Source organism: Heteronotia binoei, chromosome 1, assembly GCF_032191835.1.
Source record: "Heteronotia binoei isolate CCM8104 ecotype False Entrance Well chromosome 1, APGP_CSIRO_Hbin_v1, whole genome shotgun sequence".
Classification (NCBI taxonomy): domain Eukaryota; kingdom Metazoa; phylum Chordata; class Lepidosauria; order Squamata; family Gekkonidae; genus Heteronotia; species Heteronotia binoei.
The window spans coordinates 192,721,863-193,010,220 of record NC_083223.1 but is presented as its reverse complement, the minus strand read 5'-3'; the positions used below and the strand labels follow the sequence as shown (position 1 = coordinate 193,010,220).

Below are 288,358 nucleotides of genomic sequence, written 5' to 3'. Positions count from 1 at the left end.
AAGTTCCCTGTCATTTTGGCCTGTGATGCTTCTCCCTATGGGGTGGATGCTGATTTGGCTCACCAGCTACTGGATGGCCATGAGGTCCCAGTAGCATATTACTTATGGATTCTACAATCCCCGGAGCGCAACTATGCACAGATTGATAAACAGCGTCTGGCCATTGTCATGGGGATAAAAAAATTCCATGACTACCTTTACAGCCGTCCCTTCATGATTCACATGGACTAAAACCGCTGCTCAGCCTCTTCACTCCCAACCAACAAATGCCCCAGATGCTGTCACCCCGAGTTTTGTGCTGGTCAATCTTCCTAATTGGGTATCAGTACTCTCTCCAGTACCAGCCAGGGAAGGCGATAGGTCACGCGGACACCTGCTGCTACCATTGGGGGACCCTGCTCCTGCTCTTACGCACTAGATCCTGCTCTTCGAGTCCCTCCCAGACCAGACTGTGCATGTGAAAGACATTGCTCACCTATCCACCAAAGACCAGATCCTCTTCTGGGTTTTGGACTGAGGATGGAGGGGATGACCCACCAGTTGGGAGGGCCCAGATTTTACAGCATATACGTCCCACTGGGATGAGTTTTCTCTCCACAAGGGGTGCCTTTTGTGGGGGACTAGGGTGGTGGTGCCCCCAGCTCTGCGTCAGTGAGTCCTCACTGCACTGCACGAGAGTCATCTGGGAATAGTGTGGATCAAGGCACTCACCTGTAGCTATGCTTGATGACCTGGGATTGATGATGTGATTGAGTCCTGGGTTGCCCGGTGCCAGCTCTGCCAGGAGACCTGTCTGGCACAGCCATGCGTCCCAGTACAGCACTGAGAGTCCACACGTAATCCATGGTCCTGCCTACATTTGGACTTTGCAGGGACCTTTCAGGGACAGATCTTTTCCCTCATAGTTGACTCCCATTCCAAATGGCTCGAGATGATCCCAGTGGCGTCTACCTCTTCCTGGTTGGCCATCGGTGCCCTCTGCCGGGCCTTTGCAATGCATGGCCTACTGGACACTCTCATTTTGGACAGTGGGACAGCTTTTACATCCAGGGAGTTCCAGGACCTTTCTGCAAGGAACCTGATATGGCACATCAAGTCTGCGCCCTTCCACTCGTCTACTAATGGCCAGGCTGAAGGGATGTTGCGGATGACTAAGGAATCCCTCCATCACATCATCCATGGGGATTGGGAAGCCCACCTCGTGGAGTTTCTTCTGGGCCAGCACACCATCCCATGCACCACCATGGGCTGCAGCCTGGTAGATGGGCCAGCGCTTGCCCACCCTCCTGGACCGGTTGCACACGGACCGGGCCCTGGATTTACAGGAGTTCTCTGAGGTGCTCCAAGTGCCCCACGGGTTTGCTCCTGGGGACTTGGTTTATGCGATAAACTTTGTGGGCGGCCTGGCCTGGATTCCGGCCAGGGTTGCCAAGATTCTAGGGTCAGTCTCCCATGAGGTAACCACTGAAGGTGGGTTCATCCTCAGACAGCACACCAACCAATTGCAGTCCCAAGCCATTTTGGAGGACAAGGCGATTGGTACATCAGCTGCTTTGCCACTTCAAGCAACCGAGTTGGTCGAATCCAAGGTCCCGGCTCCCACCCTCCAAGTTGAGTCGGCAGCTGCCGAGGATTCCGTGTTGCCAGCTGAGACTCCAGCCTGAAGCAGCAACTGCTCCTCTGCCCACTCCAGCACCCAGGTGGTCCACGTGAGAGCACCAAAAGCTTGCCTACCTCTGGGACTATGTTTGTTAGGGCTTGCAGACTAGTGGGGGAGGAATGTTGTGTATGTGGACTAATGTTGGTATTACCTGTGTTCCTGCCTGGCTCATTGGAGCCTTTAGGTCTGAGCTTGGGGACTAGGGAACAATGGGTAGTGGGATCCAAAACCCTGCAGCCCTGCTCCAATCACAGGCCGCCTGCTGGTTTAAATGATCCAATGGCATCCTAGCACAGGAACCTTGAACTGTATATAGTTGGCCTCGTTGACTCAGTAAGCCAGTCTTAGAGTTCAGCTGTTACTGTGCTGTACTGAATAAAGAGAGCTATATTCACTACAACCGCATCTCCTCCATGCATTGAACCCACTATATTAAACTATTGCAAGGATAAGTGTGATCTGATACAGTGTCCAAATATGGGAAAGCTTGGGGGGGCCAAACGTAGTTGGTAGAAAGCACTTATGGCCACTACTGACACTTGTTTCCCTAACAGCAGGGTTGGGTTCAAGTTCTTAATGGTGTCTAGGGCACATACAGTATATTTATCTAATGATATGTAAAACCAAGTGTCTTGTATGTACTGATGACAACTCACACAAAACATCAGATGATCTCATTAAGTTTTCTTTGTGTGTGTGTATGTGTGTGTGTATCACTGAAGAGAATACACAATCTTATGGCACTCGCCACAGCAGCACCAATATAGCCAATCCTATGACATATTTTCATTTGACTCAATTTAAAAATTACAATGGAGTTCATTCTATAACTATGCCTCTCTAATGATTTAAAACCACCTAACCTTCTGACTGCCAGCTTAAAGGTCTTAATTGACAGCTTGTATGACATCAATTACTCTGCAATTACAACAAGAGTCAAATATATTTAACACCACTAGGGCACTTGCAGTCTGTGTTTCACAGATTTGTCAACTTTCACAGTGAGTTGTTTCTCGATCTCTTCAGTGTTTCTATGGAAACTGCAAAATGGCTGTTAACTGTAAATTACACTAAAGAACTCTCCCTCTGGGCATATCATTTTATTAAGCATTTGTGCTAGCCTCCCCCACTGCAGATGCCTCGTGAGCTTTAGTCTTAGAGACACGGATCATCTCCAACACCCAAACAGAGCCAAAGTTTTGGTTCTTTCAGGAAATGACTTTCTCTCCATATTAATCTACACCAATGAAGTTTGGAGTCCTAACTTGAATATAAACCAGATGGCAAAACTGAGAAGTAAAAAAAAAAAAACCCAACAAAAAAAAACAGCATCCCAGTCTTCAAGGCCAATTTTCACAGACTTTTGAAGTTCAGAATTACAAAGATGATCCTCCTTCTGGTTTCATATTTCATAAAGAAGCCGTTGGATGATTTCCCAGAGCATCCTACTTTTCATTGAACACTAATATTATTTAACTAATGTTCCATTGATTTCAGTGGGATTGAAGCACAATGAACTTTGCCCAAATCATTTGGCAGGATCCAATGGTAATTTTGCACTAATGGGTGGCACTTCCTGCAGTGAAATGGAAATTTCCTGCCTCTCCCTTCCTGCTGCAACCCATTTAGCTCCCCTAAACACTGCTTGTGGGGGACAATTGGACATCTGGAACAGGGGTGAATGGGGTGAGGGGTTGCAATGCAGAGCTGACAAAAATTGCCTCCTTCCACTAATGGAAAATTACTCCTGGGTTCCATTCATTCTCTCCCACAATGCACAAGTTAATGTACAAAAGTAATTAAATTATTATAACAAAAACAACATGAATTAAAATAGCAAAATTAACGGTGTAAAAGTACCATATAAAAGACAACATGCAGACAGGTGTGTTACAATTTGCCAGATTACAAAAGCTGAAGACAGGGCATCATAGAACAACTGTTACAGCCAAGAAAGCTCTATCCCATACCTGAACACTTCATATCTAACAGAAGACACATTGAGCAGAGGCTCATTTGCTGACTCAAACAAATGAAAAGGAACTGAATGGGAGAAGATGCATTTTCAGAGATGTATGGCCTCAGGAATTAGGCCCAAAACACCAAGGAGCTTTTCTGTTTGAAACTTCTTTTATTTAACTACCCTCTCTCTTTAGAGCCATTTTTGGGGGTGATACACAATATATTTCTAATATTAATAAATGTCATTTTAATATTAATATAATTAATGCAAATTATTAATAAATACAAATATAATATCTCCCCCTGGCCTAGCTACAGTGATCCATGCAACAGTCACCTCCAGATTTGATTACTGTAATTTGCTCTATGCAGGACTGCTCTTGAGACGGACTAGGAAACTCTAGCTGGTCCAGAATGTGGTGGCATATGTTCTTACTGGAACACCTTCAGGAGCAATGGCTTGGGTGGAATATCGGATTAAGATCAAGAGGCTGGTTTTTATCCTTTAAAGCCCTTTGTGGTGTGGGACTGACCATCTCTCCTGGTATGTTCCCCAAAGAGTGTTACGCTCAATGGATCAAAATCTGGTCAGGACTGGCCCTAGCCCTTCTGGCACCCTAGGCAGCAGAGTTCTGCCCCTGCCCCGAGTTATGGGCCTGCTACCTACTCGTGAGTAGGCACGGGGCTACTTGCGAGTAGGCAGCAGCCGCAGGGATACACCAGAAGGGCTAGGGCTGGCCCTGAGGGAAGGAAAGGAGTGGTGGCGGTGATGGGGGGGTGGCTGGGCAGAAAGGGAGGGAAGGGAAGGTGCCGGGGTGGTGATCGGGGGGGCGGTGGGTTGGGCAGAAAGGGAGGGAAAGGAAGGAAAGGTGCAGTGGTGGGGGCAGCAGCGATGGGGAAAGGTGCAGCGGTGTCAGCAGCGATCAGGGGGCAGGCAGAAAGGGAGGGAAGGAAAGGTGTGGTGGCAATGGGGGGCTCAGGCAGAAAGAGAGGGAAAAGAAGGAATGGTGCAGCAGCAGCGGCAGCGATGGGGGGAGTTCGGCAGAAAGGGAGGGAAGGGAACGTGCCAGGGCAGCAGTGATGGGGCAGAAAGGCAGGGAAGGGAAGAAAACGTGTGGCGGTGAAGGGGGAGCAGAAAGGGAGGAAAGGGAAGGTGCTGGGGTGGCGGCGATGGAGGGGTCGGGCAGAAAGGGAGGGAAAGGAAGGAAAGGTGAAGCATCAGCGGCCAGGCAGAAAGGGAAGGAAAGGTGCGGCGGCGGAGGGGAGAGAGGCAGGCAGGCAGGCAAACTAGGCATTTGTCACAGGGTGGGGGGAGCCCAATTTGGCACCCCCTCCCTCCCAGCCCCCTAGGAAAGCGCCTAGTTTGCCTAGTGGGCAAGCCGGCCCTGCTTCTGATGATCCTCAGCCCAAAAAGTCCACTTAGCCTCAACCAGAGTCTTTTTGCCTGGTAGAATGCTTTCCTAAGTAAGATCCAACCCTGTGGGGCCTGCAAAATGGAAATATTCCACCAGAGCTATGGTTGGGAAAAGGAAAGGTCCACTGTGCAATCACCAGTTGTTTCCGACTCTGGGGTGATGTTGCTTTCACAATGTTTTCACAGCAGACTTTTTACGGGGTGGTTTGCCATTGCCTTCCCCAGTCATCTACACTTTCCCCCCAGCAAGCTGGGTACACATTTTACCGACCTCGGAAGGATGGAAGGCTGAGTCAACCTCAAGCCAGCTACCTGAAAACCCAGCTTCCACCAGGGATCAAACTCAGGTCATGAGCAGAGCTTAGGACTGCAGTACTGCAGCTTTAACATTCTGTGCCACGGGGCTCTTGGTCTATGGTTGAGGTAGTGGTAATTCCATCTGCATTGGCCTGTTTTGTTGCTTTGTTTTTAACTGTCCTCCTATTATAGTGCCATCTTAAAAAACACAGACACTCTTGAAGTATAATCTCTTCTGAGAGAAGATGCACTAAGTTGTGTAAAACCCTGAACCACCATCTGACTGATTAGATTTAAAATTGTTATGAACTGCTGTTGTAAACTGGGTTAATGATTAATTTATTTATCATTTTACTGTTGTTGTTGCTATCTGTTGAAACTTGCCCTAGGCCCTGCTATGCAGGGGATAGGGTTGCCAGGTCCGATTCTAGAAATATCTGGGGACTTTGGGGGTGGAGCCAGGAGACTTTGGGGGTGGAGCCAGGAGTAAGGGTGTGGCAAGCACAATTGAACTCTAAAGGGAGTTCTGGCCGTCAAATTTAAAGGGACTGCACACCTTTTAAATGCCTTCCCTCCATTTGGAGCAATGAAGGATAGGAGCACCTTCTTTGGCAGTTCTTAGAATTGGATCCCACAGTACAATCGTTTTGAAACTTGGGGATTATTTTGAGGAGAGTCCAGATGCTATGCTGGAAATTTGGAGCCTCTACCTTAAAAAACAGCTCCTCTAGAGCCCCAGATACCCATGGATCAATTCTCCATTATACCCTATGGCAGGGGTGCCAACGGTAGCTCTCCAGATGTTTTTTGCCTACAACTCCAGCATGGCCAATGGCTGGAGCTGATGGGAGTTGTAGGCAAAAAACATTTGGAGAGCTACCATTGGCCACCCCTGCCCTATGGGAATCGGTCTCCATAGGGAATAATGGAGTGCCCAGCAGACATTTCCCTCCCCACCCCCCGCTTTCTGATGACCCCAAAATGGGGGGAAGGCCGCCAAACCGGGGATTTCCTGCCCCTGCCTGGGGATTGGCAACCCTAGCAGGGGAGGGAGGGCAATAAGATAAAGACAACAATTAAAAAATAATAGTTCTACGGTAATAGTAATGCTTTGAATTTACATACCATATTTAAAGTAGATCGCATACATTCCCTAAGAAAGGGGCCATGGCTTTGCAGTAGGTCCCAGGTTCAGTCCCTGGCATCTCCACTTAAATAAATGATCAGGCATGTGGAAGATCTCGAAGATTCCACAGAGCTGCTTGCTAGTCATAATAAAGGATGTTGACCCTGATAGACCAATGATACAACTCAATATAAAACAGTGTCAGAAATCAGGAATAAAGTTGATTCCTTTGAAATGTGGTGTTGCAGGAAAGTTTTATGGATACCATGAGCTGCCAAAAAGACAAAGTGGTTTCTAGATCAAATCAACCCTGATCTCTTTCTAGAAGTTAATGCTAGAAGTCTTTGAAGTAAAATTGGTGAGTTGGAATGTTTAGTGTTGAGAGAAAACAGACATTGTGGGAATTTCAGAAACTTGGTGGAATGAGGAGAATCAGTGGGACACGGTGATTCCTGGATATAAGTTATACCGGAAGGATAGGGAGGGAGGGTTGGAGGTGGGGTGGCTCTGTATTTCAGAGAGGGCATACGGTCCAGTAAGACTGAGGTCAGAGAATTAGACTCCCTTATAGAAATGCTTTCGGTTGAAATAGAGGGCCCAAAAGGAAATTTAACAATGGGAGTTTGTTATCGCCCACCAAATCAAAAGACAGAGGACGACTATAATATGATGGAAGGCTTAAAGATGGTGGCTAGATGAAAAAACTGTGTCGTCATAGGTTATTTTAACTACCCGCAGATTGATTGGGTCAATATGTGTTTTGGTCGAGAGAAAGAGACTGAGTTTCTAGATGCTCTCAATGACTGTGCTATGGAGCAGATGGTCACAGAACCTACCAGGGGTGGGGCTATCCTGGATATGGTCCTAAGTAATGCCAAAGACCTGGTGAGAAATGTAAAAATGATCGCACCGCTTGGGAGCAGTGACCATAATGTTATTGATTTCACTATTTGTATCTCTCTCTCTCTCGGCTTGACTTCGCGAACGAAGATTTAAGAAGGGTGCAGTAGTCCACGTCTGCTGCAGGCTCGCTGGTGGCTGACAAGACCAATGCGGGACAGGCAGATCCGGCCACAGTGGCTGCAGGGAAAAGTCTGATTTGGGGTTGGTGCTGTAGCAGTGCGATTCTTCCTCAATCTCCTTTTGTCCTCAAGACCAGCTATGCGTGCGTTCTCAAAGGAAGAAACAGCCTGGTGGATGGTGTGCCTCCATGCTTTGTGATCTGAGGCTAGGTCAGACCACTGGTGATGGTTGATGCGACAGGTGCCAAGGGATTTCTTCAAGGAGTCCTTGTACCTCTTCTTTGGTGCCCCTCTATTTCGATGGCTGGTGGAAAGTTCGCCATACAGAGCAATCTTGGGAAGGCGGTGGTTTTCCATCCTAGAAATATGCCCTGCCCAGCGCAGCTGCGTCTTCAACAGCAGTGCCTCGATGCTTGTAACCTCCGCCCTCTTGAGGACTTCAGTGTTGGTCACAAAGTCACTCCAGCGGATGTTGAGGATGGTGCGAAGGCAGCGCTGATGAAAGCGCTCAAGGAGTCGCAGGTGATGACGGTATAAAACCCACGATTCGGAGCCGTAGATGAAGGTTGTCATCACAACCGCTTTGTAAACATTGATCTTTGTGCCTTTTTTCAGATGCTTGTTGCTCCACACTCTTTTGTGCAGTCGGCCAAATGCACGGCTTGCCTTTGCCAGCCTGTTGTCAAACTCCTTGTCGATCTTGGCATCTGAGGAGATGATGCACCCCAGGTAGCTGAACTGCTGGACTGTCTTCAGAACTGATTCACCCACAGTGATGCAGGGAGGGTGATAATCTTCCTGGGGTGCAGGCTGGTGGAGAACTTCTGTCTTCTTCAGACTAACTTCTAGGCCGAATAGCTTGGCAGCCTCTGCAAAGCAGGACGTCATATGCTGCAGAGCTGATACCGAGTGGGAGACGAGTGCAGCAGCATCAGCAAACAGTAGTAAGTTTTTCCATTGTCTTGGAGTGAGCCTTTAGTTGCCTCAGGTTGAACAGGCTGCCATCGGTGCGATAGCAGATGTAGACACCATCGTCATCATCTAGATCTACTGTGGCTCTTTGAAGCATCATGCTAAAGAAGATCGTAAAGAGAGTTGGTGCGACAACGCAGCCTTGCTTTACACCTGTGCCTATTGGGAAGGGCTCCGAGAGGTCGTTGCGGTGTCTGACTTGGCCTCGCTGGTCTTCATGTAGCTGGATGATCATGCTGAGGAACCTTGGGGGACATCCTAAACGTTCCAAGATTTGCCATAGGCCTTTCTTGCTAATGGTATGGAAAGCTTTGGTAAGGTCGACAAAAGTAACATATAGACCCTTGTTCTGTTCCCTGCATTTCTCTTGGAGCTGCCTGAGAACAAATACCATGTCGTTGGTGCTCCTGTTAGCTCTGAAGCCGCACTGGCTCTCTGGGAGGAGTTCTTCTGCAATGGTGGGCACCAGTCTGTTCAGGAGTATTCTGGCAAGGATTCTGCCTGCGATGGAGAGCAGGGTTATCCCCCGGTAGTTGGAGCACTCTGACCTTTCCCCTTTGTTCTTGTGTAGAGTGATGATGATTGCATCGCAAAAGTCCTGTGGCAGTTTTCCTTGTTCCCAGCAGGTGACAAATATTTTGTGAAGTGTGCTATGTAGTACTGTGCCCCCATGCTTCCAGATCTCTGGTGGGATTCCATCAACTCCCGCTGCCTTGCCACTTTTCAGTTGCTTGATGGCTTTAACAGTCTCTTCTAGGGTGGGGATCTCATTCAACTCTGTTTTCACCGGTTGAAGTGGGGTGAGGTGGATTGCTGAATCTTGAACTACGCGGTTGGCACTGAAGAGAACCTGAAAATACTCCGACCACCGGTTCAGTATGGATGCCTTGTCTGTGAGGAGCACTTGGCTGTCTGCACTACGCAAGGGACTCTGAGCCTGATATGATGGGCCATATATTGCCTTCAGGGCTTCGTAGAACCCTCTTAAATCACCAGTGTCTGCACACAGCTGGGTTCTCTCTGCAAGCTTGGTCCACCACTCGTTCTGAATGTCTCGAAGCTTGCGCTGGAGGTTGCTACATGCAGCGCGAAAGATTGCTTTTTTCCTGGGACAGGAGGGCTGAGCAAGATGTGCTTGGTAGGCAGATCTCTTTTTCGCTAGTAATTCTTGGATCTCTTGATTGTTCTCGTCAAACCAGTCCTTGTTCTTCCTTGTGGAGAACCCGAGGACTTCTTCAGAGATCAACAGGATGGTAGTTTTTAGGTGTTCCCAGAGTGCTTCTGGAGAAGGGTCTGTGGGGCAACTGGGGTCCTCAATTCTTGACTGGAGTTTTGCCTGGAAGGCAGCTTTAACTTCGGCTGACTGAAGGCTGCCAACCTGAAGCTTCCTCCGAGGGATACCTCCTCTCCTGGGTGTGGGTTTAAAGTGAAGACGGAGATTGCAGCCAAGACGGGTGTGTAAGACATCTCGAAGGTCTCTCTGGCGCACCAGAATGTAGTTGATAAGGTGCCAGTGCTTGGACCGTGGGTGCATCCAGGTTGTCTTCAGGCTGTTCTTCTGCTGGAAGATAGTGTTGGTGATGGTGAGCTGGTGCTCTGTGCAGAATTCTAGCAGGAGGCGCCCGTTATCATTGCAGTTGCCAATGCCGTGTTTGCCAAGTACTCCTTTCCAGGCTTCCGAGTCTTTACCTACTCTGGCATTGAAGTCGCCAAGGATGATCACCTTGTCCTCTGTAGGGGTCTTCCGTACGAGGTTGTGTAGATCAGCATAGAACTTGTTCTTTTCTGCAGGATCTGCTTGAAGGGTTGGGGCATACACACTGAAGAGTGTTGCATGCTGCTTGTTTTGAAGTGGGAGGTGCATGGACATGATGCGATCTGAGTGACCTGTTGGCAGGTTTTCGAGTTTGGAGGCAATGGAGTTCCTGACCATGAAGCCAACGCCAGAAAGGCGCCTCTCAGCCTTTGACTTACCCGACCAGTAGAGGGTATAGCCAGCACCATGTTCTTGTAGACTACCTTCCTCAGGGAAACGGACCTCACTGAGAGCTGCTATGTCGATATTCAACCTGAGAAGTTCGTGGGCAACTAGAGCAGAGTGTCGTTCAGGGCGACCACTGTCTACTGTGTCAAGCATGGTTCTGATGTTCGAACACGCAAGCTTTAGTCTTTGCACACTTTGTGAGGCAGGTGCAATAACATGCCTCAATGTTATTGATTTCAGTATTTGTATAAATATTTGTATAAATGGGAGTTTGTTATCGCCCACCAAATCAAAAGACAGAGGACGACTGTAATATGATGGAAGGCTTAAAGATGGTGGCTAGACGAAAAAACTGTGTCGTCATAGGTGATTTTAACTGCCCGCAGTGACCATAACGTTATTGATTTCACTATTTGTATAAATAGGGAGTTGCCCCAAAAGACCAGCACAACCACGTTTAACTTTAAAAGGGGTAAATTCTCTGAGATGCGGAGGCATGTGAAGAGGAAACTGAAAGGAAAGGTAAATGCAGTCAAAACCTTTGGGGAAGCTTGGAGGCTATTTAAAACTACAATCCTAGAAGCTCAGATAAAATATATATCACAAGTTAGGATAGGTATAAGAGGTATAAGAGAAGGCCTGCATGGTTAACAAACAAAGTAATGGAAGCTGTAAAAGGTAAGAAGGACTCCTTTAAGTGGTGGAAAGCTAGTCCAAGTGAAATTAATAAAAGGGAACACAGGCAATGGCAAATCAAATGCAAGACTGTGATCAGGCAGGCAAAAAAGGTCTATGAGCATATTGCAAAAAACATAAAGACCAACAATAAAAATTTCTTCAAATATATTAGAAGCAGGAAACCAGCCAGGGAGGCAGTGGGGCCCTTGGATGACAAAGGGGTCAAAGGATTACTGAAGGAGGATAGGGAAATGGCTGAGAAGCTAAATGAATTTTTTGCCTCCGTCTTCACTGTGAAGATGAGAAGTGTTTGCCTGCTCCGGAACCACTCCTCTTGGAAGGGGTGTTGAAAGACCTGAGCCAGATTGAGGTGACAAGAGAGGAGGTCCTACAACTGATGGATGAATTAAAAACTAATAAGTCACCAGGACCAGATGGCATACATCCAAGAGTTCTGAAAGAACTCAAAGTTGAACTTGTGGATCTTCTGACAAAAATATGTAATCTTTCATTGAAATCTGCCTCCGTTCCTGAGGACTGGGAGGTAGCAAATGTCACCCCCATCTTTAAAAAGGGTTCCAGAGGAGATCCGGGTAACTACAGGCCAGTCAGTCTGACTTCAATACCGGGAAAGTTGGTAGAAACCATTATCAAGGACAGAATGAGTAGGCACATTGATGAACACGAGTTATTGAGGAAGACTCAGCATGGGTTCTGTAAGGGAAGATCTTGCCTCACTAACCTGTTACATTTCTTTGAGGGGGTGAACAAACATGTGAACAAAGGAGATAGATATTGTTTACCTTCACTTCCAGAAAGCTTTTGATAAAGTTCCTCATCAAAGGCTCCTTAGTAAGTTCAAGAGTCATGGAGTAAAAGGACAGGTCCTCTTGTGGATCAAAAACTGGCAAATTAATAGGAAGCAGAGAGTGAGTATAAATGGGCAGTCTTCGCACTGGAGGACGGTAAGCAGTGGAGTGCCGCAGGGCTCAATACTAGGTCCCATGCTCTTTAACTTGTTCATAAATGATTTGGAGTTGAGAGTAAGCAGTGAAGTGGCCAAGTTTCCGGATGACGCTAAATTGTTCAGGGTGGTAAGAACCAGAGAGGATTGTGAGGAACTCCAAAGGGATCTGTTGAGGCTGGGTGAGTGGGCGTCAACGTGGCAGATGACATTCAATGTGGCCAAGTGCAAAGTAATGCACATTGGGGCCAAGAATCCTATCTGCAAATACTAGTTGATGGGGTGTGAACTGGCAGAGACTGACCAAGAGAGAGATCTTGGGGTCGTGGTAGATAACTCACTAAAAATGTGAAGACAGTGTGCGATTGCAATAAAAAAGGCCAACGCCATGCTGGGTATTATTAGGAAGGGAATTGAAAACAAATCAGCCAGTATCATAATGCCCCTGTATAAATCGATGGTGCGGTCTCATTTGGAATACTGTGTGCAATTCTGGTCACCGCACCTCAAAAAGGATATTATAGCATTGGAAAAAGTGCAGAAAAGGGCAACTAGAATTATTACAGGCTTGGAACACTTTCCTTATGAAGAAAGGTTAAAACGCTTGGCGCTGTTTAGCTTGGAGAAACGTCGACTGCGGGGTGACATGACAGAGGTTTACAAGATTATGCATGGGATGGAGAAGGTAGAGAAAAAAGTACTTTTCTCCCTTTCTCACAATACAAGAACTCGTGGGCGTTCAATTAAATTGCTGAGCAGTCGTGTTAGAACGGATAAAAGGAGGTATTTCTTCACCCAAAGGGTGATTAACATGTGGAATTCACTGCCACAGGAGGTGGTGGCGGTATATGTATATATGTGTATGTGTATGTATATATATATATATATATAAATTTTTGGTCAATGTGTGATACAGAGTGTTGGACTGGATGGGCCATTGGCCTGATCCAACATGGCTTCTCTTATGTTCTAACTTCCCTCTCTAGAGGTAATCAGCAGAATTTGGTCTCTAGCAACAGTTTCCTCTTAAACTAGCTGCTTCTTCACAGATCTGCTCTCTAGGTCTGAATGCTGTGACCAACCCTCTCAACTAACTGTCTCACTGCTTCTTTTTTTTTAATACCTCAGAATTCTAAACAATCTGACATCACAGCCCTTAGTCATGTGACCTAGCAGCTCTCTTGATTTCTTGCTGCTTAGTAAAAGCCTTGCAATCCATCACAGATGGATTTACTCAATCAAGGATACGATGACCCTCAGTTTGTAAAGCTTGATGAAGGCTGTTAATGATAGGACATTTTGGAGGACATTAATTCATAGGGTTGCCATGAGCTGGATAGTACTTAACACGCATGTTCATAAGCATTTCAGTAATAATTGAGACCTGATGAGCTATACTAGGAAGGTGTTATTGTTTCTTTGTTCTACTTTGATTCATGCACTTTTGTCTGAGCAAAGTGTGGGAATGATTTTTAAATTGACTTATTAATTGATAACACATTGAGAGTCAAAAGTATTGTATATCTAAATTGTTTTCCTTTCTCTATTTTGCTATAAATAAGCTAAACTGAATTTTTATTTAGACTAGCTTTAAAGCATTTTGTCCCCCTGGTTTTATGGAGAATCCTGCTGTTTAGGCTATTATTCATTCTAGAAATGCCACAGACTCCACCAGGGCTAATCCCTGTTAATGGTTAAGCAGAAGAATAGTACATAAACTGTCAGAAAAGCCTTCCTTTCTCATGAGTTACTGCTTTCTCTGAAGTAAAAGGGAAACTGTGGAGTGGGAAAAGGTTGAGTACCCATCTGGATCTGTTTCAGATTTCAGGAATAGGTTGCATATTGCTTTTCCAGAGTATTAGTGCCCCCGCCTCTAATGCTGTTTTAGAATTCTGATTCAGAAGTTTGTTTCTTTGGAATTCGGAAATTTGAGGGTCCATTATTCCCTATGGGGGACTATATCTGGAGTTTCTGGAGTGGCTGTTTTCCAACAAAATAACACCAAAACTTCAGGGAATCTAGTCCAACTGGTCCATTAAAGACTCACCAAATTCCAAGCATGTTGTATCAAGGAGTCCAATTCTTTGGGCCCATGAACAAGGTGCCCCCAGCTATCCTACCCTCAAGAGCAACCGTTGGCCAAAAGCCTCCCAAGAGAACCTACAGGAAGCCAGAGAATCCCTGCAGAACCAGGGGAAAATGTGGCAAGTCCCATACAACCCATGTCAAGCCAGAGAATCCATGCCAAACTAACCTGGCAGCCAGTACCAAGGCAGCTTGCCAGACCTGGCAACACACAAGCACAAATGTCACTTCTCTCAAGGAAAGCCTCAGAAATGTGAAAGGGATGAGGTGTGGAGCACTTGGTTCTTCTATATTTGTAGCCTCTACTGTCACTGTTTTGGAGGAGATAGCGCTGAAGCTATCTGCCATCAATGGCACTCTAGTCCTTCCCACCTCTATCAACAACAGCAATGCAGTATGTCTGAGCTTCATTTTAAGTGCTTCTGTGGGTTCTGTCTGATTTGCCTACTTTCCTAACATCCCTTGTTCCAATGATACTGGTATTTGTTTTTTTTATGATAGCGGTAACATCAACATTTTTGGCACCATGCTTGTTTTGTACCCAGAATTGTGGCAAGAGGTGCCAAGCTCCACCAACATCACATGAACACATGAGACTGCCTTATAATGAATCAGACCATGGGTCCATCAAGGTCAATATTGTCTACTTAGACTGGCAGCAGCTCTCCATAGCACAATCTCAAGTTGAGGTCTTTCAAATCACTTACCACCTGATTCTGGAGATACCAGTAATTGACATTCTGCATGCCTAGCAAGTGCTCAGCCACTGTGCCATAGACCCTCCTGAGATCATCCCCCCATACTGCAAGGTAGCAAGGGTTCAGTTGAGGATTTTTGATTTTTTAAAGCAAAATCTGGAGTGTGGATTTTCTCTCTCTCACACACACAAACACTCCAATTTTTTTTTTTGTGTGTGTGTGTGTGTATTATAAGAAAGGATTCTCCTGTTGTGGTGGCAAATCTGACCATCTTCAGTGAGACTGTGGGGTATCAGCCTTTGGCCCATCAAACCATCCATAAAGAGTACTTGCATGTCATTGGTTAAGTCTGCTCCTCTGTCTGAGGGATGGTGGCTCAGTGGTAGAGCATCTGCTTGGGAAGCAGAAGGTCTCAGGTTCAATCCCTGGTATCTCCAAAAAAGGGTCCAGGCAAATAGGTGTGAAAAACCTCAGCTTGAGACCCTGGAGAGCCGCTGCCAGTCTGAGAAGACAATACTGACTTTGATGGACCAAGGGTCTGATTCAGTATAAGGCAGCTTCATATGTTCATATGTTCCTGCCTGAGTGGCTGTTGCTAGCTAGCAAAGCTGATTCTGTCAGTAAAAGACAATCAACCTTAGTTCTGTGGAACACACTATTGGCCCATCACACATCAGTCATCATATGTGGCCTCCCATTGGATGACTCCCCTGCCCCTGCCTACTGCAGGCCCAGGAATGTTGAACAAACTACCAAAATCAGTCTTACCTCAGAGGCAACCACATCTCTAACTCTTCTCTCTGTCAACCAGCCTCAGAAAGGGCTGCAGAGCTACTGGGGCCTCACAAATGGCCTCCCAGCACACACAGCCTCCGAAGGCCACAGAAATAGCCAGGGAGGCCAGGTCCCGCTGGGAGTGTCTCCTTAGAGCCCATGGCTGCTCCCTGGGAAGTGCTAGACAGAGGCAACCCAGGCTGCTTTTGTCAAGAAAGGGAGAGGTCTCAGGGGAATGGAATACCATACAATCCGCCCTCCAAATCAGTTATTTTCTCCAGGATGGGGAGAGACATCTATTATCTGGAGTCCAGATGGCAGAGATCCCCTTGAGGTGGGGGTGGGAGTGGAGTGAATGCCTTCATTTGGGTGGGTGGGAAGACAACAAGAGAGAGGGGGCACTCACCCAGAAGCTTTTAGTGATACCTTTCCAGGTTGGTGGGAAATTCCTGGAGATTCTGTGGTAGAGTTTGAGGAGGGCATCCGAGTTAGGGCTTCAGAGCGGGATCTGTCAGACCCAGGTTCTTGCTGTGGAAGTTGACTGGGTAATTTTGGACTAGTCACAGACTTCCAACCTAACCTGCCTCACAAGGTTGTTGTTCAGGTCAAAGGGGGGGGGGGAAGAGGAGAATGATGCAATCTGCTTTGGTTCCCCCACACACACTGTGGAGAAAGACTGTCCTTTTCCTGTGTAGAGGCTGTAGGTGAGGTCTAGCCAAAGCAATATGATCACTTTGCTTGATCTGGATGCTATAATTCTATTGATACAGCCCAAAATTACATTGGTCTTTTTAGCTACAGCATCACTCTGCTGACTCATGTTCAGTGTATGGTCCACTAAGACCCTTAGATTCTTTTTGCACATACTACTGCAAAAACAAGTCTTCCCCATCCTATAATTATCTTTGGATATTTTCTACTTAAATGCAGAACTTTAATTTTAATTTAATTTTTCAATTTATATCCCACCCTATCCTGCAAGCAGGCTCAGGCTGGCTTACAACATTCAAAACTTTACAGCAACATTAAATAAACAACATCCAAACAAAACAATATCATAATTACAGAATTATTAGAACTTCACATAAAACTTCACATGAAATGGCCTTTGGTTAGCCATAGGTCTTGTAGGAGTTGTCCATGAAAGGGCAGCTGCTGTAAGAGCTCTCTCAGCCCTGCCCACCTTACAGGGTGTCTGTTATGGGGGAAGGAGATAAAGGAGATTGTAAGCCTCTCTGAGACTCTGATTCAGAGAGAAGGGCAGGGTATAAATCTGCAGCCTTCTTCTTCTGTTTTAGCCTATCAATATTTTCCTGTATCCTGACTCTGTCTTCTACTATATTTGCTACCCCTCCCAATCAGCAAATTTAATAAGCATTCCCTCCATTCCTTCATCCAAATCATTTATACAGATGTTGAATAAAACATGTCCCAGGACAGATTCTTGAGGCACTCCACTTGTCACTTCTCTCCGAGAGGATGAGGAACCATTCACAAGCACTCTTTGGGTGAAATCTGTCAACCACCTAACAGCAATAGGATCCAAACCACATTTTACAAATTTGTCAACAAGAACAGTATATGGAACCTTATCAAAAGCTTTACTGAAATCAAGATCTCAACAGCATTCCCCTGATCCACCAAGGCAGTAACATTCTAAAAAAAGAGATAAGGTTATTGATTGTTCTTGAGAAACCCATGCTGGCTTATAGTAATCACAGCCAAGTTTTCTAAATGCTCAAGGACTGACTGATGATTTGTTCTAAAACTTTTCCAAGTATAGATGTCAAGCTGGCAGTTCAGTAGTTACCTAGATCCTCCTTTTCCCTCTTCTTGAAGATGGGGACAACATTTGCCTGCCTTCAGTCTTCCAGCACCTCACCTGTTCTACAAAAATTCTTAAAAATAGTGGATAAAGGCTTAGAAATTATGTTTACAAATTCTTTTAGTACTTTTGGATGCAGTTAATCTGACTCTGAGTGTGGACAAGCTGCCTTAAGTCCCTGTATCTTCTCCTCCAGTAGGGCTACCAATGTACAGTTGCTGCAAGTGTGATTGCTGTTGCTGTCAGGTAAGAATATAAACATGCCAAAGACAAAGACATCACTTCCTCTGCTCCTTCGCCAGCCATGCTGGTGCCATCCATTTCAAATACAATCCAAATTAGTTCTGTTCACCTTGTACCTCCTTGATAACTCCACTGCCAAGCTGTCTCCCAAGACTACTTGTGAATAGCTACTCACCTTCCTACAGGGCCCCCAGGCCAGATCCCTAGACTAAGAGCCACAGGGCAAAAGCCTATGAGCCCTCATCCTTTGGCTTGCACCTCTAGCAAGGAGGAGCCTTACACAATATAAGCCTCACCCAGCAGAGGGCAGGGCCAGTAGTCAATCAAATTACACCCAGGCAACACAAACAGAAACTACACTTACTCAAACAGGCATCCCTCTCCAACAAGCTATACACACACTCAAACACTGTCCTCCCACACAGAAACCTTAGCTAAAGCTCCTCAGCAGTTAAGGAAAGGCAAAGAAAATACACCCCTCCAGCAGCTCTTTATCCTGCTGTTTCTCACAGCCCAGATTAATTAGGTCAGCAGATAATTTTTAAAAAGGAAGCCCTTTGATTAAATTTAAAAACAAAAATAATAACCTGACCTTATCATTCTGGAAACCTAACAACAGTTGTTGTTTTTTGTAGAACACTGACTGAACCCTACATTAAAATTTAAGTTTTGTTTAAATCCTAACCAGAAAAATCCTTCAGAAAATTAAAACTTTCAAAGTGAACAGGAACACCCCCAAAACATTGAACAGTTTGTTTCCCTGGAAACAAATAACCTAGGGGAAGCACAAGATGTGGCATACACTTTGTCCATTCTTGTCTGATGGAGAAAAAAAATAGGCATGATAAGAAGCACTTCAGCCTCTTTGTTGTTAAAAGATACAAAATGAAGCTTAGTGGCAGCATTGTCTGAACTGACTCTACTGAACCTTTACGCACCATTAGTAACATTCCAGATTACTTATTATGATTCCTTCTTTCATAAATTAATGATAGTTGCTAAAGGAGAAATTATAATGACAAAGGTCTTCAACTGAGTTATCCATCCAGATTTAGGAAAAAATGTTCAACCCGGTGAAAGTACATATACTATTCTTGATTCATTTATAAATGGATGGATGTCGCAAGATTTTTCAATACAATGGAAATTATTCATTCTATTAAGTGTCCCAAAGGAATAAAAAAAGAATTGGTAGGTTTTAAGCACTCTTAACATATCATACATTAATGCTTCTGAGATTTGATTTCAGGTCTTAGCTGATCACACACATGTCTTTTTATATTTGATATTTCCCATTTAAAATTGATTTTAAAGCCTTGGAGATTAAATTATTCTGATAACAACAAAAAGAAGAAACTACTAAAGCGAATATGGGAATAATTTTGTGTGGTTTTCAATCTAACAACATCCCTGATATTCCTAAAAGCTTTATTTGGGATACTGCCAAAGCTTATCTGCAGTGTGTCTAGTATAATAACTAAGGAATGCAATTTAAACAATAATTTGATAAGAAAATAGAGCAACTGGAAATTGTTGCATATGCAAATGCTGAACAAATCATTGCTGGAGAAATTAAAAGTTCATAGAAATGTGTTATTCAATAAACTTATGATGGTGAAAAAGAACTAAAATCCACTAATCAAAGGCATCCTGAAAAAAACACCAAATCAACGTTTAGCTTATAAATTAACGAAGGGGCAAAGAAAGGGTATTTTGTTGAAGAAGTAAAACAGATGTTTTGGTCATAATAAGCTAATGACAAAAGATCAACTTTTCTTCCCACAGGTTAGTAACATACAGATTCACTAAAGATTCCTTTTCGTTTACAGAAAATTAAATGAATAACATTCTAGTAAGAACCTAATGCATTCTTTTGCTAATAGATTGTAAAATGTAAGGATGCAACCATTTTTATTAATATTACTAATATCTTTAATGTGAGTGATATATGATCCTATTAGATAAGGAAGAAAGCATTTGATAAAATTAAATGTCTATTTCTGTTTTAAAAATTTTTAAAAAATTGTTTGCTAGCTGCATTAGAACTTTTTTGGGAGATATTTTGATACAAAGTTAATACAGAAACATTAATAAAGTTAATGTAGGGGAGAACATATATTTTGTTACTATTTCTAAAACAAATGTATTCTTACTTATAAATTTAATATTACACAAGAAGCTTCTCAATGTAGAATCTGGGTGTCTATTCATTAGCTAAATGTGATGCTTTATTTGAAGACAATTTTAATTCTTTTATTAAAAGTATGAAATATTATCCAAATAAATGGACTGTTAGTTTATTGTTGGGTGGAAAATAGCTGACATAGTCATAATGGCAAAGGTTGTACACCTTAGAAACACATGGCTTCTCTTGATTTCTCTTTAAGCTCATTTACATGCAGTTGGTATGAAGCCTTGCATCCTCTATCCAGCATGTGAACATATGGAGCTGCCTTATACTGAGTCCGACTGTTAGTCCAGTCCAGTCCCTAATGTTCAATCAGACTAGCAACTGCTCTTCATTGTCTTAGGCACTGTCATTCTCAGTCCTTCTGTCTTTTTCTCATGATGCCTAGGATTAAACCTTCTCCATGCAACATGCTTGTCTATCACTGAAATTCAGAAGAAGAGGAACTGGCTTTTATACCTTGCTTTTTTCTATCCTAAGGATGTCTCAGAGCAGTTTACAATGTCCTTCCCTTCCTCTCCCCGTAGCAGGCATCTTGTGCGGTAGGTGGGGCTGAGAGAGTTCTGAGAGAGCTGTGACTGGCCCAAGGTAACCCAGCAGGCTTCAAGTGGAGGAGTGGGAATCAAACCTAGTTCTCCAGATTAGAGTCCACCATTCTTAATCACTACAACATACTGACTCTCCATTCAACCCTTCTATAGTGCATTATTGCAAACAGACATATATCTGTGCCATCAGTGGCTAAAACAAATACTGAAAATACTGAGCATGGAATAAAAAGAGAAAATTCACAATGAAAGTTTACTGTTTGTGTTTTTGCCGATTAATTGCTAAATGATTAAGAAATAATTTTTATCCAAATCAGAGGGATGATTTACTCTCCCTGCGGTATGCAGCTTTAGTCTTTTATATCTTACTAGGAATAAGGCCCATTGTGAAGAAAAATACAACAGGCTCTAGAAAGAGGCTCTGGACATGTGTCCTTCCCTTGCTGTCTTCCCACCACTCAAGTGAAGGAATTCACCCCTCCCCCACCTCAAAGGAACCTGATCTCTGCCATCTGGGGACAGTTATAATTCTGAGGCCGTTTTCCCACTGAGCTTACCTCGGAGCGACGTCCCTCTTCACCGCACAGCGTCTGCGCGGATTTCCCACCAACTGCTCCGAGGCTGCTCCGAGGAACCAGGAAGTTCCCGACCTTTTGCGTCGCAAATGGAAACTGCTAAAAACCAGTTTACGTTAGCGACGCAAAAGCCGCGACTCTACTTGGTTACTCGGAGCAGCCTCGGAGCAGTTGGTGGGAAATCCGCGCAGACACTGCGCGGTGAAGAGGGACGTCGCTCCGAGGTAAGCTCAGTGGGAAAACGGCCTCAGTGATCTTCAGCCCTCACCTGAAGGTTGGCAACAGTGGTTCCCCAGGAGAAAATGGGTGGTTTGGAGGGTAGAGTCTATGGCATTGAACCTCAAATCTCCAGGAATTTTCCTACCTAGAATTGGCAACTGCTAAGTCACACTGGCTGTCACAGGGGGACTGCTGCTGAACAGGAGCAAGCAGCCAGGCCTAGTTAAATCATGCCAGTCAGGTGGCATCAAGTCACTCAGAGGGTGCTGCCAGGCCTAGGTTACCCAACCTCCAGGTGGAGCCTGAAGATCTCCTGGGATCACAACTGAACTCCAGACAACAGATCTCGCTCCCCCTCTTGGAGAATATAACTGCTTTGGAGGGTGGACACTATGGCATTATATTCAACTGAAGGTTCTCCTTTTACTGTCTAGCAACAGCCTTTGGCTGGCAGCTTTTCCAGTGGGCCAGTCCTCATCACGTTTAGCTAATGAGGCTGAAGGGAGGAGGGAATGTCAGGAAAGAGGCAGCCCCTGAGGGGAGGACGGAGTGACAGGAAAGTGGTCTCTGAGGAAACGCTTCATGAGGCTGCATAGAGCAGTAGCCCTTTCTGAAGCCAGTTGATGGAAAGGACACAGAGAAGCGTCAGAAATGTGTCTGTCTCTGGGTAAGATTGTTTTGGTGGTTTGCTCAGTTTTCCTAGGCCTGCAGTAGGTGGGGGACAGGGGAGTCAGCCAATAGGAACCCAGAGGTGGTGACGGATGCATGATGGACCAGTGTTTTCTGGAGTGCACCCATCAACCAATAGGAATGCTCCATTTGGCCACCACCATTAGAAAATTATTATCTATGATAAGATATTAAGGGACTCCATGTCCCATTGTGGTAAGCATATAGATCCTGATAATGTGGCAAATAGCAGCTCAACAAGGCTGTTTCAGGTTAAGAAATGAGCATGGTGGGGAGGGGCTTAAACCTCTCCTTCCCTCCATGCCATGGTCCTGATCTGAATCAGGGTCCTACAAGCTTCCTATTTTTTTTTAATATTGCTTAGGAGCTTATTCCTGGAACTCCCAGCACCTCAACAGATTAGGCCTTAAAGCAGCATGTTTGCACAGTAAATTGTGGGCTGAAACTTGTTGCTCAAAGGTATCAGCTAGGCTGCATAACAAGCCCCACCGGCTGACTCAGCACCTAGTGAGGTTCCCTGGGAAATCAATGCAACTGTATAACGCTTCAGCCCAGGAGTTATAAGTATAATCATCTCCTAGTGCAAAGATCCTGCCAGACAAAATATCTTCCCACCAGTTATCATCATCCATAATAATCCAGGATCAGCCCGCCCCCCCCCCCCAGCTTGATGGTTTGTCTTCTTAGTTTATGTTGCCTGCATCTGCCTCTCAACTATTTTTGTTTGCTTTAAAGCCAAGCTAGATATAATGTTAATTCCAGAAGGATAGCCATGGATCTCCAATGTGTTTAGATTTGATGTGGGAGATTCATGATCAGATACCTATTGTTTGTGTGTGTTTACTTCAAAACATCTGTGTGGGGCAACTCAATTGATTGGAAAGTAATGCTGAAGGGAGGGTAATTTAGCCTTTTTGTATCACACCATTTATCTAATCTGTGATTTACCTTTCCTTCTTTCCTTTGACTCAACCTGATCTTACCCAGTTCCTGCAGGGTTTGTGGTCAACCAATGCATGGCCAGTGATAGGAGCCTGGATGCAAGTGTGGCTACTTCTAAGTGAATTCATAGAAGACTAATGGTGACTCGGGGGAATAAGGGAGAATTATTATGTAATCAGATTCCCCATTACATATACTGGGAGGAACCCTAGGTACACCACTGAGCCTGGGAGCCCAACTTACAAGCCTGGACAGCAGTGCTATACTTTATGTTCAAACAGACCTACTGACTGCTACTCATTCTCCATAACCTTCAAACTAGATTACCGTGATATGCCGTATGTAAAACTTCCTTCAGAAGTTTCAGTTGTTTAAAAATGTAATTCCTGTCTTTGTGATAAACAGGAACATGTTATAAATGTGAATTTCTGCAAGCCAGTGTTGGCTTAAGAATCACCCAACATTTTGACTGTAAAACTGATGTTTGTTTGCTTTTTGAGCCATCATTTTAGATATTCAAAAATGAATGTCATGTCCCTGCAAAGACCTATTTTTCCTTTCTTTCAGCATTTCTTTTCATGTATATCATAAAGTTACAATCTTTCATAATTTTTGGAACTTCACTTGGAATTTATCTATACATCATTCTTAAAATGGGATGATCAAAACTGGACACAATATTCCAGCAGAGATTTCCCATATAATGAATTCCTCTGCTGCTGATTCTTTGATTTCATGAAAGTTCTACACATAAGATGCTACTTTGAAGGGGTGTGGGAGGGGGGAGGAAATTCATTTTATGAGCACAAAGATCTCTAGCTACTTCTTTCCTTTAATCTTCTGGATGAAAGCAGATACAATTCAGTTGAAAATCAGATGGTATTCTGCTTGGCCCTTATAATGGAAGTTGGTTGCGTTGTATGTGATGAAATACCTGCCGACTTAGTAGGTGCCATCTGGGTGATTAAACCATATTTATTTCAAAGGAGCAAAAGAATCACTGCTGAAATTGAAAGAAGCAAAACAAAAAAGAGAAGTACAAAGCCTTATATTCATTAGTTACAGGAGAAATGATGTCATAGATACCTAATCATAGGAGAATGTGACAGTCAAGCAAATGAGGGTCGAGGATTTGCAATAATGATAGGAAAGTAGTATTGCTTGGGTTATTTAGCAGTGCACTTAGCAGAAATGTTTCTATTGGACCTAGCAGACCCTCTGCTGTGTTTCCTCCAAGGCCACAGATTAATGAGGTGTTTCCTCCAAGGCCACAGATTAATGAGGTGTATCTTTGCTGCTGTATGATTATAAAATATGGCAAGTGCCTTCATTTCCATATTGTGGTCTGTATTGCAGATTGTGATAACCTGGACCTCCATAGGAGCAGGGTTGGCATGCCCACTAGGTGACCTTAGGCGGTCGCCTAGGGCAGCAGCCCTGGATGGGTAACAAATTGGGCACCCCCTGGGATGGTGGAGGCTGCCCCTCCCTCCTGGGTGATTTAAATTGCACAGAAAGGCCCCAGGAGCAGCTGCTGCCCTCCCCCGTGTCACTGAAAGGTCCTGCCAATCACTGATTGGTAGGATCTTTCATTTGGGTGGGGTGCACTGGCAGAAGCAGCCAGGCTGGCCTCCCCCTCCATTTAAAGTGACCAGCTGGTCAGCAGGGGTTTTAAATTGTGCGGGGAGGCATGCAGCTGCTCCTGCTGCTCCTCCCCTGTGATTTGAATCACTGGTGGGGGTGGACTTCAAGCACCTCTGCCACAGCTTGAAGGCTGCCCCTACCAGTGATTCAAATGGAGGGGGAGGCCAGCTTGGCTGCTTCTGCCAGCACTCCCCGGACCAATGAAAGGTCCTGCAAATCAGCTGATCGATGGAACCTTTCACTGGCACGGGGAAGGCAGTGGCTGCTCCTGGGGCCCTCCTGTGTGATTTAAATCACCCAGGAGAGAGGGGGTGGCCCCACCCTCCCAGCCTGGGGCACCACGAAGCCTAGCACTGGCTCTGCATAGGAACAATGTAAAAGGTTTGGGTGAGATACCTGTATTAATGGGAAGAGGCAGTTATCTGTAACCTCTAGCCATGCAACCAAACTCAGCTGTCACTTGCAATTCTAGAGAATCTAATGCTATAGGTAGGTTTAAATGCATATGGGGAGGGGTTACAGGAATTTAGCAAATATCTAAATATCTAAAAATAAATAAAATTATCTAATCTATCTTAATTTTCTGTTTCCACAGCAAAAATTAAAGAACATAAGAGAAGCCATGTTGGATCAGGCCAATGGCCCATCCAGTCCAACACTCTGTGTCACACAGTGGCCAAATTATGCAACCAGTAGGAGCAAATTCTTTTCTTACATTGAGGAACAGGAAACAGTGAACAATTAAACCAGATCTTTGTTCTCTTTGTTCTTAGAATCCTTGTGAAATCTGATAACTACTATAAAAGAATATTTGATGTTACACATTGCTCCAAGGCTTCCAAGAAAATAACAACCTTTCCAAATCCAGTTACTGCTGAGTGCAGGCAGGAGTCAAGTTGCACCTTTAAGACCAACCAATGTTTATTTGGAACGTAAGCTTTCGTGTGCTCTTAAGCACACTTCATCAGACGAGGAATCCAGCACAGTTTGCTCACTGTGCTGGATTCCTCGTCTGATGAAGTGTGCTTAAGAGCACACGAAAGCTTACATTCTAAATAAAAATTGGTTGGTCTTAAAGGTGCAACTTGACTCTTGCTTTGTTCAACTGCTTCAGATCAACATGGCTGCCCGCTTTTGCAGACGATATAGTGTTTATACTGGAGAATCCGATTCAAGTGTCACCATTGTTGTTAGCCAAGATAAAAGAGTATGGAGAACTAGCAGGATTGTATATAAACAAAGAGAAATCAAAATTCTTATGTAAAAATATGCAACCAAATAAAATAAAAGAACTACAAGAGGTGACGGGTTGTGAAGTCACAACCAAAGTTAAATACCTTGGAATAGAGATAACAATGAAGAATATTGATTTATTCAAAAATAATTATGAAAAACTGTGGTGCAAAATGGACAAAGATTTGATGAAATGGAATAGGCTTAATTTGTCCTTATTGGGTAGGATAGCTGCAATCAAAATGAATATTTTGCCAAGAATAATGTATTTATTTCAAACCATCCCGATTGTAAAAGATGCAAAACAATTTAACAAATGGCAAAGGAAAATCTCTGACTTTATATGGGCCGGAAAGAAACCAAGAATAAAGATGAAGATTTTAACAGATGCTAAAGAGAGAGGAGGTTTTCAACTTCCTGATCTAAGATTGTATCATGATGCAGTTTGTTTGACATGGATTAAAGATTGGATAATGCTGTTAGATAAAAAACCTTTATGGTTAGAAGCTCACGGAAATAAATTCGGCTGGCACGCGTATATGTATTATGGGAAGAATAAAATGGATGGTCTTTTCTCTCACCACTATGTTAGAAACACTTTACTAAGTACTTGGATAAAATATAAGAAATATGGGGATGAGAGAAAACCGCTGTGGATAGTGCCAGCAGAAGTAATAAAAATAACAGCTGAATCCGACGATAAAAGAGAAATGTCATATAACCAACTGCTCAAGATTCGAGGAGATAAAATTGAATTAAAATCTTCGGAAGAGCTAGACAATAAATATGATTGGTTTCAAATGCAACAAATTAAAAGCTTGTTGGAAAATGATATAAAATTGGAAGGAATTAGACGAGAACAAACAGAATTGGAAAGGGTCCTGCTTGGTGATAATGAAAAATTGATATCAAAAGTATATAAGTTATTATTGAAATGGTCTACAGAAGAAGAAGTAGTAAAATCTCAAATGGTCAAATGGGCAATCAATGTGAATAGAGAAATACAAATGGATGCATGGGAACACCTTTGGAAGAACTCAATGAAGATATCAACTTGTCAGAGCATAAAAGAAAATTGTTTTAAGATGATGTACAGGTGGTATATGACCCCGAAAAAATTGGCTAAGATGAGCAAGAAAATGTCGGATAGATGTTGGAAGTGTAAAAAACATGAAGGTTCTTTCTTCCATATGTGGTGGACATGTGAAAAAGCGAAAAGAGTATTGGAAGATGATACAACAAGAAATCTCCAAAATATTGGGTTACGACTTTAAGAAAATTGCAGAGACATTTTTGCTTGGATTACAATTAGAAAAATATCCAAAGGAAGATAGGACTCTAATTTGGTACCTGCTATCAGCTGCTAGGACATTGTATGCGCAGCTTTGGAAGCAAGAAAAAATACCGGATAAATGGGATTGGACTATGAAAGTTCTATCGTGGAGTGAAATGGATAAATTAACTAGAACATTAAGAGACTATGATTTGGAGATATTTAAAAAAGAGTGGAGGAAGTTTAAAGAATACATAGAGAAAGAGTCGAATGTAAGAAGACATTGGACAATTTTTTAGTAATAATGGGGGGGAAAAAAACGAAGAAGCAAGAAGGGGGGGGAAATATTTATATAACAAATTTTGATTAGTCAGATGTATCTTTAGTATTGAATTAGAATCTATAACCTCGGGGAAGTCTATATTGGAGGGAGGGGGGATTGAAAAGTCATATGGGTTAGTATTGAAGCAACGAAGGGAAATTAAGTTCTGTAACCATATGCTATCAATAAATTGGTTAAAACACAACATGGCTGCCCGCTTGGATCTATCTGCTGAGTGCAGGGATGCAAAAGTCACCATGGCATGTTGGAATGGGGAGGTGGGGACAGAAACAATTAAAAAACTTACCTCCATGTAGTCTCCTGTCCTGGAGAAACCATACTTTGTCTCCAGCGTTGGCAAGCGAACTCCTTACCCCTTTTGGTCCAGCTCCACAACTCTTCCTCATATCCCTCCTGCAGAAATTTTATTTTATTTTTTGTAGTCCACCTTTCTTAGTGAAATTCACAATGGGTTACACAGTCAAAGTCAATACAGCCAGCAGAATGAGGCATTAAATAAACAGAAATTATATAACAGGATCATACATACAGCACTAGTCATCAGTCTGTAGGATTATGTTTGTACTAAGACTCAATTTTGTATCCAGGAATTATCAGTAATCAATAAAAACCCAATTGTGGTGGCAAATCTAAGAATTTTCATTGGTTAGATGTGGCCTACGCAGGATTAGCTCGCATTGTCTCTGGAGTGCCATTGGCTGCTTCTGTTCTCCCCCGCCCACTGCTGGCCCTGTCAGGCAAGAACCCCACCAGAAGGCCACTGACCTTTGCGGGAGACAGTTCTCTGCTGACAGGTTCTTCTGGAGGCTTACTGATCACTACTGCCTCTTCTCAGGGCCTGTTGTAGGAAGTCCAGGACAGTCCGTCTCCACCCCAAAAAACAATGCTGCCGTGAAGCAAACAGTAAACTGTGAGAGACATACTCATAAAACAAAACAGTAACAGTTCCTTCTCTTCAACTGACACAAAAGGAATGTTCATTCACAGCACAGAGGGGCTAGTTCCACAGAAGCAGATAGATGGACTGTCCCCTTTCCACCTGCAAATATTCTTTGTTCTTTCTATTCAAATTAGGCTACAGTGGGCTCATATGATAGAATGGATTCTGAGGGAGAGGCCTTTCCTCCTAGGGAAATAAATCACAAAATACATGTCCAAATATTTCAAAGTCCTCTCACAGTGTGGTTAGGCATGAATCTAAAGATGCAGCTATGCATGACAAATCTTTGGTGGATGGGATAGTACTCTGTTGTCCCCGTTTCAGAGACGCTTCTTCTACCTCAATTCTTCAGAATTCAGGACCTAGCAAGAAAGCTTCTGGGCACCTGCAAATCCAGAGATTTGCAGGTGCCCAGAAACATTCCTGCCAGGTTTCTGAATTGTGAAGCATTGAGCTAGAAGAAGCATCTATGAAATGGGGACAAGAGAGTACTATCCCATCTACCAAGGATTTATCGTGCATAACTGCGCATTTAGATTCATGCCTAGCTGCACTTTGAAATATTTGGACTTTTGTGATTGATTTCACTTGTGGTTCTCCTGACTCTACTTTATCCATGATTTCTCTTTGGTTGCTTAATCTCCAGGTGAGGGCTGTGGAAGCTGACTGGGTAATTTCAGACCAGTCACAGACTTCCAGCTTAACCTGCCTCACAGAGTTGTTGTTCAGATCAAAGGGGGGGAGAGGAGGATGATGTAAGCTGCTTTGGTTCCCCCCCCACACACACACTATGAAGAAAGACTTTCCTTTTCCTATGTACAAACTGCAGGGAGAGGAAAGGCAATGCAAACCTGAAGTCAGAGGGGCAGAAAAGTGGAAGGAGATAGGGTTGCCAACTCCAGGCTAGGAAATTCCTGGAGATTTAAGGGGTGGAGCCTGGAGAGGGTGGGATTTGAGGAGGGATAGGGCCTCAAACAGGTATAATGCCATTTTCTATTGGGGAACCACTGGAGATCACTCAGATTTACAACTGCTCTCTAGATGGCAGAGATCAGCTCCCCTGGTGGGGGGCGGTGTCAATGCCTTCACTTGGGTGGGTGGCAAGACAGCAAGAGTGGCGGGCACTTGCCCAGAGCCTCCTTCTAGAGCCCATTGGTATTTTTTTCTTCACAACAGGCCTTACTCCTAGTTCTTGATAATAATCTGAACTAAAAGTGGGTTTGGGTATCAGTTGGTAATCTCTGAAGAAATATTCGCAGTCAAAAACTCAGTATTTGGATATTTGTGCTATAATTAACACCGCAAAATCCATTCTTGAACACTTGCCAAGTTATATATTCATGGACATTTTTATTTTATATACTCTTTACATTTAAGAGTTTACTTAGATTTAAAGTTTTTGAAATGGAAAGATCCGTTTTCAGTGTTTTCAGGCAGGTTACACTTACGATGTTTCTTTTAAAGCAGTAAGTATAAATCAGAACTTGTTTTATTTTTCTACAGAAAGTAAAAGAGGTTTTATGTGTGACTTGAAAGGTTCTTTTTCTTTCACATGTAAATGAGACAGTACAAGGGAGAAAGAGTTATCATAGCACTGAAAAAACAATTCTTTAATACAGAAAGTAGTGCTTTAATTTTTTTTTATCTTCATAGATGTGGTGAAAATGGGTGTCTGAGAGGCCACCACAGTTTATATTCTACCAACATTCATATATTTTATAATGGTGTACCATAATGCCTTACTAGCTATCATGATTTAAGTAATATATTTCCAGAAGAAAAAAAACCCACACAGCATGTTACACCAATAGAAAAAGTTAAATTCTAATCTCAATGTTTCAGACTACATTTTCAAATAAAATAAAAGTGGGGGAAATGTGGAGGTAGAATATCCATTAGAACATTTTACCACAAAGTGCATAAATTTCTTGGAGGAAAAATAAAGCCATAACAAATCAGAGAAAAGTAAATACAAACCATGACATTTGGTCTGAATGCTAGGATATTCAACAACCTAGACAAGTCTTAGGGCCAAACTACATTATACGCTTTTTTAACAAGTTGGGTCACTATTCCCCCAACCCTACGTGCTTTCCCCACAACCACACAGCACCTGTGAGGAACTTACTTCCCCAAGGACCCAATTTGGATCAGCTCCAGTCTTATCCTTCACACCATTTTCCCAAATTGAAATCGCCCCAGGAGGTGCTTTTTGCCCCATTGCAGGACTGCACATGAAAATTTCAGGACTCCAACCCCCAACTTGTGAAAAATATTGTGCATCACTAAACTTCATTTATCACTTAATGATTTACAATTGACTGTTTGAACTACTTACTCTGAAAAGCAAAATGTCTGAAGTAAGAGGAGTTGTTGTTTTATCAGTAAGGGGGATCTTCTCTGCATATTGTTGTTATATTTCTAATCCAGCCTCCTACTAAGGAACCTGGGACAGTCTATATAGGATTATTCCATGCTGTCACCATGAGGTAAACTATGGAGCAAGAATGATTTTCTAAAGGCTATCAGGTGACCTTAATAGCCAAATGATAATTTGGAACCAGGTGTTCTTAGTTCAAGTCCAAAGCTGTACCTGCTACACCATGATGCTTCTGTGAGCTATTTTATGTTGTTTTCACAGAATGATGAAGTACCCATATGTAAAGAAATTCTTATAGACAACTTTAGAAGTGGGAGTAATTTGTAATCATAAAAATCTGCATTACATTGAGTACTCTGTTCTGCCTATCATAACATCTCTCCTCAAACCTTTCAAAAATATTTATAAATTAGACTTTTAGACTGCCCTGTACACACACGGCTCAGGTTGGTGAACAACAATATAACAACACATTCATGAATCAGTAAAACAGCTAAAAGCAAAGCAATTTAGAACAATTTCAAAACAATTTCAGATGGCATTAAAGAATAATCAAATTGCACTGTTACCCCATCAAAGGGAGGGGAGGAAAGGGGGTGCCAGGCAAGATAGAGACTGTTGCTGTCCTCAACCTGGCAGAACATCTCTGCCTTATAGGCTCTATGGAACTGCATTAAGTTCCGCATGGCACAACTATAATTTGACGGAGAGCTCCACCAGGTTGGGCCAGTGCCAAAAAGGTTTTTTTTTTTTTTTGGAATAAATAATTCTTTATTACACCCAGGTGAAAAACAAAAACAATTTGACATACAATACATATACAATACATACATCTCACAGTCTAAACTCACAATCACATCATCATATCAACCTCCCTCCACCACACAAACATCCTCCCAAACATCCCGGGAGTAGACAGAGAATAGCTTGTATATTCCCATTAGTCCAACACTATACCTTTACTTTTTACCCAGCGAAATATCGGTTCCCAGCTCTCTTTGCATTTTTGTATATTGCCATCACGTAACCTTGTAGTCATTAAATCCAGCTCTGCAGCTTCTATAAGCTTTACAATGAATTCTTCTCTGGAAGGTATCTTTGGTAACTTCCAGTATTTTGCGTACAATACTCTTGCAACGGTAACAATATACATTAACACCTTAATTATTTTAGGCGGAAAGGTCTCAGTACAGACATTTAAAAGATATAGTTCTGGGGAGTGATGTAATGTAATTTTTAAGATTTTCTGAGTCCAAATACTAATTAGCGCCCAATACTTTTTGGCGTGTTCACAATTCCACCAAATATGAAATAACGACCCTTTTATCCTTTTACACTTCCAGCATTTGTCAGAATAGCTGGGGTGGACTTTGGCCAATCGATCTGGGGTTAAGTACCAGCGATAGATCATTTTATAAAGATTTTCCTTATACAGAGCTGGCTTTATTAATTTTACATTTCTTTTCCATCATTTCTCCCAGTCTTCTATAGCAATACTATAGCCAAAGTCTCTCAACCATTTAACCCAAGATTCTTTCACCACTTCTCCCTGCATTTTCTCCTTAAGCAGCCACTCATAGGTTTTGGAGATTAATTTCTGGTCAGTCTGTATTATTTGGTCAAGGTCGTTTGGTTTCTTGGAAAAACCAAATTCTTTATCTTTTTGGTATCTTGATTTTATTTGGCATTGCAGCCACCAATCCATTTGATCCATTTCTTCTGTTCGTAAATTATTTTGTCTATCTAATAAGTTTTGATAAGTTAAGTTTCTCCAGTTATAAAGATTCGGGTGGGTAAATGCCTCAGCCGATGATAACCACGTTGGCGTATAAGAATAGTACTTCCTAATCTCTATCCAAGCTTTGAAGAGAGATCGTCTTATCTCGTGTCTCCAAAAGAAGCTATTTTGTGGGGGGTTTTGGTACCAGAGATACCCATGCCATCCTCTCTCCAGACCCGCTCCCTCTAACACCAAGATTCTCTTATTTTTTAGTGTAAACCAGTCTGTTAACCAAGCTATTCGGCAAGCCATATGGTATAAATTCCATTCTGGAAGAGAAAGACCCCCCCTAAGTTTGTTATCCTGAAGTACCTTAAGCCTAATTCTGGGCTTTTTGTTCTGCCAGATGAACAGTGAGGTTATTTTGTTGATCTGCTGGAAAAAAATTTTTGGAAGTAAGATAGGGATCATCTGGAAAAAGAATAGTATTCTTGGCAATACATTCATTTTTATGGTTGCTATCCTTCCCAGCAGTGAGATATGTAGATCTTTCCATCCAGTTAAATCTTGCTGTATATCTTTCACTAATTTCTCATAATTGTTTCGATATAAGTCTTTCAAATCATTGGTCATTTGGATTCCTAAATATCTTATTTTTTTCCCGTATACGAATTCCGATTGAATTTCAAATTGACTAACTTGTTCTTTATTCATATTTTTGGTGAAAAATTTCGTCTTCTGTACATTAATCTTGAGTCCCGCCACTTGTCCATATTGTTTAAATGTTTCTTTCAAATGAAGAATGGATAAATTGGGATCCTCCAAGACACACAATAGATCATCTGCAAAAGCTTGAACCTTCAGCTCCTCTCCTTTGATTTTGATACCTCTTATTTTGTCTTCATCTCTAATTCTTTGCAACAAGAGTTCCAAGGTTAAAACAAATAGGAGGGGGGATAGGGGACATCCCTGTCTTGTGCCTTGTGCTATTTCAATCAGATCCGAATTGATATTATTAAAATTGATCTTGGCATTTTGTTCTGTGTAGATAGTCTTCACCATGTTGCAAAAATTTTCTCCACAGCCCACTGCTTTTAATGATCTCAAAATGAAATCCCAGTTCACATTGTCGAAGGCTTTCTCTGCGTCGACAAATATAAACGCCACTTGTTTCTCTGGGTGCTCTTTATAAAATTCAATAGCGTTTAATAAGAATCTCAAATTTTGCCTCATTTGTCTGCCTGGGATGAAACCTGTTTGGTCTTCATGAACAATGGTGCCGATAACCTTTTTAAGTCTGTTTGCCAACACTGTGGCGAATATCTTGTAATCGGCGTTCAACAAGGAGATAGGTCTATAGTTTCTCACTTCTGCTGGGTCTGTGCCTTCTTTATGTATTAACGAAATCAACGCCTCCTTCCAAGATGCTGGGACTCTATGATATTTTTGCGTATCTTCAATTACGTTTTTATATGGAATGAGCAATTCTTCTGCACATATTTTATAAAATTCAATTGGTAGCCCATCGGGGCCTGGTACTTTATTCATTTTCTGCTGGCTTATCGCCTCCACAATCTCTTGTGTAGTAATTGCCATTTCCAATTTTCCTTTTTGTTCCTTTGATAGCTGTCTCAGCTTGGTCTTTGCTATGTAGTCGTCTTGTCGTTCGTTGTCAATATTTTGGCCTTTATATAGTTTTTGGTAAAATTTTTGAATTATCATTTTCATCTGATTAATTTGTGTGAACTCGTTTCCTTCTTCATCCTTAAGTAACTTTATTATTTTTTTATTTCTTTCTTTCTTAAGTTTATATGCCAACCACCTACTAGTTTTGTTTGCACTTTCAAAATGGGTTTGTTTCATCCATTTCAGCTTCTTTTCGACCTCCTCCATTAATAATAAATTGATCTGATGTTGAATAGCTGAGATCTTTAGCCTTATCTCTTCTGTGTTTCTTTCCTTTAATTGCTTCTCTTGCTCACCTAATTTAAGAACCAGCTCTTTATAGGACTTCAATCGTTCTTTTTTCCTTCCAGCTGCATATCTTATTGCAATTCCCCGAAAAAAGGCTTTAAATGCATCCCAGATAATATGCATGCTGGTATCCTTGACTAAGTTGTATTGAAAAAATTCTTTGATTTCCTTCTTGGCTGTTTCCAGAAATTTTTCTTCTTTCAGGATCTGCAAGTTAAGGGTCCAGCGAGAATTTTTTGAGGTTCCTATTAAATTCACCTGTATAGGATTGTGATCAGCATAAGTACTTGGTAAAATATCCACTTGCTGGAGCGACAACACTAAGTCAGCCGATATCCAACACATATCGATCCTTGACCAGGACTTGTGTGCCGATGAATAAAATGTATAATCTTTAGTTGAAGGGTTCTTCGTTCTCCACGCATCTAATAGATTGAATTCGTCCGCTAGTTTTAAGAAAGCTTTTGGCAAGATGTTCCGTATCTTTCTTTTTTTTGGTTGCTCAAATTTCTTATCCTTTTCCATGTCGAACACCGCATTATAATCGCCAATTATGCAACAATTCTTCGGTTCCAATTCTATCAGTTTTCTATGTAGCGTTTGGTAGAATTTCTCTAAATTCTCATTAGGAGCGTAGATGTTGGCTAGTATGACTTTGTTACCATTAAGATCTATCTCTATTATCACTATTCTTCCCTTCTTATCCATATAAAGACATTTGGAGTGAATAGATCTGGATACATAAATAGCCACTCCTCTCTTTTTTTTTTCCGGATCAGATGAATGATAGAGAATTCCTAATTTATCATTTTGCAGATATTTTATATCTTTTTCTTGAATGTGGGTCTCCTGTAAACAAATTATTGAGGAGGAGGTCTTTTTCAGTTGCTGGAAGATTCTTCGTCTTTTTCGTGGGTCATTTAGGCCGTTAACGTTCACTGATGTTATTTGCAATCCAGACTTAGTTCTCATTTTGACATATCTATACTATCAGGTATTAATTTCTGGACTTTTTTGGTTCTGTTCTTTGTCCTGACTCTGTCTCTCTGCGACCTCTGTACAGTTCGTTCTTCTGGGTTGCTCTGGCAATCCTCTTCTTCTTCTTGTTCGTCCCCTGTTTCCGATTCTCGACTGCTCAAGTCCACAAATTGTTCCCAAAATTCTTCTAATTTTTCCATCGAGTTTATATTATGCCTTTTAGATTGATATGTAAAGAGAACCCCTTCCGGGATTAGCCATCTGAATTGTATTGAATGTCTAATCAGCCATGATGACAGCTTACGATATTTAATTCTACGCTGTCGAACTTCCCAGGGGACATCCTTCAACACTTTAATTTTGACATCTTTCCATTTCAACTCCTGCTCTTTGGCTTTCCTCTGAATTCTTTCACACGTTACAGAGTGCACAAATTTGACATGGACCTCCCTTGCCAAGTTATGTCGTCGCGTGTAGTTGGAGGAGACTCTTCTAGCCCACTCAATGTCTCTCCTTCCCCCCTCCAGACATTCCTCGTCTTCGAAAGTCAACATCTCCATAATCTTCTCTATTATATTCTCATTCTTTTCCTCCGGTATGTCCTGGAAGCGTAATATATGGGCCGCCTTCTCCACCTCTAGTCTTATTACCCTTTCCTCTAATTGGGCCACTCTTTCTGCATTGTCTTGAACTTTGTTGAACATCTCTTTTTCTTTTCCCTCTATCTTATCCACTTTGGCAGTCAAACTGTGAATCTGCTGAGTATTCCCTAGCAATTGCTTTTGGAATTCTTCAACCTGCTTGTTAGTTTTTATTATCTGTCCCATTAGGTCTGCTTTCATCACCTCTAATGCTTCCTGGTTTTGTTTAAAGCCAGCCGTCACTATGTTTTGTAGCTTCTCGATGGCATCTTGATTTGTTGCCTCTGACACTAGTTTCCCCCCTCCCCCAGGTGTGGGTGAGGGGGTACCTTGTCCCAATTTTTTTGGTCCCATCTCTATTTTCTATAAAATTTCCTTTACCTCTTAGTTAAGTATTAATGTTATTTTATCTTCCTGAACCCACTGTTTTCTATCCCCTTACTCAGAGAATCCCCTTAATTAATTAGATCAATACAGTCAATACAGTTAGTTAAATTAATGCAACTAATTAGTTCAGTCCATATATAGTCACAAGCAAATCAATTCAGTTCAGTTCATTCAGTTTGGCACATCAAATTACCTTAATTACAATTCATTAATTTTCCCAACTTCTATTTCATATATAACACCATTACCCTAATACCCAAAATATACCACTACACAATAGAGTTACTACTCCTATTCCAGCAACTGTATCATAAACCATAAACCATAAATCATAAACCATAAATTTCTTCCCCAATCACTGCAGAGCCCTTAATATAATTGTCTTTTCTAATATATATCTGATATTATACTTTCCCTTTCCAGTTAGCTCTGTTTATCCTTCTTCTGTTCTTCTTCTTCCAACTTGCTGCACTTTGGTTTAATTGTCCATGTTAGGGGGTTTATTCCAGCTTATTCCAAACAGTTCCTTTATAGTCAAAAACCCATCTTCAGTGGAGAGATAGCCGCAGGAAATCACTGCTAAAAACCGTCTCTCCACCCTTTATCCAATGTATGTCTTCTAAATCATATGTTCAGTCTCTTTTTAATTCCATTCCTCTGGAAACCAAGACAAGTCCTAAACGCTTTAACTCTCCAAGATAGACGCCATTCCCTTCCCACCTCATGGTTTCACTTTCAACAACACCATTGCCACCATTAAGCTATCTTGCCCACAACACTTTCAAGCAGTTCTTCTCTTCTTTCCTGTCTCTTGCGCTTTCTTTACCCTACCGCCTCTAGCATTTTACAGTTTATTTTCCATTTAAGTTTCTCCGTCTATCTTCCTGCCAACAGCTACTTACTCTGTCCGTCAATCGATCCGACCGCCGCTTTTTCTTCCAGAGTGCAGTTCTGCCGCCGCCGCATCTACCCGCCGTCCGCTTCTCTGCCCGGTCAGCTCTGCTTGTTTTCTCGCTTGGACCTTATTCTTGATATTCAAAATTCTTTCTTCTTCCCTTCTGTTCTCTATCAATTCCCGATGAGTCCAATTATATCATAATTTAGTCATTTAGTCATTAGACAGACATCTTTATCATTCGTTCGTCTCTTCGCTCCGCGCCGCTTCTCCGCTTCTCCACACTCTCTCCACACTTTCTGCTTTCTGCTTTCTGCGTCTCCCGATATCAGTACTCGCTTCACAACACTGTCACCAGTTTTGATGGATACTTTTTGGAAATATTGTTTCAACTTACAAGTCTTTCTTGTTGGTTGATGCAGCGGATAGAAGATGTTGTCTCCGTCTGCTCCCTTATCCGGTGGCCCGGTTCGTCACCACAGTGTTGCTGGGCATCGGCTACAGGGATTCAATGGAGCCGGGCGGAGAGCCTCCGCTACCCGTCCAGTCTCCAAAAGGCACCCCAAACTGCGATGCGTCTTCTGACGCTTCTTTAGGGGGTACTCCCAATCGGGAAGTCCCCCCAAATGCCCCGCAAAGCAAAGCAATTCCCGGAGCTCGGGAAAGTGCTTAGCGACACCACGCCATTACACCGGAAGTCTCCCAGTGCCAAAAAGGTTTGATTCTGGTTGAAGACAGCTGGATGTCTTTCAGGCCAAGGATCACCAGTGCATAATGCTCTCTGAGAGGTCTACTAGGAATGGCAGTCCCATAGATACGTAGGTCCCAGATAATCATCTGTGCTGACTCCTTATAATAATCTCCACACCCATATCATTAAAGGAATGGCAATAAGATGGACAATAAGATTCCTTTTGAAATCAGTTAATTGGTGGCATCTTATTCCAGAAGATAAAGAAGGCTCCCACACTTCTAGAGAGCCAGTTTGGTGTAGTGGTTAAGTGTGTGGACTCTTATCTGGGAGAACGGAAGATTCTATTCACTAACCTGAAGTCTTCCTTCTCTGTGGTCCCAGAGTGATCCAGTCCTTATTCCTGGGATCATAGCTCCTCCTCTCCAAAGGCAGGGCTAACAAACTTGAACCTATAGGGGAGGTGCTTGTCCCTTGGCTTCCAGCCAGTCTTCAAGCCATCACACCTCCCTATATGTAACTCACATAACATAACAGGAGAGGAAAAACAAGAAAAGCTTTCCCTCCAAGTAACACTCAGATTAACCTAAACAGTCTCTGACCCTCTAGCTCTCTGAAACCAAGTGGGAACAAGGGAAAGGGAATTCAGAACCCAGTCTAGCATTGCAAGCTGAGTCCACCAATAAATGGATGGACAGGACTGGACCACTCTGGGACCACAGAGAAGGAAGTCTTCACTGTAAGTGAACAGAATCTTCCATTCTCCAGTGGTCCCAGGAGTGGTCCAATCCTTACTCCTGGGACATAAAAAAGCTGTACCACAGGGTGGGTCTCCTCAGCTTCCCCACTAGACAGCATGCTGAAGAACCCTTCTGCCAAATGCAGCCTCAGCTGAAGCAAGTTTGTCAATCCTATAGTGCCTGGTGAAGGAATGGATTGACTTCCAGACAGCCACTTTACAAACTACCTCCATGGATGGAAAGGCCCTATAAGCCTCTGAAGTAGCCACTCCCCTGAGGGAATGGGCTGTAACCCCCTGTGGGGGAGGGGGTCTAATCCCTTTGCCTTATAGGCCTCGATAACGGACCTTCTGAGCCATCTGCTAATTGTTGCTGGAGAAATCCTGCGCCCCCTGGAAGAGTTCCTAAAGGAGACAAACAAAGACAAAGATCTTTGGTCCTGTCCAAATAAAAGCTCAGGGCGCTGCACAGATCTAGACAGCACCATAGTTTTTCCTTCTCTTGAAGGCTGGGTCTGGGTGAAGCACTACTTTATCCTGGTGGAACACGCAGAGATCCTTGTAGATGGAAAGGGCTTGGATTTCTGAGACCCTGTGTGTAGAGGTAATACTAACCAGGAAAACCATCTTAAAAGTAAGTGGCTTGAGACTACAAGGCATCTAAAAACATATTCAGATTCCAAGAGGGAAAATGATGAACCTGAGGAGGATGGATCAAAGACACCCCTTTAAGGAAGCTTCTTATATGAGGGTGCATGGAAATGGATCCACCCTTCTTGGACCCTCTAATGGCTGAGATGGCAGCCACCCGCCTACAAAGGGTACTGGTGCTAAGGCCTTTGTCCAAACTAGATTGTAAAAAGGTCAGGATGGAGGCTATTGGGGCTGTTATTGGCTCAATTCTACTGTCTGTGCACCAAGTGCTAAACACCTGCCAGGATGTTGTAGGCTGTATTAGTGGAGGTCCTCCTGGAGGAAAGCATGGTGTTGACCATTTCCCTGGGATAACCTAAGCTATTCAGCTGTTGCAGCTCAATCTCCAGACAGTGAGACTGAGTAGCTCTGGATAAGGATGCTTCAAACCTCTGAATGAGAAGGTCTGGGCTTATTGGTAATTTCCAGGGTTGACCCACAACTAGTTTTTGAATGTCCTGAAACCAGGCCCTCCTGGGCCAACATGGGGCCACCACTATCACCTGTTTTCTATTCCTGAACTTTCTGCAGGAATCTTGGGTGGATCTGAAAGGGTGGGAATGCATAGAGAAGGGGCCAATATGCATTGAGGGCGTCTATGGCCAACGCCCCTCTGCTTTTTGTTCTGGACATGTACTGGTCCACCTGATGATTGTGGGCTGATGCAAATAAGTCTACTTCTGGGGTTCTGAACCGCTTGCAAATCTGTAGGAAGACCAAGCAAATGAAGGGACCACTCTGATTGGTCTACAGTCTGGCGGTTCAGCCAGTCTGCTATTGTGTTGTCCCGTCCTGCCATTTGGATGGCCTTCAGGGAGAGAAGGTGGTTTTCTGCCCAATGGAAAAGTAACTCCGCTTCTGCATGCAGGGACTTGAATCTTGTTCCCCCTTGTCTGTTCACATAGGCTTGGCTGTCATATTGTCCATCTGAATGAGAACATGTTTTCTGTCTATATGATTTACCATGTGTTGTCTATATGATTTACCATGTAGCCTTATCGCCCTCAACTCCAATAGGTTTATGCTCTTCAGGGATTCCTGGGAGGACTACTGACCCTGTGCCATTGCCCCCGTCAAATGTGCCCCCATCCAAAGAGACTTGTGTCGGTCATCACCACTAGCCTCTTTGGGTCCCTTATCACCTAGCCAGCTAGAATGCGATTGGGAACCAACCACCAGTGGAGAGCTTGTTTCAGGCTTGCCAGCATCAGAATAATCCTTGATCTCCTGAGGCTGATTTCCTTCTGGAAGAGGCGAAGGAGGATTTGTAGTGGTCTGATGTGGAAGTAGGCCCACTGCACCACATCCTGGCATGATACCAGCATTCCCAGTGGTTGTGCCAGAGCCATGAGGTTTTTTTTCCTCCTTCTAATGACTCGGTTCAGCATGTCGACTAATTTTTCTCTCCTCTCCTGAGTCAGGAAGACTTTGTCCCTGAAGGAGTTGATTTGAACCCCCAGGTGTACTAAATTCTGAGTTGGATGAAAAGAACTCTTCTGGTAGTTGATGACGAAACTGTGAGAGGATAATGTAGCAATGGTCATGTCCAGAGCTGTCTTGGTCTGAATCATGGATAGTCCCTTGACCAGAATATCATCCAAGTACAGGAACAGAGACATGCCCTGTAGCCGGAGAGCTGCCACTAGGGTCACCAAGATTTTGGTGAAGACTCTGGGAGGGGACCTGAGATCGAAGGGGAGAGCGAGGTATTGGAAGTGATGTCCATTGAATGAGAATCTCAGGAACTTGCGGTGAGATGATGCTATTGGGATATGAAGAAAGGCCTCTGACAGGTCGATCATGGCCATTAAGTCCCCTCGTTGAATGGAGGCAAGAATGGATTTCAGTGTCTGCATCGTGACAATACTTCTGTTTACCCACTTCAGGTCCAGAACGGCTCAGACAGCTCCGTTTTTCTTTGGTATGATGAAAAAGACTGAATAGACTCCCCGAAAACACTCCTCTTGTGGGACTGATTCTATGGCCCCGATATTCAGGAGATGGTCGATGGCCTGAAGCCAGGTATGGTATTTTTCTGCTGATTGGGATTTGGGGACCTCCAGAAAATGATCTCGAGGTGTCATATGGAACTCTAAGAGATAGCCATTGGTCACTGTGTCCAGCACCCACTTGTCTGAGACTGACTGGTGCCATATGTGAGCAAATCTCTGTAGGTGTCCTGCTATCCCCAATGTGTGTGTGGTCTTGGTATAGTCAGGTTGAAGTAGGTTTCTTTGGTCCTTTGGAGGTCTGTCCCTGTATTCCTGAGAAAAAGGTTCTGTTGTCTCTCAGCTTCAGTTGCCATTTTGGTCTGTAAGGCTTGTGGGAAGTTTGCATGGATTCCCTTCTGTTGTCCTGAAAGGACTGGAATCTCCGCTTGTCCTTATTGTCCCATCTCTTGGAAGGAAGGACCTTCTTCTTGTCTCTGACTTCTATCAGGAACCTATCAAGAGCATCTCCAAAGAGAAAACCTTCTTTGAAGGGTACTGCTGCCACTTTTGCTCTGGCTGATGGATCTGCATCCCAGTTATGTAGCCAGGTGTTCCTCTGTGCTATGACGCTTGAAGCCATGGCTCTGGCAGATAGTTGGACTGCTTCTATTGTGGAGTCTGCTGAGAAAGCCATCTTAAGGCAATCTTTCACGTCTTTAGGGAAGTCTTCTTTTTCAGAAAGTTCTGAGACCCAAGCATAGGATGCTCTGCAAAATAGAGAGGCTGTAGCTGATACCTTGAGGGAGTTGGAGGAAGCTTCAAAGTCCTGTCTCAGGGCCTGTTGCATGCGTTTTTCAGAGGGGTCCTTTGGCATTCCATTGGCATCCATCAGAAGGATAGAATTAGAGGCCAGACTATTGACCAGGTCATCTACTACAGGCAACTTTAGTTGTTTGGTGGCTTCAGGAATAAAGGAATAAAACTTTGAAAATGTAGGTGATGTAGCTTTGAGGTTACCTAGATGCTCCCACTCACACTTGATGATAGAATAAAAGCCTGCAGGCAAGGCAACCTGAAGAGGTTTGAAATTAGACCTGGGTATAGTGTCATTGTGCAGGGGGTTGGACTAGATTACCCTAGAGGTACCTTCCAACTCTATTATTTATTTATTTATTACATTTGACTTATATCCCGCCCTCTCCGCAAGCAGACTCAGGGCGGCTCACAGTATTGTATCTACACAGTTAAACCAATAAAATATATAAAACCATAATTTACATTTTCCAGTTTAAAAACATATTACAATTTTTAAAACCATTATATAGTGTTGAATCCATACATTATAAGCGGCATTAAAAATTCCAAGCAGTGATCACCAGCATTCTGTGTGATGTCCGATGGCAGCCGTCTTTTCGTCAAGCATCGAAGGCCTGTTTGAACAACTCGGTCTTACAGGCCCTGCGGAGCGCAGACAGATCCCGCAGGGCCCGTATGTCTTCTGGAAGGGCATTCCAAAGCTCTGGTGCTGCCACCGAAAAAGCCCTAGATCTTATCACACATAACCTGGCTTCTTTTGGTCCGGGGGCAAAGAGCAGGTTTTTTTGCCCCTGAACGCAGTGCTCTCTGGGGGATATATGGAGAAAGGCGGTCCCATAGATATGCAGGTCCCTGACCATAAAGGGCTTTAAAGGTCAATACCAACACCTTGAAGCGAACTCGGAACACAACAGGTAGCCAGTGCAGCTCTTTCAGCACTGGCTGAATGTGCTCCCATCGTGGCAGCCTCATTAGCAGTCGTGCCGCAGCATTCTGCACTAGCTGTAGTCTCCGGGTTTGCGTCAAGGGTAGCCCCATGTAGAGAGCATTACAGTGATCTATTCTTGAGGTGACCATAGCATGGATTACCATCGCTAAATCGTTGTGCTCCAGGAAAGGAGCCAGCTGCCGCACCTGCCGAAGATGAAAAAAGGCAAATCTAACAGTGGCTGCTATCTGGGCCTCCATTGTAAGGGAGGACTCAAGGAGCACGCCTAAACTCCTGAACTTAGGGACCGGTGTTAGTGGCACCCCGTCAAGAGTCGGCAGATGGATCTCTCCCCTTGGACCACCCCGACTCAGGTAGAGAACCTCCGTCTTTGTTGGATTCAGTTTCAGTCGACTCAGTCTGAGCCAAGATGCCAAGGCTTGTAAAGCCAGGTCTAGATTTTCCGGGGTACAGTCGGACCGGCCACCCATCAATAGATAAAGCTGGGTGACATCTGCATATTGATGACAACCCAGTCCATACCTCCTGACAATCTGGGCAAGGGGACGCATATAGATATTAAATAGCATCGGGGATAGGACCGCTCCCTGTGGCACCCCACAACTAAGAGAGTGCCTCTGGGATACTTTCTCCCCGATCATCACCCTTTGTCCCCGATCTTGGAGAAAAGAGGTCAGCCACTGTGAGGCAGATCCCTGAATCCCCACATCAGCAAGGCGGCTAGCTGATGGTCAACCGTATCGAAAGCGGCTGACAGGTTTAATAACAACAGCACCGCTGAGCCGCCCTGATCCAGATGTCGCATGAGGTCATCTATGAGGGCGACCAGAACCGTCTCCGTCCCGTGACCTGGCCGAAAGCCGGACTGGAATGGATCCAGTGCGGAAGTGTCCTCCAGGAACCCCTGTAGCTGAATTGCCACCGCCCGCTCTATAACCTTACCCAGAAAGGGAAGGTTCGACACCGGCCAATAGTTCGCCAATACGGCCGGGTCCGCTGATGGTTTTTTAAAGAGAGGGTGGACCACTGCCTCTTTAAGAGGCATGGGAAAGATCCCTTCTACTAGGGACCTGTTGACAATACCTTGTAGTGGTTCACGCAGCCACGTCTGGCTCACTTTTATAAGCCAAGACGGGCACGGGTCCAACCTACAAGTTGTAGGGCGCACAGCTACAAAGATCCTGTCGACCTCCTCCAGGCTGAGTGGAGTGAAAGAATCCAGAATTGGACCAAAAGACGTGCTTGGTGCCTCAAGTTCTTCTACTGTATCAATTATAGTGGTAAATCGTGTCAGAGTGACAAGACCTTATCTGCAAAAAAACTCGCAAAAGCCTCACAGCCTATTTCCAATTATCTAATATTTTGTTTGCCCTGCGGTCATTCAGCAGAGACATGCTGGCTCAAAGCATCAACCCTTTATTTGCAAGGTCACACAACTCCAGCAAGGAACAGCTTCTAACTGGCCACGTAAATGTGGAAAAGTGAATCTGAGCTCCACTCTATTAAAATACATTGCAGCACAGACAAAGCTGCAAGGAAAACACAGAATGGATTTTCCATTAAGGTAGTCTATCTGGGCACAGAGACCTTAATGGAGAGTTCATTCTGCATTTTCTTTGCAGCTTTGTAAGCCCAGAATTGCTTCCTGCTTCAGCCTGCAAAGATGAGGAAGAAGGAGCTGGGAACTTCGGCAGTCTCAGAGCTTCAAGGGGTGAGGACAGGAGGGGTGGGGGAGAAAAGAGCTCCATGGGCCTGATTAAAGCCCAGGGTGGATTGGTTCTGGCCTGTGGGCCGGACATTAGACGCTACTACTATACATTTATGGGCTGCAGATGTTGGACCAACATCTGCTCAGTTGAAACCATATATGTTTGGTCAAGGAAAGGGAATGGAAAAGGGGCACTGGCAATATTACATTAGGTATTAAAATAGGTATTAAAAATGGAGGGGTTTGGGGAGATCCTCAGAAGAGGAAACAAAAATCACCAGAAGGCAACCTATAGATATTTCCAAGGCATGTGTTGGGTATATGACCTACAGAATGAATGAGGTCATTAAATTGCAAAAAGTAGAATAAATGAATCTAAAAGGATAGAAGAGAATTCTCAGAAGTAATAGCCATTTCATGAAAGCTAATTTTCCAAGCTCTGAAGCAGTAAGCAAAAAATCAGGCGGAATGAAATGCCACTTCCAATAGCAGCTGCTCTTAATCTTTAAGAAGGAAGTGGAAAAGTGTGTCAGTAAATGTTACAGGATACCAATTTGCAACAGAAGATATTATTTCTGCATAACGAGAGGAACCAGGCTCAGTCTGCATTCAGGAAAGGCAGTTAGGGACACTAGGTAGAATTTATTTTCACAATTTCCTTTAATTTTTAAAAACTTGTTTCAATTTACAGAGGGGAAAATATATTACTTAAAACTAATTTTGTAATTTGAAGTGCATTCCAATTTGTCAGTTTTCATTCTAGGTGAAAGGAAGATGACGCATTCCACCTTTTGGCCTTCCAAGAGCTATTTAACTAGGTGACAGTTTTAAAGATGAAAGTGTGATCGGAAATACTAGCAACATTCAGGACTTCTCTCTTCCACTCATGAGGTTATATGTGCCCCCTAACTCATGGGACTTAGATTTACCTGGTCCCACCAGTGAATAGAACTTCTTAGTCAATTGATCTCTGGTCTGATGCTCAAAGCTGAATCTAGGCTTTTAATATTTGCCACTGGAACTCCTCAGCAGCTGCTTTCAAAGAAAAGGTGCTGTTGCTGGGAAAAATAGTTTCAGAGTCTTCTGTTTGGAAACCAATGTAGTATTTTTCTTCAATGGGATCTCTAGGAGATAGCATGTCTGGGACTATTTCTTGACAAGACAGAAGTGCTATTTGTGGGTGGAAGGCGTGGCCCGGGTTTAAGGTGTCATCCATTCTGGATAAGGTTGAACTCCCTTTGAAGGAACAGGTCCATAGTTTGGAGGTGCTCTTGAACTCAGGCCTATTCCTGGATAAGAAAGTGGCAGCTGTGGCCAGGAATGCCTTTTATCAGTTTTGACTGACTAGCCGTAATATATGCTTCCAAAGCATGTGATGTGTTGCAAATGCATGTGTGAAATCACTTCATTGGAAAGCACTGAGGAGATGGAAGAGGATATGAAACTGTTCTCTTGCTGTGGTTAATTATATTAATGTCATCACTTTATGCTGCAGCTGCTAATCAAAGCACCTGCACATGTGAACTGGCCTTTTAATAATGAGGAATTTTCTCTTGATGCAATTTAGGTCAATTAGTATTCTTTATGCAGTATTCAGTATAATATTCTTTATTGAGTACCCACTGTTTAAAACTGTTTAAAACCTAAACAACCTAAATTCTGCCACAGCCAGGCCCAGCACAGCTGCTGCATCCTCCACCACTGCTGCAAGGCCAAAGTGGCTGTTCGGTGACCTCCACCATGGCTGGGCTTGACACAGAAGAAGAAGACTGCAGATTTATACCCCGCCCTTCTCTCTGAATCAGAGACTCAGAGCAGCTTACAATCTTCTTTATCTTCTCCCCCCACAACAGACACCCTGTGAGGTGGGTGGGGCTGAGAGGACTCTCACAGCAGCTGCCTTTTTAAGGAGAACCTCTGGGAGAGCTATGGCTGACCCAAGGCCATTCCAGCAGCTGCAAGTTGAGAAGTGGGGAATCAAACTGAGTTCTCCCAGATAAGAGTCCGCACACTTAACCACTACACCAAACTGGCTCTCAGTTGCCAGCATCCTTTCATACTGCAATTGGGCCAGGCCAGCCTGGAGTAGCTCCCTTCTGAATGGGGAGGAATCCCATCTCCTCACGATTTTCATCCAGCATGACTTCATTGGAGCCAGGCCCATAGCTTTGGTGGGGCTCCTGGGGACTTGACCCCCACCTTATCACCGGGGTCCCAATCCTCCATCTTCCCATTGAGCCCTGGTTGTCCTATTAGTCATCCTGCCTCTCCCTGGGATGGTTGGGTGGATGCCTATGAGCAGTGCCACGCTCAGCACCCATCAGGCCAGGCCACCCCTCTCCACTTGCTGCAGCAGGGTCAGGTTGGTGTTGGTGGCCCCAATTGCAGGAGAGGCCAAAGAGGGTCTGCCCAGCACATTTCCTTTGGGGATTTTTTAACCTAGATTTCCCAGATAAGTAACCCCAACTCTGGTAATCTCTTTTTGGAGCTCCTAATCTTGTGCACAATTTCATGAAATCAACATTACAAGCCTCATTTATAGCAGCTTTAAACCAAGTTCAGACTAACTGAACAGATTAACAACTAAAGTAGAAGAAGTCCAGAAACAATTGTTAGATACTAAAACTGGCATACAGGAATTGACTCAAACTATAAAATCTGTTGATACAAAAATGACAAAAATAAATAAGATAATAGATGGGATAGAGTCAACTCATAAAATATCAGAGGATAGACTAAAAACTGGAAATGGATCATGCCGCATATATATCCCTTAGGAAAAACAGGAGGATTTGCAGTCCCTCCTAAGTGAAGCATTGTTGCCCATAATGGGATTAGGGGTTACAGATCTGGAAAGGGAAATAGATTATGTATACAGGGTAAACTCTGCTTTTACAAAGAAAAATTATCTTCCTAGGGAAGTAAATCTTAGACTTACTAGGAGGCAAACAAAGGAATTAATTTTGAAAGCTGTAAAAGGCCAGCCTTTGAAGATCAACGGGCAAACCATAAGGGCCTTAAGAGAGATTCCTTGGCAGGATAGACAGAGAAGAGAGGAATATGAAGTTTCGTCCTCACCTTTGCAAGACAATTCTATTCCCTTTAGATGGTTATTTCCTGAAGATATGGATTTTACCTTTGAGGGTTAAGAGATATAAAATTGACTCATTATTTAAGCTTAATGAATTCCTACAAAACCAAGCCAGGGGCTGGATGAAGAAGAAAGGAAATAAGGGATCTAAAGAACCATGGAAAGATTAGGACAAAGGATACAGATCTCAAACTTCAGAAGGCTCAGCAGATTCTGAACAGGAAACAGAAGAAGGTGTAAGTGTAGGGATGAAAATGGAGACAAAGCAGCAAAAGAAAAAGAAAATAAATAAAGGAGGTAGAAAAGAGATGCAGACATGATGAAGCAAAGACAAATTAAATTATTATCAGTTAACATTAACTTAATTCCCCCCAAAAAAGAAGAAAAATCTTTTTGCAACTAAAAAAACTAAATTTAGATGTTATTTGTTTACAGGAGACTCACATTAGAAAGAAAGTCCAGTCTCTTTTGGAAAATAAACAACTGGGGAAACTGTATATTGTGTCTGATGTTAAAAAAAAAGGTTTAGTTACATATATTAATGAAAGACTTAAGGCAAAGTTTATTTATGCAACAGAGGATGCAAGAACTTTATTAGTAGAAGTTCAAAATGGGGAACAGAAGATACTTTTGGTTAATATATATGCCCCAAATAATTATCAAGAAAATGTTTACAGAACTTTGACCCAAACATTGGGGAACTATGAATATGATGACATATGTATTGTGGGTTTTTGATAATGATGCTGTTTTTGATAATAATGAGGATAAGAAAACCCCTAAGTGATTTAAAAAAATGGTCAGCTACTACCAAAATGTTTTTTAGTGATGGCAGAAGGATAAGATTCTTGAAGGACGTGTAACCCTATGATAAGGGATTTCACCTTTTATTCCCAAAGACATGAATTGTGGTCACGTATAGATATGTGTTGGCTTACCGCAATGTTGATGAAAGTGGTTGGAACAATAGAAATCTTACCTAGAACATTCTCTGACCATAGCCTAATCTTGCTGGTTTTGAAAGGTGAATAAAAAAAATTAGATTTACACAAATTTTGAAAAATAAACAGTTTGTAGAGAAAACAAAAAAAGAACTACAAATGTTTTTTGAAATTAATATGCAGAGACACCATATAAAATAGTTTGGGACACATGTAAAGCTTTTTTTAGGGGGTTGGCAATAAGATTTAATGCGAAGCAGAATAGGCAGAAGCTTCAGGATTTATCCTGTTTACTGAAACAAAAGGGAAAAGCCCTTTTAAAAAACCCTACTGTATGTGAACTGAAAAAAGAGGTTAAACTTTTGCAGCACAAAATTAATGTAGTTATTTTGGGTGAGATGGTTAAAAAAAATTCAACATGCCAAACAAAAGTTTTTTGAATGAACCAACAAGCCTGGAAGATGGTTGGCATATAAAATAGAGAAGAATTTGATACATTCCTTAAAAGATAAAAATGGTAAGAAAAAATGCATGATGGAGGAGATAAAAGGAATTGTAAGAGACTTTTATAGACAATTATACTAGAGAAGTGAAATTGATAAAAAAAAAATCAGATTAAATACTTACAAACTCAGAACCTTTCAAAATCAATGAAGACCAAAAAAGAATCTTGAATGAACCAATTTCAGAATGTTAATTTTAGAAAATTTTAAATTAGACTGTTTAAAATTAGCTACTGTTTTTAAATATTTATTGTATAATTTACTGTATTTGATGTTGTTAGCCGCCCTGAGCCTGCTTCGGCGGGGAGGGCGGGATATAAATAAAATGTTGATTGATTGATTCAATGCAAGAAATTAATGAGGAATTGGCTAGCCAGAAGAAAGGGAAATCACCTGGTCCAGATGGATAACCAATAGAATATTATTCAACATTTGATGATTGTTTAATGTTACCTTTGAAGCAGCTTATGGAATACATTTGGACCAGAGCCCGAAATCACTGTGTCTTCTGTGGTGGGACTGTCTATTGGAAAGCCTCCTGCCCGGCGTTTTGAACGCAGCAAGGCAACGGAAAAAGGCAACAGAGGGGATTGCCAGAATCAGTTTTAGAGAATCCAGACTGGAACCCACAAGGAGCAATGGCAAGGCACAAAATGCGCGCTCATGGAAAATCTCCATCAGTCCGCGACTGTGTGGCGCTCAGATTCTTGGTTCCCAACCAGAGCCGAACTAGATGAGATAGTGGATTCACGTCTGGTGAAGAACCCCCTCCTTGGACTCACCACCCTCAACGAGTATGATTCCCAATGGAAAGATTAGGACAGACCAGGTCCCCTCATACTTGGCCCCTGGGAACCCTTGGTCAATGTTGAATTGGAGGGGGGGGCAGAATATAGCTTTTATGGTTGACACTGGAGTGAGCATTCGGTAGTGACTATAAAGATAGCTCCTCCAGCTGAAAAGAGCGTCCCCGTGGTGGGAGCTATGGGAAAATCTGCCCTAAGACCCTTCCTTTGAAAAAGTGTGTGCGATTTAGGCACTCACCAAGTCCAGCATCAGTTCCTATATATGCCCAAGTGTCCCTTACCACTGCTAGGACAAGACACTATGCAAGTTAAGAGCAGAAATATCTTTTGCAGAAGATGGTCAGGCCGCCCTAAGATTTAGGAAGCGCCCCGGGATGTATGTTCTGACCTGCACCATGGAAGAAGAATGGAGGCTGTTTCAAGAGATATCCATGAGCAAAACGCCCATTGATGAATGATACTCCCAGGGGTGTAGGCAGAAGACAATCCACCAGGCCTGGCTAGAAATCATGCCCCAATAATAGTGGAAGTAATGCCAGGAGCTCAGCCTGTCAGACAAAGACAATATCCCATTCCTCGACAAGCGATTGAAGGAATCCAGATACATCTGGACAGGCTAATAAAATATGGAATGCTTAAAGAATGTCAGTCCTCGTGGAATACTTCCTTGCTCCCAGTCCAAAAGCCAGGAGGCATACACATCAAGTGCCTAGCTAACGCTTTATCTAACAAAGCCAAAAATTAGCTTTTGGTGGATTATAGTGCTGACTCTTGGCCAGCTGAGGAGTAGCATTGCACCACTGTCTAAGAGTAACACCCCTGCTCACCCATTTCATGAGTCCATTCAATATTTAGCCAAAATTGCTAACTTGTCCAGCTGTTGGTTGTGTGCTCACACACACAAAGCAGGAGGAGCCCTAACTTGGAAGCCCCTTCATAATGTAAGTTGGGCTGTAAATATAACTGTCGGACCTGTAATTGGGTTAACTTTCGGTCCTCGGGCATTTACTGATAGCAAAGGACAAGCAGGCAGTTGGACCCTGCAAGATAGCTACCATATTACATTGCAAATAAATAATACTGTGTATGACTTGCACCCAATGGCTGCAAGTCACCACCAACAGCATCAGTGGTGCATAGTAGGAAATGGAACTGGTCCTTTCGTGGGGCACCTATGAGAGGATGAATGCATATGTATTCTATTTCTAAACCCAGAGGTAGCTGGGTGGCAAACCAATTGTAGGACGGTCCCCACTTACCTTGAGAGCCAATGTGCAGAAAATTGCACTTGAGAAAATGACACATCGGACTCAGGGAATGAGTCAGAAAATAACGACACTGCATGTCCTACTTGTAAAGTAACTGGGTATGCTAACTATACCTTGCAAATTGTTAGCACAGGTACCCTTTGGCTACATAATACATTCCAGTGGATAGATAAAAAACGTTCTACCTGGTTAACTACCCGCAGATTGATTGGGTCAATATGTGTTCTGGTCGAGAGAAAGAGATTGAGTTTCTTGATGCTCTCAATGACTGCGCTATGGAGCAGATGGTCTCAGAACCTACCAGGGGTGGGGCGATCCTGGATTTGGTCCTAAGTAATGTCCAAGACTTGGTGAGAGATGTAAAAGTGATTGCGCCGCTTGGGAGCAGTGACCATAATGTTATTGATTTCACCGTTTGTATAAATAGGGAGTTGTCCAAAAAGACCGCCACAACCACGTTTAACTTTAAAAGGGGTAAATGCACTGAGATGAGGAGGCATGTGAGGAGGAAACTGAAAGGAAAGGTACATACTGTCAAAACCCTTGGGGAAGCTTGGACGCTATTTAAAACTATAATCCTAGAAGCTCAGATAACATACATACCACAAGTTAGGAAAGGCACAAACAGGCATAAGAAAAGGCCTGCATGGTTAACAAACAAAGTAATGGAAGTTGTAAAAGGTAAGAAGGACTCCTTTAAGCGGTGGAAAACCAGTCCAAGTGAGATTAGTAAAAGGGAACACAGGCTGTGGCAAATCAAATGCAAGACTGTGATCAGGCAGGCAAAAAGGGACTATGAGGAGCATATTGCAAAAAACATAAAGACCAACAATAAAACTTTCTTCAAATATATTAGAAGTAGGAAACCAGCCAGGGAGGCAGTGGGGCCCTTGGATGACCATGGGGTAAAAGGATTACTGAAGGAGGATAGGGAAATGGCTGAGAAGCTAAATGAATTTTTTGCCTCCGTCTTCACTGTGGAAGATGAGAACTTTTTGCCCGCCCCAGAACCACTAATTTTGGAAGGGGTGTTGAAAGACCTGAGTCAGATTGAGGTGACAAAAGAGGAGGTCCTACAACTGATAGACAAATTAAAAACTAATAAGTCACCGGGTCCGGATGGCATACATCCGAGAGTTCTGAAAGAACTCAAAGTTGAACTTGTGGATCTTCTAACAAAAATCTGTAATCTTTCATTGAAATCTGCCTCCGTTCCTGAGGACTGGAAGGTAGCAAATGTCACCCCCATCTTTAAAAAAGGTTCCAGAGGAGATCCGGGAAATTACAGGCCAGTTAGTCTGACTTCAATACCGGGAAAGTTGGTAGAAACCATTATCAAGGACAGAATGAGTAGGCACATTGATGAACACGGGTTGAGGAAGACTCAGCATGGGTTCTGCAAGGGAAGATCTTGCCTCACTAACCTGTTACATTTCTTTGAGGGGGTGAACAAACATGTGGACAAAGGAGACCCGATAGATGTTGTTTACCTTGACTTCCAGAAAGCTTTTGATAAAGTTCCTCATCAAAGGCTCCTTAGAAAACTTGAGAGTCATGGAGTAAAAGGACAGGTCCTCTTGTGGATCAAAAACTGGCTTAGTAATAGGAAGCAGAGAGTCAGTATAAATGGGCAGTCTTCGCAGTGGAGGACGGTAAGCAGTGGGGTGCCGCAGGGCTCGGTACTGGGTCCCATGCTCTTTAACTTGTTCATAAATGATTTAGAGTTGGGAGTGAGCAGTGAAGTGGCCAAGTTTGCGGATGACACTAAATTGTTCAGGGTGGTGAGAACCAGAGAGGATTGTGAGGAACTCCAAAGGGATCTGTTGAGGCTGGGTGAGTGGGCGTCAACGTGGCAGATGCGGTTCAATGTGGCCAAGTGCAAAGTAATGCACATTGGGGCCAAGAATCCCAGCTACAAATACAAGTTGATGGGGTGTGAACTGGCAGAGACTGACCAAGAGAGAGATCTTGGGGTCGTGGTAGATAACTCACTGAAAATGTCAAGACAGTGTGCGTCTGCAATAAAAAAGGCCAACGCCATGCTGGGAATTATTAGGAAGGGGATTGAAAACAAATCAGCCAGTATCATAATGCCCCTGTATAAATCGATGGTGCGGTCTCATTTGGAGTACTGTGTGCAGTTCTGGTCGCCGCACCTCAAAAAGGATATTATAGCGTTGGAGAAAGTCCAGAGAAGGGCAACTAGAATGATTAAAGGGCTGGAGCACTTTCCCTATGAAGAAAGGTTGAAACGCTTGGGACTCTTTAGCTTGGAGAAACGTCGACTGCGGGGTGACATGATAGAGGTTTACAAGACAATGCATGGGATGGAGAAAGTAGAGAAAGAAGTACTTTTCTCCCTTTCTCACAATACAAGAACTCGTGGGCATTCGATGAAATTGCTGAGCAGAAAGGTTAAAACGGATAAAAGGAAGTACTTCTTCACCCAAAGGGTGATTAACATGTGGAATTCACTGCCACAGGAGGTGGTGGCAGCCACAAGTATAGCCACCTTCAAGAGGGGTTTAGATAAAAATATGGAGCACAGGTCCATCAGTGGCTATTAGCCACAGTGTATGTGTATATATAAAAATTTTTGCCACTGTGTGACACAGAGTGTTGGACTTGATGGGCCGTTGGCCTGATCCAACATGGCTTCTCTTATGTTCTTAAGTGCCATGGAAATGTTGCTAGCCTGCAATTCTTCAATCCATGCCCAAACTCTGCGCTTACTTGCCCCTGGATGCAACGAAACATATAGCCCAGGGGGAGGGTACCTAATTACTAGACCAGGTACTTCTTGGGTATGTGAAAAAATCGGATATAAGTATTTGCCTTTAGGCTGGCTCCCTAATATCAGTTGGTTGCGTGAAGGATTTGTTGTGTTTGTTGTTATACTAGCCATAGGTTTGCTGTTGTGCTGTTGTGTTCAATGTCTTCCAGGATGCATAAATAGTGTGACAGCTAAACTCCTGACTTGTCCTCTGAAAAAGAACAATATCCCTCACAATAACTATGAAGTCATGTTGGCCAACCGACGGATTTATAAAGAAAATCAAACCACTCTGTGAATTATCACGAGTAGCTTGAAAGGGGGGAAATATAGTAGGCCTGAAGACCTGGAATAAAATTAATATTAAGTGTGTGAAATCTTGCTGCCTAAAAGGGGAAGTTGCCTTCTGCCTTGATAACCAACTCCCTTGCTCTCAGTCAAAGAAGGGGAACTAAGCTTGCTAAAGCTAGCTGGAACTGGATTTAAGCAGTAAATAAATGCACCCAGGAAAGTCCCTGAGATGTCAAGAAGCAGATGCAAGCAAAACATGTTTATGATAATGGATATTGCTTCAAAAGTATTCTCAGCAATAATGCCATGTATGGAAAGCCCCTGCTTGCCTCCTCCCTGTTCCTTTAGTAAAATAACGCATGTAATTATGTATGGGGAATGGGCCTGTCTTGTTCTGTAACTGATCTGTCATTTACTGGAATTTATAAACTGCCAATATAAAAGCTATGGTCTGAATGTAATTGCGGCTCCAGAACTTTGGACACGAGTCCTCTGGAGTCCGTGCACGTTAAATAAACTTTTGCTTTTTTCCTTGACTGCCTATGGCCTAGTCTCTGCCTGATCCACCAAGCGGCCTTGTTTTCCGCTACAGTTCCAAAGACACAGAAAGAGGCCAATGTATCTTTGATTCCTAAAACTGATGATCCTTCTAATGAAATTAAAAATTATAGACCAATTTCATTGCTTAACGTTGATTATAAAATGTTTGCCACAGTTTTAGCATCTAGGTTGAAGAAAATCTTAGCCCAGGTTTTTGCCTGATTGTGAGAATTATACTCAATGTCTTGAGTATTAGGAGGCCCACCCAGAAAAAGAAAATGGCTCTAATATTTTTAGATGCTGCAAAGCGTTTGACAACTTGAATTGGTAGTTTCTAATTGAACAAATGAAGGAAATGAAATTTGGTGAGAATTTTATAAGACTGATATAGTCTTAACAGTAGTATGTGCGAAAAGGATCAAGGGGTCTTAGTGGATCATACGCTAAACATGAGTCAACAGTGTGATGAGGTGGCTAAAAAGGAAAGTGCAATTTTGGGTTGCATCAACAGAAGTATAGTGTCTAGATCACATGATGTGATGGTATCGATTTACTCTGCTCTGGTGGAGAGCCAGTTTGGTGTAGTGGTTAAGTGTGCGGACTCTTATCTGGGAGAACCGGGTTTGATTCCCCACTCCTCCACTTGCACCTGCTAGCATGGCCTTGGGTCAGCCATAGCTCTGGCAGAGGTTGTCCTTGAAAGGGCAGCTGCTGTGAGAGCCCTCTCCAGCCCCACCCACCTCACAGGGTGTTTGTTGTGGGGGAGGAAGGTAAAGGAGATTGTGAGCCGCTCTGAGACTCTTCGGAGTGGAGGGCGGGATATAAATCCAATATCTTCTTCTTCTTCTTTTACCTCACGGAACCAGATGCCTTCCTTCCTGAAGATTCGGGGCAATCCTGACGCCTGGACAGCAGATCCGCAGTTTGTGGAGGCACAGGGCGCAGATGAAGGACTGCGGTGGCATGAAGCAATCTGAGACGTGGTCACCAAAGACGAAAGGCGAGGGCGGCTAGGCCCCTATAAACAACTGCTAGTCCCTCAGTATCAGACAAAGATCCTTCAGAGGGCCCATGACCATCAATGGGCGGGCCATCAAGGGGTTAAGAACACCTTGGCATGGGTCTTGGCCCATTTCTTTTGGCCCTCCGTGGCTCGTGATGTGCAGGCCTATTGTCGCTCCTGTGACGTCTGCCAGCACCTCAACTCACGAGCTGACCCCTGAGCACCCTTGTCCCCCCTCCCTTTGGTGGGCAGGCCCTTTGAGTGGGTGGCCATGGAGTTTGTGGGGCCCTTGCCGAGAATCCCGAGGGGAGCACGCTACATCTTGGTCCTCATGGATTACGCCACCCGGTACCTGGAAGCCTAACCCTGCACAGCATGAAGAGCGCTGGCGTGGCCAGGGCTCTGATGCGCTTCTTCTCCCAGGTAGGGCTCCCCCAGGAGATACTGACAGATCGGGGGACATCCTTTACGTCGGGCCTCATGAAGCAGGTCTGCCAGGCCTTGCACATCAGGCAACTGTTCACCTCGGTCCACCACCTCCAAACTGACGGGCTGGTGGAATGGATGAACCAAACGCTGAAGGCCAGGTTGAAGAGGACGGCGTATGCCCACCCCACAGCATGGGACTTGTACCTGGATCCCTTGGTCTTTGCCATCTGGGAAACCCTGCAAGCCTCCTTAGGGTATTCCCCTTTTGAACTGTTATATGGGCACCAGCCCCGGGGGATTTTGGGCCTGCTAAAAGAGCAGTGGGTCTGGGGACGGGAGGAACCCGATACGCCCCCAGACGAGTACATCCAGCAGCTAAACGAAAGACCAGCGGACGTACAGCAGGATGCACTTGGACAGCTGGAGCGGGTCCAAGAAAACCAGCAGGCACGGTATGACCAAAGAACCAGAGCTTGGCACTTACAGGTGGGGGCCAGCGTCCTAGTCTACTGAGGGGTGATGGACCAGACCCAGGGGGACACCTGGAGGGGACCCTTTCCAGTCACACGAGTGCTGGGAGCCCTCACTTACTAGGTCCAGTGCGGTACCAGCCAACACCAGAAGAAGGCCATCCACGTTAACAACCTGAAGAAATGGCAACAGCGGGCACCGCAGGATGACCAGAGACTCTTGGCAGAGGACCCAAGTGAGTTGGGGGATGGGGCCCTCCCCTGGACTGCCCTTGGGGGCCCCAGGGAGAGCCCGAAACTTGATAACGACCTTACACCGGGTCAGCAGCAGGACCTCCGGGCCATCCTGGTGGCCCACGGCTTGGTCTTCTCCACGTGACCAGGGCTGACCCACCTGGTCAAACACTGAATCGTGATGACCCTGGGCCAAATAGCCCGTGCCCGGTGGCGGCCCATACCTCAGAAACAATGGGAGATCATCACTCGGGAAGTGAAAGAGATGCGCCGCCTCGACATCATCAAGCCTTCCCAAAGTGACTGGCGCAGCCCAGTGGTCCTGGTGCTGAAGCCAGATGGCAGTGTCCGTTTCTGTGTGGACTATTGGGAGGTCAACAAACTGGCCAAGTTTAATGCCTACCCGATGCCCCGGGCCGACATCCTCATCAACCAGCTAGGACAGGCTCACTACCAAGGGTTATTGGCAGGCCTGACCAAGGGTTATTGGCAGGTCCCTATGCACCCCACCAATAGAGAAAAGATGGCCTTTTGCACCCCCCAAGGGCTCTTTCAGTTCAAGCGAATGCCCTTCTGGTTAAATGGGGCGGTGGCCACATTCTAACATCTAGTCGACTGGGCATTGGTCCAGTGCGAGGGCTTTGCCCGGGCTTACATCGACGACATAGTCATCTGCAGCCCGACCTGGGAGGTGCACTTAGACCACCTGCAGCAGGTCCTGACAGCTCTGCAGGCAGCTGGGCTCTGCGCCAACCCCAAGAAGAGCCACCTGGGATTCCAAGAGCTGAAGTATCTGGGGTTCCTGGTCAGAAGACGGCAGCTCCGTCCCTATCCGAGAAGGTCATCACCTTAGAACGGCAGCCTCGCCCCTGCACCAAGAAGCACCTGCGACACTTCTTAGGGCTTGCGGGGTTCTACAGTAAATTCATTTCCAACTTTGCCTCAATGACCTCACCCCTAACGGACAGCCTCTTGAAGGCCTGCCCAAACGTTCTGCAGTTGGGTCACGCCCAGGAGGCTGCCTTCGAACGACTCCGAACCAGCCTGTTGCAGGAACTCATACTACAAAACCCCAACTTCTCCCGGCCCTTTACCCTGCACACTGACGCCTCAGGGACAGGCCTCGGGGCCGCCCTGTCACAGGGGCCGCCGGGAGAAGAGTGCCCGGTCCTGTTTATCAGCTGCAAATTGTTGCCCGCAGAGCAGGCCTACTCCACGGTGGAAAAAGAGGCCCTGGCCATGAAGTGGGCCATCAGGGCCCTAAAGTTCTACCTCACTAATAACCCCTTCCGTTTGGTGGTGGATCACGCCCCACTCCTGTGGATGGCCAGGATGAAGGACAGCAATAACCGTATCCTCAGGTGGTACATGTCACTTCTCCCCTTTTGCTTTACAGTTCATCACCAGGCCGGTGCTGAACATCAGGTGGCCAACTACCTCTCCAGGCTCTTTGAAGACGACCACCCATTGCCCACTCCAAGGAAGGGTGTGTGTCCCATAAGCGGGGGGAGAGCTACCTGGGGTGGGACCAGGGTGGCAGGCAGGAGACCGGGGGAGGGATAAAAGGTCACAAGACTGAGAGGTTGGGGAGGAAGCTGGCTGAAGCGAGGAACAGGCTGTCAAGACAGAGAGAGAGTGGAGCCCCAGCACAGCTGGGGAGGACACAAGTATAAACGGGTGAGGTAACCCAGCTCTGTCCTCCCACATTCTGTGACCTCTGGGATGCCTAGTCGAGCCCTGGCCCAAACCAGGTTGCTAAGCGAGCAGTAGTCACAGCGGGGCGTGGCGGGGGCCAGTAGGGGCATGACAAAGTACTTGAATGGCTGTCATATAGAGGATGGTGTGGAATTGTTTTCTGTGGCCCCGGAAGGTAGCACCAGAACCAATGGGTTGAAATTAAATCAAAAGATTTTCTGGCTCAACATCAGGAAGAACTTCCTGACCGTTAGAGCGATTCCTCAGTGGAACAGGCTTTTTTGGGAGGTGGTGGGCTCTCCTTCATTGGAGGTTTTTAAACAGAGGCTTGATGGCCATCTGACAGCAATGAAGATCCTGTGAATTTAGGGGAAGGTGTTTGTGAGTTTCCTGCATTGTGCAGGGGTTGGACTAGATGACCCTAGAGATCCCTTCCAACTCTATGATTCTATGATACAAGCAATTTATTCTAAACAAAAGCAAGAGTTATAGTGAATGGAGACACTACTGAGGTTATTGAACGTTGGCAAGGAACAAGGCAAGGCTGCCCCTTTTCATACTGTCTTTAGAAGCTTTAAACATATCAGTTAGAAGGAATTAAAAAATATATGGTTTGAAAATAAAAGGGGAGGAGTTTAAACTTCAAGCATTTGCAGACGATTTAGTTTTTATTTTACTTCAATTGATACTTAAAAAAAATAGCCTTGGAAATTATGGGAAACTGGCTGGTATGAAAATCGATTATTAAAAGACTAAAATAATTGTTAAAAATACAACAAATCTGATGAGTTTGAAACTTGAGTTTGGGTGTACAATTTACCAACAGATGTAGCATCCTTTTTGAAGGTAATATTTAAAAATACTGAAAGAGATTTAAAGAGATTTGATTAGGGACTTCCGGGATCCGTCATCTTGGCTTCAGAGTTGTCTGCAGATGCTCTCCGCAGCAACTCTGAATCTGATCGTTGGAGGGGTATCACTGAAGTGATACTCCCATAGGGAAAGCTTGGAGAGCTTTCTCTTTGGCATGGTAATCCCACGGGGAGGGAGGGGGCCAGCAGCAACTGCCGCCGAGGCTCGTTGTGCGTCCTGAAGCTCCGCAGCTATGAAAGATGCTATATCAGCAGAAAAAGAAGAACTTCCGATTGCTTCATACTTTCTTTTTCTCCAGTACATCTTTAAAGCAACATTTCTCCACTTCTAAAGTGACGACTCTACTTAACAAGTAGGTGTTTTTTTCCCTAACTCTATCCCCCGATGGGTCACTCAGCATATCAACAATAGACTAGCTCAAGGATTACTTCAAAAGGCCTTGGAACATCATGAGCAGTCTTAACTATTCAAACTGACCTGGACTTTAATTGGATATATATTACAAACACCATCAAGAATTTGCAATACGATTTGGATATAAAAGGGATATACAGAAAGTTCTGCCTTCATTATCTGACTGTAGCTGAAAGAATGCCTCTTAACAACTTCCATTGAAGCTGCTGTAGAACGGGGATTAACAGGAGAGAAGTGAAAATACAATCTGACCTAAGAGACTGAGCTTTGAATGCACAATCTGAGTTCAAATATGGCATCATTTAATGAAATGACACATGGAAAAGATATTTGTGCAAATCTCAGATCTTTAAAGGAAGATTTCATTTCATTTACACAAATTCTTAGAGATTATTTTATGCTTACAGCTAATGATTTGAGTAAAGAGGATCCGACAGCTAATGAAAGGGCAAATCCACAGGGGTCCTGCACGAAAAAGAGTGAATCGGTGGCATTGAAAGAAAACGAAAATGATCTCCTCTGACGCATTTTCAAAACTTCACCAGATGTTCAGCTGTAATAAGATCAAATGGAGAAGGGAAAATGGAGATGAACTCTCTCTTCGGTGGTTGAGGAGGCGGGCCATGTTGAGAAGAGAAAAACTGCACTTCAATCAGCGAATCTGGATTTGGAAGGCTATTCGTAAAAAGGATTTTGGATTTTTTCTCTCTGCTTTGGTGAATGGCTGAAGGAATTCTGACTAAGAAATGTAAGATGACACCAGAAGATAAACTATGGACAAATGGGCTGCCTCGGATACAATTTGGACGCAGAAACGAAAGGAACTTAAAAGTTTTTAACCCTTGGGAAGAAGGACTTTGGAATCTGGGTCTTTTTTTGTTGTTTTTTTTCTCTCATTTTTCCCAATGAATAAGTGAACACTGATAGTTTGCCTATTTAGAGAGATTGTTTCTAATGAGGTGAAAATAGGATCAATGGTGAAAAGCTAGATAGCACAACTGTTGCAAAATTTGAACAGTTTGGTAATTTAGTAGACTTGCTTTTAATACGCTTGCAGGAGAAATGGTTTAGCTAGAGATAGATAAAGTAATTGGCTGTATTTGATGTACTTAATGTAATTTGCTATGAACAAAGAAAAGATTTTCATGTGCTTTCCTCAATAGGGCTTTTGCTAAATTAATAACCTAATTTGTGCTTGTTATAGGTGTAAGTTAATTTAGGAAAACTTGATGGTGAGACAGTCTGGTAAGAAAAAAATATTTTTTTTTTGCTAATTAGTTATATTTGATTTGTGTTTAAAAAGAATTGTTTCGTTGTATAATGCCTTACTAGTTTATTAAAAGAATTATTCTTTTTTTATCCTGGTAAAAGAAGAAAGGAAGGTAACATTTAAGGAGATTTTTATACTTGTAGGTAGAAAGATTTGAGTATTATATTGGGAGGTGGAGACATAACTGATATATTTGTACTGGTTTCTGTTTTCTGTTTTTCCCATTCTGTATGCCCCTTTCTCTCTCTTTTTCCCTTCTTTTATGTAACCTCTGCAATGCTTCTGTTTTGTAGTAGTTTAAATCAATAAAACTTTTTAAAAATGAAGAGATTTGATTAGGTGGAAAAGTCTGTGACTATCTTTTATGGTGAGAATTCCAGCATTTAAAATGTCTCTGTTACCAAAACTTACTTTCTTGTTTCAGACAATACCGCTATTAACTAAAAAAACTTTCTTTCAAACACTTAATAACCATTGATTTCATATGGCAATGGAAGAAACCAAGAATAAAACGTAAAATGTTTCAAGAAGTTAAAGAGAAAGGAGGTCTCGCCTGGCCAGGCGCAAAATATATTATAAGGCTAGTGTATTGGTCTGGATCAGGGACTGGATAAAACTAGAAAATAGGAGGTTACTAGTTATAGAAGATCATGATCTCAAACTGGGCTGGCATGCCTTTTTGTGGTATAACATAGATCAGGGGTCCTCAAACTTTTTAAATAGGGGGCCAGTTCACTGCCCCTCAGACTGTTGGAGGGCCGGACTGCCGTTACTGTACAAGGCCGCGGGCTGTCAGTTCTCCGTCTTCTGCATCTCTCTCCCTTCCCCACACCACACACCCCGGCCTGGGAACTCACCTCACCTCGGTATCACCTCACACTCTGTCTCCGCCGCCTCAGCCCAGTGCCGGAAGTGTGCGTTGCTAACGCGAGCTTAGGTCGAACGTCACTTCCGGTCTGATTTTGCCATAACCCGGCGGGCCGCATAAACGTCCTCAGCGGGCCGCATCTGGCCCGCGGGCCGTAGTTTGAGGACCCCTGCCATAGATGGTCATTGGTACTTTAATCATCATTTAATTAGAAAAAAACTTAATAACAATATGGAACAAAGTAAGAACTGGGATATATGTTAAAATAACAAAGTTGGTTTCACCTATTGAAGCTTTTACCCAGCCACATTTATCAACCTCTGATAAAATTCTGATATATGAGGACCTTCTCAGTGAGGATGAAATCTTAAAAACAAACAGTGAATTGGCAAGGCAAAATTTGGTCTTAGATTGGTGGCTGAATCTACAACTAAAAATCAAGGTTTAATAAAGTAATAGCTAAGATATACCCAAAGACATCTAATATGTGCTGGAAGTGTGAAAGCCAAATAGGAACTTTTTATCATGTCTGGTGGTCATCTAAAAGGGTTAAGGATTATTGGGTAAAGGTACATGAGCTAATAAAAGCTCCGTGGCACAGAGTGGTAAAGCAGGTAAAGTGGCTGGTGGATGCATGACAGCAAAAAGCAACATTATGCACTAAGCAAGCAGCAATAGTCCTTCTGCTGTTTGTGTTTCTCTTGCTCTCAGCTCCTGGCATTTTATTTGGTTTTAATCTTTAATGTTTTAATGGCTATTTGTAAGATGCCTTGAGCCAAGAGGAAAGTGAGGTAGAAATGTTTGCATTAATAATTAGTTAATTAAAGTACCATACCCAGGTTGAAATGTGATTAACCTTTTTGTTTAGCCATCCATACATTTAGAAACCCAACACACCCATCATTTAAAAACTGTGTTTTCCAAATGTGCCAAGAAGTGCTTTAATTGGCACATGTGAATTTGGGATTGGACTTGAAGCTTCCACCTTTTATGCTTAGCCAGTAGCCACCAATACATGCATATTTCATAGAGGCAACAGTCTAGTCTTGGCTGAGGAACAAAATTTTGGAAGATCATGGTTGTGAACTTGTAGTTTATATCTAGGGACATTATTACGGAGTGTGTTCTGTGTCATTAAGTCACTTCCAACTTATGGATTCAAATCCAGTAACACCTTAGAGACCAACAAGAATATTGTGGTATAAGCTTTTGAAAAAGGGAGCTTTGACTCTTGAAAGTTTATATCCTGAAAACCTTGTCAGTCTCTAAAGTGCTACTAGACTCAAATCTAGCTGTTCTACTGAAGATCAACACAGTTACCCTTTGAAACTAACTTCCAACTTATGGCAACCCTATGAATTAATGATCACCAAGATGTCTTATCATTAACAGCCATACTCAGGTCTTGCAGACAACTGCCAATGTTAAAAAGCAGATATGACCATCTCCAAATGGGTCATTTATATTAATGTTCATGAGGGACAAAGGAGGAGGGGGTTTTTTAAAACTTTTTTACTGAATGTACCCTTTGGGGTGGTCTGGACTTTTATATTTGCATTCCAGACTGATAAATCAAAACTAATTTAGGCTTAAAATTCCCTTTCCAACCGCTCTAGATTTAGCTTGGAACTGAAAATTAGAACATAAGAACATAAGAACATAAGAGAAGCCATGTTGGATCAGGCCAACGGCCCATCAAGTCCAACACTCTGTGTCACACAGTGGCAAAAAATGTTATATACACACATACACTGTGGCTAATAGCCACTGATGGACCTGTGCTCCATACACTGTGGCTAATAGCCACTGATGGACCTGTGCTCCATACACTGTGGCTAATAGCCACTGATGGACCTGTGCTCCATATTTTTATCTAAACCCCTCTTGAAGGTGGCTATACTTGTGGCCGCCACCACCTCCTGTGGCAGTGAATTCCACATGTTAATCACCCTTTGGGTGAAGAAGTACTTCCTTTTATCCGTCTTAACCTGTCTGCTCAGCAATTTCATCGAATGCCCACGAGTTCTTGTATTGTGAGAAAGGGAGAAAAGTACTTCTTTCTCTACTTTCTCCATTCCATGCATTATCTTGTAAACCTCTATCATGTCACCCCGCAGTCGACGTTTCTCCAAGCTAAAGAGTCCCAAGCGTTTCAACCTTTCTTCATAGGGAAAGTGCTCCAGCCCTTTAATCATTCTAGTTGCCCTTCTCTGCACCTTCTCTAAAGCTATAATATCCTTTTTGAGGTGCGGCGACCAGAACTGCACACAGTACTCCAAATGAGACCGCACCATCGATTTATACAGGGGCATTATGATACTGGCTGATTTGTTTTCAATTCCCTTCCTAATAATTCCCAGCATGGCATTGGCCTTTTTTATTGCAAACGCACACTGTCTTGACACTTTCAGTGAGTTATCTATCATGACCCCAAGATCTCTCTCTTGATCAGTCTCTGCCAGTTCACACCCCATCAACTTGTATTTGTAGCTGGGATTCTTAGCCCCAATGTGCATTACTTTGCACTTGGCCACATTGAACCGCATCTGCCACGTTGACGCCCACTCACCCAGCCTCAACAGATCCCTTTGGAGTTCCTCACAATCCTCTCTGGTTCTCACCACCCTGAACAATTTAGTGTCATCCGCAAACTTGGCCACTTCACTGCTCACTCCGAACTCTAAATCATTTATGAACAAGTTAAAAAGCATGGGACCCAGTACCGAGCCCTGCGGCACCCCACTGCTTACCGTCCTCCACTGCGAAGACTGCCCATTTATACTCACTCTCTGCTTCCTATTACTCAGCCAGTTTTTGATCCACAAGAGGACCTGTCCTTTTACTCCATGATTCTCAAGCTTTCTAAGGAGCCTTTGATGAGGAACTTTATCAAAAGCTTTCTGGAAGTCAAGGTAAACAACATCTATCGGGTCTCCTTTGTCCACATGTTTGTTCACCCCCTCAAAGAAATGCAACAGGTTAGTGAGGCAAGATCTTCCCTTGCAGAACCCATGCTGAGTCTTCCTCAATAACCCGTGTTCATCAATGTGCCTACTCATTCTGTCCTTGATAATGGTTTCTACCAACTTTCCCGGTATTGAAGTCAGACTGACTGGCCTGTAGTTTCCCGGATCTCCTCTGGAACCTTTTTTAAAGATGGGGGTGACATTTGCTACCTTCCAGTCCTCAGGAATGGAGGCAGATTTCAATGAAAGATTACAGATTTTTGTTAGAAGATCCACAAGTTCAACTTTGAGTTCCTTCAGAACTCTCGGATGTATGCCATCCGGACCCGGTGACTTATTAGTTTTTAATTTGTCTATCAGTTGTAGGACCTCCTCATTTGTCACCTCAATCTGACTCAGGTCTTTCAACACCCCTTCCAAAATTAGTGGTTCTGGGGCGGGCAAAAAGTTCTCGTCTTCTACAGTGAAGACGGAGGCAAAAAATTCATTTAGCTTTTCAGCCATTTCCCTATCCTCCTTCAGTAATCCTTTTACCCCATGGTCATCCAAGGGCCCCACTGCCTCCCTGGCTGGTTTCCTACTTCTAATATATTTGAAGAAAGTTTTATTGTTGGTCTTTATGTTTTTTGCAATATGCTCCTCATAGTCCCTTTTTGCCTGCCTGATCACAGTCTTGCATTTGATTTGCCACAGCCTGTGTTCCCTTTTACTAATCTCACTTGGACTGGTTTTCCACCGCTTAAAGGAGTCCTTCTTACCTTTTACAGCTTCCATTACTTTATTTGTTAACCACGCAGGCCTTTTCTTATGCCTGTTTGTGCCTTTCCTAACTTGTGGTATGTATTTTATCTGAGCTTCTAGGATTATAGTTTTAAATAGCGTCCAAGCTTTCTCTTGCTTACTGCTTTTCCCATATACAGTTCCTATTTTGATGAGGACTGCAGTTTCTCTTTTGGTTTACAGCCAGGCAGCTGGCACCAGGACATCCATACATAAATTAGCTTTGGAATGGTTTGCAATTGATGTGAACCTGTACCAAAAACAAAGAGAAGCACATGTTCTTCAGTTTCATGGCTTTTCCAAGTGGTTGTCAAGTAAAATGCAACATTTCATCTTGTCTAGATGGCATTTGGTTTCACAATAAAAGACGATTTATAACTATGGCTGTATTTACTCTGCATAAGAAAGTCCCCAAGCTCTGTACAGAAGAAATTAAATTCTTCACTCAGAACTAATTGTACATCTTGAATGGGAAATCTGCATATATTTGCAAAGGGAGATGTGGATTGTTCCCAGAAGAGCCTGTCTGACCTCTTCCACTATGTGCTATGTTCAGGTAGGAGGCACGCTGTCAATATGCTATTTTCCAATTGGATTAAAACAGGAGACCCCATTCTACCTACTATGGACCAGAAGTCAGCTGGGAAGGCCCTTTTTCATAAGTGTTTCTTCTACCCTAGGGTGATGGTGCCTTCTCTTCTTCAAATGGTAATCAATCAAGTCTGTGGGGAAAAACCATATTCTCCCAGCAATTAAATAATGACAGCACATTGAGTACTGGGAAAATGCTATACTGCAGCAACAAAGGTGAAAATATTTGGATCCCATCCCAAAAAGTGAGCAAGTTTGCATTCCTTGCATCAAAAGTCAAAGCAAGAAACACAATCCCTACTGCCTTTTTAAAGTATAGCACCTTAAAGACTAACAAAATTTGTGGTAGGGTATGAACTTTCCCTGCTCACTTCTTCAGATATTTTAGACTCTTACTCTTTCCGTTGGGGAAATTTAGTGTAGCCATTAGAACATGCACCTTTTCCCGAACTGGCAAAATTCATCTCCCAGTGAAGAACTCCCAGAATACATCTGTCTAAATGGGTACGATGGATTTGTGGACTTTGTTATGTGTGAATCAGCCCTATAATTTTGAGTTCAGCTGGAAGAAAAGGACTTGGGGAGGAAGTCCAATGTGGGAAGTGCATAGCAGGTAAGAAGAGCTGCCCTCACTCAGATGTACCTTTTGGTTTAAAAATGAGATCTGTCCCTGCTTACTTTATACATCATTGTAGCAGGTCTGAATTTAAACAAACAGGCCTGGTCTTGTCATTGTGTAGTTGAAACCTTATACCTTCTGAAGTTATGAAGTGATAAATACAGCAGCATTAACCAAAATAGTATATCACACAAACTGAATCTGTTTTGTACCTGGGAAAACTAGGAAGCAAAAATGACCTGGACTTGCCCCCTGACAGCAGAGGGAAGGAAGGAGTGAACCCACAGCAGCCCCCCCATGGAAGGAGTTGCTGTGGACCCTGCCCCTTCTGAGCAAGAGACCCCTAATTTCAGTTATATATGAACATCGTAATCACCCGTTTGGTTGCCAGGGTGCCTGGAGATTCAACTCACACACATCTGCTATGAAACATGAGTTTTATCTACCATTTTATAAGAGACTTATGTTAATACTAACAACCTCAGCATTACAACTCTATATCTCTGGAAGAATGCTAACCAGAAGTACAGATGGGTTTCCAGCCGCTCCGTGCATGCACCATCTCGGCCGTTGCAGTGGAAGAAGTTGCGCCGCCAGGAACTGTCCGGGCAAGTGGTTTCCAGCCTTGACCATGAAAGTCATGTTGGTAGGCTAACATCATCAGCGATCATTTTCCTGCAGTGCCAGACTCCATGACAGAGAACCAAGAGGCTCACGTACTCAACAGCTGTTATATCTACATAAGGCAATCAAGCTTAGCTTAGGCGTGGATCCTGCCAGACCGCCCAAGCCTTTGTCAAATGGAACTTCAGACAAAGGACTGTGCTAGCCAGAAGAGCAAGAAGAGGAAGACCAGTCTCCCCCAGAGCCAGAAGTTCTTTGTATAGATCGGGTGTCACCTTAGGTACCAATTTGTCCCTCTATTGTCACCTTTAGATAAGTTTGGATAGCTTGTTTAATCCCCTCCACCCATGCTTCCACCCATGCCTTGCCCAAACTGCCACTTTGGTGCCTCCCCATGTCCCATTGTTACCTGGAGATCCATTTAGGTGACCAGAGTCAGGTCTGCTCACTGGCTGGAGGTGGGCGTCCAATCAGATACCCAGAATAGACTAGATACTGCCCACCAACAAGCCAGCCCCTTTTTGGGAGGACCCTTTCCTTTCCAAAGATAAACCAGAGAGAAAGCCATACTCACTCTCTCTATGCCTGAGCCATATGTAACCAGATAGTTCCTCCCTCCCTACTCTAAGTAAGGAGCATCAGGCATGGCACATCGCAGTGCATGTCTATATCTTCTAGTTGTGACTGGACCCTAAGCCACCAGGATCAGGTCGTATACCCTATGTTTTTACCCTTGTGTTACCCCTATATCAATTTCATATCTGTTTTCTTAGGCCTGTATGTATGTTGTATGATTTTATACCCTTGTATGTTTGCCTTTATTCCTTAAATAAAACATCCCATTGATTATTAGACCGCCTTGCCTCGTTACTGGGAGGGTAACTCTCAAAGCAGACACCTTCTATATAAACAGGTTTTTAGATCTCGTTAAAAGGCTGATTGCCCACCACTCTAAATTCCCCAGAACCCTATTTTTAGGGCAATTTGCCTAACACCCTATTGGAAGAAGTAGCTGGCTTGCTGCAGCTCCTGCCTAACACCTGTGCACCTTGTGTGAGGCTAGGGCCTTAGACTTGCAGCAGTGGCAGTTCCCACATGTCTTGTGTATGGGGCACTGGTTAATGTGAGGTAGCCGTGACAGCCTACATCTGTCTCACAACAGCCATAATCCTCCATGCTTTGTGTGTGGCAGTGGCCACTGTCTCCAGGGGAGTAGGGACTGCTGGCAATGGTGGCAACTCCTACTCACCTTGTTGAGTGGGTGGGAGGAACAGAATACGTGATTGTATATGTTGTTGATTGAGATAGGTGACCTGGTACTCTGTAAGATTGTTGGTAGCTGATGTCAGGTCAGGGGATTCCAGTGCTCCTGGGGAGGGGAAAGTATAGTGGTGGGAGCAGACAAAGTTGGAACGGAAGGAGACTGGGGGCGTTTTCCCACAGAGCTTACCGCGGAGCGATGTCCCTCTTCACAGCGCAGTGTCTGTGCGGATTTCCCACCAACTGCTCCGCAGAACCAGGAAGAGCCGCGGCTTTTGCGTTGCTAACGTAAACTGGGTTTTAGCAAAAGGCCCGGCACTTCCTGGTTCTGCGGAGCAGTTGGTGGGAAATCCGCGCAGACGCTGCACCATGAAGAGGGACGTTGCTCCACGGTAAGCTCTGTGGGAAAATGCCCTGAGACACAAGAGGGCTCGCTCTCCTTCCAGCCTGTGTCCCATCCCAAGGATAGCAGGTAGGAGGGCCAAGTGGAAACACTCGCCTCCGTCCCTGGTATTGTGCAATGCCAGGTCCATAAACAATAAAACCTCAGTCCTGCAGGATTTCTTTATCAGTCAGGATATGGACCTGGCTTGCGTGATGGAGACCTGGGTGTGGGACGGGAGACAGTTGCTCTCTCCCTAGTGGCTCCGCTTAGGTTCTCTGTCCTTCACCAGGCTCAGACTAGCAGGCAGGGGGAGGGGTGGCCTTTTTCATACGGGAGGATTGCTCCTTCAGGGTGCTTCCGCCGCCAAAGATCAAGGGTGTGGAGTGTGTGGGCCTGGTGTGGGATGTTGGGGAGAGTTTGGCAATCTGGCTGGTGTACCGTCCGCCTAACGCACCAGCCAGTGCCTTACCGTCCCTGATGGAGGCTGTAGCAGGCTAGGCATTGGAGCATCCTCGACTTATAGTCCTGGGTGACTTCAACGTCCATGCCGAGGACGCAGCTTCCACTCCGGCGACGGACCTAGTGCTTTCCATGGCAGCACTAGGACTCTCCCAATATATAACAGCACCCACGCACCGGGCTGGGCACACACTAGACCTGATATTTGCGGCGGGAGTTGTAGTGGATCAGATTTCTGCTGAGGCAGTGCCATGGTCTGACCACCAGGCCTTGAAGGCTCATGTGGACATACCACCCCTTTCCCGTTTAGGCGGTGAGCAAGTTTTAGCTCGCCCGCGTAGCCAGATGGACCCTTTGCTGCTTCAAATGGCCATGTGGGATCCCTGGCCCTCTGGTGACTCGCTGGATGAGCTAGTGGAGATTTGGAATAACCAACTCTCCATGGCCATCGACGAGATCGCTCCCCAATGTCCTCTTCATCCTCGTTCACGATCTGCTCCATGGTATACCATGGAGTTGCGATCAATGAAACAGCGATTAAGACAACTAGAGAGACGATGGCAACATACTCGCGATGAAGCTACGAGAACATCCTATAGGTCATTTATGCGGACCTATGAGATGGCAGTTCAGGCTGCAAAAAAGGCCTATTTTGCATCCAAAATTGCATCTGCGACCTCACGCCCAGCACAATAGTATAATTTGGTCACTAACAACTCTATCACAGGGTAAACAAAATATTAGAGAACTGGAAATAGGCTGTGAGGCTTTTGCAAGTTTTTTCACAGATAAGATCTCGTTGCTCCGACGCGACCTTCCCGCCATAGTTGATACAGTAAAAGAACTTGGGGGCACTGAGTGTGTCTTCTGGTCCAATTTTGGATTCTTTCAGCCCACTCAGCCTGGAGGAAGTCGACAGGATCCTTTTGGCTGTATGCCCTACGACTTGTAGGTTGGATCCGTGCCCGTCCTGGCTTATACATGCTAGCCAGACATGGCTACGTGACCCACTACAAGGTATTGTCAACAGATCCCTGGTAGAAGGGATCTTTCCCACACCTCTTAAAGAGGCAGTGGTCCGTCCCCTCTTAAAAAAAACCATCTGCAGATCTGGCCGTATTGGCAAATTATCGGCCGGTATCAAACCTTTCCTTTTTGGGTAAGGTTATAGAGCGGGCAGTGGCAACTCAGCTACAGGGATTCCTGGAGGACACTTCTGCACTGGATCCATTCCAGTCCGGCTTTCGACCAGGTCACGGGATGGAAATGGTTCTGGTCGCTCTCATAGATGACCTCATGCGACATCTGGATCGGGGCGGCTCAGCGGTGCTGTTGTTATTAGATCTGTCAGCTGCTTTTGATACGGTTGACCATCAGCTACTGACTAGCCGCCTTGCCGATGTGGGGATTCAGGGGTCCGCCTTACAGTGGTTGACCTCCTTTCTCCAAGATCGGGGACAAAGGGTGGTGATAGGGGAGGAAGCATCCCAGAGGCACTCTCTCAGTTGTGGGGTGCCACAGGGAGCAGTCCTATCCCTGATGCTATTTAATATCTATATGCGCCCCCTTGCCCACATTGTCAGGAGGTATGGACTGGGTTGTCATCAATATGCAGATGACACCCAGCTCTATCTATTGATGGGCGGCCAGTCCGAATGTACCCTGGAAAATCTAGACCTGGCCCTTCAAGCCGTGGCTTCGTCGCTCAGGTTGAGCCGACTGAAATTGAATCCGATGAAGACGGAGGTTCTCTATCTGAGCTGGGGTGGTCCGGGGGAGGGGTTCATCTGCTGGCTCTTGACGGGGTGCCATTAATACCGGCCCCTAAAGTCAGGAGCTTGGGCATGCTCCTTGAGTCCTCCCTTACAATGGAGGCCCAGGTAGCGGCCAGTTAGATCCGCCTTTTCCCACCTTCGGCGGGCATGGCAGCTGGCCCCGTTCCTGGAGCACAACGACTTAGCAATGGTGATCCATGCTACGGTCACCTCAAGAATAGATCACCGTAACGCTCTCTACATGGGGCTACCCTTGACGCTAACCCAGAGACTACAGCTAGTGCAGAACGCTGTGACATGGCTGTTAATGAGACTACCTCGATGGGAGCACATTCAGCCGGTGCTGAAAGAGCTGCACCGGCTTCCTGTTGTGTTCCGAGTTCATTTCAAGGTGTTGGTGTAGACCTTTAAAGCCCTTTATGGTCAGGGACTTGTCTATCTGCGGGACCGCCTTTCTCCGCATATTCCCCAGAGAGCACTGCATTCAGGGACGAAAGATCTATTGTCCATCCCTGGACCAAAAGAAGCCAGGTTGCGTACGACACGAGTCAGGGCCTTCTCGGTGGCAGAGCCAGAACTCTGGAACACTCTCCCGGAGGCCATAAGGGCCCTGCAGGATTGTCTACATTCTGCAGGGCCTGTAAGACCGAGTTGTTCCGACAAGCCTTCGACATTTAACCGAGAGAGAGCTGCCACTGGACATCATATAGAGCACCATGCAGAGTACCGATGGTCACCATCGAACTTTCAGAACCACTATACTGTACTGTATTAATACAGCACCATGAAATGTTTTAAATAATTTAAATATGTAATTATGTTTTATATGTTTTATTGGTTTTTAATGGAAGTAATGTGATGTTGTGAGCCGCCCTGAGTCCGCTTGCGGAGAGGGCAGAATATAAGCTTAACGTAATAAATAATAAATAAATAAATTGAGCCATCCTACCTGGGGGGCTGGTGGGTGGGTGTGATCCCCCTAGGCAACTGACCTACTGAACTTTCCCCATGGCTCTAATGGCCTGGAGCCAAAAAGAATGCCTAGTGCTGTAATATGTAATAATTTTTCTTTATATGCGCAGTAAGATTTTTTTTCTGCATGTATATGGATTCCTCTTATGCCTGTAGCTTAGCCCAATTTTGCGGCCCCATTGATAAGACACAGATACATCAAATTTGCTATTAGAACTGGATTTCAGCCAAGTACTATGAGTCAAGGTCTATAAGGGCAAAATAGAAGTCCCTAATTTTAGATTCCTTCCTGAGATTCTAGTTAAGTTGTTCATAGCTGATACTGTAATGGCCATGTTACTATCTATATCTGTATCTATATATAATTTTCCTTCTCCCATGCAAACAGAAAATAATTAAGATTCTAAGATTGGCTGACTCCATATTTGTGTCAATGCAAATGAAGCTGGGATATTGCAAGCTATGGTGGGATACGCCAGCCCCCTAGGGATTTGTCAGCAAACATGCCACTTATTATTTTTCTTAATAGCATTCCTAATTTGTTTTGTATTTAGGCTATTTTTGTATCTCTCAACATGTCTCTAAACTAAGACTGCCTTGGAATTTGTACTGGCTTGCAGGCTTTGAGTATCAGGTGCCAAAGTCAGGGTCATTTAGTCCAGGGTCAGGAGTCCATAAATCAGGCAAGGCAGAGTCAGTGGCTTGGCACCTATCATACTCACTGCATCCATGCTGGTTTTATAGCCCCATGCCTAAGGGTCATATTTGCAGCAAGCTGCTCAGAAGCAATCCTGCAATTACTCAGACAGCAGCTGGTGTCCAACTAGGAGGCATGCACTTTGCTGTCTTATCTGTAGCTCTGTTCTCAGCCTCTATCTGTGGCACTCTAAGGCAACACTGGTGGGCTGAGAATGGCCTGCTGAGGTTCACCTGCTGAATCAGGGCTGGAGGCAGTTCCAGCTCTGCTCCAGCTGTTGGCTGTGAATCCCAACAGGCCTGCAGCTCATTTTCCTGCTGGTCAGCTTCTGTTAATTCAAGGCTGGCTACATGGGGTTCCTCTTCTCCTAAGGAGTTCTCTTCTCCTGAGGAGTCTGCACTATCATTGAACCCCGTATGACCCATATACAGAATTCAATATCTGTATATGAGATGCATGTTTTTAAAGGACATTGTCCTTTATGCTCTAGTCATTACACGACAGTTAGTACTAAAATTTGCATACATTTTTTATTTAAAATGGTAAGCACTCTCTACTTTGTAGAGTGATAGGAAGTCATGAAGTGGTGCTACCAGTTCTGAAGCTCAGGCCTATCTGTGTTTTCCCAGAAGTAAGTCCCACTGGTTTAACACCCAAATCAGTGTACACAGGATTGCAGCCATTCAGCTAAATGATATGCAGTGCTGGAGTCCCATGACTGGAACACCCAATGTGTAATTTGGCTTTTAAGAAATAGTGGCAGAGGAAGCACAATCTGGATTGCTATGACCAGACGGGCAGGTTGTTGCAGCAGGATCTTGGATTTTTAAAAGCCACTTGATTTTGCACTGCTTCATGTCAATGAGATGGTGGCTGCTAAGCCCATGCCAAAGCAGCACAGGCCCATGGTCATTTGTTCACATTGCTAATGTGCCCAACCATAGACCTGTAGCTGGGTTGGGTGTCTCCCCCCACATGTCCCACTGTGCATGCACAGAAGAAGACAAGCACACATGCACTCCTAACCAGTTCTATGAGGGCACTGAAGCACACCTTGGAGTGGGGTTGGGGGAGGAAGGATGTGCAGGAAACAGAATGGAATGATCACATCTCTCATGCATTTTCATGGTGAGCTGGGGTGATCAGACAGCCAGAAACCCGCCATGGAAGTATTTTGCCAGAGAAGCCACCTGAATTTGCAAGTGGCTATTTAATCCATGTGAGAGTCATTTTAGGTCGAGGTAAGGATGAATGTGGCATGGGGGCCAGATGTGTGTGTGTGTGATCACACCCATTTAATCCTGAGAGGAAGGCCAAACTGTTCATCTGATCACACCCTACATTGAATAAGTGTGCGTGTGTGTGGGGGAACCTTTCTCTTTCAGTCTTTGCAATTTACCAAAGTGAAAATGCCTCCTCCAGCTGAAGCCCTGGGAAGGGAAAAAATGCACAATACTTCCTCTGGTCAAAGGAGGTCAGGGGCTATTTTAGCCTGAGAGAATTTTTAAGACACCTTCTTTCCTAGTGTTGCACCCCTCATCAGTTTCAGGGGATATTACAGCTACCTTTTGTAGTTCAGTTACATGCTTGGTGATCATGTGTATTTGGGCTTTACATTGCTTTGTATAATAGAGCACCAGGCCTCACATTTACCCACCCTGGAAAGGAATTACCACTCCACAGCTCCAATTTCCAATTCCCAACAAACAGGAGGAAAAATGACCTCTCCAGAGTGACATTCTAGGAATCCTCCCCAGGTTAAGGCCGGGCAAATCTCCCAGCATTTGCCAAGGCAGTTTTGGGAATCCCAGAGAGCACTAGAGATTTATAACATCTTGTTATTTACAAATACCTTGCCTTTGACCTATTTCACTTTCGCTTTAGTTTGAAACTGAGAGCTTTAGTTACACTGGTGGATTATCTTCATTTAAAGTTGGACAGGAGACAGCCATGACTGTTGAAACTGTTTGATCCTTCAGTAGCCACTGATACAGTTGTTTTAAATATTTTATTGGTTTAGAAAAAATAGGGCGGAAAGGGGTAAGAGGGAGGGAGGAAAAAGTTGGCTACTACATAACTGCATTGTATAATATACATATACAAGAAGAAAACTACATCCATCTAGTACAAGTTGCAAATGAGTATAGTTGCAAGCCTTGACATGTATATTTTTGTAAATCTTAGCAAAATGCATCTTAAAGGTATTCTAGCTGCAATATATTGTATAGCTTCTTACTAATGAAACATAGATTCAGCAGAATTATAACATTGTATCAAACCATGTATAAAAGGGTTCTCAAAGTTTTTTTGTATCCTGTGTAGTTTTGCCTTTTAATAAAGATGAAAGTGTGTCCAATTCTGCTATTTCCATTATTTTTTTTAATCAGTTCTTGCTTTTTGGGTGTTTCTGCTGTCCTTGCTGCTGTAATGATGTGGACCATCAAATATTTTGCTTCTTTAGATTATTCACTTAGAAAAATATTCAAAAAAACAGTTCCAGCTTAAAATAAATCTGTATTTTCAGTATCTTTTGAAGCATCTCATGAACCATTTCCCAATATTTTTTCACCACACCACAAGACCACTACATATGGTAAAACGTTCCCATCTGGTGAATACATTTCCAACATTTTTAGGTACATTAGTATACATTCTAGGCAATTTCTCAGGAATTATATACTACCTATAAAACATTTTATACAGATTTTCTTTAAAAGTGATCGCTCTGGTAAATTTTATATTAAATTTCCATATATTTTCCCAGGCAGCCATATCAATATTTCAACCTATGTTTTGTGCCCATTTTATCATTGAGCTGTTTACAATTTCATCTTGCATTTTCATTTGTAATAGTAATGAGTATATTTTCTTAATCAATTTTTCATTTGGATTCATCATTATTTTATCAAATCCATATTGTTCTGTGGAAAAGCCTACACCTTTATCTTTAACAAATCTAGAATCAATTTGTAACCTTAACAACCAATCCATAGTCACATTTTGCAATCTGAGCTCTTCATTGGATTTTAATTCATTATTGTATTTCAAAAATTCTTCATATCTTAATAGTAATGGTTGAACATAGGCTTCTATTGGTGAGACCCATCTTGGAATCCTTTGATATATTTGATGTTTCAGCCAGGCTCATACTGAGTAGAGGGATTTTCTCAGTAGATGGTTTTTAAAATAGCTATGTCCTTCTATTTTCTGATACCATAGGTATAAACACCATCCCATGGTGAGGTCGTGGCCTTCTAGTAACAAGAGTCTCTTATCTTTCAGTACCATTCATTCCCTCACCCAAGTTAGTACACAGACTTTGTAGTACATTTGCCAGTCCGGTAAAGTGAATCCTGCTCTTTCTTTGGAGTCTTGCAGTGCTTTCAGTTTTATTATTTTTTTATTTTGCCAGATAAATGCTGTGGTCAGTTAATTAATTCTTGAAAGAAGACTTTTGGAAGTACGATTGGAATAGTTTGAAACAAAAAGAGTAGTCTTGGTAAAACTTAATTGTTGCAATTCTTCCCATTAATGATACATGTAGATCTTTCCAGGTTTCAAGTAGCCGCTGATACAGTTAACCACTCCCTCAGTATCCATCAACTGGAATATGGAATTGTTAAAGGAATAACCTTTTGGTGGTTTCAGTCTTTTTTGTCCAATTGGCCACAAAGTGTTTCCGCCAAAGGAGCTGAATCAACTGGGTGGGAGTTCTCCTGTAAAGTGGTACAGGGCTGTATTCTCTCACACTCTTAATATCTATATGAGGCTACTGAATGAGATCATCTGGACCTCCAACCAATGACACCTTCTCCAATGCGAAGTGTCTTCATAAGAGAGTGCTTTGCAGCACAGGAAGGAAGGAGCTCTTATACTGAGATAGGATACAGATACTGCATAACATTCTAGTGAAGTTCTGCAATTCCTTTATTTCTTATTCCTTAATTTTCCCATCATTTTACTCATGCAAAGGTTCTGTTGCTGAGAGCCTACCACCAGTGCTAGTGCTACAGAGCTGGCATAATGCCTCAGTGGTTTGAGCAGTCATAAGGCCTAACTATAGTCTATATTATCCTTGTATCCTTCCTGGATTCACCAGTGGAGGGGGGAGAGGCTGCAGTCATAGTCTCTCAAATGCATCTCAATTCTAAAAGACAACACAAGTGTTGTTTTACTACACTACACTACTATAGACCATTTTTTTCACTTAATCATAGTACTTTGGTAAAAATCATGGCAAATATGATACTACATAATAATCTGATTGAGCTGGCTTTTTATAGGCAGGAAAATCTACAACAGTATGATGCAATTTATGAATACAATATAAACAGGAAATTCCAGTTATCCATCTCTTCACAGCCTCTGAAAAAGCTTTCAATCATATTGAATGGGTTTGGTTTTTATGGAGTAACTGGCACCTGTAATATGAAGCACTGTTTCAAGTGGATTAAATTTGTTCATATTTTTCCATCTGCTAGAATGTTAGTAAACAATTTATTCAGAGAAGCAATTAGTTTGTCTGAGGAAGTCCAGGAAGGCTTTCTATGTTGGCTGTTATGATCCCTCTTACTAACTGTTATCAGATTTTTTCTGATAAGGGGGTGCTGCAGAATGGATAGAAGAAATCAAACTGACTACATATGTGGATGTGATCATGGTATCAAAAGATGACCCTCTAAATCCACATCAATTTCTAGCTCTAAAACACATAAAGGTAAACTAGAGTGACTGGGAACTAAAATCCATTTACATCACTGTATGATATGCATTTTAAAATCCCACATTTATTTATTATTTTTATTTTATTTTAAAAATTTATATCCCATCTTTCTGCCCTCACTAGGGTCACCAAAGTCATTAAAATTAAAACATAAATAATAAAATCATATTTTGAAATGAAATGCTTACAAAAACTTATACCACCAAAACAACTAAAGCAGTTAAAACACAAAGACATAAAAACAACACCTAAAACACTGGTTATAAAGATAGGCCAAGACTGGAGTGATATGATGCCTATGACTCATTCCACTCAACACCCTTGTTGCAGCATTCTGTACCGACTGAAATTTCCTAATATTTTTCAAGGGCAGCCCCATGTATAGCACATTGCAGTAATCTAATCTAATCCAGGTCAAGCACCACAGTGTTCAGATCTTTTTTGCCCAGGAAAGGCTGCAGCTGGTTAACTAGTTGAGGCTGATAAAAGGTACTCTGTCTTGATCACAGCTGCCACAAGCTTATTCAGCACTGGGATTTATTGTAAGATATGGCTCAATTAATATTAATTATAACTTGGTTGTTTCTAAAATCGCATCTAACTTTAGTTTACTAAAATAAGAACACAATCCATCAAAAATTAAGCATATTTATTCAATTTATTTCATTTAGAAAGATTTAAGTGTGTTTCTCTTAGATCAATGGCACCTTAAACCATTTTGGCTGGAGTCCTAAATCTGTTGTAAAGTTCTAGTATATATCTATATCTCTCCCAGTTTGGTGTAGCCAGTTTGGTGTAGTGGTTAAGTGTGCGGACTTTTATCTGGGAGAACCGGGTTTGATTCCCCACTCCTCCACTTGCACCTGCTAGCATGGCCTTGGGTCAGCCATAGCTCTGGCAGAGGTTGTCCTTGAAAGGGCAGCTGCTGTGAGAGCCCTCTCCAGCCCCACCCACCTCACAGGGTGTCTGTTGTGGGGGAGGAAGGTAAAGGAGATTGTGAGCCGCTCTGAGACTCTTTGGAGTGGAGGGCGGGATATAAATCCAATATCATCATCTTCTTCTTCTTCTTCTTCTTCTTCTTCTTCTTCTTCTTCTTCTTCTTCTTCTTCTTCTCCCACAAAGTCAGCTTTTCATTTTCAGTGCTTCAATTTATGTTTTGAAGCTTAAAATTTAGTATGACCCCAATAGAAGAGCTGGTTGAATTAGATAATATATTTCTGGACAAGAAAAAACCTTCATGTAAAATAGGTTAGTTTTCAAGCATTTGCCCCTGAATACCAGAGGAGGAGGAGATTGGATTTATACCCTGTTCTTTGCTACCCAAAGGAGTCTCAGAGCAGCTTACAATCTCCTTTCCCTCCTCATAAAAGACACCCTGTGAGGTAGATGGGGCTTAGAGAGCCCTCCTAAGAACTGCTCTTGAGCAGAACACCTCTGAGAGAGTTATGACTGTCCCAAAGTCACTCCAGTAGTTGCATGTGAAGAAGTGGGGAATCAAACTTGGTTCTCCCAGATAACAGTCCACTACAGGTACAGTCACACACTAACTGGTCATGTAAATTGCAGACAGGGTGGTGCGAATAAGCATGACTCTTAGTGCAATTCTATGCAGAATTACTATGCAGAGTTAATTACTGCAATTCTATGCAGTGTAGATCTTTTGATTTGGGATTTTCTAGCTCCTTCCTTCACTGTGGAATAGGTCATGAGAGCTGGCATGGAAGTTATGTTACTGACTGTCCACACAATCTACCTTCCACAACAGGGATGTATGAATTGCCTGGATAGGTCCATGTAGATAAGGATGAGTATAACTGATCAAATGCACGTCCTTCACTATCATTTGGTAGGAAGAGCATGTGCCTCTCTGAGATGATTCTGCTGTCCACTGAAAGTAGAGGCTACATGCCAGGCCAATGTATAAACCTCTAGTAAAATCAATTTATGGCAAGCTTATCATATCAAAAATAATTTAAGAATGAAGTCTTATATTTCTGTGAAACCGCTCATATCCTTGAAACCATTGCAGTGGTTGAAATGAATCCATGGCAGATAATTTTAAGCCTTGGTTTTAACCGAGGGCTTGTATTTATGCTGTTACTAAAGTACAAATTTAATTATTTTTAAAATATTTCATTAATATGATTTTTATTAATATTATTTCATTAATATTATAGTCCACTTTTCTCCCCAATAGGGAACCAAAACAGCTTTTAACACCATTCTCCTATCCTCCATTTTATCTTTGTAACAACACAATGAGAATGATTAGGCACAGGGAGACAGGGCCGGTGCTGGGTTTTTGGTGCCCTAGGTGAGCTGCCCACTAATGCCCCCCCCCTGAAATTTAAAAAAAAACAGAGAACTGTAGGAGAAATGAAAAAACTTGAACCTATTTACATTTTTAATTTACAGTTTTTTATTTTAAATTTTATTCTTTTTTTAAAAATTGTGAGATTAAGCAATAAAAATTGTGAGAATACTACCTTTTAGCTGGAGGTGCCAGGAAAAAGACCTTTACATGACCATTTCTACTTGATCCTTTTAGTTGGAGGTGCCAGTTACAAGACCTTATGCATGTGAGAAAGATGCTCTACCACTGAGCTATGGCTCCCACCCCATGGCTCTGTTAAAGTAGAGTAGGAAGGATGAATGGCAGCATACAACTTCAATAGAAGTCAATTTTTAGAAACTGTAATTGGCTCTTCTTCAGCTTTTACAATTGGTTAATTTATCCCTGCCAGGCTCCAAGGAGTGCACTGCACAGGTGCCATCCACTTTCACATTTCCTGGGTCTATAATAGACCTGGAGAATGCAAAACCAGCTGGGCAGCGTCTGCGCTCCATGGAGCCTGCTTTCCATTGGGGAAGGCAGGCTCCAAGGAGCACACATGCTACGCATGGAAAGAAAGGGTGCCTGGTGGCACCCCCTAGGCCACGTGGCATGCTAAGCGGCTGCCTACCTGGCCTACTCCCATGCACTGGCCATGAAGAGATTGACTGGACCAGGACCCACCAAACTTGCATGGCATAATAGAGATTCAGACCTGGATCTCACAGAGCCTAGTCTGACATTCTAGCTACTGTATCATACTCTCTCTCACCCTCTCTGTCTCCCTCAGATTTGTCTATCTACACTTGTCTGATTAATATTGTTTGTAATATTTTCATTACTTTATTTAAAAATTCAGGCCCATATGCAGTGACCAGAAATATTGCCCTTTCTTCTAACAACAAAGTCCTTCATGTTCTATTAACATTCTATTCCCCACCCTGTGTGGTGGATTCCAGTTACCCTGAAAGTTACTGTATTCCAGAGTGTCAGGAACTCAGAGATTAGGGAAAGCAATGAAGGCACATTTAGCAAACCAATAGTACATGCTTCCACAGTTTACATCTAGAAATCAGACTCCCATCTATTTTTTTTAGAATGTGAAAACTATCAGCTGCTTTATGGCTTCATAATCAATTTTTGCAAAAATAATGAAATCACATAAAATATCTTGCTATCCTGTCTTCATCTTTCTTTCTTCCTCAGGTGTACCTTTGCATTAGATAGTATGGAGCACACATTCATATGAAAGAATCACTATGTATTATTGCTGCCGTTCATGCATTTATTAAACAATATTCATCATTAAGATTTAGTGCTGAATAAAAATACACTTGCTTGAATTCTTGTCTGCATGTCAATGTGGAGGCAAGCATAAGCCTCTCAGTAAAATATTTTTCTATGAGCTAAAATAGACAACGTGATTTGTAGGGATCCAAAGAGCAAAATCAAGCCTGTCACACATACCTTGACAGTAAGGGGCAAGCAACATATGGGACATATTAATGTATCAATGGAGACGATTCACACAGATAAAATTTCCCACAGGTACCAGTTAACTGTAGGAAATTGTTAGCATACTAAATGGTCACCATCTAACCTCCATATGCAGCTGGAAGCCCTGGTTGGCAGAGGATTTTTTGCAGTGTATATACACAGGTAAATTAAACATAGGTATACTAGTTGTGATATAGATGTACAATGCAAACAATTCCCTATCTGGATCTGTATAGCAAATTTACCTCATGTGTAACAGGCCCAAGAAATTCCTTGTGGGTGTATACAGCCAATGAAATGAGTGGTTGTGTGGGAGACTACCAAGAGAAATTGTATGATAATGCGTAGGTAGTCCCAAACTAGCAGAACTGTATTTTAATGTGTGACAGAAAAAAAACTGAACAGTGTACTAGACCAAATTATCACTTCGGGGGACATTTTAGCTAACACTGTTATATACTCATTCAAATTCTGCTGTGACCTTAAGCGTCTCTCTGCTAGCCTCATGCACTGCAGTCCATCCTAAGCAGTTATACCTTCCAACCTGAGGGGGGGGGGGTCTGTTCTTAGCATGACAGTGTTAGTCTACAGACATGGTGGAGAACTGTATCCCCATGAAAAAGAAAGAAGCTCCTTGTGATGCCAGGAAATGGTGCTCACAAAAAGGAAAGCATCAGGTTGTGTAAGGACTTATTATGCAGCTTCCTTTTTGCGAGCTCTGCCATCTGCATTGATCCATAACTAATATCTCAGTCAGATTGCCCAAAGCTATCTTGTGTATGGCTTGTTGGTGCTGTTATTATGTAATGGCATGACTATATCTTGGAAGCTGAAATTTATTTCTAAAAAGCAGGAAATGCTAAATGTCAGAAGTATGACTCTCTTAGGAAATAGGTCACGAGAGCTCTGATGTTAGAGTCTTACCCTATGTGCATCTTTTCTCTGAATGCATCTCTATGGGGATCAGGGGGACAGCCTTGCAATAGTTTGTCTCCTTTCTCCAGAATCAGGGACAGAGGGAAGTGCTAGGGGAGAGCTTCTCACCACAATAACCTCTGGTATGTGGTGTCCTGCAAGAGGCAATCCTCTACCCAATGCTGTTTAATATCTTTATGTGCCCTCTTGCCCAGCTGGCATGGAATTCTGGGCTTGTGTGTCAACAGTACACTAATGACACTCAGCTTTATCTGTTGATGAGCAGCTGGCTGAAGGCTACCCCGGAAAGGTTGGCCAAGGGATCTGGAGGCCATGGTTGGTTGGTTAAAACAGAACTGGCTGAAATTAAATCCATCAAAGATGGAGGTCTTGTGGATGGGTCAGAGGGACATTGGGGCAGGATGCCAACTCCCAGCTCTTGATGGCATGCCATTAACATCTGGTTCGGCCATCAGGAATCACAGAGCTGGAAGTCCAACCCCCTGCTCCATGCAGGATCAGCCTACAGCATCCCGACAAGTGTTTGTCCAGCCCAGCAATCTGCCAGTGAGGGGAAGTTCACCACCTTCCTCAGTAGCTGATTACACTGTTGAACAACTCTTCCCATAAATTCCAGTTGGTACCTTCCTACCCTTAATGTAAACCCATTATTGCAAGTCCTCTCCTCTGCTGCCAAGAGAAATAGCTCCCTGTTTCCCTCTAAGTGTCAGCCCTTCAAATACTTGTTTTAGGAGAGTCCATTCTTCACTTGTTCCTTTCCCTCCCAGCAGTCTTGCCCATGGAATGATTCTTATCATGTCACTGAGTTTATTAAGTCTGCTCTACTGAAATCTAATACACACGTGTGGCTAAGAACTTCCATGGTCCCCCACAGCAAAAGGAATTCTAGTAGAACATGGTCACTTCCCCCCAAGGTCCCCACCACCTTCACCCCATCTACCATCTCTTGCCTGTTGGTCAATATTAAGTTGAGTATGGCCGAGCCTCTTGTAGCTTCCTCCATCATTTGATGAAGGAAGTTGTTGGCCAGACAGGTTAGGAACATGCGTGAATGTGGATGCTTTGCAGAGTTTGTCTCCCAGCACACATCAGGCAAGTTGAAGTCACTCACAATTACCAGGTCATGTTGTTTGGATGACCCTGTCAAGCTGTTCAAAGAGTGCAGCATTCACCTCTTCATTCTGGTCAAGAGGTCTGTAGTATACTCTGTCCACAATACTGTTTGGCATCCTTCCCGTATCCTCACCCATATCCCTCCCACTGAGCTGCCACCCTCCAGTATTTTCTGAGAAAGAAAGCCTCTCTTCACATACAGCAGCGCTCTGCCTCCTATTTGACCCTTTCAATTTTTCTTGAACAACTCATATTCCATCCACTACTACATTTCAGTCATGGGAATCATCCCACTAAGTCTCTGTAATGACTACTAAATCATACCCTTCTGTTTGCAGTAGAAGTTCAAGCTCTTCCTTCTTATTGCCCAAGCTTTGGCAATAAGACATCTGAAGCCTCACATGTTTGGCTCCGTTAGACCCATCCCTCCCAGGCTGGCTTCTATTGTTTGCTCTGCTTCATTTAAATTCCTATGTTGGTCATCTCCTTTCCCTTGTTTAAACCCCTCTTGATTATCTCTCTAGGTTTCCATCAAGCACATTCTGTGAGAGTCAGTTTGGTGTAGTGGTTAAGTGTGCAGACTCTTATCTGGGAGAACCAGGTTTGATTACCCACTCCTCCACTTGCAGCTGCTGGAATGGCCTTGGGTCAGCCACAGCTCTTGCAGAGGTTGTCCTTGAAAGGGCAGCTGCTGTGAGAGCCCTTTCACCCCACCCACCTCACAGGATGTATGTTGTGGGGGATAAAAATAAAGAAGATTATGAGCCACTCTGAGACTCGGAGTGGAGGGTGGGATATAAATCCAATATCTTCTTCTTCTTTGACCTTGACAGGTGAAGTCCATTGTGTGCTAGTGGGTTATCATCCAGAAAACCTAGCCCGTGGTTCCAGAATCCAAAAAGTTCCTGCTGGCACCACTGATACAGCCAGTGGTACATCTCCATTATCATCTGCTCCCATCTTATTCCCTTTCCTATGACAGGAAGAATAAAAGAGAACACCACGTGTGCCCCCATTCCCCTCAACTTCCTCCCAAGAGCTTCATTGCTAGCCTTAATGCTTTCAATGGTGTTCATGGCCATGTCGTTGGTTCCCACATGGACCATCACAAATGGTCTGGGTGTGATCCAAGATGCCTCCCTTTCAATGGAGGCCCAAGTCACAAATGCAGTTAAACTGGCATTTTACCATCTTCACCAGGTTAAACGGTTGGTCCCTTTCCTCTCCCCCTGCCCAACTTGGCCACAATGATCCATGCAACAGTCACTTCCAGGCTGGACTACTATAACTCACTCTACACAGGGCTACCTTGAGACTGACCCAGAAATTGCAGCTGGTTCAGAATGCAGCTGCACAGGTCCTAACATATTCAACCAGAGCTCTATCAGCTGTGCTAGCTCCAGATTGAGGATTGGATCAGGTTCAAGTTTCTGGTATTGACCTTTAAAGCCCGAAATGGTCTGGGACCAGCATACCTCTGGGACTGCCTCTCCCGGTATACCCCCAAAGAGTGTTACGCTCTAATGATCAAAATCTACTGGTGATCCTTGGTCTGAATGTCTTTAACAGAACAAGGGCCTTTTTGGCCCTGGCTCCTACATGGTGGAACATTCTCCCAGCTGAGATCCAGGCCCTGCAGGATTTGATATAGTTATATATTATATATTTTACATCGCTGCATATTTTTATTGATGTTGTCACACACTGAGTCTGGCCACAAGGGAAAGTGGGTTATGTCTCATAAAATGAAATGAAACAGGGTATGTGCCCAAGAATGCACCTGTGGCTGGGAAAGTATATATACTGGAGAGTAAATATTTAGGCACATGGAAATAGTGAAATGTATGTATGTGAAATTGCTGTGGGTTAGAAAATACACATCCTCATATAGTGCCATTTCAGAGGCAACATTTTACTGCTGTTGCTGAAAGTCCCATTTTAATGACATGCTCTGATTAAAAGCTGGCTGCAGCTTCAGTGTGAGCATGGTACTTCCAAGGTGCTAACAAATGCAGCAATGCATTCCTTGCATGTACTCTACAGAAGCATACATGTTCATGCAGCATCACAGAGGCATCAATATCATTTTAAAACGATGTGAAGTACATCTTTTGAACTGCTCTCAAATTTTTGCTGTGTATCTGGGACTTTAATTCCACTCATGGTAGTGTCAGCATTCTTGCCGTCTGTTGCTCTATCCTTTTTCCAGGTAGCTCAGGATAAGATATATGGTTTTCTCCTCCTCCATGTTGTTCTTACAATAGCCCTATAGGGTAGCTCATATTAAGGACCTGATTATATTTTACATTGTTTAAAGGTCTGCCCTGTGTCCATTTTGAATCCTGCCAAGCAGATGTGCACAATGAGTTCCAGGTGAAAAATTTAGATTCTCAATGGAGACCAAATTTGAATTATGACCATGGCATTGGGAAAACTTAAATGTAGCCCTATCAGTATATGCAATGCAAGCTTCCACAGCAGAGAAAAATACTAGCTCCCAGGGAAGGGCGGGGGGGGGGGGGGAGTGTCAGGTTAGGAAAAGTGTAGTAGGAGTTAAGCTGTAAACCCACTCTCCCCACCAGTCCTGATCCAAATCATGCCCCCCACATGCCTGAGAATCTAAGTTTCAATAGGAAATTCCCAGAAAACATTTGCTTGACAGGTGCTGGGGTAGACAATGGGAATACACACAAACAGTGTCATGTAGTTGGACCCCAAAGAGCATAGTGTGGAACAAGGTCATTCACTGAGGTTCATGACTGAGTGGGGATTTCAACCCAGCTTTAGAGTCACTCTAACTACACCACAGAATGAATCTGAATTTCTTTTTGCTTAGACACACACAAACAAGCAGCAGTTTAAATTGCTTCAGTATGGAGACTTGCCATATGCAGGGTTCTTGATGGGTGGATCTGGTTATTTTCTCCACAGCACAGCAACTCAGTTTGTGGGTGGCAGTGGGAGAAAAAGAAGTAGGATGTCCACAGGGCAAGCTGTTGTAAATGAATCACTTGTCAGGTGCCAAAGCATTTTTGCTTTCTGTGCATCAAACCTTGTTGTCACACGGATCATTATTTCTTTACAACGCATAGCATGAATCTTCATTTCCCCAAAGCATTTTTTTTCTTTCACATCACTGCGATGTTAAGAAAAAGTGCCCTTGCCAACTTCTGCACCAATGGGCAGAAAACCAGTTCCCACAATACATTTGGTAATTTTGGAAGTCTGGGCTAGTTTAAATTCCAGATGACTATTAATACATACCGTACATTTTATCACGTGCGGGGAGGGAAGCCTTCTAGTGCCTTCCAGCTGGCAGAACGTCAGGCGTCGCATCGTAAAAAAAGCTTCCCTTCTGATCCGGGCATCATAAAAAAAGCTTTCCCTGCTGAATTTCTGCTTGAGGGTTGCGACGAACAGTCGGCAAACTTATGTGCATAACTAAGGGAGAAAGAGAAACTGAGACGCTGAAGAAGTGCGAAAGGAGGCCGTGGGTGCGTGAGACATCGCGCGCTTCTCGGCGGGAAAAGGAGCCAGGCGCGAGCGCGCGTTCCCGCGGCCCGAACAACTTGGAGAGCGCGCGGGAGGGAGCGAGTGAGAGAACGACCTGGAGAGAGGGCGCTACTCTGTCTCTCTAAGCCTGGGCGCGTGTTCCGTTTAGCGGCTGACGCTCTTTCCACTCCGGAGGCGCAGACCAGGCGCCCGCTTTGGCAGAGTCGGGCTCTCGCCCAGGCGACTCCCCCGACCAAAAAGCCTTTGGGGAGCTGTTGCTTCGTGCCCTCTCCTCCCTCCCCGTGGCAATCCCCCTTCAACAGGCGTCATGGACCGCGGTCCCAAAGAAGGGGACTCGGCCGGAGCAGCAACTGGGGACGCTGGTCGGGCCGCCGCTTCTTCCTCCAGCGGAGTAGTGGTGCAAGTTCGAGAGAAGAAGGGGCCCCTGCGTGCGGCTATTCCCTACATGCCGTTCCCCGTGGCCGTTATCTGTTTATTCCTCAACACCTTTGTGCCGGGGCTAGGTAAGCGGTTGCTGCCCTTTAGGCAGGCGCGTGGAGTACTCGTATGCCTGTCTCCGGGCGTTTGCACGAGTGTGTGTGTGCAAAACTGCTGGGCGGGAGATGCTTTTAAGGCGTGGGAGGGTGCCTCTGGATCTGGGTTAGGCGGCTATACAACCGAGGGGATCGTGTGGAAGTATGCTGGAGAATGGGCAGATTATTTCTCCATCCTGTATCGGTATGTTGTTGTTGCATGTAAGAATAGCGGAGACTGTCTTATAAGAAAGCTTTTAGGGGTCGGATTGCTACCCTTACAGACAAGCAGCTAATTTGTTCCCTACAACCTGCTGCTCTCCCTGATCCGAAAAATCGGAAAGTGGGTCGCAGAGGGAAGACCGTTATTCACACGATAGCAAGCAAGTCAGGGTAGCTCGCTAAGTAATCTCGGGGTGCGGGAAACCTAGAGAAAGGAAAAAACAACAACCAATCGATGTACCACTTAATATGGATCAATTACAGCTTAACCTACTTTAATTAGGTTAACGCCCTGAGCCTGCTTCGGCGGGGGAGGGCGGGGTACAAATAAAATTTATTATTATTATTATATTATTAATTCCCCATTCATAGTTTTTCACATTCTGGGGTGAGCTCTCCAGAAGACATTGCTTACCATTCTCCTGATGGCGCATGGTGATCTGTTTTGGTGACTTGAATTTTTGTGGCCAGCAGTGGTATATTTTTAATTAATCTGGTACAAACCGTGCCTTCGCATCTCATTGGGTTATTGAATATAGAGATGGGATTGGGAGAGGCAAAAGCAACTTTTGCTTGGACAGTGAAAATATGAGCAATGCCATGCACCCTTTTGTTCTGGAGGCAGTAATGTTTATGTATTCCAACTTGCAGGACAGCAGGTCCATGAACTACCTTACTGACTTCCTCACTTCCCCTGAAGGACATGCATGAAAACATTGTTCTTCCATTGATACCTGCTGGGATTTCTGTATGAGCAAGAGAGGAAACGATCTGCTCAAGCCGGGAAGAGGAATCTAAACTAAGGAGTGATCAAACTGCTGTGATTGGCACAAACTCTGGGGCAGAGCCAAACAGCAGTCTTCAGTCAGGACTTTTCAAATACAAGGTCCCCTCCTACTGTTGTTCCTACAAGAGGCAGTGTGATTCTGCAGTTGCTCAGCAGGCAGAAATTCAATGGGCATAGTCTTCCCAATGTGTAAACACAATGAGGGGATATACTTCCATTACAGAAATTATCTGCAGTCCACCTTTACCCCAGTGGAGACTAGGGGTGTGCAAAAAAATAAATAAATCCGGAATTAATCGAATTTGGAAATATAAGGGCCAAAATATTTGGAATACTGTATATTTCCAAATACCGGTACTCCGAATAGCAGTATATACTGGAGATATATGGCTATTTCTGAATATACGGCCCCATTATACCTTATGGGCCTTTGAAATCAATGGCAAAATAGGGTATATTGGAAGCCGCCTGGAGTGGAGGGGGTTTGAGAGAGAGCCCCCAGAATTGCAGGGGACCTGTAGGGGATTCTTCCCCTACGAACCCCCCAAGTCCCAAAAAGATTGGGCCAGGGGTTCCCATTTCAGGGGCACCCAAAGAGTGTGCCCTTATCCCACCATTATACCCTATGGGCCACTGAAATCAATGGCAACATAGGGCATAATCAGAGGCTACTGAGGGGCAGAGGGTTTGAGGGAGAGCCCCCAAAACTGCAGGGAACCCGAAGAGGACTCTCCCCTACAAAACCCCAAGTCCCAAAAAGATTGGACCAGGGGGTCCCTGTCTTTGGGCTCCCCAAAAGGCCCATTGCCACCAATGCTGGGGAAAGCCCAGTTAGCCACTTCCTCCACTATAATTGCTATGGGGAAAGTGGCTCTGGCCAGAGAGGGGTTTGAGGAAGAGGCCCCAAAACTGCAGGGCAGCTTCAGGGGACTCGCCTGCATGCAACCCCCCTGGCCCAAAAAGACTGCGCCCATCTGTGGGCACCCCAAAAGGAACACTGTTCCCAATGGTGAGAAAAAAACCATTAGAGCCACTTCCCCCACTGTAATTGTCGTGGGAAAAGTGGCTCTGGGGAGCAGGGGGTTTTGAGGAGAGCCCCCCAAACTGCTGTGCAGCTTCAGGGCACTGTCCCAAACCCGCAAGGCCAAAACCCACAAGGCCAAAAAAAATAAATTGGACCAGGGGGTCCAATTCCTGGGGCACCCAAAGCCAAACCTAACTTCACACCAGAGAATCTCTATAGGACCCAAATGCACTACATCCATCTATCTACTCTATGAACCCTACTGGCCTGGAACCAATATAAACCCAGTTGCCAACGTCACTGACACACAAAACACAATCTGCTCAAGCCTGCAGCAAACCATGGCTGCAGCAAACCCAGATGCCAGCTCTCCAGCCCTGCCCCAAACAATGCAGGGAGAGCTGGCCAAGCACAACAAACATGCTGGTTCTGGGTCTCTCATCCAGATGCCAGCTTCCCTGCCACAGAACGTGCAGTTTACAGATGCCAGCTCTCCAGCCCTGCCCCAAACAACGTGGGGAGAGCTGGCCAAGCACAACAAGCATGCTGGTTCTGGGTCTCTCACCCAGATGCCAGCTTCTCTGCCACACAACATGCAAACTACAGATGCCAGCTCTTCAGCCCTGCCCCAAACAACACAACTCTCAGACAAGAGAAGTGGTGGACCAAGGTAATTTAGAATTACCTTGAGTGATGGATGGTTGGCTGGTCCAGGCTCTTTTGCGTTACCCATGGTGCATCACGAGGAGGCAAGCCAGAGTTGCACCCCAAATGAGGAAGATCACTGGGAGGGCCTCAGATTGTGTGAGAGGAAGGCAACCATTCCTTCTCTCTCAGCTCAGCAGCAACACACCAGCTATCGCTGTCCCATTAGAGGGACCTCAGCATTGGTATGGCTGCTGGCTGCCTGTCATCATCACTGGCACCTCCCTCTTTCTTCCTCCTGCCCCTGAAAAAAAAACTGGGTTATCCCGGCTGGGCCTGTGGGTGCTGTCGGTTTCAGTTGGGGGCTCCAATGGCCCTTTCAGTATTATTAGGCATGTGTGGATGGGGACTGGAAAAATTTGGCTTGCTTTGCAGATTTTAAGCCAGCATTCACTTTTGGTTTGGGGATGGATATGGGGTGGGGTGGGGGTGCTTTGCCAATCAATTTGTGAGTGAGTTTTTGGGCTGTCTTTGGACTCTAGTTTATGTTTAGTGGGAGAGCATTTTACAACCACCTTCCAAGTGCGGGCCAAGAGAGGATGCAGGCACAAGTAGGTGCTCACTTCATTCACTCTCAAAGTCTATGTTCGAGGAGCTGAAGAGAGGCAAGTTGACCTTCAGGAAGACCAACTGCTCAACTATCCAGGGTTGCAGGTGATTGCGATGTGGGCAGACAATGTCACCCATATGCGAAAAGACGCGCTCGCCCTACACGCTCGTCGGTGAGCATGACAGGAACGCCTTGGCCATGGAGGAGAGGGCTGGCCAGACCCCCTCCTTTGCGACCCAGTAGTCCAAAGGAGACTTTCCTGTGACTCGTTGGGCTCCAAAAGATAGTCCCTAACCATCGCAGGGACTACCGCTCCCAGAGGGGCCAACGAGCCTCCCAATGAGTGTCATCTCGGCACTCTTCTTGGTGTGAGTCTGATGGGAAACACTACCTAGCCGGGGAGGTTGGGGATGAACATCAGTGGAAATGGCAGATGATCTGCTTCCACCCCCCTCCTCCTCAGCTACCGGCACTGGGCCTGCCCTGACTCTGCAGTGCTCAATCTTCTGGGAGAGCTCGTCTTGCCAGCGATCGAGCTCGTTGGCCCGCTCAGCAATCGTGCCCTTAAGGCGCGGGTCTAACATGGTCACCATCATGTAGACCTTATCCTGGGTGAAAGTCTGAAAGCGGGCCTCAAGCCCTTCCTGCAGCCTGACAACCAGGGCGCACACCACTGGAAGAATGTCTGCACGGCCTTAAACTGGCGCTAGAAACAAGGCCAGGTCCTCACGGGCCATGTGAACCATGGGGATGACCAGTGCGATGCTCGCCGTGTCAGACAAGAGCATCTCTGTGTGGGTCTTGAAGGGCCCAAGAACCTCCACAGAGTGAGAAATGACCACCCAATCCTCTTGGGTGAGAAGGTTCTCATCCCGAAAGACCCTCGTTTCAGAGACAAAGGAATTCAGGGCTGCTCTCCACCATGCGCTCCAGCATGGCACAAGTGGAGTTCCAGTGTGTGCTGACGTCACCGATCAGGCGGTGCCCTGGCACGCCTGTCAGTGTCTGTTTCTCACGCAGCAGATACGAGTCCGTATTGCTGTGTGAGAAGTGACCCGTGATGTGCTGACACCTCTGGAGCAGAAGTCGGTACTCATGGGTCACGGCTAGATACCGACGATTCTGGTTTTTCGTCTGGCCCAATGCATCCTTAACCATGAGGTGGAGAAGGTGGACCACACAAGGAAGGCGTTTTAGGCCCTGACGATGGACAGCTGCCTTGATGTTGGAGCCACCGTCAGTCACCACAAAGCCCGTGGCGATGTTCCTGCTGCCTACACAGCCCTCTAACTGCCATGAGAGGATGGCTCCGAGAATGTCCGCCATGTGTGGTGTATCGACTGCTTCAGCGTACAGCAAGGCCCAGCGATAGCCAGCCTGGTGGCCCTGACCCTGCCTGCCGCTACTGCCACCCCCACCCTGCAGCTCACTGGGTTGCCACCAATGTGCAGTCAGGGAGAGATAACCCTCGAACGCATGTTGGAAGCTCCAGATATCTGAGGTGAAATATCTGCTTTGTGTGTGTTTTAGGGATAGTCCTGTGAGAAGGTATGAGTGTGTTTTTTAAACATTTTGTTTGCTCGTGTGTGCCACCTGAGTGCCACTGACTTCAGTGGGGCTTAGTCCCAATAAATGTTATACTTTGATGCTTGCTTTTTCTGTGGGTCTCTCTTAGCCTAGTTATAAAATGCATTTGCAGTATTGCTATATATTTTATCCTAGAAAGCCACCTTAAAAATGCAGATTCTGAACAGTACTATTTCCTTGTGTTTTTTCTTGTTGCTTTTCACCTTTCTGAACACATTCACAGAAAAAGAAGCAGGAGAATGTCACTTTACTTTTATCAGAATTTTTTTATCCGTAAATAAAGAATATTACTTTATAATATATGCTGTGATATATATGCCTTCCATTTATTTTAAAAGTAAAAAGGGCCACCTTATTCCTGATTTTAATTACCCAGGAAATAATGCCAGAGTTCATTGTTTCCTTTTTACCAGCAGCCTCATTGTGGGAATTTCTTGCATATTTAGGCATACTTTACAACCTTACACATGGGAAGTATATAGGAGTTTTCACCATTTCCCTGAAACCATCATAACGCATCTAAAAAACAAGGGATCAAATGTTCTGATTCCTGTTTTCTAGAACTACTGTGCACAATTGCGCATCACATGTAGATCCATAATCCTTTTAATAGACTTTTTAAAAAAACAAACAAACCAAATGCAACTACTGGGATTCCAGTTTCAAAGGGAAAGGTGACATGGAATGGAGAGGGGCTTTTAAAGCCTTCCAATACAAGGTGGTCTTACCATTAAAATTATTCTCCCAATTTGTATGAACATTTGTTGAAGTAGGAAAAGAAGAAACTTTAGGCACATTGAATATATGAGCTCAAACTGTAAAAATAGTTCACATAGTTCTTCAGTGTATAAGTGGCAAATCATATGTTCTTGATTGCTGGGTGAGTGATATCCAGATATTAAAGTGGCTGCTTTAATGCCTTGACCACTTAGGTAGAGCCAGTTTGGTGTAGTGGTTAAGTGTGCGGACTCTTATCCGGGAGAACCGGGTTTGATTTCCCACTCCTCCACTTGCACCTGCTAGCATGGCCTTGGGTCAGCCATAGCTTTGGCAGAGGTTGTCCTTGAAAGGGCAGCTGCTGTGAGAGCCCTCTCCAGCCCCACCCACCTCACAGGGTGTCTGTTGTGGGGGAGGAAGGTAAAGGAGATTGTGACCCGCTCTGAGACTCTTCGGAGTGGAGGGCGGGATATAAATCCAATATCTTCTTCTTCTTAGGTAATACATTTAATGTTTCCCCTACATTTATATAAAATTTGTATCTTGCTTCTCTGCATGAATTGAATAATCATTAAAAAGTAACAATAAAATAGCATAACAAACCAAACAACCTTCGAACTACCAGGGGCTCCAAAAGAATTTGAATGTTCTCACAAAACCAGTAGCCAAGTCAATAAATTAATCAACCAAAAACTGTGAAATTCAAACAGCAGAGAGGTGCAGCAAAAAATAACCTTCTGACAATGTAAGGCTGCTATATATAATTTTCTGTACTTGTCTACAAAAGAAGCTTCACATGCCTTCTGCCAGGTCATTCCAGACAGTGGATGAGACCACCCAAAGGGCAATCAGTTCACACCCCATCAACTTGTATTTGCAGCTGGGATTCTTTGCCCCAATGTGCATTACTTTGTACTTGGCCACATTGAACCTCATCTGCCACGTTGATGCCCACTCACCCAGCCTCAACGGATCCCTTTGGAGTTCCTCATAATCCTCTCTGGTTCTTACCACCCTGAACAATTTTGTGTCATCTGCAAACTTGGCCACTTCACTGCTTACTCCCAACTCCAAATCATTTATGAACAAGTTAAAGAGCATGGGACCCAGTACTGAGCCCTGCGGCACTCCACTGCTTACCGTCCTCCACTGCGAAGACTGCCCATTTATACTCACTCTCTGCTTCCTATTAATTAGCCAGTTTTTGATCCACAAGAGGACCTGTCCTTTTACTCCATATTATTTATTTGTACATCTTGACAAAGAAATATAAAGGTATCCAATGTGTTGATGAAAGGCAACTCCCCAGGTTCTGCGTGATCTAATGTATCGTTTTTGTATAAATATTTTAAAAAACAGGGGAACACCTTACATCAATTTCGTAGGGGCTGATTCCAAGAAAAACTTTGTCATTATTCATATCAGCAAGAGTAGACCCAGTGGATTATAGTATGAGATATTCCCAGTCTCCTGCTCCAAATTATTTAAGAAGAGGAGATGATCTGCTATGTCAAATACAGCTTTGAGGTCCAACATCAAAAGTAAATTTCCTTTGTCATTGCAGCAAAATTATTTGTTCACCAATCTGTCCTCATAAATCAAATGGAAAAAGAATCAAGGGAATCTTCCTCTACCAAATCTGGAGTTGGTCTGAAACTACCTGCTTAACAGGCTCCCCCCAAAATGGGAAACCTGATACAGGTCTATATTTTGCTGTAACTTCTTTGCTGAAGAAGGCTTTCTAACAGTGGTGGGTTGCCTCTTTAACTTCCATGGAAGTGAACTCTGAACCAAAATGTGTTTTTTTCTCTTGGCAGGTCTTAATGAGCAATGAAGGACATGGATAGCATGTGTAGTTGGTGTATTTCAAAATCCCAAGAACCCCGTCTTCTTCAGTTGGGGAGATCAAATAAAATGATTAACAGAAAATTGAATAGTTGGGTCTCATCACCACCATCATTGCCACTTTATAGGCATGCAAATGATCTGTGTCTGTGTTCTGTTGATTTACTCTGAATTTTGTCCATTGTTGCTCAAGAATAGACATTTACTGACTTGCATCAGTTCTGAAAACTCTACAGAATATAAGGGGGCAAAAATTCTATGGTGAAAAGGCAGCAATACTAGGCATTCTTTGGTCCTTAGGATACATGCCTTTCGGCTATCTTTCACAATCGGGATAGTTTGAAACAGATACATTATTCTTGGCAAAATATTCATCTTAACTGCAGCAATCCTGCCCAACAAAGACAAGTTAAGTCTGTTCCATTTTATCAAATCTTTGTCCATCTTGCACCAGAGCTTTTCATAATTATTTTTAAATAAATCGATATTCTTCATAGTTATTTCTAAGTCAAGATATTTAACTTTAGAAGTAACCTTACACCCCGTCAATGCCTGCAATTCATTCTGTCTAGTTGGTTGCATATTTTTACATAAAAACATCGACTTCTCTGTATTTATATATAGTCCTGCAATCTCTCCATATTCTTTTATCTTAGTTAAAAGCAACGGTGTTACTTGAATCGGATTCTCTATAATAAACACAATGTCATCTGCAAAAGCTTTATATTTATAAGAGCATCCTTTAATTTTTAATCCTTCTATTTCTTTGTCGTCTTGTACTTGTAATAAAATTTCAAGAGTCATTATAAACAACAATGGTGATAACGGACATCCTTGTCTTGTACCTTTGCTTACCATCAATAGCAAACAATTCAATAAGTGGCAAAGGAAAATCTCTGACTTTGTATGGGCCGGGAAGAAACCAACAATTAAGATGAAAATTTTAACAGATGCAAAAGAGAGAGGAGGCTTTCAGCTCCCAGACTTAAGACTGTATCATGATGCCGTTTGCTTGACGTGGATTAAGGATTGGATAATGCTGTTGGATAAAAAACCTTTAAGGTTGGAAGCTCATGGGAATAAATTCGGCTAGCACGCGTATTTGTATTATGGGAAACACAAGATGGATGGGTTTTTTCCTCATCACTATATTAGAAACACTTTATTAAATACTTGGATAAAATATAAGAAATATGGTGATGAGAGGAAACCGCTTTGGATAGTGCCAGCAGAAGTAATAAAAATAACAGCTGAATCTGAGGAAGAAAGAACGATGTCATATAATCAATTGTTAAAGATTCAAGGTGGGAAAGTTGAATTAAAGTCTGCAGAAGAGCTAAATAATAAATATGACTGGTTTCAAATGCAACAAATAAAAAGTCTGATGGAAAATGATATGAAATCTGATGGAATTAGATGTGAGCAAACAGAATTGGAAAAGGTTCTGCTTGGAGACAATGAAAAATTAATATCAAAAGTATATAAATTACTATTGAAATGGTCTACAGAAGAGGAAATAGTAAAATCTCAAATGGTTAAATGGGCAATCAATATAAACAGAGAAATTCAAATGGATACTTGGGAGTACCTTTGGAAGAACTCGATGAAGATATCAACATGTCAGAATATCAAGGAGAACTGTTTTAAAATGATGTATAGGTGGTATATGACTCCGAAGAAACTGGCAAAGATGAGTAAAAAGATGTCAGACAGATGTTGGAAATGTAAACACCACGAGGGTTCTTTTTTTCATATGTGGTGGACTTGTGAAAAAGCAAAAAACTTTTGGCGGATGATACAACAAGAAATTTCTAAAATTCTGGGTTATGATTTCAAGAAAGTTGCAGAGACTTTTCTGCTAGGATTACAAATAGAAAAATTTCCAAAAGAAGATAGGACTTTAATTTGGTATCTGCTCTCAGCTGCTAGGACATTGTATGTGCAGTTGTGGAAACAAGAAAAAATACCAGAGAAATGGGATTGGATTGTGAAAGTTTTATCGTGGAGTGAGATGGATAAATTAACAAGAACTTTGAGAGACTATGATTTGGAAGTGTTTAAAAAGGAGTGGAAGAAATTTAAAAAATATATAGAGTTAGAGTGGAACGTAAAAAGACATTGGACAATTTTTTAATATGAATGAGAAGAAAAAGACATTGTATTTTGATGGGTTTGGGTTACCTTTATATTCGGATTTAAATACATAACTTCGGGGTAAGTCTAATATGCAGGGAGGGGGGGTTGAAAATATCATATGGGTTAGGGATAGAAAAGATATAACTAAACATTGTAACTGTATGTTATTAATAAATTGTTAAAACAGGATACATGCCTTTCAGGATGGCACAAAGGACATGACAGAGATAGTGCTAAAGCTCCTACCCTCCAAAGCATTCTAGAAATTGTTAGGATCTATAAGTGTCTGGCAGTGGAGCATCTTAATGGGATTACCACCTGTACTAGAAGCGGGGGGGGGGGGCTAGTACCAACAGAAACTTCAACAGATCATGGCAGTGCTTTCAATTTCACCTACTTTATTGCATCACCAGAAACCTGCTTGATGCATAATAATATATTCATTGTGTGTGCCTTTTTAATGTGTTGGACCCAGTGCAACATGGTAATTCCTATGGTTGCCATGGAAGCTATGTTGTCCTGAGCAGTACCAGATGAGATAGACTTGATATGAATGTTGAAGTCCCTAAGAACAACCAGTCAAGGGAACTGCACCACTAGGTTTAAGATCTGCTCTCCGAAGGACCCACTGGAGAGCTAGGTGGATGGTATACCAGTAGGATCCCTAACCTGTCCCTGGAACCCAATTCTGTGCAACCATAAAGGTAGTCCCCTGTGCAAGCACCAGTCGTTTCCAACTCTGGGGTGACGTCGCATTACAATGTTTTCACGGCAGACTTTTTACGGGGTGGCTTGCCATTGCCTTCCCCAGTCAGCTACACTTTCCCTCCACGAGCAAGCTGGGTACTCATTTTACCGACCTCAGAGAAATGGAAGGGTGAGTCAAGTTTGAGCCAGCTACCTGAACCCAGTTTCTGCTTGGATCAAACTCAGGTTGTGAGCAGAGAGCTTGGAGTGCAGTATTGCAGCTTTACCACTCTGTGCCACGGGGCTCCTCTTGTGCAATCATAGTAGGTCCATATATTGTGGGGGTAGTAGTTACAATTCTCTGAAAGTCTCTCTTTCATTCTGCAGATACCCAGTGAATATATGTGCAATCATAGTAGATCCATATATTCACTGAGTATCTGCAGAATGAAAGAGACTTTTGGAGAATTGTAGCTACTACCCCCACATCAAGTGGCTGAAGGGTAACAAACCACGTGGAGCTAACTGACACAGATTAGATTCACTACTATCATTAGGACAGGTCTCATTCAAATATGCTGGGTCAACAACCTCTTCTGTGATCAAATAGTATGTGATGGAAAAATATTTTTAACAGACATGGCATTTAACAATAAGTTGGAAAGAGGTAAACCTCTTCCTCCACATATTAAGAGATGAGTTGGATATTAGATTCTCATTACATCTGTCTATAACTCCCATTGCATACCAACATTACCTGTCACCTTACCTCCAATGCCTGCTCACACTGAAAAGTGGCCAACTTAAGTGATAACAGATTCTTTACACATATTTCGCCCACCATCCTCCTTTTCCAACAAACAAACCTACAACATTCCAGGACTACATACAAGGATCAGAGCACTATACCAAATGTTATAATCCATGATGGAGGGTCATTTCACTGGGTGATACCCCCCAGTGCTGCCTTGGTGTTTCCTTTAGAGAAAGATAGCAGACCTGACCTAGAAGTGCTAGCCCAGTCAAGTGCAAGATGGCTGATAGTTCCTTCCTAGCTTGGCAGCAGGCAAGAGCAGCTGTCTAAATCCAAACTATGAAAAGGCAAACCCCAGCAAGGGCAGAATTGTGAAACAATAGGAATGAGTAGAAATCAGTGTTAAATCCACCCTCCCTCATTTTGACGGGGGCAGTAGAGAAGAACAGAAAAATGGAATAATTAAATTGCTGCCCTTGGAGTACTGCAGACCTAGATTTACTAGTATTAATAAAAAGTTAAATATTAAGCAAGCAACTTCTGATAGAGAGAATATACAGCAATGGTTAAAGTAGACATAGGAATATGGCAGAAAAATTGAAAAGGGTAAACAAAAGATCTAGGCTTGGTTCACACTGTATTTTGTGGTTTCTCCCACTTTATGGAATGGGCTCTTCAAGGACCTGAAGGAAGTGCAATCCTTGGAAACTTAGGACCCACAGTAGGGCTGTTTTATTTAACAGGGCTTTTAATGGAGTATAGATTGCAGACATTTTATTAGGTTGGGGGAATATGGAATTTTATAGTCACTGGATGATATAATTATGTATTCAAAGCCTCCTTGAACTATGGAAAAGGGAGGATATAAATGTTTTATTAAATACATACATGCAAACATTGTGCTGGCAATCTGCTTTGTATGGTGGAAAATCAGTGTGCTGTTCTTCCACTATGCTTATTACATAACTTGTTAAGTGGGCTCTCTATACCTGTAAGTGTGATCACCTATTTTTAATTATCTTCCTTCTTTTTTGTAATGGCCATCCTGTGTGAATCAAAAGGCCTCCTACATTGAATAGTGGTGGGTAGGAAACTTATTATAAAGTAACAGTACTCAAGCTTTTTGTAAAAATTATAATATAAACCATCACTATTCTGTTCATCTTTGTTTTGACAATGATTTAACACTAAAGTCCTCATCTTTATGTGAAAAATAGTCACCTGTGAATATATTGGTTCTCTGATTTGAGAACTTATGATGAGACATGCTCAATAGTATATGGTTATGACAAAGTATCTAATATTAATTTTAATTATTTCAAGGGGAAATTGTCAATGATGAGGAGGACAGAAGCTCAGCCCTAATAGCACAGTGGTATGAATTTTAATGACTCAGTAACGTGACCTTCTCTTCAGTTTGTTTAATTACTTATACTTTAATGAGTCCTTTAAAGTATTTTCTCCCCCTGACTACACCTAAAGCTTTTTATTCTTTTGTACTGAATATGTTTTCTTACCTTGGAGAAATGAACCTTGATATAGAGGAGAAGGTAGGACATTCTTCCTCTGCTAGCCTAGCTTTATAACAAAGGATTGACAAGCTCCTTAGCTGGAGGCATGCAGGGCCGATACAGTGTGGAGATGTTAATGCTAGATGGTTTCCTTTGTTTAGATTTGTGCACTAGAATGCATTGTACTAATTTAGGAACTTAAAAAAACTCAAAACCACAATAAATCCAAGTACAGTAATTTGGTTTAGGAACTGGTCCCTAGGCTGCCTGTTTGGGTAGTGTAGGTGGTGTCAGCCGAGAGATTGTGAGTGGCTTGTGACATTTGCAAGCTGTCTCTTTCTAAATTCTGGATTCCAAATGTCCTGACATTGAGAGCAGCAGCAGGTGTTGTGCTGGGCACACAAGGCTCTCTCTGAAGAGAAATTTCTTTTTCTGTGTAGATTTCTTTTTCTACCCACTCTGATTCCAGTGTTTTGGCATAACATGCATTCTTTTTCTACTAACAGTAGCCAATAATATGGAATGGGGGATGGGAGTAGAAAACATGTTGGTTTAGATTTCCTCCGATAGAAGAAATTTCTATCAAAGAACATGGATTCCTTAACTCCCTCCTCCAATTTCAGCTTTAAAATGTTCCCAAATGCTATTCATGAGTGGATGAAGTTGAGTCTTTCCATAGCTTACCAGTCCATAATTGATTATGTCACAGTCCATCATGCCAGGGACTTTTCTCCTACTTGTGGTATCTAAGCCCAGGTAAAGGAAAAGTTCCAGCACTGGATGGAGGTGGGACAGTTCAGTTCTACTTAGGTGTATGTCTCTTTGCTTTTCATATTGCACCCACCTACAGCTTTATATAATAACAAGTGGGAACCTGCAAGGATTTGCAGGAGGCATTTTGTTTTCAACTCCCCCACTATTTCTTCTTTCCCTTTCCTCAAAGCCCCCATAGTCTCTCCCCTTTTCCTGAGCTCTCCTTCTGTGGTTGCCAACTTCCTGGTGGGACCTGGAGATCTTCTGGAATCACAACAGATCTCCCAGCTACAGAGATCAGTTTCCCTTTAGGGTTGCCAGTGCTAGGATGGAAAATTCCTGTAGATCTGGGGGTAGAGCCTTGGGAAGGCAAGGTTTGGAGAGGGAAGCAACCTCAGCAGGTTATAATGGCATAGCATAGAGCAGGGGTGACCAATGGTAGCTCTCTAGATGTTTTTTGCCTACGACTCCCATCAGTCCCAGCCATTGGCCATGTTGGCTGGGGCTGATGGGAGTTGTAGGGAAAAAAAACATCTGGAGAGCTACTGTTGGCCACCCCTGGCATAGAGTACCCTCCCCAAAGCAGCCACTTTCTCCAGGGGAACTGATTTCTGTCAGCTGGAGAGCTCTTGTAATTCCAGGTTGTCTCCAGCCCCCATCTGGTGGTTGAGCAAACAACACAACAGTGGGAAATATAATGAACAGCAATATTGTACAAGCACTCAAATTGTTAACCAACATTCATAACACAAATTTTGTATAAAGAGCAGTAACAATAATTAAAACCCTCGTACAATTATCAGTCTAAAGGTGGAAATAATACATATTCAATACTGAATGACAACAATATAGTGCAAAGGTAAAGTATTTCCCTGTCTGTATCATTCCCATATATATTTCCCTATCCAATTTCCTGCTATTTTTCCTAAGACTCTGATTGTTTGTGTGATTTATTTCCCTTTTATGCTTGAACAATTTTTCTAATAAAAATCCCTTTAGTTTACCACAAATCTCCTTGTTATTTCAGGATTCCTGGGTAGACTGCCTCCTGTATACATAGGTTACTGACCCCACACATTTGCCATCTTTCCCCACCTAATAAATTCTCCCATACCTCATTCAACAGCAATTTGGCTAACAGTAATGAATTTTCACTCCTTTGAAGGTCTTTATTGGAATGGATAAAGGACTAAAAGGATTGAAACTTAGAGAAACAATTTTGGATAATGCACCTTTGGAACATTGCACTTTATTATTGTCATTCCGTATTGAATACGTGTAATTTCCACCTTTAGACTGATAATTGTACTAATGTTTTAATGTTACTTTTCTTTATATAAAATGTGGGTTATGAATGTTGGTTAACAATTTGAGTGCTTGTACAATATTGTTTTTTGTTATATTTCCCACAGTTGTGTTTGTTCATTAGTCTTTTCTGTGGATCTCTAGGAGGGTGGCAACCCTTCTGAGGTCCTTCCTCAAACCCTACCCTCCCTAGGCCTCACCCCCAAACCTCCAGGGTTTTCCTAACCTGGAGCTGGCAACTTTATCTCCTTCCCATCCAAAAGCCAACTTACCTATACCCCTCTGTCTTAAGCTTTCCCTTACTTCCCCAGCAGCCTCTGCCTAGGAAAACCATGGGACAGTTGTACGATTCCAGAGTTCTGTACCTCACTCTCTCTCATTCATTCACCAAACTACATTTTATCTGCTTCCCATCTTCAGCTATATTATTTATTTACTTCATTTATACCCCGTCATCATCCACAGTGGGGACCAAAGCAGCATACATTATTTCCCCTCTCTTTTTACCTGCACAACAACCCAGTGATGTAGATTAGGCTGAAAGTATGTGACTGGTCCAAAATCACCAAGGGAACTTCTGCAGCAAGGTGAGGATTTGAACCTGGGTCTTGCAAACCTTACTCTGAATCTCTAACTGCTGTACTACACTGGGTTTCATAGTCTCCAATTATACACCTGCAACATAATTGTTTATTTAAACCAATTCTGTTGCAGCTGTATATGATTGGAGACTACATTAGCTAAATCTAGCTTGGCTAGTAAAAGGAAGAATGTCTTGTTTTCTATATTTCCTTCCCCCCCCCCCTTCATTTGTACACTCCATTGAAATGTTCTTTGGATAAGAACTGAGAGGAAGAATTTGGCTCTGTCCCATTCCTGGCCAACCATGTACCATTAGAATGGCTGTGTGTCAGTCAGCGTGGGAGCTGATTTTGGCTCCTTAATGTGCTTTTGACACATTAAATTTTTGCCTCCTTCCCCATCCGCTACTTTTTTCTGTTCATATGTATTACAAATACTGTTTTAAAAGGTTATTTTAATATGGAGTATATCTGATTCTTTAGCACAAAATTTTTCTTTGATTGGGGATGTTAATTGTGGATTGTATACTTCAGCTCAGATTGCAAACATGAATAAAATGATTAGGGTTTGTAGAATCTTTCGGGATCAAGTGCCGTGTTCTACTGGAGAAAGTTTTCCTTCCAGACGTTTCGTTCTCAGCTGCGGAGAACATCCTCAGTGGCGTTGCAGCCGGAGCAGGCGCTCAGACCTTCTTGGCTGCTGTGCATTGAGTGACCAGCACAATTTTAACAGAAAGGAAGAAGGCATTTTCATCCACCAATCTTGGTACCCAGCTCTGCAAAACACCCTACAGACTATAAATTGCAGAAAGTCTCAGAACAACCAGCAAATTCCACAGAACAATCAGCACAGTCAACAACCATCTTCCTTATCTTCAAACCCCTTCCAACCCTCCCAGCAATTAACACGGAACAATGGTCACATTCAACAGCCAGTTTCCTTATCACTACCCTTCCAGGAAGCCACACCAAACAATGGGCACATCCACAAACCAATTGCCCTTTCATCACACCCCCTCCAGCCTAGAAATAGCAGCTCTCCAGCAGCCCTGGCCCCACTCAGTGCACAGCAGCCAAGAAGGTCTGAGCGCCTGCTCCGGCTGCAACGCCACTGAGGATGTTCTCCGCAGCTGAGAACGAAACGTCTGGAAGGAAAACTTTCTCCAGTAGAACACGGCACTTGATCCCGAAAGATTCTATAAACCCTAATGATGTTACCAGCCGTGAAAACCTGAAATCTTTGATGAATAAAATGACTTTGACATTATAAGAACAAAGGGGAGAAATAGCATTACCTTGGGAGGGAATAGCTCTAATCCATTGGCGTGCATACAGAGGTTTCATTGCATGTATAGAACTTTATGTGAGCAGAAGCTATTCCATGGTGTTTTTTCATAAAGGAAGTCTCTTTGTTAATCTGTGAAGCTATCTTTTGAGTAAGACATTATTGCTTAATCTTGCCTTCCAAATTTTTGAGAAAGATAATAATCATTTTGTGAGTTCTGGATGATGACTGGGAAAAAACTAAATAAGAATCGTAGGTTGAAACCAGATGGCCGGTTTGGGGTGGCTTGCAGCTGCCCCAAAGAAAGCCAGCTGGAAGGAGAGCGCCCTGGAGCTTCCAGACAGTGCTGGAAGAAGGGGTGGGCCTCGGGCGGCCGGGGAGTGTCTGTAACACTCATACATCCTGCTCATGGCTCCCCGGGTGCTCGTAAGGTGCCTTCCAGACGGCCAGGTGCCGCCTTGGAGCCGCCCCAGCGAAAAGGGACCACTTTCCAATTGGTGCCTTTTTGAGGCGGTTGGAGCGTCCTTGACGACTGGGTAACTGTGGGACAGGAGTGGGCAACAGATTTTGCCGTCTGGATGGTTTTTTTGGGTCGACTTCAGAGGCATCTCTGAGTCAACCCAAAGTGCCAGTCTGTAATCAGCCACAGATACCCAATTAGGTTATCAGGGTACACAATTTCAGTGCTTGTCAGTCACTTGCCATCCTATAAACTTACGTAGTGACTTCATTTTGTTTGACCATACCATGTTCTGCATGAGTTCAGTAATAGTTATTTTGGCTATCGATTCTGCAGAGAATGTATTTCTTATCTCTGTATGGAGTACTATTGGCTGAGAGACAGTTTTCTAGTTACCATTTCATTTAATTCACTTTTAAAGCTTTATTGAACCAGATACATTGCAGAGGGTAAAAAGCAAAGGTGCACTAGGATGCATGGTGTGGAATGAAAGGATCATTTTCATTAAGGTTTGATTTTTAAAAAGAAGATTGCATTCATACAAATCACAGAGTCCTGTGGTGTTTAAAGTCTAATGAAATTATGAGGCTTCCTAGATTAGAGTCTGCTTTATCAGATACATAGTAATTGAATGTAAAATTGATTAGGTTATATGTGGTAAAAGAGAACAATCTTACACAGTGAGACTAAAAAATAATCATAGTGTGAAAGATGTGATTAGATCAGGGTTTTATGATCTAGTACGATTGAAAGCTTAATGCCAAAAAGATTAATGCCAGTAGGGGCCTTTTGCGCTCAATTCTTGCATCAAATGTCCTGTCTGAACAAAGTGAGGAAAAAGAGTTGACATCACAATGGGGGCAATTAGCCTGTGTTCCTGCTCATGCAAATTGAACAAATTGGACCATAATTATTCACATAACAGCTGGTATGTAGGAGTTGGAGAAATAGCACCCAGATCAATAAATTATACCTTATCCACTGGGTCATGCTTCAAAAGGGACATTACCACTTCTTTCTGTCACTGACAGGACAGTAAATAGAAGGAATGGTTTGGGTGTGTAGCACTTTTTAAAACCTGAAAATGAGGAATCAGGTGACAGAGGTCAAGACATTTTTCTCTCTCTCTGAAACCATGTGGATTATTGGAGTGTGACTGTACCAGCACTCTCACATAGGCCATAGGGCCCTCTCATTTAGATTTAGAATTATTCTGGAATCATTCTGTAAAGTCCTTTGGAAAATATTTTGCATGGTACAGACAAAACATTCTTGCAAGGATTCAAAAAAGAGAACCACCCACCTAATGACTGAAAGGAAGGGCATAAACTACAAGACACACTACAAGACACCACCCACCTAATGACTGAAAGGAAGGGCATAACCTACAAGACACACTATTTGTAGACACTGAACAAGTCATTGTGTATACATACATCCCATTTCTTTTTTACGAGCGCCCTCCCCATTTTATTAAATGGCTACCAGACTTTTGGAATGATGTATAAATATGTAAGGAATCTTATAATACTTATCCATGACTGCCTCCAGTTGTGGATTCCAGGTTCAGCAGGAAGAGAAAAATTTGTTGACTGACCAACATTGAAAGCATTCTACCTTGGTCTCTTCCTTACAGCAAAAGTGATGCATGATTTCCCCCCTTTGCTTATTTAATCCTGCGGAAAGCAGTGAATTATGGCATCCACCCTCATGGACATGCATATCCAAAGAAAAGTCCCTGAAAACAGTTATATTTGCAACAGTCTTCTTACAGGGAAGAGGATTTGGGGGGGGGGGGGGGGCACTAAGGATTTTTGTGTAAGTTCATTGATATTTAGGTTTGTTTATGTGTAAACACCTCATTTAAAAGAATAAGAGTATATACAGAGGTGTGTGTGTGTGTGTGTGTGTATGGGTAAACTGAGTATTCATAGTGATTGTGCAGACAAACTTGTACAAATTCAGGGAAAAGAACCATCTGTCTAAAGACTGAAAGGAAGGGCATGAACTGGAAAACACACTACTTGTAGACATTGAATGAATTGTTTTTGTGAGTTACTTAGTGGACATAAGTCATGTAAAATGTGACTCCTTGGAATGAGAGAAACATGCTAGTACAGTGCTTGAGCTTTTAGTGTGGGTGGGAAAAGTTGATACTGCAACACTATCAACTTTTTAGGACTGAATTGAAAATATAGCTTCATAGCGAAACAAGTACAAGTATCTCATGACCTGTACATTGAGATTGTGTTGGTGGGAAAAATCACTGTAACTTCTCAAAAAACTACATTTATGAATATCCAAAGTTGCTCTCAAAGGGTATATTACTTCTGTTTTTGAACCAGAGAATCACAGTCATTTCTCTGATAATTGGCTCTGCTTTGTAACTGCTGCTGATGTAAATTTACTAGTACTCCTGTCAAGAGTAGAAAGTTTAAGAGGAAATGGGGGGGATATAATTTGAATTTTTACAATTTATTGGGGCAGGCAGATTGGTGCATGTATGTAGTCTTATTTTCTTCATTTCTGGGAAACATCTCCAAAAAATTATTTACATGTAACTAATTTTTTCTTTTCCTCTTATGCATGCCACTTTAACAAAGGCTAGATTAATGGATAAAACTAGTGGTTCTCTGAGTGAAATCTGAGGGAACTCTATTTTAATGTTTTTCTCATTGTATTGTAAACATATTGCTCTTGATCCAACAGCATCAGTGCATATCTTCCTAAGAACTTCTGTAAATATAATGGGATACTCAGCTCCCATTACATTGTGGAGCTGTTTAAAACTTAAGCTTCGAAGTCATCTTGTGGAGGAAGGGACTTGGATCCAAGTAACTGTAAAACAAGCCAGGACCTGCATGATTGGTTTGACTGCCCCTACTCTCAGAGCAAGATTGAGATGGTGATTCAATGTGGTTGTTTTGCAATAATTATAAGAGGGGAGGGTGTTGTGACTTTTCTTTGAGAACCTGTCTAGTGCATTTTTATCCTACCCTTCCTGCAAGGTTCTCAGGGTCTTCCTTTTTCAATTGTATTCTTATAAGAACCCTGTAACACAGATGAGGTCACTGATGAAGCATCATGTCAATAAGAATTTTAAACTGGTCTCCCACATCCTAACCATGAGTTGCAGCCGAGCAATTTAAAACCATAGATATATGTTACCATCTGTCATTTACAGATGGAGTCCAATGGCACCTTTAAGATCAACAACATTTTATTCGACTCTTTTCAATTTATTGAATGTTTATTGAATTCTATGTTATTGAGTAAAACTTCATTGCTTTAAAGGTGCCACTGGAATCAAACTTTGTTCTGCTGCTTCAAACAAACATGTCTATCCACCTGAATGTGTCATTTATGTTTAGCGGAGATGATCCGCAACTTGTTCTTTGGTGAGGTCCACATGAGAAGGATCACTGCTTCATTTTGTAGACTTCAGTATAATAATTTGGATTTCATTTTCATAAGCTCCTGTCCCCCAACAGCCTAGAAGCCATACATCAAAGTATTTTATAGGTAATTTATAACTGCATAGATAAATATTGCTAAATCATATGTGTACTTTTTTATCTTGCCTGACAATAAAATCTTAGTTTCTGTTGTTCAGAAATGCTCTGTAGACAGTCAGTCCAGGGAATAATATATTAGTTATGACAAAGGCAGCAAATATAGATTCACTGTTAGTTTTAATATATTAACAAGCATTGATAGGATCAAGCAACGTTGTATGCATTTACAGCCTTTCCAAAAGCCAAACTGTTCTTGCTGGATTATGTTGTATTCTATCATTCATACTTTTAATTTATTCATTAAAAAGGCAGGATATATTTTATTCAATAGAGGAAGTAGGCTAATTGGCTTAAAATTGAAAGGATCCATTTTTATTCTTTTCTTACAAATGGGGTAATTAATGCCACTTTCCAGATTTCAGGAATTTCCAGTTTGATTGATTTTTGTGAATAAGGGGGCTAATAATTCTGCCCACCATATTTATTTTATTTGATTTGTATCCCGCTCTCCCTGCCGAAGCAGGCTCAGGGCGGCTCACATCATAAAACCTCACAGAATTAAAACAATACATATTACAAAATAGTACATTCTATAAAATTATATTGAGTCTAACTTTATTTATTTATTTCCATAGATTTATAGGCTGCCCTTTTCCATAGTGGGCTCAGGGTGGCTTCTAACACAATAAAACAATCAAACCAGTTTAAAACAATTAAAACAGTTTAAAATTATGACAATTAAGCTACAGCTCACATTAGGTGAGGCGGCATAGATGGTATAAATCGATCGATTAGGCTTGCTTGTCCCAACCTAGGTATTCAAATCCCGGCTATGTTGGTTTCAAAGAATCAGTACAATGCAATCAGTGCAGGGGGGCCCGTTTAAGTGATAGGATGCCCGTCTGCCTCAGCCATAGGCCTGATGGAACAGCTCCATCTTACAGACCCTCCAGAATGATAACAAATCCTGGAGGGCCTGAACCTCCACTGGGAGCTGATTCCACCAGGTCGGGGCCAGGGCTGAAAAAGCCCTGGCCCTGGTCGAGGCAAGCCGGACGTCCTTTGGGCCAGGGATGGTCAGAAGATGTTGGCTGGCCGACTGTAGCAACCTCCGGGGCTCATATGGGGAGAGATGGTCCCGCAGGTATGCCAGTCCCAGGCCGCACAAGGCTTTGAATGTCAATACTAAAACCTTAAAACGGATCCGGTATTCAATTGGTAGCCAGTGCAGACTGCGCAGCATCGGCCGACTGCTCGCCCGTACAGGCGATTCAGACAGCAATCATGCTGCCGCATTCTGTACCAGCTGGAGCTTCCGGATCAGCTTCAAGGGTAAGCCTGAGTAGAGTGAGTTACAGTAGTCTAGCCTGGACGTGACTGTTGCATGGATCACTGTAATGAAGTCCCGAGGGGCCAGATAGGGTGCTAGTTGTTTGGCCTGCTGGAGATGAAAAAAGGCAGATCATGCAACAGCTGTGACCTGGGCCTCCATAGAGAGGGTGGCATCCAGTATCACACCCAAGCTCCTCACCTTCTGGGTTGACACTTATGGAGTTCAACCAGAAGAAAGTCATACCCAGGAGCCTTTCCAATTTTCATTTTTTTAACTATGGCTAGAACTTCTCTTAACTGGAAACCAATCTCAGGTAGCTGTGAAATGTCATAAACATGATGGATAGAAAAGTTGCAGTTATTGCTAAAGCTGGTTTAAAGTTTAAAAAACAGGGCTCTAGGACACTTATCTGGCCTGCAAGTAACTGATTACCTTTATTGCCAGATGACAGAGGCTGGGCATTATGTCCCTGTATACTGTCCCAGTGCTAATGTGTAGTAGGCAGTAGAAATGGGAGGGTAGGCATCAGGGAGATACTCAGGACTTTTTTTTTTGTAGCAGGATTTTGTTTGCATATTAGGCCACGCGCCTATTATGCAGCCAATCCTCCAAGAGCTTACAGGGCTCTTCTTACACGGCCTACTGTAAGCTCCAGGAAGATTGGCTACATCAGGGATGTGGCTTAATATGCAAAGGAGCTCCTACTACAAAAAAACCCCCTGGAGAGTGTTAAGGTTTTAAGCATATTTGTATTTTGAGTAAACAATAGTATCATTAATTGGGTTTGCCTTTGTAAAGTTTATATCTCTGGTACTTGGCATTACAATTTATGGCACAAATGGCTTGGCCCAGCAAAATGACGTTTATGCTAGATCTGGCCCTCATAACAAATGAGTTTGACACCTTTGGTCATGCAGAACAGGGGATAGTTGTTTAAAAAACATGCATCCAGACTCCTTTGGGCATGTGGATGTAGCTGAGTGAGCAGTTATTTGGATTGAGACTATGGTTTCTATTGGAAATTGCAACATAAAATCATCATAGTAGTAATCAGTAAAAATTTGAGCCCAGACTGAAAGTAAAAATAACTGCATTTTCTGTAAGATAGCTTTACAAGACAAACAAGCAAAAAACCAAAACAAACCCCCTCCCAAAGATGCTTTGTACAATAATTACATATTCTCATTGCAGTTGCTTCTAAATTTGAAGTTACCCATCAGCACCAAATCTCTGATTTTGAAGTGGTGTGAAATTGTATAGATCAGGGTTTCCCAAACTTTTCTTTCCCATGGCCCAGTTATTTTTACACTACTTCATGGCCCACTAAAATTTGGGGGTGGAGCCAGGAGACTTTGGGGGTGGAGCCGGGAGACAGGAATTATGTCATTTCCTGTGGTGTCAAGGAACAAGTGATGTCACTTCTAAGGCACACTGAACCAAAACACCACCTTCTCCTGTGATGTCACTTCCAGGCCTCTTCTTCAGAAATATCTCTCTGAAACTCATGCTGAGCCAAAATGGGGGTGGAAAGTGAGCGGTCCTCTTTTTTCACCTCCACACCTGCATGCACCTATCTGTTTGTGTATTCTTCTCCAGTTTGCAAGCACTCCTAATGCCCATGTTCAATTGCCTGTGCCACCTACACATCCCTTTCTCAACAGCACTGGCCAGTGTATGCAGTTGGGAGTGCTGTTGCCATTGCCATCAGGAATGCTAGCACTGTGTACCACCCATGCTGGACCCTGGCAGCTGCTCTACCTTAAAATATGCTGACACATTTAGTAGGCCCTTCCTTCAGCTGCTACTACTGGAACCCTGCCTCAAGCTACAAACAAGCTTGCTTGGTTTCAAGAAAATCTTTTGACAGCTATTTTTCATACTTTTCTTTGGTTGAAACACAGGGAAATTGCTGTGAAAGGTAGCAGAGAATTGTACTACAATTTATGAATTAATTTCAAGTTATATGAAGTTTATAAAAGCTTTTCTTATATGAAGTTTATACAAGTTATCCCAAAAAGGATATTTATGAGGGGCTTGCAGCTTTTTACTGGCTGTATTTCCCATGCTTTTAAAAGCAACCTGTTGTGCAGATACTTAGCCAGTGAACTACTTTCATCCTTATTAATATCTACAGGAGGAGTTTAATTTTGATGTCAGATGGCTGTTAAAAGCAGGACCAGTAAAATGGTGCCAAGTTCATAGTACCATCTCTTCCAGTGCTATTGAGATATACCGCAGTAATCTCCAATAATCTCTTTCTGCCCCACACCTCTTACTCTGACTCAGTCACATAGAAATCGCATAGAAAACCACCTGGCTACAACTGGGAGTGCCAACTTTTCATTGGCAGAGCTCCTATGTCTGCAACAACAGTATGATGAACAGAAAAGTTTAATCCAGCAAAAATGGAAGGAAAGAAAGAAAGGGAAAAAATGAAATGGAAGGAAAGGAAAAGAAAAGAAAAGAAAAGGAAAGGAAAGAAAGAAGATAAACATAAGAGGAGCCATGTTGGATCAGGCCAGTGGACTATCCATTCCAAAATTCCTTCATACAATGCCCAAAAAGCACCAAATGTCCACCAGTGGGGCAGGGCACTAGAAGCCCTCCCACTGTTGCTTCCCCCTCCCCAGCACCAAGAATACAGACACAGCATCACTTGCAGGGAAAGAAAGAAAGAAGTGGGGGCAAAGAAAAAAAGCATTACTCACCATCAGATGACCCTAGGCAGCAAAAATTCTGCCCAGGTGTCGTTTGGTTAAAAAAAAAAAACCAGTTACTGGAATGCGCACTCCCTGCCCTTCCTGGCTGAAAAAAACACACACAACCCTTCTTTGCTGTTCAGGCCTCCCGGGGAAATCTCCCCAAAAGAACATACTGCAAGGCACATGAAAGCTCATACCTTGAAGAACACTTCATGGATCTAAATGGATACCAGCTTTTCTCTCAAACACTGGGAGTGGGGGAGAAGGAAGGAGAGGCAGCCCAGCTCCTCTCTGCACAACACAGAGATGGGGTGGAGCTAGCTTTGCTGGGGGCGGGGCTAGCTTTGGCTTTTCTTGTGACCCGGTAGTGAGGCTTCAGTGACCCGATACCGGGTCATGACCCTGCAAATGGGAAACACTGGTATAGATGCAACTCTACTTTATTCTCTTTCTGTAAAGAAAAAAAAATGTTTAAATGTATTCATGAAAAATGAATTTTGGATTTCATAAATGGGTCTTGTTAATTTGCTATTTTTAAAATACTTGTCAGACCTTTCTTGTTGCTATGACGATCCAATTTCCATAAACATGATTTTGTGTGTCTGTGTGTGCACCTATTTGACACTTTCAGTGATACAAGTTGAGGAAAGAGTTAGGAAATTTTGGTGTAAAATTGGTTGCTCTACCAATTAAGACTTGTTTAGATCAACACTCTTTGCCAGTACTCAAGAATCCAAATGTTTCAGTGGAACTGTAAGAATTCTCAGGTTCTGTGGCTAAGATAAGAGTTGCAAAAGATTGCTTTTATCTAAAATGACTGTAAGACTAGAATGTCAAACAAAGGATTTTCTATGTAGCTCTCACAGCTAATACATTTTTACTATGGACACAAGATCAGACAAACAGGACAGTAGTTTACCACCCCACACCCTGCTAGTATGTCACACCCAGAAGGTACAGAGAGGGGAATAGCCAAATTGCTGCAGTGTAAATTATTTTGGGTACAGGAAGGGACAATAAGGTTATATTCAAGGGGAGAGGGAGAAAGACAGAGGTTGCATAAACTTTGAGTATGGGAATAGCTCTCTCAGCTTCCAGTTTGTGACCAGGGAAACACAAGCCATTATGGACTAGGCTTGTTACCTAAGGACTTCATTTTGTCCACATGGCAAGGGATAATGTGGAAAAAGTCCCAGCCATGAGACCTAAAGCAGTGCAGAACTTTAAACACCCACAAGTTCAAGTAAAGCTAGCCTGTCTTGATGAAATTGTTTAGGATCAGTTCCAATTAGGAAAGGGAGCTGTGTATTTTAATTCCCCTCCCCTTGCTCAGCTCAAATGGCTCAGCAGAACATAAGCATTATTTTTAGGCTTTATTAAGCTTGCTTATGTTTTGAATGTTCTCTGCCTATCTCTGGAAAAACACCACATCTATTCACTCTTGCTATCTGAAGTGTGGTAATGAGGAGGGGCAACTTGCTATCCCTGGAGCACAAGAGCTCAAAATTGCAAAGCTGTGATAGATCGCCCCCGTGCTTGCTTGTAGGAGTGTTGTGCGAAGTGCAACAACTAGACAGAGGCTCTAAACAACAGCAGAGGTAGAGTGCTAAATGTACAGTACAAGTCTGTTTAGCAGGAAATACTCTGAGTCATTGGTGGCAGCAGAGGTTACTCAGTTTGTTTTTAGCACCCTATGAGAGTGAGGAGAGGAAAAGGTATCGCCAAGCAAAGACTTGAGATAGCTGCAAGTTTTCTCTGACCTTCAAGAGGACAATCAGAGAAGGAACAGGAGGGCTTGTGAGTCCATTCCTTCACAATATATAAGAAAATATAGTTAAAGGGAAATCAAGACCTTGTTAAATTACCAATATTCATTTATTCCCTGGGATGAATCTCTGCTCTGCTGTGGAAGCTTGTTGGGTGACCTTGGACCAGTCAGACACTGTTAGCCTAATCTTCATAAGTGTTAAATACTGGATTCGATGTGTTGGAGTTCAACTAGGAATATGCTTTATTGGTAACTACACATTAAGACAACATGGTGGGGCTGAGACCCCGCTTATATTCATTCAAAAGTAGCACCCCCCCCTTCCAATTCCCATACCAAATCACGGCAGCCAAGCTTCACACCAAGATCATTCATTGGTTGCTGCTTTCAGTTCAAATCAATCAGAGTCTCTAGCTTTCCCACGGCTGCCTGGGCGAAAGCATCCTTGAAACCTTAAATTCAATCCATAACATCCCTTCCCCCCCAAGTTCCAAAGTAACATGCATAGTCCTCAAGGTGCTCTAGTTGGCAGCATTCCCTCTGCGAGCGTCGGGGCTTGGCCGGAGGAGGAGATGTCGTAGGAGCCGAGCTTGGTGTAGCCTCAGCCTCGCATGGCTGTGGTGTGGAAGCAGGAACACTTGGCAGTGACCAGGAATCAGGAACCCCAACAGGAACTTTGGTGGCCAGGGGCAGAGGGTCAGCTTCTCTGTGGGTCTCTGGCACAGGGCTGTGTGGTGCTGGCTAGTTCCCCGTCTGTGGCAATGCTGGCTCTTCCTGGCTGCTGTCTTCCTCAGTTGTTCCAGGGTTTGTGGGCTTCTTTGGAAGCATCCTATGGCACAGTTGGTCGATGTGCTGATGGATCACTTGGCCCTCTTCAGTCAACACCTCATAAGAACAGGGGGCAGTGACTTGTATCAACCTGGCAGGAATCCATTCGGGGCTGCCCGCTAAGTTCCAGACATACACAGGGTCACCTGGAAAGAATCCTCTGGGTGCGTCTTGGTTCACTGGATTAGGGTGCTTCTCCAGAGTCTGGTTGGGGGTACAATCGGTCCAAATAGGTCATTAGGTGCTGCCCCATGAGGAGTTCTGCTGAACTGTGGCTGGTGGCTGTGCTGGGAGTTATTCAGCAGCCAAACAAGAAAGTGGCAATCTTGTAGTCCCAGTTCCCATAGATGCTGCTGCTTAGGGTCTCCTTGGTCGTGTGCACCATTCTCTTGGCCTGCCTGTTAGTGGTGGGGTAGAAAGGAGCAGACAATGTGGCGAATTAGATGGCATCCAAAGAATTCCTGGAACTCCCCCAATGTGAAAGCAGTTCCATTGTCTGTTACGACCGTGTTGGGCAGGCCGTGGGTGCTAAAAATCCGTCTAAAGGCCTGGATGGCAGCTTCTGCAGAAGTGAAGGCAATGGGTATCACCTCCAACCATTTGATGTTGGAGTCCACCAATATGAAAAATATCTGGTTGTGGAAGGGGTTGGCAAAGTCTTAGTGTAGCCAAACCCAGGGGGTGCGTGTGGACTCCCATCTGTGTACAGGGGTGTTTGGGGGATCCAGTCACATTACCTGGCAGGGCTGGCACCTCTTCACCCATGTCTTGATCTCCTTGTCCAGGCCAGGCCAACACATGTAGCTCCTGGCAAAAGTCTTCACGATCCCCAGATGCATCTCATGTAGGCCCTCTTTGCTTTCACAGTGGTGGGGGAACAACTACGTTGCTTCCCCAGAGTAGGCACCCCTTGTGGGCCGACAGTTGAACATATGAACATATGAAGCTGCCTTATACTGAATCAGACCCTCGATCCATCAAAGTCAGTATTGTCTACTCAGACTGGCAGCGGCTCTCCAGGGTCTCAAGCTGAGGTTTTTCACGCCTATTTGCCTGGACCCTTTTTAGTTGGAGATGCCAGGAATTGAACCTGGGACCTTCTGCTTACCAAGCAGATGCTCTACCACTGAGCCACCATCAATCCCCTAAAAAGCTGATTACCGTGGTGCTGAGACAAGATGTTGGATTGAACATATGAACATATGAAGCTGCCTTATACTGAATCAGACCCTCGGTCCATCAAGGTGAGTATTGTCTACTCAAACTGGCAGTGTCTCTCCAGGGACTCAAGCTGAAGTTTTTCCTGTCTATTTGCCTGTACCCTTTTTAGTTGGAGATTGAACCTGGGACCTTCTGCTTACCAAGCAGATGCTCTGTCACTTAGCCACCATCCCCCCCCCCCCATGCTGGGGATTGAACCTGGGACCTTCTGCAATCCAAGCAGATGCTCTACCACTGAGCCCCACTTCAGTTTGTCCTTTCGGGAAGTGAAAGCTGTAAAGTCCAGACCTACCCAGCTGGTGGGCCATCCAACTCCCCACCCAGTCCGGAACTCGGGAGAGGATGTGGTCCCAAACTGTGTGTTTGGCAACATCTGAAGCGTGCAGGGGTCTTGCACCGCTTGGGAGCAGTGACCATAATGTTATTGATTTCACCATTTGTATAAATAGGGAGTTGCCCCCAAAAGACCAGCACAACCACTTTTAACCTTAAAAGGGGTAAATTCTCTGACATGAGGAGGCATGTAAAGAGGAAACTGAAAGGAAAGGTAAATAGAGTCAAAATGCTTGGGGAAGCTTGGAGGCTATTTAAAACTACAATCCTAGAAGCTCAAATGAAATATATACCACAAGTTAGGAAAGGCACAAATAGGTATATAAAAAAGCCTGCATGGTTAACAAACAAAAGTAATGGAAGCTGTAAAAGGTAAGAAGGAGTCCTTTAAGCGGTGGAAAGCTAGTCCAAGTGAAGGTAATAAAAGGGAACACAGGCTGTGGCAAATCAAATGCAAGACTGTGATCAGGCAGGGAAAAATGGACTTTGAGGAACATATTGCAAAAAACATAAAGACCAACAATAAAAATTTCTTCAAATATATTGGGAGCAGGAAACCAGCCAGGGAGGCAGTGGGGCCCTTGGATGACCAAGGAGTGAAAGGATTACTGAAGGAGGATAGGGAAATGGCTGAGAAGCTGAATGAATTTTTTGCCTCTGTCTTCACTGTGGAAGATGAGAAGTGAGATCCAAGTGGGCAGCCGTGTTAGTCTGAAGCAATAGAACAAAGCAGTAGACAAGTGCACCGTTAAGACCAACTAAATTTTATTCAGAATGTAAGCTTTCTTATGCTCTAAGCAGACTTCATCAGACAAAATTGGAATGGTGGACAGTGAGTTGGTATGTAGAATTATGGGAATGATTTTAAGAAAGGATATATCAGTCTGTACCTGTGCAGGTTTCTTTGTAAGGCTGATGGAGTTCCACTCCATGCAGCTTAATGTGGTGCATGATTCTACATACCAACTCACTGCGCACTTATATTAAGAACTGCTGCTAGCCATTCCAATTTTGTCTGATGAAGTCTGCTTAGAGCATATGAAAGTTTATATTCTGAATAAAACTTAGTTGGTCTTAAAGGTGTACTTGTCTACTGCTTTGTTCTATTGAAGATGAGAAGTGTTTGCCCATTTCAGAACCGCTAATTTTGGAAGGGGTGTTGAAGGACCTGAGTCAAATTGAGGTGACAAGAAAGGAGGTCCTACAACTGATAGACAAAATAAAAACTAATAAGTCACCAGGCCCGGATGCCATGCATCCAAGAGTTCTGAAAGAACTCAAAGGTGAACTTGTGGACCTCTTGATAAAAATATGTAATCTTTCATTGAAATCTGCCTCCGTTCCTGAGGACTGGAAGGTAGCAAATGTCACCCCTATCTTTAAAAAGGGTTCCAGAGGAGATCTGGGAAATTACAAGCCAGTCAGTCTGACTTCAATACCGGGAAAGTTGGTAGAAAGCATTATTAAGGACAGAATGAGTAGGCACATTGATGAACACAAGTTATTGAGGAAGACTCAGCATGGGTTCTGTAAGGGAAGATCTTGCCTCACTAACCTGTTACAGTTCTTTGAAGGGGTGAACAAACATGTGGATAAGGGGGACCCAATAGATGTTTATCTCGACTTCCAGAAAGCTTTTGATAAAGTTCCTCATCAAAGCCGCCCTGAGCCTGCTTCAGCGGGGGAGGGCGGGATACAAATAAAATTTTACTTACTTACTAAAGGCTCCTTAGTAAGCTCGAGAGTCATGGAGTTAAAGGACAGGTCCTCTTGTGGATCAAAAACTGGCTAATTAATAGGAAGCAGAGAGTGAGTATAAATAGGTAGTCTTCGCACTGGAGGACGGTAAGCAGTGGGGTGCCGCAGGGCTCAGTACTGGGTCCCATGCTCTTTAACTTGTTCATAAATGATTTGGAGTTGAGAGTAAGCAGTGAAGTGGCCAAGTTTGCAGATGACACTAAATCATTCAGGGTGATGAGAACTAGGGATGTGCAAAAAAAAAAATTCGGATTAACACGGATTCGGAAGTATACGGGGGAGAAATATTCGGAATCCCCGTGTACTCCTGAATACCGCATTTGGAATAGCCGCATATACGGCAGATGCACGGCTATTACCGAATATACAGCCCTATTATACCCTATGGGCCATTGAAATCAATGGCAAATAGGGTATATTTGAAGCTGCATGGAGGGGAGGGGGTTTGAGATAGAGCCCCCAAATTTGCAGGGGACCTGCAGGGGACTCTCCCCTCCAAGCCCCCCAAGTCCCAAAAAGATTGGGCCAGGGGATCCCATTCCAGGGTCACCCAAAGAGGGTGCCCCTATTCCATCATTATACCCTATGGGCCATTGAAATCAATGGCAACATAGGGCATAATTAGAGGCTACTGGGGGGCAGGGGGTTTGAGGGAGAGCCCCCAAATTTGCAGGGGACCTGCAGGGGACTCTCCCCTCCAACCCCCCCAAGTCCCAAAATGATTGGGCCAGGAGGTCCCTGTCTTTGGGCTCCCCAAAAGGCCCATTGCTAACAATGATGGGGAAAGCCCAATTAGCCACTTCCTCACTGTAATTGTCGTGGGAAAAGTGGCTCTGGGGGAGCAGGGGTTTTTGAGGAGAGCCCCCCAAACTGCTGTGCAGCTTCAGGGCACTGTCCCACACAAAACCCACAAGGCAAAAAAAAATTGGACCAGGGGGTCCAATTCCTGGGGCACCCAAAGCCAAACCTAACCACATCAGAGAATCTCTATAGGACCCAAATGCACTACATCCCTCTATCTACTCTATGAATCCTGCAGGGCAGGCCTGGAAGCAATATAAAACCCAGTTGCAACGTCACTGCCACACAAAACACAATCTGCTCAAGGTCTGCTCTGCAGACCTGGCTGCAGCAAACCCAGATGCCAGCTCTCCAGCCCTGCCCCAAACAACACGGGGAGACCTGGCCAACCACAACAAACCTGCTGGTTCTGGGTCTCTCACCCAGGTGCCAGCTTCCCTGCCACAGAACACACAATCTACAGATGCCAGCTCTCCAGCCCTGCCCCAAACAACACGGGGAGACCTGGCCAACCACAACAAACCTGCTGGTTCTGGGTCTTTCACCCAGGTGCCAGCTTCCCTGCCACAGAACACACAATCTACTCTATAAAAACAAGAAAGTGACCCAGCCCACACACACCCTCACCAACCCCCACACCAACCAGAGGCAATTTTAAAAAACCAAAACAAAACCAGCAGAATCACAAAAGGCCAAGTGTTAAAAAAGTAGCCTTTTCACCAACAAGAAAGCTCAGGCCAAATAAGTCAACAACACCCCCCCTTAAAACCAGACCAGGAAAAGGGGGACAAAAGTGGCCTTTTAAACAATGGAAATTAGGCCAAACAGCACCCCCCAAGAACCCAAAGAAAAGAGTAACAGCAGCAACAAATCAAACACTGAATACTTTTAAAACAGTAAAAAATTAACTTTTAACAATACAGGAACTTTGGAAACCCCTCCCCAAAGAAACACTTCACCCTAACCCCAAGAGATCCAAGCCACCCAAATCAGGAGAAGTAAAAGGACACTGCACTTTTAAAAGTCCTCTCACTAAATTAAGATATGGGCAAATTGGCAAAAAACCCCACCCCAGGCCCCCTCCCCAAGCAGAAACCCCCAAATAAGCTACCCCACCACCACCCAAATCTGGATAAGTAAAGGGACTCTAAGTCTTAAAAAAAGTCCTTTTACCAACAATAAATAAAAACAAGAACCCCAAGAGTGTCTTACCTTGTCTTCTCTAGTCCAGGGGTAAGGCTGAGTGAGAGAGCTGCAGACAGCAGAAGCCAGGAAGAAAGACTCCTTTAAAAGCCCTTCAAAGCATGCATTTGCAATGCATTTTGCAAATGCATGCTTTGGATTGGCTGCTGGGGCTCCTCTTCCCCCTCCCCCCTCCCTGATCCCAGGGAGAGGCGGGAAGAGGCCACTAAAGGTGCGAAATTAGGCAAGCAGCTCCTTTGAAGCTGCAGAAGCTATTTTGCCGCCTTTAGAATTGACAGCCGCATACTTACGAATAGCTATACTTACGAATAGCTATTCGTAAGTATGCAGGAAGCCTTATTCGGCTCCCGTATAATGGGCGCCTATGGGAATCGGCTTCAGCCTATTCCGTATGGAGCCGAATCAGTGCTGATTCAGCTGTAAATACGGTTCGGCCGAACCGAATGCACATCCCTAGTGAGAACCAGAGAGGATTGTGAGGAACTCCAAAGGGATCTGTTGTGGCTGGGTGAGTGGGCATCAATGTGGCAGATGAGGTTCAGTGTGGCCAAGTGCAAAGTAATGCACATTGGGGCCAAGATTCCCAGCTACAAATACAAGTTGATGGGGTGTGAACTGGCAGAGGCTGACCAAGAGAGAGATCAGGGTCGTGGTAGATAACTCACTGAAAATGTCAAGACAGTGTGCGATTGCAATAAAAAAGGCCAACGCCATGTTGGGAATTATTAGGAAGGGAATTGAAAACAAATCAGCCAGTATCATAATGCCCCTGTATCAGTGGTGGAATTCAGCTGGTTCGCACCGGTTCTACCGAACTGATACCTAATGTGCTATCGGTTCGGTAGAACCGGTTGTTGGCCGGGCGCCTGCTGTTAATTTTTATTACTTCAGTCCGGCCGGGCCAAGAAGGCCTCACGCCTCGTCCTCTCAGGGTGTTCTTCTCTCACCCGGCCGGCCTCTTTGCTCGTGGGCTGTCGGCCTCCCCCAGGCTGGGCGGCGAACCGTGGCCTTCCTGGGTCCCTTCCCCGCCCCCCTCTCGATGGACCCGCGTGAGGTTCTGTGAGAGGAAAAAGAGGGGGGAAAGAAGGAAAAAACGAGGCGGGCGGGCGCGCTGCGTGGCTCGCCCCGGATAAGACAAAAGAGACCCGGGCGACCAATCCTCGCCAGGAGAGGGGAAGAGAAAGGGAGGGAGTGAAGAGAGAGAGGAGCAGGGAATGGGAATGCGCCTGCGCACGCACTCGGCCCAACGGCGCGTGCCCGCCTGTCCGCCCGAGAAACACAGAAGGGAGAGTTTGTGTGTGTGTGTGAGAGAGAGAGCGCTTCCCCTCCCACCAACTGCAAGCCCTGCCTGGTTTGAGAGGCAGCCAAAGGGAAGGGAGGGGGAAGCAGCCCTCGATCCCGCCTCTGCCTCACGCTACCTACACGCGCCCCGCCTCTGGAATCTGCGCATGCGCCATGGCCACTCAGTTTGGCGTGAGGGGAGAGGGAGAAAGAAATTGGTGGGCTTCTCTGCCCCGGTTTTTGGTTCAGCGACAGCGAGGGCTGGTCGGGGGAGGTGTTAGCAATGTTAATATTTTTGTCTTTTTCCTTCCTGTGATTTTTGTGTGTGTGCACAGACACACGCATTCCCATAGTATATCATTTCCATAATTCCGAGTTACCACTTTTGTTAAAAAAGGGATCTCTAGAGGACAAAAGTTTTTAAATTAAAAAAAAAATCTGCCCAGGCAGGCATACTCTCTCACTCTTTCTTATCTGTCTTTCATCTGTCTATCTTCTCTACCTACCAGCTATCTCTATCCACAAAAATGCATTTATTTACTTCACCTTTTCAAGCTAATGATCTTCAAGGTGGCTTTCAAGGCTTCCTCCACCCCCCCCCCCTTTTTAGCAAAAGGAATGGGGATTTTTAAAATGTTATTTCTAGTCCATCTTTCTCACTAGGGCTCTAGGATAGCCGTTCAAGAATAATGAGCCAAAAAATTGCTTCTTTTCCTAGACCCAAGCCCTGTCCTGGGCTTGGGGACACACAATAGGAAATGAAGCAGTGCAATCTCAGGCATATGTTCCAGATCAGCTGTGTTGGTCCAACAGGAGGGGAAAAGCATGTTTAAAAGCCATATGATATAATTTTATTATGTGCAACCACATAATAATGTGCACACAAAACTGTGCACACTTATGCTCTCAAGAGCTCTTCGTCAGACTGGAATGTTGTTACCAAAACGGGAGATGGGAGGGAAAAAGTTAACTTCAGGCTGTGATCTTAATGTTATTAACCTGCTCCTATTGGAACAGTCATTTCACCTTAGGAAGTGCTGGGAAACAGATGGCATCAGGTGGCTTTGATCTTGTATAAAGAAGCCCCTAAGAATAACAGCAGCTTCCATTGTGAAGAGATAGAGAAACTTAATCAAATACCAGGCTGAGATCACAGGACACTAAATAACACACTTTCAATGCACTTTGAAGCTGGGATATTACTGTGTGAACTGGAAACATCCAGTTGGAAAGTGCATTGAGAGTGAATTGAAAGTGCATTATTTAGTGTGTGTGATTGCAGCCTGACACGAAACAGAACAGTTAATAGGGCTGGAGTGACTTTCCATAGAAGTGCAGTGTTCACAGCATCCCTTCTGGAACTGAAAATCCTGCTATCAAGCAGCAAAGGGCTGGGACCAGTGTTCCCTCTAAGCTGAGTTAGCTCACAAATTTTTAGCCTCCAGCTCACACATTTTTGTCTTAGCTCAGGAAGGATGGCCCCACAGCAAACTAATTTGTGCAGTAGCTCACAGTTTTAATGCCAGTAACTCAAAGTAGAATTTTTGCTCACAACTTTATTTGATTTATATCAATTTGTACATGCACATAATGAGCTAGACAGTTGAGCTCAGTGTCTTAATACCAGGCAGCTTCCTGTACTCCAGTGCTCAACTTTCCTCAGTGAGAAATAGAAAAAAAATCACGCTGGGGTAGCTTGGTTGTCTTCATAGACTGTTAAGAAGCACAACTGTCTTGTTGTTAAAGTTAAACATTTAAAAAAAAATTAAAAGCACAACTATCATCCCCAGAAAGGTGCACCCTTGGATACTGCCCAGTGGTGGGATTCAAATAAATTAACAACAGCTTAGTTGTCTTTACCTCTTTTACTGTTCTTATTGCAGTATTTAATGCGTGAATTATTAAACTACCTTTCAGTATATCTTTTGGTATAGTTAAAATGGTCATTAGGACATAGAACCTGTTGTTAATTTATTTGAATCCCACCACTGCCCTGTATAAATCGATGGTGCGGTCTCATTTGGAATACTGTGTACAGTTCTGGTCACCGCATCTCAAAAAGGATATTATAGCATTGGAAAAAGTGCAGAAAAGGGCAACTAGAATGATTAAAGGGTTGGAACACTTTCCCTATGAAGAAAGGTTAAAATGCTTGGGGCTCTTTAGCTTGGAGAAACATCGACTGTGGGGTGACAAGATTATACATGGGATGGAGAAAGTAGAGAAAGAAGTCCTTTTCTCCCTTTCTCACAATAAAAGAACTCGTGGACATTCAATGAAATTGCTGAGCAGTCAGGTTAAAATGGATAAAAGGAAGTACTTCTTCACCCAAAGGGTGATTAACATGTGGAATTCACTGCCACAGGAGGTGGCGGCTATAAGCATGGGATCATGGTGGCGGCGGCTATAAGCATAGCCAGCTTTAAGAGGGGATTGGATAAAAATATGGAGCAGAGGTCCATCAGTGGCTATTAGTCACAGTATATATATGTGTGTGTGTGTATATATATATGTGTGTGTATATGCTTCTGTTTTAGGCTTGAGTGCAAACAGGAAGTGCCTTGCCTTCAGCTTTATGGGCTGCACAGCTGGATTAAGTTGCAGGGATACCGGGGGATCCGTGTAGCAGGCCAGAGCGCCATCATAAAGCTCGGGGAACTCCTCGCAAATATGTGTAAAACTGTGAGGCTGAGTCTGTTTACCCCTATGATTTCAATCCTGAGGGGCTCGAACCAGGCTAGTCCAAGTAGACCCATGAGCATGCCCCCCCCCCACCGGCAAGTCCAACATGCCGTCAAAATGCTTGAACTTTACTTGGAAATGGCCCCACCTCTTTATGTGCACTGGGTTCTTTTGAAAGTCTCTCAGGATGAACCTGGCAAGCTGTAGTGGAGGACCTTCCTTGGGGCAGAATTTCTTAAAGGTGTCCTCTAAAATAGTGGATATAGACCCGGAGTCTATTTCCATTAAGCAGGGGGTCCCATTGATCCATATCCTGATCTTAATTTTGTCGGAGGTGTCTTGGGGCAAACACAGTACCTGGAGGCGGTTCAAGGAGGTGGTGTGCAGCTCTGCCGATTCCTGGTGGGTCGCCTGGCACCTATGGTTCCTCATGGCCCAGCAGGCCTGGGCGATGTGGCCCACCCAGCCCCAGTTCTGACACGTGGCATTCCAGAATGGACAGGAGGGGCACTCGTGCAGGTCTCCGCAGCTGGTGCAGGAAGCTGGGGCTGGCTTGTCTGTAGGATGTGCGGGGGCTGCTGGTTGACTCTTGCGGTGAGGCACACGATGCAGCTGGTAGGTCTCACTGTCGGATGCTTTGGATGCAGTGGCCTGATGTGCTGCTGTCGTGGGGCGGTGGGACTGTGGGACTGTTTGAATACGGTGGCCTGTCGGAGTGCTTTTTTCAGGGTGAGGTTGTCCTGGACGAGGAGCTTGCAGTGCAGTTTGTCATCGCAAATCCCCACCACGAACCTGTGCAGGAATGCCTTGTCCAGGTTCTGGAACTTGCAGTGCAGGGTGAGGCCTTGCAGCTCGACAACATAGTCAGTGGCCTACTCGACGGGCTTCTGTTGCCAGGTTTGGAACTCGTGCCAGTGGGCCAAATGGGTCAGCTGGGGTGCCAAATCGTTAGTGATCACCCTGATCAGGGCCTCATATGAGGCAGCTTCAAGAGTGGTTGGAGCGATGGGGCACTTCACCAGTTGCAGCGTAGTGATAAGCGCTGAGCAGGAGCAATTTCTTGTCCGCCTCATTCTTGGTCTTGTGGAATAGCATGTAATATTTCTGCTGGTCCACCCAGGTTTCTCACAGGTCTGGATGAGCGTGTTGAACTGCAGCAGATGTTGTCCTGGAGCAACAGCCATGATCCCAACCGTGATGCATTGCAAGATGAGCGTGGGGCACTATGTCTCAGTGTGCCGTGTATGCAGTGTGGCTGAGCAATAGGCTTACTCAACAGGATCTCATCCTCATTGTCAATGTTAAATACTGGGTTCGATGCATTGGAGTTCAACCAGGAACATGCTTTATTGGTAACTACACACTAAGACAACATGGCTGGGCCAAGACCCCACTTATACAAAAGAAACACACACCAATTCCCATACCAAATCACGGTAGCCAAATTTCGCACTAAGACCGCTCATTGGTTGCTGCTTTCAGTTCAAATCAATTAGAGTCTCTAGTTTTGCTGCTGCTGCCTGGGCGCACTCAAAAACTTCCTCGAAACCTTAAATTCAGTACATAAGAAGAAGACAACGACGACAATGGATTTATATCCCACCCTCCACTCCAGATCTCAGAGTCTCAGAGCGGCTCACAATCTCCTTTATCTCCCCCCCCCCCACAACAGATACCCTGTGAGGTGGATGGGGCTGAGAGGGCTCTCACAGCAGCTGCCCTTTCAAGGACAACCTCTGCCAGAGCTATGGGTGACCCAAGGCCATTCCAGCAGGTGCAAGTGAAGGATTGGGGAATCAAACCCAGTTCTCCACTACACCACTACACCAAACTGACTCTTATAACAATAAGGTTGTGAGGATAAAAGAGAGGGAGAAAATGTTGTAAACCACTTTGTGTCCCCTGGGGGAGAATAATGGGGTATAAGTTAAATTAAATGGCCTTGTGTGCATTCCATTACATACAAGGAAGTTTATATGAAGTTCTTATGTTTCAACAGATGAAAATAATAAAAGAAATGTAACTGCACAGTTTGCAATCTTTATTAGTGGAAGGAAGCAAGAGTCCAGTAGCACCTTAATGACTAACAAAATTTGTGGCAAGGGATGAGCTTTCATGAGTCACTGCTCACTTCTTCAGATACAGCTAGAACGCGAGTCCATCTGTCCTTATACCTTGGAGGGTGAAGAGATTTCAGATGCCAAATAACAATATCAGCCATTGGTAATGAGAGCAGAAACTTAGGTCTCAATCCAGCCCAGGAGGCTGCATTGAGTTTCATTATCAGTTGCAATTCAGCAGTCTCTCTTTCTAATCTAAATTTGTGGCAGGGTATGAGCTTTCATGAGTCCATGTATTCTTTGCATTCCCCTGGACCAAACTGAGTCCTAAGTTTCCTGTCTCATTACCAATGATGATGTCTCCATGCCTATCATGTCCAATCCAATCTCTACACATCACACCTAATCCAATCAAGCCATACTATCCTTTTTGTTCGATTTATATCCCGCCCTACCCCACCAAAGTGGGCTCAGGGCGGCTTGTTGACAAGTTGGTAAAATGTGGTTTGGATCCTGTTACCGTTAGATGGTTGACAGATCACATCCAAAGAGTGCTTGTGAATGATTCCTCATCCTCTTGGAGAGGAGTGACAAGTGTAGAGCCTCAAGGATCTGTCCTGGGACCTATTTTATTCAACATCTTTATAAATTATTTGGATGAAGGAATAGAGGGAATGCGTATTAAATTTGCAGATGATACTAAGTTGAGAGGGGTTGCAAATACAGCAGAAGACAGAAACAGGTTACAGGATGATCTTGACAGGCTGGAAAACTGGGCTAAAACCAATAAAATGAATTTTAACAGGGATAAATGTAAAGTTCTGCATTTAGGTAGGAAAAATCCAATGCATGGTTATAGAATGGGGGAGACTTGTCTTAGCAGTAGTATGTGCGAAAAGGGTCTTAGTGGACCATACGCTGAACATGAGTCAACAGTGTGATGCAGTGGCTAAAAAGGCAAAAGCTATTTTGGGCTGTATCAACAGAAGTATAGTGTCCAGATCTCATGAAGTGATGGTATTGCTTTACTCTGCTCTGGTAAGACCTCACCTGGAGTATTGTGTTCAGTTTTGGACACCGCATTTTAAGAAGGATATAGACAAGCTGGAACGGGTCCAGAGGAGGGCGACGAAGATGGTGAGGGGTCTGGAGACCAAGTCCTATGAGGAAAGGTTGAAGGAGCTGGGCATGTTGAGCCTGGAGATGAGGCGGCTGAGAGGTGATATGATTACCATCTTCAAGTGCTTGAAGGGTTGTCATATAGAGGACGGTGTGGAATTGTTTTCTGTGGCCCCAGAAGGTAGGACCATAACCAGTGGGTTAAAATTAAATCAAAAGAGTTTCCAGCTCAACATTAGGAAGAACTTCCTGACAGTTAGTGCAGTTCCTCAGTGGAACAGGCTTCCTCAGGAGGTGGTGGGCTCTCCTTCTTTGGAGGTTTTTAAACAGAGACTAGAAGGCCATGGTACAGAGTGGTAAAGCTGCAGTACTGCAGTTCTAAGCTCTGCTCACAACCTGTTCAATCCCTTCCATCCTTCCGAGGTCGGTAAAATGAGTACCCAGCTTGCTGGGGGAAAAGTGTAGATGACTGGGGAAGACAATGGCAAACCACCCCATAAAAAGTTTGCTGTGAAAATGTTGTGAAAGCAATGTCACCCCAGAGTTGGAAACAATTGGTGCTTGCACAGGGGACTACCTTTACCTTACCTTTAGATAGCCATTTGACAGCAATGAAGATCCCGTGAATTTAGAAGGTGGTATTTGTGAGTTTCTTGCATTGTTCAGGGGGTTGGACCCTGGAGGTCCCTTCCAACTCTATGATTCTACTGCCATTCGGCATCTAAAATAATCTTTTAAAAGTTTATATCTCTGGTACCTTGTGTTGCATTTTATGATACACATGGTCTGCCCCAACAAAGAGACATTTATGTCAAATCCAGCCGTTGTAACAAAAGATTTGGCACCTTTGGTACATCTTACTGTAAGTAGGATTCTATTATGTAATTTTTGCACTGCTTAATGTATTATATTATTATATGCTTCAGTTCTTAATAGTTGATTCCAACCTTTTATAGTCCTAATGCATTGGTGTTCAATTTTCCAATTTGTTGATTGTACTGACTTCAGTATGTGTTATCTGCCTTGAGTCCCTGTGATAAAGGCTAACTAGAAATAATATAAATAAATAAAATACAGGCTATTTCCAGTACTTTGTATTGGCCTATAAGCTCATAGGCAGCCAACACGTCTGTTTACTCTTACCTAATACCATACATAAATTTTTATGCTGTTTTATAATTTTAATATGTTTATATGTTTAATGTATTTAATGTAATTTAACTACTGTATTTATACCATGTTTTACTGAATGTTGTTAGCTGCCCTGAGCCTGCCTAGGCGGGGAGGGCGGGATAGAAATAAAATTAATAATAATAATAATAATAATAATACATCCACCAGAAACTGATGAAGCTCCTCTACAGCTTCCCTGAGTGCTGATGGAAAGTGGGATATAAATATCTTTACTAAGTGAACCATTTGCTTAGATGGCATTTGTTTGTTCCTTCTTGTAGTGTGTAATATAGCATGTAATGTTGTGTCATTGTACTGTACATTTCCCCTAACCTAACCCATGCCTGCCAACCAGTGATACAAGGAAGAGAGAAGATTCACAGTGTCAACTCATGGATTGTTCATATTACACAGCATACAGAACAGAAACGTAGATCAGTAGCAACTCTATGTCTCTAATGCCTAATTTAGCCCTTGTAATGTCAACAGACTGTGGTTGTGTAGAGGAAAGGGCACAAGAAGGGTTGGTTTTTATACTCCACTTTTCTCTACCCTATGGCGTCTCAAAGTGGCTTACAATCTTCATTCCTTCCTCTTCCCGCAGCAGGCACCTTGTGAGGTAGGTGGGGCTGAGAGACTTCTGAGAGATCTGTGACTGTGTCAGCATGCTTCATGTGGAGGAATGGGTAATCAAATCCAGTTCTCCACCACTCTTAACCACTACACCACACTGTCTCTATAGGAATTAGTAGGGATGGTGGACTTATTTGTATGCTTCCTGGAACAGTGTTTATATTTAATAAGAGGGGTATTGTTTTGCAGTCTTCTGAAAATACCAGCCAGAGCATGATTACATTGGACTTTTTAGTCAAATCAAGCAGGGTACTCATATTATTCCCAGGCTGATGTTCAGAATTGAAAATTAGGGATCTTGGTGTAGTAATTGTTATGCCAGCAGTTGAGATCAAACTCACTTTGACCATTACCTTTTGCTAACTTTGGAAAGTATAGGGCAGACAGCTGCAAGGTTAGAGTCAACTATGCAAATTCTTCCATATACCATTTTGCAACTTGTTTTTTAAAATGCAGTGTTTTTCATTTTCTGATTTAAGTACCCAATAATGGGCAGGAGAAGTTCACACAGAAACTCATCCTCTTTTCATTACTCAGTGCTTAACAGCTAATGCCAATTTTATCTTCATAACTATGAAAGACAGAAAATTGTGCTTCACAGAAACTAGGCTTATGTGTGTAATTTTACAGAGAAAACAAATTTGTGCGAGACTGGAAGGAAAGAATTTTAAAGTATTGTTGAACTAGAAAACTTCTAAGCAAATGTCAGTAGAAACTGGTTGTTTACCACTATATTGATACAATGGTAGAATGGTCTAACAGTGACCACTAAAGAAAAAAAACCCTCTTTTGTAGTACTTGGCTTTTGTGCAATGTGTAATAGAATGGGGAAAAAATGCTTTAATAATTAGTTAAGCATTCAGACTTCTGGAGCCACTGTTTGCTGAATGATTAACGTGGCTGTCTTAAAACTTGCAGAATGCAAAATTGCAATTGCTTGCAGTAAAATTATAATACTAGTTTTGGGGGAGCTGATCCCAAAATGGGCCCTTTTTTGTTGTTGTTCAGTCGCACAGTCAAATCTGACTCTTTGTGACTCCATGGACAAAGTCATGCCAGGCCCTCCTGTCTTCCACCATCCTCCAAAGTCTGCTCAAATTCGTGTTAGTTACATCAGTAACACGGTCCAGCCATCTCAACTTTTGCTGTCCCCTTCTTCTTTTGCCTTCTGTCTTTCCCAGCATTAGGATCTTCTCCAATGAGTGTTCCCTTCTCATTTGGCGGCCAAAGTATTTGAGTTTCAGCTTCAGCATCTGATCTTCTAGGGAAAAGTCAGGGTTTATTTCCCTTAGAACAGACTGATTTGATCTTCTTGCAGTCCAAGGGATTCTCAAGATTTTTCTCCAGCACCACATCTCAAAAGCCTCTATTCTTCTGTGCTTGGCCTTCCTTATGGTCCAGCTTTCACAGCCATACATTACTACTGCAACAGCTACAGCAACAGCAAGCCTTTATTGGCATAAAACAGATTTAGCAGTAAAATAGCAATATTAGAGATCAGTTCCAATCCCTTCAGTCTTATGATCAACAAAACATTTTAAAAAGACTAGACTTGTTGAAAGAAAGCCTCTTATTGAAGCAGAGTGAGCAGCAAAAGAACTTTCCTTGGTCTTCTTCTATCGAGTTGAGAGAGCTTCAAGATGTGCCTTTGATTGACCTAGATCAACAAGATACTCCTCACTCTTCAATTTCCATTTGCCCTCCTTTAACAAACTCGAATGTGGATAATACAAAATCTACTTTCCCATCTGAGATTTCACTAACCACTTACCCCCAACCTGAAATCAGGCGGCCTTCGGAAAGGCTGGTCGTTGCTGAAATCCATCCAGCGCCCAATTCCATCAATCCTAAGGATAATTTCATCTGGCCAAGCCTTTGTGAACTTAGCAAAAATATTTCTAGGAGCCTTGAAAATGAAGGTATGATTTTTGTTTCTTCCCTGCTTGCCAAACCAATTTTCCCAAGATGACTGACTGAGATCCTCCTCATTGTCTTCAATTCCAAATACTTCTCCATTATCGGACATTAAGATCATCTCGTGGAATGTGGCTGGTTGGTGGAATAAATCCAAAGATGCGGAATTTATTAGTTACCTTAAGAACTTTGATGTCATCTTACTCCAAGAGACTTGGTCCCAAAGTCAGATTCATCTTGAAGGTTATAAGTCCTATTCGCTCCCAGCCTTTAGAACCAACTCAAGAGGCCGCTTTCAAATGGGTTTGTCTATATTTGTGTCTCTTCTTCTACTACTGGGAACCTTCGCTTTGACTATACCAACTTTTGTTGGCAGGGTGATGTTTCTACTTTTTATTATACTACCCAGGTTCACCATAGCTGTCCTCCCTGTTAGGGAATTCTGTTTGAAAATCTATTTCTTTATCTCAAACAGTGCGATTGATCACTGGATCAAATAATCATTGAGAGGCATTTAACATGAAAAAGCAAAAACATATTTATTTCTACAGGGAAAGGGTACTGGGAGGTGAAAATAACAAACACTATAGAACTACATGCTTACACTAGAAGATCATGTGCTTAATGGAAACTACTTCCTCCTTCTTGACCTCTCTGCCTGAACAAAGGCAGTCACCTGACTAAATGACCAAACAAACAAAACAGGTTTTCCCGCTTCTAGACCTTGATTGACAGCAGTCAGTATCTTCTTTCTAGGTCATGCAGACAATAGGGAATCAGGTACAGTGTTAACCCTATAATGACTGGAATTTTAGAACATTGCAAAGGACATACAAAACAGATACATATTTCCAACACCCCTTCTCAATGCCTAATGTGTAAGTCATTGTACATTCAATATTCATTATTCACTGTAACATTCACATCAACTAGATTCATCATTTCACATAAACCTTCAAATCTAGCACAAGGTAATGAATGGCTTTGTAAGTATATCAGCTACCATAGCTTCTGTACAACAATATTCTATTTTAATCAGCCCCTTCTGGTGTAGATCTTTCACTAGCTCACATTTAATACCAATAGATCTACTTCTGGCTGTTCTACTTTCCCCTTTACATATAGCAATACAAGCTTGATTATCTTTAAACATTACAATAGGTACAGGTTCTTTTATCTTGAAGTCTTTCAGCAGATGAAAAATCCATTTAAGTTCACTGCAGGCACTGGCTGCTGACACACACTCAGCTTCTGCTGTAGATTGTGCCACTATAGTCTGTTTTCTGCTAGTCCATTCTACAAGTCCATTTCCATAAAAGAACAAGTATCCCCTGGTTGATCTGTAATTGCATGATTCTTCTGCATAGTTGGCATCCATGTATCCAACTAGTCTGGGATTCTCAGAAGGTTCAATGATCAGTCTTAAGTCCATAGTCCCTTTTAAGTATCTGGCAAGTTTCTTTATTGCATTCCAATCGTGGTGATTAGGCGAACTTACTTTTCTGCCCAGTATTCCGACAGCAGCTGTTATATCAGGTCTGGTAGTTTTACTCAGGGACAGGAGTTTTCCTATAGCTTCTCTGTACTTTCCAATGTCTTTGAGTGGTTGACCACCCTGAGCTCTCAGGTATGCAGGTTCAAGAGGTATCTTAGATTCTTTACAGTCTCTCATGCCAAGAGATTCTATAAAGTCCATAATCTTTTGTCTTTGGCACAGCTGAAAGGTTCCATCCTCAAGTCTCTCAATCTGTATTCCTAAGTAGTGTTTAATATCTCCAAGTCTTTTGACTTCAACCTCTTTGTTCAGCTTTTCAACAATGACTTTAATGTCCTCTTTGTTCTTGCAGCTCACAACCAAATTGTCAACATAAACTAAGATGTATTGATATTCTCCATCTTTAAGTCTAGTGTACATGCAGGGTTCAGCTTTCCTTTGCTCAAATCCTTGTTGCTGTAGTAGTCCAGTATTGCTTGTTGCTGTAGTATTTTGTCATACCAATCTTTTGCAGCCTGTTTCAAACCATACAGTCCTTTGTTGAGTTTGAAAACATAGTTCTCCTTGCCAGGGACTTGAAAACCTTCAGGTATTTCCATATAGATTTCCTCTGATAACTCACCATTAAGAAATGGTGTCTTAATGTCTAGGTGCTCTACAAGCATATCTCTAGTTATTGAGAGGGCAGTGGCGTTACAGTTGCAGAGTTTTCTGGATGACACTTCCATCTTAGATTCCCACAAGTCCAGCTTTCGCCCGGGTCATGGGACGGAGACAGTGCTGGTTGCCTTGGTGGATGACCTCGAGCGGCATCTGGATCGAGGTGGCGTGGCGGTGCTGATGTTGTTAGATCTGTCGGCTGCGTTCGACACGGTTGACCATCGGTTACTGACCCGCCAGCTTGCCGACGCAGGGATTAGGGGGTCGGCCTTGCAGTGGCTTTCCTCCTTCCTTGATGGACGGGGACAAAGGGTGGCAATTGGGGGAGAGCTGTCCCAGAGGCACTCGCTAGTGTGTGGGGTGCCACAGGGGGCAGTTCTCTCGCCGATGTTATTTAACATCTACATGGAAGGTAAAGGAGATTGTGAGCCGCTCTGAGACTCTTCGGAGTGGAGGGCGGGATATAAATCCAATATCTTCTTCTATATCTTCTACATGCGCTCCCTTGCCCAGATTGCCTGGAGGTTTGGGCTTGGGTGCCACCAATATGCAGATGACACCCAGCTCTATCTACTAATGGACGGTCGGCCTGACTGCGTTCTGGAAAATCTGGACCTAGCATTGCAGGCCATGGCAGGTTGGCTCAGGCTGAGTGGGTTGAAGTTGAATCCAATGAAGACAGAGGTCCTTTGCTTGGGCCGCTGTGCCCCGGGAAGGGAAATCCCTCTTCCAGTTTTTGACGGTGTGCCGCTGAAAGTGGCCCACAGGGTCAAGAGCTTGGGGGTTCTTCTGGAGCCTTCACTGTCAATAGAGGCACAGATAGCGGCCACTGCCAAGTCCGCGTTTTTCATCTTCGACGCACGAAGCAGTTGGCCCCCTTCCTTGAGCGCCAGGACCTAGCAATGGTGATCCATGCAACGGTCACCTCGAGACTGGATTACTGTAATGCCCTCTACATGGGGCTGCCCTTGTGCCAAACCCGGTGGGTGCAGCTGGTGCAGAACGCGGCGGCTAAGCTGTTGTTGGGACTCCCGAGGTGGGAGCACATATGGCCCGGGCTGTGTGGGCTGCACTGGCTGCCAGTGGTGTACCGAGTTCGTTACAAAGTGCTGGTTATTACCTTTAAAGCCCTATATGGCCGAGGACCTGCCTACTTGAGGGACCGTCTCTCCCCATATGAATCCCAGAGAGCGCTGAGGTCAGCTGGAAAGAACCAGCTGAATATCCCTGGGCCAAGGGAGGCCAAATGGAAGACTACTCGGGAACAGGCCTTCTCTATTGCAGCTCCACTACTGTGGAACCAGCTCCCGGAGGAAGTGCGGGCCCTGTGGTGTTTGGACCAATTCCCCAGGGCCTACAAGACTTTTCTCTTTAAAATGGCCTTCACTTAATGCTGAGCCAAGATAGAGTCGCTGAAGATGTTTTTAGCCACTGAATTTTATAGAAGATCTGAGTTATAGCACCATAATGTTAATTTAATATAAGTTGATTTAATTGATGGTTTTATCTAATTGTAATTATTGTGTATTATGGTTTTGCTGTGTATTTATGTGTTGTGAGCCGCCCTGGGCCTGCCTCAGCGGGGAGGGTGGGATATAAATAAAAAGTTATTATTATTATTATTATTATTATTATAGATGTTGCCACACTCAGTAGTGTTTTAAGTGTAGCACTATTGATAACTGGTGCAAAAGTCTCTGAATAATCAGTTCCAAATTCTTGTACATAACCTTAGCCTTGCTTTGTACAAGTCTATAGTTCCATCATCTTTGTATTTTATTTTGTAGACCCATTTGCATCCAACAGGGTTTCTTCCTGCAGGTAGCTTTGTAAGAGTCCATACATCTTTTTCATAAACGGATAGTATCTCTTGTTCCATTGCTTGAATCCAGTTCTCCTTTTCTTCATTAGGTAAATCACCCACTTATTTCCAGCTCTTGGGTTCCTCTTTAGGTTTCACAGTCTCTATAGATCTCACAGTGTCACAGTATCCATATTTCTGTGGTGGTTGCCCTTTTGTGCTTCTTTCTGATCGTCTTAAAATGAGTGGAGGTTCTGTCGCTCCCTGCGGTGCAGTCTCTGTTTCCCCTTCTGGTTCATTAGAGTCTTCAGAAGGTAGACCTGCCGGTTCACCGGTGGTCACTACAGGTAACCAGGTACACCAACCTTCAGAAGCATCATCATTAACCTCAGGATCAGATTCAGGTACACAGGGTGCTCTAGGCAAATTACTGTCATCCACAAACACAACATTACAATGTTTAGTCTTATTCAGCTTTGGATCATAGACTCTATAGCCTTTTCCCACTGAGGGCTATCTTACTATGAATCCAATCTCAGTCCTTGCATCAAGCTTCCCTCTGTTTTCTCTAGGAACATATGCATAGGCTTTTGCTCCAAAAGTTTTGATATGCTTAAGTCAAACCAAGCCTGGAACGGAGTAATTCCTGTTACTTTTGAAGGTATTCTATTGTGGATATACACTGCTGTATTTACAGCTTCAGCCCACAGGCCTTTAGGTAATCCAGAATGCATGAGCATTGTTCTGGTCATTTCCTGTAGCGCACTATTAAGTCTTTCTGCACTCCCATTCTGCTGTGGAGTGTATGGGACAGTCACTTTGTGTTCAATTCCTTCTGCTTTCAGAAACTTCTTAAACTCATTATTGCAATATTCACCACCTCCATCTGTCAGCAAACTTTGAGGTGCATGCCCAAATCTGTTTTTAACCATAGCAACATATTCTTTAAATTTATCAAGTCTCATTTTGTGATTTGAGCATATAGACAGTGCTATATTTTGTCTTTGCCTCTGTGAATACTGAGAAAAATTTATTTCTCCCAATCCAAGCTTTTATTGGCCCTACAACCACTGAATATTGCATCCAAAAACCTTTCATTATGCACACTTTTCCCACTGCAACAAGGTGCAGCTCCTTTTGCTCTCAGACAAACATCACATCTTCCCTTGGATTTATCACAATGCACAATATCAAGTCCACAATCCTTTAGCAACTTCTCAACACTCTGCATGCTTCTGTGTGCTAGCTTTACATGCCAAGCGTAAACACATCTCCTATGGTCACACTTTCTGCCTTCAGTCTGGCAAAGAGTCTTTTCCACAACATCAACAGCATCTGACCTTTCACTTAAGTCCAGGGCTTTTTTTGAGCCAGAATGCACCTGAACGCCATTTCGGCTGGCCCGGGCAGCATTCCAGTTCAGTCTTATCGACTTCCCCTGCTGCCTGGTAGGGCTCAGGGAGACCAGCCGCGCTTGTGCAGGGGTCTCCCAATGTCTGGGTGTCTAGCGGGGCTCAGGGAGGCCTGTCACGCTTGCATGGGGGCCTCCCAGCATCGCGCTGTCCAGCGGGGCTTGGAAAGGTCTGCTGCGCTTGCGCTGGGGCCTCCTGATGTTGCACTGCCCGGCAGGGCTCGGGGAGGCCGGTGGGGCTCGAGGGGCCAAGCTTCAAAGCCGGGGCTTTGTGGGAATCAGCATTTTTACAGGTGAGTTGCTTGCATTCCCTTTTTTCCCAATATCTTTATTTTTTCCTTTATTTTCTCTTACTTTCTTGCTTTTCCCCTCCCTTTTCCTTTCTTCGCTTTCCTCCCTTTTCCTTTCTTCCTATTTCATTTCATTTCATTTCATTTCATTTCTCTTTCTTTCTTTTTTCTTTATTTGTTTCCAACTGTTTCCCCTCCCTTCCTCCCTTTCTTTCTTTCTTTATTTCATTCATTATTTCTTTCTTTATTGCAGTCTTTCTTTCCAACTCTCTCCTCCCTTTCATTCATTCATTTTTTCTTTCTGTCAGTCCCTTTCATTCATTCATTATTTCTTTCTTTTTTGCAGTGTTCTTTCTCTCTTTCTTTCTTTCTCCCCTCTTTCATGCATTCATTTTTTTCTTTCTGTCAGTCTTTCTTTTTCTCTTTCTATTTGCTTTATTTCCACTCCCTCACTCTTTCTTTCTGTCAATATCTCTTTTTCCCTGTTTGCCTTATTTCCCACTACCCCCTCCCTCTCTCTCTGTCCTTCTCTCTTTCCAGCTCTCTCTCCCCCTTTCATTCATTCAGTCAGTCTTTTCTCCTGTCTGTTTGCTTTATTTCTCTTTCTTTAAGCACTACACCATGCCGGCTCTGTTGGAGTGTGTTGGAATTTGATTTTTTTTTCCTGGGACTGCTATATATTTATGGCTTTGTGTGTGTGTGTGTGTGTGTATGTGTATGTGGCTATATATTTCTGGACTTTTTCCAATGCTAGAATATCTCACAGGGTGTCTGTTGTGGGGGAGGGAGATAAAGAAGATTGTGAGCCACTCTGAGACTCTTCAGAATGGAGGGTGGGATATAAATCCAATATCATCATCATCTTCTTCTTTTGAAGTGTGATGACCAGAATTGTTTCCACACCCCAAATAAGACATTATACACTTTTGGTGATGTCAGAGGTGTGGCCTACTATGCAAATGATAGTGATGTCATAGGTGTGGCCTAGTATGCAAATGACAGTGAGTTCCTGCTGGGCTTTTTCTACAAAAAGAGCCCTGCTTAAGTCCATAATATAATGGGCTCCATTTCTTTCATCCAGTTTAAAACTAATTCCAGAATTCTTCTGAATAATTTCACCATCATCTCCTTTATCAAGATACACAGCATAATTATTTCTTATAAGCACTTGGCTTGAAAGTAAATTCTCAATTGATTCAGGTGCATAAGCTACATTTTTCCGTCTTACGGGCATTATATCTCCATCAGTGGTAAGCAATTTCATTTTGATCTCACCCACACCACAAACTTGTAAGGTTTTCTGGTTGGCACCTATCATTTCAGGTCTCTGACTTTCATCCAACTCTGAAAACATGCCCTTATATCAACAAATATGCATATAAGATCCACTATTAATCAAAAATCTTCCTCTTTCACCAATAAAATTCACATTATTAACATGCATAGTACTTTCTCTGTTCTTTTCTTTGTTCCTACCTGGGCCATGTGGCTTGGAAAATTTCTGCTTAAAAATTTCTGGCTATTATTTCTATGGCCACGAGATGGTGCCCGTGTTCCCTTATTTGAAACATGTGCTTTAAAATTGCTATTCCTTTGTTCAGTAGCAGCATCACAATTATTACAATATCTTGCGATATGGCCTTTTTGCCCACATCTATGGCATATTATATTTCTTTTTGACTCATTCCTATACTGTGGTTTCAGGCTTAAAGCAGACATAGAATCAGACAGTTGAGTGTCCTTGTCCCCAGATCTAGAGGCTGCTTCCTCCTTGATAGCATTTAACAGGCCTTCCAGACTCAAATCCTTTTGCAGTCTCAAAATCATCTTAATTGGCTTGTAAGTACTGGGTAGAGCTTTCAATATAGTTGAGATAAAGTCTTGTTCTGTGATAGCCTCACCAAGCTCCTGTAGTCCGGATTGCATGCACATAAGTTCCTTCTGACGTTTAGTCACATTCTCCCCTTCTTGTGCTTAAAACCCAAATATTTTTCCCTTTAAATTATGAATAGTGCTTATGGGAGTTTTGTTATATCTATCTTTAAGGCATTCAAGCATTTCTTTTGCAGCTTTAAGAGTGTGCAATTCAGGAATTTCATATGCCTCAATAGATTCTAAAATGAGAATTTTTGCAAAACCATCTAGCCATTTAAAATTTGATTTTTCTTGCTCATTCTCAGGGGGATTTCCAGACAAAACTCTTTAAGCTCCATAAATCTCAAGTCTTTGCATTAGGAGCGAGAGCCAAAATGAGAAATTATTCTTAGTTAACTTCAGGGTACTAAATCCTATCACTGGTAGGTTACTCATGGTACCAAAACCAAGATTTGCAGTGGCATTCCTGAAGACATGGAAACAGAAGATCCAGTGGCTTCTCTCTGTGGGCTCAACATTTTTCACAGCAATCAGGCAGGACAGGGTTAAAGATTCTTCCTTCCTCACTGGAGAGAAAAGGCGGCTGAATGTGTGTGCATGGTTACAGCAAGGCTCTTCCGAGGTCTCCGACGTAATCCACAGAAAAGGGTTTGAAAGCTCCAAAAATTCTCTTTCTAGCACATCTGAGGCTTTTAGACAAAAGTAGCAGCGTTTCCAGATCGAGACAATCTGAATTCAAAACTCATTTAAGTCAGAACGCTCTCAGTAATGGGCAGAGGAAAAAAAGACATTTTAAAATTGAGGTTTGTCTGCACAGCATAGCAGCCTTTTGCCTATTGCTTTCTAAATGCTCTCAAAGGCGATCCAGATTAAAAAAAAAATCATTTAGAATTTAAAAAACAGTCCATGCTATAAGCTACCAGCTTGATGGCAAAAACCAAGCTTCCTGCTACCAATTTTGTTAGGGATTTCTGTTTGAAAACCTATTTCTTTATCTCAAACAGTGCGATGGATCACTGGATCAAATAATCATTGAGAGGCATTTAACATGAAAAAGCAAAAGCATATTTATTTCTACAGGGAAAGGGTACTGGGAGGTGAAAATAACAGACACTATAGAACTATATGCTTGGGCTTCCGGTTTTGGAGTCATGGAGGGTTGACATGCTTCTCAATAGAGAAGCAGACCAGAGCCTCTGGTCTGGGCAGAGAAGGTGATTTAAACACCTGCTGCCTACATCCTCTAGGCAAGGAGATGGTCAAGACATGCTTGTAAAATTTTGAGGGGATTTACTTTGGCTGACGAGGGGTCCCAGTGGGGTTCCTTTTTGGCTTTGACGAGTCCTTGGAGAAGAATTGCATTCCAACGTCTACAGAGAATTTCTGGGGTCGTTAAATCGACTTAAACTCATCATGATCCAAGGCTTCTTTGGGACTTAAATAACTTCTATTTTGGAAAAGAACAGTGCTCAAAGGATCACGATCTTTAAAGGTAAAGATCTTTATCTATCACTCCGGGACTAAAATAAGATTTATTTGGAGAAAAAACAAAGGTCTGGACTTATCTATATTATCTTTAAGTAAGTCCCGAAGAAGGAGGAGGGGGTAATTTTGGGACTAAGAAAATTAGAGAACAAGGTTAAAAAAAGAAAGAATTAATATTGTTTGGCATACCTGCGGCTGGGCAGCCCCCTCTGAAATAGAACAGAACTGCAGATCAACAAGTAATGCAAGACTTCTCAACTATAGAAAACAAGACTTCGTGGCAAGGAAGGAAGGAAGCAGCCATTAAGAGAAGGGAAAATTGCTAACCTCCTAGCCCTCTCTAGGACTATAACCATAGAGAAACGTCGGCAGCCATTGAAAGAAGGTCAAAAGTTAAAAATTGTTAAAAAGAAAATGGGACTTTAAAAATTAGCAGAGCCAACAAATATCATCATTGGAAGCTTAAATTTATTGGATTATATGATTTGAACTAATTTTGGAGCATTCTAGAAGAAAAAGAAAAATTCTTTTAAAAAGGGGCAGAAAAGCCTCGGGCACCATTTTGGAAAAAATAAAACTTAAAAAAAATAATATCTCAACTTAGGAGCTTCTGGGAATTGTGATTTTGGGCTCATCTGAAAGGGCATGCTTCAATCTATAAGACTGTATAATTAAAAGTCAATTTGGTGAGGTCAACTTTAAAGGCTATTTTTATAATGGGAAGGCAGTGATGTCTATCCATAAACCAGGTGAAAAGCAGATTCATATGAGGGCTAGGACACTGGAGGAAGCGAAAAGTTCTAAAATGCAAGACCAAATGGATGCCATGGAGGCAAGATTGGTTAAAGTGATTAAAGAGTCAATAACTGAATGCAAGAAGGAGCTAAAAATAGATATAGAAATGCTCAGAAAAGACTCTCAAGCAGTGTTAAAGAAAATGCAGGAGGTTGAAGAAAAAGTGAAAGACCATGATGTAAGAATTAATACAGTGAATTCCATATTTAAAAAATGCAGGAGAAAGCAGTACTACAAGATTGCAAATTAATGGAAAACCAGATACATCTGAGAGGGGTGCCTGAATCTGAGGGAACTGATTTAAGGACATATATAATAAAAATCATTGCTGAATTTCTGGGAGATGACCCTGATGAAACTAGTTATTTTTATGACTATATTTATAGGGTTAACTCAGACTATGCAAGGAGAAATAAACCACCAAGGGATGTAGTAGTGAGATTTGTGACAAGATACTTGGTGGGCACGATTTTAAGTAAACAATTTGAGAAAAAACTGGAGGTGGACGGCAGTAGTGTCAGAATTATGAAAGAATTGCCAAGGAAAGTTATAAGTGACAGAAGACTGTATAAAAAATTGACTGACAAGTTGAGAGAAAGTGAAATGAGACACAGATGGATATTTCCAGAGGGCTTGGGTTTTGAATATAAAGGGAAGAGATTTACCATCACAAGTACACAAGATATGACGAAGTTTTTGGAGGAACATAAAGAATTTGGGGGTACAGATTAAAATCAGAAAACCATGATGGATTACAAATTAATATCTTGGCATGTAAACGGACTTAATTCACCACAAAAAAGAAGGGCAATTTTTCATTGGATTGGGAAGCAAAAATGTAATATAATTTGCCTACAAGAAGTACACATCAAACAAATGGATGATAAATTTTTATGGAATAAGCAACTTGGTGTGGAATTTTGCTCATTGGCTAAAGAGAAAAAAGCGGTGTGGTTTTTTTATGTGAAGCAAGAACTAGACCCTTAACTGATTTTTAAAGATGATGATGGTAGATTTATTGCAGTGGAAGTGATGTTGAATCATAAAAGAACTTTGTTATTGGGATTGTATGCCCCAAATGGAGCAAAAGACTCTTTTTTAAAGGACATTATGCAACAATTAGATCAAGTGACATATGAGCAAATTATGTTAATCGGAGATTTTAATGGAATGGTTAAGAATATTTTGGATAGATCTGGGGGAAAAAAACAATGAAGGAAAACTTCCGAAGTCTTTTTTTGAACTAGTTAAACAAGAAAGTCTGGAGGCCGTATGGAGGAAATTCAAGCCTAAAGAACGGGACTACACTTTCTTTTCAGCAAGGCATAATTCTTTCTCAGGAATTGATATGTTATGGACTACAAAAAATTTGGGACATAACAAAAAAAATAGAGATTCTTCCTAAAATAGGGGCAGACCACAATCCATTGATGTGGTCTACAAAACCCACAAAAAAGACTTTAAGATGGCAGATAAATGAAGATTTGCTGCAGAAAAAGGTGGTAGTATAGTCTTTGGAAAAGGAGACTAAATTTTTCTTTCAAATAAATGAAAATGAGGGCATTCAATTTCAAACGGTATGGGATGCATATAAAGCGGTAATGAGGGGCATTCTAATTACGCTGAACAATAAAGATAAAAGAGCCAAGGAGAAACAAATGATAGACTTGGAAAGGAGAAAGAGCTTAAAAAGAGGCCTGGAAAAAAGAAAATTATAAGGAAGATTACAATACTACAAAATCAATTAAGACATTTGTTAAACAAAGAAGTGGAATGGAATCTAAAAAGGCTTCAACAAAAATCTTTTGAAGGAGCGAATAAGCCTGGAAAATACCTGGCCTGGCAAATGAAAAGAAAAAGGGAGAATAAAATTATTAATAAAATTATTTCTGGAGGCAAGGAATTTGTTGACCAGGAAGAAATCAAAAGAGAATTTTATAAATATTACGCCAAGTTGTTTAAAGTTCATGGGGTGGAAAAGGAAAAGTTTGATGTATATTTGCAGAAAGTTAACGTAAATTCCTTAACTGAAAATATGGAGAAGGTATTAAATGAACCAATTGGAAAGGAGGAAGTAGAGGCGGCAATTAAATCAATAAAAGTGGGAAAAGCACCCGAACCGGATGGTTTCACAGCAAAATTTTATAAAGTCCTCATGGAGGCTCTACTACCAACACTTCAGAAGTTGATGAATACTATAAGAAAAGATTGGAAAATACCTAATACCTAACTAGAGAGCCAGTTTGGTGTAGTGGTTAAGTGTGCGGACTCTTATCTGGGAGAACCGGGTTTGATTCCCCACTCCTCCACTTGCACCTGCTGGAATGGCCTTGGGTCAGCCATAATCACAGAGGTTGTCCTTGAAAGGGCAGCTGCTGTGAGAGCCCTCTCCAGCCCCACCCACCTCACAGGGTGTTTGTTGTGGGGGAGGAAGGTAAAGGAGATTGTGAGCCGCTCTGAGACTCTTCGGAGTGGAGGGCGGGATATAAATCCAATATCTTCTTCTTCTTCTAATACTTGGAAAGAACCAGCAATTTCGTTGATACGGAAAGAAGATAGAGACGCCACGAACGTAAAAAATTACAGACCAATTTCATTACTTAACAATGACTACAAAATATATGCTAGAATATTAGCAGAATGCCTGAAGCAGCATTTGAATAATGTTATTAAAGAAGAGCAAGCAGGATTCTTCCCAGGAGGCAAATTAGAGATAACATCAGAACGGTGATAGATATTATTGAATATTATGAGAAACATCCTGAAAAAGAAGTAGCACTATTTTTTGCGGATGCAGAGAAAGCATTTGATAATGTACATTGGGATTTTATGTTTGCAGTGATGGAGAGATTGAGATTGGGATATTATAGCATTGGAGAAAGTCCAGAAAAGGGCAACTAGAATGATTAAAGGGCTGGAACACTTTCCTATGAAGAAAGGTTGAAACGCTTGGGACTCTTTAGCTTGGAGAAACGTTGACTGCGGGGTGACATGATAGAGGTTTACAAGATAATGCATGGGATGGAGAAAGTAGAGAAAGAGGTACTTTCCTCCCTTTCTCACAATACAAGAACTCGTGGGCATTCGATGAAATTGCTGAGCAGACAGGTTAAAACGGATAAAAGGAAGTACTTCTTCACCCAAAGGGTGATTAACATGTGGAATTCACTGCCACAGGAGGTGGTGGTGGCCACAAGCATGGCCACCTTCAAGAGGGGTTTAGATAAAAATATGGAGCAGAGGTCCATCAGTGGACAGAACAATACTTTGGTACATGCTTTCAGTTGCACAGACATTATATGCGCAGATGTGGAAGCAGGACAAAATACCAGAAAAGTGGGGCTGGATTATGAAAATTATGCATTGGAGTGAAATGGACAAACTGCCAAGAATCTTAAAAGAATATGATTTAGAAAAGTTTAAAAATGAGTGGGGAAAATTTCAGAAGTATGTTGAAAAACAATGGAAGGTAAAAGGACATTTAGTGATTTTTGACAATAGTTAAATGTTAGAGGAAATGTAAATGGACTATAGTTAAAAAATGTGGTTATTGTATTACAACCTTTCTTATTTTTTTTCAACCTGTCTTGATAAGGATTATAGTTAAAGTGAGATTATAGGAATTTATATTTCTTCAATTTTATTTTTATGAAAAAGATTGAGGACTAAAGGATAATAACGAAGATGGATAATAATCATAGTTAATGGTTTTTTCCTTATTTTTAATTTACTATAGTTATAAGGTCTTTTTTAATGAAGATTCTTAAAATGTCAAACTACCTTTTATTTCTTTTTAGCATTTTAAGTAAAATGCACCGGTGGAGGTCACGAAAAGCAGGGGAGGGAGGTGGAAAATGTGATGCAATGTATTGGTACTAAACATTTAATAACAGTTGAATATTTTAATATGTTGCAGAATAATAAAAATTGTTTTACACGAAGGACTACATGCTTACACCAGAAGATCATTTGCTTAATGGAGACTACTTCCTTCTTCTTCTTGACCTCTCTGCCTGAGCAAAGGAAGTCACCTGACTAACTGACCAAACAAACAAAACAGGTTTTTCCGCTTCTAGACCTTGATTGACAGCAGTCAGTATCTTCTTCCTAGGTCATGCAGACAATAGGGAATCAGGCACAATGCTAACCCTATAATGACTGGAACTTTAGAACATTGCAAAGGACATACAAAACATACATATTTCCAACACTCCCAAAGAGCAAATGTCTTAATTTCATGTCTACAGTCACCATCTGCAGTGATCTTGGATCCCAGAAATGTGAAGTCTGTCACTACTTCCATGTCTTCCCCTTCTATTTGTCAAGGTGTGACGGGGCCAGATGCCATGATCTTAGTTACACAATCCCTATAGGGAAGAAAAGCAAAACTAGGAATCCTGCAGTTTGCTTTGCTTTATAGAAGAGGTAACAGTACTTAGGATTCTTTTGCTTGCCTTGTATTTAATTCTAAATGAAGTACTTACAATTTAGCTTATTATTTACTTATTAGGTATCTAACTAAATTCAGAAATATATAAATGTTGCTGCTTTCAATGGGGAAACCTATTGCAAGATCATATTTTTCAGTTGAGCAAGCAAGATTTAAAATGCAAGACAAATGTATTAGAAAGTGTACTCTGTTCTTAATTTAATAAAAAAAGGTAGTCCCCCTGTGCAAGCAACAGTCGTTTCTGACTCTGGGGTGACGTCACATCACGACGTTTTCACAGCAGACTTTTTACGGGGTGGTTTGCTATTGCCTTCCCCAGTCGTCTACACTTTCCCTCCAGTAAACTGGGTACTCATTTTACTGACCTCAGAAGGATGGAAGGCTGAGTCAACCTTGAGCCGGCTACCTGAACCCAGCTTTTGCCGGGATCTAACTCAGGTCATGAGCAGAGGTTAGGACTGCAGTACTGCAGCTTTACCACTCTGCATCACGGGGCTCATATATCTTCATTTAATAATCCTAGTTTAATTTTAATTATTTAAGTAATTTAACAGCATATTAAAAATGTTCAATGCAATAAATTGTATAAAGGGAAGGAAAAAACCCAGCTTAGTGACATGAGCCTTCTTTCCAGTGACTGGCAGGAGGTTTGTTAAGAAGTGGGTAGGAACTGCTATGTTTTTTAAGGTGTGAGTTTTAGAGAGTAGGTCTATCAGTGGACTTTTGCTATTACTAATTGTAAGATCTGAGGGTCCCAGAAAAGAGTAGGTCCCTGCTTTGTTTATCACTAAAATAGATGTAGGTGGGGCAGAAGAAGACATGAACTGTGCTTTCTGCGTAGGGAGTCGGGAATCTTAGTTCTGATAAGCTTCTAAAAAGTGGAAGAGAAGAATGTCTCAGCCATCACCCTCATAGGCATTTCTGTGCACTACATTCTGACTCTACAATAATTGAACTTGTACTGGCTTGGGAAGAAATTTCTTAATCAGATAGCAGTGGGTACTTGCTTGTTGTTTTCTCCTTTAAGACTGCCTACCCAGGGGCAAACATTTTGCTTGTGTGCTCCACAGGCAGACATGTTGCTGCAGAGGAGACTGGTATAGTGAGACCACTGGGCCCACTGGGTCCAGTTGTGTAGTGGGGAACCTACAAGAGGAGAGAGGATACCTCACTTTCTCCTGTATCCCTCTCCCGGTTTCCTGTCTTCCTTCTCCTGGCAGCCCCCATATCCTCACCTTTCCCTTCTGCTTTCTTTCCTTACCATGCACCAACAAACCTACCTTTTTTATCTGCACCCCATCTCCCTCCCTCCCTCCCTCCCTTCCTCCCTTCCTTCCTTCCTTCCTTCCTTCCTTCCTTCCTTCCTTCCTTCCTTCCTTCCTTCCTTCCTTCCTTTCTTTCCCTGCCTTTGTCCCTGCTGGGGACTCAAAGCAGTTTACATCTTTCTTTAATTATACTGCTCATTTAGCCTACAGGCCTTGAGCAATGTCACACTAGATAAACAAATATAAGTAACTTAAATAACGCACCAATCACTGCATTTGAGGTCCTTTGAATTTAATTACATGAATGAAAAATTTGGTTACAGCCAATATAACTCCTGAATAGGCTTCCCAACCCTCCCGCCCTGGCGGGGGACTTCTGGGTTCGCAGCCTCATCTCCCGCTCCCCAGAAATCGGGAAGCGGGGGTGGGGGGGTGGAGGGGGGGGAAGAACATACCTGTAGGCTTCATATTGTTGAGATCCTGAGCCGTTTGTAAAATGTGTGGCCCCTTTAAGGCTGGGCAAGAAGCAGGAAGGGTTTCGGAGAACAGCCCCTCCCTTTTTTTCCCTTTTGTTTTCAGAGCAAGTAGAGTTCTCCGGAAGAAGATATAGTGAGTATTTGTGTGTGTGAGAGAGGGAGGGGGCAGGGAGGGGGGATTCCCTGGTTTGAAGGCCCTCCCCCCCTTTAGAAAGCGTGTGTGTGGGGGGGAGGGAAATGTCTACTGGACACTCTATTATTCCCTATGGAGAATGATTCCCATAGGGAATAATAAGGAATTGATCCGTGGGTATTGGGGGCTCTGGGGGGGCTATTTTTTGAGGTAGAGGCACCAAATTTTTAGTATAACATCTAGTGCCTCTCCCCAAAATACCCCCCAAGTTTCAAAACGATTGGACCAGAGGGTCCAATTCTATGAGCCCCAAAAGATGGTGCCCCTATTTTTAATTATTTCCTATGGAAGAAAAGCATTTTAAAAATGTGTGCTGTCCCTTTAAATGTGATGGCCAGAACTCCCTTGGAGTTCAATTATGCTTGTCACATCCTTGTTCCTGGCTCCACCCCCAATGTCTCCTGGCTCCACCCCCAAAGTCTCCTGGCTCCGCCCCCAAAGCCCCCAGATTTTTCTTTAATCGGACTTGGCAACCCTACTCCTGAATAAATCCACATCTGCCAATAGTTTCTTAACCTTATCTGATGGTGATAGGCCCTCATTAAGCAGCTTGCATCACTCTGTCCTCTCCTCTGCCTCTCATCCATGTTATCCTCACAGCAACCCTGTAAAGTAGGTTACTTGAGAATGTGTGACTGCCTCAAAGTGACCCAGAGAGAGAGTGACCCAGACAATAGTAGGGATTCAAACCTGGGTCTCCCAGATACCAATCTGAAATTGTAATCACTACTTCACATTAGCTTTTATCAGTGGCTGCTGTTGAACAGTATCAAGTAGCCAGGCCTAGGTGAGTCATGCAAGTCATGCAATAGTTGATTGTCTGGTGGTCATTGATGAGTGTGACTCTGATAAATCCTCCCTCAAAAGCTGAAAGAGCCTGCTGCTTTCCCCTGCCTTTTACTGACAGAAACCAAGGCTTGAAAGCTGGTAATACTATTATTGTTGCCTAGCAACAGCCACTAAGAAGGCATTCATTTTTTAAAGCTACCAGCACTACTTCTCATATAGGGGTGAGAGGGTTAATCCCCTGACTTCTCTATTTTTTTGTTTTTTGCAAACCTGGGCTTTTTAAAGGATTACATCTTGCTTGTTTGTTTATAGCTCCAGGACTCTAGTTCTAAGGTGAAGTTACATAGATCTAAGATGAAGTCGTTACTAGATAGGAAAAGGAAATAAAAATACACCCAGATGATTCTCTGGATTTAAGTATCCAGATTGGTCCACAAAGTCCTCAATGTACAAGTTACTTTATTACCCCAACAATGTACAGATTCAAAGACTAAGGTCTTGAAAAGGAACAAAACATGCAATACACTGTACTTCACCTATCGTGAAGAGTAGGTGTCAAGTATTTCAGTTCTCCTAGTGTCTTCTGCTTCTTACAGAACACCATCTAAAGAGTAGGAGGGCTTGTGTTGCCCTTCTTATATACTTGAATTTACTTAGATGTTTATAGGTAAACATGCTAGGCCAGTCACAGATCTCTCAGAACTCTCTCAGCCCCCCTACCTCACAAGGTGTCTGCTGCAGGAAGAGGAAGGAACGGAGATAGGATAAGTGGCTACTGGTTCACAACTTTGGGTTCTGGCCCTCTTTGGTGATTAACATACCAGTCATTGATGTTACAACCATATAGTGAGTTACTAATTGTTGCAAACGTTAGGGTACAGCACACAACATGATAATAAAATTAACTCGTAGATGATGCACGAAGAGTGTCTGATTTGACAGGGTATCGTTCCTGATATTTTTTGTTGTTGTTGTTGTTCAGTCACACAGTTGAGTCCGACTCTTTGCGACCCCATAGAAAAGTCACGGCAGGCCCTCTTGTCTTCCACCATCCTCCCTCTCATGGACTGCTGCCTTGACGTGTCGAGAGGGCTTGTGTGGTTCAGTGATGGTCAAATGGTCTTTCCTGAATGGAAGATTGTATCTTGAAATTGTGTGTGCAGAGGAAGCTCCCAATACCTTTGCCTGTTATTCTAGTCTAGGGGTGGCCAAACTTGCTTAACCTAAGAGCTACATAGAATAAATGTCAGATGCTTGAGCCACAAGACAAGAACAAATATTATACGCATCTTTATTAAAACTCTTAATATTTTCTTTGTACAGAAAGATAAAATACATATGTATGCTCTTTGCAACATGACCATGCTAGAAGGAGACTTTTTAAAAAACCAAATCTGGGAATAACTGTCCCCATAAAACCAGTATAGAGAAAGGTTAGGGTATTACTTTTTGACACCAGTGGGTGAAGGAAACAGACGTACCATATAAATCATTGACCACTATTTGCATCATTATGCATCTCTTTGTGCCTTGACACCAAGGTTAGTAAATACAGCTTCTACAAGAGCTATGAAACTAAGAGCAAACCCTGCAGTGCCCTCTTTAATCCAGTCCCCTCTTCCAGTGACTCCCTCAGCTTTTGTGCTCTCTTTCCCCACTCTATTTCTGGGAGACCTCTGGTAGAGGAGAAAAGCTTCAGGCCTGCAAATTTCCACCTCCTTCCCCACTTCACACACAGGAGAAATAGCTGCCTACTTATGGGTCATTGTTTAAAGGCTGACTTGAGGTTCTGATGCTAAGCATGCTTACTTGAGAGTAACCCTGCATTAAGTTCCTCCTTGACCGCTGGGAGCTGCACAATATGTGTAAAAGCTGCACATGGTTCCCAAGCCACAGTTTGGCCACCCTTGTTCTAGTCAAACCTGAGTAATATATATTGGCCAAAGTATTAAGAAAGCTCTCCATCTACTGATAGTTGAACTAACATTTTCCAGCTGTGCTACTTGAATGTTATTTGTTGCATAGGTGTTGATCAGAGGACTAGGTTTAAGGCTGCATCAGAAACATCTTACTGGTTTCAGATGGCATCACTGGTCAAGGATCATAGGGCTTCTCTAAAGATTGATTTCACAGTCATGTTATCTTGAAGTCAGCGGATATGTAAACATGCTTTCCCATGCTTTTGTTATTGCGTGGACCAAAGGATCCTTGGGGGGGGGGGGGGGTTCACCCATATTGGTTTTTACTGGGAGCCACTATGTTGGGCAACACTGAATCCTGTCCTCTTTTTCATTTTGTTTCCTGTGCTTCAAGCATTGTTTTCTAACTCAGGTTATTTCTGATATTAGAGTCTGATAGGGAGAAATGTTATGAACTTCAGAGCACCACAGAGTTAAGCTGTGGGAAGGGGCAGGGATTAGCTCTCCTTGCCATATGCTTTCTTGTAAAGTAAATAGTTTGTCGCCTGAACATATCCAAATTGAACAAAGTGAAGTGATTTAAATCAGGGTGACTTCAGTCAGCGATTTAAAGCTGAGTAGAAACTTTATACAGATACTATGCTAGAAGATTTTTTTTAATTGTTACATTGAGACAGCATTACAATGCTTAGGTTTAGATAACGAAACCCAAATAGGTTTTGTTCTTCGGCTTCAGTGATGGGTTTTGATAGACAGGCACTCATTGGGATCCACACTAGAAGGTGCTTCTTCTTTGTAATATTACATTCTACCTCAATCTGCCATTTCTCATTGGTCATACAACTTCCCTGCCCTGCACTGCCTGCAAATTAAATAATCTTAGTCAGATCTAGATGGTATTAATAGTTATTATGTAGATCATTGATTATATAGATCGTTGATTGAGGGTATATGTCCATATTTTTGAATTGTATTTATAGTCAAAGAATACTAAGAAGAAGCAGTTACTAGATTTTAAAAGGGAATAAAAATACACCCAGATGGATCAGTGGATGACAATCCCATCAAACCATAATATAATTACTTTAATTGTTGACTGATAAAATTTTCCTTATGGTTCTTTAAACACACACACACACAAATAGCCTTTGTGTAAGAGGGTCACAAATTAAGTTCAGATTTTGTTTGAAGCGGGGGGAAAAGAAAAATAGATACAGCAAAAATGTAAATGTATATTAAAATTGGATTTAAAGTTTAAAATCTGTTTTTGCCGCTGTCAATAGAAATGGGGTCTTTCACATCTCAAGGAATCTTTGTTTTGGGCCATAGGTCAAGAATAATTAAGGTTGGATCTTTGGGAATATAATAACCAGTGACTAGGTGGATTTGTGTTAGGATTTCAGTCTAGCATCCATTTTCCTTGCTACATGACCACCAACAATGATAAAATGAACCTTTAGTTCCACATAATTTCCAAAATGACTGGTATTTTTGGGTTGCTATATGAAAGCTTTGTTGGGGTGAGATACCAATGTAATAGGATCTTTTTTGTTTGTTGTGTATAGATAATGAGCAAGAAGTATAAGTTATTGAAGACCACATCTTATCCCATTGATAGTTAAAATAGTTTCCAGACCTTCATGCCAGGTTTTCTGATATGGCAATAATGAAGAATTTGCATCTATCAATAGAGCTTTATATAATATTGAAATTAACCCTTTCCAATATAGACAGATTGAATTCATAGCATGCTCCAAACATGTAAGAGGTTGGTTTAATTCTTTTAAAAAGTTGTTTCTAAAAAAATTTAAATCTGTTTTTAACTTTAAAATAAACAGTGTTTTCCCTTGAAGTGACCAAAAATGAATAAATAATAGGATTTAAAGATCTCAAACAGAAGTTATAGTCATAATACAGTGGTGTGCACTTGGATATACCCAAGTTTGAAAAGTAACCAGAAATTAGTTTAGAGATACCCAAAATAACTCCAAACAGTCCCAAATTCTAGGAGTAACAAAAGTTTATCTCCTGGAATTTGAGGAGTGTTTTGGGTTTCAGAAGCCAAGGGGAGGGAGAAAGAGGAAGTCGACATCTCTTCCCTTTACATTTTAAAGGGTCATTATTTTCTATGGGAAGACCTGGGCTCTAAAATTACCTAATTAGCTAAATCAGAAATTGGTTCCCTTCCTGAAATGCAGTGACTTAGCAACAGTGATCCACACTATGGTCATCTTGAGACTAGACTACTGCAATGCCCTCTATATGGGGCCGTCCTTGTCTCAAATCTGGAAGCTTCAGCTGGTTAGAACGCTGCAGCTAGGCTGTTATTGGGGGTCTCCTTGTGGGAACACTTTCAGCCTGCATTGAAAATGCTACACACTATTGCATACTGGGTTCATTTCAAGGTGCTGGTTCTTACCTTTAAAGCCCTATATGGCCAAGGACCTGCAAACCTACGGAACCACCTTTTCCCACATTCCCCAGAGAGTGCTATAGTCAGGGTCTCAAAATCTTCTTCCAACCCCCTGATCCTAGAGATGATGATACTGGATTTATATCCCACCCTCCACTCTGAATTTCAGAGTCTCAGAGTGGCTCAAAATCTCCTTTATCTTCCTCCCCCACAACAGACACCCTGTGATGTGGGTGGGGCTGAGAGAGCTCTCATAGCAGCTGCCCTTTCAAGGACAACTCTTATGATAACTATGGCTAACCCAAGGCCATTCCAACAGGTGCAAGTGGAGGAGTGGGAAATCAAACCCGGATCTCCCAGATAAGAGTCCGCACACTTAACCACTATACCAAACTGGCTGTACACTGCAAACTTAACCACTGCACCAAACTTGGCCACAACCAGAGCAAGGACCTTCTTAGTCGCAGCTCCACACTGGTGGAATGAGCTCCCTGAGGACATCAGGGCCCTGCGGGATCTTCTACAATTCTGCAGGGCCTGTAAGGTGGAGCTCTTCCACCAAGCCTTTGACAGTTAAATTTAGTGATCACCACCTGGATTGCACTGGATTGCCACCTTGGAGCTGGGACCTTAGATTTAATCTCATTTGGAGGCCTGATTGTTAAAGATACGAAGATGACCTGCTTCATCTTGTCATCATGGATAGCACTTTATAATATTTTATTGCAATAGTTGTTTTAATGGTTTTATTGTTTTAGTTGATCCCAGTTGGCTTGTAAGCCACCTTGAGCTTGCTCTAGCGGGGAGGGCAGGATATAAATTAAAATAAACGAATGAATAAAACTGAGGCACAAAGTCTATTCCTATAGAAAATAACAGCCTGATAACATTTAAAGGGTTTGGAGACCCTGACTGACAGCAGATTAGTTTGACCTGGTGTGGAAAGCTAGGTCTGCCACCAACAGGCAAATAATGGTGTCATTTCCTGTGGACTGCTGAGTCCAGGTCTGCTTACAATAAATAATAACCACTTTGTTTCCTATAGGTAGATGGCCTTTCTATTAGCGAAAGGCTCTAATGGCTCCATTATGTCTATGAAAGTAGACTAAGAGCACAATCCAAAGGGGGGGGGGGAGTCTTTTGGGAGAAGTCGATCCGCTATGTGGGCGCAGGAAGGATTTGCGTCCACGTACGATTGGCACCGCCACATTGGAGGGGAGTTATGTGCGCAGCGGGCCACCAGAGTGCTGCTCCGCCCGAGGGCAGCGGTGCCTGAGGGCTGTGCCCAAGCGTGGGCAAAAGTGAGGCGGAGTGTGGCGCTCAGGTGGAGGAGGGGGTAGCCAGGCTTAGGCGGCTTCCTGAGCAGTTTGGGCCATGACACCCCCCCCCCGAGAGGTGCAACGTTACACCTGCAAAAACAATGGTGTGTCCCATAGGCACTCGTTGAAACCAAAAACAAAGGTCGCCTCTGCCGCTGCAGAGGCTCGGAAACCCCTTAGGGAGCGGTGTGATTACCTTGCCAATCCCCTTGTGCCTCGGGCTGACGAGCCCCCTCCCTAGCACCCAATTGCAATCTCCCCCCTCCTAGAAATACTTCTGCTCTAGCCTTGAACAACTCAGTTGTTAGGGACAACTTCACATGGGGGGAAGCTGTGCCAGCAAGCTCCCAGCCATACAGACTTAGAGCAAGAGACAGACAGGCACGTTGGTGATGGGTTTTGCACTGCACGGTTGCTTTGACAGTATCTTTGACTTGCGAGGGGGAGAGAGAAGTCTATCCCCTGGGGCTACCTGCTCTTGTTTCCAGGTCTCCACAGGTTCTGGGCTCCCGGAGGCTCTGCATGCGAGGACTGGCGCCCATGGCTGGGTAAGTTCCACTGTGCCCCCCCGTCCTCCCCCTCCCCTCGCTCCTGACTGCTCAGTGTGCGAGTGTCTCTGGCACTTGAACCAGGCAGTGGGCTCCAGAAGGGGGCATTTGCTGACCCCGCTACCCTGTGCTGCCGCCTGCTCCCTTCCCTTCGTCTGCCCTCTGCCACTTTCCCAACCCCTGGCAGGGCACCGGGGGTGGTGTGTGGCAGCTGCCCCAATGCAGGGAGGTAGGTCAGAGACTGTCCCTTTAAGAGAGCGGCCGGCTGAAATGCAGCCTGCCCCTCCAGCTGCCACCCCTGCAGGTGCTCTTGATCTCTGTCTCCGTTTTGCAGGTGGGACTCCCACAGAGGCTTTTGTGTGTGTGGCTCCCCGCCCCCCCACTCCCACAGCTGTTTCTGCCCGCCAGTCTGAATGTAGCCCCACCCATGACGAGACTGCCCAGCGTGCACCAGGGAGACTGTTACACTCTGTTCTGGAAAAATAAAGTCTGATCTGTGCCTCTATTGTCTCTCCTGCTTGTCATCTGCTGCACGTTCCCTGGGCAACCCCCCCCCCCCCATCAGTGGTCTCTCTGAGGGAATGTCTGGAAGGCTGGGCAGACTTGGTTCTTGGGGGGGGACGGGCTACAAGCCACCATATTGCCCCCCATGTGGCTGGACAGGGGAAGAGGGTGCCGCCCCTCAGCCTGCCTGGGCTGACAGCCTACTCGACCCCAAAGGGCTGTTGTGTACAGGGCACTAAGGGGGGGACTGCTGAAGTGGATGCATGCCCAGCAACTCACACTCTCAGTTCTGCAGCCGCCAGGGGAGGTGTTCCTTGCACATAGCAGGGGGCAGCAGCAGGGCAACACGGGGGGGGGGGCTCCGGGGGGTGTCTTTTGGACTTGGTCTGGCCACTTCCAGACACACATTCCAGCTGCTGTCTAGGACAGCGAACTCTTGCACTTGGCACTTCCTGCTTGTCTGCGCATGTCTCTGCCCGCCTGCCTGCCATTGGCAGAGTCTCTGATGGGAGGGAGTGAGGGGTTTGATGGCATCTCAAGTGTGGGCTTTCATCTCCCTCACCCAGTCACATGCAACCGGCTGGTTCTGTGTGAGCCTGTGCCTCCCCCACCCTAACCTCGGCAGCGGGCCAATGGTGTGCACCTGGGCAGAATCACATGGCGACAGGTTCTCTCTCGCTTGTTGGGCCGCTCTCCCCCTCCAAGCGTGGTGTAATGTCTCCCCTTTGGAAGCCGACTGTGGCCACCAACGCTGGTTCTGCAGTCGAGTGCAGCTGCACGGCAATTCTCTGGATTGGGCTGTAAGTCTCCCAGGCCAGGTCTACCAGATCAGCTGTTAGTTGGCATCTCCAGTCTCTTTAAAGTACCATTATTTTACTTTCATTGAGACTAAAAGAAGATAAACAATGGGTAGGCAGTACATTAAGGAATTTGACTCAATTTGAAACAATAATATTGAACAAGTAAGAACATCTTTTAGGACACATTTACAAGCTCCTATTACAATACAATACAGAAACAGAACAAATTAAGACATGTATAGTGAAGTGGTCGCAAAACTTTGGGAAGGAGATTCCATTTGAACAATGGAAAAATTATGGACAACAGACATAAAATTTACAGCAAACCAAACACTTAAAACTGGTATAAAATGTTCTTTTGCTGTTATATTACTCCCAAAGACATTCAAAAGATGGATAAAAATTATAAAGGACTATGTTGGGGATGTACCCAGATAGATGGTACTTTTTACCATATATGGTGTTCTTGTAAGAAAACTAAAAAATACTGGATAGAAATACATATTGACATCCAAAAAAATCTGATCAGTCAGTAAATATTTATTATGGCCAGAGACCAACACAAATTCACAACATCTCTTAATATCATCTAACATCCCTAAAAGTAAGAATTCTAAAAATCTGTTTCATAATTTCAAACATTTCCGCTTTTTAATTGCTATAATACAGAATTTTGCAACCACATAAGTTACATGTTTCTGCATATCTTCTAAGAGATATTTCCAGAGTATTTCAGTCCTAAAATTCATATAATACTAAAAGACATATAATGGTGTAAATTTAGAGAGAAGGGGAATAATTACTTGCAATCTTTCTTCTTGATAAAATTCACAATGCAAGAGAATATTTGAACTAGGAATTCTACCAATGAATGTGGCCAAAACAACACATGACTTACTCAGATACATGCTAACTGCAGCAAGAGTAATAATTGCAGCTATATTATAATTGCACTATGTTGTGTACTTGTTAAACTACTTGCCATGTATTTTTACTACAAATTTATACATTGTTTAAGAAACATCTTTAATATTTGTATAACTGCCCATATATTATGTAATTATAACCAAATTTACTTAACAATGTTTTCCCCATTTCACTATTCCCCTACTTTTTTTTCCTGTATTTCCTTTAAAATCTAAAACATTTGTAATTTTTTAAAAAGTACTGGGTTTTTTTTTATGGGCATAGACCTGGCTTCCAGTTTTGGAGAAACAATGACCCTTTAAATGTAAAGGGGAGTAGTTGCTGCCAAGCTACTGGTGAGACCAGCTTTCTCTCTCTCCTGTCATTGCTCCCTACTTCTGTTGCCTCTAGAAGGCATTGAAGTGCCCGGGCGGTGGGGGTGGAATTGAGAAAATATTCCTGAATTTTCAGGACTTGAAAAAAAAGACTGAAAATTTTTTCCAGATGGTAAGAAGACTCCCAAAAGTTTGGGATAACAAAAAGCATGGCTTCACCAATGGTGCATTCACACTACACTAAAAAAATTATTGTAATTTTATGTTTTTAATTATAATGGTTTTAATTAGTAAATTACATATATTGTTTTGGAAAATGTTTTATATTGTAAATTGTAAGTTTTACATGTTGTGAGCCTCCCTGAACCTGCTTCAGCAGGGAGGGCGGGATATAAATAAAATATATTATTATTATTATTAATAATACATTTACATACAGATTTTTACTGTTTTAGATGCATTCTGCATATATAGTTTACTTCTGATTTTCACTGAAGCCGAGCTGGTTGGAATTTACTTCGAATGATGTGCCTGAATTCTACATTTTTCTCTCTCTCTTTCTGATTCCTATTGAGAACCGTGGTGTATAAATTCTACATACCAATGAGAAAACTTGAGTAGTGTTCTGCGATTGGTTTCTGCCCAGGGCTGGTGCTAGGCTTTCTGGTGCCCTAGGTGAATCACCCATTAGCGCCCCCTCCTTATTAAAAAAAATATAGGGAAATTAAAGAGCGCCAAACTTGGAACTTTTCACATTTTTAATTTACTGGTTTTAATTTTTCAAAAAAAAATTGTTATGAAAAATTGTGAGAATAAGTGCTTGCTGACCATGTTAGGAAGGAGGGTGGCAGGACAGGATGAGGTGGGAGGCCAAGTCACGCATCGAGGAGAGGGGGGTGGCTTGGCTTTGTTGAGGGCAGCTTGGTGATGGTAGAGGACAAGGTGACAGCGGTCAGGAGCCAGAATCATGCATCAGGGAGGGGGCACCACTGGGCCAGGTGGCACCCTAGGCGACTTCCTACTTTGCCTACTCCCATGCACCGGCCCTGCTCCTGATTGATTAGTTTCACACCGGGCATGCCTTTTGAAATAGGAGATTTTTCCAGCTGAATTTACTGTGGGATCGCCATTACTGTCCTCGACCTCCCTTATCAGTAGTCAAGGAGTTTGCTGGAGAAAAAAACACACTGGCAGACACTACTTTAAGAATTTAGGGAGAGAGGGGGGAGGTGGAGACCTCAGTGCTCTGCAGCCTGAGTTGCCCCCATTGTTATTTAGAACTGAGAGGACAAAAGGTGAAGAGATGTTGGGATGGACCAGACTTTTTTTTAAAGGCTGCTACTGAACAGGGGACTGCCTTTACCTTTTTACTGCCACAAAGTAGGTTCCTGCAGCATTATTCTCACATTTGAAATGTTTGTGGTCAGAGCCAATTTAAAAGGAAACTTTTTTTTTTCAAATACAAAATTGCCCCAAAGAAAATCAAACTTCCTTAACCAACCAAGCAAATGAGTCAGACAAGGGCAATGACTTTCCTAATCTCCTACTTCAAAAAAAATGCATAGTGTGAAACTGACCAATAAGAACAGACCAATTAGCCTGCTAGGAAAGGGGAGGGGGAAAGTCCGAGGAAATGTTTATACTTTTAAAGGCTTGGAAGCGAATTAAGGTGGGGGGGGGGATACTGCTCTGAAAAACCACTCTTGGAAACTACTGAGATACAGCGGAGTGACAGCAGAATGCTGGGGAAAGGATGTGGAAGGAATTTCAAAATCTGATGGGAGAGTGGGGTGAGTGTGCGAGTGAATATGAAAGCAGGTTTTTGAAGCAACGGAGGTGGGAGGCGAGAGCTTTAATAAACACAAAAGCAGAAATAGCAAATATCTGGATGTAAAATGCATTATTTAGTGTAGTGTGAAAGCACCACAAACATGGAGCCAAAATTAATCTAGGAAAAAAACCCACCTAAGTTCACACCTCTTGGGACCACACACTACCTCGTATAGGGAGAGAGGAGGAAAAACACTTTTAAGTAAAGCCATTCACAGGACTTTCTTTTGCCTATTTGGGGGTGTCAAGTTTCTTTTGCTTTGGCAAAAGGAAACAGTGTATGGGGTTAAGGTGACAGGCCTCTTCCCAGTGATAGTTGTGCTGTGACATCTGTGAGCAGAATGGTATACAGGCAAGTAAAGCAATGACAGGCTTTTCACTGGAAGGCTGCAAAGTCAATGTAGCCTTCAGAATGTCTGATGAAATGAAAAGGAAGCTTAGATAAATGCACAACACAAAGCTGTTTGTTGAAGGGAAAGAACTTGCATTTTTTTTCTTGACTTGTATGTTTAAAGGCACAGTTGGGACTTGTTTCCTAGCAACAGTGCACATCTAAGCCTTCTGAATGATACAAGTGTTGTAAAAAGCTGCCCTGAAGAAGAAAGCAACTGGGGAAAAGACTAGAAGAAAAGATTGTAGGGTGCAAGGAATTATGGGAAGTCTTCCAGAGCTTGGAAGTCTTCTGATAATGGTCAGGGGCACCAAGATAAAAAAGAACAGACAAAACTAGAGATTTAAAGAAGAGCTTATCTTTGTCAGACTGAAGGACCAGTTCACACAACCAAATGGGAACCAATGTATACAGCCAGCCTGTTTTGTTATAGTTGCCTTTTTATTTGCCTTTTTATTTTTACTTTGCTTGTGGTGGCTTCTTAACAAAGTCAGAAGTATCTTACAGCAGTATATAAAACCATAGCTTCTACTTGTACTAAAAAAGTCTAGTTATGTGCGTCAGGCAGGGAACTGCCACTGGCTAATACTGTTGTAACAGAATGGATGGCCATAAGGAAAACTGCCAGGCATTTAAACCATCCCAGGCGATTCCCCCTCAAGGGGGATAGAACTGACTGATTTGGGGCACTTTTTGGCTCATTTTGGGGTTTGGTTCCACCCGTCAGGTTTAAATGGCTGTGAGCCATTAAACCTGCCTGCTTCAAAGGGGGGGGGAGTTAAATGAATAGATTAAATGGCTGCCAACCATTTAACCCTTTCTGGTTGATTCCCCCTCCTTTTCTTCCAGCCACGGCAAGCCATAGCTGGAAGAAAGGGGGATCTGAATTGAATGGTTTGGGGCATTTTTTTGGCTCAGTTTGGAGTTTGGTTTAAGAACCACCATGAAACCTAAAGTGAAACAGAATTTTTAGTTCTCCAGTGATCCCAGGAGTGGTTCAATCCTTACTCCTGGGATCATAGCTTCTCTTCTCCGAAGGCAGGGCTGACAGACTTTAACCCGGAGGGGAGGTGCTTGTCCCTTGGCTCCCAATCTGTTCAACCCTGCCCTCTGAGCAGGACATGCTGGCAGAGCTTCAAGCTCTTGGCCCAGAGAAGAAAATTAAAACAAAAGAGAGAGAGAGAGCACCCAATATGCTCACAGCGAGAGCACCCAACATGCAGAAGACTGAAGTGGAAAGCTCTTTCCCGCTGATGCTGGATTTTTTTGACAGCAAGTGCCATCACAGAATGACCTGCGACCCTGTGGAAAGCAGGGAGGCTGCAGTTTTTCTGCCGATTCCTTTGCTCCCTCCTTAAGGCACCCCGGCAACTCCGGAGGCCAGCAGAGTGACAGCGAAACTGACTGAGGCAGGGAGAGGACTCGTGGCTCACGAGCTGCCCTCCCAGGCTGCCGGACCGACATGGAAGTCTCGGTGTGACTAGTGGCAGACTCCAGCTCTTCTGAACAGCGGTAAGGAAGCTGAAGGGGAAGAGGCATCCCGGAGCCTTCTGGAAAGTGGGATGAGGAGGCAACTCTCAGTCTTCCCCCATTTCAGCTCAACCCCCTCCCTCCTTTCGTCTGCAGTTCTGGTCTCTCTCCTTAGACAGTAGCCAGGAGGAGGCTAATTAACCCCCATGGGTCTCTCCATGGGATGGGGGAGGCCCTGCTAGGGTGAGTGTACTAGGGTCAAGGCACAAGACCAAGGGAAAAAAGGCGGGAATGGTGACCATTTTCCCTTTTGCTTTATTTTCAGTTCCTGACTTCCCAAGATGGCTGCCCCCTCTGACTTCCCTAAGGGATCAGTTATGGACAGTTCTACATGTGACCTGGAACTCTCAGACTCGCTGACCAGGGAAGATAGGACAGACAGCCAGTCAGCGGATATCTCAGGAGAAGATGCTAAAGCTAATCTATTCTCCTGGATCCAGTAACTAGTCAAAAGAGAGGTGCAAGCTGCTTCCTCTGCTTCAGCTCAACCAGATCCTCCAGCTAAGAGGACCTCCAAGCAGAAACACAGGGAGCAGGACAGGGAGGAGGGGGATCCCTCAACTTGGGCTCCCAAAAGAAGAAAGACAAGTCATATGCCTTCTCAATCCCTAAGCCTTTATTCCTCTGATCAGGGAGGTTTCAGGGAGTTTATTCCATCTTCTTCGTTCTCCCTGAATCCTCACTTCCTAATGAACTGGGGGAGCTTTCAGAGGAGGAGGAAGTGATTGCTACCACTCACTCTAAACACTTTCCCCAAGACATCTATTCACGACTGCTTCTCAAGGTGATTAGATCCCTGCAACTTCAGTACACCCCCAAGATCAAAGAAGAGGACACGGATTTTCTAGTGGGGGCAGAGGACATTATACCTAAGTCAGACTATAAACCTCTGCAGGTTCCCCTCCCAGCTTTTACTCCATCATTAGATCTGAGTGAGAGCACCCTGCAAAGCCTAAAGCCACCTCATCCACCTTTTCAAAATTCAAAGTCCAAACGCCTTAAACTACCGATGGTGGATGACCCAGTAAACAGCCTGGCCTCCAACTCCATACTACCAATGAATGCACACGGGATGTCTAAGAACCCATCCGACAAGCACATAGAACAGGCCCTCAGACAGGATTTTGAAGCATCTGAAGATTATCCTGGCTACAGCCTTTGCAGCAGACTCCACTTTGGAAGCTGTTCAGCCATCTGCTAGAGCTAAGGCTTTGAATGCCACAGTGCATTGGAACACGTAGCTTCATCACTGGGGCATGGACCTTTCAGCCAGAGCAAAGGTGGCAGCAGTTCCATTCAAAGGAGGCTTTCTTTTTGGAGAAGCACTTGACAGATTCCTCATCGAGGATAGAGATAAGAAGAAGGTACTGCCCTCTAAGAGAAAGGACAACAGAGGCAAACGTAGATTCCAGTCCTTTCATGACAATAGGAGGGACTCCAGGCAGTCCTCCTTTAAGTCCTATAGACGCAAATGGCCACCCAAATCTAGGGAGAGCAGATCTTCCTTCTCAGGCACACAGAGTCAACAATCTAAGGGACCCAAGAAATCCATGTCAGCATGACTGGACTGGGACCTCAGACATGACTGCTATAGGGGGAAGGCTTCAAAGGTTCTCCCCCATGTGGCACAATCAATCATGGACAATTGGGTGCTGGACATAGTAACCAACGGTTACTCCCTGGAGTTTTGCTCAACCCCCAGGCATTGCTTTCTGGAAGTTCCCAGGTCTCACTCAGCCGAAAAACACCAGACCCTGCTCCTGGCAATCGACCATCTTCTAAAGATAGCAGCCATAGAGCCAGTCCCACAGACAGAGCAGTTTCAGGGAGACTATTCCATCTTCTTCGTTGTCACAAAGAAGAACGGGGACGTTCGAGCCATCTTAGACCTAAAGTGGGTGAACAGGTGGGTTATCACGAAGAAGCTCAGAATGGAAACCCTGAGATCAATTCTAGTCTCTATTCAATGGCAGGACTTCAGAAGCCTATCTACACATCCCAATTGCATCATCAGTTTCTCTGGTTCGCATACAACAGATGTCACTTCCCATACTGGACCCTTCCCTTTGGGCTCAAGTCCTCTCCCAGAGTCCTCACCAAAGTCCTGATGACTCTAGTGGCAGTCCTCTGGCTCCAGGGTGTGTTCCTATTTTCATATCTGGACAACATTCTGGTCAGGTCTCCCTCCCTGGAACAGACCAGGAGAGCTTTGGACCAGACCATGGAAATCCTCTCAACACATGGATTTGTCATCAATGTCCAGAAAAGCTCACTGCAGACAACCCAGAGCCTGGTGCATCTTGGGGTCCAGAATGACTCTGGGGGACAAGAGTCTTCCTGACCCAGGAAAGGAGATCAAAGATCATCAATCTGCTGCACCAAATCATCTCAAAGAAAAAGGAAAAATTTATGCTTCTGGCACAATTGTTGGGAATGTTGGTGTCTTGCCAGGTCATGGTGCAGTGGGCCCGCTTCCATACCAGACCTCTACAAATCCTTCTTCGCCCCTTCCAGAAGGAGATTAGCCTCATGAGACAGGTATTAATCCCAGTCACTTCTTCTCACTGATACACATTCTGACTCAAAAGGCAACTGTGGTCTTCGAGACTTTCTTGCCTAGTTTTGGACTGCTGTGAGAGAGAAACAACGAGTCTGTGAGTCTAAAGTTCTTTTTCTTGTCCAGACAGAGATGCAGAGCTCTATGAGTTCAACACCCCTGGTTTAGTCTGTCCTCTAACTCTAATAGATTTTTCACAGGATTTTTTTTCACAAAAGCACTGCAGTTTTGTGTTAATTAAGCAGGAAGGGAAACTCCTTACGTCTATTAAATCACTCCACTTATATAACAACCTTATCTAAGATTTGTTTCTGTCATTTGAGCAGACCAGATATCAAGGAGCAGTGTTTAAAATAAAATAAATGAGAGTCTCTCCAGCAGGTTGTTGTTCCAATGCCATCTTAACTGGAAGTTTAATCATGTGGCATTTCTTGTTCCATATGTGGTAACAGTCTTTGTTGTAAGATTTTAAGTATCACTTTAACTCGTGCAAGAAATTAATATGATGGAAGTAAAACTAACTGATCTCAAGGCAAATCTGACAAGCTGCTTGTATGTTTCCCACTGACCAAAAATCCAGTTAAAACTGGAAGTCTGTTTTCCCCAGCTCATCAAAAATGTTACTCTCATCTTGTAGGCTGAGCACTGTTTAAGAACCACATGAAGAAAAAATTGGGTCACTCATCATCATTGTGATGTCAGCTCCAACAACTGCTTGCAATATTTGAGAAAACACATCTTGGACAAATCATTATCTCTGCTAGCTGAAGAAGGAATTGTATTTTCCTAGTATTTATTATATGAGACAGAAGCACTTCTTTCAGGGAAGGTGCTTTTTCCAGCACAACTGAGGATTCACTGGATTCACTCAAAAGGCCTGAACTCAGCAGTAGCCATGCCAAGAGATGCCTAACTGGTGGCAACTCTGCAGGGACAACATACACTTTAGGTTTACAAAAACAAAAGGAACAATTCAATTTTAATTATTGTTTCTGTTAGTTTTACATCACATAATAAAGGAGCCCTGCTGATAGGACTGAAGGTCCTTCCTAATATAGAATCCTTTTTCTAACAGCAGCTAAGCAAATATCACTTGGAAGTTCACAAGCAGGGCAAAACAAAGAAACAGTGTGGAGTAGCAGTTGAGTGTAGGAATACAGGCAACTCCTGTTCAAATCCTAGGTCACTATAAAACATAACCAGGTGATCTTCAGCTAGTCTCTTTCCCTCAGCCAAGTCTAACTCATCACCAGGCCTGGCGCTAGGGTTTTCTGCGCCCCAGGCTGAAACCTGATCCTCGGCTCCCCCCCCCAACTATATTTGTGCGCACTTTGCACGTGTGCTCCAATGACATCGTGCCACACACACACACACCCTTCACCAAGGTCTCCCGAGCCTCAGGAGGCCTCAGTGAAGTTCCAAATGCAGCATGTGCACTCAGAGACCAGCTCTGACCGCACACACTGCCACGCCCCCCCCCTCAACTTCACCGGGGTCTCCCATACCTCGGGAGGTCTCAGCGAAGTTTCAAATGCAGCACACACACTCAGAGTCCAGCTCTGAGTGTGCACGCTGCCATGCCCCCCCCCCAATTTCGCCTCAGCAAAGTTCCGAAGGCAGCACATGCACTCAGAGCCCGACTCTGAGCGCGCGTGCTGCCACCCCCCCCCCCCACTTTGCCGAGGTCTCCCAAGGCTTGAGAGACTTCGGCAAAGTTCTGAAGCCAACATGCATGCTCAGAGCCCAGTTCTGAGCATGTGTGCTGCCACGCCCCCCAACTTTGCCGAGGTCTTCCAAGCCTTGGAAGGCCTCAGCAAAGTTTAGAAGGCAGTGGGCATGGGAGAGGGGGTGCCTCATGGTGCCCCTAGGCCAGGCAATGCCCTGGGTCGATGCCTACTTGGCCTACTCCCATGCGCTGGCCTTGCTTATCACAGAGCTGTAGTAAAGATAAAAAAGGAAGGAAGAACTGTGTTTGCCAGCTTGAGCTCCTTGGAGAAAAGGTGAGGTAATAAGCAGACAACAGCAGTCCTTGCTTTTGCCCCTTCAGGAACTGGAGTTTAGTGGGAAATTGCCTCTGAAATGGAAGTTCCTTTTACCCATCATTAACAATTAACTAAACATGGAATCAGTACTTCAGCACTTTTTTAACATACTTTGTAATCATCATGTTATTCTTTCAAGTATATTACTATTATTCCAATTTCACACTTGAGAAACTGTGAGGCAGAGTGATTTGGCAATGATATGTGTAGACCTGGTGAGATGATAAGCCATTATCCTCCTTTGGGACCCCAGACACAGAAACAAGCAGAGCTCCCACAGGAACATTTTCAGCACCTACTATCGTATTTCCAGTCCATTTAAATTGTAACGTGCCCAGTTCCTAAAGAATAGCTCCTATTCAGAGTATGGAATGGCAGGGCACTAAAAGATGGGAAAATGTGAAATGTATTCCCTCCTTTTCCTTGCACCCATTACAAATAGCTGAATTCTGCTAGTTTTGGTTTGCAAGTTGTATCAAAAGGAACTTTTGAATAACTGGAGGCCTCAATCTTGTTCTTCAAAACATTCAAACAGTGAGGGTTACATTACAACTATTATCTACTAGGCTATTATCTACTACGCTACTTAAATGCAGAATGCAGGTATCATCTTTTAATTACTATATTGCATTTGTATTGTTATTGTTTCCTGAAACTGGGCAATGAATAGTTTTAGGGAGGAACAGCTAACATTATAATTATTATCCAATTATAATCTCAATATTTAAAACATTTGTTTCCTTCCTCTTATACAAATACTTTTTCTCCTTTACAAGTTAAAAATATAGTTTCATTTCCTATATACTGCAGGTATTAGCAGACATGCCAAATTCTTTCCCAGAGAGATAGTATTAAACATTGCGCACATAGTTTTAAGCCATGTACTGTAGAAGTATTTATAATGATTGGACTTTCCTATATATAAACATCCTGTAGTAGGTTTGTTTTTCTTTTTTAACTTTAACAAGTCCTCTCTTGATCCTCTACTTTTAAGTCGGACAACATGAAAATTATTTGAACAGTTGGGTTCCTTCCCAGGTTAAAATTACTATAACTCCAGAGATTCACATCAATGTCTAGAAAACAGATATCTAAATCACCTGACAATAAACCTTTTATACTACCTACAAGAGACATTTTGGGTTGTCTCATCATTGGGTTTGGATTGTCTAACCATAGGGACCATCACATTAATTTCTTGCACGAGTTAAAGTGATACTTAAAATCTTACAACAAAGACTGTTACCAAATATGGAACAAGAAAAGCCACATGATTAGACTTCCAGTTAAGATGGCATTGGAACAACAACCTGCTGGAGAGACTCTCATTTATTTTATTTTAAACACTGCTCCTTGATATCTGGTCTGCTCAAATGACAGAAACAGATAAGGTTGTTATATAAGTGGAGTGATTTAATAGACGTAAGGAGTTTCCCTTCCTGCTTAATTAACACAAAACTGCAGTGCTTTTGTGAAAAAAAATCCTGTGAAAAATCTATTAGAGTTAGAGGACAGACTAAACCAGGGGTGTTGAACTCATAGAGCTCTGCATCTCTGTCTGGACAAGAAAAAGAACTTTAGACTCACAGATTCGTTGTTTGTCTCTCACAGCAGTCCAAAACTAGGCAAGAAAGTCTCAAAGACCACAGTTGCCTTTTGGGTCAGAATGTGTATCAGTAAGACGAAGAAGACTGCAGATTTATACCCCGCCCTTCTCTCTGAATCAGAGACTCGGAGTGGCTTACAATCTTCTATATCTTCTCCCCCCACAACAGACACCCTGTGAGGTGGGTGGGGCTGAGAGGGCTCTCACAGCAGCTGCCCTTTCAAGGACGACAACTACAAGAGGTATAGCTAACCCAAGGCTATTCCAGCAGGTGCAAGTGGAGGAGTGAGGAATCAAACCCGGTTCTCCCAGATAAGAGACTTCACACTTAACCACTACACCAAACTGGCTCTCTGGTGTATGAGACTCTGGGTTTACCTGTGCCCAAGAATATTGCAACACATTCTACCTAACCTGCTGTGCTGACTGCTGTTTTTTTCTACAAGGGCCTCAGTGGAATAAATTTGTAGATCTGCTACATGGTGTACATTCTCAGCTTTCACAAAGCACCACAGAATACATCAGTTGCAATCTGAGGAAGCATCCTTTGACAGAAGGGTGTTGCAGCAGGTTTTGGATCTGTAAGGAAGAGTATTATCCAACTTAGTGGTATAGCTTGGGCATATAACCAGTCTGAATGACTCCCCCCATTGAAGGAAAGTGAAACATTGGAATCTATCTGAGTTTTTTCTCTCCAGTGAAGCACAGGGTCTTTTTACATTCGATTTGATCCAGAGTTTTAGAGTCTTCAAATCGCCTGCCACTGTTCCACTTTAATTATTTTCCTTTTACATTTAAACGTTTCAATTTTTTTTTTGGGGGGGGGTATCTCTGATCAGAGGGCAGCTGGATACCAGTGCTTAGTTAAATGTATACAATCGCTTGGAAATCATGTCAACACTGCAGAAACAATACAAATTTAAATTACTAGATGAGGCAAGCAATGATATGGAAAAATTTCAAGTGCTGTTAGTTCTCATGCAAATTACTGCACCTTGTGGTGGCTTTTGGAGGAGTCTTTTAAAATGCATGAAAACTTCTACAATACAAGTTTGAAATGCCTGTAGAGAAAAAACCAGATCAAAACCAGTGTGGAGAAAAACGTTGCAGGATCAGCTCCAAAAATCATCTCACCGAAACAAATGTAGATGCTTCGGCCAGCAATGATGCAAAACAGTTGTGAGAACATTAGGTAATGTAAAAGGTGAGTTTCCAATGTGGTGATAGAGAGTCGCAAACTGCCAGTGTAAAAACACCCAAAGTCATCCACTTCCTGCCCATGCAAAAACAACATGAGAGCAACATAAGAGAAGCCATGTTGGATCAGGCCAATGGCCCATCCAGTCCAACACTCTGCATCACACAGTGGCCAATATACACACACACTGTGGCTAATAGCCACTCTTGTGGCAGTAAATTCCACATGTTAATCACCCTTTGGGTGAAGAAGTACTTCCTTTTATCTGTTTTAACCTGACTGCGCCGGATCTTCAAGGCTTCCAGAAGGCAAGTTTAATTGCCTAATGTCAGCCGAGATCTACGACTGAAGGTTAATATACAGCTAAATTTTATAAAATCTTCAAAGAGGAATTAATACCGAAACTTCAGAAATTGATGAACATTATAAGAATAAAAGGGAAAATACAAAATACATGGAAGGAAGCTGTTATTTTGTTGATTCCAAAAGAAGATAGAGATGTCATGAATGTAAAAAATTATAGACCAATTTCACTATTAAATAATGCTTATAAAATATATACAAGAATATTGGCAGAACGGCTTAAACATCATTTGATAAATTTTATAAAGGAAGATCAAGCGGGGTTTCTTCCCAAAAGGCAAATAAGAGACAATATTAGAACTGTTGTAAATATTGTGGAATATTATGAAAGACATCCAGAAAAGTAAGTTGCATTATTCTTTGCGGATGCAGAGAAAGCATTTGATAATTTAAACTGGGACTTTATGTTTGCAGTAATGGAGAAAATGGAGTTGGGGGGAAATTTTATAAGGATGATAAAAGCAATATATACTGAACAACGCGCAAGGCTATGTATAAATGCAGATCTTACAGAAGATATGATAATTAGCAAAGGTACGAGACTGTCACGGCTGGGGCCGGGTCAGGCAAAGTCCAGAGGCAGTCCGAGGTCTGTAGCCAGTAAGCAGGAGGGTCCGAGGCGCCAAATCCGAATCACTGTAGACGTATCGCAGGTCTGAGGTCCAGAAGCCGAGGTCAGGGAGTCCAGAAGTCCAAAGCCAAAGTCAGGGAGTCAGGAACCAAAGTCAAGCCGGAGTGGATGCTAGAATGTCAGGGAGATGACTAGTTGCTTCCACAAAGCTTCCTCCCAAAGCCCACAGCTATATAGCCCTCTGCTGGCTGTTGCCCGTTTGGGCTAATTGCTGGCTCAGGGAGGCAGCCAGGATCCTGTTACCACTCAAGCATCCTTGCTCTTAGAAGGGCCAGAATCCTCTCAGAACTCAGGGCTCAGGGAGCGTCTTGCTTGTGAGCGTGCCGCCCTCCTCCGATCCCTGAGGTCCTGCCGGAGGCGGTCACGCACACGAGCCACCCGAGAGGGCGAGGCAGGGGGGCTGGGATCTTCTCCAGCAGGAGGCAGGGGCACTGGTGCAGGTGGCAGGGGCACAGTTTCCTCATCAGACTCAACTTCCTCTGAATGGTCCCCAGCACCCATGACACTATCCCCCCCCCCAGGGCCCCCCTCCGTCGAGGGACCTGGAAGGTCGGGGTGGTCGTTGTGGAACTGGTGCACCAAGTCCGGGGCATGAAGATTGTCCTCGGGCTCCCAAGACCGGTCTTCTGGGCCGTATCCCTCCCAGTCCACCAGGTACTGGAGGCCTCCACGATGGTACCGGGAGTCCAGGATCTGGCGCACTTCATATTCTTCCTCGTCATCCACCAACACTGGTGGTGGCGGCGGTGGGGAAGGAGTCCGAGCTGGGTCAGGGGGTGCAGCCGGAACAAGGAGGGAGCGATGAAACACGGGGTGAATGCGGAGGTGGGGTGGCAACTGGAGCCTGAAGGCGACGGGGTTTATTTGTTCAACGACGGGGTAGGGTCCAATGAACCGTGCATCCAGCTTGTGAGACCGACCAGGCCGGCGCAGGTAGCGAGTTGAGAGCCACACCTGATCCCCCGGCTGCACTGGAGGGCCTTCTTGCCTCTTTCGGTCCGCAGCCCGTTTATATGCCTCCTTGGCTTGCTGTAGCTGCTCTCGGAGCAAGTCTTGGCTGGCACGGAGTTCTTGCAGGTAGGCATCGACGGCGGGGACATTCGTGGGTGGTAGGATCGCTGGGAAGAACCGAGGGTGGTACCCGTAGGTTGCAGCAAACGGGGTCATTTGGGTGGATGAATGGACCGCGTTGTTGTATGCAAACTCCGCTAGGGGCAATAGAGTGGTCCAGTCATCCTGCTGGTAACAGGTGTAACAGCGGAGATATTGCTCTAGCGTGGCATTGGTGCGCTCTGTCTGGCCATCTGTCTGTGGGTGGTAGGCCGAGGACAGGTGCACTCGAGTACCCAGGCTGGAATGGAGGGCTTGCCAGAACCGAGAGGAGAACTGAGGGCCCCGATCGGAGATCAGATGGGCTGGGAGTCCATGCAGACGAAAGATGTGTTGCAGGTAAAGCTGGGCCGTCTCCTGAGCTGTGGGGAGTTTCGGGCACGGAACAAAGTGGGCCATCTTGGTAAATAGGTCGACGACCACCCAGATACAAGTCTGACCCTTGGAGCGTGGAAGTTCCGTGATGAAGTCCATCGAGATGGTATCCCAGGGTCCTGAAGATGTGGGCAAGGGCTGCAGCAACCCTGAGGGTTTGGCTGGGATGTCTTTGGCCCGTCGGCAGACGTCACAGGAGCTGACATAGCGGGCAACATCAGCGCGAACTCGTGGCCACCAGAATTCCCTTGTGAGCAAGTGGGTGGTCTTATGCTGTCCAAAGTGCCCGGCAGGTAACGAGTCGTGGGTCAGGCGTAGCACTTCTGCCCGCAAGGGCCCGGGCGGCACATAGAGGCGTTCGCGGTGTAGCAAGAGGCCGCCTCGAGTCGTGAACTCCCCTGTTGGGTCATCTTGGAGAGCCTGGAGGTGTTGCTGGACCCAGGGATCATTGGCCTGGCTAGCCCGAATGTCCTCCACGAGTGCTGGTGAAGTGGAGGTGGCTGCAAATACTGAGGGCGGCAGGATTGGAGCAGCGGGCGCGGTCTCAGTTGAGGCAGGGGCGTATTCCGGTTTCCGGGAGAGCGCGTCTGCTTTCCGGTTCTGGGTATGGGGGATGTAGGAGATCCGGAAGTCGAAGCGAGAGAAGAATAGGGACCACCGGATCTGGCGCTGGTTGAGACGGCGGGTGGTCTGGAGGTGTTCCAAGTTCCGGTGATCGGTGAGCACTTGAACAGGGTGGCGAGCCCCTTCGAGGTAATGTCGCCAAACCTCAAACGCCGCCTTGATCGCGAGCAACTCCCTCTCCCAGATGGTATAGTTCCTCTCTGCAGCAGTGAGCTGCCGCGAGTAATAGGCGCAGGGCTGTAGTGGCTGGGACGGCTCCTCGCGCTGGGACAGCACTGCTCCCAGGGCCACGTTGGAGGCATCAGCTTCCACCGTAAAGGGAAGCTGGGGGTCGGGGTATCTCAGGAGTGGCCCGGTGGCAAAGCGAGTCTTCAGGGTGGAGAAGGCGTTATCGGCCTCTGGGGACCAGTGGAAGGGTTCTTTGGGGCGGAGTAGTTGAGTCAGGGGTGTGGTCAGGGATGCGTAGGCCGGGATGAATTGCCGATAGTAGTTGGCAAAACCGAGGAACCGCTGCAGGTCTTTGCGATTCTGAGGAGCCTGCCAGGTCAGGACCGCTTCTACTTTTTTCGGGTCCATGAGGATCCCCTGAGGTGACACGATGTGCCCAAGGAACTCGACGGAGCGCAGGTCGAAGTCGCACTTCTCCAGCTTGGCGTAGAGACCATGGGCTCGTAGGCGCTGCAGGACCTGGCGGACGTGCTCGGCGTGCTGGGCAGGATTGCGGGAGTAAATTAGGATGTCATCCAGGTATATGATCGCGAAGCGGTCGAGCAGGTCCCGGAATATGTCATTCATGAACCTCTGGAAGACAGCGGGGGCATTGGTCAGTCCGAAGGGCATTACCAGGTGCTCGTACTGCCCGTATCGGGTCCCAAACGCGGTCTTCCATTCGTCTCCGGGCCGTATGCGCACCAAATTGTACGCTCCACGGAGGTCCAGCTTGGTGTAGATTTGGGCCCCCTTTAGGCGATCCAAGAGTTCAGGGATCAGTGGTAGAGGGTACCGGTCGCGGATGGTGATCTTGTTCAGGGCCCGGTAGTCATTGCACAGCCGGAGCTCCCCACTTTTCTTCTTCACGAAGAGCACTGGAGCAGATAGGGGAGAGGTTGAGGGTCGGATGAATCCGCGTTTCAGGTTCTTGTCCAGGAAGTCTCGCAGAGCTGCCAACTCCGGCTCCGACATTGGGTACAGACGCCCCACCGGGAGTGGTGCCCCAGGTACGAAATCAATGGCACAGTCGTAGGGCCGGTGAGGGGGAAGCTGATCAGCTCCTGTCTCTTCGAAGACATCAGCAAAGTCCACATACTTCTGAGGGAGCTGAGGACCACCACTCGGGATGCCAGCTGCTAGAGTGGTGGGAGGAGTCAGATGGGGGCATGGGTCTCGGAAGCGTAGTTCCTGCTGGGCCCAGTCCACGATGGGGTTGTGCAGCTTCAGCCAGGAAAGGCCTAGAATCAGCGGGAAGCGAGGCATGCGGGCGACATCAAACCGCAGCTGTTCTTGGTGCTGCTGGACGTGGAAGGTGATGGGACAGGTCTCCTGGGTGACGGGGCCAGAACGGAGGAGGCGCCCGTCAATAGCCTCCACCAGCGACGGAATCCCTTTTGTCTGCACAGGGATCTGGTGCTGCTTCACAAAGGCGGCATCTATAAAACAGTGGGCCGCTCCCGAGTCCAGCATGGCATACACGAACAGCCAGCGTTCGCCAGGCAGACAGAGTTTGACTGGTAGCAGGAATGGCCCTGTGGTATCAGCCCGCTGTTCGGAGGACCCAGCTAGTCGCCCCAGGCTGGGGGGTCCACTTACGCCTGGGGCTGCCCTTTTGGCGGCGGTGGCAGCGAAGGTCCAGGTATCCGATGCTTAGCAGGGCAGCCAGAGGCATAGTGGCCTGCCGTGCCGCAGTAGAGGCACAGATTCTGCGTGCGGCGTCTGGTCTTTTCCTCTGGGGTCAGGCGGGGTCGAGCAGCTCCAAGCTGCATAGGCTCATCCTTGGTGCTGGTACTAGCTGGGGACGGGCGAGGAGCCAGGTAGCACGGCGCAGGGAGCGGGCGCCCTCTGGTCTTGGCTTGGCGGCGACTTTCCAGGCGGCCATCGATGCGGAGGCAGAGGGTGATAAGTTCTTGGAGCGTGGGTGGCTGCTCCACCCTGGCCAGTTCATCCAGGACCTCCTCTGCCAACCCCTCAGTAAACTGGTCCATCTGGGCAGCCTCATTCCACGCCAAGTCCTGGGTCAGGAGCTTGAATTCAGTGGCATATTGAGCCACCGAGGAGTTGCCTTGTTTCAGTGCCCTGATCTTCCGGTTGGCTGTGGCTGCTTGGACTGGGTTTGAGAAAGCAGCAGACAGGTGGGCCTCAAACCCCTGGTAATCAGTCAGTAGGGGAGAGGACGCGACCAGTAAGGGTGTGGCCCATTTGGCCGCCTGCCCCTTTAACAGACTGATGACGAAACACACCTTGGTTTTGTCATTGAGGAAGTCCCGTGCTCTCAGTTCAAAGTACAGCCGACACTGTGCTAGGAAGGCAGGAAATTCTTCCACGGCACCCCCAAATCTGTCAGGTGGGGGAACTGGGCACTTGGCTGGAGCACTGGCCGCAGGTTGTTGCTGCAAGTGCACTACTGCCTGTGTTAGCTGCTGTACCTGGGCTTGGAGCGCAGCCAGTAGTTCTGTGGTTTCACTTGCTTCAGCATCCATCCTGTGGAGTGGGTGTTTGTCGGTGGAAGCAATCTGTCACGGCTGGGGCCGGGTCAGGCAAAGTCCAGAGGCAGTCCGAGGTCTGTAGCCAGTAAGCAGGAGGGTCCGAGGCGCCAAATCCGAATCACTGTAGACGTATCGCAGGTCTGAGGTCCAGAAGCCGAGGTCAGGGAGTCCAGAAGTCCAAAGCCAAAGTCAGGGAGTCAGGAACCAAAGTCAAGCCGGAGTGGATGCTAGAATGTCAGGGAGATGACTAGTTGCTTCCACAAAGCTTCCTCCCAAAGCCCACAGCTATATAGCCCTCTGCTGGCTGTTGCCCGTTTGGGCTAATTGCTGGCTCAGGGAGGCAGCCAGGATCCTGTTACCACTCAAGCATCCTTGCTCTTAGAAGGGCCAGAATCCTCTCAGAACTCAGGGCTCAGGGAGCGTCTTGCTTGTGAGCGTGCCGCCCTCCTCCGATCCCTGAGGTCCTGCCGGAGGCGGTCACGCACACGAGCCACCCGAGAGGGCGAGGCAGGGGGGCTGGGATCTTCTCCAGCAGGAGGCAGGGGCACTGGTGCAGGTGGCAGGGGCACAGTTTCCTCATCAGACTCAACTTCCTCTGAATGGTCCCCAGCACCCATGACAGAGACAAGGCTGTCCGCTTTCCCCACTGTTGTTTATAATGACTCTTGAAATTTTACTGATGCAAATCCAAGAAGACAAAGAAGTAGAAGGACTAAAAGTGAAAGGATTTACTTATAAATATAGGGCATTTGCAGATGATATAATGTTTATAAATGAAAATCCCATACAAGTAACACCTTTGTTGTAAGTTAAAATACAAGAATATGGAGAACTGGCGGGACTTTATATTAATAAAGAAAGATCAAAACTTCTATGTAAAAATATGCAAGTAAGCAAACTAAAGGAACTGCAGAAGCTAACGGGTTGTGAAGTTACCTCTAAGGTAAAATATTTGGGTGTGGAGATAACAATGAAGAATATTGATTTGTTTAAAAACAATTATGAGAAGCTATGGTGTAAAATGGATGAAGATATGATAAAATGGATTAAAAATTTGTCATTGCTTGGCAGAATAGCTGCAATTAAGATGAATATTCTGCCAAGAATAATGGATTTGTTCCAAACTATTCTGATTGAGAAAGACAGTAAACAATTTAATAAATGGCAAAGGAAAATTTCAGAGTTTGTGTGGGCTGGGAAGAAACCAAGGATCAAAATGAAAATTTTAACAGATGCAAAAGAGAGAGGAGGATTCCAATTACCAGATTTAAAACTATATCATGAAGCAGTTTGTTTAGTGTGGATAAAAGAATGGGTGACGCTGTTAAACAAAAAAGTCTTAGCGTTGGAAGGTCATGGAAATAAATTTGGCTGGCACGCTTATATGTACTATGGGGAAAAAAAGATGGATGGTTTTTTTCTCTCACCATTATATAAGAAACAATTTGCTAAATACATGGATGAAGTATAAGAAATATGGGGATGAGAGAAAACCGTTATGGATAGTGCCAGCAGAAGTAATAAAAATAACAGCTGAGACGGGTGAAGAAAAGTGGTTGTCATATAATCAACTATTAAAAATACGAAGTGGCAAAACAGAATTGAAAACTGCTGAAGAGCTGAATAATAAATATGATTGGTTCCAAACGCAACGAATAAAGAGCTTGGTGGAAAATGATATTAAAACTGAAGGAATAAAAAAGAGCAAACAAATGAGAAAAGTTCTGCTTGGAGACAATGAAAAATTAATTTCAAAATTATATAAATTACTCTTAAAATGGTCTAAGGAAGATGAAGTAGTGAAATCTCAAATGATTAAGTGGGCAATTAATGCAAATAAAGAAATACAGATGGAAACTTGGGAATATTTGTGGAAGAATTCTATAAAGCTTTTGACGTGTCATAGTATTAAAGAGAACTGTTTTAAAATGATTAAAGGGCTGGAACACTTTCCCTATGAAGAAAGGTTGAAACGCTTGGGGCTCTTTAGCTTGGAGAAATGTTGACTGCGGAGTGACATATATATATATATTTTTTGGCCACTGTGTGACACAAAGTGTTGGACTGGATGGGCCATTGGCCTGATCTAGCATGGCTTCTCTTATGTTCTTAAGAATATTAATTTTTGTTTTTATTAGTTAAGGGTACCTTTAAATACTTATATTTTAAGTAAATAACACCGGCGGGGGTCAAGTAATGGGGGGAGGGGTGGTTAAAAAGTAATATATGGGATAGATAAAAAGAAGTTATTAATGATGCAAGAAATAGATATTGTTACCATATGTTACTAAATTAAAAAATTGTTTTAAGCAAAGAACAATAGTTAAAGCCTTTTAGCCCTATGGATACAATATGAATTTCCACAAATATGTTATTAATTTATAAAAAGTATGATAAATCAAATTCCTAATTTAATCCTCTGGGTTCTAAAGACTGGAATCTATGAATGAGTTTTGCTTCTTGTTGTAGCAATCCCTTTTGAACATCCTGTTTTTTATAAGCATGTGGATTGAATTTATACACAATGCTAAACCTAAGGTCTTCTGCATCATGTGCCTTCTCGGAAAAATGATTGACAAGGGGAGCTTCTCTGAACATATGACATATGCGCTACTTATGTTCAAGTATACGAACCTTAATGGGTCTGATTGAATATCCAAAATATAGTAAACCACAAGGGCAGGGGATTGCGTAACATGTGTGTCTTGTTTCACAATTCCCTAGAAAGTTGATGGGAAGGAGGCAGCAGTGATATACTCCTCCATCCTACCTGATTCTAGCTCAGGTAAGAATCTCCTCCATAAGGACCCTTTGTGTTATGTTTTAATCATCATGTATGCATGTGTGTTTAATTTATGTGAGAAGTCTGGGAGCCAGCTTTTGGTTAAAAAGTATGATAAATGTACTTAAGCTGTAACCTGTCAGGACAGGCATTGTGGTGAGAAATGTTGTGCTATATTAAGTGCCATTTGGAACCAGGGTTTTAATTCTAGTCCAGCATTCTGTTTACACAGTGGTCAGCCAGCTACCTCTAGAAAGCCCACAAACAGAAAATCTGCAATAGCATCACCCTGCCAGTGTTCCCCAGCAACTGATTTAAGGTGACATACTACTTCTGGTACTGGAGGAAGTGGATATCTATCATGATAAGTAGCCATTAATAGCCTAGTCCTCCATGAGTCATGCATTTTTTATGTATTTGACCTTTTAGTCTACCCTTCTTTCAAAGAGGCATACATTGTTATTATCCTTCCTTCACAACAACTCTGTGAATCAGGTTAGGGTAGATATCACCCAAGGTCACACAGATTACCTTCATGGCAGAGGAGGGATTAGAATTAGGATCTGCCCAGTCCTAGCACAAAACCTGAAGCCAATTTTAGCATGTATAGTAATAAAACTGGGAGCTGATCTCAATCTTTGTTTATTCAAGCAAATCTGAAATTATTCTAAGAACTCAAACCAGATTATTTTATGAACAATTATAGAATGTTTGGTACTACTAATAAAGGTCAGATATGATGGTTTCAAACAAAAGAACTGGTCACTGATGAAAGTTTTGTGTGTGTTTTAATTAAAGAAGACTTCTTAGGGACAATATACATTATAGCAATACATAATCTACTGCTTGTTTTCATACTGGCATTATATTGATCTAGAATTAACCCTGGGCTGTGACTCTTGTTTTCTGTGTATGTTTGCTTTTTGTGTTTCTGACTAATCTTTATTTGTGTTTTGTTCTCTGTTTAGCATGTAACTGGTCTAGCTTTGTTCCTACTTTTTGTGACTGGTCTAGCTTTTTGTAACTGGTCTAGCTTTGTTCCTACTTTGTTCCTAGTACATCTTATACATTTATTTTGTGACTATATGCATTACAGCAGGGGTGGAGAGGAAAGAGGCACCTAAAGAACTGTGACTAGGATAGAATACCCACTTATATTGTTCTGCAGTACTGTTCATGTACTTCTACACAGATGATTTCTTTCAGCCCTCTGCTCTCCTCATGGTTCTTTGGGGATTTCATAAGAACATAAGAGAAGCCATGTTGGATCAGGCCAACGGCCCATCCAGTCCAACACTCTGTGTCACACAGTGGCAAAAAATTTTATATACACACATACACTGTGGCTAATAGCCACTGATGGACCTGTGCTCCATATTTTTATCTAAACCCTTCTTGAAGGTGGCTATACTTGTGGCCGCCACCACCTCCTGTGGCAGTGAATTCCACATGTTAATCACCCTTTGGGTGAAGAAGTACTTCCTTTTATCTGTTTTAACCTGTCTGCTCAGCAATTTCATCGAATGCCCATGAGTTCTTGTATTGTGAGAAAGGGAGAAAAGTACTTCTTTCTCTACTTTCTCCATCCCATGCATTATCTTGTAAACCTCTATCATGTCACCCCGTAGTCGACGTTTCTCCAAGCTAAAGAGTCCCAAGCGTTTCAACCTTTCTTCATAGGGAAAGTGCTCCAGCCCTTTAATCATTCTAGTTGCCCTTCTCTGGACTTTCTCCAATGCTATAATATCCTTTTTGAGGTGCGGCGACCAGAACTGCACACAGTACTCCAAATGAGACCGCACCATCGATTTATACAGGGGCATTATGATACTGGCTGATTTGTTTTCAATTCCCTTCCTAATAATTCCGAGCATGGCGTTGGCCTTTTTTATTGCAAACGCAAACTGTCTTGACATTTTCAGTGAGTTATCTACCACGACCCCAAGATCTCTCTCTTGGTCAGTCTCTGCCAGTTCACAACCCATCAACTTGTATTTGTAGCTGGGATTCTTGGCCCCAATGTGCATTACTTTGCAGTTGGCCACATTGAACCGCATCTGCCACGTTGACGCCCACTCACCCAGCCTCAACAGATCCCTTTGGAGTTCCTCACAATCCTCTCTGGTTCTCACCACCCTGAACAATTTAGTGTCATCCACAAACTTGGCCACTTCACTGCTCACTCCCAACTCTAAATCATTTATAAACAAGTTAAAGAGCATGGGACCCAGTACCGAGCCCTGCGGCACCCCACTGCTTACCGTCCTCCACTGCGAAGACTGCCCATTTATACTCACTCTCTGCTTCCTATTACTCAGCCAGTTTTTGATCCACAAGAGGACCTGTCCTTTTACTCCATGATTCTCAAGCTTTCTAAGGAGCCTTTAATGAGGAACTTTATCAAAAGCCTTCTGGAAGTCAAGGTAAACAACATCTATCGGGTCTCCTTTGTCCACATGTTTGTTCACCCCCTCAAAGAAATGTAACAAGTTAGTGAGGCAAGATCTTCCCTTGCAGAACCTATGCTGAGTCTTCTTCAATAACCCGTGTTCATCAATGTGCCTACTCATTCTGTCCTTGATAATGGTTTCTACCAACTTTCCCGGTATTGAAGTCAGACTGACTGGCCTGTAATTTCCCGGGTCTCCTCTGGAACCCTTTTTAAAGATGGGGGTGACATTTGCTACCTTCCAGTCCTCAGGAACGGAGGCAGATTTCAATGAAAGATTACAGATTTTTGTTAGAAGATCCACAAGTTCAACTTTGAGTTCTTTCAGAACTCTCGGATGTATGCCATCCGGACCCGGTGACTTATTAGTTTTTAATTTGTCTATCAGTTGTAGGACCTCCTCTTTTGTCACCTCAATCTGACTCAGGTCTTTCAACACCCCTTCCAAAATTAGTGGTTCTGGGGCGGGCAAAAAGTTCTCATCTTCTACAGTGAAGACGGAGGCAAAAAATTCATTTAGCTTCTCAGCCATTTCCCTATCCTCCTTCAGTAATCCTTTTACCCCATGGTCATCCAAGGGCCCCACTGCCTCCCTGGCTGGTTTCCTACTTCTAATATATTTGAAGAAAGTTTTATTGTTGGTCTTTATGTTTTTTGCAATATGTTTCTCATAGTCCCTTTTTGCCTGCCTGATCACAGTCTTGCATTTGATTTGGCACAGCTTGTGTTCCCTTTTACTAATCTCACTTGGACTGGTTTTCCACCGCTTAAAGGAGTCCTTCTTACCTTTTACAGCTTCCATTACTTTGTTTGTTAACCACGCAGGCCTTCTCTTATGCCTGTTTGTGCCTTTCCTAACTTGTGGTATGTATTTTATCTGAGCTTCTAGGATTATAGTTTTAAATAGCATCCGAGCTTCCCCAAGGGTTTTGACCGTATGTACCTTTCCTTTCAGTTTCCTCCTCACATGCCTCCTCATCTCAGTGTATTTACCCCTTTTAAAGTTAAACGTGGTTGTGGCGGTCTTTTTGGACAACTCCCTATTTATACAAACGGTGAAATCAATAACATTATGGTCACTGCTCCCAAGCGGCGCAATCACTTTTACATCTCTCACCAAGTCTTGGGCATTACTTAGGACCAAATCCAGGATCGCCCCACCCCTGGTAGGTTCTGAGACCATCTGCTCCATAGCACAGTCATTGAGAGCATCAAGAAACTCAATCTCTTTCTCTCGACCAGAACACATATTGACCCAATCAATCTGCGGGTAGTTAAAATCACCTATTACGACACAGTTTTTACGTTTAGCTGCTATCTTTAATCCTTCCATCATATTATAATCGTCCTCTCTCTTTTGATTTGGTGGGCGATAACAAACTCCCATAGTTAAATTTCCTTTTGGGCCCTCTATTTCAACCCAAAGCATTTCTAAAAGTGAATCTAATTCTCTGATCTCAGTCTTACTGGACCGTATATCCTCTCTGACATACAGAGCCACCCCACCTCCAACCCTTCCCTCCCTATCCTTCCGATATAGCTTATATCCAGGAATCACCGTGTCCCACTGATTCTCCTCACTCCACCAAGTTTCTGAAATTCCCACAATGTCTATGTTTTCTCCCAACACTAAACATTCCAATTCACCAATTTTACTTCGAACACTTCTAGCATTTGCATACAAACATCTATAATTTCCCAGGCGAGCTAGGCCCGCCACCTTCCTCCTGCCGCCTCGAGACTCTGGCAGACAGTCCATATTGTTTGTCACCTTCACAGTGGACAACTCTGGTCCGTTACCCGGTAGAAAAATAGCAGCTAACCCTTCATCTCTTTGAGACGAGTCCTCCCGAACCAGAGACATTTCATCTCCTGTCGGCTTTCCCCCAAGATTTAGTTTAAAAACTGCTCTGCCACCTTTTTGATTTTAAGCGCCAGCAGCCTGGTTCCATCTGGGGACAAGTGGAGACCGTCTCTTTTGTACAGCTCCCGCTTGTTCCAGAAAGCATCCCAGTGCCTAACAAACTTAAACCCTTCCTCCTTACACCATCGTCTCATCCACACATTGAGACTTCTAATTTGTGCCTGTCTCTCCTGCCCTGCACGTGGAACAGGTAGTACTTCTGAGAAGGCTACCTTGGAGGTCCTGGCCTTAAGTCTCCCGCCTAGCAGCCTAAATTTTTCCTCCAGGACCTCACGACTGCATTTCCCCCACATCGTTGGTGCCAACATGCACCACGGCCACAGGCTCCTCCCCAGCACTGTCTATCAGTCTATCTACTACACGCGTAATGTCCGCTACCTTCGCACCAGGCAGGCAAGTCACCATACGGTCAGTACGCGGTTTCGCCACCCAGCTGTCTACTTGCCTAAGGATCGAATCACCAACTACCAAAACCCCCCCCTCTCCCCCTGCTCAGGGATGGTTCCTTGGCGCGAAAGGATACCCGCTCACCAACCGAAGAAGAGGTCCCTTCTAAGGGCGCATTCCCCTTGTCCTCAGCCCGGTGCCCTGTTCCCTCTCGACCCTCACGCTCTCTGGCAGCAACGGGGCTGCTACGTTCAGAGCGGGGCTCATCTAATACTCCCCCGAGAGTCTTCCCCAAGTGCCTAACTGACCGTCTCTGCTTCTCCAGGGCAGTCACCTCGTCCTCAAGGGTACGAACTCGTTCCCTGAGGACCAGGAGCTCCTTGCATCGAGCACACACCCAAGACTTCTGTCCTTTGGGCAGATAGTCATACATGTGACACTCAGTGCAAAACACTGGAAAGCCCCCAACCCCCTGCTGGCATTCTATCTTCATGATATATATATATATTAAAATATACAGTCCTCTTTAAATGCTGTTTGTTTAAGTGGCTTCCCTTCTGGAGGGTCAACTTACCTTAGCTCAACTTACCTTATTGGGACTTACCTTATTTGGAGAACAAGGAAATCAGGGATCTGGGTTCCTGGTCCTTAGAGAGCCCCTAGGTGAAGAGCCACAGGCCAAGAGCCCTTTGGCAAGGCGCAGCTTAAAATGCAAAGAGGTGGAGCAGAGGCACCCCTCAGCAATCAGCAGCAATCTCTTTCACCCTTAGGCCAGTCAACCAAACAAAGAGCAGTTCCCCAGCTATCACACCTTAGAATTTTAGGCAGCCCCACAAACCTTAGAATGAAGTCCTTCAAAACTCAGAAATTCTCAGCAATTTCTCCAGCTGTCTCAGCTATCAGAGCTGCTCTGCTCCTCTCAGACCTCTGTGAGATGTTTCTCAGCTCTGTTGTGGGTTTCCCTAAAACTAGTTTGGTACAGTCTTTCCTGAAAGATCATAACCATACCGAGTCTGGGGAAAGTGTGATGGGAAGGTGTGTATTTCATACTTCCCTATCCACATTCAGCACCACTTTCCCAGTCTGCATGGCACCACACCCAGCACCACTTGGCATTTTCCCCCTCCACTTATGCTCCAACCATCTGTCCAGCTGTTTGATTACTCCAAGCTCCTCAGTAAACCAAGGAGCATTCTGGGCTCTGTTTCTCTACCCAATGCAGGGATATCCCTGGGGAAAATGTGATATGTAGTTAAGGGCCTGAGGCAACTCCTTCACATGTGCCATCATGTTGAGGCATTGAACAGTTACTGAGATTTCAGAACTGTGTCTGATTAAAAGAATAGAAGTGGCATAAGATTTCTGTATGATGTGCCAGCGGAAGTAATAAAAATAACAGCTGAGTCTGATGAAGAAAGAGCGATGTCATACAATCAACTGCTTAAGATTCAAGGAGACAAAATTGAATTAAAATCTGCGGAAGAGTTAAATAATAAATATGATTGGTTTCAGATGCAACAAATTAAAAGCTTGATGGAAAATGATATTAAAATGGATGGAATTAGATGCGAGCAAACAGAATTGGAAAGGATCCTGCTTGGAGATAATGAAAAATTAATATCGAAAGTATATAAATTACTATTGAAATGGTTTACAGAAGAAGAAGTAGTAAAATCTCAAATGGTAAAATGGGCAATTAATGTGAATGGAGAAATACAAATGGATACATGGGAGCACCTTTGGAAGAACTCGATGAAGATTTCCAACTGTCAGAGTATTAAGGAGAACTGTTTTAAGATGATGTATAGGTGGTACATGACTCCAAAAAAGCTAGCTAGGATGAGCAAAAAGATGTCGGATAGATGTTGGAAATGTAAAAAACATGAAGGCTCTTTCTTCCATATGTGGTGGACTTGTGAAAAAGCGAAGGAGTATTGGAATATGATACAACAAGAAATGTCCAAAATTTTGGGCTATGACTTTAAGAAAATTGCAGGGACTTTTTTGCTTGGATTACAATTAGAAAAATTTCCAAAGGAAGACAGGACTTTAATTTGGTACTTGCTCTCAGCTGCTAGGACATTGTATGCGCAGCTTTGGAAACAAGGAACAATACCAGAGAAATGGGACTGGATTGTGAAAGTTTTATCGTGGAGTGAGATGGACAATTTAACTAAAACTTTAAGAGACTATGATTTAGACTTATTCAAAAAGGAGTGGAAGAAATTCAAAGGATATATGGAGAAAGAGTGGAACGTAAAAGGACATTGGACAATTTTTTAGTATAAATCAAAAGTATTATATTTTGATAGATTAGTGGTACCTTTAGAATTAACTGGAAATTTATAACTTCGGGGAAGTCAACATTGGAGGGAGGGGGGGTGAAATATCATATGGTTTAGTATAAGAAAGAGTTAATTAAATATTGTAACCATGTGTTATTAATAAATTGTTAAAACACAAGATTTCTGTATGATGTCACTTACTAGCATACTGTGCAAAAAGAGGAACAAATTGGAACTCTGTGGTACCCCATTGGCAGTAACTCCCACAATAAATTTCAAGATGCGCCCTGCAGAATGTTATACAGGTGAAACTGTTCAGAATGTCAACTACAGAATTTTGGTGCCAATGAATGTACTTTTAGAAATGGACAATTATTTGTGTATTTGTTTATGGTCTACCTGAGCCAGAATCTGTAAATGTATTAAGTAGGAATTTTTGTCTGTGCTGTAAGGAAAGGGTAGAACAGAAGGATAGATATTTTACCAGTGGTGAGTTGTGGCAAAACAGATGTTTTGGGATTAGATGACTCTCTGATGGGCTGTCAGCCATAAAATGTCGTCTGGGTTGTTAGTTTCATACAACAGAGACATTTAGTTGGCTGATGATAATCACAATGGAACTGATGAGAATGGACTTCTCTCATGCACAAGGATGCCATCATGTATAGTTTGGCCCTATGTTGTACATGTTGCAGAGACTGGTCGAGACAGAGACTGGTCAAGACAGACCTCATCTGAAACAGAGACTGGTCAAGACAGACCTCATTTCTTTCTGTTTCCCTGTCCTTGGCTTGTGTGCTTTCATAGAGTGTGCTAAGCTTTTTATTCCATTTTTTTGGGGGGGGGGGGCAGGGGGTTCTGTTGGGTTTTTGGCAACTTCACTCCCTGGAGTCATGAGTTAATTAATTGTTTGTACTTAGCTGGTTTAGTGGTAGGGCCAATGAGCCTGGGGAGAGAGCATTGGATTACATTTTATGGTCCTTTGTTTGAGTCCCTAGATCTCCATGCAGTTGCTGTTTAGACCTGAGAGAGTCAACATGTAGTTAGAAGAAACAGATAAGGTGTTAAATCCTTTCTTGTTTTGTAGACAAGTAAAGATTACTTTGTTGAAGGTACATGTGTGTGCCTGGCTATTTTTGCAGTCTGTTCTGCGTTACTCTGCTAACAATATCCTAACAGGTTTTCTCTGACCTATCCTATACTGAGGGTTCAGTTTTCCTTGGCTCCCAACTTAGCCCCTCCATCCAATTATCAAGTGGCACATATCTCTGATGTTTATGTTCCATCTCAGGATACCCAAAACGGTGTTCTATCTTACTGCTTCCTGGCAGATGGGCAAATGATCATCTCCAGTATCTAACAGCAAGGCTGAGCAATTTGGAGACTGCATTCATTGCACTAAGTAAGACCCTACTTTTGGTCATGTCTTTATAGCCATTCAGTATCATCCTTCCCTTCATTGTGTCCACTTCAATTTTGCCCCCTTACCAAGGTAAGTTTTTTTGTAGAAAGCTGGCAGGAACTGGAGGAATAGTTGCTGTGGGAAAGTGATCCATGTGGCAGCCCTGTACTCCCAGGCCTGGCGGTGTGACCTAATATGCAAATGAGCTCTTGCTGGGCTTTTTCTACCAAAAAAAGCACTGGTTTGGTGTCAGTAATGTTAGCATTTTAATCTGTGCTCAATATTTTGCAATTCCATAATTTGAATATGTGTGAAGGATTCTGTCATACAAATTCTTTTGGTTGTGTAGGAGTTAAATGCATATATAAATAGAATAGTATAAATAGAAGAACCCTTGGAGCAGACTCTAATGACCTCTGGATGTACTTTTGTTTTGGTATCTTTTTCAGACTTCATTGAAAAAAATGCTTGAGTTTATGGAGAACTTTTTTAAAAAATATTTTTTTAAAAAATTATTATATTCGGTTTATAGGCTGCCCTTCCCTGGAGCAGGGCTCAGTCTGGTTAACAACAGCAATTATCTGTTTTTTGAAGGGACATAGGAATGGAAACTGCAGAAGGAGGAATGCTGTATGTTTGCATTCACTGTATATGTGTGTGAGAAGCCAGTAGGGCAGAGGGTAAGACTTGACTCCAGATTTCTTTCTTTTGTTTATATTTCATTGACGTTATTAAGAAAAACATCTAGATTTATAGCAAACAAAATTCCGGAAAGCTATTTCAGAATAAACACCTGGAATCCATCATATCTGCCCAGGTACTTTCCCCCCCATCTGTCTCTCATGGTGTTTCTTCCTTTTCCCCTTTCTTTGTTTCTGGTCTGTGGCCTGTTTTTGCATAGCTAGACACTGAGATTGCTACCATATCTTATATGACAGCAGCACTGTGGCATTTGGATTGCATAGTCGTCATTGACTGCCAGTTCCTTGAAAACTGCATCTCTGATTGCTTCTGATGCTAAGGATAAAATGTGGAGCAGACCAGTAATGCTGCCTTAAGGTTTTTAAAAGCCATTCTTGTTCATTCCTAAAGTTGCATTTCATACTCTAAAAAGGCCTTCAGTGTGGTTGAGAGAAATCATAGAGAGGAGCGATCTTTAGTCCTTGTGTGATAGTGATGGGGACTTCTCATTACCAAACAACTATCAGCTAATAAATACACAGCATTATAGTCATGGTAGTATTGTAGGTTTTCGTGTTAGCCTTTATTGGTGCATACAGTTGATATGCTGGAAATCATACACTGAGGACAAGATTACAGTAAGCTTTCCTAGCCATAAGTGCCCAAGAATAAGTTTTAAATGAAGGTAAAATTCCTATATCTCTTTTTCTGCACACAAGTTCTACTGTGTAGTCTCTAAGACACTAAGTGGCTTGTACTTGGGTATTTTTGGTCTCAATTTCAGTATTTTGAAAAAAACTGCCAGAGGAGATAATAAAGGCATCTTACCTAATGGCTTTCAGATGAATATTCAAGACTGAACTGTTTTACAGAGCTCTTAATTTACTTTTTAATTTGACAAAATTTTATCATGGGTTGGTCCACTGATGTCTGATGAGATTTGTTATGATTAGCTTCTGGGATATGATTTTGTAATTGCATTGATTTTTAATTTATTTTTTTCCTGTTGCTGAGGAATTTTGTTAGCTACCTTGAGCTTTTTTCAAGAAAGGCAGTATATAAATATTTTTAAAAGAATATGATAACTCAGAAATGTTTTTATCCCTTAGTGGAACATAAGGTGCATTCAGACAAACAAATCCGGCGGGGAGGGCGGGATAGAAATAAAAAATTATTATTATTATTATAAATAAGGTACCTGTGAGCCAATGCTCTTGCATCTCACAACCTAGATATGGAATTTCAGCTCACTTCCATCTTGCTAACTCATCTTCCAGGGCCTTTTTTGAGCAGAAATGCATAGAAATGCAGTTCCGGCTGGTGTGGAGTGAGGGGGTGTGGCCTAATATGCAAATGAGTTCCTGCTAGGCTTTTTCTACAACAACTGCCCTGTCATCTTCCAAAGAATCTCTACAGCCTGTGGTGAGCTGTAATGTTATCACTGTGCTGCACAGTCAGCAGAGTCAAGTGGTGTTGCTCTTCAGACCTGTTCTACTTCAGATTGCAGGGAACGGATTGTGTGTGTGAGTTGTCATTCATATAAAAATCTCTATCATGGGATACTATACTAGTATGTTGGCCTCTTAGGTCGTGGACCAGCACTCAAACCACTATACCAGGGGTGGTCAATGGTAACTCTCCAGATGTTTTTTGCCTACAACTCCCATCAGCCCCAGCCATTGGCCGTTCTGGCTGGGGCTGATGGGAATTGTAGGCAAAAAACATCTGGAGAGCTACCGTTGGCCACCCCTGCACTATACGATACTGGCTCTTACTATGAAAATTAGTGTGTTGTGAGAAATAATCAAGTCAGGCTTTTTCCTGATTTGCTAGTGGCCTTTATGCAGGGAGGGTGTGTATGTGGACTGTTTTACACACAGAGACTCCTACAGGCTGGCAGGCTGGCAAAAATTTCACTATGTGAATCTAATGATAGTTGAGTTTGGCTTCTTGCACTGGGAAGTGATTTCATTGTATTTTTTCTAAGTTCTTATTTGTCATGTTAGCTAACTGGAACCTACTTTCTCTTGGCTGGGCTTTTTCTGAACAAGGGTATGGCCACCAGTTTTAAACAGGAGCTTGTTTATAAGATTGGACAGATCCTTCTGAATCTTCCTGCTATAAAACTATGATAGGAGAAAATGTACCTAGTGAAATTCCCCCTTATACATGCTTATTAAAGGAAGACTAAGAGCAGAAACAATATATTGAAACCTTTAATATCTTTGAAATTGTATATATTAATCTCCAAAACCCAGTGAGACCAAGAGGTCCACTTGACTACCACCAGGACAAAGGCCTTTTTCACCTTGGCCCCATCCTGGTGGAATGCCTTGCTGGACAAGGTTGGAGCCCTTCAGGACCTTCCAAGCTTCTGCAGGACTTGTAAGTCAGTCATGTTCAGGGAGGCCTTCTCCTGACCTTTTTCTGTTGGCCCTCCTGGAACTTATCCATCCATTTACTTCAATACATTTGATTGATAATTTATAAATGGCCAGTGTCTCATTTTACTATTATGTATTTTATATGCAATTGTTGTTTTATTGTTTTATGTATTTTATATGTAATTGTTGTTTATTGTTGCAATCCACCCTGAGCCTCCAGGAAAAGGCAGAATAGAAATCAAATAAATAAAGGTTTACATCTGTTCAGGGACACAGGCACAATTCAGATCAATGCATCATTCTAAAACTGTTTTTCCTGTATTTTTAAGCTGGTGGTTTCCTTGGTAACCACTTCCAGTCTAGGTTTTAAATACTGAGTTTCAAATACAGAATATTAACTACCCAATAATTTTGATTTTAAACTAACATTGATTCTAAATAGGAATTTCAAGTATAAATTAACCCAAAATGCCAAGGCTGAGTAAGAGCCGGTGCTTACTAGTGCCCCAGCCTTAAACCTGTTTTCAAAACCCAGTTTCAAGTCAGAAATATTTAAATTATTAATAGAGAAAATTGTGCTCATGAGCATGTGTAGAGTGCATTTGTGGCAATCACAGCCATACCATACCATTCCAAACCTTTAATTGCATAACAGTTGCAATTAAAAAATACACAGAATATAAAAATTTAAATATTGGAGATAAAATCAAAATGAAACCGAGCTTACAGATGCATTCATACATGGTCAGATTTAAATTTAAGGATGTCAACCAAATATTTTGCCACAGCCTCACTAACCTCCCCCTCAGAATCGTTCAATAAATAATAACAGGGTGGCAGAATAGACAAATCTGGGGAGAAAGAAAGCTTGCAAAATAAATCTTTATGGAGATTATGATAAAAGGAACAATCAAGCAATATATGCTGAATTGAGTTGGGAATATTCGCTCCACAGGAACAGAGTCTGTCGCCTAGGACTCTATGATATCTTCCTTGCAAAACTTTGGAGGGAAACGCATTTAGTCTAGCCAAAATAAATGCCCTGCCATGACTTGGAATGGTTAAGTCTGATAGATAATGGGGCATTTTGCCGCAGAAAACATAAAGACCTAAGGAAGCTGGGGAGCAAATATAAGGGTCTGTTGGACGTAGTTTCATTTCCTCCAACTCCAACAGTCTCAGTTTAATACATCTGAAGATATATGACTCATCAGAAGTAAAAAAATCATCAAGCTCTATCCCCAGCTAGTTAAGTTTGGACATAAGAACTGCTGACCAGGATAAAATATATGGGTCTCTTTTCATACAATCAAGAAGGCTGTTAGGATCTGTTCTAAAGTGAATTTTGAGCCAGAATTTAAACACTGCAATCCAGACTTTTGTCTCCACCATAGACTGACCCACTTCAGAGCAGAGAGCAAAGTAGGACACACATTTTGGCATACCAAGAATTTGTCTAAAGAATGAGGCTTGAATGCCCTCCACTTTCCTGGTAAATGCTGAGATCCATGTAGGGATACCATAGAGAATTTGGGCTAGCGTTTCAGCTTTGAACACCTTGCCATCACTTCATATGAACATATATTAGACCTATCGGCTGCGTTCGATATGGTCGATCACCGGCTGCTGCCCTGCCGCCTTGCCGACGCAGGGATTCAGGGGTCAGCCTTACAGTGGCTTTCCTCTTTCCTTGAGGGTCGGGGACAAAGGGTGGCAATTGGAGGAGAGCTGTCCCAGAGACACTCACTCAATTGTGGGGTGCCACAGGGAGCAGTTCTCTCTCCGATGCTATTCAACATCTTTATGTTCCCCCTTGCCCAGATTGCCCGGAGACATGGACTGGGTTGCCATCAGTACGTTGATGATACCCAGCTCTATCTATTGATGGGTGACCGGACTGGCAATGCTCCGGAAAATCTGGACCGAGCGTTGCAAGCCGTGGCAGACTGGATTAAGCTGAGTGGGCTGAAACTGAATCCAGCGAAGACAGAGGTCCTTTGCCTGGGTCGTGGCGGTTTAGGGAATGGGGTCTCTCTCCCAGTTTTTGACGGGGCGCAACTGGTAGCAGTGCGCAGAGTTAAGAGCTTGGGAGTTCTACTGGAGCCTCCCTTGACAATGGAGGCCCAGATAGCAGCTACTGCCAAGTCCGCCTTTTTTCACCTTAGAGGGGCGAGGCAGCTGGCCCCCTTCCTGGAGCATGGTGACCTGGCAACAGTGATCCATGCAACAGTCACCTCGAGGTTGGACTACTGTAATGCCCTCTACATGGGGCTGCCCCTGTACCGAACCCGAAAACTGCAGCTAGTGCAAAATGCAGCAGCCAGGCTGCTAATGGGACTGCCTCGGTGGGAACATGTGCAGGCTGGGCTGCGGGAATTGCACTGGCTGCCAATTGTTTACCGGGTTCGTTACAAGGTGCTGGTCATTATCTTTAAATCCCTATATGGTCAAGGACCTGCCTACCTTAGGGACCGCCTCTCTCCATATGTTCCCCAGAGGGCACTGCGATCAAGCTCAAAAAATCTTCTTGAAATCCCTGGGCCAAAAGAAACTAGATTTAAAGCTACCAGAGAACAGGCGTTCTCTACAAAGGCCCCCCAATGGTGGAATCAATTGCCGGAAGAGGTGCGGGCCCTACGGGATCTTAACCAGTTCCGTAGGGCCTGCAAAACTGCCCTCTTCCAGCTAGCTTTTTAAGACAGAACTCCTGATAAGATCAGTAATACCGAGCCATCTTATACGCCATTCAATTGTATTTTAATGTCATACTGTTTTACTGGTTTTATTGTCTAAATTATTAATTATATTATCTGTTATTTATCTGTATCATGGTTTACCATGTCCTGTTAGCCACCCTGAGCCTGCCTAGGCGGGGAGGGCGGGGTATAAATAAAAGTTTATTATTATTATTATTATTATTATTATTATTATTATTATTATTATTATTATTATTATTATTTGAAGCTGCCTTATACTGAATCAGACCCTTTGTCCATCAAAGTCAGTATTGTCTTCTCAGACTGGCAGCGGCTCTCCAGGATCTCAAGCTGAGGTTTTTCACATCTATTTGCCTGGACCCTTTTTTGGAGATGCCAGGGATTGAACCTGGGATCTTCTGCTTCCCAAGCAGATGCTCTACCACTGAGCCACCGTCCCTTCCCCAATTGCTGCCGGAACTAATTGGTTGCCTCTTGCAAAGAAAAACTGTTTAATTTGAGCAACCGAACATTTAGCCAAGTTGATGGTGTTGTAACGATGTGAAACCCAGCTTGATTAAAAGTGATCCCCAAGTATTTTAAAAAAATTGTTTGCTCAGTTGTTGAGTTGCCAATAAACCATTTCTGTGGGCGCCAGCAATTTGAAAAGACAACTACTTTAGATTTGGCATAATTGATAAGAGAGTGAATTACAATTACCGTAGTCATAGAAGGCATTCAAATACCTTTGCAGGCCCACACTTGTGCAAAAGAGGATGGTAGTATCATCGGCATAAAGTAATAAGGGGACCGCTCGGCCTGCTAGTTTAGGCGGATGACCATTAATAGGGTTCAAAAATGGTACTAGGTCAGTTAAAAATAAATTTAAAAGATGCGAGGCCAGCACACAACCTTGTTTAACCCCCTTTAACACTGGGATTTTGCTAGTCATGTCACCACTAGAAGAAAATTTCACTTAGCAAAAAAAGTATTAGAATGAAGTTTCCTCAAGAGAAACAGCAGACGGGGGTCCATTCCCAGGTAACCTAGCTTAATCCATAGCTGGGCTCTGTCTATTGAATCAAATGCGCCCTTCAAGTCGATGAAGGAAGCATATAATTTTTTTGTCCCGGTATGCATATATTTTTCAGCAAGGAAGGCCAGAGTGCAGCAATGGTCCATAGCAGATTTGCCTTTGGAGAAGCCAGTTTGTTCAGGACCTATGATGTTGCCTAGGCACATCCAGTCAGTTAATCAGAGTTCTAAATGTTTGGCATACAATTTACCCACTATAGATAATAAACTAATGGGGCAGAAATTTTCTGGTAACTCCAACCCCTCCTTTTTTTAAATTGGGATAATTATAGAATCAAGCCAAGAGTCTGGAATGGAGCCATGCAGATCAGTGAAAGAGAACAATTTTGCAAGGGGCAAGAGCCACCAATCAGCAAACTTTGTGAATACCTCAGCGGGAAGGCCATCAGGGCCTGGTTCTTTACCCGCTTTGAAATCCTTCAATAAATTACTGATTTCCTTTAGAGTTACTGGAGGCCAGATCTGCATATCAGTAACTATGGGATTTGCTAAGATAGGAGGGGATACACATTGAGCAGCAAAAATGTTAGAGAAGTAATCAACCCAAGTTTGCACAGAAATATTTGCGTCAATAACAGAATTGTTTTTTAGATTACCCGAAATGATTCTCCAGAAAGCCTTATTATCATTAGATTTTATCGAGTGGTAAAGTTGGCCCCATTTATTCTGAAAGAAAACTTTCTTTTTGTATGTAATAAATCCTCTGCCCACTTGGGCAGGAGAGAGGAGCAGACTGAACCATTGGCATGCAAGTACTGTTAATTGATAGTTGACAGACCAACACTTGATGCCCCGCAGTCCCTCCCAGTCCCAACCAATGAGGGAGCTTGATTTTGCCACCACGGGAAGGCTTTTATTATATTAAGGATACTATCTTTTTAGTATGAGCTGCTGACTTCCTTTACATTAGAGTTTGAAAATGATACCAGACAGATGCAATCTAGAAAAAGGTGTGGACTGCATCACCTGACCTTAGAATATTCTAGGACACATGCCACAAAATAATCTGAAGCCTTTGGGCTTGTAGAGGAAAAGAAATTGTCTTTTTGCATTCCAGAGTGTGGACTTGAAGGGAAAGGAGTGAATGTATAAATTGTGTGTGTGTGTGGGGGGGATAATAATGAAAATAAATTGCATTTCCTGTGGAACTATACCTTAACCCTGGCAATATAAAGTGTTATATAGTTGTTCTCCCAGAAAAACATCTGTGGCATCCTTTTATAACTAGTGGCCTCTGGAATTTCTAATTGATGTGGCAGAGATCTGTGGCTAGGTCATAAGAATGCTGGAAGAATAGAACTTGACATCTTTTCCATGGTCAGTTCTAAATGCGTAAAATGAATTCTACAAGGAGAAAACGCGAAGATGAAACAGGTTTGGATTGTTATGCAGCCTTGAGCTTTTTTGCATTTCTTTAGATTTTGAATTAATTACATCTCATGTTTGTATCCTATTCCTTGGCTTAATAGCCATTATGGATTATATTACACTAGGAGTAAGGCCCGTTGCGACAAAAAATACAATGGGCTCTAGAAAGAGGCTCTGGGTGAGTGCCCCCCATCCTTGCTGTCTTCCACCCACCCAAGTGAAGGCATGCACTTTCCCACACACACACACCTGAAGGGGAGCTATTGTCTGTCATCTGGAAAGCAGTTTTAATTTTGAATGATCTGCAGCCCTCACCTGGAGATTGGCAACAGTGATTCCCCAGGAGAAAATGGCATTGTATCTGTTTGAAGTCTCATCCCTCCTCAAACCCCACCCCTCAAATCTCCAGGAATTTCCTAATCTGGGGTTGGCAGCCATATCTCCTTTCCTTTATCTGTTTCTCTTTCAGCTTTCCTTTGCCTTCCCTCTCCATGCACCTTCTACATAGGAAAAGGACAATCTTTCTTCACACTGGTGTGGGGGGGAGACCAAAGCAGCTTACATCATTCTCCTCTCCCCACTTTGATCTGCACAACCTTGTAAGTTAGGTTAGGCTGAAAGTCTATGACTGGCGCAAAATCATTGTTAGCTTCCACTGCAAAAACCTTGGTCTGGCAGACTCTGCTCTGAAGCCCCTCCCCACAAAAAAATCCTTGGCTTTCATTCATCTCCTAACCCTTGCTGTCTTCCCACCCACCTTGCAGCTGAAATCGACATCGGCTTTCCATTCCACACACCTCCACCAGTATGTCTGTGTGTATGTGTGTGTCCCTGAAACAGGTCCAGAATGCTGAGAAGGAAGAATAATGGGGGGTGGGGCGCAGGGGGGGGGCATGACAGCAGCCACACAGACACTGAAGCACATCATTCCTTTCGTTGGGGCGGGGGGGGGGTGGCCTGGTTGTGTTATAGAGTATGCACCTCAAAGCAGGTATTTTCTGTAGGGGAATGTATCTGATTTTAGTTTTCCATCTTCTCCCCCCTACCTGCAGCATCAACCTAGTAAAAATACAGTCTTTCTCCACAATGGGGACAAAAGCAGGAAGCAAGCGACCTCAGCGGGGTATAATGACACAGCCCTCACCTGGAAATTGGCAGCAATGGTTCTCCAGGCAGAAATGGCTAATTTTGAGAATGTATTCTATGCCATGGTACCTGGCTGAGGTCCCACCCTTTTTCAAACTCACCCTCTCCAGGCCTCACCCACCAAATCTCCAGGGATATCCCAACCTGGAGTTGGCAACTGCTAATTCACATTAGCTATCATAGAGGGAGCGCTGCTGAAGCGGAGCAAGCAGCTGGACCTAGTTAAGTCATGCCAACTGGGTGACATCTCGTCACCCAGAGGGTGCTGCCAGGCCTAGGGTAGCCAATCCCCACTTGGAGCCTGAAGATCTCCTGTGATCAGAAGAGCCAGTTTGGTGTAGTGGTTAAGTGTGCAGACTCTTTTCTGGGAGAACCCAGTATGATTCCCCACTCCTCCACTTGCAGCTGCTGGAATGGCCATGGGTTAGCCATGGCTATCTCAGGAGTTGTCCTTGAAAGGGCAGCTGCTGTGAGAGCCCTCTCAGCCCCACCCACCTCACAGGGTGTCTGTTGTGGGGGGAGAGGATGTAGGACAGGGGTCCCGGTCTATGGATCGGTCCCAGTCCATGGCCTGTCTGGAACCGGTCCGCGAAGCCTGCCCCCCCCCTGCGGTGCAGCCCCACCACCCTCATCTCTCCTTGCACGCCTCCACCACCACTCTCCATTTTAAGGCAGAAGAAAGGGCGATGAAGCACTGCCTTCCCTGGCTCTTTAAGGGCTGACACTGCCCCCCCGCACCAATGTCAGTGGGAAAAACCTTTGTAGCAGCGGACGGCAAACCGCTGAAGAAGCCGCCCTGCTCTTGCCTCCTCTCCACTTCCTGGGCGTGTGAAGGAAGTGGGGTGAAGACAAGAGCGGCGCCACTTCTTCAGCGGGTTGTCGTCCACTGCTACAAAGGTTTTTCCCACCAATATCAGCGGGTGGGCGGTCAGCCCTTAAAGGGCCAGGGAAGGTGGTGCTTCACCGCCCTTTCTTCTGCCTTAAAACAGTAGAAATGGAGGGTGGAGGAGGAGACGCTATGACAAGAGACGGGGCAAGAAGGCTGCACGGCTGCAGGGGGTAGTGGGGAGGCTGCACGGCACCGCGAGGGGGCAGGGCCAAATTTGGTCCCCCCCCCACCAGCGCTGGGGCCGTGGTGAGTGGGCTGGCCCTGGTGCCAGTCCCCAGCACCACAAATGTTGGGGTTCACTGATGTAGGAGATTGTAAGCTGCTCTGAGTCTCTGATTCAGAGATAAGGGCAGGGTATAAATCTGCCATTCTTCTTCTTCAGAACTGAATTCCAGACAACAGATTTCTCTCTCCATCCTGGAGAAAATAACTGCTTTAGAAGGTAGGGTATCCAAGTCCAATTCAAGAAATATCTGGGGACTTTGGGGGTGGACCCAGGAGACATTGGAAGTGAAGCCAGTAGCAAGTTTGTGAAAAGCATAATAAAACTCCAAAGGAAGTTCTGGCAATTTGATTTAAAGGGACCACACACCTTTTAAATGCCTTCCCTCCATTGGAAATAATGAAGGATAGGGGCACCTTCTTTTGGGGCTCACAGAATTGGACCCCCTGGTCCAATTTTTTTTAAACTTGGAGGTTGTTTTGAGGAGCGGCACCAGATGCTATGCTGTAAATATGGTGCTACTACCTAAAAAACAGCCTCCCCAGATACCCTATATCCTCAGATCAATTCTCAGTTCTTATACCCAATGGGAATTGGTCTCCATAGAGAATACATTTCCCTTCCTTCCCTACTTTCTGAAGCGGGGGGAGGGCAGTAGTAGATAAGGGTACCCTATCATCATCAAGCCACATTCCAAAGTGACAGATGCCCCGCCCACACATGCGCGCACGCACACAAAAAACGAATGCAGTATGTTTCCTCATGGGGGAGTGACGCAACAATCCCGAGGGGGTGGCTAGGGATCTGCCCCCCCAAGGAATGCCGGCTGTTTCCTACGGGGGAAAGGAGGGTCAGCCACTGGTGTAGCAGGCTTCATATTGTTTGGGGGGAAAGCGTGTTTTGCAACACAGACGTTATTTAGACCAAAAAACATGCTGTGATCATGTAAAACTGCGCAATTGTATTGAACAAAAGTACATTAAACTTGTACAGAAAGTTTTAAAAGATGATTATGATGTTTAAAACAAAATTATTTTTGTTAAATATGACTCCACAAAAAAACCCCTACAAGAATTGTAACCAATTGATAATACATACGGGATATACATAAGGGGAGGGATGGTAGCTCAGTGGTAGAGCATCTGCTTGATAAGCAGAAGGTCTCAGGTTCAATCCCCAGCATCTCCAACTAAAAAGGGTTCAGGCAGGCAGGTGTGAAAAACCTCAGCTTCAGACCCTGGAGAGCCACTGCCAGTCTGAGTAGACAATACTGACTTTGATGGACCAGAGGTCTGATTCAGTATAAGGCAGATTCATATGTTCATATATGTATGTTGGTTTATGGTAACTAATGCTGGGATAATTTTGCCAAGCAGTGGAAAAAGTTGGAAGCCTCGACTATAGAAAATACCTGAAACGGCTGAAATAGACACCATGACAGTGGTTCTAAATGTTGAAACTATGCAGGAAGTGTTGGAGAGTTGGGCTCCTTTCTATGAATGGGGCTTTTTCACAGAGTATTAAGATGTGTCAAAATGTTATTCAAAAAACCCCTAAAATCTGTTGATAAAACCTTTTACAAGTCTCATGACAGCATTACAATGTTGTAAAAACTAAGCAGCTTTAAGTGTTAAAATCTTTTATACACAAACCTTTACTGTAACGTCCAAATTCTAGTAACCCTCTAAAAACCTATACAGTCCTCATTAGTTCCATATAAAATGCAAAAGCTGCCGCATTACAGAGTTGTGCAGTATTGATTTTGAAACCCTTACGCTGTTAAAAGTGACTCTCTCTCTCACACGCACACACAGAGTGAGATCTGTTTGGCAAACAAGGCATTTCTAAAAAAACCAACCATTAAAATAACATAGAGCTGATTAATTAATATTCTTACCAGGCTCCTTAAACACAGTGGCTGCCTGGGGGTGCGGTTGTGCTGCTTGATCTTCCTCATCCAAAATAACCTCTGTCAAAAAACCAGATCGAATTAATTCAGAAAACTTTACATTTACATCTTTACAGCTTGTTTGTGTCATACAAAAAAGAACCTGTAAAATTTTTATTTACCTATGTCATTAATAGTGTATTGATTCAATTCAATCATGCTGCTAATAGCTACTGATTCTAACTCCTGCGATTCCATACACAAATCATCATTGAGGTAATCTGAAACCAGCATAAGGTACTTGTTAAATGTCTATCTGCTGGTTGTTCTACATCCACACAACACCCCGCCCCCTCCTCATACCAAAATTTCTTACCTTGATAATCATTGAGTTGTTTTGCCATGATGCTGAAAGTTGTATGTTTACAGCTGGTCTTAAAAGTTTTTGTTGCATTAAAGATGGTCCTTCACATGTCCTTAATATAGTTATTTGGGGGTGGGAGGGGGAGTCAGAAAATATATGGCAACTTGACTCTGAAAATATATCGCGTGAGAACCTAATTTTCTCAGTTCTCTCTGTTTATCTTGACCGGTCTAAGCACTTGACCTTTTAGGACAGTTTGAGGGGGTCAAATAGTTTTGTCTCACAATTAGCAATATATAAGATTGATCGGATTAGAAGGCTGAGATATATATATTTCTACAGTTCTCACCATAAAATCAGTGCCCTTTTAGGACAGTTGACCTTTTACGACAATTTGTGGGGTTAAATACTTTTGTCTCACAATTAGCAATATATAATATCGATCGACTTAGAAGGTGGGAAACGATACTTTGGAATTCACTTTCCCCAGACACAGTTCTGTGAGAACTCATTTGCAAGGTTGTGCGTTTTGTTTTGACAGCCAGAGCTAGATTCTCCAGCCTGGAGACTGGCAAGCTCCCTTTGTGTTTGCAGAGAACAGAGGCAGTTTTCATTCCCCCTACATGGAGAAGATGCAGTCTTTATCCCCAACAATGAATGCAGGGATGGGTTTTAAGCTATATAGCTGTGACCAGACACAATGATTATTTTTCATTTCAAGGGGTGAGATATCAACATTAATACAAAATTAAAAAATTGATGCAATAATGCCATTTATAATATGCAGATAGTCACAATAATTTGCAATGTTATAAGCAAATATTACTAAAGTAGTGTTGTGAATGCCTAACTGCTTAATAAGTACTATACATTGTGTAAAAAATAAAAATGTCTTTATTGGGTGATTCATATTGTGGCAAGCACTCTCAGACCACAGAATTAAAAATTTAAAAAAATGTCCATTGCTTTGAAGTGTGCGGGAAACTAATTACTTTAAAACATATAACAAACAGACACAGCCGATACAAACCAGGGCTGCCAACAGCGCTTATAAAAACTTTCCCTCCTCTATTTTCTCCTCATAACAACCCTGTAAGGTTAGGCTGAAAGAGAGAGAGATTAGCCCCAGGTTACACCCTGAGTCTATTTGCGACGAGGGTGGGATATAAAGCCAGAGTAAGTTAATAAATAAAAACCAAAATTACCACCTAGCAGGGTTTCTTAGCAGAGTGGGGGTTTCAAATTTGGGTCTCCCAGATTCCAGTCTAACACTTTAACCGCTATGACATTCTGACTCTAGAAATTCTGCCAGTGGATTTCTCTGAGCTGTATATATTTGGAGATCCTTAATAAGAATTATACGGCCTTCCTGTTTAGGGCAATGTACAGAAATCTTTTTGTAATTTGCCAAGATTCTTTTGATTGTATTGTTAGCTTTGGGCTTCTGTTTATATCTGTTTGGGTGGGGGGCTCAGAAAATATATGGCAACTTGCCTCTGAAAATATATCGCGTGATAACCTAATTTCCTCAGTTCCCTCTCGGTTTATCTTGACCGGTCTAAGCACTTGACCTTTTAGCATAGGTTGAGGGGTCAAATACTTTTGTCTCACAATTATCAATATATAAGATTGATCAAATTAGAAGGCTGAGATATATATATTTCTACAGTTCTCACCATAAAATCAGTGCCCTTTTAGGACAGTTGACCTTTTACGACAGTTTGTGGGGTTAAATACTTTTGTCTCACAAATAGCAATATATAAGATCGATCAAATTAGAAGGCTGAGATATATATATTTCTACAGTTCTCACCATAAAATCAGTGCCCTTTTAGGACAGTTGACCTTTTACGACAGTTTGTGGGGTTAAATACTTTTGTCTCACAATTAGCAATATATAAGATCGATCGACTTAGAAGGTGGGAAACGATACTTTGGAATTCACTTTCCCCAGACACGGTTCTGTGAGAACTCATTTGCAAGGTTGTGCATTTTTTTTTTGACAGCCAGAACTAGATTCTCCAGCCTAGAGACTGGCAAGCTCCCTGTGATTGCAGAGGACGAGAGACAGTTTTCATGATCATCTGAGAACAGATTGATGAAGCTGCTAGAAAGATAGGTTTTAATGTTAATAAGAAACTGTAGGTGTTTGCAATTAATAATTAAAGGGGCAGTGTTATTAGAATGGGTTGCAGAACTAGTCATGAATGTCTTTGCAGCAGTTTCCCCCTGTAAAACTCACTGAGAACATAAGAGCATAAGAAAAGCCATGTTGGATCAGGCCTATGGCCCATCCAATCCAACACTCTGTGTTACACATATATATACACACACACACACACACACAAAAACACATTGTGGCTAATAGCCTCCGCTCCATATTTTGATCCAATCCCCTCTTAAAGCAGGCTATGCTTGTAGCTGCCACCACCTCCTGCGGCGGTGAATTCCACATGTTAATAATCACACATTGCCAATCTTAAAAAGGGAACAAGTTAGTAACAGTGACTTTAAGCGTGCACCAAGTTGTGAAACACAAGTTCCAGATCATAATAAGAACATGAGAGAAGCCATGTTGGATCAGGCCAACACTCTGTATCACACAGTGGCCAATATATATATATACATATATACACACACACATTGTGGCTAATAGCCTCTGCTCCATATTTTCATCTAACACCCCCCCCCCCTTGAAGCTGGCTATGCTTGTAGCCTCCACCACCTCCTGTGGCAGTGAATTCCACATGTTAATCGCCCTTTGGGTGAAGAAGTACTTCCTTTTATTTGTTTTAACCTGGCTGATCAGCAATTTCGTTGAATGCCCACGAGTTCTTGTATTGTGAGAAAGGGAGAAAAGTACCTCTTTCTCTGCTTTCTCCATCCCATGCATAATCTTGTAAACTTCTATTTTGTCACCCCGCAGTCAACGTTTCTCCAAGCTAAAGAGCCCCAAGCGTTTTAACCCTTCTTCAAAGGGATAGTGTTCCAAACCTTTAATCGTTCTAGTTGCCCTTTTCTACACTTTTTCCCAATGCTATAATACTCTTTTTGAGGTGCGGTGACCAGAACTGTACACAGTATTTCAAATGAGTCCGCACCATCTATTTATAGATGGGGGGGGGCATTATGATACCGGCTGCTTTGTTTTCAATCCCCTTCCTAATAATTCCCAGCGTGGCGTTGGCCTTTTTTATTGCAATCGCACACTGTCTTGACATTTTTTTCAGTGAGTTATCTACCACAACCCCAAGATCTCTCTCTCTCTCTCTTGGTCAGTCTCTACTGGTTCACACCCCCATCAACTTGTATTTGTAGCAGGGATGCCCCGAGGTGCATTATTTTGCACTTGGCCACGTTGAACTTCATCTGCCACGTTGTCGCCCCACTCACCCAGCCTCAACTGACCCCTTTGGAGTGCCTCGCAATCCTCTCTGGTTCTCACCACCCTGAACAATTTAGTGTCATCTGCAAACTTGGCCACTTTGCTGCTTACTCCCGACTCTGGATCATTAATGAACAAGTTAAAGAGCATGAGTTGTATCGACACGCAACCTGATGCAACCTGATGTTAAAGGGACATGTTACACGTATAAGGTTAGCCATGCTCAGTTTTAAAGCCATCATTTTATCCGTTGGGTATGTCTCCTCTCCAAACTATGGCCGCTTAGAACCGTTGCACCTCCACAATTCTCTAAATAATGTCTGTGTTGCAAAACACGCTTTCCCCCCAAACAATATGAAGCCTGCTACACCAGTGGCTGACCCTCCTTTCCCCCTTAGGAAACAGCCGGCATTCCTTGGGGGGGGGCGGATCCCTATGAGGAAACATACCGTGTTCATTTTTTGTGTGTGCGCGCACATGTGTGGGCGGGGCAGCTGTCACTTTGGAATGTGGCTTGATGATTATAGGATTCCCTTATCTACTACTGAGGGCCTCCAAACTGGGAGATCCTCTGCCCCACTAGGGATTGGCAACCCTATTGGAGGGTAGACTGTATGCTATTCTATTCACCTAAGGCCTCTTCCTTTACTGAGAAAAGCAGCCTGGGTAGCCTAGCAACAGGCTCTGGCTAGCATTTCCCAGGGAGGATATAAGTGGGGCCTTGCCTCCCTGGCTATTTGTGTGGCCTTTGGAAGCTGCATGTGCTGGGAGGCCTTTCATAGGGCCACAGTAGCTCTGTAGCCCTTTCTGAGACTGATTGACAGAGAGGACAAAGAGAAGAGTTTTCTGTCTCTGAGGTAAGGCTGTTAACATTCCGCAGCCTGAGTAGGTGGGGCAGAGGAACACGTCTCTCACAGTTTACTGTTTGCTTCACTGTTTGCTTCACAGCAGCATTGTTTGTGTGTGTGTGTGTGTGTGGGGAGGGGAGACAGACTATCCCAGACTTCTTACAATGGGCCCTGAGGAGAGGCAGTGGTAATCAGAAAGGCTCCAGGAGAACCTCTCAGTAGAGAACTGTCTTGCTCAAAGATCAGTGGCCTTATGATATGGTTCTGGCCTGGCAGGCTGGCAGAAGGCGGGTCACAGCGAGGCTACCCAATGGTAGTGGGAAGTGGTGACAGAGGGTCAGCCAATAGCTGATGCAGTGAAGTCCCACCCAGTCCCAACAAATGAGGAAGCTGGGATTTCCCAACATGAAACTGGTTTTATGTCTATAGATGACAGCAGTATTATTATAACTGGGATTGTTGTATCTGCTGTTGGTGCCAAAATCAAGCATCCTGTTGGATAAGTACTGAAATAGTGAGTAGCAAAGAATGCAAATTGTGACAGTTTGGGATGCTAATTTCATTAAAAGATTTTTCACACATACTGTACACGAATCATAGAACAATAGAGTTGGAAGGGACCTCTAGGGTCATCTAGTCCAACACTCTGCACAATGCAGGAAACTCACAAACACTTCCCCATAAATTCACAGAATCTTCATTACTGTCAGATGGCCATCTAGCCTCTGTTTAAAAAGCTCCAAGGAAGGAGAGCCCACCACCTCCTGAGAAAGCCTGTTCCACTGAGGAATCGTTCGAATGGTCAGGAAGTTCTTCCTAATGTTGAGCCGGAAACTCTTTTGATTTAATTTCAACTCATTGGTTCTGGTCCTACCTTCCGGGGCCACAGAAAACAATTCCACACCATCCTCTATATGACAGCCCTTCAAGTACTTGAAGATGGTGATCATATCACCTCTCAGCCGCCTCCTCTCCAGGCTAAACATCCCCAGCTCCTTCAGCCTTTCCTCATAGGACTTGGTCTCCAGACCCCTCACCATCGTCGTCGCCCTCCTCTGGACCCATTCCAGCTTGTCTATATCCTTCTTAAAATGTGGTGCCCAAAACTGAACACAATACTCCAGGTGAGGTCTTACCAGAGCAGAGTAAAGTGATATCATCACATCACGTGATCTGGACACTATACTTCTGTTGATACAGCCCAAAATTGCATTTGCTTTTTTAGCCACTGCATCACAAAAAAAAGGTAGCTCAGTGCCTCTATATGAAATGCATATACATATATGTAGTACTTCTGGCATACACAAATGTGTGCTATATATTCAGTGAGTAGATAGAAAAAAATTGTTCCAAAAACTGAGTAGATAGAAAAAAATTGTTCCAAAAAGTTTCTGACATACCATTTGCAGGGGTTCCTATAATGCATTGTAACGGAGAAAATACTAACAAGAAACTTCGTTGCCAATGCACAATATAGGGCATAATTTCTTCTTATAAAATAACAAAAAATGTTTGGACAATCCTAGAGTGATAACAGACTCTACTTTTCTTTCTTCACAGCGCTTGACTACATGGAGCCAGCAGGGTAACCCTTGCAAAATGGAAGCCCTCATCCTTAGTCTAAAGCAGCTGTTAATTTTATTCATTGGATGTGCTATACCATCAGGGCTGTAGACAGCAGGGGGGCACAGATTCAATCTTTGAGAAGATTGGGTTGGGGTGCTGCAGATTCTACAGGGGGCATCACCCCTGTGCCCCCTAGGGGAAGGTAAGATAATTCTGAAGAAAATTCACAAACACACACACACCAAATTTCAAAGTAATATTACTTTCCATAGCCCCAGGAGCTCCTACTCACTGCATTTCTCTGCAAGCCTCTCTAATTTCAAGAGGCTTTGGAAGAAAGTGGAGGTTGGAAGTAAAGGCAGCAACAGTAACTGAGGGGGAGGAGTTTTTTAGGTGTTGTGCTGAATTTGAAAGCTGCATGATTTGAGTTTGCAAAAGATTTACAGTGGTCTGCAACAGCACAGTTCAACCAATGTTTTCATTCTGTAGCATGGATGAGGAGTAACTGCCGTCCTGGTGTTGAAGCTTTGCATCCAGTACAGGGATCTGAGCAGGGAGGCCTATGGCAGACGCAGCAGTACCATGGCAAGGCCTTGATGGGCCAGCCTTCTCCCAGTGGCAGCAGCCCCACAAGAATTTGACAGCAGCCTCCACTCTTGCCCAGCCCACCCAAAAACACAAACTGGTGGAAGGTTGCAAGGTGCTGGTGACTGTGAGGGCAGGATCCAGCCTGGAGACCTGGTTCTCTTAAGGAATCAAGGTGGCAACCCTATGAGGACTCAATTGCCACAATGCATGGAACAGTGCTTGGACCTATTTTCTGCTGGGCTCGGTCAGGCCTCACTTATTAATCATGCCATTGAAACTGAGTCAGGACAGCTCTCTGCAGACTTGAGAAATAAAAAAACTCATTTATAAAATGAAAGGATGGCCTTATAACCAAGGATGAATATAAACAAATCATCAGTTCTTGTAGAGAAAGAGGAAAACTAAAGCTCAGTATGAGCTTAGCCTAGCCAAAGATACTAAAAACAACAAAAAAGGGTTGTTTTCTTATGTTCAAAGACCAAGGACATGGTAGGCCCATTGCAAGGGCAGGAAAGAAATTGAAACAGGTGATGAAGAGAAGATCCTTCACTGCTTGGAAGGCGGCAGACTGCCGCCGGCCCCACAACCACGGGGCCCTTTTGTCCAGCAAATGGTGGAGGGGTTTCGCTACCGCCGCCTCGTGGGGAAGGAAGGTGTGGTAGAAGTTGAGGAGGCCCAAGAAAGCTTGTAGCTCCGCTTTATTTGTGGAGGTGGGAGTGTCACAAATGGCCTCTACCTTTTTCTTCGAGGGATGGATACGATTCGCAACGACCGAATACCCCAGGAGGACAGTCTTGGGCACCCCTAGCATACATTTCTACCTCTTCACCTTTAGGCCCACTGAGTTGAAACGTTGGAGTACTGTGCGGAGGCAGGAGGTGAACTCGTCCTCCATGGCTGCGGCGATTAGCACATCATCGAAAAATGGCTGGACCCCAGGGATACCTTTCAAAAGCAAGTCCATTAGGTTCTGGGGCCAACTGACCCCAAACTGGAGGTGCTTGACCTTGAAGGCGCCTCTGTGCATCACTATAGTTTGCACCTCAGCTGTGTCCACCGAAAACTGTTGATAGGCCTGAGCCAAGTCCAATTTTTCAAAAATTTTTGCCCCTGCTAAGGAGGCTAACACGTGGCTCACCACTGCTACTGGGTGGGCATGACCTTGCAGCACTTTATTTATTGTACACTTATAGTCCACGCAGAGGTGGACGCAGCCATTGGGCTTGACTGGGGTGATGATAGGCGTTTCCCAGTGGGCGCTAGCGACTGACTCCAACACTCCCTGAGCCACCAGGTGGTCTAGTTCCTCCTCTAGCTTATGTTTGAGGGCAAAGCGAATGCACCAGGCCTTCAGCCTTATGGGCTGGACATTCGGATTTAGTTGCAGGGACACCGGGGGGTCCCATTGAAAACTGCCGGGAACTCTCTGCAGATGCTCTGGAAGTCCCTGGGCTGTGTGGGTACCTGATTTAATCCTGTTACTTGGATCCCTAAGGATCCAAACCATGTTTGGCCCATCAAGCTGCCCAAGGCCCTTTCTACGACTATTAGGGGCAGCCTCCCTGAGAAGTTGCCGTACTTCACCCTCAGAAACCCCACTCCCTTAACTGCGATCTCCCGTTTCTGATAATCCCGGACCATGAATGGGGATGCAGTTTGGCTTCCCCCCCTGGGCATAGCCTTCAGAAAGTCCTAAGCAAAATTACAGTCTGTTCGGCCCCCAAGTCCACCTTCATTTTGCATGGCTTGCCCTCAATGAGTACAGTCACTTGCAATTTCCTGGGGGAGGGCAGGGGAAGTTGGCATACCTGCTCATCTGAGGTGGCGATGGAGTGGAGGTCTTCTGCCATGGTGGCATCCTGGTGTCTGCCTGGATCCCACCAGATGGCACTTCTTGGGGTGGAGCACAGCAGACCCTTGCAAGATGGCCCATCTTCCCGCATTGGTGACAGACTGTGTCTCAAAATCGGCAGGACTGTCACTCATGGGGGTCCCTGCAGCTAGCACGCTCTTCAGCAGGCGCGTTCTCAGATGAACGGCTTGGTGGTTTCTTCTGTGCCACATGCCGTAGCTTGAATGCATCGTCTTCCCCAGAGTCCTCTGACTCGAATGAGGAGGCAGCAGCATGATGCGCAGAGGCGGTGGCTCACCCCTTCCTCGATTTGTCATGCGCCATAGCCTCCTTGATCCTTACCCACCAATTTCCGCCTGAATTTCTTGTCCCGCAGGCCAAAGATGAACTGGTCCCTTATCGCTTCATCAAGGACCAGGAAGTCACAGCGGAGCGACAACCAGCGGAGGGCAGCGCTGAAGTCTGCCACCAACTCATTAGGTTGTTGGTGGCGCTCCGAGAACTCAAGGTGGTGGGCCAGGATGGTTGGTTGCGGGGCAAAGTGAATCATGAGGCCACAATGATCTCATTGAAGGTGGCCGCCTTGAGAGTCACGGTGCCATTAGACCTTGGGCCAGCTCCAGAATGTCCATGCCGCAGGAGCTGAGCAGCAGCGCCTTCTTCTTGCACCCCGTAACCTTGTTGTAGTCGATGTGGTTCTCCAGTCGCTCTAACCAGATCTCTCATCTCTTCGGACGGGCCACATAGAAGGCTTGAATTGTGCCTGGCATAGCAGCTAGGGGTGTGAAAAAAATACAGAATTACACAGATTAGGAAATACACAGGGCCAAAAAGATACGGAATACCGTGTATTTCCTATTACCATACTCGGAATAGCTGCCTATATGGTAGATGCACAGCTATTTCCAAATATACGGCCCCATTATACCCTATGGCCATTGAAATCAATGGCAAAATAGGGTATATTGGAAGCCGACTGGAGGGGAGGGGGTTTGAGGGAGAGCCCACAAATTTGCAGGTGACCTTCAAGGGACTCTCCCCTACAAACCCTCCAAGTCCCAAAAAGATTGGGCCAGGGGGTCCCATTCCAAGGGCACCCAAAGAGGTTGCCCCTATCCCACCATTATACCCTATGGGCCATTGAAATCAATGGCAACGTAGGGCATAATTAGAGGCTACTGAGGGGCAGGGGATTTGAGGGAGAGCCCCCAAAACTGCAGGGAAACCGCAGGGAACTCTCCCCTATAAAACCCCCAAGTCCCAAAAAGATTGGGCCAGGGGGTCCCTGTCTTTGGGCTCCCCAAAAGGCCCATTGCCACCAATGATAATGAAAGCCCAATTAGCCACTTACTCCACTATAATTGCTGTGGGGAAAGTGGCTCTGGCCAGAGGGGGGTTTGAGGGAGAGGCCCCAAAACTGCAGGGAAGCTTCAGGGGACTCCCCAGCATGGAACCCCCCTGGCCCAATAAGACTGCACCCATCAGTGGGCACCCCAAAAGGAACACTGCTCCCAATGGTGAGAAAAAAACAATTAGAGCCACTTCCTCACTGTAATTGTCATGGGAAAAGTGGCTCTGGGGAGCAGGAGGTTTTGATGACAGCCCCCCAAACTGCTGTGCAGCTTCAGGGCACAGTCCCACACAAAACCCACAAAGCCAAAAAAAAAAAAAAAATTGGACCGGGGGTCCAATTCCTGGGGCACCCAAAGCCAAACCTAACTTCACACCAGAGAATCTCTATAGGACCCAAATGCACTACATCCCTCTATCTACTCTTTGAACCCTGCAGGCCTGGAACAAATATAAACCCAGTTGCCAATGTCACTGCCACACAAAACACAATCTGCTCAAGGCCTGCTCTGCAGACCTGGCTGCAGCAAACCCAGATGGGTCTCTCACCCAGGTGCCAGCTTCCCTGCCACAGAACACACAATCTACAGATGCCAGCTCTCCAGCCCTGCCCCAAACAATGCAACTCTCAAACAAGAGAAGCAGTGGACCACACCTAGCTCCACATCATTCTGTATCTGACACAAAGCAAGAAGCATTTAGACTTACCTTGAGTGATGGATGGTTGGCTCTTTCAGGCTCTTTTGCGTTACCCAGGGTGCACCACAAGGAGGCAAGCCAGAATTGCACCCCAAATGAGGAAGATCACTGGGAGGGCCTCAGATTGTGTGAGAGGAAGGCAACCATTCCTTCTCTCTCAGCTCAGCAGTAACACACTAGCATCACTGTCCCATTAGAGGGACCTCAGCATTGGTATGGCTGCTGCCTGCCTGTCATCACCGGCACCTCCCTCTTTCTTCCTTCTGCCCCTGAAAAAAAACCTGGGTTATCCTGGCTGGGCCTGTGAGTTCTGTCGGTTACAGTTGGGGGCTGCAATGGCCCTTTCAGTATTATTAGCATGTGTGGATGGGGACTGGGGAAATTTGGATCTCTTTGCAGATTTTAAACCAGCATTCACGTTTGGTTTGGAGATGGATTGGGGGGGGGGGGGGAGATGCACTGCCAATCAATTTGTGAGTTGAGTTTTTGCGCTGTCTTTGGACTCCAGTCTATTTTTAGCGGGAGAGCGTTTTACAAATACCTTCCAAGCACGGGCCAAGAGAGGATGCAGGCATAAGTAGGTGCTCACTTCATTCACTCTCAAAGTCTACATTTGGGGAGCCAAACAGAGGCAAGTTGACCTTCAGGAAGACCAACTGCTCAACTGTCCAGGGTTTCAGGTGATTGCAACGTGGGCAGACAATGTCACCCATATGCGAAAAGACGCGCTCGCTCTGCACACTCGTTGGTGGGCATGGGAGGAACGGCATGGCCACGGAGGAGAGGGGCGGCCAGACCCCCTCCTTCGTGACCCCGTAATCCAAAGGAGACGTTTCCTGCAACTTGATGGGCTCCGAAAGATAGTCCCTCACCATCGCAGCACCCGTCTCCGCTCTCAGGGGCCTACCGCCACGCATAGAGGGGCCAACAAGCTGCCCGATGAGTGTCATCTCAGGACTCTTTGTGGCGTGAGTCTGGCGGGAAACACTGCCTAGCCAGGGAGGTTGGGGATGAACAGCAGTGGAAGTGGCAGATGAACTGCTTCCACCCCCCTCCTCCTCAGATACTGGCACTGGGCCCATCCTGACTCTGCAACACTCGACATGCTGGGAGAGCTCGTCTCGCCAGCAATCGAGGTCGTTGGCCCGCTCGGCGACTGTGTCCTTAAGGCGCGGGTCTAACATGGTCGCCATCATGTAGACCTTATCCTGGGTGAAAGTCTGAAAGCGGGCCTCAAGCCCTTCCTGCAGCCTAACAACCAGGGTGTGCACCACCTTGAGCTGGCACTAGAAATGAGGCCAGGTCCTTAAGGGCCATTTGGACAATGGGGACAGCCAGTGCGATGCTCGCCATGTCAGACGAGAGCATTTCTGTGTGGGTCTTGAAGGGCCCAAGAACCTCCACAGTCTGAGAAATGACCACCCAATCCTCTTGGGTGAGACGGTTCTCATCCCGAAAGACCCTCGTCTCAGAGACAAAGGCATCCAGGGCTGCTCTCTGCTCCACCATGCTCTCTCCAGCATAGCATAGGTGGAGTTCCAGCGTGTGCTGACGTCACCGGTCAGGCGGTGCCCTGGCACACCTGTCAGTGTCTGTTTCTCATGCAGCAGATACGAGTCCGTATTGCTGAGAAGTGACCCGTGATGTGTCGACATTTCTGGAGCAGAAGTCGGTACTCATGGGTCGTGGCTAGATACGGACAATCCTGGGTTTTTATCTGGTCCAATGCATCCTTAACCATGAGGTGGAGAAGGTGGGCCATGCAAGAAAGGTGTTTTAGGCCCTAACGCTGGACAGCCGCCTTGATATTGGAGCAACCATCAGTCACCATGAAACCCTTGGCGACATCCCCGCTGCCTACCCAGCCCTCTGACTGCCGTGAGAGGATGGCTCTGAGAGTGTCCGCCGTGTGCGGCGCGTCGACTGCTTCAGCATGCAGCAAGGCCCAGTGATAGCCGGCCTGGTGGCCCTGACCCTGCCTGCCACTACTGCCACCCCCACCCTGCACCTCACTGGGTTGCCACCAATGCGCAGTCAGGGAGAGATACCCCTCAAACGCATGTTGGGAGCTCCAGATATCTGAGGTGAAATGAACAGTCCCCCCGGCAGCAGAGGACAAATGCTTTTTCACCACAGATCTGGTTGCCCTGAAAACAGCTGGCACAATGGTCCTGCTAAGGGTGGTTCTAGCAGGAACTTTCTACCAGGGCGCCAGGTACTCAAGCAACCCTAGCACCCCAGGATTCTTGATCACTGAAAATGGAAGCCCATGGGCGACCGACCTGGCAAGGTTCCAGGCGATCACCCTCCTGCCATACCTGATTCCACCTCTTGGCACACAGGTGCTACCCCTACCAAACATCTCAGGCAGAGTTGGCTGGTATTCCTGTACTCCCACGGAACGCTCCTGGAGAGCTCCGGAGGCAGTGGCGATGGGACTGACCTCCTGGCTGGGTGATGTTGGCGGCTTGGGCACCCCAGCACCAGCCTGCTTCTCCCCCTTAAGATGCACCGCCGGGTGGTGCTTCCGCAGGTGATTCCGCATCCCCCCCGGAGTCAGGTGGGCAGGGTCCCGCCCACGACTGATCAGGGCCCTGCACAGCTGGCACTTCAGGCAGACTTCAGAGGTGTATGGATGCCCAAGCTGACTGGCAGCTTTGGTGTCCGGAGCCACCTCCTGTGAGGTGCTTGGGGCAGACACATCGTGTCTCGGGGTGGCAGGAGGGGCTGGCCGCCGGGGGGAAGTGGGCGGAGATGAAGGCACCTTATGTGTCTCCATCTATTCCCCCTCCACCCCATGCGGCCTCCCCTCCTGGCCATCCCCTGAAGGACTGCTGGTGCCCGATGGAACCGAAGAAGAGGGCTGGTCCTCCTCAACCAGCTTCTCCTCCAGCTCCTGCACGACACTGCACCCTCCTTGGGGTGATCATTTTGGACAGAAAACTGTCCCCAAAGTTCAGCTCCAAAAAGGGCTGCTCTTGCTGCCCCTCCTCCGGCTTCTGAGGCTGAGCAACATCAGCTAGAGGAGAGACTGCCCGAGCAGCAGACCCCTGCTCAGTGCCAGCACCTAATGGCACCTCTGCTGGGGCGCCCCAGCAGCATCCTCAATGAAGGGCCGAAGGCGGGCCTTCTTCTTCATCACACTCTGACCTCTGGAAGGCAGCTGTGGAGTGGCCCTACGCCCAGGTGGGGGAGGGAGTCCTGGGTCTTCCCCTCCCCTTCACCCCTCTAGTCTTCTCCTTGGCCTTGCCCCCAGGGCCCCTCTTCTGCTGCCTGTCACTCATGTCACCCTTGGCCAGTCTCACACAACCTGAACTGAGAGTGGGTTTTTTTTACAAACCTAACTCACTGCACTGTACCCTGAACCAAAAGGTGCCCTGACTTCTTTTTAAAAAACCTCCCACCAAAACTTGTTTGTTTTTTTCTTTGGTCCCTAACCTGTCCTCCTTGGGGTTGCGGTAGTAGTGATCTGGTAAACTTTAGGAGACTAGGTGATCCTGCCTCTACCTGGCTACAGTTTTTAAAAGGCTCCCTTGAGATGAAGGCAATCCTTGTTATATTCTCCTTGTGAAATTTCTCCTAACTAGATCCTGGGACAAACCGGATTTCCTTGCAAACTAGAAATCAGGTGTCCCCTAACTTGAGAGAAGCTGTGGTTTATCCTATGGAAATCTAAGGATGCACCAGCTTTCAGTGGCTGAAAGCAAGATGCACTGCAACCCTAGTCTCTTTAAAAGGGAGCCTGATATGGCCTAGTAGTCACGCTGCCTTTTATGAGAAACCTAAAATCTTTTAAAATCACCCCATCTGGCTTAGTTGAATTTTGAAAGAAGATAAAGCCCTAAACTGGGTTAATTTTTTTTTTAAATTTCAAAAAACACAATCCCTAAAAACACCCTTATTAGTGGGGCAGTCTATTTAGTGGCCCTAGGCAAACAACTCTATAAAAACCCTACCCCACACAGCCCACACACTAACCCTCTCACACCAACCAGAGGTAACTTAAAAAAACCAAAACGTGTCAGAAAGAACTTTGAACCCCCCTTTTCACCAATAAGAAACCTCAGGCCAAATCAGTCAACAACACACACACACCCAAACCGAGAACCAGGAAAAGGGACAACAGGAGAAGGCCAAGAAACTCAACTGTTAAAAAAGTGGCCTTTTCACCAATAAGAAACCTCAGGCAAAATCAGTCAATAACACCCCCTCCCTAAAACCAGAACAGGAGGATGCAAAACCTGCAACAATAGATCCAAACAGAAGGCCAACAAACTCAACTGTTTAAAAAGTGGCCTTTTAAACAATGAAAATAAGGCCAAACAGCCCCCCCCCAAGAACCAGAACCAGAAGAGAAAAGGAACAACAGCAACACAACACAGACAGCAGCAACAAATCAAACACAGAAGCCTTTTTAAAACAATAAAAAATGTAACTTTTAACAATACAGGAACTTTACCAACCCCTCCCCCCAAAAAAAACCCTTAAACCTAACCCCAAGAAATCCAAGACACCCAAATCAAGAAAAGTAAAAGGACACTGCTCTTTTAAAAGTCCTCTCACTAAAGTAAGATACGGGCAAATTGGCAAACCTCCCACCCCACCCCAGGCCCCCACCCCCAGCAGACCCCCCTAACCCCAAATATGTTACCCAGTACTCACCCACCCAAATCTGGATAAGTAAAGGGACTGAGTCTTAAAAAGTCCTTTTACTAACTAAAATAAAAACAAGAACCCCAAGACTGTCTTACCTAAGATGTCTTCTCTTCTCCAGGCACTGTCTGGCAGGTCAGGCAAGGCGGAGAGAGAGCAGCAGCAGCTGAGGCCAAGGGCCAGTGCAGTACACTGTCGGAGAGGGGTTGGCGATCTGGCTGGTGTACCGTCCGCCTAACGCACCGGCCAGCGCCTTACCATCCCTGATGGAGGCTGTGGCGAGCTGGGCGTTGGAGTACCCAGGGCTTATGGTCCTGGGTGATTTCAACGTCCATGCCGACGACTCGGCCTCCACTCAGGCGATGGACCTAGTGTCTTCCATGGCGACACTGGGACTCTCTCAATTTGTTACGACACCCACGCACCAGGCCGGGCACATGTTAGACCTGATCTTTGCGTCCGGGATTTCGGTGAACGATATCGCGGTAGAAGCGGTACCATGGTCGGATCACCTAGCCCTCAAGGCCCGTGTGGAGATGCCACCCCAACCCTGTATGGGCGGAGAGCCTATTTTGGCTCGCCCCCGGAGCCTGATGGACCCGGAACGGTTCCAAATGGCACTAGGGGATCCCTGGCCCCCTGGCGATTCCCTCGATGACCTGGTGGAGGCCTGGCAAGGCCGGCTAACCAGGGCCATCGACGAGATCGCACCTCGACGTCCTCTGTGCCCTCGCAGGAGGCTGGCTCCATGGTATACCCTGGAGCTACGCCGGCTGAAACAGGGGCTCAGACGACTAGAGAGGCAGTGGCGGCATACTCGGGACGAAGCGACGAGAACATCTTATAGAACGTTTATGAAGTCTTATGAGATGGCAGTCAAGGCTGCAAAGAAAGATTACTTTGCAGCCAAGATTGCATCTGCAGATTCGCGCCCGGCACAATTATTTAGAATAATTGGAGATCTTACTACATTGCCTCAAGGCAAACCAAATGTTAGGGAATTAGAGATTGGCTGTGAGGCTTTTGCGAAATATTTTGCAGATAAAATCACGTCGCTCCGCCAAGACCTGCCTATCACATTGGATGCAGTACGGGAACTTGAGGCTCCGCGCCTGTCTTCGGGTTTGGAGTTGGGTCGGTTTGACCCGCTCAGCCTGGAGGAAGTCGATGGAATTCTCTCTGTTGCGCGCCCAACAACTTGCGATTTGGACCCTTGCCCCTCCTGGTTGATTAAAGCTTGCCAGAGGGAGCTTAGATGTCCTTTACGGGACATAATAAATAGATCCCTCTCGGAGGGGCGTTTCCCATCACCTCTGAAAGAGGCTTTGGTCCGCCCCCTCTTGAAAAAATGCACAGCAGATCCGGCCGAATTGGCAAATTACCGACCGGTTTCCAATTTACCGTTTTTAGGTAAAATTATTGAGAGGGCAGTGGCGCTGCAACTACAGGGTTTTCTGGATGACGCTTCCGTCCTAGACCCTTGCCAGTCCGGCTTTCGCCCGGGCCACGGGACGGAGACAGTGCTGGTCGCCTTGGCAGATGACCTCCAGCGGCAACTGGATCGAGGAGGCGTGGCGGTGCTGATGCTGTTAGACCTGTCGGCAGCGTTCGACACAGTCGACCACCGGCTACTGACCCGCCGCCTCGCCGACATAGGGGTCAGGGGGCTGGCCTTACAATGGCTTTCCTCCTTCCTCAAAGGTCGGGGACAAAGGGTGGCAATCGGGGGTGAGCTTTCCCGGAGGCGCACACTAGATTGTGGGGTGCCTCAGGGAACAGTTCTCTCCCCGATGTTATTTAACATCTACATGCGCCCCCTTGCCCAGATTGCCCGGAGTTTTGGACTGGGTTGTCATCAATATGCGGATGACACCCAGCTTTATCTGCTAATGGATGGCCGGCCTGACTGCGTTCCAGTGAATTTAGACCGGGCACTGCAGGCCGTGGCAACTTGGCTTAGGCTGAGTGGGTTGAAGCTGAACCCGACGAAGACAGAGGTCCTTTGCGTGGGGCGCGGCGCTCTGGGAAGGGAAATACCTCTCCCGGTTTTTGACGGTGCGCCGCTGAAGGCAGCGGGCCGGGTCAGGAGCCTGGGAGTCCTACTGGAGCCTTCACTATCAATGGAGGCCCAGGTAGCGGCCACTGCCAAGTCGGCATTCTTCCACCTGAAGCGGGCAAGGCAGCTGGCTCCTTTCCTGGAGCGCCGGGACCTGGCAACAGTGATCCATGCGACGGTCACCTCAAGACTAGACTACTGCAATGCCCTCTACATGGGGCTGCCTTTGTGTCGAACCCGGAAGCTGCAGCTAGTGCAGAACGCGGCGGCCAGGCTGTTATTGGGACTCCCGAAATGGGAGCATATACAGCCGGGGCTGCGTGAACTGCACTGGCTGCCAGTTACATACCGGGTCCGATACAAAGTGCTGGTTATTACCTTTAAAGCCCTATATGGCCGAGGACCTGCCTACCTGAGGGACCGTCTCTCCCCATATGAGCCCCAAAGAGCACTGAGGTCGGCAGGGAAGAACACGCTGACTATCCCTGGGCCAAAGGAGGCGAAATTACAGAGTACACGGGCACGGGCCTTCTCTGTTATAGCCCCGTGCCTTTGGAATCAACTTCCGGAGGAGGTACGGGCCCTGCAGAATTTGGACCAATTCCGCAGGGCCTGTAAGACCATCCTTTTCAAGCAGGCGTTTGTAGAAGTTGATAGGATGGCTGTTTAATTACCAACGATTTATCTGGTGACCCCTGCCATAATACAAGTGTACAGATAACATCAGGAAGATCACCGCCGTTTAAACTATGGAATGATCCAGACATTTGGAACTGGTTTTAGATTGTTGTTTTAAATCAATGTATAACTTAAATGTTGTTTTAAATTACCTTATATTGTATATTTTATATTGTATAATTTTCGAACTGTTGTCAGCCGCCCTGAGCCTGCCTAGGCGGGGAGGGCGGGATATAAATAAAATTTATTATTATTATTATTATTATTATTACAATCTCTCTCTCACACCAACACACCAACACAACAGCAATGGAGGAGTCCAGCCAGGCAGACTCCTTAAAAAGGTTCTCTGACCCACAGAGCAGTTTCAAGAAATAGCACTGCTCTGTGCTTGGCCAGAGAACACTGTTTACTTGGATACCCAAGTAAACAAAAGAACAACAATGTTGCTGATGGCTGAGGGATTAACCCAGCCATCAGCTACACAACAGCCCTGCAAAGCATGCATTTGCAATGCATTTTGCAAATACATGCTTTGGATTGACTACGGGGGCTCCTATCCCCCTCCCCCTCCCTCCCTGTTCCCAGGGAGGCTATGGGAGAGGCGGGAAAAGGCTTCCAAAGGTGGGGAAAAAGCAAGCAGCTCCCCTGAGGCTGCAGAAGCCCCTTTCCTGCCTTTTCCACTTACTTCCGTATACTTCCGAATATCTATACAGAAGTATACAGGGAGCCATATACGGCTCCTGTTTAATGGCCTGAAAATGCCGTATACTTCTGAATCAGGAATGATTCGGTGCTCTATGCGGTCCGTTCGAACCGAATGCACACCCCTAATAGCAGCCATTTCATCAGCTATGGCAGTGTGGAGCGCAGTGCTGGATTGGAGCAATGATGAGAGATGCGATGCCGGCTGGGCTGCTCACCAGGATCCCACCATCATCGCCACTATAATATAGTGGGTTTTAAGGATCTATGAGGCAAGGTGGTCATGAAACATCAGCTCTTTATTGATTACATAGTAATGCCAAGCATAAAACTGGTGCACTGGACCAACTGGGCCAACTATATACACACTTGTGTTCTCGTGCAAGCATTTGATTGGTCCATTCAAACCAGTAGGGGGCCGTGATTGGAGCAGGTTTAGGATCCTGCTGCTCATTGTTCCCAAGTCCCCAAGCTCTCGTCGTCAGGCTCCAATGAGCCAGGCAGGAACACCCCATTCAGTTCTCCCTTGAGTCCACATACGTAACAATCATGTACTTCATGTCCTCTCACAACAGCCCTTATATTAAGAGGGTCCAACTTTTCCAAACCATTCCAGCTGTTCACTGATGCCTCAGAGCTAGGCTTGGGGGCAATGTTGGCCCAGTACCAAGAAGGGGCAGAAAATCCCATCCTATTTCTTAAGCTCTTCTCCAAGAATGAGCATATTCAATAATGGAAGAAGCTGTTAACTGTAAAATAGCCAGTTACATCTCTCAGGTTCTATTTACTCTGCAGCCCTTTTCTTCTGATTGTAGACCATGCAGCCTTGCACTGGCTCAAAGACACAGACTTTAGTAAATCAAGCAGTGCATTTGATGTTGGTCCTCCATCCAATCCTACTGCTTCACTGTCCAACATCATCCAGATAGACTGTACACCATCACCGACTTCTTCCCCCAGGGGCATGTGGGGGGGCAGGTGTCAACTTTGACCAGTGTGAGCAACAAGGGCCTGCCCCCAGTAATTCACCCAAAGCACGAAGCTAAGGGGCAGGAAGCCCTTGGGCCACAGCCGCACCACAATGAGGCCACAAAATGGCCAGTTTTCTCCTGCTGGCAGTGACCACACAAGAACTCAGTGGTGACTGTCAGCCTTGCCCAGCCCACCCAGAAGCAGAAACAGGAGGAAAGGGCAGGGTCCAGCACCAGCATGGAGAATGTCAGACAGAAGGGCAGGATCAGAAGAGAGATGAGTAGCAATTAAGACAGGAGACAGGAATGAACTAGAGGAGACTGGGGGGACATATGGAGAAAGAAAATTAGCAAAGGAGAAGACAGGGAAAGAAGAAGAGGGGTCAGAAAGGAAAATAAAATAAGTGTTTTTGTTAAGCATTATATGGGCATACATGTCTTTCTGCATTCCTACAAACCCTCACAGGACATGACCTGAGTCTTCCTCCATCTTTCTAGAAAAAAACCTTCAAATTATTTTTGAGGGTTTGTTGTGAAAAACTCTGCTGTTCTTTTACTATAGCACTAAACACCCATTTCAGCTGATTTAACTCATAGAAAGTGTATGGAGTCTGATCAGCAGTGTATTGCTTGGGTGTTCCTTTTTTAAAAGTATCCATGATGAATAAAAAAACTTTTCCCACTTGTTTGCTTATAAGGTCAAAATGTTTCAAGAACATTTAATCGTATTTGTGTGTGTGTGTGCTTTGACAACATATGAGAAGATCTGATTAGGTTCACAGATCACATTGATATCTGTGTATTCTTGTTTCCTTTGCATGGGAAGGTGATTCTAAAGGAATATGACTTCACAAGCGCAAATGGATTTTGGAAACTTAAACATGTAGCTTAGTATTGTCATAATTATCTGTTATGACTAACAGTGGCTTTCCAGAGTCCTGGAGAACTTCCAAAGATCCTTTTTTCCTATACTTTTTTTTAAAAAAAAATGAATGATGGGACGGGAATAGGGAAAATCTAGAATTTTCTGCCCACATAGCAGCTATTCAGGCTTTTCTGAAGTCTTTCCCAAAAGTTCTCAGTGAAGCAGCTTTGGAAAAGAGCAGAGAAAAGTTGGGGGAAACCCGGGAGAGAGACAAATACACCACAGTGCTGTGGGGAAGCAGGGAGGGTGGGTTTGAGAAAAGCTGTGGGGAAGCAGGGGGAAACTCCTGCTTCCCCACAGCTTTTCTCAAACCCACCCTCCCTGCTTCCCCACAGCACTGTGGTGTATTTGTCTCTCACCCGGGTTTCAGACCTGGGGCAAACAGCATCAGACCTGGGGCAAACAACCCTTGTGGGAAAGTGTGTGTGACCATTGCACATTCAGAAAATAAAAGTTGCAAACTGAAGATTTCCTGCACATCTCCCCATTCATTTCCAGTAACTACAATTCTCTGCTCTTACTACTGCTGGCTATGTAATGCAAAATGAGTAACAATGCAATACTGAGCAGAGTTATATCCAGGGTCCCCCCCCCCCGCAGAAAAAGAGGGACTGGAGATCTCAAGATGGAAATGGAGAAACACCGGGGGGGGGGGGGCTCATGAACTTTTAAACATTTTTTTGAGAATTTTGTTTCCATGAAGAGGTTTGAGAATTCCATTCTGCCGCATTCCCCCAGGAAAAAAAGCCCTGCCTATATCCCTCTAATTACATTGATTTCAGTGGACTTGGAAGGGTGTAACTCTGGGTAGGACAACAGTGCAAATATACTCTGGGTGCTGAATTTTTTTATTCTTATGATACAGATGATTGCTTGCCATGGACTGGTCTGTTTAATTTTGTCCTACTCAAATAAAGGTAACCCAAATTTCTACCCCATGAAAAATGGAATTTGTGACCATAATAAATTATGCAAACTAAATTGTACATATCTACTTAATTTGTGTCATTCTTATGTTTACGGGAAGGAGTACCTTTAGAAGTGGAATTTCATCTATGTAAGTTCCATTCATATTCTTTCAAGTGCTAGAAACTTTCCTTTTCTTCCATGAAGTTGAGAATTTTTAAGGGTTGGAGTTTACATCTGTTAGCAGATTCCTTAGTTGCTTAGTATATCAATGAATACCATGCGATTTCCTTATGACTCCAGTTAAACTACTATTGATTTGATGAGATCTAACTTAGCACCTAACCCCCTAAACCTGTACAATAGCTAGCTTCAGAGGCACTGGCACTCTAAGCATTTCGATAATTATTGGAACTTCTATGTAAACAGGATTTTATCTATTTTTAAAGCACTAAGTACCATTTGAGTATATTGGGAACTTAAGGTGAAAACTATGTGATGTGGTCATGAGACTTGGAAAGAATTGTCATGGGGACAGCCTATTGCACCGGGTCTTCCTGTGGGATTTCTCTGTCTTCAGAGGATTCTTTTAACTGGTACTCTTTCTTTTTACAGGAACATTTGTGTCAGCTTTCACAGTACTGTGCGGAGCCAGGACTGACCTCCCTGACAGACACATTTGCTGCATCTTCTGGTTGAACATTGCTGCAGCTCTGATTCAGATCCTCACTGCCATTGTAATGGTTGGATGGATCATGAGTATATTTTGGGGGATGGACATGGTCATTCTTGCTAGTAAGTAGAGTACAGTAGGGGATTTTTTTTGCATGTCCTTTCTTATTACTAGAATTCAGCTGAGTCCATTCATGGCAATAAGTATTACTTCTAAATGGATTTTCTCTGTGCAACCAACAAGTTATTCTCTTTTGATTCACTGTGTTGGTGAGATCAGACTGAGATGTGGCTAGGCACAGGGTTTGCTTCTGTGGCTCTTCCCCTGTTTTATCATCTTGTTTTATCATTCCGGCAGTCCACTTTTTTTCCCAGTCTGATGCTACAGCAGATGATTCATAACCCCTTTTGCCTTTTATATTTACTTGCTAAAATGATCTTCTGAATGCATTCTTAGGTGGTGAAAAAACTCAGGTTTTCCGCAGGAACTAGGCTCTGAGTCTGCATTCAGCCCTTGGTTCTCGCAAGGGCACTTTCCTTGTCATCTGGACTAGGAAAGAATTGGAGCCTTCTATTTTGAACACTTTTATACCAAAGAGGTAATCTGTACTCTTTCATTTGTGACCCTATTGTGACAATAAAAGCAACAACAACTAAAGTTCATTTCAGAGTTTCTGCATATTTTAATGATGGGGCGTTTTTGCACTGACCTTAATCAGCAGCAACGCCCCTCTTCACCACGCAGGATCGGCGCGGATTTCGCACTAATTGCCGCGGAGCACCCGGAAGAGCCAGAAAGTCCCGCGGCTTTTGCGGCGCAAATGGAAACTGTTTTTTGGCGGTTTCCGTTTGTGCCGCAAAAGCCGCGGGACTTTCCGGCTCTTCCGGGTGCTCCACGGCAATTAGTGTGAAATCCGCGCCGATCCTGCGCGGTGAAGAGGGGCATCGCTGCTGATTAAGGTCAGTGCGAAAACAGCCATGGAGAACTAGTTTCTTTTTGAGAAAGACAAGTGTAGGGTCAAAGTGCTGAAAATTTTCCCTACGTTTGATAATCCCACAAATTAAAGCAACATTAGTATATAATGTATTGACAATGGGGCTCCTGATGCTTACCTAACCCAGATGACAGAGAAAGCTTTGGGGGGGTTTTCCCGGTGTAAGTAGGAAAATACTTAAACACTCACCAGACTGCACATTTCCTTTGGTTTGGTTGACATGAACAAATGTTAAACTGGGGGATATCTGTGGCAAGCTGCTGTATTTGTCAGTATAGATTCTCTTAGTGAACTTGAGGTATAGCTGTTGTTATCCAGGAAAGCAGAATGCATCTGCCAATCCAAGGAATGTTTATAAATCAAGATTAAGAAGTACCAATGTGTAGCAGCAGGATTTATCAAGTAGTATTCTATCCATACCTCATAGGAGAATAAAGTTACTGCGCCATTCTCCAGGAAATTCTCCAGGAAAGTTGGGTGGTTGAAGTTTTTGTTAGCCATTCATTGGTTGCCACCCTATGTCCCTTTCCCACATGCATTTCTGTCGGATTCCTTAAATGTATGCTCCCATTTGCATTAAGCAATGAGAAGTCCTGGAAATTTCCAATGGATGCAAGAACACTGGAGCTTGATGATATAAACAAAACAGGTGGTACAAAATACAAGCTGAGCATAACAAAAAAACCCAGGCAAAATAGCCCCAAGTGGGCAGCCGTGTTGGTCTGAAGCAGTAGAACAAAGTAGGAGTCAAGGTGCACCTTTAAGACCAACAAAGTTTTATTCAGAATGTAAGCTTTCATGTGTTCTAAGCTTAGAGCACACGAAAGCTTACATTCTGAATAAAACTTCGTTGGTCTTAAAGGCAAAATAGTCACTGATCTTGCTAGCCTGCACTTGGAAACTCATCAGAGCTTGGAAGCTAAGCAAGGTCAACCATGGTTAGTACTTAGATGGGAGACCATGAATGAAATCCAGGGTCGCTATGTAGAGACAGGCAATGACAAACTACCTCTGAGCACCTCTTGCCTTGAAATCCCTGTGAGGTCACCATAATTCAGCTGTGACTGGATGGCACTTGCCACTATCACCACCTTGCTTTGGATCCAAGAAAGCAATTGTTTCTACCGTTTTTACAACTGCATGCAAAGTTTAGTTAACTCCCACTAAAAAAGGTTCCACACTCTTGCTGTCTCTTTAAATTCAAATTGTATTATTGTCTCCAGACTGTTTTTTGCTTCTTGCCACTAACTAGCAGAGTGTGTTGCCTTCCCAAACTCTTGTGGATATTGTATGTCCAAGGCTAGATAGAGGCTCCAAATATCAAGGAACCTTTATAATATAAAAACAGTCTGCACATAATTTAGGAGTTCTGTGACTGCTTCTAGGATTTTATCTTTATGAAAAAATCAAGCTATTGTAGCTTCGTGTTTTCACTTGTAAAGACCTGTTTATTTTTTTCTTACCCCAAAGTGAAACTGATGATACTTCAAAGTGCCCTGAGCTCTACCAAGAACAATAAAGGGTGGAATCATAATTAATTTGGAAGTTCATAGTCTTGAATTCTGCAGTTCCTGACCAGTGTTCTCTCTAAGCTGAGTTAGGGTGAGCTAGCTCAGTTTTTCAGCCTGCAGCTCACACATTTTTGTCTTAGCTCAGGAGAAATGGCCCCAGAGCAAACTAATTTATGATGTAACTCACAAATATAATGCCAGTAGCTCACAAAATAGAATTTTTGCTCACAAGACTCCACAGCTTAGAAGGAGCATTGTTCCTGACATCATCAGCATCTCTACATCAGTTGGAATTTTGCACTGATTCAGTTCAGATTGGTAGCACTCCCATGGATTTTCAAACTCCCTCTTTCCTACTTGTATATCCCTTCTTTAATTTTTTGCTAAATGTGAAGTGCTGTAACAATCTAAGTTGTTGAACTATTGTTAGTGCCTGCATCTGAATTGCAATTTGCAAGCAGATAGTGGTGTGAACCCACATGAAAGAGGAGCTTTTATCCCATGGTTCCATTCCATGCTACTTGAGAAACAGTATTGGCAAAGCAGAATGGTACTGCTTCCTTTGCAAATACTATCTAGCTTCCAGGAAGAGAGGCACTGATGTGGGAAGGAAATGATATAATTCTCCTTGCCCACATAGTTCTTCAGTAATTATGTTCCTGTAGCAGTATAGATTCAGAGGAAGGGCTTCTATGCCACTGCAGCGTGAACCAGTCCACCTACTGCTCTCATTCTTGTTCTTCTGTCTTGTTGGTTTATGAACAAGAATCTTAAATTATAGGACTTTCAGGGATTGTGTGCGCTTTCACAGTTGGATGTTAATGACTGCCAGGCTACTGACCCTCAAGGATTTATTACTGAGTTGTAATTAGTTATATCAAATTATTCAGTCCACTTGTCACTCCTAGATTAATTGTAGGGCTGTATACCTGTCAGCAATTACAGGGCTGCTTAATGTTTGACAGAAAAGAACTTGACAAGGCCCTAGCCCACGTTTGTTCTTCCACAGAAACACTGCAGCACAGGTCTGCCACCCCTGCGTGAGAAAGGTGGGTGGACAGCAACTTTTGATAAGACACACAGTGAATTAATAGAATCAGTTATATGACTGAAACTTTAACTGACTAAGCCTTTGGGGAGTAAGGTTCACATGGAGAATGTCTGTTTTTATGTCTGTTATACTATTTTAATGTCTGTTATACTACTCCATACAGAAATCAAGACACAAAGCAGGTAACAATGTTGATTTTTATTGGATCACAAGATTTTACCCTCTTTCCAACCATTCAGATCTCCATCAGGCTGGAGAGGAATATATACAACAGGTTGCTATTCTAAAGTTTTCTGATAATGTACCCTGAAAAGCCTAGCTATCCCTTTTATGAATGTACCCCTTTCTCACAAGTGGCAGGTGTTATTTTTCACTTTCACATATGGAGATGGCAACATATTGAAGTTTTACCTCATGAGTGGAAGCCAGGCAGTGTTACTAGCAAAATAATTCGGAAACAGAGATCTTGTTTCCTTGGTCTGACAAACCAAAATCATTTTTCTCTTGGGAATGCCATTGTGTGTCACAGAATTGAGTCCAAATTAGCTGCCCACTCAGTGATCCTTGTCAAAGCTGATTTTATGATTTCTGAAGAGTGAGGAGAACAACAATTCAATTTGCCATGGAACTACATGGTTGCCTTTCATTTTTCTTTGGAAAAAATGTCCTGATTAAAGGTGGCACAATCACTTCAGTTGCTAAGCACCAGTTGCAGTTGATAGGGCAGCCATACTTGTTTTGCATATTGGATGTTGGTGACCACTTCTCAAGAGGTGCTGGTCAAAACAGTACTTTATTTTAAACTGCAGTTGTATCCCTACCGTCTGCACAGTTCATTTGACATCACTAACCTACAGAACAAGAAAGGTTTTTGTCACCAATTGGTAACTGGTAAGGTTTTGTGAGAGGTATAAATGAGTTGCGCCAGCATCATGGCATCTCTAACCATGTGACAGAGTGGGTAGAGCTTGGCACTGAAAGGATTGCATCAGCAGGCAGAAAGTTAATGAGATGAGTACATTAGGTGGATGAGATAAGAATATGTACTGCTCTGAGGACTCTAGCTGGGTTTGCCTTCACTTGCAAGTATGTTTGTATGCCCCAGCCAGACATCCCTCTACATGCATGTCACTTACTGTACATGGGAGGGCTGACCTCTTTTACTAAGTTTCTTCTGTATGAGTTTTGAATACTCTTGACAGTTACATTTCCCCCTTTTCTCTCTTCCATGCTTCTTTTGCATCTTCTAAATGATCAACAAAGTTTCACAAGGTATGCTTTTCTTAGTTCCTTGCAATGGTTAGCACTGCTATGTGAAGCAAAGTTAATTGGAAATCAGAATGCAGGGTTGGGCTGGAGGGTCCCCATGCACAATCATATGTACATCAGAGCAGAGAAGTGTATCCAGTATCCCTATGTTTTTCAGTCTGTGAACTTTAAAATCTTGCTTCTGTACTCTGCTTATGAAATGCAAACAAATGTTTGTTCTGTTCCCAGTAGCCCTTATTCTAGGTGATTAACAGAGATCATCTCTGGGGTTTATTTATTGTATCCAAATCAGATTATTTTAAATTGAGAACCTATAGAAACCCTATTGCTGGATTTCTGTAAATTTTCAGCCTCCAGCCTAATCGCTGATACTGTTCACTCCTTCAAATGTTTGTCTTGCAGCTCTGAATTACAACAAAGCTTTAAAAAATAATACTGGATGCAGTTTTGTACTCAGAGTGCCATTACAGAATATCCATGGCCTTGCTTTAATTATCTCTCTGAAAATAAACGAGAGTGAGAATTTTCTTCCTGACAATTCCTACCATTTGATTGCAACCTCTCATACCAGCTTCATGCAATCCTACAGAACTTCAGGGAGAGCAGGCCCATTTGTTGCATTGCTGAGACTATGATGCAAATAACTAATGGTCTACTCTTAATCCTTTTCTACTTCTTTTGGCTACAGAAAACATAGCATAGTTTTCACTGAGTAAAGTAGTGGTAATATATAATTTTTGTCTAATCTCTCTCTCTCTCTCTCTCTCTCTCTCTTCCTCCCCCCCCCCCCAAATCTGTCCAGCGGAACGAAGGTGCAGAGCAGCAGAGAGTGACCTTCACTGATCACTTTGTAGCAAACTCCACTGTGGAGGCACTGCCACATGGATTCTTAGACTGGCATAACCAACACACAATTGTGGCAGTCAAGCATTCCAAAAGCAAGAGGTAGCCACTGGTCTAAATGGAGATATCACTGAGGAAGATGGTGGTTGATTGGACATAGATGCAAGAGACCACTTGGTAGCTAGAGATTTTCTCCATCCAGAAACATTTTACCTCCTTTTATGCTTACTGAAGAAACAGCCATGGTGTGAATATCAAAGAAGCCGTGGAAGTATTTATAGATACATGTACAGGATGTAAAACAAATGTGATGGGATAACCTGTATTCCAAGAGACCTTGCTTGACTATATCTTGGGTGCAGGAAGGTTCAAATGTGTAGCCTTCCCTGCTCTGTGTGTGTGTGTGTGTGTTTGTGTTATGTATTTGTATGTGTGTGTGTGGTTTTTGATGGTGGTTGTTGAAGACCAGTTTCTGCAGCCATCCTAAGTTTTTGCTTGCTGCTTTTGTAAATCCAATTTCATTGTTAAGGTAATTCATGCTCAGCCATTTATGCATCCTGCCAGCTTCTGCCTGCTGAATGCTGAAAAGAAGTTCTGATCTGTTGTCTGCCAGGAAGCAAGAAGCTGGCTCTTGCCAAAATCCATCACTCCATGGTGTTGTGTAGGTGCTTTGTTCATGGGTAGGAGGGGAGGGAGATTTATGGGGTCAAGTTCTTACTGTATTTATGGGGTGTAGGGAAAGATAATAAAGATTTTCTTTCATCAGCTACCAAAAGAGACTTTACCCATTCACTAGCTTGTGTGCTATAAAGGTGTGGTTGCTGTATGCATATACAGCAGCAGGCATAACATGAGGCCTCCCTGGGCACATACCAATGACATAACATTTATGCAAAGGGTTAAATGTGGCAAAATAGTGTCTTGCTTCAACATTCCTTTACATGAGCCTCTAAGTCAGAGACTGTCATTGCTGCAAGCCCAGTTGCTCCTGTTAACAAGCTCCATGAAGCATTTCAGGCAGAACACATGGCTTGATGCTTGTAGCACCTGGGAATCTTCATGGTGTCTTCATTCATTTTTAACTGGGGTTGTGATCAATGAGCATTCTCAGTTCTCTGATCCCTGGAATTCTTCATAAGTCGTTTTAAAAACAGTATGTTAAATTTGAACTAGAGAGATCTGAATTCAAATTCAACCTCAGATATGAAATTTATCAGTCAAGTTTGATCTAATACAGCCTCATGTTCTCATAGAATTGTTTTGAGTCTGAGTTGAAGAAGGGGAAGCATTTATACCATCTTGCATTCTTTGGTGGAATAAAAAAAAAGAAGTGGACCCACATTTTTGCATATATTCCCACTATGACAATAATTAACTGAAAAGCTGTCCATTAATATGATGTCAACCAATAGTCTCCCTTTCCTAAGCTTTGCTTTCAGTATCTGAATTAAAACAAGCAGGTGGCCTAACGCAAAACTGCTATGTCAAGAGGCTGCAGCTGCTTAACTGAAACAGCTCTTCTTCATACATGCCAAGCAGGTAACAAGACCTGTTTCTAATTGCCCAGGCAGCTTTTATCCCCAGCTGCAATTTATGCAGTCAGAGATCTGGTCTTTGTCAGACTAACAGTGCAACCTCAACAGAGTTCTAAGTACACTGGAGTCAATAGGCTTAGAAAAGTATAACTGTTTAGGATTGCATCATAAATGTACTATTCATTTGCTACCAAATGGTGGTCTAATGCCAGGGGAATAAATAGAAACACCCTAGTGTTACTGCTGAGGTGGGGAACAGAACTTCAACCATTATATATATAGGTGGGGGAGTTAGTTGTCAGGAAGGGCTAATTAGAGTCAAGATGCGTAAGTAACTGAATAACACTCCACACACACCTATATGTAATGTTTGAGGAAATCTGTTTCAATGTATGTGAAGGGGCCTGCACTTACACATGCTAAGTCTTTCAGTTCTCACTTATACCCAGAATTGATCTTTGTTGGCCTTGGAGGTGCTACTGGACTCAAACAGTTCTCACATCTGTTTGTTAAATCTTGAATGTATATGCTAATTTACTGCCACCTTTATCTGATCTCATCTATAATTGCCTAGTTACTTATACATCTAACTAGCTCTTCCTGACAACTAACCCCCACACCTATAATGGTTGAAGAAGTTTTGTTTCACTGTTTCTGAAGAAGTGTGCATGCACACGAAAGCTTATATCTTGAATTAAACTTTGTTGGTCTTAAAAGTGGCGCTGGACTCAAACTTTGTCCTGATGCTTCAGACCAACATGGCTACTCACCTGAATCTATTCTTCATGAATATTAGTTTCTTTTTTATCTTAACTGCAGAGAATAGACATTTCCTCTTATGTTTTAAAGCAATGTGGATTTTAAAAATAGAATCCTACACAACAGAGAGAAACATGGAGGGAATTCAGTTGAATGATAGATGCCATTTATGTTTCTCTGTAATAGTGCTGGAGATCAGGAAGGAAGGAAGCCAGATGCTATTGTCATTATGTTAAAATTCAAATGTAGAGGGGTTCTTCTGTCACTCATCTGCTTTGTGAAGAAAGCTTTACACTTGTAAACATCGATCTTGTCAGGATTTCAGTGTAACTGCTGCCTCTGCCTTTAAAGCCAAGTGTACAAAATCATTGGGATCAGAGGCATTACAAGTAATTACTCAAAGGTATTTGTTCCCAGTTTGAGATGTAAACCTTTCTGATCATGTGTACCATGAGGAAGAGTTCACCAGAACCACAGCCAGTTTGGCGGAGTGGTTAAGTGTGCGGGCTCTTATCTGGGAGAACCAGGTCTGATTCCCCACTCCTCCATTTGCAGCTGCTGGAATGGCCTTGGGTCAGCCATAGAAGAAGAAGAAGATATTGGATTTATATCCCGCCCTCCACTCCGAAGAGTCTCAGAGCGGCTCACAATCTCCTTTACCTTCCTCCCCCACAACAGACACCCTGTGAGGTGGGTGGGGCTGGAGAGGACTCCCACAGCAGCTGCCCTTTCAAGGACAACCTCTGCCAGAGCTATGGCTGACCCAAGGCCATGCTAGCAGGTGCAAGTGGAGGAGTGGGGAATCAAACCTGGTTCTCCCAGTCTGCACACTTAATCACTACACCAAACTGGCTTGCCACACCAAACTGGCTCTCCCATAGCTCTGGTAGGAGTTGTCCTTAAAAGGGCAGCTGCTGTAAGAGCTCTCTCAGCCCCACCTACCTCACAGGGTGTCTGTTGTGTGTGTGTGTGGGGGGGTGGAAGGTAAAGGAGATTGTGACCAGTCTGAGACTCTGAGATTCAGAGTATAGGGCGGGATATAAATCAAATATTATCATCATCATCAGATGGTGTTTCATTAGACAGTGAACAATATAGAATATAACAAATGAGAGAGTGGTTGTAGCTCATTACATCATAAGAAATATTAAATTTAATTTGTTAAAAAAAACTGCAGGATGATCATCTTTGCTGCATTCCAGGTAATTGGAGTTGTAAGGTAACTGGTCAAATAACGCTCTGATGCGGTGCTGGTTGCTATGAGCTATAAAACTAGCATGTTCACTAAGGCTGGAAAATTACTTCATATTTCCAGGTGGTAGCTTCAGATTTCAGATGACAGCCCTTACAGCCTGGGAGGAAATCCAAATTCATAAGTGGCAGCAGCAAATTTTGGAAATCAGAATCCAGCCCCAACCAATATTTTGTTACAAAACCAAGCGGATTACATTTATTGCAATACATTTTTTCCCAAGCTGAGAGAATATATCTCAACCAGTTTTGTTTGGTATTTATTTAACACATACCAAGTGTTATTCAGTGCAATATTGTAATTATGCATTCACTGTGTTAGTGCAAATAATAGTACAAAGGATGAACTAGGAAGGAAGGAATTATAGATCTGAAGAGGGGGAAATGGTCAGTGGGAGACAAAATACATTAGTGAGCATCAGTAGGTATGGATATGTCTCCTGAGATGTTGTCTTGGTGCTGGGGGTGTACATGACAAGCTCTCCCCCTAGAGTGGTCCCACCGTTTGAAAATGTGGCTAATTGCAGCTATGTGGGCAGAGCTAACTGTATGGGTCTTTCTCACATGAGGGGCACCTTGATAGCTTCGGACTGGACACAGGAGCTCATCCCACCCAGTTTTCCATGAAAGTATGTGAGAGAAGGAGCAAGGTCCCTACAGGCATTCCTCTAATGGTTGTCACATCTTTCCACTCACCACTGTAGCCACCTGAGTTTTTCACTGCTGAAATATGGATCCAGCAGGCACCAGATAGCTAACTGGTCTAGCTTTGGCAAGAGAAGAGGAAAAACTGAAATATTTGTAAATATTCTCAATATGCTGAATTTTCCAAATTAACAATTCAAAATTTTTACAAGAAATTTCAAATTTTTGTTTTGAATGCTTTAAGCTTGTTGCCATTTCTTGATTTTATTTTGGCAGGCTTCATCTATGAAATCCCACGAGCTGTCAACTATGAAGTACTAATTATCATTGCATCTGTCTATCAAATGCTATAATATGATAAATATCCTCAAATACTGTCTTAATAAGATAAAAGTAAAGGTAGTCCCCTGTGCAAGCACCAGTCGTTTTCAACTCTGGGGTGATGTCACATCACAACATTTTCACAGCAGACTTTTTACAGAGTGGTTTGCCATTGCCTTCCCCAGTTATCTGCAGTTCCCCCCCCCCCCCCAGCAAGCTGGGTACTCATTTTACCGACCTCGGAAGGATGGAAGGCTGAGTCAACCTTGAGCCAGCTACCTGAACCAGCTTCCACCAAGATCAAACTCGGGTCGTGAGCAGAGAGCTTGGACTGCAGTACTGCAGCTTTACCACTTTGCAACACAGGGCTCCTCTTAATATGATATAGCAGCATGAATAACTCTGCATTGTTTAGAACGTCAGGACCAGTGGACAAACTTTCTCTAGAAAGCAGCTTAACCATCACTGATCACAATGAACAACCATGGGAAATGTTAGGTGCATCCTATGGCACACTCACAATCCATAATGACTGAGACCCAGTACTGTTCCCATGAGATGAATGGGAACTCTAGACAATGCCTCAGAATCTTCTCCAACTGTTATTGATACTCTGGCAGACCAAACAATATGGAAACTGTTTCCTGGTTAGAAAAAAAATTCAGCTATATCCAATTGTGTATGTGGAGAGGCAGAGTCTCATGTTACATCTCATCAACACATTTCATGACTGCATAACATACCACATGTGACATGAACATATGACAATACTCCAGTATTCATGATTAAAATACATGTTCAGGTATATTTTTAAGGGCAATAGAAGCATTCTGTAATTAGTCAAAATATTAAATACTTTGTATAGTACTTCAGCAGATAGTGCTGTTCTAAATTATTACCTAACCAAATCAGACATAAACCCAGTTCACAAGTTACAGGTAACACACATACATACAATCCTCTCATAGTGTGCATTTGATATTTCTTCATATGTACATTGAGCAATGCTCATGTACGCTCAATGCATGTACAGCTCAGTGTATAATTTAAACACCATGTTTTCCCAGATGCTAGTCCTTGATTTCATTTGTAAAGGACATACACTGGCCCTTTCTTACATGCATATGTACACATATACATGCAAGATGTACATGTAACATGAACTGAGCTACTGTGGTTCTTGTTTAAGAAAAAAGTCACAATTTCCAATTGCTGGTCTCTTTAAAGTTTCCTGTTTCATTGTCCACTTTATTAACTTGTTTTGTTGTGGCCATTCTGAAAGAAATGCAGCTAACATAGTATTTAGGTAGCTCAGGCCAATACTGCTAAGGCAAGGTATACTCTACCTTTTTGTGGAGTCAAGCTGTGGATAACATTATTATCTGCCAATCCAGATGCCTGTATTTTTGGCTCTTCTCTCTTGGGAGCTATTGCCACCACACCAAGGTACCTACAGTGACAGAACTGGAAGGCATGGTTCAAAGAGTCAGAGGAGGGAGCAGACCAAAACTGGAGGTGAACTTATGGAGGTCGGACCAAAACCATATCATGCAGGATGCTGCCCATGGTCTGCCAGTGAGGCCCTTTTATCGTTCCGTGTCATGTGCTAATGATGCAATTCCTGCCAAAAGGGAAATTGTATTAGATGAGAACGGGTGAGAGGAAACAAACCTTGTCAAATGCAGCTGAGCCAACCTGCACAGCCAACAGTATCCTAGAGCTAAGCGAGACATGAGATACAAGGTCTGTGATGATCTCCTGCTGTTTAAAAAAAGCTGATTAGCAACCTCACTTGGCTGCTTTGAAGGTGGACCAATGATCACTGAAGATATAAATGAATATGCTCTCCAATAGCTGCGGCTGTTCAGCCTTGCTTTGGAAGCCTCTAAAGCTTCCTGTCTGTGTAATCTCTTCCATGCCACTTTCACAATTTAAGTCCTCTTCCCCTGAAACTGCAAGGCAGAGGGAAAGGAGAAGGAGTAACTTATAAGTGCTTGTCTTTTTCTTCACTCGAGTGGCACATTGCAGCTTTGGGATAAAAGTGATATGAATTGTGGAAAATGGCATAAAGGCAGGTGTCATTTCATAGAAAAAGAGGTGCCAGAGTTCATTAGCACAACTCATTTGCGTATGTCACACACCCCTGACATCACCAGAAGGTTTACTAAATTATATCAGCTCAGCATATACATTAAAATGCTTCTTGAATTATAATTGTCATAATAAAACCTTACTCCCATCATACTTTTAAAATTACTTTCTCCTATGTGGCTACAGTGGCATGATGAAGATTCCCATCTGTCTGTTTTATATGTTTTGGTTATTTTCCCATTTTTTGTGGGGGAAAATATTACAAACTTTGTCAAATCTTAGAGTTCAGCAAAATTCTCACAGGGGATTTGAACAACGAAGCCCAGAGGCAATTATTTGGGGGAGGGGTTAAGAAGCACAATAAAATTTAGAGGTTCCAGAGCTCTGCTTCTGTGAGCTCCTGCTCGAAATAAGACCTGCATAAAGGGAAAGGTTCAAAAATCTATCCACCCATGGGGATGTTATGTAGCTTTCAGAAAGCCACAGAAAATCCAAAGCACAGATCTTGTACCTCCATGTCTACTCTGATCTATACAGTAGAATTTAGAGTCCAATGCAAAGGTGATGTACAGAAAGCCCTCAATATTCAAAAAAAGAAAGAAAGCCCTCAGTACAGTGATCCTAGAGAATAGATTCAAATAGGGGAAGAGTATGTGCCTACTGTTCTAATATTTAAAGTCAATCATGCAGAAAGTGGAGGCAATTTGCTAATAAAGAAAAAATTATGGGAAGGAATTATGTCCTTTAGTGTCAGTGTATTCAAGCTAAACCATTCTCAAGAAAGAGAAACTGTACTCCCAGCCAGTTGGAATTTGCTTGTCTCCCTCCCTCCCTCCCTCCCTCATTCAATCAAAGATGATAACTGACAAATACAGATTCCGGCATTGAAAGTGCAGGAAAAACTGCTATGTAGATGCTCTATCTGAGAACTACACAGAGAATCATCTCTGTGTGAAAGCCATGTGGATTTACATTTTTCCATAGGTGGAAAAAATTCAGCATAGAAAATGTAGTTGGAATCTGCAGAATCTTCTGCTTTAGAGGCTTCCAAAGCAAGGTTGAACAGCCGCAGCTATTGGAGAGCATATTTATTTATACCTTCAGGCTGGTACTTGGCTTGAAGAGCCCCCAAAGCAAGTTTACAAAAATAACAGAAACAATTCATCTTAAATTAAGATATAGCCCAGTTCTCAAATGATCTGATAGGATAAAAATGCCTTAGGAAAGGAAAGGTCCCCTGTGCAAGCACCAGTCGTTTTCGACTCGGTTGACGTTGCATCACGACGTTTTCACGGCAGACTTTTTTATGAGGTGGTTTGCCATTGCCTTCCCCAGTCATCTACACTTTCCCCCCAGCAAGCTGGGTACTCATTTTACCGACCTCGGAAGGATGGAAGGCTGAGTCAACCTTGAGCCGGCTACCTGAATCCAGCTTCTGCTGGAATCGAACTCAGGTCATGAGCAAAGAGTTCAGACCGCAGTATTGCAGCTTTACCATTCTGCACCACGGGGCTCTGTAACTTACTGCCTTACTGATTGTCTAACATTTTCAGTGGAGCAGGTCTGCTGAATTTTGCTGGGAGACAATTCAACAATACAAGTGGCACAATCACCTTAGATACAAGATATCCCATCACTGGAATTGGAATAAATGTCCTGTTGATCCCTAATGGATCTTTCATTCCTGTTATACAGACAAATTGCCTTGTCTAGGTTTGATATTTGAACAAACTTCATGTTATGAAGGAGTTAGATTTTTTAAATACAATTTGTTTTGACTGTCCCTTAAAAAAAAGTAAATCCTGAAGACACAGAAATTGGTGTTGCTGCCAGGTAGTCTATAGTCCCCAAGACAGTCTCCTAAGATGTCAATTGCCTTCTGACAAGAGCCAGTGACCCAGAATAGCATGAGAATATACTGTATGCCTGACTCGCAGAAGATTTTCTGAGTACCCCCTCCTTTTTCTGGTCAAGAGATTCTGAGTGTTCTAGCAAGAATGAAGAAACAAGAGTAATCGGAACAGTTGCTATGGAAATCTTGAACTCTTAGCGACTATCTTGTCTTCTGAGACTGCATCCTTTTAATTATGCTTGTGTGTTGGCTGCCTTTATTGCTTTAACAATGTTGGCAAAGATAGCATCATCCATAGTACAAACTGGCACTGGGGTGTATAATTTGCATGTAAATGCTATTGTTTCATTATTTCTTTTGAACAAAGCCAATGGTATTTATTCTGCTTCAGCCACTGAACTGAATCACAAAAGGAACTAAAATGCTAAGGCACAGTCTAGGTGAAAGCATATTGGATTTTGCCTGTAACACTTTAAGATGTTGCCCTGTCAAATTGAATCTGAGTGCCTAATCAATTTTAATCAGTTATGGATCAATCCATTTTGAAGCTAGAGATGTTAACCAGTCCCTTTGACTGATACTCTCAGAGGAAAATCACAGAATCATGATATTCCTTAAAGCTCCATAGTCGAAAATATAGAAGACTAGTCCCTTCCCAGAAGAAAAGACTGAGCAATAGAGACTTGTTTGTTCAAAACATGACTGTTAAAACCAGAGTTACTACTAAGCTGCTGAAGACACCACTCGGTAAAGGATGTGAACAGACTGGGACATGTTGGAAATCTCAAATTATTGTAGTCCAGGGTTTGTTTGGAGGACTGAGGTTGAGAGCATATGGCTGATGGGTGAGCAAACAGCAGCTGGAGACCCAATTAGGAAATGGTTGGGAAGAACTTGACTCAAGTAGTGACACTTCATGCTAGCAGATAGCTGCTACTACCTTGTGAGATTACTATCTTTATTCTTGAGGCCTTCAGATCCCAATTATTCACATTAAGTATGATTATACACTTAGTTAACCCAAGTACAACTCAGTATCCTGATGCAGCATTAGAAAGACCTTGGGTAGTGTACAACCCTTTCTCCCATGCTGTTTTTCCCCATTAAAAATTGTCACCTCCAAGCTTTTGGTTTGGGGATGGATGATGGGTGGAGAGGTGCACTGCCAATCAATTTGTGAGTGAGTTTTTGGGCTGTCTTTGGATTCTAGTCTATGTTTAGTGGGAGAGCGTTTTACAACCACCTTTCAAGCGCGGGCCAAGAGAGGATGCAGGCACAAGTAAGTGCTCACTTCATTCACTCTCAAAGCCTGCGTTCGGGGAGCCTAACAGAACCAAGTTAACCTTCAGGAAGACCAACTGCTCAACTGTCCAGGGTTGCAGGCGATTGCAATGTGGGCAGACAATGTCGCCCATGTGCGAAAAGACGCACTCGGTCTGCACGCTCGTCAGTGGGCATGAGAGGAACGCATTGGCCACGGAGGAGAGGGCCAGCCAGACCCCCTCCTTGCAACCCCGGAGTCCAAAGGAGACATTTCCTGTGACTCGTTGGACTCTGAAAGATAGCCCCACACCATCGCAACACCTGTCACTGGTTTGGAAGTTACCAAGAGTTTTGGTTGCGGCAGACATAGACTTTACAGCCTTACAAATCTTGCATTCCACATAGCACTTACACAGCTTTGGCGTTATTCCTGCTGACAATAAGGTTTTCTTCACTGCCTGGAAGTTTGCGTGTCCCAGCCTCCTGTGCCATAAATGAATGCACATGGGGTGCTCGATTTGTACTCACAGCTTGTACACTTTTTTCCATCTCGAGGAGATACAAGTCTCCCTGTCGTTTCGCTTTAACAGCCACACCTTTTGCACATATGCTGCAATCGGATGCTGAAAAAGAAACTTTGAAACCTTGGTCAGCCAAAGCTGAAACAGAGAGCAAATTGTAGTTAAGGCTTGGCACATTCAACATAGGCAATTTCTTTCCAAGACTTGCCACGTTCACTGTTCCTTTCCCGGCTACATCAGCACATACGCCGTCCGCCAGTGTTACACACTGGCCTTGCACAGGAGTAAATGTCTCAAATGACTTTTTATCCTTGGCAATGTGTACAGTCGATCCACTGTCCACCAGGAACTGTTGAGTGCTGTGGGAAGAATAATTTATGATCACATTCACACACCCACCTCCTGGAGTAGTGGCAGACCGCTTGCTTTTCTTCAGAGTACACTGTCTCTTTAAGTGTTTGGTGCTTCCACAGGAGTAGCACCTTCTCACTGCACACGCTTTTGCTGCGTCATGCTCATATTTCGCCCCTTTAAGAATCTCCTGGGCAGTGTGATTAGCAGAATGGGCGGGAGTCTCCCGGATTAGGGTGTTGTCTCTCCTTCTCATAGCATCATTCAGCAACCGGTGGAGGATATTAGACACAGTCAGCTCAGCCTTGGGCACAACGTCCAAAATGGCAACGAACTGGTCATAACTTGCGTCTAATGGACATAGGATGATATACGCCTGCTGCAAAGGAGAAAAGGTTACTTCCTTCTCCTGTAGCTCGGCAATGGTATGTTTCATATACTCCAAGTGGGTCTGCATATCTCCACTTGGTTCTAGACAGGCACTTAGGAGTTTCTTCATTAGGTATATCTGGGAACCCACACTCTCCCGCACATATAATGCCTTCAGAGCATCCCAGCAACCCTTTGCGCTGTTGGTACCTTTGATGTGGATAAGTTGGGAAGCCTCCAAGGTTAACCCAATCCGGGAAAAAGTCTTATCATCGTCCCTGCGGTGCTTGGCAATCAGCTCAGCGTCATCAACGGCATGCAGAGCTGTTATGTCTGGTGGATTAGATACCGACTCCCACAGACCTTGATATTTCAGCAACATTGTGACTTTCTCGGACCATGTACTGTAGTTTTCACCATTTAGCCTGGTTATATGAAAACCTGAGGCTTGCACGCTGGACTCCATCATAATAACCTGGACAAAGACAAATTGCCACACCCACGCCTGTAGCTGTCTTACTCACGAGTAGATAACCTTCACAGAACGCTGAAACACTGGAACGGCCAGAGGTTACTCCCACGTAGGACGCTCTGGGCCCATAACCGATGACAGAGTGTAGTGGAAACGTCCCGCAGGGCCACTCTGGTCAGCCCAGCCTCAGCTGATGTTCTAATGAATACACACTCACAGACAGCCAGTTAACAGAATTGTATTAGGGTTTGGGCATAGCAAAGTCAAGTTACAGTCCAGAGGTCAGTCCACTTACAGTCAGTCCAGTCAGTTCAACAGTACAGGTACACACAGTCCAAAAGAATAGTCAGTTACACAGTCCATCAATATCAGTCCATCCAACAATCCAACAGCATACCACTCCTCTCCTTCCGTTCTCTCCACAGTAGGTAGCATTATGGCTACTGCTGTTATACCCCCACCAGCCAATCACATTCCTTATTGGCTAATAGGTTACACATGCTACTCACATGCTTTCACTTTATCACCTGTATAGCAAGTGTTACATAATCCTGCCAACAGTACCAAGAAGACTTAAAGCGACGGATACTGTCATGGTTCGAACAGGAACTTTGTACCAGGGCACCAGGTACTCGAGCAACCCTAGCACCCCAGGATTCTCAACCACTGAAAATGGAAGCCCATGGGCGACCGACCTGGCAAGGTTCTAGGTGATCACCCTACAGCCGTACCTGATTCCCCCTCTTGGCACACAGGTGCCACCCCCACCAAACATCTCAGGCAGAGATGGCTGGCTTTTCAGTGAGTTATCTACAACGACCCCAAGATCTCTCTCTTGGTCAGTCTCTGCCAGTTCACACCCCCATCAACTTGTATTTGTAGCTGGGATTTTTGGCCCCAATGTGCATTACTTTGCACTTGGCCACATTGAACCTCATTTGCCACATTGATGCCCACTCGCCCAGCCTCAACAGATCCCTTTGGAGTGCCTCATAGTCTTCTTTGGTTCTCACCACCCTGAACAATTTAGTGTCATCCACAAACTTAGCCACTTCACTGCTTACTCCTAACTCCAAATTATTAATGAACAACTTAAAAAGCATGGGACCCAATACCAAGCCCTGTGGCACCCCAATGTTTACCATCTTCCACTGAGAAAATTGCCCATTTATACTCATTCTCTGTTTCCTAAAAATTAATCAGTTTTTGATCCACAAGAGGACTTGTCCTTTTACTCCATAACTCTCAAGCTTACTAAGGAGCCTTTGATGAGGAACTTTATCAAAAGCTTTCTGGAAGTCAAGGTAAGCAACATCTATTGGGTCCCCTTTGTCCACATGTTTGTTCATCCCTCAAAGAACTCTAACAGGTTAGTGAGGCAAGATCTTCCCTTACAGAACCCATGCTGAGTCTTCCTCAATGACTTTTGTTCATCAATGTGCCTACTAATTCTCTCTTTGATAATGGTTTCCACCAACTTTCCCAGTATTGAAGTCAGACTGACTGGCCTGTAATTTTCCAGATCTCCTCTGGAACCCTTTTTAAAGATGGGGGTGACGTTTGCTATCTTCCAGTCCTCAGAAACGGAGGCAGATTTCCATGAAAGAACCACACTTTCATCTTTGAGTTCTTGCAGAATCTTTGGAAGTATGCCATCCAGCCCTGGTGACTTATTAATTTTTAATTTGTCTATCAGTCATAGGACCTTCTCTCTCATCACCTGCACCCTGACATCAGCAGAAGGGCTGAAAATCTGACTCATATCAACACCCCTCCAAAAATAAGCAGTTCTGGAGTGGGCAAACACTTCTCATCTTCCACAGTGAAGTCAGAGGCAAAAAAATTTATTCAGCTTCTCAGCCATTTCCCTATCCTCCTTCAATAATCCTCTTACCCCTTGAACATCCAAGGGCCCCACTGCCTCCCTGGCTGGTTTCCTGCTTATAATGTATTTGAAGAAAGTTTTATTGCTGGTCTTTTTTTTTTTTTTGCAATATGCTCTTCATAGTCCCTTTTTGCCTGCCTCATCACAGTCTTGCATTTGTTTTGCCACAGCCTGTGTTCCCTTTTATTAACCTCACTTGGACTAGCTTTCCACCGCTTAAAGGAATACTTCTTACTTTTTACAGCTTCCATTGCTTTGTTTGTTAACCATGCAGGCTTTTTAAAATACCTATGCCTTTCCTGACTTGTGGAATATATTTTATCTGAGCTTCTAGGATTGTAGTTTTAAATAGCCTCCATGCTTCCTCAAGGGTTTTGACTGTATTTACCTTTCCTTTCAGTTTTCTCTTCACATGCCTCCTCATCTCGGAGAATTTACCCCCTTTAAAGTTAAAAGTGGTTGTGTTGGTCTTTTGGGGGCAATTCCCTATTTATACAAATGGTGAAATCAATAACATTATGGTCACTGCTCCCATGCGGTGCAATCACTGCTTATAAGTGCAAGCACTTATATTGTAACTCTTACCTAGATTTGTGCACAAGAGGTGCCTTGGTGGCTCTTTGTATTGCTGATATGGGAATTGCAGATCAATCAAACTCTGCCAGTAAAACTGGAAAATTCAGATACACAATTTATCTGTGTTCATTAGAGAAGTACAATCTTACCACGACCACCCCCATGTATTTTTACTAGTTTTGCTGATAATCTGGTTCAGTTCAGACATTTATGAAGCCTGGTGTTATTGATTCCTATATGGGTGACCAGTTCCAGATGATATTCTGTCATTTCTGTTAAAGTAAAAAGAAATAGTGGACTGGATTCATCAGTGTAGCAATTTAACCAAGCATTTTTACTTGGCTTCCCTATCGGTAGCATCTTCTGCCCCACCAAAAGGCACATCTCAGAGAGGTCTGAGGGAGAGCAGAGCAGAGCAGCTCTGAGATAAGCTGAGACAGCTGAGTTGTGGTAGCTGGGGAACTACTGTTTGTTTGGTTGATTGGGCTGAAAGTGAAGGTGATTGAAAGTGATTGCTACTGATTGCTGCTGATTGCTTAGGAGTGGCAGTGCTCCTCACCCTCTTCTCCAGTGGTCCCAGGAGTGGGCCAGTCCTCACTCTTGGGATCATAGCTCCTCCTCTTTGATAGCAGGGCTTAACAAATTTGACCCAGAGGGGAGGTGCTTGATCCTCTGAACACAGTTTGTTTAGCCCTGCCATCGAAGCAGGACGTGCTATAGAGCCCCTTTGTGGCTACTGGCCCGGTAAATTATAGAAAGAAATAAAGAAGAAGAACATGAGGAAGATATCTATTGAAAATTTCCTGGACGGCAGAAGGGAAGTCAAGAGCTCCCTCTTGTGGCCGTTCTGGGAGGACCTCTTCCTCCCGCATTTTTTCCAACGGCGCCAGAGGAGCCTCGGAGTAAGGCACGCGCGCGCAAAGCCCTCCCTCTGTTCTTTCCAGCCCGGTGGACGTGCTATAGGCCGTTGAACGTTCCTTCTCCCGGTCGCCCTGCAAAGGCACTCCGGCAAACTCGGGGACCTTGGGGGCAAAGGAATTAAGGGAGAAGAGGAGAGAGGGAGCGAGCAGCTGGGAGAGGACTCGTGTTTGCACGCAGCCCTCCTGGAACGACGGAGGCAGAAGCATTTGGAAACCCAGAAACATTTGGAAACCCAGCATCGGTAAGGCTTGAATGGGAAAAGCTCTGCAGAGCGGTGGGGGATTAGAGGAGGTCGGTTGACCTAGCCCTTATGGTCCCATCTCCAGGAAGCCTCCAGAAGAGGAAAGTTTTACATTGGGAGCTACTGGCAGCCAGTTATGGTTTTCAGCACTCCCCCCCACACACATACTTTCTCCCCCCCATTCATTCCCTACCCCTTAGCCTCTCTGGTATAGAGAGGTCTGGCTATCTATTTGGCCATTGGGAAAAGGGGAAGGAAACAAAACAAGGGGATGTTTGGTTTTTGTTGAGAGGATTCCAGTGTTGAGCTGGTGGGGGAAAGGAGTGTACGGAGGGGCTTATTTTGGCGAGAATGGAAGCAATTTTGGTTGTGCCTCTTTTGTTATTGCAGGGCCATACACTCTAAGATGGCCGCTTCCAATTAGATTTAACTAATGTAACTTAATTTAATGTAATTAGATTAATAATGGTTTTAATTAATGTATTAACTGGTTTTTAAGGCTAATCTAATGTTTATTAATGCAATGGTTTGTTAATGTATTGTTGTTGTTTTTTCCTGTTGTTAGCCGCCCTGAGCCTGCCTGAGCCTGCCTGGCGGGGGAGGGTGGGATACAAATAAAATTTTACTTATTTACTTTACTTACTTACTTCCACCAGATTCCACAAGGGAGCTATAATGGAGGAGGGCACTTGTGATTTGGAGCTGGCTGATTCACCAGCACAGGAAGAAAGGGCAGAAGATCATCATGATGATATTTCTGCAGATGAGGCAAAGTCTAATCTTCTATCCTGGATACAAGAACTTGTTAGAAAGGAGGTCCAGGCAGCCTCTGTGGCTACTCCAACCCCCCCCCCCCGCTCAAAAGAACATCCAAGAGTAAACACTTAGAGGCTGATAAGAAAGAGGAAAGTTTTTCCCCTAGACCTCTTAAGCGCAGTAGGACAGAGTTACGTTCCTTTCCCTCTGATCAAGAGGAAGAGGATTCTGACTTATCGGATGCCTCTTTGTCTCCAGATACTGGGGAACTCTCTGAGGAAGAGGAGGGGGTAGCCTCTACTCATTCCAAACTTTTTCCTGCAGACGTGTATACACTCCCAAAGGTGATTAGAATGCTGCAGATTCAGTAAACCCCCAGATGTAAAGATGAGGAGGATATAGAGTTTCCATTGGGTATGGAAGACATCATTCCAAAATCAGAGGCCAAACCCCTACAGGTGCCATTGCCGCCAGGTTTCTTTTCTATTATCAGGTCAGAGTGGGAGCACCCGGCCAAGCCGAAAACGGTTTCTTCTAATTTTTCTAAGTTCTTTTAATTCATCCCAGAGGCGGCTAAGAGGCTGAAGTTACCGGTGGTGGATGACCCGGTCAATAGTTTGGCTTCTAATTCCATACTCCCGATGGATGCAGATGGAATGCCAAGGGACCCTACAGATAAACGCATTGAGCAGGCTCTGTGGAGGGATTTTGAAGCCTCGGACAGGTCTCTGAAGGTGTCAGCCACCATGTCTCTCTTCTGTAGAGCTTCATATATTTGGCTATCTGACCTGGCTAAGAGGGATGACTTGCCTAAGGACGTCAAAGACTCTCTTAAAAAGATTACATTAGCCATGGCCTTTGCATCAGACTCTACTCTGGAAGCGGTGCAACTGTCAGCTAGAGCTATGGCCTGTAGCGTTAAGGCCAGAAGAAATACCTAGCTATGAAATACCTGGGATGCGAATCCTTCGGCTAAAGCTAAGGTTGCTGCAGTTGCGTTTAAAGGTCCTCACTTTTTGGAGAAGGTTTGGATAGATACCTTATTGAGGACAGAAATAAGAAAAAAGTTCTGCCATCTGAACGACGAGATAACAGGACGAGACAAAGGTTTCAGTCCTTTCAAGGTAATAGGAGAGAGTCCAGGCAAGCATCCTTCAAGCCATACAGAACAAAGTGGCAGTCAAAGCCTAGGGATGGTAGACCTTCATTCACGGGGAAACAGAATCAGCCCACTAAAGGCAAAAAGAAGCCCACCTCAGCGTGACTGGGACGGGCCTATGGACACAAGTCAGATAGGGGGATGACTTCAGAGATTCTCCCATGTGTGGCATCAAATGGTTTCAGACAGATGGGTGTTGGACACAGTGACCAACGGCTACTCTCTGGAATTTTACTCCCCCCCCCCAACACCGTTTTTTGGAAGTACAAATATCTCAATCTCCCGAGAAGCATCGAACATTACTGCTAGCCATCGACCATCTAGTTTCGATAGAAGCCATCAAACCAGTACCTCCATCAGATAAATTTCAAGGCACGTACTCAGTCTTTTTCATGGTACCCAAAAAGAATGGGGATGTTCGGACGATACTGGATCTGAAGCGGGTGAACAGGTCAGTTGTCACAAAAAAGTTCCGGATGGAGACACTGAGGTCCATACTTCTTGCCATTCAGCGGGGGGACTTCATAGCATCCATAGATCTGTCGGAAGCCTATCTTCATATCCCGATCGCCTGGGGTCATCAAAAGTTTCTTCGCTTCTCTTACGACAGGCGCCATTTCCAATACAGAGCTTTGCCTTTTGGGCTCAAGTCATCTCCCAGGGTGTTCACAAAAGTTCTAGTCACTCTGGCGGCAGCCCTCAGGTTGCAGGGGGTGTCGCTTTTTCCATATCTGGACGACATTCTAGTCACGGCCCCGTTGGCGGAGCAGACGAAGGAACACCTCGACCTGACCATGAGGCTGCTCAGGGCGCATGGGTTCGTCATAAACGTCCAGGAGAGTTGGTTGCTTCCTTCCCAGTCTCTGATGCACCTAGGTGTTCAGATCAATTCCAACAAGGACAAGGTCTTTCTGACTCCGGAGAGGCAGACAAAGATTTTACAGCTGATATCAGAAGTCAAGCAAAGGAAGCAAGTCAAACTGATGCTACTGGCAAAATTACTGGGAATGATGGTCTCGTGCCAGGACGTAGTTCAGTGGGCGCGTTTTCACACAAGGCCACTTCAAAAATTTCTTTTACCTTTTCAGAAGCAAATAGGTGCCAGAAGCCCGATCTCTCTGACACTGCCAGCCAACCTATCGAGACCCCTCGAGTGGTGGCAGGCTCCCGACCTTTTTTCCTTGGGGCAGGAGATGCGGGAACCCAAGAGAGTGGTAGTGACCACAGATGCCAGTCTTTTTGGTTGGGGAGCTCACATGTCAGGAGCAGTAGCGCAGGGTCAGTGGAGCGACCAGAAAGCCAGGGAAAGCATAAACCTTCTGGAGTTGAAAGCCATACGTTTGGCCATGCTTCAAATGAGACAATGGGTGGTCGGGACTCATGTCCTGTTATACAAACAGACAATATGACGGCAAAAGCCTATGTAAATCGCCAAGGCACAGAAAGCTACAAGACAAAGCGGAGGCCCTCTTCAGGTGAGCAGAAGTTCATCTTCTGTCCATCAAAGCCACACACATGGCAGGAAAAGACAATGTGGTGGCAGATTGGCTGAGCCGACAGGTGCTGAACCAGTCGGAATGGTCACTTCACCACGAGACATTTCGAGAGATTTGTCAAAGATTTGGGACACCAGGTGTGGACCTGTTTGCATCAGACGACAATCATCAGGTGCCACAGTATTTCTCAAGAAGCAGAGGAGCAGTTGCTATCGATGCTCTAAATACAGACTGGCCGAGGACTCCGTTGTATGCTTTTCCTCCGTTCCAAGTCCTCCAAAGGTTTTTGCAGAGGGTCCAGGAACAGAATGCGGAGGTGATTGTGGTGGCCCCCTTTTGGCCTCGGAGAGCCTGGTTCCTGGAACTGCAAAGAATGTCAATAGTAGAGCCATGCCAGATTCCTCCGAGGTGGAATCTACTTTCTCAGGGCTGCCTGCAGCATCTGTGACCAGAAATGCTTCAGCTCACTGTTTGGAGATTGAGCGGCAGCAGTTAGTTAGGCTAGGTTATTCCACTCCAGTAATAGACACCATGTTGTCCTCTAGAAAGGCTTCAACTAACAGAAGCTATAATGTCACTTGGCAGATTTTTCATGCCTGGTGTGTGGGTAAAGGGGAATATCCTCTATAGGCCTTAGTGTCCATGGTGTTGTCTTTCCTACAGAAGGGACTAGAGAAAGGCCTTAGTACCAGTACGCTGCGTAGACAGGTGGCAGCTATAGCAACGGTGAGGGGATCTAAGAAGGGCAATTCTATTTCAACTCACCCACACATCTGGAGGTTTCTGAAGGGGGTGGCTTTGATTAATCCACCGCAGGTTCATAGGTTTCCATCGTGGAATTTGAACATGGTGTTGAAGGCACTCTGTGGCAAGCCCTTTGAGCCTATGGCATCATGCAGCCTGAAGTTGCTCACCTTTAAGGTGGTATTCTTAGTGGGTATCACTTTGGCGCGTAGAGTGTCAGAGCTTCAGGCTCTGTCCATACATAAGAATTTGTGTGTATTCCACCAGGATAAAGTCCTGCTCCGCACTGATCCGGCCTTTGTGTCAAAGGTGAACTCTCGTTTCCAGAGGACAGAGGACATTGTGCTTCCCTCTTTCTGCCCTAATCCGGTTCATGAGAAGGAGAAGGTGTGGCACTGTCTGGATGTCCATAGAGCCCTTAGCTTCTATCTGGACAGAACCAAGGACTTTCGCCAGTCTGATTCCTTGTTTGTTTCTTTCAGGGCTTCAGACACTGGGCTCAAGGTTTCGGCCTCCACCATTAGCAGGTGGATCAGGGGGTGCATTAGTGAGGCCTATAAGGCAACAGGTTTGGAGTTTCCGGTAGGGGTGACGGCTCATTCCCTTAGAGGGGCTGCTACTTTGGCAGCCTATAGGGCTTTTCCTTCCCTGGAGGTGGTGTGTAAGGCGGCTACATGGAAGTTGGTTCACTCCTTCACTAGGCACTACAGGATTGATAAGGTGGCCTCGGCTGATGCTGCGTTTGGAAGGAAAGTCCTCCAACACGTGGTCTCTGGGCAAAGCTGAGAGGCCCGCCCTGGGACACGGCTTTTTTACATCCCAAGGGTGAAGACTGGCCCACTCCTGGGACCACTGGAGAACGGAAGATTCTTTTCACTTACCATGAAGTCTTCTTCTTCTTCTCTGTGGTCCCGGAGTGGTCCAGTCCTACCCCACCCAGTTGTGTCTAAAGGGTTTCAGCTTTGACCTGGGACCTCGGGGTTGGAAGTTGTTACTGAGTCCGGTGTAGTACACTGTTAAGTTAGGGTTTTTTCTCCATAGAGTCCTTTAGACAAGGGTTCAGGATATGTGTAGGAGAGGGATGTGTTTGTTCCCTGGAAGTTTCCTTTCTCCTATTTATGTTGGAGTTATACTTAGGGGGGTGTGATAGCTGGCAGAAGAACTGAGTTCAGAGGATCAAGCACCTCCCCTCCGGGTCAAGTTTGTTAAGCCCTGCTATCGAAGAGGAGGAGTTATGATCCCAAGAGTGAGGACTGGACCACTCCGGGACCACAGAGAAGGAAGACTTCACGGTAAGTGAAAAGAATCTTCCATTTGCATTTTAAGCTGCGAGCCTTTGGCGCGAGCCAAAGGGCGAGAGCTAAAGGGCTCTTGGCCAGGGGGCTCTGTAAGGACCAGGAACCCAGATCCTTAATTTCCTTGTTCTCCCAATAAGGTAAGTTGACCCTCCAGAAGGGGAGCCACTTAAACAAACAGAATTTATATATATTTTAAAAAGCTATCATGAAGGTAGAATGCCAGCAGGGGGGTGGGGGCTTTCCAGTGTTTTGCACTGAGTGTCACATGTATGACTATCTGCCCTATCTTGGGTGTGTGCTCGATGCAAGGAGCTCCTGGTACTCAGGGAACTAGTTCGTACCCTTAAGGCCAAGGTGACTGCCTTGGAGAAGCAGAGACGGTCAGTTAGGCACTCGGGGAAGACTCTTGGGGGCGTATTAGATGAGCCGCGCTCTGAACGTGACAGCCCCATTGCTGCCAGGGAGTGTGAGGGTTGAGAGGGAACAGGGCATCGTGCTGAGGATAACGGGAATGCGCCCTCAGAAGGGACCTCTTCTTCAGTTGGTGAGCGGGAATCCTTTCGCGCCAAGGAACCATCCCTGGGCAGGGAGAGAGGGGGGGTCTTGGTAGTTGGTGATGCAATCAGGCAAGTAGACAGCTGGGTGGCAAAACCACGTACTGACTGTATGGTGACTTGCCTGCCTGGTGCGAAGGTAGCGGACATTACACGTGTAGTAGATAGGCTGATAGACAGTGCTGGGGAGGAGCCAGTGGTCGTGGTGCATGTTGGCACCAACAATGTAGGGAAATGCAGTCGTGAGTTCCTGGAGGAAAAATTTAGGCTGCTAGGTGGAAGACTTAAGGCCAGGACCTCCAAGGTAGCCTTCTCAGAAGTGCTACCTGTTCCACGTACAGGGCAGGAGAGACAGGCACAAATTAGAAGTCTCAATGTGTGGATGAGACGATGGTGTAAGGAGGAAGGGTTTAAGTTTATTAGGCTACCTGTTCCACGTGCAGAGTAGTTTGTTAGTGCTACCTGTTCCATGTGCAGAGTAGGAGAGACAGGCACAAATTAGAAGTCTCAATGTGTGGATGAGACGATGGTGTAAGGAGGAAGGGTTTAAGTTTGTTAGGCACTGGGATGCTTTCTGGAACAAGTGGAAGCTGTACAAAAGAGATGGTCTCCACTTGTCCCCAGATGGAACCAGGCTGCTGGCGCTTAAAATCAAAAAGGTGGCAAAGCAGTTTTTAAACTAAATATTGGGGGAAAGCCAACAGAAGATGAAATGTCTCTGGTTTGGGAGGACTCATCTCAAAGAGATGAAAGGTTAGCTATTACTTTTCTATGGGGTAATGGATCAGAGTTGTCCACTGTGATGGTGACAAACAGTATGGACTGTCTGCCAAAGTCTTGAGGCGGCAGGAGGAAGGTGGCGGGCCTAGCTTGCCTGGGAAATTATAGATGTTTGTATGCAAATGCTAGAAGCTCAGATAAAATACATACCACAAGTTATGAAAAGCACAAACAGGCATAAGAAAAGGCCTGCATGGTTAACAAACAAAGTAATGGAAGCTGTAAAAGGAAAGAAGGACTACTTTAAGCGGTGGAAAACCAGTCCAAGTGAGATTAATAAAAGAGAACAAAGGCTGTGGCAAATCAAATGCAAGACTGTGATCAGGCAGGCAAAAAGGGACTATGAGGAGCATATTGCAAAAAACATAAAGACCAACAATAAAAATTTCTTCAAATCCAAGGGCCCCACTGCCAGGGAGGCAGTGGGGCCCTTGGATGACCAAGGGGTCATAGGGTTACTGAAGGAGGATAGGGAAATGGATGAGAAGCTGAAAGCATTTTTTACCTCCATCTTCACTGTGGAAGCGTTTGCCCGCTCCAGAACCACTAATTTTGGAAGGGGTGTTGAAAGACCTGAGTCAGATTGAGGTGATAAAAGAGGAGGTCCTACAACTGATAAACGAATTAAAACAGATTAAAATAGATAAAAAGAAGTAATTCTTCACCCAAAGGGTGATTAACATGTGGAATTCACTGCCACAGGAGGTGGTGGCGGCTACAAGCATAACCAGCTTCAAGAGGGGATTGGATAAAAATATGGAGCAGAGGTCCATCAGTGGCTATTAGCCACAGTGTGTGTGTGTATATATATACACACACACACACACACACACACATATAATTATACACATATAATTTTTTTTTGGCCACTGTGTGACACAGAGTGTTGGACTGGATGGGCCATTGGCCTGATCCAACATGGCTTCTCTTATGTTCACTGTTGAGGACTGGAGCATGAAGTTGTGTGCCATGGAGGCAGGGCTGGTGCCATACTATAAGAACATAAGAGAAGCCATGTTGGATCAGGCCAACAGCCCATCCAGTCCAACACTCTGTGTCACACAGTGGCAAAAAAAATGTATATATACACACACACTGTGGCTAATAGCCACTGATGGACCTGCGCTCCATATTTTTATCTAAACCCCTCTTGAAGGTGGCTATACTTGTGGCCGCCACCACCTCCTGTGGCAGTGAATTCCACATGTTAATCACCCTTTGGGTGAAGAAGTACTTCCTTTTATCCGTTTTAACCTGTCTGCTCAGCAATTTCATCGAATGCCCACGAGTTCTTGTATTGTGAGAAAGGGAGAAAAGTACTTCTTTCTCTACTTTCTCCATCCCATGCATTATCTTGTAAACCTCTATCATGTCACCCCGCAGTCGACGTTTCTCCAAGCTAAAGAGTCCCAAGCGTTTCAACCTTTCTTCATAGGGAAAGTGCTCCAGCCCTTTAATCATTCTAGTTGCCCTTCTCTGGACTTTCTCCAATCCTATAATATCCTTTTTGAGGTGCGGTGACCAGAACTGCACACAGTACTCCAAATGAGACCGCACCATCGATTTATACAGGGGCATTATGATACTAGCTGATTTGTTTTCAATTCCCTCCCTAATAATTCCCAGCATAGCGTTGGCCTTTTTTATTGCAAACGCACACTGTCTTGACATTTTCAGTGAGTTATCTACCATGACCCCAAGATCTCTCTCTTGGTCAGTCTCTGCCAGTTCACACCCCATCAACTTGTATTTGTAGCTGGGATTCTTGGCCCCAATGTGCATTACTTTGCACTTGGCCACATTGAACTGCATCTGCCACGTTGACGCCCACTCACCCAGCCTCAACAGATCCCTTTGGAGTTCCTCACAATCCTCTCTGGTTCTCACCACCCTGAACAATTTAGTGTCATCCGCAAACTTGGCCACTTCACTGCTCACTCCCAACTCTAAATCATTTATGAACAAGTTAAAGAGCATGGGACCCAGTACCGAGCCCTGCGGCACCCCACTGCTTACCGTCCTCCACTGCGAAGACTGCCCATTTATAGTCACTCTCTGCTTCCTATTACTCAGCCAGTTTTTGATCCACAAGAGGACCTGTCCTTTTACTCCATGACTCTCAATCTTTCTAAGGAGCCTCTGATGAGGAACTTTATCAAAAGCTTTCTGGAAGTCAAGGTAAACAACATCTATCGGGTCTCCTTTGTCCACATGTTTGTTCATTCCCTCAAAGAAATGTAACAGGTTAGTGAGGCAAGATCTTCCCTTGCAGAACCCATGCTGAGTCTTCCTCAATAACCCGTGTTCATCAATGTGCCTACTCATTCTGTCCTTGATAATGGTTTCTACCAATTTTCCCGGTATTGAAGTCAGACTGACTGGCCTGTAGTTACCCGGATCTCCTTTGGAACCCTTTTTAAAGATGGGGGTGACATTTGCTACCTTCCAGTCCTCAGGAACGGAGGCAGATTTCAATGAAAGATTACAGATTTTTGTTAGAAGATCCACAAGTTCAACTTTGAGTTCTTTCAGAACTCTCGCATGTATGCCATCCGGACCCGGTGACTTATTAGTTTTTAATTTGTCTATCAGTTGTAGGACCTCCTCTTTTGTCACCTCAATCTGACTCAGGTCTTTCAACACCCCTTCCAAAATTAGTGGTTCTGGGGCGGGCAAAAAGTTCTCATCTTCCACAGTGAAGACGGAGGCAAAAAATTCATTTAGCTTCTCAGCCATTTCCCTATCCTCCTTCAGTAATCCTTTTACCCCATGGTCGTCCAAGGGCCCCACTGCCTCCCTGGCTGGTTTCCTACTTCTACCCCATGGTCGTCCAAGCTTCCCCAAGGGTTTTGACCGTATTTACCTTTCCTTTCAATTTCCTCCTCACATGCCTCCTCATCTCAGTGTATTTACCCCTTTTAAAGTTAAACGTGGTTGTGGCGGTCTTTTTGGACAACTCCCTATTTATACAAACGGTGAAATCAATAACATTATGGTCACTGCTCCCAAGTGGCGCAATCACTTTTACATCTCTCACCAAGCCTTGGGCATTACTTAGGACCAAATCCAGGATCGCCCCATCCCTGGTAGGTTCTGAGACCATCTGCTCCATAGCACAGTCATTGAGAGCATCAAGAAACTCAATCTCTTTCTCTCGATCAGAACACATATTGACCCAATCTATCTGCGTGTAGTTAAAATCACCTATCATGACACAGTTTTTACGTTTAGCCGCTATCTTTAAGCCTTCCATCATATTATAATCGTCCTCTCTCTTTTGATTTGGTGGGCGATAACAAACTCCCATAGTTAAATTTCCTTTTGGGCCCTCTATTTCAACCCAAAGCATTTCTAAAAGGGAATCTAATTCTCTGACCTCAGTCTTACTGGACCGTATATCCTCTCTGACATACAGAGCCACCCCACCTCCAACCCTTCCCTCCCTATCCTTCCGATATAGCTTATATCCAGGAATCACCGTGTCCCACTGATTCTCCTCATTCCACCAGCATATCTGGCACCCTAGGCAAGTCTAATTTTTGGTGTACCCCCCCCCCAGGCACTGATAATGTAACTGAGTCACATAGGGGTGCCCATTTCAGTACCCCCAGAAGGCCAGCACCCAAGGCAATTGCCTAGTTTGCCTAGTGGCAAGGTCGGCCCTGCATAGAGGGATGCAGTGAAATTTGGATAGGCAACCTCCTTGTTCTGTGAACTGCATAATGCTGCATGAACAGAGACCATATTTGGAGGAGAAAGAAGGAAGGCAATCCCTGCTGAGACTGCTTCATCTCTGCAACACTCTCCCACCATCACGTATGGAATCCTATTGTGGCAGATCCCCTAGTTCTCAGTATTGGTCTTTGGAGGAAAGCAGGGCCCTAAAGACAGTCAAGCATAGGAGAGAAGAAAGAAAAGTGGGGTCAACATCTGCCATTCAGATGGTATCAGACAGGCACAGGCCTTTTAACTTCTCTTTTGGAGAGTAGGAGCCTTACATTTGTTATAGTTTTAATTGGGTCTTTGAACTGAAGGGCAAGATCACAGAACAGGATGCAATTATACTAGGTACAAGATGATTAAATTATCAGAATAAATAAACATATTGGGGTGTATCCCACCACTCCGCTGAGCAAAGTTTGAAGCTTTCCTCTGCCTTGAGAAATTATTATTGAATAAAAGAGTCTTTCAAGCTGGAGGAGGAAGAAGAAGACTCCTTACATTGGAGGAACTTCTTTCAGCACTGGGTCTGAAAGCCACTGGGTGAAGGGGAAGTAACTTTCAGCTGAGTAGGGTTGCCAGGTCCCTCCTGGCCACAGGCGGGAGAGGGGGGCACTTATTAAGAGAAAGAGAACGGCCTAGACCGCATTGCCTGTGTTGCACAGAAAGAGTCAGTGACTTCAGGGTGATGTTCTACTACATACAACAAATATAAATACCAGACTTGCTGGTGTGATTATGTCATTTCCTGTGTGACATCAGCAACATGGCCTAGGCCTTTCTCTTCCTACTGTTAAATCCCCCACCAGCGAGCTTACTGGCAGCTGGGAGATAGGGCCTGGCGGTGGTGGGCCCTGCCTCCACCAGGGTGGTCTGGCAACCCCACAACCAAGTTAGATTTCAGTACAAAAGCCCACAATTTCAAGGGCAGCAAGGTGGAAGGAAAGAGACTGTTCCTTTCTTTTCTGCACCTCCAGGGCAGGGACCTAAATGGCAGTGAGGCTGAGAGGAGCTGTCTTCCCCTATCCTTGTTAATCTGTGCCTCATCAGTGGAGCTGAGTGGCTGGAGCTGCCCCTGTCTGTTGGAAAAGTAGAGATGGCACTGATCAGGGAGGAAGGAGTAAGTGAAGCTGAACCCAGTTGCTCTGTTCCTCATCTTTAAAAGCTGGGAAGTATCTATCACCAACCTTTTAAGAACTGGGTTAAGGGGGAAAGAAGGGCTAGGCATGCAGCGCTCACTTTTATATATGACCCTTTCTTTTGGCTCTTTGCAGGATAAGGGGTGGGAGTATTTTTAAAGACATGATTGCAGGGTTTTTATTTAATATTCCTGATAATGAGTATAGCAATATTATTAATTCAGGTCACACAATCACACGCCTCCCCCACACAATTTTTTGAAAACAGTAAAGTTATTTGTGTCTTCTTCATGCATACCTAATATGCATACAGACTCAGTGGATTGTCTGTAACATTATTTTGTGGATAAACAATGACATGGCCAGACATGCAAATGTATATTTGTGAGCTACTCACATGCAGTCTGAAACACACATCAGACTGGGTGGCAGAATATGTATCTGCCTTATGTCATTTGCACTGAAAACATGGGACTGTGTTGAAGTTACAAGCTGATGATATAGACCCAGTGCTACTGGCAGCTCTACCTATCAAGATGTCAGAATAATGGAGGGGTTTTCGCTCCAGTTCTATGCCCTGTTTATTGAAATGGAAGAGTTGTTGCCTGCAGAAGTGACATTTATTGAGCACTGCCTAGTTTTATTATGTTGTTAACTTCTTTCTGCTGCAGTCCCACACTCACAGACAAATGCCACAACCTGTCTCTGTTTGACTGCCATATGGCATTTCAATTTTTTTAAATAGTTGGCAGTCAATGGAGCAATTTTACATTTTGTAAAGTTGACTTGGAACATGAGCTACCTTTTGCATCATGGATAGAAGTCAAAGTCTGCTCTATTCTGTAGAGACACTGAATACATTCTTATAACTCTCTACTTACTGATGGTGGAATGGTGTAGAACTGAATGCATGGAAAGGGGGAACAAGGTTCTGGCCATGGCCCTGCCTTCCTGTCATAGATTGATTAGAAATGTCAAATAGTGGTAGACTCTGTGAGTGCACATAGGTTTTGCATCTGTTTTTACAAGGTGCAAGTTTTTGCATTCAGAGCCTATGTGCATTGGAGTGAACATGCATGTTTACAAATTCTAAACAATGCATGGAGCTTGGAAACAGGATCACCACATGTTTACTTCTGCTATCTGTACAGCGTTTTTATTAATTCTAGTTTGTTTTAAGAGAAGCAGTTTAAATTCCAAGAAAAGAGCCCATTCTTATGTCAGGCCAACTGCAGTGTGCCTTTTTTCAATGTTACCCAGGTGATATGAATACAAATTTGTGGTAGGGTATAAGCTTTTGTGAATTACTGCTCATTTCTTCAGATACCTGCTACTGTACTCTTACTGTTTTCTGCTACACTGGTAAGTGCCTCCTGCATAAACTTGAGGTTGTTACACTATTGGAGCAGGATAAAAAGCCACTCAACACACCATGGTATAACATAATTATGTCATAAATTCATCATTTCATAGCTGCATCAACACATGATAACCATTGTTTTTAATCAGCCAGTTTGGGGTAGTGGTTAAGAACACAAAGTCTGATCTGGGAGAACTGGGTTTGATCCCTCACTCTTCCACATGCACCTACTGGTGTGACCTTGAGTCACTCACAATTTTTTTTCAGAGCTGTTCTCTCAAGAACAGTTCTCAAAAGAGCTCTCTCAGCCCCACCTACCTTACAGGGTGCCTATTGTGAAGAAGGGAAGGGAAAGGAAATTGTAAACCACTCTGAGACTCCAAGTGAAAGGAGGATATAAATCCAATCTCCTCCTCTTCCCCCTCCTCTTCTTCTATTTGCAGGTGAAGTCTTGCAGCACTGCTGTTGTGCATTTGCTTGTAGAGCAGTTGAACAGCAAATGCTTCTGGTTTCATTAAGTTCATCTTTTGTTTTTAAAAAGATATCCATTACTAAACAGTTTATGCACACATATAGATCTATGTTTTGGGGTATTACTGGAATTGCCCCTACCCAAACCCAAGTGTGCAAAGGCACTGGGACTCCCAGAGCCCAGCACTGCAGATAGGTGCATAGCTCAGCTTGCTCCAGTCTGTATTACTGTATTATCCAGTCTGTAGGTAAATTTCACACTCCAGATTTTTGCTGTTAGGTGCAAAAATGTTTCATCCTTCAAATGGTTTTTTTTTTAACTCTCTAGTGAATTTTGGACAGCATGTACTCAATTTCAGCTTGTTGGAAGTCACTCAAATATTTGAGGGGTTACGTGCCCCATTTCTAAGCAGAGATTTAGCCCAAAGTTACATATGCATTGTAAAATGCAAAAGTTTGAAGTGCAGCTGTCAATCAACTTTCCCACACGGCCAGCAGTCAATTCAGAAACTTAATACAAGCACATTTAGAACAGCCTTTCTGTTTTTCACCAGTCAGAAAGGCAATGTGGCCTTTGGAGCTGCCTTCTTTCTGTTTTTTTCATACCTGCATCCTGACATCAGCAGAAGGGCTGAAAAGCACCTTAAGGGGCTGTGAAGAAATGCATTTTTCCTGTGGAGGCTTCAAATGAGCAAAACCTTTACTCTGAGTTTTAAAAGTTTTTTTCCCCACTGGGCAGAAAACAAGCAGGGGAGGAGGAAGTCAATCATTGGCTTTCCAGGTTCATCTCACCTACCTCTTAAGAAATGCTAACAGGGCTATTTAGAGACAAGGGGATTCCCCCCCTTCACACAGGGAACAGAGATGTGGAGAAATTAAATAACAGGTTTCAGGAATGGAAATTCCAGAGACAGTAGGAAAAGCTTCACTGATCTGGTCAGTAGGTGCAGGAAAGGGAAGTGATAAAAGTCAGGGGAGTGAGGAGGAAGCTCTCTTTTGTGCTGGGTCCATCAGAGCAGACATAACTCTTAACTGAGGTCTGGAGGAGGCAGTCACTGACCATGTGCTATCCTGGAGAGCTACAGAAAGCTTCAAGATAATGCAACTCTGTAGAGATTTGTAACTTCTCAAGATTTAGGACCCTGTCCTATATTTTAACATCTGATAGGGTATGTATAGAGAGAGGGACAGAAGATTTATGTTTTATCCATTTCTTTTGAATCTCTTGCTTAGTCTGGTGCAGTGGTAAAAGTATGCTTGTGAATATTTTCTTCTTAATTAGTACTTTATAACTTTTGATGCTAGTAGTGGTTCTCTGTACCACATGGACCTCCATCATCTTGGACACACTATTTTAAAACGATTGCCAGCAGTTAGCAAGTGGCTATTCCTCCATGGGTGCAAAAGGCAGAAAACTGTCCCTATGGTGACCAGGTGCTGAGTAGTGGGAGACCCAAAGGCAAGGCCTAGGCTTCCCAATCCCCAGTTCCCAGCAGGGGATCCCCTGGTTTTACAGGCTTCCCCCCTCCCCCAGCCAGCTCCACCCCCACAGCCATTATGCACCTCCAGGAATGATTCCCATAGGGAATTATGGGGAATAGATCCGCGGGTGTCAGGGGCTCTGGGGGGGCTGTTTTTTGAGGTAGAGGTGCCAAATTTTCCATATAGCATCTAGTGCCTCTCCCCAAAATACCTGCCAAGTTTCAAAAGGATTGGACTAGGGGGTCCAATTCTATGAGCCCCAAAAGAAGGTGCCCCTATCCTTCATTATTTCCTATGGAAGGAAGGCATTCTAAAAGGTGTGCTGTCCCTTTAAATGTGATGGCCAGCACTCCCTTGGAGTTCAATTATGCTTGTCACACCCTTGCTCCTGGCTCCGCCCCCAATGTATCCTGGCTCCACCCCCAAAGTCTCCTGGCTCCACCCCCAAAGTCCCCAGATATTTTTAAATTGGACTTGGCTACCTTAGCAAGGCCTCAGAACTTGGAAGGGAAGCTGGGAGTCCTGACCTTCCCAGCAGGCAATTCCTTACAAAGGTCAGATGATGACAGGAAGTTACCTGAGAGGGAAAGAATTTCTCCAACCTTGGGACAGGGTCTGCAGGCCAGAGCAGGCCCATTCTACCACAAGGGCCTCCTGTGTGAATGGGACCTTACAAAACAACTCCTTTTAGGAATTTCTCTAGTAAATCCTGAACAGTGTATTCCCAAATTAAAGCTGTCTGGGAGACCTTGAAGTGCCTTAACTATAAAAATGGCCTGATTCAGAAAAGCTGAAGGAAGAAATTTGCACTTGGTAGCATTCTAGCTACAAAATTATCATCATGTGTGAGAATTCATTTCATTTCTTTTGATTTTGTCATTAATTTCAAATGGGATTTTCATTTTTGGGTTGTTTCATGTTTTTGCTATATTATTATTTTGTTTCATTTTCACTGTTCTGTTATTATTTCCCATTGGCTTCAATGGAAGACATCCCCCTCACACACACACATGCTTCTTCAGTCTGCACCTTCATGGTTTTCCAACCAAACTAGATTGTGGTACTCCCCTGGGAAATCCACCCTTCCAAATTTCAGACAGATAGAATAAAAGTAGAGTTGTCAGCTCCTGGTTGGAGAATTTCTTGAGATATTGGGGGTGGAACCTGGGGAGGTAGGTGGATTTCAGCTAGGATTCCCAGCCTCCCTCTGGGGGTGGGGGTTCTCCAGATTTTGGGGCCTCCAACCTGCCAGCACAGGATTGGCCAGTGGGGGACCCCCTGCTCCTGAAGAGCTCTGTCGGTGCCCGATGTGCCTGGCATGATGACATCACTTCCAGTGACAGTCCCCCCACCAGCAGTAAGACCTGGCAATCCTAACTTCAGCAGAGTATAATGCCATAACATCAACTTCCAAAGCAGCCATTTTCTCCAGGGAATTGATCTCTGTGGGATGGAGATCAGCTGTAATTCCAGATCTCCAGCTACCACCATTTAGGTGGTGAAGTTCCCACCTAAATAAAAGGGTCCCCCTTTTTTGAGACAATAAAAGTCATCCGTGTGTAATGTTAAAAGTCTATGGTTAGAAAAGATTTTAAATACAAAGTAACTTCAGCATTCAGTGAGGGAATTTGGCAGTGAGCCCATTTAGCTAGAAGGACAGGTGCAAGAGGAAGAGGCAGACTGACAAGGCAAGGGCATTCAGTCGCCAAAGGAGGGCAAGTCATCTGGGCAGGCAGGCAAGCATCAGGAAGACCTGGAGGTAGATTTGTTCCAACAAGAGATAATGTTACAGAGCAGCAGGCAAGCAAGGGAGTGTGGACTGCAAAGGGAAGCAGGCATTGGCAGGAGAGCAGAAAGGAAAGACCTACCCCATATCCTTCAGGATTGGAATGCCTCACACTAGTGACTGCAGTTTGCTGTCAGTGAAGAAACCCAGAACCTCTCTCTTGTCTTCCTCTTAAGAAACAAAGCTTATGCCCTTATTAGGAAAATGCTGGTTGCTTTGTAGAAGCAGAAGCAGTAGACTGTGAGGGAAGCAAGACAGAAAGGGAAGAAAATCATAGGTTTTTAAATGGGCTGTTTAGATGGGAAATCTGTTTACTTTTCATATTAATTACAATAATTACAAAATGCCCCAATTTCATAATCACTGTAATTAATAACAAATGCATAAGATTATTGGGAGGCAGCTCAACCCTAGACAGAGGTATTTTTGTACAACCCTAGACAGAGGCAGAGTTGAGCAATCTTTTTCAGCTCTTTGTTGAAGTTACATAAACTTAGTACAATCAAAAGTTAATAAAATTACAGTTCTGTATTCATAGCTGGTAATCTACACCCTCCCCTGGAATGGACAAAAAAAAGTTCCTTTAAACAATGATCCTGAGCAGTGCCTAATTTTAGTAATCAGCTATAATTCTGCTAGCTTCCAGCTCCCTTGTAAATCATGCCCTGTAAAGTTCCAAAGATTCTGGCTGCATGCCTTTGCTTTGAAACCAAGCGCAAGGGCTTTATTAAAAAGAAATCCATTGGGGGACTTTTTACAAAAGAACATCAGACCGTTAGCAAATTAGAGCTGGCTGTGGATGTATAAAGGAATCCTCCTTTGACTGACTCCTCTATTAATAAACTGAAATTTAAATCCATTAATTTTTTTATTATTAGTTTATTTTGTGTTTCAAACTTTGAACTGTAGGCTTCATTTTTTTTTTTTACATTGCTAACCACACAAATTGCTAACAGGATTGCCAATGCCAACAGTGTTTTTTTGGCCCGCTGCTTGGTTTATATCTACCTCCCTTTAGAAGTTTTTGACACAGAGAAATAAGCTGCATATTCAACCATTTAGAGATTGTCAAATTAGGCTAAGAGACCTGCCAGCTCTATGCATCAGATAGAAAAAATTACCTTTTGTTAGATGATCAGCTTCTTCCTGTCATCTGGCCTCCATTTGTTGGTTTTCTTTGCCTCTATGTTGGCAAGCAAGGCCGCTTCCCTACTGCTCCCATGAGCCCCAGAAAATGTTTCAGACAATCTTCAATATAAAGGTCAACAGAGAATGTGCAGAATCAGGTGTGATTCTGTTCGAATATATATATGTCAAATATACAAAAGAATTCCTGTAAGGGAAGCTATTTAGATGGATATATGGGTTCTGCTCTTCTCTTTGCTCTGCTAAATGCTGTTTCCTTGTGTAGTCTCAGAGGGCTTTTACACATGCTAAATAATACATTTTCAGTCCACTGCTTGCAAATGGATTTTGCCATTTCACATAGTAAAATCCAGTTGCAAAGTGCACTGAATGTGGATTACAAGTGTGTTATTTAGTGTGTGTGCAGTGCCTAACTCTTGACTGACTTTCTGTTTCTTCTCTATCTCTCCTCCTCCTGTCAGCCCTGTAGCTATAAACTTAAAATTACTCTCTTTCTATCCAGTCATGTAACATCGTAAATAAAGGCTATCTGTTCTCTAACTAGGCACACCTCACAGTGCAGTTTTTTATTGACAAAACCTCATTCTGCAACATATTCCACGTAAGTAGTATCATGCTTCTGGAAAACAGTAGTAGCCTCATCCACGTCATCCATATTTTGGGGGCTGTTTTTGTGTTTTTCCCCTGCACTGTAGCAAATTCCCAAATGTGGTTTGCTACCTTGTTTTTCAAAAGATAGTAGCTAAAACACATTGGCATTCTGTGTGCACACTTTTAAGCACACCCCCCCCCCCAAACACACTGGCACCATTTTTCTTGCCTCAGCTCCCTGTTGCTGTCACTTATGGTTGCCAACATCCAGGTGGTGGCTGGAGATATCCTGGGATTACAGTGGATCTCTAGGTGACAGAGATTCTTGTAATTGGATTATTCAGAATGGTCAATAGATCCTATTAGTCTATCCCTGCAATTCAGAATAGAAGACTGATTCAACATTGATGGAATGGACAACCTTGTTTCTACAGACCAAAAGATCCTAGCAGGTGGATCTGGTTCATGGGTCAAAGGTTGTGACCTGTTGTTATCTAACTTAAGGGCAAATGGTCGCTGTAAAGCTGATCTTGAATTGAGAAATCACAAATGAAGGATTGAAGAGTTAGTGAAACTAGAATATAATCAATTACACTGTCTGAAACCTCTAGTGGAGATAAAGCTGTCTGCCTCTTCAAAGACTGTTAAACCATTCAACCAGAATAAATTAAATTGGGCACATAGTTGTATAAGGTATTGTCCGGCTAAATTAAATATATTATCCTGGGAATATCTGTTGCCAGGTAATAATAGGGCATTAAATGTGCCCATATCAAGGCCGGACTTGGTAGCAAGATCCTGAATATTATTACCTACCCTGGCATTAAAATCCACAGCTAGAATAATATCACTCTGAGGAAATAACTGGGTCAGCAGTTCTATAAGGACCATCAGTTTGTTCCACTGGTTAGGCAGAGCTATTCTGTCTTTTGAAGGAGATAAGTAAACATTAATTATGATAATAGAGAGTTGATCAAAAGTGAGCAACGTTACAAGAGCTAGATTCCAGCAGTCCTGACATTCCTGCAGACCAATGAGATTTACATCAAAAATTGTGGAAACAAATGTAGTAAGGCCAGCATGAGGATGTCCATAATTATTAGTCTTGGTTGCTGGCTGAGAAAAGGCTTTATACACCTCAAGATACAGTGGATGGTCAACCAAATCTCTTGCAGAAGAATAATATTGTGGGTTCTAAGGTAGTCTAAGAATTCTTGGTCATCAGCTTTGCTTCTCCATCCTGCAATATTCCAGGAAACCAGTTTGATCTGGGCTAGAAGATTGTTTAGTCAGTCTGTCTCTGTGGGCTGGTGAAGGGATCCATTGAGAATGGGATTTACGCAGTCATTATCCATAACCAGGATGTAGGCTTCCCAACCCCCCCGCCCTGGCGGGGGACTCCAGAATTTATGGCCTCCTCCCCCGCTCTTCAAAAGTCCAGAAGCGGGAGGGGGGGAGGGGAACGGCTCCAATTTTATGCCACTCTCCTGGAGAGAGCCTGCCTGATTCCCTGCACCCACCGAAGGCTCGGCACTGGAGTCCAGTCATCACCCAGGCATGCTAAGAAAGAGCCTAAAAAGAAGGGAAGGGAGGGGGGGGTGTCTGTCCTGTCCTGTTAGTAAGGAAGATTTGTAGAGCCTGCGCGATTTGTAGATCTCATTGCTCAAACGGTGGTTGGTGTGTAAATAAACATTCCTTCCAGGCACCGAGAGAGGGGAGATCTAGCAAACATTTTCTCCTCACACAAACCTGCCCTGTGCCTTCACTACAGAACAGAAAGGCATGAGGTGTTCTTGATGAGATTTTGAATGATGCATGAACTGATAAACTGCCTTGCCCTCAACCTGTCAGCAGCAACTTCTGCAGAACTTTGCAGTAGAATACTTATTGAGAACTTTTGGGGTTGCTTTGCTTTTAAGACGAAAAGCCTCTCTTCCAGAACAGGAATTGCAGTGGGTGGGTGTACAGACAAGGAGTAATCTTCTGACGCTGTTTTGCTCTGCTACTAAGGTGCTTTCTACAATGATTTAAGGTATTGGTTTAGAGTGCTTAAGTTTTCGTTTTATGTGCTTTTCAGCCGGGCTGGGCTAAGCGCAGTCCCAGCCTTGTGTTCTTGTGGAGACTGTTTATTTTTTCATTGTCTTATCTGATTTATTGCCTCCTCTGCTTTTATTGCCTTTGGCTACCCCATGTTCAGCTTAACTTTAGTATATGCTGGCCCGGGTGTCTGGAACATTCTGAAGAAATTTGTCTTAATTTTTAAAACCTTGCTAAAACTTTGAACCCAGTGGCACCTTTAAGACCAACAACGTTTAATTCAAGGTATATTTTTTCATGTGCAAGCATACTTATTCAACTCATTTCCAGATTACAGAAGTCATTTTCACTTGAGAAAATGGGTGTTAAACTAACCTATTTTTATTTGCTAGCATTGTTTAGCTGAGTTAATTATCTTGCTCCCCTTCCCCCCCCCCCTTAAGATATAGCAGGGTTTTTTTTTATCACAACAAACACACCAAACAAACCAATCCTATAACAACTGGGGGGAGGGATTTTCCAGGTAAAGATCAGATAGTTTGACAGGAATTGTATTTTTTGTGAAAAAGAAGCAATATAGTTTATTGCATTATGAATATGTTGGTTCTAGATGACATTTAAACATATTCTTGAGCAATGTTTCCTCTAAGCTGAGTTAGTGTGAGCTAGTTCAGTTTTTAGTCTCCAGCTCACACATTTTTGTCTTAGCTCAGGAAAAATGGCCCCACATGAAACTAATTTATGCAGGAGCTCATGACTTCAATGCCAGTAGCTCACAAAGTAGATTTTTTGCTCACATGACCCCACAGCTTAGAGGGAACATTGCTTCTGAGTCTCAGGTGTTCTAAATGCAGTACTGCAGATATTGCTTTGATATTGTGTTCTTTTCTAATCCCACTAAATGGAAAGACGAATAATTGATACTTGAAAGTATTTCCTGGAATTATGGCATATCTCCAGATTACAAAGTCAATTTCTACTGGAGAAAATGGATGCTTTGGAGGGTGGCCTTTGGGAGCATTGTAATCCCCTGAGTTCTGTGTGCACCCCAGGCTCCACCTCCAAGTCTCCAGGAATACCCCAACCTGGAGCTGGCAACCCTATTCCTGCCTCTGGTCAGTGACAGGTCCTGGCAACCCTAGAGCTATTCTATTACATGATGGTAACCAGAGCTGCTTATTAGGATTTTTGGTAGGGGTGATATATGCAAACCTCCACTCCCAATTGCTAGACATAGAGGAGGACATAATATGCTCTAGTGTGCATATAAGAATTTTCTCTGGTGTGAATTATCTTAAGCTTCCAAATTGCCAAGTTCCTGAAGCATAAAGAGCTACAAATTCTTTTTTGTGGCAAAGGGAATGCAACTGAGAAATACCTGACCACAGAATTACCAGAGGTATGATAGAGCTACTTAGCCTTGTAATTGTGTTTGACCTGAGAAGACAGCAGTAACTAAGTCTTACTAGGTTGGGAATGGCTTCCACTGTTTAAGGGGGAAGCCCATATCTGTTTTGAATTAAGTGACATTATTTAGCAAGCTTTCATCCAAATTTGTCAATTAGAATCTTATCATTTGAATTGAGTCTAGCACTAAAGTCTCTCTCCCCCCCCCCCTTTAGAATCAGGTTGCTGGAGTATCTAATAAAAGTTCTTCAATAAAAAATTCAGATTAATTACAGCACCTTGCTATATCTGATCATTTTTGCTGGGGAGGGATATATACATTTAGTATTAGAAGAGACCCCATTTTGAAGTGTAGGAGGATAGCCATTGCCCATGGGTTTGAATTTTTTAGATGGACACATTCAATTTAAGTGATGTAGAAATTAGGATTCCTAAACCCCCGTGAAGGGTTTTAGAGGTGGGGTTTGATGCAGTGTGCTGGAAGTGATATAGAGGAGTGAAGCTCAGGAAGTGACATCACTTGACCTTTGACTTGGAAGTGATGTCACTTCCTTGCTCCTGGCTCCACCCCCAAAGTCTCCTGGCTCCACCCCCAAAGTCCCCAGATATTTCTTAAATTGGACTTGGCAACCCTACCAGGATGTGATTCTGCAGAGTATCTATTAAACAACAAAGATGGGAACACAACTGATGCTATGGCAAAGTTTTTGCAGGCTGCTCTTCTTATATGCAGTAATGTATTGTAATTTGTATTTGTATTAGACAGACTGACTTTTAAATTATTTTTGTACAGATTTTAGACCCTTTTAGAAAGTTTTGTCTTGACTCATGTTGGCATGTTTTATCTGTTTGTATGCATATGTGCATACATGTTTTTTTTCCCCTTTCCTCTTTTATCTCTCCTTTAATGCCAATAAAGGTAACTGAACTAGGCGACAGGGATCAGTTCATCTGGAGAAAATGGCCACTTTGGAATGTAGACTCTGTGGCATTAGTGCCCCACTGAAGTTCTTCCCCTCCCCAAACCCTACTGTTTTCAGGCTCCACCCCTAAAATCTCCAGGTATTTCCCAACCTGGAAATGGCAACCCCACTGCCACTGGAGAGCTTTTAGGGATTCTTTTTAGAACTGAAATTTGACTTATTGCTGTAGTGTTAAAATCTTTTCAAGTCGGCAATCCCTCCCCCCCCCCCTCTTGCTGCCAATTCCCCTTAGGGAAGTTTTTTTAGGGGGAGACTCACAAAGGGGATCCCATGCCACCCACAATGCCAAGCGTGGTGCAGCCCCTGAGCCCAACATTCTCTTCTGCTGCTGCCAGGCCCAGCATGGCAGCCAGACATCTACCACCACTGTGAGCTGGGAGGAAATCCTATTTTCTACCCTTCCACGTCAAATCTGGTGTGGCTCCTGAGTCCAGAATCTTCCTCCTCTGCTGCTGCCCTAGCACAGCTTCTGGGCTACCACATCATCACCAGTGGGCCCAGCAGGGCTCCCAGGCTGCTGCACCTCTGCCACCAATCCAGCACGGCACCTGGCCCGCCACACCACCAACTCTGTCCTGTGGATTTTACTTGGGGGAGGGGGTTTTACACCCCCCATGTATTTTTTTAATATAAATGTTATTTTATTTTATTTTTAAGTAAGACTCTTTTCTTTTTGTTGTTGTTGCAGAAATACTGCAGCTAGAGAATGGGCTGAGAGAGAGCAAGATTCAAATGAAGGACTTCTGGATTCATAGCTGTTGCACTGCATCAGCACTCACATTATAGGTCAATTGAATATAACCTATCCATAGAATGGCCTGTTTCTAGTTCAAAACATATATCTGTTAAGTGACATCTGAAAACTCAAGGCAGAAGCCCACCAGAAATAAGCATTATTAAATTCCATTGATTTCAGTTGAAATAAAATAAAATTGCTTAACTTTGAGTGAACTGAATCGGGGGGGGGGGGCATGGGTAGGAAGAGATATTTATCTCATATATTTCAAGAATTAGGTCCACTTTGTATCTACCAAGCCAAGCAATAAAGCACTGTGTCATGCTAGACTTGCAAATTCATCAGAGGGTCACCATTTCTGTAGGGAAATGGCCAGTGAAACTGGATTAAGAGGCTAGAGGGATTATGAAAGCAAAGAGGCGTCTGCTGGAATGTGCTGGCACCAGAAACCAATTGATCCACATTTCTGATGGAAATAATGACTATTCATCTCATTCCAGTTGTTCCTACCGGGTGTTTGTTCAAAGACCGGCCTGCTTGTCTGCCATGCGCTTTGAGGGATTACTCAAAGCAAATTTGTGCTACAGGAGAATAATCTGGCACTCAGCATCTCCCATGTGAATCATCTGTGGCTGTGAAAGTAAGGGGAGGGGAACCTGACATATTCAGAAACCTCTGTTGTATTCCAATATTTGTAGAAACAAACTAACACTGTGACAATATTTACTAAATTACTATGACTTTCTACAACAAATTTACTTACAGCAAAGTACATAGAAAGTATAGTACAACTAGGGTTGTCAAGCCCAATTCAAGAAATATCTGGGGACTTTGGGGGTGGAGCCAGGAGACATTGGGGGCAGAGCCAGGAAGAAGGGTGTGACAAGCATAATTGAACGCCAAGGGAATTCTGGCCTTCAAATTTAAAGGGACAGCACACCTTTTAAAATGTCTTCCTTCCATAGGAAATAATGAAGGATAGGGGCACCTTCTTTTGGGGCTCATAAAATTGGACCCCCTGGTCCAATCGTTTTGAAACTTGGGAGATACTTTGGGAAGAGGCACTAGATACTATACTGAAAATTTGGTGCCTCTACCTCAAGAAACAGCTCACCCAGAGCCCCTGAAACCTCCAGATCAAGTCCCCATTATACCCTATTAGAATCATTCTCCACATAGGGAATAATGAAGTGCTCAGCAGACGTTTCCCTTTCCCCCCCACCCCGTTTCTGGCGACTCTGAAGAGAGGGATTGGTCTCTTTACTCATTAGTTGCTGCCAACTTCTTCAAAGTAACACAGACACCCCTTCCCAAGAGGAAGCCTTTCAATCGGAGACTGAAGCCTCCAAAGGCACATGGTCCTCTGGGGGCGGGGCTTCTCCCTGCCAACCAGCTGACTGGGGGCAGGAAGGAGCCTTGGAAAGCAGAAGAACCCCCACTGGGACCTGGGGATTGGCAAGCCTAAGTACAACACATGATCACATTCAAATGCCAAATACTAATATACATTCTATCCAGAATAAATACAAAGTCCTTAATGATCCAAAATTATTCCAAATGCTCAATATTCAACAAATGATGTGTTCTTGAACGGTGTTATTCCAAAGTGGTCACTGATAGTTGCTACAAGACCATCAAAATGGTTCTTGTTTCAGTATTCTTTCATCAGGCAAAGGATTGCTAAAAAAGATGGAGACACCACACCTTACTATCCAGAAGCATTATCAAGAAGAATTCAGATAAATGAAAGAGAAATTCCTCTTTTAAAAAAAGAAAAAAAGATGCTATATCTAAAAATTGAATTTTTTAAAAAAGAAATTCCTGTCCCATGACAGTGCTAGTTCAAACTTGGCCTTATTGTGTTCTTCCCTCCCATACCCCAGCCATTCTTTACCTATGGTTGTGGAGTTTGAGTGCTCCACCCTCAACAAACCACATAGAGGATCAGTGCTTTTTCCTGTCAAAGTTTTTGTGCCTATAACAGTTTAAGTATAGGCAGCGGTTCTAAGCGGCGCTTTTTGAATGTCTACCTGTTGCACAGCTGTAGAAATCACAGGAGCCCTGCCCAGGAAAAAGACTCTGAATAAACCCTGAACAAAACACCGAGGCTAATCACATGTAGGAAAAAGCAAAAAGATGTGTCCCTACATCTTTTAGCACACATGGTCTTCCTACTATTTTATATACTCATGGTTCTTGCGGGCCCATTCCTTCCTGCAGGCTTCCCCTGCCATCCATTAAGCCATAATGATGTACACCGGGAGTTCCCAACCTTTTCAGCATGCGGCACATTTGGAATTCTGACACAGTGTGTGGGAGGTTGTAGTCACAAAATGACTGCCACAGGAGGCAGAACCAGCCACAAAATTGATGCCATGGTTAACCTTCAGTGACACAGTAGAAATCTTTGTGCTGTGGTGTGGCAGCTGCTGATATGGTATAATTCCACCATGCCTGCAAAACAGTTATTCTGCTGGCCCTTGGTTTGAGGACAGTATCGGGTGCCTAGCTGATAGGTACAGCAAGTTTTGGCCTCCCCCTCCATCCCTTCCCCCCTTTCTTCCCTTCTTCAGATGTTTTATAGTGCCCCTCATGAGTCCCCATGGTGCAGAGTGTTAAAGCTGCAGTACTGCAGTCCTAAGCTCTGCTCACAACCTGAGTTCGATCCCCCGTGGAAGCTGGGTTTTCAGTTAGCCGGCTCGAGGTTGACTCAGCCTTCCATCCTTTTGAGGTCAGTAAAATGAGTACCCAGCTTGCTGGCGGGAAAGTGTAGATGACTGGGGAAGGCAATGGCAAACCACCCCGTAAAAAGTCTGCCATGAAAACGTTGTGAAAGCAACATCACCCTAGAGTCAGAAACGACTGGTGCTTGCACAGGGGACCGTTCCTTTCCTTATGAGTAAACCATCTTAAATTGTAAACTGTATACTATTGTTTTCAGAGTTTTTGTAGAAAAAGCCCATCAGGAACTAATTTGCATATTAGACCACACCCCTGACATCAAGCCAGCCAGAACCGCATTCTTGCGTGTTCCTGCTAAAAAAAGTGCCCTGGTTGTTTTATTGATTTCATTGCTATTTCTTAACTTATGTTGTATTTATTGTATAGTTTGAATTGCTATTACCCACTCTGAGCCAGTTTCAGGAGAGCAGGCTAGAAATTGAATAAAACAAACAAACAAACAAATGGCAGGTGACAGGAAAGGTTTTGGTGGGCATTATGCTACCCATGGACACAATTTTGAGGACCCCTGTTGTAATTTATTTATTTATTTCATTAGATTTGTATGAGGGCTGCTAACAACACTCAGTAAGCACTCAGCAAGAAGAAAATTGAGGTATCATTCACTTTTGGTGACATCTAGTCAGACAGGGTTGCCAACCTCCAGGTGGTAGCTGGAGATTCCTGGGATTACAACTGATCTCTAGGTTTCAAAGCTCAGTTCACCTGGAGCAAATGGCTGCTTTGGAAGATGGGCTCTGTGGCAGTCTGGTGTACTTGTTAAGTGTGTGGATTCTAATCTGGGAGAACTGGGTTTGATTCCCCATTCCTCCATATGCAATTGCTAGAGTGACCTTGGGTCAGTCATAACTCTCAGAGCTGTTCCTCTCACGGGCAGTTCCCAGAGTGCTTTCTCAGCCCCACCTACCTCACAGGGTGTCTGTTGTGGGGAGGGGAAGGGAAAGGATTTTGAGTGAAGGATGGGATATAAATCCAATCTTTTCTTCCTCCTCCTCCTCCTCTTCTTCTTTATACCCAGTTGTCCCCCCCTTCCTCAAAACCTGCCCTCCTCAGGCTCCACCCCCCAAAATCCAGGTATTTTCAAATCCTGAGCTGGCTAAAATGTTTTCAGGAATGGAACTTTAATGAAACCCAGAAACATTCCCTTCATGAAAGATAGCAGAGCTGCTAAGGGAAAGAAAAGAGAATGCTACTTGCCTCATGTTAGAGCGCACAGGCTGCTTCACAATATTAAAGTGCATAATGTCATTTCCTATCTGGGAAGAGTTCTTTGTCACGACACATTGGGGAGTTAAAGTTCCCATCTGGAGGGAGACTGCATTCTAGTACAATGGTACGGAGCACAAATTTTCTTGGGTAGAAAGAAAGATTAGCTGTGTTATAATTGCACTTAAAAACACTTTAAATTTCCCTATCACATACTTAATACAGCTGGAGGCCTTCCACTCCTACACACATGATATAGAGTGTCCTAAGCAAAACTGTGCAAGACGCTAAGGTCTTCACTTGGTATATCAGAGAGCAGAATATTTTTTCTAAAATGGGAAAGGAAACTCACATGGCTTTGTGTCCTTTCCCCCCCCATACAGTTTACTTTGCTTTCTATTACTTTGGTGGGAATTGTTGACTTTCAAAACTGAGAGTGCTTGAAATTCTGCTCACCTGAGCCTCTGCCACCTTGCACATACAAGCCTGTAGCCAGTTCTATATAACACTATTTTCTTTCTTTGATGTCCCAAGATCAAACTGTTGACAAAAACATTAGTGAAATAGAGAATTTGAAAAACTCCATTCAAAGGCTGGGTCTTGCTGTCTAAAAATGTTCCATGAAAGCAACACAATAGACTGCCAGACTGGGCCAGAATTACCATTAGCAGGATTCGGCAATTTGTTTTGGATGACAGATTTCAGGGTACCAGTTGAGGAAACTAATTGGTAATTATTTGTTTTTATCACTGTGGTGGGAAAGTACCATTGGGTTTCCACCTCAGGCACCAAAAGGACTTGGACATAAGAACATTAGAAGTGCCCTGCTGGATCAGATCAGTTGTCCATCTAGTCCAGCATCCTGTCTCAACCAGTGGCCAACCAGTTCCTTTGGAGATGCTGAGGCCTTGATGTTGCCTTCTGGTACTGGGATTCAAAAATGAAGGTTCCCTTTGGTCACCATGGCAAGTTGCATTTGGTGGACCACTCCTCCATGAATCGGTCTAACTTCCTCCTAAGGCTATGCTATTCAAGCATCCTGTTTTGAAGATAGCTGTATGTATACAAAACCAAACCTAGGCTGTTTGTAAAATTGTAGTTTTAAATAGCCTCCAAACTTCCCCAAGGGTTTTGACTGTATTTACCTTTCCCAACTGGAGAGCCAGTTTGGTGTAGTGGTTAAGTGTGCGGACTCTTATCTGGGAGAACCGGGTTTGATTTCCCACTCCTCCACTTGCATCTGCTGGCATGGCTTTGGGTCAGCCATAGCTCTGGCAGAGGTTGTCCTTGAAAGGGCAGCTGCTGTGAGAGCCCTCTCAGCCCCACCCACCTCACAGGGTGTTTGTTGTGGGGGAGGAAGGCAAAGGAGATTGTGAGCCGCTCTGAGACTCTTCGGAGTGGAGGGCGGGATATAAATCCAATATCTTCATCTTCTTTCAGTTTCCTCTTCACATGCCTCCTCATCTCAGAGAATTTACCCCTTTCAAAGTTAAACGTGGTTGTGCTGGTCTTTTGGGGCAACTCTCTATTTATACAAATGGTGAAATCAATAACATTATGGTCACTGCTCCCAAGCGGTGCAATCACTTTTTCATCTCTCACCAAGTCTTGGGCATTACTTAGGACCAAATCCAGGATCGCCCCACCCCTGGTAGGTTCAGAGACCATCTGCTCCATAGCACAGTCATTGAGAGCATCTAGAAATTCAATCTCTTTCTCTTGACCAGAATACATATTGACCCAATCAATCTGCGGGTAGTTAAAATCACCTATTACGACACAGTATTTACGTTTAGCCGCTATCTTTAATCCTTCCATCATATTATAATCGTCCTCTATCTTTTGATTTGGTGGGTGATAACAAACTCCCATAGTTAAATTTCCTTTTGGGCCCTCTATTTGAACCCAAAGCATTTCTAGAAGGGAATCTAATTCTCTAACCTCTGTCCTCAAATTGGAAGATTTGGGGATGGAGTCTGGGGAAGACAGGGATTTCAGTGGGGTACAATGCAATAGAGTCCAATCTTCAAAGTGGATGGCTACATGGCCATCTGACAGCAATGCTGATTCTGTTCACTTAGGCAGATCATGAGAAGGAGGGCAGGAAGGGTTGCATCAGTGTTTAGTTCTTGTAGGCCTTTCTTACACACCCAGGGAAATGCTATTCACCAGTTTGGGATCAGGTAGCAATTTTTCTCCAGGCCAGGGTGTCGCTATTATATGTAAAGAGACAGCTTATAGCATGTGCTGCAGAACTGAAAGTAGATCTGGAGGCTTAGATGATCTACATGACAGCAGGTGGCTGGCTGCCAGAGGTATTGCATCAGCCAGCAGAGTCAGCATGACACAGCAAGTTGCTGATTGGCTGTACAATGTATAAATGTACAGAGTAACTGTGGTGATTGTGGGTTAATGGAGTTGGAGTTGCAGCGGAGCATATTGTCAGTCAGAAGAGTGAGTGGTGTTGCAAATAAATGTATATAGTGGTTTTACAGCTACTGTGTACAGCCTTCATTCTTGCATCGCTAAGAATCACCCTCTTGGTCTCTAAGCGCATCGACAGGGTTATGGGCCCAGCACGCTTCCGCTGCGCCTAGAAGACCTGAGAGAGGTGGTAAAGAAAGGACGCTGACTTGCTCCAGAGGCTGCCTAGGAGGTGAAACCAGCAGTGGCTGAAAGGAGTCTGAGCAGGATGGCTACAGCAGGAGCTACTGTGCTGGTGGAGAAGTTCACCACTACCAACTACAACACCTGGTCGCTGAGGTTAGAGCATTTCCTGAAGAGAGAGGGGCTTTGGGACAGTGTGTCAGCTCCTCCAGCTAATCCCACGCCGGCAGAGGCCATTCAGGATCAAAAGGCTCTAGCCACTATCATTCTAAGCGTTTCAGACGACCAGCTGGTGCATGTCCGTGGGCACCAGACAGCAAAGGAGGCTTGGGAAGCTCTCAAGGCTGTGTATGTACAGAAGTCAGCAGGTTCGCTGATATCCCTATGGAGGAGGCTCTACAGGAAACGTATGCTGGCCGGGGAGTCGATGAGGGACCACCTCGACGGTATGTCTAATTGTTTCCAAGAGCTAGAAGCAAGAGGGAAAGCGGTGGCTGAGGAAGATAAGGTGTATATAATATTAAGCTCTCTGGATGAGAGATATGACATGCTGGTGATAGCATTTGAAGGGCAGGATGCCGACAAGCTAACTGTGCCTTATGTCACCGGCAAACTCCTGGCAGAGGAACAAAGGCAGCTGGAAAGCAGGAAAGAGCAGACTCACCGCAAGGGAGAAGATAAGCCGAGGTCTGTTGGGGCTGGTTCCAGCTGGCAGGCCAAGGAGGAGGAAAAAGCCTTGCAAGTGCGGAGGAAACGCTGTTATCTGTGTAACCAGCTCGGGCATTTACAAAGATTTTGTCCACAACAGCAGAGAAAGAGCCGGCAGCAGTCTTCAAGGACACCCCAGGCAACTCTGGTAAGAACTGGTCCGGGACTGCAGAGTCTGCCCTGGGTTGTAGATTCTGGGGCTACCCAGATATTTTGCTGCCAGGAAGAACAGCTGCAGGACTGCAGACCAGCTGAGCAGAAAACTGTGAGCTTAGCTGATGGGCGACAAGCAGGCGTGCTTTGCCAAGGCACGGTTTATTTTCCTGGACTTAATCACAGTTTTGATAATGTGTTATGTGTGCCAGAGTTAGAGACTAATTTGTTAAGTGTCTCCGTCCTGGCAAAAGCTGGATTTACCGTAATATTTGATAAGCAGGGCTGTGAAATCTTAAAGCAGGGTAAACAGCTGGCTAAAGGCACTCTAAGAGCTAATGTATATGAGCTTATGCAAAATGTGGGGAAGGCACATATTGTGTGGAATAGACAGCCACACAGCAGGTGCATTCACCGGCTACATAGAAGGCTGGGCCACGCCAGCTACAACACAATTAATAAAACTCTGGAGATATTGGAGGGAGTGAAAGTTGACAAATGTAATGCCTTCCTAGATTGCAATGTCTGTAAAGAAGCCAAGTCAAGGGCATTTCCATCGATTAGACGGAGTGAACGAGTGTCAGAGAGACCGCTCCAATTAATACATGCCGACCTGGTGGGGCCGTATGCACCTAGTGTTTCTAAAAATAGGTTTGGGTTGATTCTGGTCGATGACCACAGCAGGTTTGCGTGGGTGTATGCTATTAAGCATAAGAGTGATGTCTGGCCAACCTTCAAGTACTGGGCTAGAAGGGTACAGAAACAGTTGAATACAAAAATTGCCTCAATTCAAACTGATCAGAGGGGCGAGTTTCTAAACAAAGAGTTTGCCAACTATTTGAGGCAAGAGGGCATAAAGCATAGAGTTGCCAATGTTTCCTCTCCGTGGGAAAACGGGATCGTGGAACGGAGAGGGGGAGTACTCCAGGGTATCTGCCATGCTTTACTAGAAGATAGTGGTCTAAAACAGGCATACTGGGGTGAAGCCTTGAAAGCGTCCTGTTATATTTCTAACCGTTTGTGGACGGAGGCTATAAATGACATACCCTACAGGGTTCTGTATGGGAGAAAGCCATCCCTGAATCACCTTAGAATTTTTGGATCCAAGGCTTGGGTGAATATTCCTCTTGATAAGAGGAGGAAAGGAGGTGCCAAAAGCAAAAAACTTGCATTTGTGGGGTATCAGAACGGCATGAAGTCCTGGAGATTTGTGGACAGTAATGACATGATTAAACTGAGTAGGTCTGCCTCGTTTTGCGAGGATGAGAATTGGTCCAAGATTCATGCCAATGAAATGCCTAAAGAAACTAAACTGCAACTGTCTCTGACAAGTCAGGAGGGGAAAAAGCCAGAAAGCAAGCAGGCTCACTCACTGAAGCAGGAGGAGGACAGTGCAGGCAGTTCAGACAGCAGTAAATAGCAGGAGACTTCTGAGGCTGTAAAAAGGGAGCCGGTTGAAGTCAGGGTCTCGACAAGAGTAAATAAAGGTGTACCGCCCAAAAGATATGGTTTTGATGCTGATATAAATTATCTGGGCAGTGGAGAAAGTTTGCCTAATGAACAGTCCAAGGGTGTGTAAGTGCACCGGATGCACAGGAGGATACTTCTTTCACTAGGGAAGAAGGATGTTATACATATGCATATGATGACCACCCTAAAACGTATCCCAGTGTGCTGGAGCTGTTGTATGAGATGTCTTCTGGAGAACAAAGAGACACATAAGCAAAGCCTGGAAAAAGAGGCTGTAAGCAATAACTAATTAAAAGGGTGCAATGTACAAATGAATAAGTGCTGGAATGTGAAGCAATGCTGTAACATTAAACAAACATACTGTTTTAAAATGTATGTTAAGCTGTAACCAAACTATGATTGTAAAACAGAGATGTAACAATTCTAAAAAACTGCAAATCTTAAGCTAAGTGTAAAAAAACTGAAATCTGTAAAAATGTGTATGTACATCTACACCAAACTACACGGTACTGTGTTTCCAACAGGTCTGGGAAACAAGCCAGCAAAAAGATAAGGAAAGTGCTCAGTCTGGGAAGAGAGCCAACTGAGGAGATATGTGCTTGCAGGTTAATTGGCAAGCAGAACAAAATGTGTGTGTGTTAACACAAGTGTTCAGGGAAATGACAATACTGAACTGTAACTAATGTATATATGGAAAGAAGTGTAACCAAATGTATTGATGGTGAAATGACCAATATATATATATAGAATATTGTGATGTATGAATGACAGCACAAGCTATAACCTGAGGAGGGGTGTCGCTGTTATATGTAAAGAGACAGCTTATAGCATGTGCTGCAGAACTGAAAGTAGATCTGGAGGCTTAGATGATCTACATGACAGCAGGTGGCTGGCTGCCAGAGGTATTGCATCAGCCAGCAGAGTCAGCATGACACAGCAAGTTGCTGATTGGCTGTCCAATGTATAAATGTACAGAGTAACTGTGGTGATTGTGGGTTAATGGAGTTGGAGTTGCAGCAGAGCATATTGTCAGTCAGAAGAGTGAGTGGTGTTGTAAATAAATGTATATAGTGGTTTTACAGCTACTGTGTACAGCCTTCATTCTTGCGTCGCTAAGAATCACCCTCTTGGTCTCTAAGCGCATCGACACAGGAATCCAGGAGGGTTTTGGGTTTTTTGCCAACTTCTGAGTGTGGAGTGGAGGTCACTGTGGCATGGAGAGGTATTTGTGAATTTCCTGAATTGTGCAGGGGTTGGACTAGATGACCCTGGAGGTCCCGTCCAACTCTATGATTCTGTGATTCTAAGTATCCATTTTCTCCAGGGGAATTGATCTCTGTAGTTGGAGATGAGCTGAAATTCCAGGATCCCCAAGTCCCACCTGAAGGCTGGTATCCCTATGCTATGGTGATATTTTGTCATGAGTTCCAAACCAAGGGTCATGAGTTCCAAACCAAGGGTCCTTCTGGTAAACCAAGGGTCCTTCTAAACAGAATTGTGTGAAGCTATAATTGGTCTGCAAACATGATTTCAAATCATGGTCTCTGGCTAATCCTGACTAACTCTAAATACATGTGGTTCAGGCACCATGGCAAATTAACTTGAGGTAGGGAAGATTCCATTGCACAAGATGAGGGCTATTATTATTATTTTATTTCTATTCTATTCTATTCTATTCTATTCTATTCTATTCTATTCTATTCTATTCTATTCTATTCTATTCTATTCTATTTATATTATTATTTTATTTATTTATATTATTTATTTATATTCTGCCCATTCCCCAATGGGGACTCAGAGTAGAGTACATCAAATATATGATAATAAAACAAACAATTAAAACAGCTAAAATCATAATAAAATCAGGAGGCCCTTCAGCTCCAGGAACATTTCCAATAACTAAGCTGACTTAATGTGAACTGAGCCTGCATCGCAGTAAGAATAAAGGAATGCATGTGGCGGCGGGGGTGGGGAGAAGTTTACTGAGTTGTTGATGCCTTACAACCCTAGGAAGAGCAAAACCTAATTTACAGCAAATTTTTTGTTTTACCAACCTGATGGAGCCATCTTGGCATGCATTGTGCTTCCTTTCACCAGCACTGCTTGGGGGAAGCAGTTTCATAACCTAATGACTATATTTGAGCCTTTGCCTTTCTTCTTTGTTCTCTAGGCTTTGTTTGCCAGGCTGCTTCAGCAAACTCCTTTGTTTCTCCCCCAAAAGGTCTCATCTTGTCAGAGCTGCTATTTAAAAATAGACCAAACAGTACTAGGGCTTCAACAGGGGAAAAACAAACAACTATATTGCTTGGCTTGAAACATGGCCAGGTACTTACTATACACTGCAAGAAATAACTCTGGATCTTTGGTATCATCCTTTTAAACTAACACATGTTGTGGTAAAGATCCTATTATGATGGGCTGGCCCCATTTCTTTCTCATCACCTCTCTCTTCTGCTGCAGGGATGCTACATCCATTTTCTGGTTTCCCTTGGCTTGCTAGAGCATTTGATCCTCCAACTTTTGGACCTGTGCTGTTTTCCCACAGCAAGAGCATATGTTATACACAAAGAGCCAAAATAGTCAAGATGATGAACATGTGTGGTTGAGTTTTCCAAGCATCTGAGGCTGGGAAAACTATGGAGGGGTTAAGAATGAGCATGAACTGGCTCACAAAGTAAAGTTCATCATAAATTTTGGCCAGCTCATGGATCATGAAGCAATATTATGTCAAGTCTGTCTATAACTCTGGCTCAAGCACAGAGCATGTTGGATAGAACCAAAGTATAACCAAATGCTGCTAGCTTACTCCCTCTTCCTTCCCCCCTCCTTTGTAGAGCTCATCCTGCTTTGAAATGGTAATGTGTGAAAGTCTTATCTGTGCCTTTTCAGCCCAGGCTTGTGGGAGAGGAAGGAGCCTGAGAGCATCAAGGCCATATGACTGGTTTCAAATGCAACAAATTAAAAGCTTGATGGAAAATGATATTAAATCGGATGGAATTAGACGTGAGCAAACAGAACTGGAAAGGGTCTTTATAATTGAGCTTAAATTTATAACTTCGGGGAAGTCAAATATTGGAGGGGGGGCGGAAATATCATATGGGTTAGTATAGAAAAAGACAATTAAATATTGTAACCATATGTTATTAATAAATTGTTAAAACACAAGGCCATACTGGCCTCTAATCAACATGAGAATGTATTTGTAACATCTATGTGTGAATGTCCTCTGCACCATCCCCCCCCCCATAGGAATCCTTTTGAAGTATACCTTATATGCAATGTATCTACTGTATCTAATTTATTTATTTATTTGTAATTTGTATCCCGCCCTTCCCACCAGGTGGGGACTCTGGGAATGCCCCAACGATCAATGGCATTGAATGTGCCGGCTTAGCATGGGATGTCGGAGAGGGGTTGGCGATCTGGCTGGTGTACCGTCCACCTAACGCACCAGCCAGCGCCTTACCATCCCTGGTGGAGGCGGTGTCAGGCTGGGCATTGGAGCACCCAAGGCTTGTGGTCCTGGGTGACTTCAATGTCCATGCCGATGACGCGGCCTCCAGTCGGGCAATGGACCTAGTGTCTTCCATGGCGACACTGGGACTCTCTCAATTTATTACGACTCCTACGCACCAGGCGGGACACACATTAGACCTGATCTTTGCGACCGGGATTCAGGTGAGCGATATCGCAATGGAGGCGGTGCCATGGTCGGATCACCTAGCCCTCAAGGCCCGTTTGGAGGCGTCACTCCAACCCTGTAAGGGCGGAGAGCCTATATTGGCTCGCCCGCGGAGCCTGATGGACCCGGAACGGTTCCAGATGGCTCTTCGGGACCCCTGGCTCCCTGGCGATTCCCTTGACGCCCTAGTTGATGCCTGGCAAGATCGGCTAACTGGGGCAATCAACGAGATCGCACCTCGACATCCTCTGCGCCCTCGTTCGAAGCTGGCTCCGTGGTACACCTCGGAGTTACGCCAGCTGAAACAAGGACTCAGACGACTAGAGAGGCAGTGGCGGCACACTCGTGGCGAAGTGACGAGAACATCTTATAGAACGCTTATGAGGTCTTATGAGATGGCACTCAAGGCCGCGAAGAAAGATTACTTCACGGCCAGGATTGCGTCTGCAAATTCGCGCCCGGCACAATTGTTCAAAATAATTGGAGATTTAACTACACTGCCCCAGGGCAGGCCAAATGTTAAAGAATTGGAAATTCTTCGTCACCAGCACCTTAAAAACATCTGGATTAAAACAGCAGCACTTTAGCCAAAAGACTATTAAGATCATTTGCACTTTATTGCCCCCGGCACTTTAGCTGGTACAAACTGTCCCTTCCTACCTACTGGATCCTATCTCCCAAATTATTAAGATTGATGTAATTTATTGGTTATTTAAATTGTTAAGACTGGATTGATTATTGGTTATTTAAAATTGGTTATTGACTAGCTAATTTAATGGAATTATTTATGGCAAATTAATTGGAGAGAAGGAGAAAATAACTGTAGAGTTTAATTAAGAAGCCAATTGGAATTATAAAGTATTATTGTTAGCTGGTGAATTGGATTGGTCGGGTGGGGGTAGATTAAATAACTATTAGATTAAGTAACTATTAGATATTAGTGGGTATTTATTGATAGGCCAATCGGAGGTGGGACGGCTGAGAAGAGACAAATCTGAACATCTGTCAGGAGGGTTGGTGGCACCAGTGAGAGATGATTGGCCTGGGGATTCCGGTACTCCTGGGGAGGGGAAGGTATGACGGTGGGAACAGGCAGAAATGGAGGGGAAGGAGATCGAGACAAGATAGTGCTCGACCACCTTCCAGCCTGTGTCCCATCCCGATGGTGACAGGTAGCGGGGCAAGGCGAAATTACTCGCCTCCGTCACTGGTGTTATGTAATGCCAGGTCCATTAATAATAAGACCTCCATCCTCCGGGAATTCCTGCTTGAGCAGGATATGGACCTGGCATGCATGACCGAGACCTGGGTTCGCGATGGAGAGACCGTAGCTCTCTCCCAGATGGCGCCCCCGGGATACTCGGTCTTTCACCAGTTGCGGACTAGCGGGCGGGGGGGAGGGGTGGCCCTGTTCATTCGAGAGGCTTACTCCTTCCGGGCCCTCCCGGCTCCGGAGATCAAGGGCATTGAGTGTGCCGGCCTGGCGTGGGATGTTGGGGAGGGGTTGGCGATCTGGCTGGTGTACCGACCGCCTAACGCACCGGCCAGCGCCTTACTATCACTGATGGAGGCCGCAGCAGGATGGGCATTGGAGCACCCGAGGCTTCTGATCCTGGGTGACTTCAATGTTCATGCCGATGACGTGACCTCCAATCAGGCGATGGACCTAGTGTCTTCCATGGCGACACTAGGACTCTCCCAAATAGTTACGACACCCACTCACCAGGCCGGTCACATGTTAGACTTGATCTTCGCGTCAGGAGTTTTAGTGAACGATCTTGCTTCTATAGCAGTGCCATGGTCGGATCACTATGCCCTCAAGGCTCGTGTGGACGTCCCACCCCAACCCCGTTTGGGCGGCGAGCTTATTTTAGCTCGCCCGCGGAGCCTGATGGACCCAGAACGGTTCCTGACGGCCCTGCGGGATCCCTGGCCCCCTGGCGATTCCCTTGATGACCTGGTGGAGTCTTGGAATAATAGGCTCACCGGGGCCATCGATGAGATCGCGCCTAGGCGTCCTCTGCGCCCTCGTTCAAGGCCGACACCCTGGTATAACCAGGGGTTGCGGCAGTTGAAACGAGGACTCAGACGACTAGAGAGGCAATGGCGGCGTACCCGAGATGAAGCGACTCGAACATCTTATAGAGAGGTTATGAAGTCCTATGAGGTGGCAGTCAAGGCCGCAAAGAAAACTTACTTTGCGGCAGAGATTGCGTCCGCAATTTCGCGCCCGGCACAACTGTTCAATACAATTCGGACTCTTACAACGCTGCCACAGGGCAGACCAAATTTTAATGAATTGGAAATTGGCTGTGAGGCTTTTGCGAATTTTTTTGCGGATAAAATCGCATCGCTCCGTTCCGACTTCCCTGCCACATTAGATACAGTTAGCGAACCTGAGGCTCCGTGCCTGTCTTCGGATTGTGTCCTGGATGGCTTCGGCGCGCTCAGCCTGGAAGAAGTTGACAGGATCCTCCTATCTGCACGCCCAACAACTTGTAAATTGGACCCATGCCCCTCCTGGCTTATTAAGACCTGCCAGAGGGAGCTAAGATATCCTATACGGGATATCATAAATAGATCCCTATTGGAGGGACATTTTCCATCGGCGCTCAAAGAGGCGGTGGTCCGTCCCCTCCTGAAGAAAACAACGTTAGATCCGACCGAATTGGCACACTACCGGCCGGTATCGAATTTGCCCTTTTTGGGCAAACTTATAGAGAGGGCAGCGGCGTTGCAGCTACAGAGCTTCCTGGAGGATGCTTCTGTCCTCGACCCCTACCAGTCTGGTTTTCGCCCGGGCCACGGGACGGAGGCGGTGCTGGTCGCCCTGGTGGATGACCTTCGGCGACATCTGGATCAAGGCGGCTCGGCGGTGTTGATGTTGTTGGACCTATCGGCAGCGTTCGATATGGTCGACCATCGGCTCCTGGCGTGCCGCCTTGCCGACGCAGGGATTCAGGGGTTGGCCTTGCAATGGCTTTCCTCTTTCCTTGACGGTCGGGGACAAAGGGTGGCGATTGGGGAGGAACTGTCCCGGAGACACACGCTTGAGTGTGGGGTGCCTCAAGGGGCGGTGCTTTCCCCGATGTTATTTAACATCTATATGCGCCCCCTTGCCCAGATGGCCCGAGGGTATGGGCTGGGTTGCCATCAATATGCTGATGACACCCAGCTCTATCGGCTTATGGACGGCCGGCCCGCCTGCGCCCCAGAAAATCTGGACCGGGCGTTACAGGCAGTGGCTAGGTGGCTTAGGCTGAGTGGGCTGAAGCTGAACCCGGCGAAGACAGAGGTCCTTTGCTTAGGTCGCTGCGGCCCGGGAAGGGAACTCCCCCTGCCAGTTTTTGACGGCGCTCCATTAACAGCGTCGGGCAGGGTTAAGAGCCTGGGGGTGCTGTTGGAGCCTTCATTGACGATGGAGGCTCAGATAGCAGCCACTGCCAAGTCCGCTTTTTTTCATCTTAGGCGGGCGAGGCAGTTGGCCCCCTTCCTGGAACGTGACGACCTGGCAACAGTGATTCATGCTACGGTCACCTCGAGGCTGGACTACTGTAATGCCCTCTACATGGGGCTACCCCTGTGCCGAACCCGGAAACTGCAGTTGGTGCAGAACGCTGCTGCCCGGCTGTTATTAGGGCTCCCAAGATGGGAGCACATTCGACCGGGGCTCCAGGGTCTGCACTGGCTGCCAGTAATATTCCGAGTCCGGTACAAGGTGTTGGTTATGACCTTTAAAGCCCTATATGGCCTAGGACCTGCCTACCTTAGGGACCGTCTCTTCCCACACGCTCCCCAGAGAGTACTACGTTCAGGTTCACAAAACCTGTTGGTAGTCCCCGGGCCAAAGGAGGCCCGCCTAAAATCCACCAGGGATCGGGCCTACTCAATAACGGCACCTTATTGGTGGAACCAGCTGCCGGAAGAGGTGCGGGCCCTGCGGGATCTAGGGCAATTCCGCAGGGCCTGTAAGACAGTCCTCTTCCGGCAGGCCTATGATATTAACTGACAATGTAAAATATCCTGGATGAAAAAATGTATCTATAGGCCGCCGGTTTTTATTCTATCTTGTTTTTACTAAATTATGGTTTAATGGTATTTTAATTGTTGAAACTGAAATTGTTTTAATTATTGTGTTGTAAGCCGCCCTGAGACACCTAGGTGAGAAGGGCGGGGTATAAATCTTAATATAAATAAATATAAATAATAAATAAATAAATAGGCTGTGAGGCTTTTGCGAAATTTTTTGCAGACAAAATCACGTCGCTCCGCCAAGACCTGCCCATCACATTGGATACAGTACATGAACTGGAGGCTCCATGCCTTTCTTCAGGTTTAGTCCTGGATCATTTCGACCCGCTCAGCCTGGAGGAAGTCGACGGAATTCTCATCTCTGCGCGCCCAACAACTTGCGATTTAGACCCATGCCCCTCCTGGCTAATTAAATCTTGCCTGAGGAAGCTTAGATGTCCTTTATGGGACATCATAAATAGATCCCTCTTGGAGGGGCGCTTCCCAACGCCCTTAAAAGAGGCCTTGGTTCGCCCCCTCCTGAAAAAAAGCACAGCAGATCCGGCCGAATTGGCAAATTCCCGGCCGGTCTCGAATTTACCGTTTTTAGGTAAAATCATAGAGAGGGCAGTGGCGTTGCAGTTACAGGGTTTTCTGGATGACGCTTCCATCTTAGACCCTTGCCCGTCCGGCTTTCGCCCGGGTCATGGGACGGAGACTGTGCTGGTCGCCTTGGTGAATGACCTCCAGCGGCACCTGGATCGGGGCGGTGTGGCGGTGCTGATGTTGTTAGACCTGTCGGCCGCGTTTGACACGGTCGACCATCGGCTACTGACCCTCCGCCTCGCTGATGTTGGGGTTAGGGGGTTGGCCTTACAATGGCTTTCCTCCTTCCTTGAGGATCGGGGACAAAGGGTGGCAATCGGGGGAGAGCTCTCCCAGAGGCGCACACTACACTGTGGGGTACCTCAGGGAGCAGATCTCACCGATGCTATTTAATATCTATATGCGCCCCCTTGCCCAGATTGCCAGGAGGTACGGGCTCGGGTGTCACCAGTATGCAGATGACACCCAGCTTTATCTACTAATGGATGGCCGACCTGACTGCGTCCCAGAGAACTTGGACCTGGCACTGCAGGCCGTGGCAACTTGGTTAAGGCTGAGCGGGCTGAAATTGAATCTGGCGAAGACAGAGGTCCTTTGCCTGGGTCAGGGCACTCTAGGAGGGGATATATCTCTTCCGGTCTTTGACGGGGCGCCGCTGAAAGCGGCGCACCGGGTTAGAAGTCTGGGAGTTCTACTGGAGCCTTCATTATCAATGGAGGCCCAGATAGCAGCTGCTGCCAAGTCAGCCTTTTTTCATCTGAGGCGGGCAAGGCAGTTGGCCCCCTTCCTGGAGCATCAGGACCTGGCAACAGTGATCCACGCAACGGTCACCTCGAGACTGGATTACTGTAATGCTCTCTACATGGGGCTGCCTTTGTGCCGAACCTGGAAGCTGCAGCTAGTGCAGAACGCGGCTGCCAGACTGTTGCTGGGGCTCCCAAAGCGGGAGCACATATAGCCGGGGCTGCGTGAACTGCACTGGCTGCCAGTTGTATACCAGATTCGCTACAAAGTGCTGGTTATTACCTTTAAAGCCCTATATGGCCGAGGATCTGCCTACCTTAGGGACCACCTCTCCCCATATGAACCCCAGAGAGCACTGAGGTCAGCAGGGAAGAACCTGCTGACTATCCCTGGCCCAAAGGAAGTAAGACTCCAGAGTACCCGTACTCGGGCCTTCTCAGTTTTGGCACCACAGCTGTGGAATCAACTCCCAGAGGAAATGCGGACCCTGCGGGACATTGAACAATTCCGCAGGGCCTGCAAAACCATCCTGTTCCAAATGGCCTTCACCAGCTGATACTACTAAATTGCCAAGTAAACTTGCCGATGAATAGCACTAAATGTATTAATGTTTTTAGAATTTTATGGATTTTAATTTGTCTTCAAATGTTATTTATTATATAATGTATGTATTGAATTTTATGCTGTTAGCCGCCCTGAGCCGCTTGGTCGGGGAGGGCGGGATACAAATAAAATGTGACTGACTGACTGACTGACAAATGCAAAGAGGGTGGGGACTCATTTTGCCCCAGGGACACAGCCACTCCCAGTCAATCAGCAACAATCACCTACAGCCCCCTCAAAACAAACAAACAGCAATTCCCCAGCAACCACACAAATTCAGAAATTCTCAGCAATCACACAACTCACACTTCTCAGCAATTCCCCAGCTGTTTAGAAAGTCAGTCCTCACCCTTATAGCCTTCTTATCTGCTCTCTCTCAGAGCTCTCATAAATATATATGTATAACCAGCAGTTGCTAGCACTCTTTGGAGAGGAGGACTCTGACAGCAGTGATTCAGAGGAGGGGAAACATTCTCCCCTTCCACACAACTCCCTCTTGCTGCTTCTGCCCCCACGGACTCTCCCAGCCCAGTGGCAGAAAGCAGCTGTCCCTCCTCCCACCTTCTACAATCCTGGGCCTCCATTTCCAGCCCACACTTTGAAAACATTTCTGCACCTTCCCCAGTGACTCCTGTGTGCCAACTGTGCCATGCCCACATCTGGAGAGGTGCAAACTGTTAGAGTGGTTCCTCAGTGGAACAGGCTTCCTCAGGAGGTTTTTAAACAGAGGCTAGATGGCCATCTGACAGCAGTGCTGATTCTGTGAATTTAGGCAAATTATGAGAGGGAGGACAGGAAGGGATACACCAGTGCTTAGTTCTCATGGCCCTTTCTTACACACCCAGGGAAATGCTGCTTGCCACTTTGGAGTCAGGCAGCAATTTTTCTCCAAGCCAGTTTGGTCAGGGATCCTGGAGGGTAATGGGTTTTGTGTGAGTTTTTTTGGCCATCTTCTGGGCATGTGGAGGGGAGGTATTTGTGAATCTCCTGCATTGTGCACGGGGTTGGATTAGATGACTCTGGAGGTCCCTTCTAACTTTATGATTCTATTATTCTAAACCCCCAATACGTGTCCTCCACCATCTTCTGCAGACACCTGCAAAGGGCGCACCCCTGTTGGGAAATATGATTGAATTCAGAGGTGTGGAGTGGCAATAAATGGAGACGAGCCTTGAGCTTAGCAAAAGAAATAAAGTTTACTTGAAAAACATCAGGAAAAGGTACTTGGAATAAAAAAGAAATATGACTTAATTTACTAGCATGGCTAAATACGTCTGGTCTCTACATGGCTACGGATTACAAACACTTTGTCTTCCAGTCCTTGTTCCCAGAAAGCATTTGGGACAGAAAGACAGGCTATTCAGCTTGCATACAAGATCAAAGCTTTTCACACCTAACGTGCTATCTGACAAATGCAATGTTTACATGTTTCCAGGGCTTAGAAGAGTCAGTCCCTAATTGGGTTTAAGCTACAATACATCATTTCCTCTTTCAGGTAAACAAACAGTTAACTCTATAATGTCTGAAATGTGCATAACTTGTATTCCAACATTCCCCTTCTCACGTTATAACATTTCAGTCATTAGGAATTTCAATCAAGTTCATACTTTCATGTAGTCGTTCAAACTTCAGTCTGTCAAGTGCCTTCGTCATGATGTCAGCAATCATTTCTTCAGTAGGGCAATACTGTAGTTCAATCAGTCCTTCCTTAATCATCTTTTGCACAAGTAAACCCTTGATGACAATATATTTCTTGTCTAGTTTTATGTTTTCAGCTTTGCATATACTTATGCATGCTTTGTTGTCTTCATACATGCGTGCTGGTTTAGGTTCCTCTATTCCAAATTCCTTAAGAAGAAAAAGTAATTCATTCCAGTTCATTGCATGCCCTTTGAGCAAATACACATTCAGCTTCATCAGTAGATTGAGCTATAATCTTTTGTTTCTTAGTGTTTCAGTCAATTATGCTATCTCCATAGAAGAATACATTGCTACTTGTTGATTTTCCATCGTCTTAATTTCTCCCAAAGTTGGTGTCCATGTAGACTACTAGTCTTGGGTTGTCACATGCTGAAATTAGTAATTTGTAATAATCAGTTTTGGATAGGTATCTTGTCAGTCTCTTTATGGCGTTCCAATCATGACGATATGGTGAACTTGTCTTTCTACTCAAGATTCCAACAGCAGTAGAAATATCTGGTCTTGAGATTCTGCTTAAGTACAGTAGTTTCTCAATTGCTTCTCTATACTCATGACTGTTTTCAAGCAATTTTCCATCTTTCAAAGTTAAGTATGCTGGATCAAGTGGTGTACTAATGTTTCCATGTTTCTTTATCCCCATGGATTCAACAAAGTCCATAATTTTGTGGTTTTAGTTCAGCAGAAAACTTTCATCTTCAGCTCTTTCAATTTGTATTCCAAGGTAATGTTTTATATCTCCCAGTTGTTTGACTTCCACATCTTTGTTCAGTTCATCAGAAATTGCTTTGATGTCTTCCTTGTTGTAGCAACATAAAATCAGATCGTCAACATAAGTCAATATGTACTGGTATTGTCCATTTTTTAGTCTTGTAAACAAACAAGGTTCTGATTTCCCTTGCTGAAATCCTTGCTTCTTTAGTAGTTCTGTTAGCTTATCTGACCAACCTCTTGCAGCATGTTTTAACCCATAATTTCCTTTTTGAAGTTTACACACAAGTTTTTCCTTTCCAACTTCTTCAAATCCTTCAGGTTGTTCCATGTAGATTTCCTCTGTTAAGTCTCCATTGAGGAAAGCTGTTTTAATGTCCACGTGTTCAACTTGCATACCTTTGGAGGCTGCAATTGCTAGGAGTATTCTGAACGCCACGTGACCTATGACAGCTGCAAAAGTTTCATGTTTAGGACTTCTGGGGTTGGATCATGGAGAATTGAACCACTTCTCAAAAGAGGAGCGAACCAGAGCCTCTGTTTTGGGCAGAGAAGGTGATCCTAATGCCTGCTGCCTACTTTTCTCAGTGAGGGAAAAGGCAAAGACATGCTTAGGAGAATTCTGAGGGGATTTACTTTGGCTGATGAGGAGTCCCAGTGGGGTTCCTTTTAGGCTTTGAAGAGTCTCCGTGGTCTCCATGGTCATTAAATTGACTTACATTCATCATGGTTCAAGCTTTCTTTGAACTATTCTAATATCTAAATATCTATCTCTGGAAAGAACGGTGTTAAGAAGGATATATTGGATTGCAAGGTAAGAAGATCTTTATCTATCATTCTGGGACTAAAATCAATCTTATTTGAGATAAAGATTAAGATTTGGACTTAACTACAATATTCTAAAGTTGAAAAGAAGAGAAGGGGGTAATTTCAGGACTTTTGGATTTTAAGAAGCAAAGTTAAAAGATGAAAAACAATTATTGTTTGGAATACTTGCGGTTTCTGCAAAAAAACCCCCATCGCCACTGAGTTGCTGAACTGGAACTTGTCACAGGAAGTGGCATCATACAAGTATCGCGAGATCTCTCAACCATCAAGAACGTGGTTTTGTGGCAAGAAAAGAAGGAAGGAGCCATTGGAAGAAGGGAATTTTTAAACCTTCTGGCCTTCTCTAGAATTTTAAAACCATAGAAAAATTGTGGTGGCCATTAAAAGAAGGTAAAAAAACGTAAAAGTTTTAGAAAAAAGAACGGGAGTTTAAAAATCAGTGGAGCCAGCAGATATAATTACAGAGTGAAACATTTTGGATTATATAACTGGAACAAATTTTGGTGGTCTTTTGGAGAAAAAGGGAAAATCTTTCAAAACGGTTAGAAAAATCTTGGACGCCATTTTGTGCATTTTAAAAACTTTAAATATTAATATCTCGAATTAGGAAACCCTGAGAATGGCGATTTTGGTATCATTGAAAAGGGCATCTTTTAAACTTGAAGACCCTGTGGTTTAATTATAATTTGGAGAGATCAATTTAAGAGCCTATTTATGTAATGGGAAGACAGTAATGTCTGAACATAAGCCGGGACTGAAATTGACATGTGCAAGGACCGGCTTACTGGAGGAAGGGAAAATGTCTAAAATACAAGATCAATTGGATGCCATGGAGGCAAGACTGGTTAAAGTGACGAAAGATTTAATAACTGATAATAAGAAGCAATTAATTAAAGAATTTAAAAAAGATATAGAATCAAGTGCAGAGGTGGTGAAGACAGAAATTAAAAAAGAAATTGAGGATCTCAGAAAGGACTCACAAGTAACATTAAACAAAGTACATGTGGTTGGAAATAAAGTGAAAGATCAAGATTCCATTATTAATAAATTGCAGGAGAAAGTAGTTCTGCAGGACTGTAAGTTAATGGAAAACCAGATACGTCTGAGAGGAGTACCTGAAAACGAAGGATCTGATTTAAGGACATATATAATAAGAATCATTGCTGAGTTTCTGGAGATGGACCCTGATGAATCTAACTATTTTTATGACTATATATATAGAGTCAATTCATTGTTTGCCAAGAAAAATAAATTACCAAGAGATGTGGTAATAAGATTTATGTCAGGATATGGTGGGAAAGATCTTAAGTAAACAATTTGAAAAAAACATTGGAAGTTGAGGAAAGCAGAGTAGGAAACATGAAAGAGTTGCCAAGTAAGGTTATAAATGACAGGAGATTGTATAAAAAACTAACTGACAAGCTGTGGGAGAATGAAGTGAGATACAGATGGATATTGCCAGAAGGTCTCAGTTTTGAATATGGAGGAAAGAGGATTACAATTACAAATGTACAAGAACTGAGGAGGTTTTTTGAAGAAAATAGGGGTTTTGGGGATACAGAATAAAAGAAGAATCGCTATGGATTACAGATTAATATTTTGGAACGTAAATGGACTAAATTCTCTGCAAAAAAAGAAAGGCTACATTTCATTGGATCAAGAAACAAAATGTAGTATAATTTGTTTACAAGAAGTACATATTAAACAAGTGGATTATAAATTTTTATGGAATAATCAATTGGGTAAAGATTTTTTTTCATTGGCTAAGGAGAAAAAAAAGGGGAGTGATTTTTTATATTAAACAAGAATTAGATCCAAAATTGATTTTTAAGGACAATAATGGAAGATATTTAGCTGTTGAAGTGATGTTGAATGACAAAAAGATGTTGTTATTGGGACTGTATGCCCCAAATGGGGCAAAAGACTCTTTCTTTAAAGATATTGGGCAACAATTAGACCAAGTGACTTATGAACAAATAATGGTAATGGGAGACTTCAATCGAACAATTGTAAATACTTTGGATAGATCAGGAAAAAGAAATAATGAGGGGAAATTACCAATCATTTTTTGAGTTAGTGAAACAAGAAAATTTGGAAGATATATGGAGGAAATTTAATCCTAAGGTGCGTGATTATACTTTCTTTTCAGCTAGGCATAACTCTTTCTCAAGAATTGATATGGACTACAAAAGATCTTGGATTTATGACAAAAAAAATGGAGATTCTTCCTAAAGTTGGGACTGACCACAATCCGTTGATGTGTTCGGCAAAAAGTGTGAAAAAGACTAGGAGATGGAGAATAAATGAAGATTTGCTACAGAAAACAGAGATAGTGGCATCTCTAGAAAAAGAAATTAAAGCTTTCTTTCAGATAAATGAAAAGGAGGACATTCAATTCCAAACTGTGGGGGGATGTGTACAAAGCAGTAATGAGAGGTATTTTAATTACAATGAACAACAAAG

At 44.1% G+C, this 288,358-nt stretch overlaps 1 protein-coding gene across 2 annotated transcripts; it reads left to right on the top strand.

Annotated features, from left to right (window-relative positions):
- The first annotated feature begins 87,546 nt into the window (after window positions 1–87,546).
- Window positions 87,547–225,730, top strand: STUM (stum, mechanosensory transduction mediator homolog). Of its 2 annotated transcripts, none has more exons than XM_060245805.1 (3): window positions 87,547–88,015; window positions 219,703–219,882; window positions 225,388–225,730. In XM_060245805.1, exons 1-3 carry the CDS (start codon window positions 87,820–87,822, stop codon window positions 225,426–225,428), a joined length of 417 nt encoding a protein of 138 aa, XP_060101788.1. In that variant the 5' UTR covers window positions 87,547–87,819; the 3' UTR covers window positions 225,429–225,730. The 2 variants fall into 2 exon arrangements, with proteins under 2 accessions (XP_060101788.1, XP_060101798.1); XM_060245815.1 differs by having other exon boundaries at window positions 87,550–88,015; window positions 219,703–219,891.
- The last annotated feature ends 62,628 nt before the right edge of the window (window positions 225,731–288,358 follow it).

What these genes read in the sequence shown, in the direction of transcription:
- STUM (XM_060245805.1), top strand. Translation starts at nt 87,820, where the DNA reads ATGGACCGCGGTCCCAAAGAAGGGGACTCGGCCGGAGCAGCAACTGGG. An exon ending in CACCTTTGTGCCGGGGCTAG is followed by an intron (nt 88,016 to 219,702) that starts GTAAGCGGTTGC and finishes TTCTTTTTACAG; the next exon opens with GAACATTTGTGTCAGCTTTC. An exon ending in GGACATGGTCATTCTTGCTA is followed by an intron (nt 219,883 to 225,387) that starts GTAAGTAGAGTA and finishes AAATCTGTCCAG; the next exon opens with CGGAACGAAGGTGCAGAGCA.